Source organism: Marmota monax, unplaced genomic scaffold (genome assembly GCF_021218885.2).
Source record: "Marmota monax isolate L192 unplaced genomic scaffold, Marmota_monax_Labrador192_F-V1.1 WCK01_AAM20220418_F8-fsc00026, whole genome shotgun sequence".
Classification (NCBI taxonomy): Eukaryota; Metazoa; Chordata; class Mammalia; order Rodentia; family Sciuridae; genus Marmota; species Marmota monax.
This window is the reverse complement of record NW_026693108.1, coordinates 14699058-14964067: the sequence shown is the minus strand read 5'-3', so window position 1 is coordinate 14964067 and position 265010 is coordinate 14699058. Positions and strand designations below refer to the sequence as shown.

The following is a 265010-nucleotide window of genomic DNA, read 5'->3' as shown; positions in this document are numbered from 1 at the left end:
CATAAACCCTGGGCTGTCCAATATGGTAGCACTAACCACATAAGGATTTAGAGGACTTGAAAAGCAGCTGATCCCAGGTGAGATATGCAGTAAGAATGAAATATAAAATGATTTTAAAGACAATACCAAAAAAATTCAATGTCTCACTAATAATTGTTCACACTGACTACATGTTAAAATGATAATATGTTGGATACATTGGCTCAAAAATACTAAAATTTGGGCTAGGGTTGTGGCTCAGTGTGGTACAGCGTTTGCCTCGCATGCCTGGGGCACTCGGTGGTTCAATCCTCAGCACCACATAAATAAATAAAATAAGCAAGGTATTGTGTTCATCTGTTCATCTACAACTGAAATTTTAAAAAAATATATACTAAACTTTAAAATTACATATATGATTCATTTTGATTTCGATAGACAGTACTGGATGTGTCCTAATACCATTAATTTTTCTCACACTCAAGAAAGCAAGCGAGGGCTGAGGCTGTAGCTCAGCGGCAGATGGCCTGCTTAGCATGCGTGAGGCACTGAGTTTGATCTTCAGCACCACTTAAAAAAAATAAACAAATAAAATAAAGGCATTCTGTCCATCTACAACTACAAAAAAAAAATTTAAAAAAAAAGAAAGGAAGTGAATAAAAGTCATACTATAACAGTGGTCCATTTTATGCTTTCAATATAACCCTTACTATTCTACCATTGCAAGTGATTTTTCCTCTTGAACCCAGGGCCTTGTGCATATGAGACAAGTACTCTACCAACTGAGCTATCTCCCCAGCCTTCATTGCAACTGAAGCCTTCCTCTCTTCCTCCTCCCTAATTTCCCCCTCCCTAATCTCAGGGGAAACGGGTTTCACTTTCTTCCCCATCCCAGGCAGAGTTATCTGTCCCTGAGTACACACCTACCGTAGGAATGAAGTAATACAGACTTTGGAGATGGCACAGAAGATCTCAGAAATGGCTATCTCCCAAATTAACAAGTGAATTACAACTTCAACAGAGAACACGTGGAATGTAGCTTTTGAATCCCTGTTTGAAAGCCCCCTGTTCCTGCTGATGGACAGAATCACAGACTATGGGATAGGAGCCCCTTGTATTTCTCCTTTGCTAGCAAAGCAATAAACTTTTTTTTTTCCTTTTTTTCAAAACCTCATCCTCATTATTGGATTGGCATTGGGGATGAGGACTGAGCTTTCGGCAATGATGTTATTATACAAATATCCTCAGATTTCAGAACCGTGTTATTAGTAACAAATTGCTTGGGTCACGCTTCCCATTTGACTAGAGTCGTATCTGTGTTATGACACTACTGTACAGAGCCACCGGTGTAACAAATTAAGCAAAACTGCTCACAATATCTAGTTTAGTTCAATAAATTTTATTCGGTTATCTTTAAAATATGACAATAATATTGGAATACTTTGCTTTCGTTCTTCTGAGAGATTGAGCCCATCATGGGAATGAGTTGTCTAGAAACTGCTTAAAGTTCATGAAAATATCCTTAGAAAAGGATATACCTAAAAAAAAAAATGAAGTCTCTCCTTTCAGTAGGCTTACAACATATAAAAGAACAACAAAAAGGAAATTACAGCATAATAATACAAATAATAAAATAAATTCAAATATACAAGTATAATTGAACAAATCAACAAATAAATAACTTTTTTTAGAAAAAGAATATCCAATGCTAATGAAGGCAAAGTATGGTAGTGAAGCCAGATTTAAAATTAGGTAGTCAGTGTAGTTAGGTAAACCGGGTCTAATATCGAGTGAAATCTAAAATGGAGGTCATGCTGAGAATGAATTCCGGGAAACGCAGGCAACTCTTGGAAAGTTAATGAAGCCCAGGAAACAGCCCCAACAGACTTGAAGACAGCCCATCCCAAAGAAATGTTAATGAAGCCCAGGAAACAGCCCCCAACAGATTTGGAGATAGCCCATCCCAAAGAAATGTTAATCAACAGCAAACTCGACTCGGAAATGCCCAGATTACTTCTTTGGCCCACCTGTGCCCCAACCCTTCCCACCTGCATTCCATCACCAAAAACTATAAAAAGGGGAACACATTCGCCCTTCAACGGATTCCACCTCTTGGGTCCCCTTCTTCCTCCGGGAGAAGTCTTTTCTGCTGTCCTTTAATAAACTTCTAATTTCTACTCTGACCTTGCCTCTGCGTGCTTCTTTGGTGTTATTCTTCAACATTGGGGAAGCAAGGACTCGTCACCGGTCAACAGTGGTAACATAGTAGGCTCTGTAATATACTAACCATAAAGTGTAAATTAAAGTCGACGTTTCTGAAAACAGTTTGGCAATATTTATTAAGAGCCCCCTTTGGTTAACTGGGGGAGAAAATGAGCGTGGATATGATACTTTAGGGAGGACAGTGTAGATTAAAAGAAGAGAGGAGTCCTGAGATGGAGCCCTGAGCCCCTCCAACATCTCCAGGTGGAGAGTCCATCAAAAGAGACTGAAGTAGGAAGACACAGTAACAGAAGTACAGAGAGTGTTTAAAGAAGAGAAACTGGAGCCTCGGCTTCTGAGGGGTTCAGGGAGAGGGAGAGAACAGCAGCCACTGGATTCAAATGGTGAAGACCTTTGTTGAGTTAACCAAAGCTGTGTTTTAAAGAGAAGGAGACAGAACCCCTATTAAAATGTGTTGAGGGGCTGGGGTTGTGGCTCAGTGGTAGAGCACTTGCCTAGCATGTGTGAGGCACTGAGTTCAATTCTCAGCACAGCATATGAGTAAATGAATGAAGTAAAGGTCCATCAACATCTAAAACAATGTTTTTTTATAAAATGTGTTAAGGAGAGAATGGTACATGAAGATGTGGAGACAACTGGGAGATGGGGTGCAAACACCTGTAATCCTGGAGACTCGGAGGCTGAGGCAGGAGGATAGCAAGTTCAAAGCCAGCCTCAGCAACTAGTGAAGCCCTAAGCAACTCAGCGAGACCCTGTCTCAAAAAAGGAAAAGGACTGGGCATGTGGCTCAGGGTTAAGCGCCCCTTGGTTCAATTCCCAGTGTGAAAAAGAAGAAGGTGGGGAGGAGAGGGAGGAGGGAGAGAGGGAGGGGGAGAGGAGGAGTAGGAGAGGGAGGGGGGGAGGAGGAGGAGGAAAAGAAGAACTACTGAAGGCACATACCTGTAATCTAAGTGACCTAGGAGGCTGAGGCAAGAGGATCTCAAGTTCAAGGCCAGCCTGGGCAATTTAGTGAGATACTGTCTCAAAATAAAAAAAAGGACTAGGGATGTAGCTTAGTGATAAAGTGCCCCTACATTCAACCCCCAGCACAAAAATAAGTAAAGAAATAATAAAGCACTGAATTATATTACATATATTAACAGAGGTTTGTGAATTTCAGAAATCTACAAAGAAAAAAGTTGTTACTAAAAAAAAGTCACTGAATGTTAACTTTCTTAGCAACATAGCAAATGCAGTTCCAATATTCACACGTAAAATCCAGCTTTCCAAGGAATTAGAATCAGTCTAGAATTATGCTTCAGATAAAATGTTATGTCACATAAGGTGATCATTGGACAAAACATTATTTTTTTCTCATTCAAGAACAATAGCTGGGGCTGGGGATGTGGCTCAAACAGTAGCGTGATTGCCTGGCATGCGTGCGGCCCGGGTTCGATCCTCAGCACCACATACAAACAAAGATGTTGTGTCCTCTGAGAACTAAAAAATAAATATTAAAAAATTCTCTCTCTCTCTCTCTCTCTCTCTCTCTCCCCCCCCCCACTCTCTCTCAAAAAAAAAAAAAAGGAAAAAAAAAAGAACAATAGCTATCCTGCATTGAATGGGCAACTATACCTTTTTACCACTTCACTAAGATCTCGTAATACTACTCTGAGTGGTATTATTAATAATGATATATTGTGCTACTTCACTTTGAGCTGGCAATCTCTTCCTCTCCCAATATTATGCTAGCTTCACCACCAGAAAGTCAAGGAATACAGTCAGTGAGTCAGCCATTCTGATGTGCTTGATGTAATCGAGCACCACAAGGCTAGACACAAATAAAGATAGATTGCAGCAGCCAATGGTTGCCTCAGTGCAGGCAGAAAAGGGGTCATCAGAGCCAAGTTGGTCAAACGACTGGCAGGAGTCCTGTGGTCCTTCACCACCTACAACATAGACATTGAAATCAGAAGGACAGGGCTGGGGTTGTGGCTTAGCAGTAGAGTGTTCACCTAGCACGTGTGTGGCCCTGGGTTCGATCCTCAGCACCACATAAAAATAAATAAATAAAATAAAAGTATCGTGTCCAACTTCAACTTAAAATATTAAAAAAAGAAATCAGAAGGACAGAAAAATCAACCTGCCCAGGAATCAGACACATTAATTTTTTCAATTGCCCAGGCTGGGGCATAGTTCATTGGCAGAGTGTGTGCCTAGCATGTGCAAGGCCCAGGGTGCCCCAGTAACAAATACCACACAAGAAGCTTCCAGTCTACATTAAGTGCAATTTCAAAGTACAACTGACCTTTTTTTTTTTTTTAGGTATTTATTTTTTAGTTGTAGTTGGATGCAATACCTTTATTTTATTTATTTATTTTTATGTGGTGCTGAGGATTGAACACAGGGTCACACGAACACAGGGTCGCACACGTGCTAGGAGAGTGCTCTACCGCTGAGCCACAACCCCAGTCCTACAAATCACCTTTAAAGGACCAAAAATGACACAGATCACCTATATACCTATTGCAGAATAAATTTTGGTCAGAATTAGATTCTTTGTTCACACTTCACATGAGAAGGTGCTTATTTTCCTAAAACTCAATTTGCATAGGAAATGTAAGTGAATCTTCAGGAGATGAGGGGAAAAGAATCTTGCTCCTATTGGTTGCATTTATTGTCTTAAAAGAGAAAGAGAGAATATCAGTCCAGCAGGAATATAAATAACTGCAGACCTTTTTCCCATACATGAAACCCATCTGGGTATATGTCGAGATTTGAAGAAAAGAAATGCACAAGGGGCCTGGGGTTGCGGCTTTGTGGTGAGCGCTTGCCTAGCATGTGTGAGACAATGGGTTCAATCCTCAGCATCACAAAAAAATATAAATAAATAAATAAAGGTATTGTGTCCATCTGAGACTAAAATTATTTTTAAAAAGAAAGAAGGAGGGCTGGGATGTGGCTCAAGCGGTAGCGCGCTCGCCTGGCATGCGTGCGGCCTGGGTTCGATCCTCAGCACCACATACAAAACAAAGATATGTTGTGTCCGCTGATAACTACAAAAATAAATATTAAAATTCTCTCACTCTCTCTTTAAAAAAAGAAAGAAAGAAAGAAGGAGCTGGGCACAGTGGCACACACCTGTAATCCCAGTGACTTGGGAGGCTGAGGCCAGAGGATTGCAAGTTTAAAGTCAGCCTCAGCAATTTAGCAAGGTCCTAAGCAACTCAGAAAGACCCTGTCTCTAAGTAAAAATGTAAAAAAGGGCTGGGGATGTGGCTCAGTGGTTAAACACACACCCCCCACCCCCACCCCCACCCCCGGCCCCCAGGTTCAATCTTCAGTACTAAAAGAGAGAGAGAGAGAGAGAGAGAGAGAGAGAGAGAGAAAAGGATACAAAAAAATGTGGTATCCACCTACAGTGGAATATTTGTCAACCATAAAAAGGAGGGAAATTCTGACCCATGCTACACGGTTGAAACTTGAGGACATCATACGAAGTGAAATAAGTCTGAACCAAATGGGCAAACACTGTACAATTCCACTACTCCATAGAGTAGTCAAATTGGTATAGACAGAAAGTGGAAGAGTGGGGGCTGGGGCCAGGGAAGGGGATTGAGGAATTAGTGTTTAATTGGGACAGAGTTCCAGTTTGAGCAGATGAAAAAGTTCTGGAGGAGGATGGCAGTGATGGTCACCGACAATATGAATGTCCTTAATACTATAGAACTGTATGCCTAACACCTGTTAGGTGTTAGGTTTTGGTTTTGGTTTTGGTACCAGGTGTTCCATCCAAGGACACTTAACTACCGAGCCATATCCTCACCCCATTTGTTTTTTGGTTTTGTTGTTTGTTTGTTTGTTTATTTTGAGACATGGTCTTGCTAAGTTGATTAGGGTCTCACTAAATTGTTTAGGGCCACGCTAAATTGCTGAGACTGGCTTTGAGCTTGTGATCCTCCTGCTTCAGCTGCCGTGGGCCACCACACCTGGCTAATACTAGGTATATTGTACTGCGGTTGTTAAAAATGTTACTCCTGAATTCAAGAAGAAATGCAGAATACCTCCATCTGTTTCTCAGAGCCTCAGGTGCCCAGGCTCTTCAGTGTGAATGGAGTGGTGGGGGTATAATGTGCGCAAGTCATCCCCAGATGCTGCAAGGGGAGAATGCAAGCTCACCCCTGCCTCCACCCCCTCCCTCTGTACCAAAGACTCTCCAGTAAAGCATCTGTGTGAGGTCCCCAGGAGGAGGGGCCATTCCTGGCAGCTGGGATGGCCCAGGCAGCTTGGCCAAGTGGCTCTTTGTCTGCTGAGGGAAAGCTGGTACTAGCAAGATTATCTATATGGTAGAAAATACTGGAGAATTTGACTCTATGGATCCAGTACCACAGAGTATCCTGGAACAGATTTTGCCCTGAGAGTGATGAACGTATGCTGCAGTCTGGCTGGGCACAAAATAACCGAGCTGCCATGAGGCACTTGTAGGTTCAAACAGGAACTACTTTATTGCTCAAACTCCACTGGCACTCCACCGCACTTCCCGGGAACTCACTCTGCTCTCAACGGGGCTCTGCGAGAACTTAACGGGAACTCCTCGAGAACTCAAAAGTAGTGGGCGCCCTATTGCCGGACAGCAGGGGTCTATATACAACTGAATACACAGCCTGTTTCAATCCAGCATCATCCAGTCACAGCAATTATACACAGCTTAACTTAATTATCATCATCTTAATTAGAGGTGTGCTCTGCTAGGGTCACCTCTCAACCACTTAGCTGTGGCTCTCAGCAAAGGAAGCCCAAACGCTTTGCCTCCGTAGCTACACTCTGATGCATGGAGCCATATTACAGAGTTTGAATTCAGACTTTCCTCCAAGTCAAGTTGGCTTCACAACAAATAGGCCCAAACACACAGCTCAGCAGACAAGCCACAGGCATCCACTATTTTACCTCACAAACCCAACCACTTTCCATAATACTGGCCTGCTCTGAAGCTCTGGGTCTGGAATGTTCTAGAATCTGTTGTCTCTCAGGCCCAACCCAACTTCCCCCTTTTCTCCTCCACAGAGACAAGAAACCGCTCAAAAGAGCAACAGTCCTGTTAAAAGTTACTCCCTGAGGGCTGGGGATGTGGCTCAAGCAGTAGCGCGCTCGCCTGGCATGTGTGCGGCCCGGGTTCGATCCTCAGCACCACATACAAACAAAGATGTTGTGTCCGCCGAAAACTAGAAAATAAATATTAAAAAATTTAAAAAAAAAAAAAAGTTACTCCCTGGAACATGGGTCCTGTCATCCCAAATAACTACTTCTGTGGCTCCAACTAAATTGAGGACAAAGCTTCCTTGAAGGTAAATCCCTTTACAAGTGGGGCTACCTGCCATGTCCTGATATAATGAACCCTGGTCCATGGCTGCTTGCTGAACAAAGGAGAATTTGCAATGTAAAGAATCTTTCTCCTAAAATGATGGGGCTTGCCAATTCACCCAGGTGATGCACTCACGCTGAGGGTCCAAGGCCCTGTGGCAGGGTCAGTCACAGCAGAGGGAAACTTGGGAGAAATCCTGATCCCTATTAAGTCAAGTATGGCTTGAAGAATTTCAAAGTTTAAAAAATAAAAATGTTTAAAAACTAGACTTAATAGAGACTAAAAATAAGCTGGGGTTGGGGACGTAGTTTGGTGGTAGAGCATGTGCCCAGCATGCTTATAGACCTGGGTTCAATCCCCAGCATTACTAAAAACAAACAAAAAAAAAAAACAGTGGTTAACAACTTACAGAAAAAATGCAAAAACCGATTTTAAAGTTAAAATTATTGAAATAGTTTGGCACCCTAGAGCAGTGAAACACAATGGACTCTAATTTTAGACAACAATTCAAGGAATTAATTTCATGTATGATAAAAAATAATTTGAATTTCTCATTCAAATTATTGAAGAGTGGATACATTATTCAATAAATGGTGTTAAGGTAACAGGCTAGCCACTTGGAAAAGATAGAACAGGTGATACCTTATACCAAGAAAATGTGGATCAAAGATTCAAGTGTTTTGAAAAATGAATCTATAAAAGTCCTGGAAGAAAACACCTCTGATTTTTATCTAGTAACATTGGATTAGAGAAGACATTTTGTGTGTGTGTGTGTGTGAGTGCTGGGGTCAGACCCAGGGCCTAGCTCATCCTAGGTAAGCTCTCAACCACCCAACCCCACCTCAGCCCAGAGAGGACTCACCAAAGTACAGTCCCAGACACTGTGGAGAACAAAGATGATAAGAAAGGATTCTCAGTAAGAAAGTTTTGCTTCAGGGCAAGACTGGCATCAAGAAAAATCAAAATCAATCTGGGGATATAGCTCAGTGGTAGAGCACCCCTGGGTTCAACCCCTAGTACTGAAGAGAGAGAGAGAGAGAGAGAGAGAGAGAGGGAGGGAGGGAAAGAAAAATCAAAATATAAATGATAAGTAAGGACAACATTATTTCAATCGACATAACCTCTCATAACTCTTCATGTGGGGGAAGGGGCAGGGTAACTGGGGTGGAACCCCGGCCTACCACACGCTAGGCAAGTGCTCTACCGCTGAGCTATATCCCTAGCACCACTGTATGAATTTTAAATCAGTTTTCAAAAACATTTATGTTTCTTTATTGTATATGTTGTAATTACCATGAAAATACAGATAAATAACTATTTTCCAGTGTTAAATTTTATGTTCATTAAAATTACTAGCACTCCAACAACAATTTAGGTCAATATCAATATAAAATATCAAAAAAAATTGATATCAATATAAAACTTCTCCATAGTTTTATAATTTTCTCTTTGAAGATCTTACATGTCTTTGGTTTAATTTATTCTTAGAAATAATAGTTTTCATTACTATGGAAAATACTTCTGTGACTTAATTTTTAATAGTTTTTTAGCATTGTATGTGAAGTTTTTATATATTGCTCTTCTATCCAGCAACTTTATTAAACTGTTGTTAGTACTAACATTTGGAAGATTTCTTTGGATTTTCTATTTAGATACTTAAAATTAAGTAGACTTTTCTCTTCCTTTGAAGGTTCTTAAAACTTTGTAATTTTCTTATTTTTTGTCTTACTAGTCTAAGACTGTTCAGTGTTTGGGAAACAACTAGCTGCCATTATTGTTTCATTCCCAATTTTACAAGGAATTTTTCAGATGCTTAGCAAATAAGATGCTTACCAAGACTTTCTGATATATAATCAGATTAAAGAAATTGTCTTCGATGTCTGACACGTTAATCATTTTTAAAACATCTAGCCAGGCACCGTGGTGCACACCTCAAATCTCACTGGCTTAGGAGGCTAAGTCAGGAAAACTGTGAGTTCAAAACCAACCTCAGCAAAAAATGAGGCCACTAAGCAACTCAGTGAGACCCTGTCTCTAAATAAAATAAATACAAAATAGGGATGGGGATGTGGCTCAGTGGCTGAGTGCCCCTGAGTTCAATCCCTGGTGCCCCCCGCCCCCCCAAAAAATCTAGAATGAGTAGTGCATTTTTTAAAACATATAAATATTTTTTAGTTGTAGATGGACACAAAATCTTTATTTTTATTTATTTATTTTTATGTGGTGCTGAGGATCAAACCCAAGGCCTCACATGCAAGGCAAGTACTTTACCACTGAGCTACAACCCCAGCCTGAATGAGTATTGCATTTTATCAAGTGATTTCTGGTGTCTATTGAGATGATCACAGGGTATTCCTTTTTTTGATCACATACCATATGGACTTTGATTAGTAGATAGGATAAAATTTAAATATCTTTTCTGACATGTCTGCAAAATCACACCTGATTTTTAAAAAATCTTTATATTAAACAATCGGAATTTAATCTGGCAACATTTTGGAGATGATTTTAACTCTATGTTTATGAGTGAAACCGGCCTCTTATTTTCCTTTTATATATTGTTTTTGTTTGGTTTTTATATCAAAGTCATACTCTCCATTTAATGAATTGGGAAATGACATTTTTTTTTCCCTATAGAAAATGTTAGATAACAGGTGACTCATTAATCTTTTTTTTTTAAATATTCATATATATTTTTTTAGTCATAGTTGGACACAATACTTTTATTTTATTTTTATGTGTTGCTGAGGATCCAACCCAGTGCCTCACATGTGCTAGGTAAGTGCTCTACCACTGAGCCATAACCCCAGGCCCTCATTGATCTTTTTTTATTTTTTTTTTATTTTTTAGTTTTCGGCAGACACAACATCTTTGTTTGTATGTGGTGCTGAGGATGGAACCCGGGCCACACGCATGCCAGGCGAGCCCGCGATACCACTTGAGCCACGTCCCCAGCCCCCCTCATTGATCTTTTAATGTAGTGTAGAATTTGCCTGTTTTGGTCTGATTTTTTTTTTTTTTTTTTTAGTGGATACATTTTAAACTATGGATTTTGTTTTGTTTTGTTTTTGATACCTTTATTTTTGTTTACTTCTTTTTTATGTGGTGCTGGGGATCAAACTGAGTGCCTAGCACAGGCTTGCTAGTCAAGCACTCTCCCGCTGAGCCTCAACCCCAGCCCAACCCTCTATATTTTTGTATGTGTGTAATTGTACTCTGTGCACACATATTCAAGCTTTCTAGTCATTATTTTTTCTAGAAATGTCTGTGTTTCACCTAAGATTTAAAATTTATTTGCATAAAATAGTCCTTGTAGTCTTTTTATGTGAATAGCTTTCTCTGTAATTATGTCCACTTTAATTCCTGGTCTTAATCTGGCTTTCTCTCTGTTTCTCAATAAGCCTCTCCATAATTTTTTTTTAAATCACATCTATTGTATTATCTTCATTTTCAATGTTCTATGTTCAGACTCAATATCTTAGATTCTTGCTTTTAATTCCAGGGCAGAGTACACTGGGAATTGAACCCAGGAGCACTTTACCACTGAGCCACATTCCCAGCCCTTTTTATTTTTTGAGATAGAATCTCACTAAATTGCTTAGGGTCTCACTACATTGCTGAGGCTGACCTTAAATTTGTGATCCTCCTGCCTCAACCTCCAGAGCCACTGGGATCACAGGCATGTGCCACCACACCTGGCGGATTACATTGTTTCAACAAGCTCTTTCTTACCTAATTTTTGGTGTGCTTGTCACACCAAATAGTTCTCTCCACTGAGAGTGGGATGCTGCAAACACCCTAGCCATGTGGACTGCCATTTAATGAAAAAAAAATGAAACAAAATTATAAATATAATATGAGCCTATCTATTTCATACATTTATATAAAAATAAACAATATTGTGGGCTGGGGTTGTGGCTGAGTGGTAGAGCATTCGCCTAGCATGTGCAAGGTGCTGGGTTCGATCCTGATCCTCAGCACCACATAAAAATAAATCAATTAATTAAAGATCTTGTGTCCAACTACAAATAAAATAAATAAATAAATAAATAAACAATACTGTGAAAAAGAGACCAGAAAGAAACACATCCAAGTATTAATGATACAGCAGTATTTTTAAGTGGAATTATGAGTGATTTCTTCTTCTCTCCATTTTTTTCTATGCTATATGTTTTCCAAGATGAGCAGGTACTGTTATAATAAAAAAGGGGGAAGCAGAAGATTAATATACACTTTATTCAGGTAATAAAACTGGCGAGGATGATGACCAACCAATGTCTTTTCCTCTGTCCACCCTTCCTTTCCTGCTGTCTCAGGAGCTGCTGGGACTTCCTCCAGGGGAGGTGTGACTCTCAGCAATCCCGAGACTGAACTTTCCTTTAGGTCCAACAAATGGCAGTGTCCTTACCTGGCCCTGGTGACTCGGGCGTGGGAGGGAAGGAGAGGGTTAAGTGCTTGGTGGCCTGCCCGACCTGAACACTCAGGGCTTATCCTGCCTTTGAGCCTCCTAGGATATCAACAGGATGCGGCCCTGTGTTTTTCCTCCCCTGGTTTCCCACAACAGAAAATGCAGTCCTTTGTCTAGGCAGTACTTTGATGGATTGTGGCTAGGACCATTTTAAAACTTTGTCTAGATGAAAATGTTCCCCAGCTACCTAAAATTGAATTTGTGGAGGTAATGTTTGCTGACTTCTGGTTCCTAGCAAACAATTTGGCCTCCAATTCTTTTTGAAATGCTTAGCCTGGATTTAATTTTGAAGAATGTTTTATTTTTCATGAATTCTTGGCACCATGTGTAACACTTTCTGATGCTGGTCTGGGTCTTTGGTTAATGGGAAATGTGTCCTATATTTAGCACAATACTTTGCCAATTTTTAATATCTGGGCTACTGTCTTAGTTCATTTTCTGTTGCTAAAACTGACTACCTGAGAGTAAGAAATTTAAAAAGAAAAGAAATTTTTTTCTTACAGTTCTGGAGGTTGGGAAGTCTGTGGTCAAGGGGGCCATCTGATGAGGACCTTGCTAGGAGAGACGCTTTGAAGAGTCTTGGCATCACATGGCATTGGGTCTCATGAGAGACAACCAAACTGGCTTTTACAACACACCCAATCTCCTGACAATACCTTCCATCCCTCCATAACCCATTAATCCATTAGTGCATGGATGGATTAACCCATTCATGAATACAAAGACTTCCTTCACTCAGTCACCTGCTCAATGTCCCACCTCCAAATGCTACTAACCTATGACTTTGAGGATTAAGTTTTCTACCCATTAATTCTGGAGGACAAACATTCAAACTACAGCAGCTACCTTACCAGAAACAGAAAAAAAAAAAACAAAAAAAAAACCCTCACCTTTTCAGGTAAATAGAACACAGGACTTAAAAACAAGCCAGAGCAAAGGGAAGTAATACAGCCTTCCTGTTTTAGAATGGTACATGCCACCAGCCAGGGCTGTTTTCAGTCTTCACAGGTTTTAGACAGGTCCAGCTACATAATTTCTAGGGTCTAATACAAAATGAAAATGTGGGACTCATAGCTAAAAACTCATTGAGACCTCTGAGCTGTCAGCAGCAGAGCATTAAGCCAGCTTCAAGGCCCTTTTAAACATTGGGCCTGCACCAAGTGCACAGGTCACGTGTCCACAAAGTTGGCCTCAGCTCTAGACACTTTTGGTGGGTCCAACCCCCCATTATATCACATGTCAAAAGGCATTTACAGACCACATAAAATACATTTTTGTTGGGATCATTTTTTAAAAGATTTTGATTTTGAAATTACATGGCCACAAATGACTCATTTATTCTGTGAAGTGGCTCTGGGAGCTCTATAAATAGTCTACTGTGTATGTTTGGGAATTCTTGGGCAGTGAGAAAATCAGAACTTCCAAATCACTTTCAAAGGTAACAAAACTTTTTTTTTTTTTGGTGTTGGGGATCCAACTCAGGGCCTTGTACTTGCTGGTAAGCACTTTAAACCTGTACATCCCCTGCCTCAAATATTTTCATAGACCCTTGAAACACTCACAGACTCCATGTACTATGACTGTAGCACTTAATGGGTTGAGGATAGTGCTAGGTGTTCCCATTCTGGTATGTCCCCTCCCAAGAGCAGGCCAATCCCATCTACACCCACCCCCCTACACATCCACACAGAATGAATGTCATCTACAAAACACACCAGACAGCCAAGCTCTGTTTGGTACATAAAGGATTTGGGCCTTGTTTCTGTGGCTTTTGGTTACCAAAATCAGGACTGAGTATCTTAGTATCTACGAAAAGTTGTAGGTATAGAAAATTTTGCTTTATGTTGTGGTAGGAAGTTAGGAAGGACTGAAATCATTTTATAATTTATTTTTTCAGTATTAGGGATTGAGTCTGGGGGCATTTTATCTCTGAGCTAATTTTTATTTAGAGATAGGGTCTGGATAAGTTGTTGAGGATCTCACTAAAATGCTAAGGCTGACTTGGATGAAATCCTCCTGCCTTACCTTCCTGAGTTGATGGGATTACAGGCAGGCACCACTATGCTCAGCTCATTTTACAATTTAACAGATTTAAATAAGATGTGCTAAAGTACTTCATAGGCACACAGGGATAGCTTAGCTTTGTTCATGTGGTGTTCTGCTTCTCATAAGTTGGTTCTGCTAGAATCTCAACCCGAACTGGTCTGAGAAATAAGGACTTGTCATATAATGCCACTTTTTTATGGTTTGGATCTTAAAAGTCCATGAAAGGTCCATATGTTGAGGGACAGACAAGGCAAGGCACTGAAGATAGCAGGAAACAGTTTTATTTGGCTGCAGCCAGGTTCAGAGGGCACAGCTTTTGCTATAATCAATCAATTCCCTGAATCCCGAGTACAGGTAATTTCAGAATTTTATACCCAGCCTACAGAAGTTCACATAAAGGCAGCTTTTTCTTTTACTGTTCTCAGCAAGTTAACCCTTCAAGGACAGCACCTGAGGAGGGGAGAGCTTCTTCTCCCCTATCTTTCCTCCCCCTGCCAACTGTTACCATGGAGCCCAGTTGATAACTTCTCTTATCTTAGAAATGTAGACTTCTCTGTGAAGCCCCAGCTCAAGGCCAGAGGCCTTGTTTACACATTTCTACAAACTACTCTACTGGATACATGGACACATGTTTGTGAAAAACTAGAAAGGGGGTGTCCAGCAGCTGGAGTGCTGATGTCTTCCCGGCCAGTGGCCAAGTAAAACAGGGCAACACGAAAATTGGAAGTTTATCTACGTTAGACTCTTTTGTAGAGACTCTTTTGCTGACAGTCCTAAAATCAGCCATGGTGAAGATTTCTGGAGAAGCCCAGGTAAGACTTTTCTGTGGAGAAAGGGGGTGCCACCACACATATACTAAAGTCTTGGTAGCTAGCTGTGGCACTATTCTGGGGGTGGTGAAACCTCTAAGAGATGAGGCCTAGCAGACCTCTTAGGTCATTGGGTGCATGACCTCATGTGGGCTACGAGGACCCTGGCCTCTTCCTTTTACTCTCTCTGTTTCCTGGTTGCTACGAGGAAAAAAGGTTTCCTCCATCATGATGGGGTACCTTGCCTCAGACCCTAAGACAACAGGAACAAATGACCATTGGATTGAAACCATGAGCCAAAATAAATCTTTCTTCATTGCAATTTTCTATCTCAGGTATTTTGTCACAGCAAAGGAAAGCTGACTAACACACCACCCCTTCTTTGGCTCCTAAACAGATAGAGGCAGCAGAGATGGAGACAATATGGCAGAAGGAAGAGCCTGGCCTTGGAGCCCAGAGGATGTTTTTAAATTTAAATTGCCCACCACATTTAATAGCCATGATCAGGTCACTGTCTCAGAATGTTCCTTACCTATAAAATGGAAATATTAATGTGTACCTTGTAACTGCTATAAGAATTAAGTATATATACACACATGTGTATATTTACACATGCACACAAACACAAACACATAAAGTTTGGGTGGGGCGCGGTAGAATGCTTGCCTTACATGCACAAGGCCCTGGGTTCAATCCCCAGCACCACACAATAACAACAATAACAACAAACAAACAAAAAACACATAAATGTTGGCCCATGAGCACTAAAATGGAAGTTTCTACTATTGTCAAAATTTTTATTATTATTAATCACCCAAACATGAATTTTATGGCAGCCTCCCATAAAAGGAAGAAACAAAGCTCTGTGGAGAGTTTGAATTACTTATATTATCTCTGTAAAATTAGATTAATCAGTCAGTACAATCTACACTTGGTCATACATCAATTTTTCTTATCTAAATTCAGCAGTGAAGGTGAACCCCACGCTATGATGGGTCAAAGGAGCTTTGGATCTACCTTTAAAGAGCTTGTTTTCTGGTTGAGAACCAAGATAAACATTTGAAAAGCATTCGAAAATAATGTGAACCAGTGTGTCACTGAATGCTGGAGGATGGTGCAGGTGCTGCCTACCACTGGGTTTTCTTGGTTTGTTTTTGGTCTGGGGATTGAACCTAGGGCCTTGCACTATCAGATTTTAATAAAGCAGAGGCTTAGGCTCATCTTGTGAGGTGATGGAGTCACCTCTCCTACAATAAGGGCTGCATGGAGCATAGACACCTGAACAAAATTAAGGCTGGGCCACCAGGGAGGAAGGTAACTTCCAGCAGTGTCTTCTCATTGACTTTAGAGGACTGCTGTGAAACCCAGTGAGATTATTCACTTAAAAAGCATGAATCTCATAATGATGAATACACAGAAAATGCTTCACAAAGGTAACTGAATGTGGGCTGGATAGTGATTTGTTTTGACAAAGGCAATAGGCAAAAGTGATAGGATGCAGCCAGGCACGGTGGCACAACACCTGTAATCCCAGCAGCTTGGGAGGCTGAGGCAGGAGGATCACAAGTTCAAAGCCAGCCACAGCAACAGTGAGGTGCTAAGCAATTCAGTAAGACCCTGTCTCTAAATTAAATACAAAATAGGGCTGGGGGTGTGGCTCAGTAGTAGAGTACTTACCTGGCATGTGTGAGGCACTGGGTTCAATCCTCAGCACCACATATAAATAAATAAATAAATAAATAAACAAATAAACAAACAAACAAATAAGAGATCCATTGACAATTAAAAATTTTTTTAAATGGTACTATGTCACTTCCATGATTAGGTTGCAGAACAACATGATTTCTATAATGACTTTTTAATTGTCTTCTCATGTCTTACATTTAGATGAAGCAGGTCCCAGTGTTGGAGAGGTAGACGTGGAAGGACTGTGGGTGGCTTTCAGCCAATGGTATGTGAGGAACCAAATCCTTCCAACAGACACTTGGATTAGCTTGGAAGTGTCTCCTTCCCCAACTGAGCTTTGAGACAAGACTGCAGCTCTAGCTAACACGTGACTGTGTCCCGCAAGAGACCCCAAAACACAAGGTCCAGCTAAGCCATGCCTGTCCTGGCCCACAAAAACTATGAAAGAAGAAAAGAAAAAAAAATTGTTTTGGGCTGGGGGTGTAGCTTAGAGGTAGAGCATATGCCTAGCACGCCCTGAATCTCAATCTCCAGCACCAAACAAACAAAGGAAACCCATGAGATAATAAATGCTATTCCAAACAATTGCATTTGGGGGTAATTTGCCATGATGGTTAATTTTGTATGTTAAATTAACCAGACTAAATGATGTCCAGACAGCTGGTAAAATATTATTTCTGCGCGTGTTGAAGAGGGTGTTTTCTGAAGAGATTAGCATTTGAATCACAGATCAAGTAAAGATCTGCCTTCATCTATGTAGGTACATAACATCCAATCCTTTGTTGTCTGAAATAGATCAAAAAGACAGAGTTGGGTGAATCCCTTTCTCTGTTCTGGGATTTTATATTCTCTGGTCTCCAGACCTTGGCTCTTGTTCTCAGGCCTTTGGACTCAGGTGGGGATTTATACTATTAGGGGCTGGGGATATATAGCTCAGTCGGTAGAGTGCTTGCATCACATGCACAAGGCCATGGGTTCAATCCCCAGCACCACAAAAAAAAAAACAAAACCCACTTACTGGCTTTTTAAAAAAAAGTCTATAATAAGCAAACCAAACATTTCTGGATACTAAGAAAACACTCCAAAGATCAGCACATAAAATTTCTGTGTTGGTTCATCTTTATTGCCAGTAATACATCTTGCTATGAACCAAAAAAGAGATAAAAGCAATGGAGGCACCAACCAAAAGAAAGTTCTGGTCCTGAGGAAGATGACGTGTAATGACTTGGTGACAATGGTGAAGACCTAAGACCTAGATGGCAAGCACAGGCTGAAAGTCCCTGAAGGCCACTCTCATGGCAACCATAAGAAGGCCCAGATAAAGACCCTCTTAAAACTGATGCAAACACATTGTTAGAAAAAACTAACTTGAGTCACCTCACGTCGGTAGTTATCACCTGAGCATTATCTGGCAATTAATTGCCATAATTGTGATTATAGGTCGTGTGATGGGGAGAATTGGGTGGCAGGGAGACTTTAAAGGCAGAAGGCAGAAAGACTTGAAGGGGGCTGTAATGTGTCCAGGCAAGGCAGGCACCCAAGTCACAATGGGAGCACCTTGCAACAGCTGGGGACTCTCACATCTGTCAAGGGAACAACATACAATCTGAGAATCCAGGGATTCAAACTATAAAATGAGAAACTAGAGAACTGTGGTTCTCAAAAGTTTTGATGGGGGGGGGGGGCTTTATTCTCTTAAATATCATTACGAATTCCCCAAGAGATTTTGTTTATATGGTTAAGTCTAAGGATACTTACCATAATAGAGATTAACACTGACGAATATTGAAGATATTAAGTCACTTGCAAATAATAAGGAACCCATTCAGGTTGACATAAATGTTTTTATTTAAAAGTCACTATGCTTTCTAAGAAAAATGTCAGTGAGGACGGTGATTTCATTTTACATATTTACAAACCTCTTTACTCACTAGATTTATAGATAACAGCTGGATTCTCACATCTGCTTTTCCATTCTGCCCATTATTACACGCTGTCTTGGTTGAAGGATTTGAGGAAAATCTGGGCCTAAACTGATATGCAGTTGGAAAGGGAAAAATTTACAGACCCTATGAAGAGTTTCATGAACCTGAGGAGTCCTGAGAGTTGCTGCTTCATAGTTTTCTTAACCTATTTATATATAACAAACTATAATATGTGTGGTCAGACTCTGATATTAACTTCCTGTTCTCTAACAAGGGCATCCTTGGCAGATAGAGCCAAGAGGCTGGTAAAACATCTCTGTTTGGTGTTGCATTTGGGTCAGTGGATTCTACTCTGTGGATCATGTGCTATTCCTTTGAGCATTTGTTTTCTTCTATCAGAGTCATTCTTAGTGAAAGCAGAAAGATTTCTTGGTTTCTACGTGCAACTCCTCAAGGCTCCCACAAAGAACAGAATTTCAATCAATGGAATTTAGGTAGGGTTTGATTCCTTCCAATACTCTGCTCAAATTCTGCTCTTATACATGACTGGGATGAGTTGTGAAGACTGGGGAGCACATTCTCTTGGCCCTGAGCCATTGTGCTCACCAGCCTTCTGCCTTTCTGCACCACTGTGATAATGGAATTGGGTTCAGAATCCAATCAATTCATAAGAAAAATGTTTCCTGAATTAGGTCTAGACTAAAAATAGATTTTCCACCTTGTTTTGGTTTGGATATGAGATGCCCCTCTCAAGACTCATGTGTTGAAGGCTTGGTCCCCAGTGCAACAGTGAACAGAAGCAGGAATTTAGGGAAGTAATTGGATCATAGGGGCCCTGAACTCATCAACAGATAAATCTATTGGGAGATTCAAAGCTGAATGTATTTTTGGGAGATGGTAAAAACTAGAGCAGGTAGAACCTAGTTGAAGGGAATAGGTCCCCAGCTCGCTCGCTCGCTCTCTCTCTCTCTCTCTCCCCCTCCCTCCCTCCTTCCCTCTCCTCCCTCTCTCTTCCTCCCTCTCTCCTTCTTGGCTGCCACAAGTTTGAGCATTTCTGCCCCACTATGTCCTCTATGCCATGATAGTTTGCTCACCATAGGCCCATAGCAATGGAGCCATAGGCTAAAACCTCTGAAACTGAGACAAAACTAGTCTTTCCTCCTTTAAGTTGATTTTTCTCAGGTATTTTGTCACAGTGATGAAAATCTGACTAACACACACCTAATGTTTAGACAGGGCTGTCACAGTGCTTTCTATATCACCTACTGAATATAACTTCTACTAGAAGCATTCAGGGGTGTACTATTTGGCCATGTCTTGCCCTCTGCTATTGGGTGTGCATCTAAGACAGCTTATAAAATAAGACAGCTGTATAAAATAACAGTGAGGCATCTGCAGACCATCTATAACTCAGTGTCTATGGACTATCTATGACCTAGTGGCTTAGACTCAGTCTCACTTGGTCAATTTATGGTACCACTTATGTGCTGAAACACAGCCCTCCTATGAACAATGACATTTAAAGTAAGAGGTGCAACCTATGACTAAGCCACGTTTGGATTGCGGCGGGTGGGGGGGGGGGCGGGATCATTTTTGTGGTGTAGAGGGATTGAATCCAGGGCCTTTTGCTAAGTGAGCACTTTACCACTGAGCTACCTCCCAGCCCAGAAGGTACTTGTTTTGTAGGAATGTACCATGTACCTGGCTCTCAGATAGAGTAAGCCTAACTTCTTCACAATATCACAATTCTTTTCTACCAAACCCAAGCTCAAAGCCTAGTTGACAACCTTTATCCACCCTTATCCTTGAGTCACTGTTAGAGTTACAGCTTTTCCAGACCCTTGCAATCCTGATATTAACCTCAAGTACACAAAAAGCAACACTTTAATTTTTCTTCAAATTGAAAATGTGAGAATCAACAGTGATTAGCCTTTGCCAATTTCCTAATACACAGGAAAGCTATTGATTTTTTTTTTTTTGGAAAGCTATTGCCTTTTGTATGTTGATTTTATAACTGATGAATTTGTTTATTAGCTACTGATACATAAATGATTCTAACTAAAAGTAAATGTTTACCTGGAAAAACAAGGAGAATAATTTTGCAATAATTACAATAGCAGTCTGTATCTTATATAAAACAATTATTGTCTTAATATATCAAATGTATTGTTTCAAAGACCTTAATCTGCTACCACAAATAAATGTGTCTTTATTATTTATTATAATATTAAAGTTGCATAGATCAGTGGCTCACAGTCTCATACTCACTTGAATCCCCTGGATATCTTACACACTGCTGATTGTGATTCAGTAGGGCCGGGCTGGGCCCTGAGAATTTGCATTCCTTACACTCTCCCAGGAATTCTGGTGTGGCACAGAGGGGCTGCTAAGCTGTATGTTCATGAGACCTTTTCAATTCATCACCAGGAGCCCAGACCTGGTTTTCCATGCTCCTAACTGTCTATCTTTTTTCCCATATGCCTAACATCCAATCCTGTTCCTCAAGTGAAGAACACTTGGATTACCTTTCATTTCAGAAGAAACATTAAGGACATTAAGGACATTTTACCTACCTTTAATCATTATTTCAATCAAATTCTTTAAAGCCCTCTAAAAAATTAAAATAGTGGCTATTAATGGTGTCTTTTTTTTTTTTTGGTACCAGGGATTGAACTCAGGGGTACTCAACCACTGAGCCACATCTCCAGCCCAATTTTTGTATTTTATTAGAGACAGGGTTGCACTGAGTTACTTAGCATCTTGCCATTGCTGAGGCTGGCTTTGAACTCAAGATTCTCCTGTCTTAGCCTCCCAAGCTGCTGGGATTATAGGCGCCTGCCACCATGCCCTGCCTAATGTTGTCCTTTTGCTACTGGGAGGTCTTATTTTGTTACTATGGTGTACTATGTATTTTATTATGTAGTCATCAGTTTTCTAAATAATAGCACTTATTAGCATAGTAATATGGTGGTTTTATGCTCCATGATAAAGAAAGAGAGACTGTTTGCTTGATGTCCAAAAATCAGGGTGGTGTCCAGCATCTCTACAGCTGATTCAGGTCTCCATGGCAATTAGATAGCTCTGGCACTCAATGCTAGGTAGCCTAGGAAAACTCAAGAATAAATAAACTTAGCAGCTGACTCTGTTTCTGTTCAGCTCCTCCACTTCCAGCCTGGCAGGACACAGCTGATGTGCACCTTGTGTCGACATGCTCACAGAGCACCCAGGTGACCACCTCGTGGCCTTTGTGGGTTAAATTCCGTTTGGCCTGTTGTGTGGGTGTGGGAGTCTCCTGGATCCTTTTTCCCCATCATCAGTTTCTGATGGGATCTTCTGCCTCCTTGAGCAGCTTCTGAAGTTCTCAGGCCTGCCCTCTGGTCCTGTGTGTCACATGCTCCCTGCATACCCTGTCTGCTTACACAACAGTGACCCTGCTCTGGTGTCGGGACCTTTCCTTCCCTACAGAATAGTGTGATGTCATCTTCCCATCCCTATAATTCCTTGGCTTCCCTGTGGCCCTTTCTCCTTTACCACTTGGCATGGAAGACACAAGAGGCCACACAGTGTGCCAAAAGGAACAAAAGAATGGAGTTGCTGGGGTTTTCCTTTGAAAGGCAGTGATGTGTAAAAGCAGAGTTTGCAAGAATATGCAGTCAACCAAGCTTTCCTCCACAGTAGAGAGATTAAGACCTTCCCAAACTGGAAAAGAGCTCAGGTTTGGGAAGGAAAGAGAGCTGAACGCAACTGGGAAGCCCTTGCCTGAACTGTCACCACCTTCAACTCCCTTCAAGTATGGCTACGCCTTCCTTCCTGATGGAGGCCAGGTGTGTTGAAAGCTTTGTAGAGAGACTCCCACATAGAGTGGAAAAGCCCAGATTTCCCGTGTGGCTTCTAGAAAATTCAGAGGGAAGCAGCAGGCAGATAGGAATCTCAGCCCAAATAGGAATGCCATAGAAGGTATGGCATGTGCTGTCCAGTTGGGGCCAGTTATGTTCTTCTGTTAAATCCCATAATAGAGTTGATTTTTTAAATGAAATAAATTTTAAAACGCACCTGCCCACGAAAACTGATTTTGCTAAAGTTAAAGATATAACAATAGGAATATAAATGAGTGCTCATCTCAAATCTGGATAATGTGATTTATAATCAGGTCAGATTTAGAGCCAGTATTCTTTAGCCTGTGGCCCACAACAGCACAAAGAGATGCGATGCTGTATGTTCATGAGGCCATCTCAGTGCATCACCAGGAGCCCAGGCCTGGTTCTCCGTGACCCTTGATGTCTAGTCTTTCCCCATGTGCCTAAAGTCCAATCCTGTTCTTCAAGTGAAGGACCCTGGGATTACTTTTCATTTCAGGAGAAACATCAAGCCCCTTACAAAAGGGAGTCACTTTATGAGAGGCTCAAAAAAAAAAAAAAGTCCATTATAACAAGACGTTTCCAGTCTGGGACTCACAGGCCTAAATGGAATAACTTGGTCTCCTTCTGTCTATCAGTGTTATCTCCAAGAGTAACAAAGGAAACAGTCATTAGTGGTAAGGGTGTCCCTTTAATATGCTAGTAGTGCATAAAATAAATAGCTAGTAATGTGACAGAACAGGAAAGAAATCGAGTCCCTTTGTGCCCAGTGATGGGGTGTGATATCTCGTAGAAACCCAGGCCAGGTAGAATAACTGGGCTAGTGAAGGGCATTATCTGTTCCTTAAATATGGGTGGAGTAGACCTTGTTCTCGGAAAAGTGATGACTACCCCTGGGAACATGTACCTTGCCTGCTGAAAGAAGCCAGATGAGATTTGTAGACCTACTTGTTCTATCAAATACCCATGAACCCTCAGCATGGGATTCTTAGAGGAAATCCATCATCCAAAAATCCAACAGTACCAGAGCATTTCCTCTTTCAGATTTCTCCCTTACATGATTACCTTAGTCCATTTTCTGTTTCTATAACAGAATATCTGAGATATAATAATTTATAAAGAAAAGAGGTTTATTTTGGCTCACAGTTCCAGAGGCTGGGAAGCCCAATACCAGGTAGCTGCAGCTATTGAAGGCCTTGTGCTGTAGAAGTTGGAAACAGAGAAAGATGAGAGCAGAAGAAGCAAAACCCAGGGAAGGCTCACTCTAACAACCATTACCTCCTCCTGTCCCTCGAGAAGACATGGATCCTTTTAAGGACCCGATGATCTCTTACAGGCCCCACCTCTCATCACCACCACAATGGCAAAGTTCAACGTGAGTTTCAGAGGGGACAGACCACACTCGACCCATGAGGCTTCCCCGGTAGGTCAAATTGCCAAAGGGTATGGACAGGGATTCTCGGGAAGGGTGGAAGGGGGTCCCTGAGTAAGGAGGTGAGGGCCAGGAGAGAATGTTGGCACCTGAGAGTTCCCACAAAAGGTTTTTTTTGGAAAAAGGCTCATTTTTTAAGTGATTCCCCTTTCAGAATTTGGGAACAGAAAGGTCATCAAAACTGTAGCCATCCCCCTCCTGCAGTGATGTGCCCTGTGAGCTGATTAAATCCCTGCTGATACGCAGTCTGGTGGTGCCACTTTAGTGGGGCTGATAGAATGGAAAGGCCCTCACCAACTCGCTGGTCTTATGCAAAGATGACTTTATCCTTCCTAGTGAACTATGACTCAGGAATTCAGGGCATGGCCAACAGCCCATGAGAGGCGAAAGGAAAATTCCACATAACATCAAGGAGCTCTCGGAAGAGCACAGTCCAAGCCGCCCAGCGAGAATGAGTCAGTTGTCTGTCACTATATAACAAGCCCCCTGAAGACACCGGGGGCCTAAAACACCAATGATTTATTTGCTTATTTAGTACAATTGTGAAGGGTCTGGGTGTCCTGGACAGTCTCACTCTCACGATCAGGCATGGGGTAGGGTAGATGGAAGACCTCTCTCCACATTTTATCTCAGGCTACGTCTCAAAGTGCTGTCAGGAAAGGCTTCCTGATGTAGTAACTTTTGAGCTGAGGTCTTGGAAGGATTGGAAGGTGTAGTGAATAGGTCAAAAGGGAGGAGTCTGGTAAAAGAGGGGAGTGATATTCCAGAGGGAGTAACATGTGGCAAGACCCTGTGACGTAGGAAGCTGGATGGTTTCTGAGGGCAGGGGGAGAATAAAATCAGTTTGGCTACTACACAGGATACAAGAAGAAAGGGATCCTCCATATTCAAGGAGCTATGGACTTTAAAAAAAAAATCTTCGTAAGAATAATGAGAAACCGCTGGGTATGGTAGCACAAGCTTGTAATCCCCGAGACACAGGAGGCTGAGGCAGGAGGATCACGAGTTCAAAGTCAGCCTCAGCAACTTAGCAAGACCCTGTCTCAAAAACAAAAAGGGCTGGGGCTGCGGCTTAGTAATTATGCACCCCTGGGCTCAATCCCTGGTGCCAATAATAATAAGAAGAAGAATAAGAAGAATAAGAAGAAATAGTTGAAAAGCTTTAAGCAAGAGTGACATGATCCTATTTGTTATTTCAAGATCAATCATCAGTATGTATATATGGTTTTGCAAACCAGGCGCAGGGCTTCTCAACTTTGGCACTACTGACATTTGGGATCAGATGAGTCTTTCGTGTGGGGCTGTCCTGTGCATTGCAGGGTGTCCAGCAGCTTCCCCAGCCTCTACTCACTAGATGGCAGCAGTACCCGCTTTGGTTGTGATAACGAAAAATGTGTCCAGACATTGCTAAATGGTACCTCGCCCCTGGTTGAGAACCACAGGGCTAGAGAGGGTGCTGGATTCTCTGGTCACTATTAAGGAGAGAAATAACGATCACTTGGACTTGAGTGATTGTGGTGGAGGTGGGTGTAAGCAGGTGGCATTTGCATGAAAATGAGAAATGGAACAGTATCCATGTGGACAGAGTAATCACAGAGCATCCTTCTACCTGCTCTGGAAAAAAAGAATCTGGTCTTATTTGTGTTAGGAAATACTCACGTCAGAAGGCCAAACAAAAAATAAATAAAGGTAGCACGAGGAATTCAGAGTTCATTTACACTCTGCAGCTCACAGATGCAGCATTCGTGGTGGGTCAGTCTGACCAAGGAATGGGTTGAAGATCAGCCAGGCAGTGGGTGCCCAAGCCTTTGAATGAGGGAAGTCCAGAGATTTGGAGAACAGACCTTGAGAAATGATAGCCTTGGAGAGGGAACGCACTGGAATGAAGTTATTTAATCACTGACAACAAACCTGTGCCTGAGACGGCTGCACTCTTCAGACGTTCTAGCCAGCTGCCCTTCCATCTGCAAAAGCTGGCTTATTCTCTCTCATTTTGATAATGCCCCTTCTCTCTGGGTTTCACCCAAAGAATAATAATTTCCTGTCCCAGCAAGTATTGTGAGGGACCGTGAGTTCCCAACCCTAAAACACTTGGAATGCATCCTGTGAAAGATCCTGCCTTTATTTCTCTACCTACAGCATGCAGTTTTCTATAAGAAAGGAAAGGTTATGTTGTCTGCTCCTTGGAAGAAAAATAAAAACCACAGCCCCTTTCAAATCAAAGTTTTGTTCTTGAGTCAAAAGCACCTCCTGAGTCCCCTGCCAAGTCCAGTGAAAAGGCTTTGACTGATTATCCATGGGGACCAGAGTTCATAAAGGTTATCATGTCATCCAGGCCCAGCTGGAGAAGCGTGTCCTTTCTCTGCCTCTAAGATGCCGCAGGAATTGAATGCTGAATTGTCGTTTCGTTTCTACCCTGCCCTCGATCTTTTTCTTCTGACTTCATAGCTACGGTCGCCCAGAAGGTGGTCGGCCAAGTTAGGGTCTATCTTGCTGTAAAAGGATTGTCTTTAAGTTCATGGTAATGTAAGCACAACAGATTTTGAGAACAATGTGAAAAACTGAAGGTCAATTCTTTTCTTCAAAGTCAGAAGGCCTTTCCACAGGGCCTTGAAACATCACAAACAACCTGGGTGGCCTTGCCCCTTATCACTCCATAGTAAACAGGCAACTTCTTCACAGAAAATTCCAATTAATGATTAAAGGATAACAAATCTTAAAAACACTAAGGGCAAACATCACAGTAACAGTAGCCGCAGGAAGGAATAAATGCTAAAATTAGGCAAAACCAAGATGACAAACCCAATAGAATCATAGACTCAAAGTGAATCCCAGAAGACCCTTGCTAAGTTCAAAGGGTAAATATTAAGTTTCCAGTGAAGAAACTCATGGAGTTAATATTCCCCACATTAAAGCACATCTATATTGTGTATCTCCTCATAAGGACACAACATCATTTCAGTGCATTCTTGCCCAAAATGCATAACCTGAAATTGAATCATGGGAAAATGCTAGACGGTCACTAATGACTTGCATGTCACCCAGTTCAATAGTTGACCCTCCATCTGGGTTCCATGCAATCTGCCAGCATTATGCAGCGTTGTTAAGCATCTATTCTTAGCTCACTTGTTCTCTCTGGTTCTCCCAGGCACCTTCTCCTTCAACCTTAGGAGATGTTTCTTCTCAGGCAACTGTTCTAATTTCTTTCCAAGAAAACTCTAATTTCTTTCCAAAGAGAACTTTTCTCTTCATTGTCTGTACCAACCCCCTAAAGGAACTTATCTGCTCGTGTGGCTTTTTGGCTGCAGGAATGCCAATGATCTACAATCTCCTTCCAGTTAGTAGGAATTGAAAAGGGGAAGCACCACACACACACACACACACACACACACACACACACACTGTTCAGTTTGAGCACACCTGTCTTCTACTCACAATCCACATGGGTACTCTTAGCCAAAAGGGAGGGTGACCACGTGCCAAGCTGCAAACAAAGTCTCTATTATTATGGAAAAAGAGAAGCTCAGACGTTGGAAAATACTCCACCAACTGTCCTATAAGCGGTGATTCTTTTTACATCCTAGTGTAGTGAGTACAGAAGTCAGATGGGCTGAGACTACAAACAGAGGATTACTGTAAGCTTAATCAGATGATCACTCTAATTAAGGCTGCTGTGACATATGACTCTTTCCTACCGGAGACCAGCACAGCCTCTGGCACCTCACTCATGGCTACGGAGCGGGCAACTTCTTTCCTCTCACCTGATAAACAGAGAACATGGAAGACAGTAGGCTCCTATCTGACCAGAACACAGCCTCCCTTCGTAATCATGATATCGGGAGACAAATTTCCCGGTTCTGGGCCATGATTTCGTCTCAGAGGCCTTTTGTCGTCTCACTACCGTCCAAGCATCAGTCTGGTCTACTACATTGAGACCCTCACCCTGCGGCACCTGCAGAAGAGACAGAAACAGGTGGTACATGAAGCTTCTCTCAGGGAGAAGTGAGTGGCTTCAGTATTCACAGCCACATTTAGGAAAGAGCTGAATGAAGTGATGGGAAATCTACTTTGGGGGCAAACATTGAGTGATGCAGCAGGTCACTTACCCGCTTTGCCCGGAAAGCAAGGCCGCGGTCAGGGTCTAGCCCCTTCCTTCCCTCTCAGCCTTCTCTCCTGGTTTACCTTTCCCTTCCGTACAGCCAGCCTATCTGCTGACCGCCCTCTCCCCACCCTCACTCTTTTCCTTCTTTCCCTCTCTCTTTTTCTTTCATTTCACCTGTCTGTCATGGTTAAAAGCTGAGCCAGATGGTAGAAATTAATGGTTGAAAGATTCATAACAAATTATAGAGAAGAGATGGATGATGACAAGTGACACAGTGAGATTCTGCTTTTGTCCCCTGTGAACGCTCATGGAAGTCCCTCACTGCTGAGGATGTTTTAAATGAGGAATCCCTGCTGCAGCATAACGCTGCTCAGCCACTTCCAGGCACACATAGTGAGTTCATGAGCAAAGGGACAAAGGTGCGGGAGAGGGGAGCCAGACATGGGTCCATAGCACAGACTCCCTCCATAGCACAGACTCCCTCGCAGCAGCTGACCTGGCTTCTGTCTCTACTGAGTGTCCATCTTGCCTAGCGACAACCAGCCCTGACACCTGGTTGTGGTACCATATCTCCGGGCACCAGCTGGCGACCTAGTGGTAGGTGTTCACATTCAGTGGAATAAACACCTTCGGCATTGGGATTTGACTTCCCTGGGCACCTTTATTTCTGCCAGCTCCACCATTTATGGTGCTTGCTAATGCCTATTCCAGATCACAGGTTCTATTCCAAAATCTATTCTGATGAAGAAATTCATTGATAGCAAACAAAATAATGCACTGTCATAACCAAGTAGCTCAGAGTGGGTGGCTTAGAACAACAGAAATGCATTCCCTCACAATTCTGGAGGCTAGAAATCCAAAATCGAGGCTTTAGGCAAGAATAATTCCTTGCTTCTCCCTAACTTCTGCCAGTAATCATTGGAATTCCTTCCCTGTCTATCTCCTCCTTCATCTTACCTGTGAGTCTATGTCTCTTCATCTCTCCTTATAAGGAAATCAGTCATTTGGATTTAGGGCCGCCCTAATCAACTCAATCATACCGGCAAAGACAATATTTCAAAATAAACATCATAATCATAGGTATGGGGTTGGGGATAGGGAATTAGAAGTTCAACTTCTCTTTAAGAATGCAATTCAACCCACAACAGATTGGGACTAGGAGGGATGAGAGTATGGAAACTAAGACCCAAATGATAAGCCCTGCCACACAGTACTACTATAGCTCAGAAACCAAGTTTAAATAGTGCTCCTAAGCAGACAAACCTAGTGTGAACTAATGTGTTTTCACAGTTACAGATGGATGTCTTCTGGTCGGCACATGGGATGCTAGAAATGGACCTCTTTGGGGAGTCATTAGTATTCAAGATATGCACAGACTGAAATATTTTAGATACAATCACATGGACCACACCTTACATGAACAGGGTTTAAGTAAGACTTTGGAAGAATTTCCTCCTCTTTTTGGAATGGACCCCAAGGCACGGTTCTGAAATGGTCCTGTGTGCCCATTCATGGTTTTAGGGAATTTTGACTAAATCTTGCCTTTAAATTGCTGCTTTTGCCTCAAGTTGACCTCACAATTGAGAGGCGGTCAAAGCCCCGATAAGTACAGACAGCTGGGGTTCTTGGAGTTTATAGACCAGGTTATGAGAACTGTTTTTATACCTCTCACTCACAGTGCTCTCTCCTAATAAGAGCCTCTGTGTGTGGTAGCACTCCAACTGAAATCAGCTCTCCCCATAACCCAGTAATAAGACTGTCGGGGAGTACTTAATTCCCTCAACTTTTGACAGCTACAGAATCTCCCAGGAGGAATCTAATATACACAAACAAATTGACTTGTTCAGTTTTTAACATCATGGAAACATTGAAAGCCAGGGCCTGGAGAGTCACCACTGAGGCTGCATTCTGGTGGCTCAGAGGACCTCCACAGGCTCTATTTACTTTAGTGTCCCTCAGATGTGGCCTCCTGGCTCCTCCTTGGCTTTAGGTGCTGCTGCTGCTAAAGTCCTCCTGTCCATTTGGGAGCTCAGCAGGGGTCTCAAGAACACTTCCCAAGATGAGTGCCCTCTTCTTACTAGATCATTTGGACATTAAAAAAAAAAAAAGAGTGGTAGGGAACCTTCAAGTCAGTACTTATCTTGGAATATCTAACAACTCAGCTATATTCCATACTTAGAGTTTGTTTATTATTATCTTGCATTTCACATTGAATTGAGAACACCAAAAGACCCTGACTTTAAACTGTATTACTAAAAGCACCACCAGGAGGGGCACAGGTTTAAAGACATGGTGAGTGACCTGGGGCTACATATTGGGATCCAAAAGGTCCTGCTATAGCCTGGACCATGCCCTCACTCTTGACTACTAACTTATGACTCTATAACTTATTTGCTCTGAGCTCACCCCACTTGGAATTTGAAACCAAATAGAGTCAAAAGTTCAAAAGGGGGTTACTCCAGCAAAATTGGCACTGTGTTTTCCTTTCAAAAGTCTGAGATAAGGGTGACTTAGCAAAAACATTCTGGTGAAAGAAAACTTTTTTTTTTTGGTTTCATAACAGTCACCAGGAGTTATTGATTTATAGTTCATTTACTGATTCAGATCAGAAAGCTAACATCACTCAAAGAAGACAATTTCAAACAGAGATGAAGCCTGATTTCAAAAATATAGATAGTAATATAATGTAAAAACCTCTTTGCTAAGATGTGGGCAGAACTAGTCTGGGATAGAGCTCAGTGGTAGAGCACTTGCCTAACATGCATGAGACCCTGGATTTGATCCCTAGCACAGGAAAAAAAGTGAAGGGAAACTGTCTTGAAGTTTCCATGAACTGTGAAGTCTTCAAACCTTAAATACAACTGGGTTGACACTTAAAAAAAAAAAATCAAAATCCATGCTTCTTAATTGGCTAATGAGAGTTCCTTAAGGCTATCATTAACCTTGGGCTGAGGACTGAACACCCTCCTGAGAGCCAGTGAGCAGAACCTGATTCCTCCTGTAGTTAGGAAGGGGCCTGTCACGAGCAGCTTCTCAGCCTTGTCTGGTTACCAGGAGTTCCCTTCCGGATATCTGCACTGGACCCCGGACCGCGACGTACGCGAACACCAAGCACGAACTCGATTGCCTTTTGAAATGCTGGTTTATTCGCACACCACACAAAGCAATACACGAGGTGGCTGGCTCACACTGCACGATCTTACTCTCAGGCGATGAGAGTTGATTGTGAGCAAATACATGGAGTTTCCCTCGCGCTTATATACTCTATATGTTTACAACAAACTTGTTTGTGTCTAACTTATCTAACATAAGCACACTACCTAGTTACATCATCAACTTATCTAACATGGGCATACTATCTAGTCATCCTATAACCAAAAACATGTTTACAACTAAAAAGTCACTTAGTCACTGCAAAGTCCAAAACAAGTCCAAAACAAGTCCTTTTGCTGATTCATGTTGTTTGTTCATCCTTGATGTTTACTCCTGTCAGGGCCCTAAGTGTCAGGGCCCTCCTTAAGGAGGTTCACAGACCTGCCCACCTAGTCTCGTCAAGTGTTTGGCCTTTGTGCCACACAACTCCTTTTTTTTGTTCTGGTGAAATCAAGAGCAGGCCTAAAAGTGCCAAGAAGTTACCTAAGGCGTTTTAGGGAGGATGCAAAGAGGAGGGAGGTGGCCCATGTCTCACCTGGGCAATACTGGAAGGCTTGTGTAGTTAACGGTTGTAATAAGGGTCCCAGAGAAAGTTGAGCACATCCTAGGACATTCAGATGTGTGTGTGGTTGGCGGGGTGGCGGGGGAATGGGGTTGCTGGGGCTCAGGACATGTCACTACAAAATATTTCTCTCAGGCAGATTGATTCTTAGCTGGTTATTTTAAGAAACTGCGGGCAAAGGAGTTGTTCTGAAAAGCTGACATTTTTTCAAAAAAAAAATTCACATCTATAAAGGACATTTTCATTAGTACTGGTACCTATGCCAGGAGAAAGCTGCTTTGGACCATTGTCTCCCGACAGCCTTTGATCGGCTTAACAAGCACCATGAACTCACCACACATTTCTTCTCTCCCTTCTCCCACAACCGAGAAGCCTGGGCTCCTCCTTCCCAGAGTTCAGAATGCTGTGTAGGCTTCAGTCATCTGGCTCTTCTTTAGTCTCATATTTTTATGGGATTTCCATGTGTGAGCATGTAATTAAATGGGGTTTCTCATGCTCACATGCCAACTTGATTTGTAGCTGAGTCCAGGAACTCAGGAGGATGGAAGGAAGCCATTTTCTCCTCCCCTCTGAGGCGATGGGAAGGAAGCTGGGCAGGCGCTGAAGGGCCTCAAAGGAGGGCAGACAGCTGATGGGAGACACCATTGTTGACCCCAGACCTAAAGCATCAAGAGACAAAGACCATCTTTGTTTCCCAGGCAAGGTACATTTACTTTGTCCTGTCTAAACAGACTTTTCGCTATTACCTCCCTAACAATCCAGAAGCATCAAGTACTTCTTATGTATTTATCTGGGGACAGGCGACTGAACCCAGGGCCTCATGTGTCCTAGGCATGGGCTGTACCCTGAGCTCCACCCCAGCTGTTTTGTCCTTATGACTGTAGTCCTGTCCCAAAGCAGCCCCCTCTATGACTCCCACCCCTCTGACCTATAGACAGTTAGGTGACAGTGCCAAAGTTTATTAAAACACTCTTAGCTCTGCTCCAGTGGACATTTTTTCAGCTGCCACCTGGCCCTGCTGCTGGTGGTGGGAACTTGTTCCAGGACCAGGTCTTTCCTCTGGCTAGCATCGATACTGGCTCAGATTCAAATTTCAAAATGAAAACAAAACAAAGCCCAAACTATCAGTTTCTCTATACTCACTCAGCACGGACACCAAGTGGGGGTTTACTCCCACACCAACCCACTCTCCACACCATCTGGGTGTCCTGCAACTCGATTCTGATGCACTCTACCTGGAGTCAGACCCCACAAGCTAAAGACCCAGTCCCACAAGGCCAACCCGACTCCAGATGCCAATCACAAATGCAGGCCTCTGGTACTTTTCACTTGTCTGCAAATTTGGGGTTCCATGATCCCTTCCCCATGTTTGACAAGTTTCTTGAATGACTCACAAAACTCAGGGAGATACTTACACTTACCAATTTATTATAAAAGGATATGACTCAGGAACAATCAGACGGAAGCAATGCACAGGGCAAAGAATGGGGAATGGACCCCATCTTCTGATAAAGTTCCTTTTACTTTTGTAGTTTATTTTTTAAAGACTTTTTTTTTTAGTTGTCAATGGACCTTTATTTTGCTTATTTATATATGGTGCTGAGGATCGAACCTGGTACCTCACACATGCTAGGCAAGTGCTCTACCATGGAGCTACAAGCCCAGCCCCTACTTTTAGAGTTTCTAAATTTTGATTGATCAGTATCACTAACTTGCCACAGAATTCCCAAGCCCCTATTTCTTTCAGTAATTTAAAATGCCATTTAAGCCTCAACCATCTGGCCTTTCTCAGAGGTTATATTCTGTATATGACTCCCGTGCTTGATTTTCTTCCTTCGCAGGTAGATACCTTTGCCTTTGTCTGTGCTTAACTTCAGTTCATTTCTGTGAACTTTCACTTTATTTATTTATTTATTTTGAGAGAGAGAGAGAGAGAGAGAGAGAGAGAGAGAGAGAGAGAGAGAGAGAATTTTTTTAATGGGAAACTCATGGGGTAAATGAAGACACTTTTTTTTCTTATCTACTCAGGCACCACAGTCCTTTAAGTTTAAAAGTCTAGATAGGAAAATAATTCATGATTCTTGTCTTCAGAGACTGAAATCCCCCGGGGGGCAGGGCAGGATAAGTTCACAGAAAGATAAACAAACACAGAGGTCAAATGTACATAAGTGCCAAAGACTGGAGGAGAGCAGGGTCATTTGCCTGAAGGAATCATCAGTGTGACCCTTAGTGTAGTAGAGAGAGCCTTTAAGGCCAGCCATGTGAGCTTCCTTAGGTCTAAGTGCATACACGGACATACCACCTTCATTTTTCCAATAAAATACTTGAGAACCCGTCTACTCCCTCTCCTTGGAACTTCTTCACATAGACTCTCCCTACCCTGTGCTGCAGTATACAAGAAACCCATGGTCTTACTCTTCAAACTTTTGAGCCTCCTGCCTCAGCCTCTAGAGTAGCTGGGATTACTGGTGTGAACCACTGTGTCTAGAAGAATAATTTCAAAATAGAGAGTCAGGATTTCCTGGACTGGCTACTAACCAATGCAATTCAGTACCAGAATGGTTCCAAAGAAACCAAAAAGCAAAAAATGGAAATCTGAAATTGATCATCAAACTGATTGGGCTGCAATACAGTGATGACCTCTTAGCGAATGAAAAATAGGACTCAGGCAGATTGTGGCAGGCAGTGGTAAAACTTGTATTTAAATTATGCCCTTGGTTGTCCGGGATGAAATGTTTATTGAAGGGAAAGCTCTGGAACTCTGAGTAGCTGCTTCATTCAATATTTGGGGGGGGGATAATGGTACAACGACCCTGAGGTTGGATGGCTCCCTCTGACTGCTCCAAAGAGCCTTACAGTAAGAAAACGATAAACCCAGGGCAACCAGAGAACCTGAAAATTCTCCAGGTTCTCTGAAAAAAATCTCTGATTTCTTGTAGCCACGGGACTGAGAGAAACCCACATTCTGGTGGTTTGAGTTGCAGAATTACAAGATAAACTGATTTAGAAGCTTATCCATTTTCCAGTGTGGGCAGGACTTGAGAAGAACTGAAATCCTGAGTGTTGAGAAAGGGACATTTATTTGTATAGAGTCAGACAAATCTCAAAAACAATCTCAAAACACCAAAGGCCCCTAAATGCCCATTGTGAGTAGAACCACTCTCTCTCCCATATCTGAGCAGACTAGACACTTTTGCCTGGTTGAAAACACTTTGTTAGATTGGAATGATGTTCATAGGATGTGGTATTTGCTTTGTCTCACCAACCAAAATAATATTCTCCACCGTCAGAAACACTAGTTCAGAGACCAAGTGTTGAAAATGAGAATAATTCCTCTCACTACAATACTGTTTTCCTGAAATTTGCTTCCTGATCCTGTATTTTTTTTTAAATATTTATTTATTTATTTATTTTTTAGTTTTCGGCAGACACAACATCTTTGTTTGTATGTGGTGCTAAGGATCGAACCCGGGCCGCACGCATGATAGGCGAGCGCGCTACCGCTTGAGCCACATCCCCAGCCCCGATCCTGTATCTTTAATGTCTACAAATTTAGAGGTCTATCTTTATTTCCAAGAGAGAAATGCTCCCATTGGGGGACCTATCAATGCTTCCAAGTGAACTGACTGACTGGGGCTTCTCATGCCTTGGAACTGATATGCAAGAAGGAGGCCTGTTTCTGACTGGAGTAGTCAATTCCCACTATAAGAAGATAATAGTGTTGTCACTACGCCCTTGGACACAGAAGATCAAATTAAAAAAAAAAAAAAGGACTTGGAGTTTCAGGAATGCCACTTCAGACCTCTAAATCCAGTACTAGTAGTTAAAAGAATGGCTGGGTTAACCCAATTAAGGGTGGAGACTGAGGATTCTGATTTTTTTTTTTTATGTATACCTTGGCATCCTCTTTAATATCTAGAGACTAGATTATAAAATTAGGACTCCTTTGCCAAATATATATACAATATATACAGTACAGCAAAGTTAAATGAAATACACGTTACAGGGCAACGAGTAAGCTGAAAATTTCCAGAATACTGGAACTAAACACCTTTTGCAACTCCTTCCCTCCTGCCTCCCTCAACCCAGTGAACAAGTATGGACAGTGTTCTGTTAAGAGGAGGTTCAGCAATTCCAAATACAGTATTTCCCATCCGTTTTTAAAAGCTGTTTACAAAAAGTTTCAATTCTACTACTTGTACTTTTAAATATATCAAGCACTTCTAAATATATAAAAAGACTAGATATTCCACATAAGAACCTGTCCACTATGCACACAGCCCTGGTAAATAAAATTACACACATAGCAATGGTTATAATCTGAGGTATCTTCAAATATGACCATTTTGTTCTTGAACTTTTCCCTCCTCACCTCCTTCTCTCTACTTTTAAGTCAAGAGGACAAGTACAGATGTATGAAACACTTAGAGATGGTTGAACAAAAGTCATTTACAGAGGACAAACTTTCCTATGAATTTCAATAAAAAAATGTAAAAAAAAAGTTTTAATTTTGCTAACTACTTGGTCATACACTGGCAACCTCTTTAACAGCTAGAGACTAGATGTTGCAAAATTGGGACTCATTTATCCATTATATACACTATACCTATCCTTCTTGAATGAAAATTTAGGTCACACCACCAGTAGATAATCCCACTCATCTAAGTTTCCTGGCTGTGATTCAAGAAGAGATGGAATGGATAGTAGAAAAAAATTTAAAATATCAACTACAGCTTGCTCATCAGTTACAGAAATGAGGACTATTAGCAGTTAGGAATATTTTCTACTTTGCTTGTTATTTTGCTTGTTATACACTGGTGTTAATTTTCTGTCACTGTAACAACAACAACAACAAAAACCTGAGATAATCAACTTAAAAGGAGAAAGGGCTACTTTGAATGAGTATGAGAGCATGGTTTGTTGGCCCCATTGACTTTGGGCCTGTGGCAAGGCAACCCATCCTGGTTGGATCACATGGTAGTGGCAGCTACTCACCTCATGGCAGCCAGGATCAAAGAGTGACAGAGTGGAAGGGCCTGCTTGTTGAAAGGCAATGATGTAGTGATTGACAGCCTAGGACCTGGCACCAGGACTCCATCTAGATCTGAATTCAGATTTTACCACTTATAAATCATAAAGGTTCTTTTTTTTTTTAAGAATTTAACCTATATATTTTTTATTTATTTGTTTTTTATGTGGTGCTGAGAATAAAACCCAGCACCTTACCCATTCTAGGCAAGCACTCTATCCCTGAGCTACAACCTCAGCCCTAAGTCATGAAAGTTTGAGGGGATTTTCTTAAAACAACTAGAAAGTCACCTTTGACAATCCCCAACACTGAACAGACTCTCAAAGAGAAAGGCCACCACAATTTTTAATCTCTGAATTATGAGATTAATAGAAGTTTAGTCATAGCTAAAAAGTGAATTTGTGAATTAGAAAAGACATCTGAAACTAGTCAGCTTCTATCACAGAGAAATGGAGAGATGGAAAATAAGAAAGACTGATTAAAAGAAATGGAGGACAGAATGTATGAACCTGGAGGAGACATAAAGGGGAATAGGTAGAATGGTCAGTTGTAAAGAGAAATTGAGTCTTTTATAGAACTGATGCCCACATCTCAAATAGGATTTCAAAATGACAAATAATTTACAATAAACAGAAATATTATGTAGATATAGGGCTTAATGTTTTTTTAAAATATGATACATTTGAAACACTACGTATGGTATTTTCTACACATATATTTATATATGTATTATCATTGATCTTTTTAAATTTCTTTTTTAGTTGTAAATGAACACAATACATTTACTTTATTTATTTATTTATTTATGTGGTGCTGAGGATTGACCCAGTGCCTCACATGTGGTAGGCAAGCACTCTGCCACTGAGCGACAGCCCCAGCCCTTATCATTGTTCTTAAGAGAAATTTTCAATTTCAAATTGAATATGAAAATAGCACCTAAATATGTAAGAAACTCACATAAAATATAACAAATTAAAAATGGTTTAAAGTGAAGGAAACTGATATTCCAAGAAAATATTTTTGAAAATAAAGTTGGGCTAACGGTATTAAACACTATAGACTGAGGGCTGGTAGGGCACTTGCCTAGCATGCATGAGGCCCTGGGTTCAATCCCAAGCACGGTAACCCCTCCAACAAAATGAACGCCTACAACCATTATAGGCTGAATGTTGGCGTACTTCCCTCCCCAAAATTCTTAAGCTGAAGCCCTAACCTCCAGTGTGATTGTATTTGAGAGGATGTCCTTATAGAAGGAATTAAAATGAGGTCATCAGAGTTGGGCCCTGATTTGAGAGGATTTGTGTCCTTGTAAGAAGAAGAGAAATCAGAGCTCTTTTTCTTTCCAAGTACACAGGAGAGGGCATGTGAGGACACTGTGAGAAAACAGCTGTGCCAGGAAGAAATGCCTCACCAGGAGCCAACCACACTGGCATGCTGATCCCGGACAGCCACCTCCAAATTGTGAGAAAATAGATTTCTGTTGTTTCAGCCACCAGGTCTAGGGTACTTTGTCATGGCAGGCTGAACTGACACACACACCAGATGGAAGGAAGGGAAGGAGGGAGTAGAGAAGAGAGAAATAGTAAGCATTTGGGATAAAGAGGATCAACCCTGAAGGATTATTTAAGTCACAGAAAGTTAAAACAATATTGAATTTGCATGTATCTAATGATTTAGCATAGTACAAAAGTATCAAAAATCTTTGATAAATCTATAATTATAACAAGAGATTTTAACATATTTTCCCCTTAGGAACTCTAGATCAAATACAAAATATAGACATAAAACTAAGCAAGCTTGATCTAATAGTTACAGAGAATTGTGTGTCTGGTAAATGGAGAATTATGAAGTGCAGATGAGACATTTTGATGAATTTCTTAGGGCACAAAATAATGAAAAGAATTGATGTCTTATGGAGAACTTATACTGGCCATAATGCAAAGTTTAAAAATAAAACATCAACTGCACCAAGTGTTGTGGTGGATACACTAATCAATTTGATTGTGGTAATGATCAAAATGTATACATATACCAAATCATCAAGTATATCATGGGTATATCCAATTTTTATTTGTCCATCTTACAAATAAATAAATAAATAAGTTGCAAAAGAATAAACCCAAAGACATATATTGGGAAATGAAACTTTATTCTCTCTGGTAAGATTAATTAAAATTAAAAAAAAGAAAGAAAGAAAACAGAGAGAAAGGGCAAAATTTTTAATTTTTTTTTAGAGAGAGGAGAGAGAGAGAGAGAATTATTTTTAATATTTATTTTTCAGTTTTCAATGGACAAAACATCTTTATTTTATTTTTATGTGGTGCTGAGGATCGAACCCAGCGCCCTGCGCATGCCAGGTGAGCGAGTTACCGCTTGAGCCACATCCCCAGCCCCAATTTTTAAATTTAAGATTAAAAAGGGATTTTTAAAAATCATAATAGAATACTATAAAATAATTTAATGCAAATGAAATCTAGCAATATATTTTAATAATATATGAGTTTACTTCAACAATTCAAAGATGACTTAACACCACTGTTATATAAAAATGACAAGATCCTGTGACTGAGGGTATAGCTCAGTGGCAGAGAATTACCTTAGCATGTGCCAGTTATAAGCCTCAGCACCAAAAATAAGTAAATCACAGGAGGCCCTTGTGTTGAACTCAGCTCCTGCACTGGGTACCAACAGACCAGGTTTATTTGTAATCCCTGCCACACACACACACACACACACACACAAAAGAGAAAGAAAAAAGAAAAAGAAAAGAAAAAAAATAAAAATGATTAAAATGTAGTCACTCTCCTTATTCTGACCTTCTGAGAAATCAGGATTAGAGAGATAACAGGCTAATTTCCCAGTCAGGCCAGTTTCCATTGGCTAGGTAATGAAAATTCCCTCTGCCTCAATCCTTACACACACTGAAGTTAGCAACTAGTGATTTTCCATTGTTCTGCCTCCCTAGCTCACCTTAAGGCAGAGCACCTGAATGGCCAGTCCCCTTCCCATGTCTTGTTTTTCTTTTCTTTAGCCTTCTCTGTCTCTAACACGGCCTCTTCTCGGCTCACTGAATACTGACTCTATTTTATGAAATCAAGTGTCATCTGGTTCTAGAATCAAAATAAGACCAATTAAGATCCAAACTAAAGTAAATAGTTGTGATCTTGTCCTTCAACTGCAGAAAATAATGTCATTTATCATATAACAGATATAAAGAGAAAAATCTACATGGTTCCATTAATAGATTGTAAAGTCATTTGACTACATTCAGTACAAATCCATATTTAGGTCTCCTCATCCATCCAAAAGTGGAAACTATAATTAGAAGAGAAATCCCTTTACCTTTTAAAGGGAACCTGTGATAAAATCATGTCAAACATTACATTTTCTTTTTTTTTTTAACACAGAGAGAGAGAGAGAATTTTTAATATTTATTTTTTAGTTTTCGGCGGACACAACATATTTGTTTGTATGTGGTGCTGAGGATGGAACCCAGGCCGCACGCATGCCAGACGAGCGCACTACCGCTTGAGCCACATCCCCAGACCCTCAAACATTACCTTTTCTGATTAGAAATCAAAATCAAGAACCAGATGAGGATGCCCATAATTCCCACTCTTATTGAATATTTCTCTCTTTTTTGGGAACAGTACAAGGTTTTGAAATTCTTATTTAGAGAAGGCTTATCATTTCCCGGATATACTTACAAATATACTTTTCTCTTTTTTTTTTGCAGTGCTGGAATCAAAGAAAAAAACATATCTAAATAAGTAAATAAATAAAGGATCTAAAAGGAAAACAGGATTCTAGAAGCAACAATGATAAATTTGAAAATTACCAATTTTAGAAATTTGGGTGGGGATATAGTCACGATGCAATTTTAAAGCTTAGGAAAATTATTTTGGTTATTCTTTTTTATTCAACAAATACTTGTTCATGTCCAATGATGGGAAGGACCTTTTAATTACTTATTATGGAAATTTTCAAACATAACCGAAAGTAGAGATAATAATATAGTAATCTTCCACGGTACAAGCTTCCACAATTATTAACATTTGTTTTATTAGACATTCTGCTTTTGCTGGTGTGACTCCAGTACTTTAACACAAATTTATATATATAAATTTCACTTGTAGATACTCCAATGTGCATATCTAAGAAATAAAATTTGAGAACAAAACACATATTAGTTAGGTTTTTGTCACTATGACCAAAATACCCTAGAGGAATAACTTACAGGAGGAAAAGTTGTTTTAGGGCTCATAGAGTCAGAAGTTTTGACTGTGGTGGGCCAACTCCATTGCTCTGGGTCCAAAATGAGGCAGAACATCATGGCACACAAAAGCTGGTCCATTCATGAAGGTCAGGAAGCAGAGAGACAAAGGGGAAGGTGGTCACCAGAAGATGAACTCTTCCAGGGTATGCCCAGTGACCCCTCTCTCCAATCATGCCCCACCTACCTATGGTTACCACTCAGTCAGTTCATTCACACTCTGATGAATTGATTAGCTTACAGCTCTCCCAATCCAATCATTTCAACTCTGAACTGAACGTTCCCACATTAAAACAGAAGCTCTGGAGGGCACCTCATTTTCAAGCCATAACATTGCGTTTAAGTCACCTTAACGTCATCCAGTCATCCTGAAGCTATCAGAAGAGATCAGTACTATGTCTGTTTCTATTCCGTACTAACTTTTATCAGCTACCTGCTAAAATCTTAATATAGAATTTCACAACTATGGCCCATCAACCTTTTTAAGCAGTACAATTAATTTGGAATTACATTTATTTTTTCGTTGAACCTAAGATCATGTATCAATGATCTCTGCTTCCTTTTATAAATCTTCCCACACCATTAGTTCAATAATGCACTTTGGATTTTTCTTTTCTTTTCTTTTCTTTTTTTTTCAGTGCTGGGGATTGAATTCAGGGGTGTTCTACTACTAAGCTACAACCTCGGTTCCTTTTGATTAGTTTTTTTGAGACAGGGTCTCCTTAAGTTACCCAGGCTGGCCTTGAACTTGCTTTTCTCCTGCCTCAGCCTCCCTAGTTCCTGGGATCACCCACATACGCCACTGTGCTGGCTGTGCTTTGGAATTTTACATGACTTTCTGGAAAAATTCTTTTCTGCTCTTTTAAACACTGGATAAACAAACCTCAGTCTTATCTTGATTTTATTCCTTTTCCTTTGTCATTATTAGGCAATAGTTTAACCTAATATCTTCCACCTCACGTTTGAAATAAAGCAATAAGACATATGTTGGGGCTGGGGTTGGGGCTCAGTGGAAGAGCGCTTGCCTAGCACACGTGAGGCACTGGGTTCGATCCTCAGCACCACATAAAAAATAAGTAAGTAAGTAAGTAAGTAAATAAATAAATAAATAAATAAAAGAGATTTTTTTTTTAAATGGACTTGTGATTAAAGGGAGTCTGAAGAACTGACCACCTACAGTGGTACGATGGGCTCCAACGTGGAGGTAGGCCACCTAAGACAACCTTTCCTACCTGTCATAGGGTGGGGGCAGTGCAGGTGGAAAGACCATGGTGTTTGTCTCTGTTCTGTGCCCTGGACCTCAACTTAAAAGCAGAAAGAAGTAGAAAGTCCCTCCCCCTGGCCCTCATCATTTCTGTCCTCTCCCCTCCTTCACTTGCTCTCACGGGTAAGCTGCTCACATATGACAGGACATGCCTTTGAACAACCTGTAAGTTCTCTGACCCTGAGGTAGAACTCTGGAGAATGCATGTGAAGGGGAAGTCTCATGGCAGACGGGAGAGAGGGCTAAGATGAGGGTGGGCAGGGCTGGGGCGGTGGTTCAGATGGTGCTGGGAGGCCCAAGAACTCTTATTCAGACGCCTCATCATCTTCTCCACCTTTCAGGCATGAACCCACACAAATGTCAGGGGACTGGTTGTGGTGGCACAGGAGCCTTTTCCTGGCTGAGTTTTCTGAGAGACAGCTGTTATCTGTAAAAGAAGGGTCCTCACACATGCCTGCATAGAGGCAGATCCCTGAAGGTGGGCATGGTCCTGGGCGAGCTGTAGGGAGAGCCTCTTTCTTCCATTCTGGCTCCGGGGGACATTGTACTTCACCTACCAACAATGTCTTTCACAGGTTCCCTTGTGACCCCCACGTCAAATTATTAATCCCTTTGCTCCCCCTCCCTGGAGAGCTCTGCTGTGAGAATTTTTTTTTGTCTAATCTGATTTCTCCGAGAACCGTTCCCTATACCCTGCCAAACTCTCCTGGAGCCAACTTGGCAAAGGCCAAAGGGGATCGTCAATTAATTCCATCCTCTTCATGTTTTGCACTAATCATTGAAATAAAGGCCTTTTTTTTTTTTCCATATGGAAACTGGGTGCTCTGTTATTATGAATGAAAACAGAAAAGGCTTGTTAACAACACCAGTTCTTAATTACCCGCTTTTTATTTTATTTCTTGGCAAGCTTCCCTGAAGGAAAAAAAGAAAAACTGATGTCATTGCAGAGAAAAAAAAAATCTAGTGCTCTTAATAGTTCCTTTGATATAGTTTTGATTTTTAACGCTAGTCTTCTTCTTGGACCTGGAATCCAATCTCCTAACTTTGAACTGCTAAACTGAAGATAAGGACCTAGCACATGTGAGGTACTGGGTTCGATCCTCAGCACCAGGAGACGATGTGATTTAGATGGACAGAAGGGACGACCTACATCTGAACATTTTCTTCCTGACCTTTATTATTTTCTCTGCCATCTATAAATCAGCTGACCCAGCTTCCTAGAGAGCTTCTGTAGATTTTATTTTATTTTTTCTTTTCCTAAACTTTCCATTTTAGCCATTGTCAAATGCAAGTTTTGGTGGAATGCAGGGCATTGACAGTTTTGGGCCACCAGCTCCATCCATCTCCAGAACTCATCAATCTTTCCAAACCCTGTGCCCATTAACTTCCCCTCTGCCTCCCCCAAGTCCCTGGTCGCCACTTTCTGTGGCTGTGAATTTGCTTCCTGTAGGCACCTCCTCTAGGTAGGATCAGGCAGCATGTGTTCTCTCTTGAGCCTTGCTTATTTCACTTGGAACAATGTCTTTAAGGTCTATCCATGTTGTAGAGTGGGCCTCACAGATTTTTTAGATTGTAATGAAAAGACAGAATATAAATTTACCCTTTTCACAATTCTAAGTGTAGAATATAGTAGGTTAACTTTATGCACATTGTTGTACAACAGAGCTCTAGAACATCTTCATCTTGAGTGACGTGAAACTATATCCACAGAACAACTTCCCCATATCCTCCTCTTTCTGGGCCTGGAACCACTGTCCTACTTCCTGTTTCTGAGTGACTCCTGTCTATCTCATGTAGGTGGAATCCTGTAGCATTTATCTTCTCTCCCCACCGTTTTTTTTTTTTTTTTTTTCAGTACTGGGACTTAAACTCAGAGCTGCTCTACCACTGAGCCACATCCCCGGCCCTTTTTATTTTTTATTTAGAGACAGGTCCTAGCTAAATTGCCCAGGCTGGCCTGGCAATTGCAATCCTCCTGCCTTAACCTCCCAAGTGGCTGGGATTACAGCCCTGCACTGCCACTCCCAGCTCCACATTTATCTTTTTGTGATTGGCTTATTTTATTTAAAGTCCTTAAGGCATGTCAACCTTGTCATATGGAAGGATTTCCTTCCTTTGAAAAGGCTAAATTAAATTAGATACCACGATATAAATATACCATTTTTTTTTTGTCCTATAATCTGTCAATGGATATTTGAGTTGCCTTTGCCCCCCGGGGTATTGTGGACACAGTTGCTGTGGTTTGGATGAGTGTTCTCCAAAGGCCCACGTTCTGAGGGGTTGGTCACCATGGGAGGTGGTGGAATCTTTAAGAGAAGGAACCTAGTGGGAGGAAGTGAGGGCATTGCGGCTGTGCTCTTGAAGGGGATATTGGGGCCCAGCCCTTTCTCTCCCTTTTCTTCTGAGCCACCACAGCTAAGCCATTGGCTCCGCCACTCATTCCCCACCATAATCTTCTGCCTCTCCACAGCCCCAGGCAACAGGACCAGGTAACCGTGGACTGAAACCATGTGCCAAGATAAACCTCCTCTCCTGGTTTTGAAATGGGGTTTTGCACCATTGCCCAGGCTGGTCTCAAACTCCTGGGCTCAAGCTATCCTCCACCTCAGCCTCCTGAGTAGCAACCTAGAATCGCAGCTGATATCCCTGCACCTGACTACTTCTGATCACCTAATGTGTTTGTTAGAGTTTCGGAAACTGACTAACACAATGGGTATGTAAGTGTCTTTTGAGATCCTGTTTTCAGTGGTCTTTGGTATATATCCCTGAGTGGTCGGCTGGATCATGTGGTAGTTCGTATTTTTGAGTTCTCCATAGCAGCCGCATTTTTTCATAGTCCCACCAACAGTGAGCTCAGGTTCCAGTTTTTCCACATCCTGCCAACACTCTTCTGTCCTTTTGGAAGTGGCTGTTGTAATGGATATGAGATGATATCTTTTCGTGGTTTTGATTTGCATTTCCCTGGTGATTAGTGAGGTTGAGCATCTCTTCATGTGCCTGTTGGCCATTTCTCAATCCTCCAAGGGTTTTTATATCATCCCTCTGAGTTTTTCACTTCTCACTTTCCTCCACTTTCATACGTCCATGCAAAGAACAGGTGAATCTGTTAATGAAAAGTAATGTATTTGTTTTTATCTATTAGGGGTGGGGGAGGAAGAACTGAAGATAAAAAGACATATTTGAGAAAGGAGCTGGAAAAAGAAGGCAGGTAGGAAAGATTTGAAAGTTTCAAGTGAGATGGAGATCCCTCTTCATCAGCAAAGCAGTAGAATTGGGGGTGACAGAAAGGAACACTGCCACATGTCCCCCAGAAAATCCTGAGCAGAAGTCTTCCTCATCACCGATCTGTGAGTATCCTAAAGAGCAGAATCCTCAAAGCAACAGGGCCAAGCGACCTTGGACTAAAACCTCTGAAACTGAACCAAAATTAACTGTTTTCTTTCTTTTTCTTTTTTTCTTGGGGGGGGTATGTGGTTACCAGGGATTGAACTCAGAGACACTGGACCACTGAGCCACATCCCCAGTCTTATTTTGTATTTTATTTAGAGACAGGGTCTCTCTAAGTTGCTTAGTGCCTCGCTGTTGTTGAGGCTGAGTTTGAACTCTCAATCCTTCTGCCTCAGCCTCCCTAGTGGGGTGGTGGGGGGGGATCACAGGTGTGCGCCTGAGTCTCATTTTGTGGTCCAGTCTGGTCCCCTCAATGTTTTCACAATTCTCAAAAAGTCTTTTGAACAACTGACTGATTTAAAAAATAAGTCAGGACTCCCATCCTGGGTCTCTCAAGTCATGAAGGTGTCATCCCCAAACTGCTCAGGACATCCTCTGACAGGATCCCCTTCCCCACCCTCATCCACCCCAGGCCCATCCACGGAGTTCCCCGGAAGCCCGGGCTGACTCTGGTGAACTGGAAGGCTCCCACCTTCCTCCCACACAGACTCCGCCTCCTTGCCATGAGCGATGGCCCCATGAGGGTTCCAAGAGGTTCTGTCTCCACTCACCTCACCTTCCAGGCCTTTCCCCTCCTCTTCTTGCAAAATGACAGCAGCTGCCTGATGCTTGGCCCTCAGACCACACCACGCTCTTCCTGTCACCTTCTGTAGCAAGCAATGTCCTCGCTGTCCCCAGTCCCTCAAGAGTGCTCTCCTGACCCCACCCCAGTTCATCGGCTCTTACGTTCCGACCTGTCCTTTCCTTAACCATCTCTTCAGTCATCTCCCCCCCCCCCGCCCCCGTCCATCTCAGCCATCCAATCCATGGACAAACCCTGCATCTTCTTGTCATCAGGTGCCACCTCTAAAACCTCAAATTCAGATGCTGTTCCTTCACTGTCATCCCTCATCCTTCAACCTCATCCCTCTGAGCAGCTCTCAGGTCTCACTGAGACCCTGTCCATCACCCCCAGCCTGTCCTGCCGGCAGTGTCCAGCTGGATGGCACAGCCCAGGATCATCATCACTCCTGGAAAACACTCTTCTCTTCCTCTCTGTCGTCTGGAAGGAGCTCAGTCCTCCGTCACAGCCACACCAGTTGTCTTCTGCTTTGCAGAAGAATCCAGCCACCCCAGGCAGGCTCACCTCATTCAGAGACATGACCACAGCTTTATGTGGGAACGGTACCATTCGTGCGTGGTTCAGTTCACTCTCCCACTCTCTAAGCTAACTCTCCAAGCCTGTTCTTTCTCCTCAAGCCTCCACACATGCCTCCACCCCGTCCGCCCTTATTGTGACATCTGCTATCACTTTTAAAACTTCCATATCATTCATGGGTTCTGATGCATTTCCTAGCAGTTTAAGCTTCATTCCAAGCTTGGTTAGTCACAGGCACGGTCAAGGGCCCAGCCCTGTGGTGTGCCTGAAGAGCCCTGTGGGTGTGGCAGAGAGAGGGACAGGTACACACCCACAGGGTCTGCTGGGAGCTGGGGCAGCCTTGGGTCCCCAAAGCCCTGGGGGAGTCATCATGACAAACTCACTGATGTGAGCACTTACCTTCACATAGATCCACCTGTGACCGGGAGAAATTTCATTCCTAGGTGTTCCTGAGGCTCTCTCCCTCCCTCTCTCCTTGTGTCCCTCTGTATGGCCTTCCTACTGATCTCTTAGGAGAGCTGGGCGCTGTGTTGCACACCTGTGATCCCAGCAGCTTGGGGGGCTGAGGCAGGAGGATAGTGAATTCAAAGCCAGCCTCAGCCAAAGCAAGGCGCAAAGCAACTCAGTCTCTAAAGGAAATCCAAAAATTGGGCTGGGGAAGTGGCTCAGTGGCCGAGTGCCCCTGAATTAAATCCCCAGTACCCCTGTCCCCCACTGGAAGGAAGAGATCCATCTCTCTGCAGATGAGTCAAAGCTGCACTCATTTCTTCTGGCTGCCATAGTACCAAAAACTTGGATGGCTTCAAACAACAGAAAGTCATTTTCTAATGGTTCTGGTGGCTGGAAGTCTGAAATCAAGGTGTCATCAGGGCCACACTCCCTCTGAGGGGAGCAGCCTTGCCTCTTCCAGTTTCTAATAAATGCCTATAGCTGAGGCTTGGCCTCACGCTAATGTTTTAGTGAGGCTGTGCTGGGCCACAGGCTGACCCTGACCTCGTGTGATACTCTGACCCTGTGTTGTCTCCATCAAACCAGCTCAGGTCTGTTTGCTGCAACCTTGCCCAGGATCCCAGAGAAAGGCCTCTTCCCTGTGCAAATGCTCCCCAATGAACCCCATCTCTTGAGTCTTTTCAAAGCTTGACTTTTTCCTTTTCCCCCAATCTCTCTTCTTCATCATCAAATTCTTCCTTTTTCTGAATGGTTCCCATTAGCACAGAGACAGAAGATTTTCTCATATTAAAAACGGACAGAAATTTGATTAAGTTCACAATCCCTGGGGTTACTGCCTCTTGTCTGTTTCTTTTCCCAGAAAGACTTTTCAAAGGAATTATGTCCACTTGCTCTTTTTTTTTTTTTTTTGTAGGGGTGGTGGGGTACTGGGGATTGAACCTAGAGGTGCTTAACCACTGAGCCACATCCCCAGCCCGTTTTTTTTTTTTTTTTTTTTTAAGACAGGGTCTAGCTAAGTTGCTCAGGGGCTTGATAAATTGCTAAGGATGGCTTTGAACTTGCAATACTTCTGCCTCAGCCTCACAGTCCTGTGCTGTACGGTTTGCAGGCGTAGAGCAGCAGGCGGTACCCTAGAGCTCAGGTGTGTGGCAGGCTCCACCTTGGTCTGTGTAAGTGCATCCTGTGATGTTTGCATGGTGACGTTGCCTAACACCGCCTCTCCCAGATGCACCCCTGGGGCTGAGCGAAGCCTTTCACCCACAGTCTTCCTGGAATAGCTCTCTTCTCCAGCGTCCTTGACAAGCCCCTCCTAGTTTTCTCTTGTGTCTCTGGTCACTCTCTTTAGAAGTCTTGGCATCATTCCTGAGCTCTGGCACTTACATGCAGCAGATCATCTGACACGTCCTCTAGGGGGGATTACTGGCACCTCAGTCTCTCAGGTCCAAATAGGATCCTGGGTCTCCTCCTGCCCTTGCCCTGACATCAGGAGGTTCCAAAAGCTGACACATCCTTCTCTCTTGCCCGTTTTCAAGTCCAGAAATTTCTACCCACACACTCTTCCTGACTCTGTGTCTCCCTCTCCTGCCACCACAGAACCCAGGCTGTCACCTTCTTGTGCCCACAGAACCACCACAGCCTCAGGGAAAAGACCTGTTTAACCATTTGTGAAAGCGGATTTTGAAAACCCCTAGAGATTTGTTTTTGCCAGAATGTGAAGAGCTTATAAAAGTATCACTATTTGGGGTATATGATCTGAAGGAAGAAAGGAAAGGTTAAATAAAGTTGTGCTTTGTTCAGTAATTCCTAATTAAGCTTTAGCGCCTTTAAAAATGTATTTTGAACACACATACATGTACTCTACCACAGGAATTGCTTTCCTTGGAACCAAGTCTTTCTGAGGGAGTTTTGGGTGGCTGGAGTTTGAACACAGGAGGAAGCAGTTCTTTGGGGGCCCTGCCCATCCTAGCAGGGACCCTGGGAAGCCCCCAGGCCCTGGGCAGAACAGCACGGAGTTCTCCTCATCCACCTGTTCCCCAGCAGCTGAGTAATCTCCAGCAAAGCCCAGGGATCCCTCAGTGATGCTGAGGTATGTGTGGGGCGAGGGATTTTCTTTTCTTTCCTTCCCAAGTGATTATAATTTAATGCCACTTTTCTGTCGCCTCCCCCAGACAGACAAGAGAGTGTGAAGCAGTCCCTGCAGTGTCTACAGTTGAGTAAAGAAGCATCTGGAAATACAAAAGTGGTAACCTATTTATTTTGGAGTGTTAAAGTCTTTCCTAAACCTCAGCTTTTACTCAGAATGAATGGCATCTGAGCATGTCAGTCGATTATCGTGAAGTTTAGTTTTCCTGATGGGTCTCTGTTTCTCACTTGTTTTAAACAGCTTTGTTTTCACTACTGTGACCAAAAGACCCAACAAGAACAATTTTAGAGGAGAAAGAAACTTATTAGGTGTTCAAGGTTTTCAGTCCATTCAGAGGGCTCAGTCCAAGCTTTAGGCCAGGGGTGAGGCAGAACGTGATGGCAGGAGGGTATGGGGAAGAAAGCGGCTCAGGACACGGCCATCAGGAAGCAGAGAAGGACAAAATACATAACCCCAAAGGCACAGGCACAGTGACCCACCTCCTCCAGCCACAACCTACCTGCCCAGTTACCACCCAGTTAGTCCCTACCAGGGTTAATACAGTAGGTTAAGACTCTCCTAACCCTGTGCTTCACCTCTAAGCTTTCTTGCGTGGTCTCACAAGCGAGCTTTTGGGGGACACCGCACATCTAAAACATAACATGCCGATAGCCTACCACTATTGTTAACAGGAACCTGAAGTATTTTAAGATGTAAAAAGTGATCTCTAAATGACCCTGCTGTGACGCCAACTGCTTCACATCTGAAAGAAAGCAAAGGCGCAGAGTCAGACTGGGCGGGGCTCCGGAACTTTCCTCCTTTCCCTCCCTCTTCTTCCCAATCATCCAGTTATTAGGCTGATAACCAGCCCCAGAAATAAGACAAATCAGGCATCTGCCCTCCAGCCACTCCCTGTTCCCTTTAATAAAACTCTCATCAGTGACACGCTGGTTGGAAGAGGGGAGCAGAAGCCCAGTCTGCAGGGGCCATGGGCTGTGGTGGAACTGACCTTGTCCTGGCAGCAGGTCAGCTGCTGACAGAGAGAAGGGGAGAGGGAGAGGAGAGAGGAGGAAGAGAAGGAGGAGAGGAAAAGAGGAGAGAGGGGGACGAGAGGGTGGGGGAGAAAAGAACAAGGAAAAAAAAAGAGGAGGAGGAGGAGGAAAGAGCAAAAGACAAATTTCAGGGATTTTTATGAACTGGCTGTGCACAAGTCAGTTAAATGGATTGATAGAGCTTCACGTCCCTTTTCTACAAAACGAGAAATACAGAGAACTGAACTAAGAGATCATCTGTGTGCACAAAGTCTTGCTCGTGTTTCCCTTTCCACCATCTTGAGTTGCTTTGATTGCAGGCCTCTAAAGCACTGCCTGCTTAGAGTGTGCGGGTGCTATGCTTACTGCTCTCCAGGATCCTTCCAGTTATTTCTCACCATACGACCACCCCGAGCCAGGAGGTCACTCTTTTTCAGGAAGAAAGTAAAGACTACAGTGCCTAAGGCCAGGGGACTAGGGAGTCAGAGCTGGTATTGGAAGGCAAGCTACTTGATCCCAAAGTCAGCTCCAACCTCCACACACCTCAATGCTCTCAGCCTTCATTCACCTCCTCTGGTGTATCCTTCTGTTCATCTTCCTTCTCAGGGTGACCGCCCCTCCTTCCGACCCCTCTGCAGCAGGCCCAGCCCAGAAGGGCAGCCTGCTGTGCCGCAGCCAGTGTCTTGCTGGTGCGTGTCTGCCACCTCTTGGCAAAATAGGGTAACTGCAGAAGTGGACATGCCATCTGCTGCACAGGGTGGTTTGTGGGAGAAAGAATAATATTAATTCACAATTGCTAAAAGAAATTCTTGTTCTTATTTTTAACAGACTCATGTGAGAGGAACAGGAAGTTCTCATGCCAACTGAAATAGAAAAACGGGGAATTGCGGGAGCAAGGATGGGTTGCAAGAGGCCAAGGACTGATATCTTGCTTTCTGGCATTAGTCAGATACAGCAGTACAATCATGCAGGAGGCACTGTGAAAAGTAGCTCTTTTCAGAAATGCATAGCATTGTGGAAACAGACCTCCCTATGCACCCATTCCCCATTGCAGTAAATGTCCAATGTAGTCAGTAATATCCAAACCCAGGTATGTATTTGCAAACCTTGCTTTGTGAAAATATAGTTGACTTCCCCATCTGGATGATTTCTTGACAGTATCAAGGTACTTTTTTCTTCCTGTAAGTAAGCAAGTTATGAAATATAAGCAAAACTAAGAGGATATATTTCATAGAGTTACTAATATATCATCTGTCTGCCATATTAAGATACATAGAATAAAGTAACCAACAACAATGTTCCTCATGGAGAGAAAGATGGAAAGATCAAGTTTCCATGTTCCCCCTGAGCTACAACTACATCATGCCATGCGTATGTCAGTCTTATATTGGTGACAGCCAATGTATCCTGTTCTGGCCCATGTGTACCCAGCCCAAGGAAAAGGAGATAAACCCAGAGCTGCTCTGTGGGTCTAAGCACAGCTCCAGTTGTGGCTAGGTGTGCATGCCTGTGTCTCTGAGGCAGCAGCTGGTGTACTGGCTCCAGGCACTGCCATCTCCTGGCCCGCTGGCCTGAACTTCAACATTGGTCCTTGCATTACAGTTGCCAAGAGGCATCAGAGAGGGCAGGACATGGGAGTTTTGTGCCACTCGGACTCAGGCAATGTGGTCCTCTGTCCCTCTGCCCCCCTCCTAGGCTTGAAAGCCTTCAGGACTGTGAGTCTCTCTGTCTCAGTGGTGTTTGCAGAGCTACACTTGCATCTGGGTAATTTCCTTTGGAGCATGGGTTAAGCTAGCAGGGCACCTGTGCTGTAGGGGCTTGGGAACAATGATTTGGTTGGAAAAAGGGGCCATTTTGAAGTGCATTTGCTTTGTGTATTCGTCAGCTTGGGCTACCTTAACAGAATACCACAAATCAAGGGCTTATACTAAAGGAATTTATTTTCTCAGTTCTGGAGACTGGAAGTCCAAGATCAAGGTGCCAGCAGGGTTGCTCTCTGGGGAGGGCCCCTTCCTTAGATTACAGCCAGCCAGCCACCATCTCCTGTGCCTCATGGCGTGTGTGTGTGTGTGTGTGTGTGTGTGTGGTGGAGAGGAAGAGGGAGGGAGTTCTCAGTCTCCTAAATGGCAGTGATCCCTTTCCGAGGGCTCCACCTGTGTTTCATCTAAATTAGTCACCTCTAAGGGCCCACCTCCAAACACCCTAGCATGGGGATTAGGGCTCCCACGTGATTTTTAGGGGGATACAATTTAGTTCACTCCACTCAGCAAACACGTTTTTCATTTAGAGAGAAGGAGGTAAGAGGGAGAGACTTTAAACATCCTTCACTGAGCTAAAAACATTCACCCCTGGGAGGCAGGACACACAGATGATAGCAGATCCCCGACTAAGAGCAGCTTGTTGGGGGACAAAGGGGACCAGAATGAGGAGATTGCTGATGATGGAGGAACCTCTGGAGAGGAAGGGAAGCCTAAGGAAACCATGGCCACAGTCGGTTTGAGAATGGGCAAAGAATCTCCTACCCAAGTCACCACCTGGGCTCATGTGGGTCCTGCTAAGTAGCAGGCAAATTTTATAGAAGAATAAATTTCTTGGTTTCCCAGCCTGCAGTTTAAAAATCAGCATTTTTCATGTATAATTGATTGGTGGGGGGCAGGAAAGAACTAGGCTAAATTTTCAAATTGAAAAAAAAATGCATGTAATGTACCTGAGATAGACTCAATAATATATTCTTTAAAAAAATTTTTTTTTGTTCTACTTAGTTGTACATGACAGCAGAATGAATTTCAATTCATCATACACAAATGGAGTGCACCATTTCAATTCTCTGGTTGTACACGGTGTAGAGACGCACCATTCATGCAATCATACATGTACCTAGGGTAATGACGTCCATCTCATTGCACCATCTTTCCTATCCTCATGACCCCTCCCGACTCTCCCCTTTGCCCAATCCAAAGTTCCCCCATTCTTCCCATGCCCCCCACCCCCATTATAGATCAGCATCCACTAATCTGAGAAAACATTCGACCTTTAGTTTTTTGGGATTGACTTACTTCACTTAGCATAATATCCTCCAATTCTGTCCATTTACCTGAAAATGCCATGATTTTATTCTTTTAATGCTGAATAATATTCCATTATGAATATATACCACAAATTCTTTATCCATTCATCTATTGATGGGTATCTAGGTTGGTTTCACAGTTTAGCTATTCTGAATTCAGCTGCTATAAACATTGGTGTGTCTATGTCACTATAGTGTGCTGATTAAAATCAGCATACTATAGCCCTTTGGATATAGACCAAGGAGCAGGATAGCTGGGTCAAATGGTGGTTCCATTCCAAGTTTTCTGAGGACTTCCCACACTTTCCACTTTTCCACTTTGCTTTCCAAAGTGGTTGGACCAATTTGCAGTCCCATGTATGAGTGTATCTTTTTCCCCACATCCTCTCCAACACTTATTATTGCTTGTGTGTGTATGTATGTATATATACATAATATATATATATATATATATATAATATATTTTCTATATATAAATATAAATATATATATATATATATTCTTTAATTTGTTTGTTTATTTTTATGTGGTGCTGATGATCGAACCCAGTGCCTCACACATTTGAGGCAAGCGCTCTGCCACTGAGCCCCAGCCCCAGCCCTATTGAAGCCCTAGCTTGTATTCTTGATAACTGCCATTCTGACTGGGGTGAGATGAACTCTTTGAGTAGTTTTGATTTGCATTTCTCTAATTACTAAAGATGTTGAACACTTCTTCATACATTTGTTGATCACTTGTGTATCTTCTTGTGAGAGTGTCTGTTCATTTCCTTAGCCCATTTATTGATTGGGTTGTTTATTTTTTTGGTGTTAAGTTTTTTGAGTTATTATATATATATCCTGGAGATCAGTGCTCTATCTGATGTGTGTGTGGTAAAAATTTGCTCCCATACTGTAGGTTCTCTCTTCACCTCAATTATTGTCTCTTTTGCTGAGAAGAAGCTTTTTAGTTCGAATCCATCCCATTTATTAATTCTTGATTTTATTTCTTGTGCTTTAGGACTCTTGTTAAGGTCAGGGCCTAATCTGATAAATAAAGACTTGAGCCTACTTTTTCCTCTATTAGGCGCAGGGTCTCTGGTCTAATTCCTAGGTCCTTGATTCACTTTGAATTGAGTTTTGTACATGATGAGAGATAGAGGTTTAATTTGATTTTGCTACATTTGGATTTCCAGTTTTCCCAGCACCATTTGTCAAAGAGGCTGTCTTTTCTCCAATGTATGTTTTTGGCACCTTTGTCTAGTATGAGATAACTGTATTTATGTGGGTAGGTCTCTGTGTCTTTTATTCTGTACCATTGGTCTACATGTCTTATTTTGGTGCCATATCATGCTGTTTTTGTTACTATTGCTCTGTAGTATAGTTTAAGGCCTGGTGTTGTGATGCCTCCTGCTTCACTTTTCTTGCTAAGGATTGCTTTAGCTATTCTGGGTCTCTTATTTTTCCAGATGAATTTCAAGATTGTTTTTTTGAGTTCTGTGAAGACTGACATCAGGATTTTAATAGGAATTGCATTAAGTCTGTATAACAGATTTGGTAGTATGGCCATTTTTGACAATATTAACTCTGCCTGTCCAAGAGCATGGGAAATCTTTCCATCTTCTAAGATCTTCTGCAATTTCTTTCTTTGGTGTCCTCTAGTTTTCATAGTAAAGGTCTTTTACCCCTTTTGTTAGATTGATTCCCAAGTATTTTATATTTTTTGAGGATATTTTGAATGGGGTAGTATTCCATGAAAAATCATCTTTGCAGTGGATTCATCACTTATGTATAGAAATGCATTTATCAGTATTGATTTTATATACTGCTACATTGCTAAATTCATTTATTAGTTCTAGGACTTGTTTGGTGGAATTTTTTGGATATTTAAATATAGAATCATGTCATAGGCAAATAATGATAGTTTGAGTTTTTCTTTTCCTATGCGTATCCCTTTAACTTCTTTTGTCTGGTTGCGCTGGCTAGAACTTCAAGGACACTGTTGAATAGAAGTGGTGAAGAAGAGCATCCCTGTCTTATTCCAGTTTTTAGAGGGAATGCTTCCAATTTTTCTCTATTTAGAATGATGTTGGCCTTGAGCTTTACATAGACAGCTTTTACAATGTTGAGGTATGATCTTTCTATTCCTAGTTTTTCTAGTGTTTTGAACATGAAGAAGTGTATATTTTATTGAATGCTTTTTTCAGCATCTATTGAGATAATCATGATTCTTTTCTTTAAGTCTATTGATGTGACGTATTACATTGATTGATTTCTGTATGTTGAACTAAACTTGCATCCCTGGGATGAACACCACTTGATTGTGTCGAACTATCTTTTTAATGTTTTTGTATGCAACTGGCCAGGATTTTATTGAGAATTTTTGTGTCTATGTTTATCAGGGATATTAGTCTGAAGTTTTCTTTCCTTGATGTGTGTTTGTTTGGTTTGGGTATTAGGGTGATAGAATGAGTTTGGAAGGTTTCCCTCCTTTTCTATTTCATGGAATAGTTTCAGGAGTATTGGTATTAGTTCTCCTTGGAAGGTCTTGTAGAATTCTGCTGAGAATCTGTCTGGTCCTGGGCTCTTCTTGATTGGTAGGCTTTTGATGGCGTCTTCTATTTCCTTGCTTGAAATTGCTCTGTTTAAATTTGTATGTCCTCCTGATTCAGTTGGGGTAGATCATATGTTTCTAGAAATTTGTTGATGTCATTGAGATTTTCTCTTTTTTTTATTGGAGTATAATTTTTCAAAAATAATTTCTAACTATCTTCTGTATTTAATAGTGTCTGTTGTTCATCAATAGTTCAATAGTGCCTTTCTCATCATGAATTTTAGTAACTTGAGTATTCTCTCTCCTTCCCTTTGTTAGCATGGCTAAGGGTTTATCAATTTTATTTACTTTTTGAAAGAACCAACTTTTGTTTTGTCAATTTTTTAAATTATTTCTTTTGTTTCAATTTCATTGATTTCAGCTCTGAATTTAATTATGTCCTGTCTTGTATTGCTTTTGGTATTGATTTGTTCTTCTGCTTCTAGGGCTTTGAGGTGTAACGTTAGGTAATTTATTTGTTGACTTTTTATCTTTTGATGAATGAGCTCAATGCAATGAACTCCAAGGCTAGCAAGAAATGTTTCTCATCCCTAAGAGACATGGACATCACTTCTGGTGTCCCTGCTGCATATCACACTCCCCAAGTTCATCAATGGTCATGTCCAAAGCACTCATCCTGGACTACAAAACCAGCCAGGACAGACTGTGCTACACCCACAGAAGCCAACCGGATTTCTCTGCAAATTTCACGCAGATCCACACCAGTTTTAAATCCAGTGCTCCCGGAGCTCAGCCTTCAGCTGGGAGAAATCCAAGGCAACAGAAAGCTGTTCTACTATATTTAAAGGAGCGAGAACGCTCAAAGGAAGCAGTACTGACCCCTTCCAAGCCCAGGAGAAGTGCTGGCACACACCAGGGCACTTGGTGATGCCTGCTCATGGGGGCAGAGCTGGGAGGTGATACTTGGACATTTCTCTGTGGGAGGCTGATTGCTCGGCACTCATCTGTTTCCTGGTAGCATCTCTGTCTAATCTATGCTGTTGAAAACTGGAATAGTATTGATTCCCTTGTGAGGTAGAAACCAGAAGAGCGTGTGTGTGCTTATGGTGTGCCCGTCATGTTCTGGTTACAGGGTGTGTTCAGTTTGTGGACACTCAGCCAACCGCAGGCTTGTTTCTGCTTCCTAATGGTGTATTAGGCTTTCATGAAAAACGATAAAAATACTTTCAAAAAATTAAACCTGGAATTTCTGTTGCCCAGCAATTCCACATCTGGGTTTATCTCAAAGAATGAAGAGCTATTTTGTACATTCATGTTCAGAGGAGCATTACTCACGGTAGCCAAGAGGTGGAAGTGGCCCCAATGTCCCTTGGCAGATGAACACAGTGTGGTGTCTACACAATGGATTATTCTTCAGCCTTACAAAGGAAGGGTATTCTGACCTGCGACAACATGGGTGAAGTGTGAGGGCTGTGTGCGAGGAAATGAGGAGTCCATAAGGGACAAACACAGGATTCTACTTACATAAGGGGCCAAGAGCGATCAAATGTATAAAGACAGTGAAATGATGGCGGCCAGGAGGAGAGACAGGATGTTCTTGTTTAATAGGTAAAGAGTATCTGTTTGGGAAGATAAAAAAGTTCTGGAAGTTGGGTGGTAGAGCTGGTTGCACAGTAATGTGAATGTATTTAATACCACAGAATAGTGCACTTGGTTAAGTGGGCTTGGTGACACATACCTATAATCCCAGCCACTCAGGAATCTGGGGCAGGAGGGTTGCAAGTTCTAGACCCTGCCTCAAAGTAAGAAGGGCTGGTAGTTGGGCATGGTGGCACATGCCTGTAATCTCAGTGGCTCAAGAGGCTGAGGCAGGAGGATCGAGAGTTCAAAGCCAGCCTCAGCAAAAGTGAGGCCCTAAGCAAATCAGTGAGACCCTGTTTCTAAATAAAATACAAAATAGGGCTAGGGATGTGGCTCAGTGGTTGAGTGTCCCTGAGTTCAATCCCCAGTACCAAAAAAAAAAAAGAAAAGAAAAGAAAAAGAAAAAGAAATAAAAGAAAGACAAGAAAGAAGGACTGGGGATGTAGCTCAGTGGCAGAGCTTTCCTGGATTTGATTCCCAGTATGGGGGAAGGAGGGGGTTGACAGGGCAGATTTTATTATGCATATTTCACTATAATTTTTTAAAATGCTAAATGTAAGTAAACATGCTGTGGATCAGACATGCAGGTTAGTCCCTACCTGTCCCCAAAGTCCCTGTCCCTTCCTCATCACTACCACACCCCGCTCCTTCAAGTTGGCTTCCATTTTAGGCCCCATTAATAGAAGCAGAGGGTGACAGGCTACATCTGTCACCTCCTCTTCACTGAGACACTGAGGGCTCCTGAATCTCTCACTCCTGTATGGTTGTTGGTGGCTTGACCATGGGACCAGGGTCAAAGGGCAACTCATCTCCATATAAAGTAGAACTGTGTTTTAAAATGCTGGGCTGAGCTTGGAACCACTGTGAACTGATCAAGAAAAGGTGACCACCACACCAAATAATAATAGATATGAAATCATCACCTGAAATCCTGTCTAGACCTAACTGAAATCCATTCTAAATCAGAAAGAAGTGGAGAGAGGCTGAGGTTTTGATAAGCAATCTTGGAGCTGGGGAATCATTTTGGGAGGAGCTGTCAAGTGGTACAGATAATTGAACTAGCATTTACATTTGTTTTGAATGATATTTATTCTTTCTAAAGAGGATAGAAACATTTCTCAAGGGAAGTTAGGGTAGATGTTAAGTGTAGTTTTCACACGGAGAGAAATAATAATAGTAATAAGAAGAGGTGATGGTCGTGATGGTAGGATGGTCTCATGAGAATATACTTCTCAAATTTAATTGTATAACTAAAATGTATACAGTTTTTTCCATGTAAATCATAATCCAATAAAATGGTTTGAAAAGATCACTAGGGAACAGACATGAAATTGAGAGAGAAACGCACACAAATCCAAATGGAAAGGCCAGTAATGAAGTTAAAGTAGCCCCTGAATGCGGACAGCTGGGCATCTTGGTAAGCTCCTTATCCACGCCCAACAGTGGTGTGCTCTGTTTCTGTTCCCCTCCGGGGTGTGTGTGTGTGTGTGTGTGTGTCTGTGTGTGTCTGTGTGTGTGTGTCTTTCACAACAAGAAGAAGCCCTGTGTTCTGTGAGCCCAGACTGGGTGGGGAGTGTTTCTGGCTTCTTCCTGCCCCATCCCTACCCTTTGATCTCCACCTTGGTGCAGCTTCTAATAAGCCCAGCAGGAGGCTGGCTGCTCTCCTGGTGTGGGCCTCCCCTGAAGTTGCAGGGTGGTGATGCTAATGCTGTGGTTTGGGGATGGAAACCTGACGTGTCTGCAAAGCTCCAGGCTCCCACCCACGCTGCCAGGATGCTCAGGAGGAATCAGCGAAGGGGTCTCTGGACTATGCACTCTGGGGTGGCTTTGAGCAACATCACACATCAGAACAGTGGAGCTCACACTTGTCTGGACCTAACGAAAGCTCTTGCCCGACTTCCTGGCAGACAGGAGCGCTTAGAACAACTGTTCCTCCCTTTGTTTGTTTATTTATAAGTAGCAAGGCATGAGTCTTTCCATCCTGAGTAAAAGCCAAATCAAGCAGTTTGATTCACTACTCCTGGTGCCAACTGACCGAAAGCAGAAAGGAAGAATTGGGTAAAGACAAGGGCTTTCTGGACAATTCAGTTAGAATCTGTAAATCTGAACTTTCTGGTTCTTCCTCTGGGCCTGGTACCATGCATCAGATTATTTGTTAAAAAGAGTGGGGCTGACTCTGCAGCACTTTGTGACTTGGCTCAATCTTGGACTGGTTTGCTTTGTTAATTCACCCAAGCACTGATTGATTTAGCAGAACTTGATTCAATTTACCACCCATCAGGAGTTCATTACATTGGCTTTGAAAGCCACTTTAAGAGCAGTGCCAAAGCAAGGACACATTTGGCAAGAGAACACCTTTTACAGTCTCCTGCAGAAAACCATAATTGTGGCTTGTGACTACATTAGTATAATATCAAAGATATTGATACCTCCAGATGTTAGCTCCCTCTCAGTGATGCTCAGGGGGAGATGCAGTCACAGTTAATGATGTACTTCTCTAAGGGAGGGGAGGGAACAGGGATAATACTGCTTTACCTCCTCGTATCTGCCTGCTGTCGGCAAGCTCACTATTTCTCAATGAGATGTTTTAGCTGGGGATCAAACCCAGGGCCTTGCATATGCCATATCTGAGCTACAGCCTCAGCCCTCAGTTGCTGTAATATATCTTCTACCCAGGGCTTAAGAGATTTTTTTTTTTTAAGTCCAAGCAGAAAAAGAATAACTTTTTTCCTAGTAAATCAAGATTTAAAGATGAAAGCATTGGTCTAAGGATTTTACTTCTTTCCATTTTATTGAGTAGTAAGAGCATTATTTGGAAGTGGAAGCCAAAGCCATATCATGAAGCAGGAAGCTGGCAGTCTCCTGGTAATTTGAAGGGCTATGGGCCAGAGATAGATTGTAGGATATAGACAGATTGGTAAAGGGAGGGGTAGTGAGGAGGAGCTTGATGCTACAAGTTTGGACCGAATAGATGAAGGTACCTATGAAATTCTACAGACCTTGAGAACTTCTAACTTAATGCTTTCTTTCTTCCTTCACTTCTCTCTCTCTCTCTCTCTCTCTCTCTCTCTCTCTCTCTCTCTCTCTCTCTCTCTCTCTCTCTCTCTCCCCCCCTTTCTTTTTTTCTGTGGTGCTCAGGATTGAGCCCAGGACCTTCTGCACATTAAGTTCACTCTCTACCACTGAGCTTCACCCAAGTGAAGCTTAGGCTTCTAACTCTTCAATGATAAAGAAGAATCCAGAATAGAATCTACCTCTCATTCTCAAATAGTAGAATTAACCTTCAAAAAGGAGAGTAGGGGCAGCTGGCCACCAGGGTGGGCTGTGGGGGTGCTGAGCTTGAATTTCTTCACCATGGAGACCCAGGAGATACAGCGCTGGTGAGGACCCTGGGCAACCTAGGCCTGATTCTGCCCAACTCCAGAGACACTGCTCAAGTGTAGGAGCAACAGGCCTGACGATGTTGGAGAAAGAGAGCAAGACTTCAGCCTCTGAGGGAATACATTTGCATGGGACCCTGCTTACCTCAAGGAAGCAGAGGGGCAACCAGTTGTGGTCACAGGATGTAGAGTCTTGTGACCTCTAAAGAAGACTGCTTTGCCTCTGAGCCATTGGAAGCAGGCTTGCCCTTTCTATGACTTCCTGTTTCTTTTCCCCAGCATTTTATTTTGAAATTTTCTAAATGAGAGTTGTTGAAAATGTCAAGCATACCCAGACACCCTCAGTCAGATTCGTCAGTTTTCAACCTCTTGCCACCTTTGCTTCATACTTATTTTTTTGAACCATTTGAAAGGAAGTTGTTGATGTCTTGACTCTCGATTCCTTCAATTCGACATTGCCACAGTAATGTTATCTAGACAGCCAATACTTAAATTTCCTCAGGTGTCCCCATAGTGTCCTTAATTTACGTAATGCAAGATCTAATCAAGAATAACAGTTTGCATTCAGTTTTCATGTCTCTTTCATCTCCTCTAATTTAGAATAATTCGTTTATGACTCCCAGAAATGTGCATGGCATTTCGTTTGCTATAACTTAATTTTGTCTTTTGAAACTGAAATCAATGTGATCCACCTGAAGATTGAAAAATTTAGATTTTTTAGCATCCATATCTTGTGTAAGGATTTTTCATAATATGCTAGTTGCCACCCTTTAATGAAACCAATATGCTCCAGGATGCTATGTTGAAAATAAGTTTTTAAAAGAAAACTATTAGTTTCCCGTCTGTGATGGTTTCTGGCTCTAAAAACATTTACATTAGGGCTAGCGTGTAAGAGGCTCTGGATTCGATTCCTCACCGCTAAATGTCAAAACAAGACAAAAACAAATTTTCAATCAGCTGGATTCAGTGGTATAAACCAGTAATCCCAGTTACTAGGCAGGCTTAGGAGGAGGGTCACAAGTTCAAAGCTGGCCTCAGTAACTTAGTGAGATCCTGTCTCAAAAAACTAAACAGGCTAGGGATGTGGCTCAGTGGTTGAGCACACCTGGGTTCAATTCCCGATACCAAAAAAGAAGAAAAAAAAAAAAGGGACTGGAGTTATAGCTTGGTGGCAGGGTGCCCTGGATTCAATCCCCAGTACTGCAATAAATAAATAAATAAATAAATAAAATGTTCTAGGAAGGGCGAGTGATACAGCTCAGTGGTAGAGCACCCCTGAGTTTAATTGTCAGTTGGCAATTGTTGGCAATCTTTATCGCCAACAATAAAGATTATCTACTGGAGCAAAGAGAATATTTACCTAGCAGACATTAGGGCATATCAAGAAGCCAACGTGATTTTTTAAAGTATGATATTTGGCAGAAGAATACACAAATGGATCTGTGGAAGAGACTAGAAAGATGAATCCATGAGGGCTTACTATAGGATGAGAGTCTCTCACAATGGATCAATGAGAGAAGGGGGATCGATTTTAGGTGATGTAGAGAAAATTGATTCATTTTATATATAGAAACATAAAACTGTGTACCCTACCTCATGTTACACAGGAAATACTCTAGATGGATTTAAGACCTAAATGTGAAAGGTGTATTTCCACAATCACATATCTGAAATGTGTGGAATGAAATGTCTTTTGGAATTCAAAAATTCCAGATTTGGGGATGGTAAAATGGGTCTAGGGCAGCTTACTGGGATCAAAGACCTCAGTATTTCTGCAGTAAAACTAAAACACACCTTAGTTCCAGTTGCTCTCGCCAACAAGTAGGTTTGGGGGCTGTGCTGGGTGTCTTGGGTTTGCCCCTCTAGGTCCACTATTCTTTCTTCTGCATCTTGCTCTCTGCCCTCCCAGGGCGGGGGTGGGGTGTGGGGGGCGTGGGCGCGGGGTGCAATTCTCCGCACCTTTTGCCCTCTGGTGGAAGATGGGGAGGGAGGAGCAGCTCCTCCCTGTGGGGCTTCTCAGGATGACCCTGACCCCCTGAAAGACCCAGGCAGCCTTTTCTATTACTGTCACCTGGTTCCAAGAACCACTCCCTCCCCTCGTCTCTCCCATTTGGGGGTAACAGACTGCAGCAGAAACTAGCCCAGAGCCTCAGCTGGGCTCCCGACAGCTGTTCTTAACTGGGAGCCGTTTGGCAATATCTGGAGCCACCTGGTGGTTGCCATGACTGGCGTGGGGTGGGGGTGGATAGCAGGGTGCACTGGCATCTAGTGAGCTGACTTCAGGGTGCTGATGAATACCCTACAGTACACGAGACAGCTCCCTACATTAGGGAATTATCTGAACCGAAAGGTCAATAGTGTCAAGGTCGAGAAAACCTGCTCTGCACCCTTAATAAAGTCCCTTTATTAAAGTCTCCAGTTGCCCAGTTACAGAATGCCATCTGTTCCAGTCAATGGACATGGTGCCAGGAAGATCACAAGATTTAAGAATTCTGAATGAGGGATTGTGTCCAAAACGCGCGCGCACACACACACACACACACACACACAGAGATATCTTGGTATGCTAGAGAAAGGAAAGACTTCTTAACTAGAACTTGAAAAACACAGACAATGAGGATTTTGATCACATCAAAATTAAATACATCTGTCTCATGAAAAGGCACCATAACCAAATGCTGATTTAGGAAGAGGATATTTGAAAAATCTAAAACCCACAAGGTACAGGTTATCTAGGATCCACAAGTAATACTTGAAAAGAATCCAAATTTAAAAAAAAATGGACAAATTTGGAAGAGAAAAACTAAAAGACTGAAAGGCTGTAAACAGATGTCCAATTCAAGTTTTTGGCAATGCAGATTAAAACAATATCACTTCACACCTATTAGATGGGTAAAAATGTGGAAGCTAAGTACTGGTAGGGATCTAGGGATATGTAGAAACCCCCATGCCCCATGGCAAGAGTGTGGATGGGAGACTCGATGGCAAGTTAACTAGAGGGAATGCAGGCCCTATGACCCAGTCATTCTTTCCCTGGAGGTCACTCAAGGGAATCCTCACAAGTCCATGAAAGAACAGGCACCTGTGTTCACTGCAGTGATCGATGTTGGAGGAGTGAGGGGAGTTGGAAGCAGTCCTAAGGATTGCACCACAGAACACTAAAACAGAACACTAAAACGAGGAGAGCAACATAAAAGGGTCTTGTAAGTACAGAGCCAAGAGAAAGCAAGAACCAGAATCAGATCTATTATACAATAGCACTTCTATAAGTTAGTAAGACCTGCACACCAAGCACACATGCACATTTCCCGAAGAATTCACAACAAAGGAAAGCACGATGATCACACTGGCACAGTTGTTTTTTAAGAAAGAAAGGAAAATGGGCATAGGGGATGGGGATAAAGAACGAGTTAGAAACAACCTCCTATAGCACAAAGGGGATGGAGCACCATGAGCCGAGGTGTGAGTGCAACGTCTACTCCCAAAATCAGAAATGAAGAAAAAAGAAAGATGGAAAGAGGAGAGACAGGGAGGGAGGGCCACATCTTAATTTGGAAGAGCAATGCACTGAAACTCGGTGGGTGACAGAAAACCCACATGGATCAGGGAAGGGAGTTTCTGCATACAGAGGCTGAGCCCGGTGATTTGGAGCGCCCTCTTCTGGTGCCTGTTGAGCACTGCAGAGAACATGAAGGCCAAATCACACCTTGCCCTGCCCTCTGCCTAGCTAAGGTGCTAACCGGCTTCCCAGATCCAGGAGGAACTTCTGATTGCAGGCAGGTGGCCTTGTGAGGGGAAGACGGGTGGAAACAGAAAGCTGTGACAGGAGGACTTATGTATGCTTGTGAAAAATAGCGAATATGTCAGTTTCCTCCAACAAGAACTGAAAAACTAGGAGCACGTGTTTGCGGGGGGCTGAGGGGATTGCTAGAACACAGGTGCTCACCGCTAAAACTTGGGCAGTCCGGATACCCTAAAATGGTCCCCCTATTGCCAGTATCCTCACTTTACTGATATAATAATAGATGTTTATTTAGCACCTTCTCTGCTCCTGGTACATTGTTATTGTCATTCCCACACTGGCTAAGAAGGGAGGTTTTCAGACATAACAAATGTTTTAATTGACATTATGTAATTGTACATATTTATGAGGTACAGCGTGACATTTGAACACATGCACACAATGTGTAATGATCCGGTGAGGGTAATTGCTGTATCTGTCATCTCAGATATTTATCATTTCTTTGTTGTGATAAGGGCTGGGGCTGGGGCTCAGCAGTAGAGAGCTTGCCTAGCACCTACCAGGGCCTGGGTTCGATCCTCAGCACCACATAAAAATAAATAAAATAAAGGTATTGTGTCCAACTACAACTAAAAAATAAATATTAAAAAAATCTATTAACCCAGAAGAGTTCACAGATTTCCTTTCATTTCAAGGAAAGTTTTGTAATTCAATTACAGCCTCTTCACAACACCCACTGCCATCCCTAGAGTTCGTGTCCTGTGACTTCAATGGGCTTTTCTGATGTTTCTTTCTGCTTTCATTTTTTTCTATGGCGAATCATAATTGACTAACCCCACTGCCCCACAGTGAGCTTTTGAATTCCAGGAAACTTGATAAAACTTCAAAGCACATTTAAGATTTGATATCTCTCAATAATTTTGACAGTGGATGGTGGGCAAAGTTTGGCTGAATGCTTCCAGAGAAACTTGCACCTTGCCCATCCCAGGGGGAAGGTGAACAGGGAAAGCAGCCATGTAGCCCGAACTTTTGCAGATTTACCCATGTGGTATTCACGTTCTCTCAGATTCAGATGCTCTGAGTCTTCATCTAAGAAAGGAGGTTTTCAATATGTATTTATCAAAGTATACAAATACTTGTCTGGTTGGCCAAGTAAAAAACTAATGACTACTTGTAGACAGTACTCGTTAATTTTTATTGCTAGTTTTTAGGTATATAAACGATTTTTTTTTTCGTGGTGCTGGGTATTAACCCGGGGCCTTGTGCATGCGAGGCAAGCACTCTACCAACTAAGCTATATCCCCAGCCCAAGATTTTTGTTATTTAAACATTCTGACTGAGTCCTGGAATCAAAGTGTTGGCAAATGAGGTAGATGTTAATGTTTCTGAGTTTTAGGAAATTTAGTTAAAACTCATGTTTGAATTATATAAGAAATGGGTATTTTTTTTTCCATTTTAAATTGATGGGTTTTCAATTTATCTGTAGACTCAGGAATATCTTTTCTGGGAATTCATTTTTTTTTTTCCTTTTAAAGCAAGAACCCTTTCCTCTAAAAACATTCCTCTACCTTCTAAATGAAATATATATCTGAATAGAGATTGGGTAGTGTAGCAAAATTTGTAGAAATCTAAATTTCAGGATTCTCCTTGAGATAAATTCAATTATTTTAACTTCCTGATTAGTCATTTGATTTTTAGAGAGATTAATAAAAAAAAAAAACTAGTTTATTCCTCTTCAACATTGATCCACTTCCTTTTTTGGCACAGGGATCTTGGACCGTGCACGACCCTCCTGGAATAAAACACGTAAAGTTGTTAGATATTTGAAAAAAATATTTTCAGAGGCTGAAAATCACCAGAGCTGGTAAGAGAAGGCACAAATGTGGAAAGGTACAACAGCTCCCTGGGGAGTCCTGATCACCCAGAACTGGGGACTGGGGATCCCTGGCTACCAGGACACTGCCAGGCAAGGCTGCAGGCTGGATCAGAGGACGCTGTGGGAAGGGGTTCTCTCCCTCAATCATGATTGCAGTGAGAAAAGTTAAAGGGCCTCTTCATCCCCCGATTTATAGCAAGGAAATGTTTTGATCTCGACCTGAGAAGAGAGGAGAAAGGAAGTCATTTGAGAATCTTAGACATGGCTGACCCTCTGGCTTAGGACCAGAACTCACACTAGTAGAAAAAGCTGAGGATTTAAAGTAGTCCTGGTTGGTAAAGCAAATGTGAATTCTGTCCAGAGCGGACAAATCTCTAATTCGAGCCTCAAAACATTTCCACAAATAAAGTTGGAGAGAGCATGAGCTTACACTCCCAAATCACAAGCCACCAGGAATGAGAGAGTAAGAAGGGAAGAAGTAATGAATCCAACCTGAGGAAACTCTGGGTGTGAGAATTATGCCAAAACAGAAAATGAATATTTAAACTTAAAAAATGGGACATTTGGATTGTGACTAATGAATGAGATTAGAAAAAAAGAAATAGGTAGAAAGGAAAAATAATAAAATGGAACCTCTACATTTTTTTTTTGAAAGGACAGTAATAGACATTAAAAACTCTGGAAGGGTTACCAGCAGATTATACCAAGCTGAAGATAAGATAAATTAGAACGTGTCTCTGAAAAGCTTTCCAGAATGCTGTGTGCTGCACAGAGAGATGGAAAATAATACAGAGAGGCTGAGATATAGGACAGACTGGAAAATCTTATCAGAATTACAGAACGAGATAAAGGATAGGGGCTAATAATTTTTTTTTCAGAATTGATGGAAGATATGAATCATCAAATTGCAAAAAGTGCATTGACTTCCAAAAAAAGATAAAAAGGAATCTACACTTAGAAAATTGAAGTGAGCTAGTAGGAAAGTAAATTCAGATGGCCCTTATAGCAACACTGTGGAGGTTCCATACGTAAAAAAAAAAAAAAAATTAAACTAGAACTACTATATGATCCATCAATCCCACTTCTGTGTATATGTTAAAAGGAATTGGAATCAGTATATCAAAGATACATCAGTGCTTCTGTGTTTGTTACAGCACTATTCATAATAGCCAAAATACGGAATCAAATGAAGTGCCCATCAACAGACAAATAGATACTGTGGTACATATATAAAATGGAATACTATTCAGCCAAAAAAAAGGATCAAATTCTGTTATTCACAACAACATGGTCAAACCTGAAGGATGTTATATTAAGTGAGATAAGCCAGGTGGAGAAAGAAAAATACAGCATGATCCCACTCATGTGGAATCTTTAAAAGTTGGTCTCATCGAGGTTGAGACAGAACAGTGCTTGCCAGAGGGTGAGGGTGTAGGGAGGAAGGGGTTTCGGGTGGAGACTGGCCAATGTTATAGTTGGATAGGAGAAATAAGTTTGGGTGTTCTGTTACACAGCAGATGGCTGTTTAACAGTAACATGCATTTCAAAATAGCTAGATGAGAGGATTTTACAAATGTGTAAGGTGATAGATTTTCTAATTACTCTGGTTTGATCATTACCTATTGTATACATGTATCAAAATATCACATTGTACCCCATAAATATTTGGCATAATCAAAAACAAAATAAAATTTTATTTTATCTTTTTAAATTAATGAATGAATTTATTGATTGATGCTGGGGACTGAACCCAGAGCCTCATATATGCTAGACAAGTATTCCACCACTGAGATCTACCTGCAGCCCAAAACAATTCTGAAAAAGAAAGAAATTTGCTAATTGTTCATCTTTGCTAGCAATAACTAGCTTTGAGGAGACTAGGCCAGGAAGTGCAGCAGTCTCCAATAAAAATGATGAGAATTTAAAAAGCAAAACTTCCAAAACAAAAGACAAAGAGAATATTATCACCAGCCAAAGAGAAAACACAGATTAATCTACAGAGAAAATGGCAAATCTTACAATTGACTTCTTAACAACAGAAATGTAAGCCAGAAGAAAATGAACTTAGAGCTTCAACATACTGATTCAAAACAATTGCATCCTGTTAACGAAAATAAATACCCGGTGGCACTGAATGATTTGGCGGACTTTATTCAAGTGATGGTGTGTATGTTTGGGGGGACTGTTGCAATAGGTATGAGCCACGGTGATGGGATTTTGCAACAGGGAAGAGATGGGGCTATCTGAATATAGCATGGGGACTTAGAGCCAAGGAGCAGGGCGGAAGTCAGGAAATGGAAAATTACTAAAAAGAGACATCAGGGTTAGGGAGATTCTGGCTGACTCATCCTGGATTCTCTTACTGAAGGCCGTCCAGGGGATCAGACATTCCCCGGGATATGGAGGATGAGGAGCTCAAACAGATATTGTAGATGATCTGATGTTCAGGATGGTCGGGGGATTCTGATTAGATACTTGCTTAAATTGGACAACAGAGGGACAAACATGGGAGCCCAGAGGTTGAGGTGTACTTGAGGCAACGGGGGAGCTGAGTAAAGTTTGGTCCAAGGCAGAACCTTTGCCAATGCTCAGCAAAATTGTTTACCAAAATAAACACAGAATAAAGATATTATCTGAAAAAAAAAATAAGAGAGATAACTACCAATGGTTCCTTCCTAAAGACACTTGTCAGGATGGACTTGAGGAAGAATAAGGGCTCTGTCTCTCTCCATTCAAAATGGAATAGCAAGAACCAGTATACAATATACAATATACAATGACAGTATACAATAGTGGGGTGGGGGACATAGCTCAGTTGGTAGAGTGCTTGCTTCACATGCACAAGGCCCTGGGTTAATCCCCAGTACCACTCCAATAATAATAATAATAATAATAATAATAATAATAATAATAATACAATGATAACATTGTGGGAGTATCATTTATAGAACTAAAAATGTATTTTGGGGGGCCTAAAATCAGGTAAGATAGAACTAAAGTATTAACATAGGCCAGATGAGGTGTTATTAATATTAAAACATCTTAAGGTCCTTGTGTCACTCGGGAGAATGGTGATATTGATAAATTTTATATATTAAGCTAAATATGCTTTAAAAATTTTAGAAGAATCATTAAACAATGCAAATACATATGTAACTTCCAATTTAAATGAGTGAAAAAATTGGAATGTGGAAAAAGAAAATCTCAATCTAAAAAATACAAGAAGCTGGGCTAGTGACACATGCCCGTGATCCCTGCTACTCAGTAGGACGAGGCAGGAGAATCGAAAGTTTGAAGCCAGCTGGGAAATTTAGCAAGATTTGGTCTCAAAAAAAAAAAAAAAAATTAAAAAGGAGAAAAAAAGAAAGAATAAAAACTACATATATACACACAAGAAAATGGGGGAACAGATTAGAAGTACAAAATCATTGTTAGAATGAGTCTTTGAATAAATCTAACCAAAAAAGTAACAAGACTTTTGGGATTAAAATATACAATTTTGGGCTGGGGATGTGGCTCAAGCAGTAGCGCGCTCTCCTGGCATGTGTGCGGCCCGGGTTCGATCCTCAGCACCACATACAAACAAAGATGTTGTGTCCGCCTAAAACTATAAATAAATAAATAAATAAAAATTCTCTCTCTTTCTCTCTCTCTTTAAAAAAAATTAAAATAAAATATACAATTTTACTGGAAAACATTAAAGATGGGTTAAATAAATGAAGAGACATGATCAGGAACACTCATTTTCATAAAATTGTCCATTTTCTTCAAACTAATCAATAGAGTGAATATGGAAAATGAAGCATGAACAAACATCCTGGTGTGTATGCATAGGTGTCTCTCTTGATAAATTGCTTCTAAAATATATAAGATTTAGAGATGAGGGAGAAAATCCCAGGCACTGGGAAAAGAAGAGCAAGGTGAGACACTCACCAACAAGATCTCAACACATATTTATAACATAAGAGTAATTTAGAAAGAGTTGTAATTGCCTGGGAACAAGCAAGTAGATAGAATGGAATAGAGAATTCACAAAGAGACCGGGCAAATATGGATAGCTGCTCTGACAGAGATACCATTGCATGTCATAGGGAGATGAGGGACTCCTCGAGGAGAATTTTAAAATTCTGTTTTCCTATTGAAAAATGAAATAGATCTTAAAGCACAAGGGAGAAAAATCAATTCTAGATTAAAAGGTGAAAGCTAAAACTTTGGAACTGTACTGGATGGAAGACTCCATCTACCTTCTGGGGGGTTAATTGAATATATAAAATAAACTGACTGTAGGCAAGTTAAGAGGAGAAAAAGAGTCGGGCACAATGGGGCACAGCTACAATCCCAACCACTAGGGAGGCTGAGGCAGGAGGATCGCAGGTTCAAAGCCAGCCTTAGCAATTTAGCAAGGTTCTAAGCAATTTAGTGAGATCCTGTCTCAGATAAAAATAAGTAAATAAAAAAGGTTGGGGATGTGACTCAGTGATTAAGCCACTGAGACCCACTCCCTGCCAAGAGAAGGAGAAAATTGTAATTTATTCATTATGTGAACATCACATGAAAGAAGAGTGAATATCCCCAAACCCAACATGACCTGGAAAGGTTTATCCCTTCTTCATAGAGGGGAGGGGAAGGAAACTTGGGGGAGAATGAATGAATTTGGAGAAAGACGAAAGATCTCGCAGAAGAATAGGGGATAGCCTGTGACAGAGTCCAGAAGAATAGGGGATAGCCTGTGACAAGGTTGGTCTGGCGTGGTGTCATGGTGTCAGACATCTCCTGTGACAGAGGGTGAGCTTTCCCTGGTGGCTGAGATCCCTGGAGAGGGATCCATGACAGTCGCATTGCTTTTGGAGGACCCCTCTTCAGGAAGACAAGGGAAGTTCAGAGGACCCCATCCCTGCATTTACTGCTCCCCAAGTGCCCTCAATCTGAAGTGACCAGCATGCCAGAGTAGCGTATTTGGTCATGGCACTTTTTCAACTCTCTTGTCATTTTTAGAAGTAAAAGAGGAAATAAGTCCTTGTCTTTAAGGAAGAATTTCTTTCCTTCCTTTCTTTTTTTTCCTTTTATGGTGTTGGGGATAACCCAGGGCCTTGCTTATTTATGCTAGGCTTACACCCTAACCCCCAAGCCTTCTTTTTTTTGGTACCAGGAATTGAGTTTATAAGGGTGCTCTCTCACTGAGCCGCATCCCCAGCCCTTGTTATTTTTTAATTTGAGACAGGGTCTCACTAAGTTGCTTAGAGCCTCAAACAACTTCTTCTTCTTCTTCTTCTTCTTCTTCTTCTTCTTCTTCTTCTTCTTCTTCTTCTTCTTTTTTTTTTTTTCAAACTTCTTATTCTCCTTCTGCAGCCTCCGAAGTTGCTGGGATGACCAGTGTGACCACCATGCACGACATCCAGGGAGGGTTTCTTAATCAAGAAAAATAAAATTATGGCATTTGCAGGTAAATGAATGGAACTAGAGAATATCATACTAAGTGAAATAAGCCAGTCCCCCCAAACCAAAAGTCGAATGTTTTCTCTGATAAGGGAATGCTGATCCATAGTGGGGGTTGGGGGATAGGGAAGAATAAAGGAACTTTGGTTTGTGTAGGGAGAAGTGAGGAGAAGGGTGGGGCTGTGGGGGTGGGAAGGATGGTAGAACCAGACAGACATCATTACCCTACATCATGTATGATTCAGCTACTGGAGTAACTCTGCACCATGTACAGCCAGAGGAATGAGAAGTTGTGCTCCATTTCTGTACATGTGTCAAAATGCATTCTACTGTCATGTATAACTAATTAGAACAAGTAAAAAAAATCTCAAAAGCACAAAAAATTTAATAAAATCTTGACAAATTTGACTATTTTTAAATGAAGACTTTATCAAATGGCTGCATAAAGATAAACCACCAATCAGGGAAAGGTATCTCCAACATAATCTACAGAAGATTACTACACCAAATATATGTTGAACTCTAAATAATAAAAAGTCAAGCACTCAACAGATAAAGGAGTAAAACTTGCAAGTGTCATTGCATACAGAAACAATCAGCCAATAAATACACAAAAAGATGCTTAACCTCATTAGTAATCATAAATACAAATGAGTCACCTTTATACCCATCAGACTGGCCAAAAGAAAAATAAATTCTGTCAGCCTCACAATACCAAGTGCTATTATGGAGGGGTCTGAGAAGATCCCAGAGTGGGGGGCCTCACCTAAGGACAACAGTGTCCTCAGAAAACATCTAAGAAAAAAGAACTATAGATGTGCTAGATTTTAAGGCAGAGATTTAATTAGAAAAGCAGGGAATCTCAAGGGAGAGTGCTGGCCATCTCTAGAGTGAGAGATGCCCAGGGGCTCAGGGCACTTTTTTTTAAAGGAGACTAGGTGAGGGTTGGGTATGAGAGGGCATGTGGGGATGGCAGCAGTCCTGTGGTTTCAAGATGGTTCACGGTGGTCTGGCAATTTTCAGGATCCTTTGGTTGACATCTCCAATATCTGATCAATAGGTAATGTTGGAAAAGAACCCTTATTATAGGTTTCATATGTCCTCTTGCTCAATCTTTTCTAAAAATGCATGTACAAGAGGGCTAACTAACAGCATACAGGGAAATTTTCATAAGTAGGTGAATTTCTGGAAACTTTGAGGTTGTGAGTGAAGAACTGTGGATTCCTCAGAAATCTGGGAGAGACAGGCCTGGGAGAGAGAGCAGGCGTGGGGAGTGAGGTATGAGGAACTTCAGCACAAGGCTTTCAGATGAAAGGACTATTCCCCATGTCTTTTTAAAAATTAATTAATTAATTTGTTATATATATATATATATATATATATATATATATATATATATATATGACAGCAGGATGCATTTCAATTCACTGTACACAATGGAGCACAACTTTTCATTTCTCTGGTTTTACACGATGTAGAGTCGCACCAGGTGTGCAGTCGTTCATGTACCTGGAGTAAAGATGTCCATCTCATTCCGCCATCTTTCCTGCCCCCATCGGTCTCCTTTCTACCTAGCTCTTCTTTTCTCTCCTACCTTATGAAGTGGACAATGAGGATGCGCCCACTGCTCGCGGGGCTGTGAAGTGCTGTAACCACGTAGGGAAGCCGTTTAGCATTGTACAGTTAAAGATGAGGGTTTCCTACACTCTGGCAATTCTGCTTTTAGGATACATGCCAGAGAAACTCTTGCTTATGTGCACAAGGAAAAATGAGCAATAATGTTTATAACTCCTCCAATTATTGTTGTGGGAGAAAAGAGAACACCACAAATGTCCATCTCCAGAAAAATGGATAAATAGTCATCTATGCATTCAGTGAAATACTATATTCAGGGGCTGGGGATGTGGCTCAAGCGGTAGCGTGCTGGCCTGGCATGCGTGCGGCCAGGGTTCGATCCTCAGCACCACATACAAACAAAGATGTTGTGTCCACTGATAACTAAAAAAATAAGTCTTAAAATTCTCTCTCTCTCTCTTAAAAAAAAAAAGAGCCAATCTGCTCGTCAAAACGGCAATATTTAAAAAAAAAAAAAAGAAAAAGAAATACTATATTCAGCTCAGTAGTTAATGATAGCTACATTCATGGACATATAAATCTCACAAACATACTATTCTATATAAAAATGGGTTCCAGAATACCTAAAATATAGTTTCATTTATGTAAAGTTCAGAAAACATGCAAAATTAAAGCAATTGGTCAAATAAGCTTCAAGTGTTACTGTATAATCTGTACTTTGTAATATCTGGTAGTTGCATGGTTCGTTAATCTTCAGGCTAACAGAAAATTAAGCATTAACCTTGGAACTAGGTAAAAAAAAATCTGCAAAAACCAAACCCTTTAAAATTTACCTACTAATTTTGGGTAAATACCTGTGTAGGAAATCAGATGATTTTAGGCTGTCTCTAAAATGATATTGGTAAGTTACCGAGTATTGTCCTAAATGCCAGTACTTCCCCAGGCCATCTGAGCATGAGATACTGTCACCTACCCGCATCAGCTGGCTGCAACATTTGTCTAAGTGTTATGTGTCGGCTGCATGCCTAGACCACCAAAGAGCTGGGTCTGGACAGTGACACTGCAGAAGGCTGAGCGACATGTCCAGGGCACAGATCTCGGCTCTGGTGTTTGGCGTCGGAGGGTTTGGAGCTCTGGTTGCTGCCACTGCGTCCAACGAGTGGAAAGTCACCACCCGCGCATCTTCGGTGATAACAGCCACTTGGGTTTACCAGGGTCTGTGGATGAACTGCGCAGGTAACGCGTTGGGTTCTTTCCATTGCCGACCGCACTTTACTATCTTCAAAGTAGAAGGTAAATATAACAGCACATGACAGCTTGCTTGATGAAAGTGAAATGTTACTTTTCCCCCCAACTGTGCCTGTGTATAGTGTCCTGTTAACTCTGTGTGAGCTTAAAGGGCCAAAATTTGTCCTGGATGAATGGGGTGTATGATGTTCGCTGAAATGATGAAATCATCTATTTTACACGACAAAGGACAGTTCAGAATAACCCATGGATCTTTTAGAAATACCCAATGTGAATAATAAACGCCAAAGAAAGAGGTGGACACAGCTGGGTTGTGTTGTCACCTAGTTTCAATTTCCTTCAGTCAGAGAGGAATCCTGATGGGTCATTTGTTCTGTTGGAAGAACTGTCATTGACTTACTCTCTCTCCTTCCTTCTGCCTTTTCAGTAAACCATACTTATCCTAAGTTCCTGTGCTTCCTCAGGCCATCTGATGTATCTAGACATAAGTGTACACATAGATGTACACAACATGTACATGGAAGTGTGTATGTGTATACCGTACATCTGTGTGGTGGGGAGACAGTGGTGGACAAGGGTCTATCTTCTCCCCCAGAGTCATGGGAACATGTGAGATGATGGATAGAATTCACTGAGGGAAGGAACTCTGTTTTCAGAGGGGTTTCCATTTTTTCTTTTTTTAAATCATGTTTAGTGATTAAGAAAAAAATGTAGTTAAGTGAAAGAAAAATGCCAAATGCCAATTTTTAAATAGTTAAGTGAAAGAAAAATGCCAAATGCCAAGAACTTTCTCTTTTAGGTGTTTTGTTGCTTTTAATGCAGCCAAGCTTTGATCTTTAAGTATATTTGAAACTTTATCATAAGTATATGTGTCTTAAAGAAGAATTTTTTAAAAAACAGTACTTTCATACTTCAGGATGTCTCCAGGGAAATTATTTGTTATTTGATTTTTCCTCCTCTCTTTTTCCTTCTTTTTTTTTCAATATTGGAATACTGAGGATTGAACCCATGGGTGCTCTACTATTGAGCCATATCCCCAGCCCCTTCTTAAAAAAAATTCTATATGTTGATGGACCTTTATTTTATTCATTTATTCATTTTTTCATATGTGTTGCTGAGATTCGAACCTCACACAGACTAGGCAAGTGCTCTACCACTGAGCCACAACCCCAACACTCCCCAGCCCTTTTTTATTTTATTTTATTTTATTTTATTTTGGGGGGTGAGTAGGGCACTTGACCACTGAGCCATATCTCCAGCCCTATTTTGTATTTTTTTAGATACAGGGTCTCTCTGAGTTGCTTAGTGCCTCGGTTTTGCTGAGGCTGGTTTTGAACTCATGATCCTCCTGTCTCAGCCTCCTGAGCTGCTGGGGTTACAGGTGACACTATGCCCAGCTTACTCTTTATTTTGACAGGATCTTGCTAAGTTGCTGAGCTTGGCCTTGAACTTGTTATCCTCCTGCATCAGCCTCCAGAGTTGCTGGGATTACAGGCGTGTGTCACCAAACCCAGATGTTATTTACTTTTATGTCATTCTAAGAATCATTCTCTGTCTCAGCTTTCTGAAAATTTGATGTTTACAAATCTTCCACAAGCCATGGGCTTATTGTGTTCAGGCTTGCTCCTGGGTTTTGGTAAAATTCAGACTTTTCACAATCAAATGGTAAAACTGTACCTTGGCCCCAGAAAAGAAAATGAAATAAAATTTTAACTAGGGAGTTACTAAAGCATAATATTTTGTGGGGTTTTGTGTCAACTATGCATGTCATTAGTCTACAGTTAGTGCCAAGGGATAAGGAGAGAATACTTAGGTAAATCCAGGAGATTTCTAATGACAAGCATCAGAAATGTTCAAGCGTGGCCACCCTAGGCAGCCCTGGAGTGACAGGTGCTATCCTAAGTAACCACTGGAGGAATCTGTGCTATGTCTCTCTCCAGCTTAACTTCTAAACTTGTTCTGGGATATTAAAACAAACAAACAAACAAACAAACAAACAAAAAAACACTCCTTCCACCATAGTAAATTTCCCTAGAATCAGGGCAAAATTTAAAAGAAAAGAGTAATGTGTTTGTGGAGACACTCTTGTCATTCTGCACACCTCTTGGGTCATTCTTTCTCCATGGCCACCTCTTAGCCCGTTCCAACCTTGGACAGTAAGCGGAAGACATTGCATGTGGGTAAGTCTGTTTTTTTTGTTCTTAACTGGGTTCATCTTTTTAAAAAAATGCTGTATTATGTTTCATCATATTTTCCTTAATAAAACCCAGTTATTGAGAAGAGTATGTGTTCAACCTTAGCTCCAATGTTGGTTGAAGAACAATGGTAGATTTCAGTGACTTCAATGGCTACTTCCTCAAATGCATCTTAGAGAACACACAGTTATAACTTGTATTGCTAAGAAGTGTTGATGATGGTTCAAATAATCTTCTACCCTTAAAACTTGATTGCAGGGGAGTAATGTTAAAGGTTGTAGTCATTATTAATCCAAATGATTTCCTTAAAAAAAAAAAGTGGCTATGCTGGGTGTCTAAGATAAAAGGACAACTAATAATGAAGGTATGTAACCAGCAAGAATAAAATAAAACCTGCTAGCTCAAAAAAAAAAAAAAAAAAAAAGGCCTTCTGGTTTCCCTGGCCCTTGCTCAGTGATCAAGTGCTTGCCTAACATGTGTGAGGCCCTGATTCCAATCCCCAGCACCCCCTCAAAAACAATCCTTTATTTTAAAAGTTGATTTTGTTTTGCAATAGTAAAAATAATGTGTTCTGTATCTGCTGTATCTCCTGTACCTAAGAAGTAATTTTTAAGATCTGCTGAACTGACAATGCTCCCATTAGAACACACAAAATTAATTTGACATAACCTTTTTTTCTTCATCCTGAATCAATTTTATGAGAGATATAGTTTAATGTAGAAGCCTGGAACAACATCAGGAACATCAACATCAGGGACACACGGATTCATATTGCCAAAGGAGAAGGGGCCCCACAAATTGGGATTTCCTGATTCCTGTGGAGTCTTTGCTAAAATTGCCAGTTGATTTTCATTACTCCTATTTGACAATGTGATTCTGAAGGAGCAGGAGTGCTATTTGTCCAATAAGCTCTCAAACATCACAATAATTACAAATTGAGAAAAGAACTCAGAAGCTAATGGATGAAAATGATTATGTCATTAAACAAACAAACAAGGAGTTTAAGCCTGCATTGTTAATTTGAGACAAATCTTTTCAGATTTAGGCCAGATTAAGCCTCCTGAAGGGACAAGGGAAACCAGAGGACTTTTTTGTTGTTGTTGTTTTATTCTTGCTGGTTACATAACCTCATTGTTAGTTGTCCTTTCTTTTATCTTGGACACCCAGTATAGCCACTTTTTTTTTAAGGGAACCATTTGGATTAATCATGACTACAACCTTTAAAGATTTGATGTAAAGATTTATAGCTTAAAGAATTTGGTAGCTATTTGGCTAAGGAACATTCAGTTATTATAAAAATACAGGCCTCTGTCAAAACACAGCTCTGTGATAAAAATTTCATGAAAACACTGCAGAGACACCAACAATTTCCACAGTGGCCTGGACATCAAATCTTCTTGATTCCAATTCAGTGTCTTTAAGACCCAAATTCCACCATAGGTTATGTCTCCTGTCCTCTTGTGTTTTGTTTTTCTCTCAATGTGTATAGGGATGTTTTAACTATAAAAGCAAAGCATCTATCAGAGGTGAAGCAGTTACTTGAGCACCCACAGATTTTAGTGTCCTGGCGGGGAGGGGGCTCCTGGAACCAATCTCACTTAGATATCAAGGGACAACTGTATTTTTTCAAGAGGAAGGGTGGATCCAGGAAGCATTGCTCCAAGGAAGAATTGAAGCTGGACTGTGGCCACCTTGGACAGGGATTCGATGTGTGCGTTCATCCTGGGCTCCTGGTGCATAGTGGGCTCTGGATACATGTTTGCAAAATGACCAAATGACCATGACCATCAGAGCATGTGAGACTACAGATAGCCTGTGATGGGACAGTGTTGTGTTCTGGAAGGAGGCTACAGTGTGCTGAGCTGAGAAGGGAGTTTCAAAAGGAAGATCTCTGGATTCCAGCTCAGCAGACTGAGCTCCAGATTCTGCCTCTTCTATTAACTAGCTGTGAAACTAGTCTTATGGACTTGATAATAAGACTCTGAGCCTCATCCACAAATTTTCTCCTCCATAAACCAAGAGAACAGGACTCCAGTAGTCCCTTAAAGTATCTCTGAACCTAAAATTCAATCCAAGAGCTTCACAATGCTTCTCCACTGGGCAGTGGAAGTTCAACAAAGAATCATAGCTATTAAAGGCTCCTCTATTATAATTGTTCTTGAAATTAGGGCCCCCACCCTCCTTATCTATTATTTTGACCAGTTTTTCATGTTGCTCCTTAGAATCTTATCAGCTACTGGGTTGAGATAGGTTTCAATGACCTCAAATGACCACATAATCCAAGCATAGGTGCCAGGATTTCAGTGGAATGAAATCAAAGCCCAGCCTGGAAGCTGCAGACAGATGATACTGGCTGCCTGTGGGAGGGTGAACCTTCTCAAGGGTCATGCCATAAAATAGGGCCAATGGAATGGCATTTGCTTGAGACAGGGAATTTTCTGTGAGCTTTCTTTCACTTGCAGAGAGAAGCTGGAGCTATCTGTTATTGAAATTTTAGATTTCTTGCTTGTTGAAGCATGTGCCTACTAAGCTCTTTATATTGCTATGACACTACGCCATAAACTAGGTAGCTTATAAACAACAGACACTCTTTCTCAGGCTGGGAAGTCCAAGATAGAGGCACCAACAGATTAAATGGCTGGTTCCTAGATGGCACCTTCTCTCTGTGTCCTCACGTGGTGGGAGGGGCACAGCAGCTCTCAGGGCCTCTTTTACATTAGCCCTAATCCCTCTCAAAAGGCCCCATCTGCTAAAATGATCATCTAGGGGGTTGGAATTTTGACATATGAATTGAGGGCACAGAAACATTCACACCACAGCATAGTGCCTTAGTTCATGATTAAATCATAGAAGCAAATAAATCAACGAAACAAAAAGCTGATTGCAGCATCAGCGAGGGAAAATTTAACCAGTTAGATGTTCTGAAAAATATTTACGCTTTTAATAGATACCTGTGTCCTTGCATGACAATTATCATTAATCCATGAGAGGTTTCCATTTTCTAAGATCCTAATTTTGCTGAGACTTAGTTTAATTACACAAATTTAGTATTAAAATGAACTGCGAATTAAATTTCATGGTGCCTATAAAGTTATTTAAAAGTGTACAGAAGAAGTTAAGTTTCATCTTTGGGAGTTTTTGCTCCCAAAGAGTGAGCCCAAGAAACATCTTGTGTGTTCTTGTCCCAGTGGACAGTGGTGATACTGCCAGTGACCTGGTGACCAGTCCTGCTTCCCCACAGGTTGAAGTATAACATTAGAGAAGCACACCAAGGCAAGCATATAAACCAGGGTTTATATAAAAAGGGGTCACATAGACTTCCCCCCGGGAGGGAGAAGGGGGCCACAGCTGGTATCCTGGTATGCCAAGAAGCGTTCTACCTTTTTATATGCCCTAGGTTTCCGTTGTTCTCCTGCCCTTTTCCCCTTATCTCTCTCCTTCCTGCCATTGTGACTAGACCCAGGAGATGCTCGGTAAGATGGCCAAAAGGTGGGAAGCGACAGACGGGAGCAGCCCAGGACACATTAATTAATAACTTTATAACTCCCTGTAGGGAGGGGCAATTCCTGGGACAGGTTACCTTACCAACAGGTTGGAGCAGGGGCTGAATCTTGTTAAGGGTGGAGGAAGGGATCTGAAGGAATTCACATTTCAATCCTCCGCTCTCTGGATCTGACCCTTGCCTATCTGCCTGTCTAATTCTGGCTTCAATGGCATCATTTCATAAGTGTACTGACACGATCATAAGCCCAGGGAGGCAAAGTGTGATTTCATAGAACCTGGACAGGATGAGCCACCATGAAATTTTCTTTCTGTCAATCATGTTGCAAGGCACAAAGGCCAGTGCCCTGGCCTTGCAGTGAAGATGGAATTAAAGCCACCAAAGGGACATCACCTGCCAAAGCAGTCTGCATCGGGACTTGGAGTCCTGAGTCAGTATGCTGATGTTCTTTCACTGAAGCATCAGCGCTATTTCAAGAAATCTTACCTCCACAGATAGGTGTTCTCTTAGAGGCCAGAACCCTCTTCCTCCCTCCCTCTCTCTTTCTTTTCTTCCTTTCCTCTGTTCCTTTCTTTACCTTTCTTCCTTCCTTTCTCCTCCCTCTCACTCTCCCTTTCCATTTTGTATTGGGGATTGAACTCAAGGGTGCTTAACCACTGAGACACATCCCCAGCCCTTTTTATTTTTTATCTGAAGACAGGGCCTCACTAAGTTGCTTAGGGCTTTGTTAAATTGCTAAGGCTTGCCTCAAACTTGATTATCCTCCTGCCTCAGCCTCCTGAGTCTTAACAGGCATGCAGCTGATTGTCTTAATATCCTTCATAGCTACCATTGTGTCTGGCTCTTACCAAGCACTCAGTAAAGGTATGTGGATTAAGTAAATGAACAAAGAAACTCTGCACTGTGTTAAATTCTGATATTAAAAGATTCAAAGAGATTGTCCACACATATCTCCAGGCTCTAGCAAAGGAAGAAAGCCCTAGGGAAGTGCTTAGGGAGGTAGAAGAGCCACGAGTGTTTTTATGAGGCGTTTAAGAAGCACAGGAATTCAGAGCCTTAATTCTTGAAGTGTGATCTGCACACCAACAGCATCTGTATCCCCCAGAAGCTTATTAGAAATGCAGAATCTCAGCCTCACTATAGACCTGTTGAATCAGAATATGCATTTAAAAATATTTTTAAAATGTTTTTCCAGTCTAATGCATTATAATTATACATAATGGTGGGATTTTTTGTTACGTATTCCTACATACACACAATGTAACAATGAAGTTTGGCCAATATAATTCCCCAGTATTTCCCTTTTCCCTGGACGCCTCCCACCCACTTCTGCCACCTGTTCCTTTGCCCTACTCTACTATCTCCCTTGGATTTTCACGAGATCCCTCCCAACCTTTCTTTTCTTTTTTCCTTTCTAGCTTACACATATGAGAAAAACCAAACAACCCTTGACATTCTGAGTTTGGCTTATGTCACTTAACATAATGTTCTCAAGTTCCATCTGTTTCTTGCAAATGATGTAATTTCATTCTTAATGGTCGAATAAAATCCAGTTGTGTATGTGCACCAAAATTTCTTTACCCCTTCTTCCATTGACAGGCACTTAGGTTGGTTCCACAGTTTGACTATTGTGAATCAAGGTGCTATAAACATGGGTCTCTCTCTATATATGTGTGTATTGCTACAATGTTCTGACTTTAATTCTTTAGGATAAAAGCCAGGAAGGGGTATACCTGGGTCATATAGTGGTACCATGCCCAGTCTTTTGAGGAACCTCCATACTGATTTCCTTAGCGGTTGTAGTACTTTGCAATCTCACCAACAGCATGAAAGGGTTTCTTTTTCTCCGCATCCTCTCCAGCATTTACTATTGTTTTTTTTCTTGATGGCTTCCTTTCTAACTGGAGTTAGAATGTGCATAGCAAGATCTCCAGGAATCTTCCTATGCACATTGAAAGTTTGAGACATTTTCATTTAGAGGTTGGATTTAGGAGTCTGATGGGCTCCATGTTTACTAAGAGTCTCAATCTCTCTTAACTTCAGTGTTTTTGCTAAATGATGATTATATGAGATAACATAGGTGATGTGAAAGAAAGCTCTCCACAAATGGTAGCAATTATCACTATAAATACCTCTTTCAATGCCTTCAAAATTCTCATCTCTAACAAGTCAGTCATTACTTCCACTTTATCCATTTGTTTCACACTAGCTGCTTCCTGAAATCCAAAACCTGATGGATACATGTCTTACGTCATGTCTGTAATAACGCAAAGAATACTGTTGGGCTGAGGCTGCGGCTCAGCAGTAGCACACTTGCCTCACATGTGTGAGGCACTGGGTTCAATTCTCAGCACTGCATTTAAAAATAAATAAATAAGTAAGTTCTATCAATAACTAAAAAAAAATTAAAAAATTAAAAAAAAGAATAATGTGCTCATCAGACTGTAGTTTGTGCCTAGAACTTGCTGTTCCTTTTCTTTTTTTTTTTTTTCTTGGTACCACGGATTGAACCCAGGGTCACTTAACCACTAAGCCACAGCCACAGCCCTTTTTGTGTTTTATTTTTGAGACAGGGTCTCACTAAGTTGCTTGGGGCTTCTCTAAGTTGCTGAGGCTGGTTTTGAACTTGAGATCCTCCTGACTCAGCCTCCCGAGTCACTGGGATTCCAGGTGTGCACCACCACACCTGGCACTTGCTGTTTTTTATAAGGCAAGATTACTCTGCACTTAGCTGTCAGGTTCTCGCTAAAGATGTGGGTCTATTATGTCAGCTATATTTTGGGAAGCAGGGGCCTCCCTTAGGGCTCCACAGGGGGAGGAAGGGCTCCAGCGAGTCTAGGGTGTGTTTGCCACTGGAGCAGGTAGAAAGAACAAACATTTACTCAAATATTCCTAGCACCGAGGGGCGTGAGAAACTGTGATGAATTGTTTAATGTCTTGGTTTAGGTTATAGCTCCAGAAAGCTCAAGTTAACTATGCAAATTGAGTCAATTACTTAACCTCTCAAAGACTCCATCTTCTCAACTGTAAATGGGGATAATTCTTACCTCATAGTGTTGTTCTAAGAAATGGTGATGTAAAACCCTTTCCGGCACATCAAGAGCAGTTATCATGATAAGTTGTCATGTTGTCAATGACGATTTTGAGACTGTTAACATGGGGCCACTTTTAAATGTGTGCCAATCACACTTCACATTTTACAAAGCACTTTCACATGTGCTCTCAGTTATTCAGAAGACTGACATTCTCCAGTTCCCATTTCACATGCAGAGCAACTGAGGGTCACAGGGGACCATATTTATACCTGTGTGGTCTTCCATAAATCTTTTGGGGAAATGGTCAGCATTTAGTACCAGTCCCCAAATCTGTGCTTAAATCCTAGCTTTGTCACTAAATTTTTGTGTGGCTCTGGATAAACTCCTTAAATTCACTTTATTTCCCTTCTCTGGAGAAGGAGGGGGAAGAGGAAACCTAGTTACATACTCTTTTAGTCAGCTTTTGTGACGCTATGACCAAAATACTCAACAAGAACAACCTAGGAGGAAAAATTCATCCGGGGCTCATAGTTTCAGAGGTCTCAGTCCATAGACAGCTGCCTCCACGGCTCTGGGTCCAAAGGGAGGCAGCACATCACAGGGGAAGGGCCCAGCGGAGGGAAGCGACTCAGCTCATGACAGGGTCAGGAAGCAGAGAGACAGGAAGAACAACCCTTCCAGGGCACAGCCCCAGTGACCCATCTCCTCCTGCCGCATCCCACCTGCCACAGTTACCACCTAGTGAGTCCATTTAAACTGGGATGGACTGTTGGTGTGGCTCTCACGATCCCATCACTTCACCTCTGACTATTCCTGCATTAACAGGGGTTTTCAGGGGACGCCTCACATCAAAACCATAGCAGGTACTTCAAAAATTTATGGAGGAAATCAAGCGAAAGAAGCCAATCCCACATACATACACTAGTGTATGGTTTGAAATGTACCTGGGCTTGTATTAACCAGGTATACAACAGACAGGGAAATGTGCGCCATGAAAGACGTTTTAATTAGGTGCCAAGAAAGAACCCCTAAAAGCAGGAGGCCAGCATGGGACACATGGGGGAGCACAGGTTGGTCAGGAGGCAGAGGGGTGGAGGAAGAGCGTGCACCAGTGTCTTTATTACATTTTTTTTTTTAATTTTGTTTGTTTGTTAGAAAGGAAAGACGTGCAAGGCACGGTAATTGGACTAAGCAAGAGTCGGATTGGCTAGGGGGAATCATCAGTAGGCTCTGAGTCCTGTTCCTGGGTGACTAGGGTAGGGGATTATGTGAGGCACCAGAGCTTGATACGGAGCAGCAGGAGTATGCTCTGGATCACTTGGTTTGAGTATGAAAGTCTTGTTATTTCTAAGAATTGGCTAGCCCTGGGAGGTCCCAGACACTAGAGCATGGAGAACACAGAAAATAAGGAAGTACAGTTAACCCTATGGACAGTGGATCCCTTGTTAGCTTTGGTATCAGCAAGGTGAGGGTTTTGCTGTCCCGTTTCTCCTTGAGGACATCACATGCAGATCTAATTATCAGTGTTTTCTCCTGCTGAATATTCTGTGAAGAAATAATTCAGGTTTATCATTCATAAGATTCATTCTCTCTGCTCATTGTCCATCTGACCACGTGTGCAGCTAGACAAGGCTACTGCGTGTCCACTGGACAGATTCTGTCACTTAGCATAGACTATATCTCATCCTAAAGGAAAGGCACTAGAAGGACATCTTCTAAGCAAACATTATGCTGGACTCAGTCGTTTTAAAACTTCCTGTCACCATGCATTTTAAGGTCATGTATGTTAGAGAAAACTACATGGTTCTTAGTCGAACTTAGGATAACTGGACTGGTTTTCAGGAGCCAACTTGTCCACAGTGAGGTTTTTGCTAGAGTTCTGTGTGTATCAGGAAAAAAATATCAAAGGTTGACAGTTGGCAAGTTGTTCTGATGCCATATCACAGCTGTAAAGGGAGCCCTGTAAATATCCAGTTCCTGTATTCATGGTGCAGAACATAGCCTCTGGGGTCTTGGGAAGGAAGAAGACCCAGGCCTCTCCTGAGGATGTACTGTGCTGAGGAAGAGAGTCACCTGGCAAACAGTCCGGAGCAACAAGCACATCTGACCGTGAAGCTCAGGGACAGTTAGACTTCCAGAAGAGCTAGCGCTCGAACTGTCTTGAAAGCTGGGCAGAGGTTGCCAAGGGGAAAAGGAGGGAGAGAGGGTTTTTTAGGTTAAGGGACTCCCTGCTCTATAACTGATTAACTGTGTGACTCCAGGCAGAAAGCTGAACATTCAACTTCCCTTATCTGCAAAATGGGAGTATTCTCTACTTCAGGGGGTGGTGGTCAGGTTAAGTGAGTTAATTTGTGTGTACACAAATTACAGCAATGCCTGGCACCTACAGTCAAAGGTCTCGAAGCAGGAGGGAGCCACGTGCATCCGGGAAGAGTGAGTCCTTGGAATTGACTGTCCCTACCTGATTGTCCCTACCTGATTCCAGTCCCTTAATAGGAGGCATCTTCAGGGGAAGGCAGAAGGTCCCGCAGCAGAGGTAGATTCAGGGGAACTTGCCAGGGACCTTCAAGCTCTACAAAGGGATCCAGACTTTACCTCGAAGGAGCTGGGAAGTTATAGAAACAGGGTAGCTGAGAGTTCCTGATGGGATTTGCACTGTACAAAGATCCTGTGGTGTTTCATGTTGAAACCTGATCATTGGCACAGTGGGGACCTAGAGGAAGATATTAGGAGGTAGAAATGATAAGTGTGGTGACTCTAAGGATTCCTGGCTGGTCAAGGGGCAAGAGAAAGCTGGGAGCAATACCTGTCCCTATCTGATTCCAGTCCCTTAACCTAGTGCAGTAATCCCCAGTACCTACCAACATTTCAAGTAAACAGATTCTGAACTTCATGTTTGGCTTTGAGACATCAATTGTACAGAGCAAGAAAGGATAGTTTGACTGACTGAATTTATTTATTTTTAAACTGTGCTCTTTAGATGTTTGATGCAAACTGACAGGAAGATCTGGCAGCTATAAAGATTCGTTGACAGTGTAAGGATAACAAGATTAGGAGGATGATGCCCCCATCAAACTCTGTGCTCAATTGCATAGTTCTAGTCTTGCATATTCTACTTCAAGGGACAGGGGCAGAAGCCACGTTCATTGGTTCCAAGGAGGGTGACCAGGAGGATGAATGAGGCCTTGAAATAACTTCATAGTAATTTGTTTCACTTAAGGGGGAAAAAAAAAACAAGGAAAATATATGGGGGTTGGGAATAGGAAGAAAATCAATAGGATCTTCCCTAGATGTTACTAGGAAGGTTCTGGAGAAGACATTTGTACCAGAATTGCCCACAGTGGAACAGGCTGCCTCACAATAAACAGGCTAGAAGTACCCAGAGAATGTAGGGGTCCTCTGCTAACCAGGTTGGAGAACCAGTTCCTGCAGATGGGAGAATGGACCTGTTAATTTCTCAAGTTACTTCCAGTGTAAGACATCCAAGATTCTGTGGTCATGCAACAGGAAGAAATTTTAAAACATCTATTTCCTTTGTTTTTTTTTTTTGTTTATTTGTTTGTTTTTGTAAATGACTGTGTCTTAAAATAAAACAATAAAAAGAACTGGGGATGTAGCACGATGGTAAAGTACCCCTGGATTCCATCCCGAGTACCAAAATAATTAATTGAATAAAAGGCACCATGAGACAAAGTAATAAGTGTCATAATATGTTAATGTTATCTTATTTTAACCCTAGTGGTAAATATGTTTGAATTAATAGAAGAAATAATAGTCCTTTATGTTTAACTGCCATTTTGAGGGGTTTTAAGCTCACCCACAGTGTGTCACCTCATCTTTGCTGGGAGAAGGAGCTAAGTGACGGGGGGACACAGGAGGACTAGTCCTGCTTTTAACTGAATCACTTTGTGTTGACACCTGTGGTCTATATGTACCTGATGTCGTCTGTACATAAAAACCAGGCCAGACATCCTCTAAGGAGATTGACTTTCTCCATAGACAACATGGGGACTTTGAGGACTGGGGATGTAGCTCAGTTGGTAGAGCACTTGCCTCGCATGCACAAAGTCCTGGGTTCATTCCCCAGCACCGGAGGGGGGGGGAATGAGGACTTTAGGTGAGGTGGGCGGAGGAAAACGAAGGACCATCTTTTCCTCCATTCCAGATGTTCTCGTTTACTTGACCCGAGCTGTAGACCCATGTACACTTCCCCACCACACTGACTCCTCCCTTGTGGCTGAGACGCTTCCTCCACACTGCATCTGGGCTCTATGTTCTCCTGCCCTCCCTCAGCTTCCAGTCCCTAGAGGTCAGCTGATGCCCAGGCTCCTGTTTATACCTGGACCTCAGACCTCTCACTGTGTAGCTGGCTGAGGTCTGGGTTCTGGGTGGAGATCCGTCTCACGCCATCCAGCCCTCCTGCTTGCTCTGTCCTGACCCAATGCCCTCTCTGGACTCTACAACCTGTTTCCTCTGTCTCCCTGGTTCTCTCTGATACTAGAACTTACTCTCCTTCATGAGTGCCTTGGGAAGAACTATCAGAGCGTATCTCCAAGCTGGGGGAACACTGGGGAAAATGAGAAGGGGACGAGAGGGTGGGAACGTGTATATGTGCTCCATTTATTTCATCTGGAAAAATACCCATGTTCCCCTGGTGACTTCCTCTACCCCAGCTTCAACCCAGGATTTCTGATCCAGGATCTGCCTGAGAAAGCGCCCTCCCCAGTCATCTTCCTATTGCAACTTCAGCTCCAAAGCCACCTGCAGGAGGCCCCCGTGTGTTCTTGGTGGGGCCATGTGGGGTCAGGCTGGAGCAGGGTGGTCATCCTGAATAGTCTCCAGGCTTGCTCTTCTGCTCTTCCTGTCTTCAGTGACCATTACTGGGAGAGTTGGGGAGTGGTCTGCCTTCACCCAGGTGGTCAGGTATTCAGCTTTTGCTCCAAATCCTTTTAGAATTACAAAATAAATTCATAGGTTGGGGATGTAGCTCAGTGGTAGAGTGCTTGCCTAGTATGTGTAAGAGTTTGATCCTCAGCACAACAAAACAAAAACCCCACATGCACTGGTGTGTCCACACCACACAGGCACACATGACACATATGTACAGAGTCTACAGCTAATGCACAGAAACCCTCACCACGCAGACACTCTGCATGTCCCATGCACACAGATACATACACTCATACAGTCATCACACAGGAACCACACATATGCATTCTTCACTTTTCAGGACACACACACTTGTCATGTGGACAGCGCACGTGACAGTCATCACACATGACAGTCATCAGAAAGAGAGACTTAGAGACCAGTATTTACAGTTAGAAATATGACCCTCCAAACAGAATCAGCTGAAAATCGCCGCTCACAAGCACCAGGGTCAGAAACTCACATTGGAGCTGGGGTCAGCACTTCAGCACAGCAATTCAGCTTTCTGCCTCATTGTCACATGAGTTTCTCAGGCCTACAGCGTGCCTAGGAGTGACCTCTGTCACACCATCACATACTTTAAGTCATCTTACCTCCCTGCTGGTCTTTCTAAACATTTCCTTGGGTGAAAATTGGGGTCCCCCATATTATAAGTGCTCCATAACATCAGTTTCCTTCCTTCCTTCCGGAAACCTGACGTCCTGTTCAAACCCCAGGACTGCCTTTGCTAGCCGTTTGGCCTTAGTTGTTTCACCTCCCTGTGGTTCAGTTTCCTTATCTGTAAAGTGGTGATAACTGTGTCTCCCTAGTGTGTGTGTGAGGCCCTAAGTTATACGGTCGGCAATTATCATTGCTGTTGGATCCAACTCACAATTCCAGACTTTCAAGACTGCTTTGAATCTTGCTTGTCATCTGATTAGATAATTCCCATCTGCAGAGTCCCTGTGTCTCTGTGGGATTCCTCCTATAGGGTTTAAGCCATCTCCCCTCATCCCCGCTGCCCCTAGACTTCCAAATCCACAGCATGACAGCAAGTTGCCCTCCCCACTTCCCTCCCCGGCCTGCAGATCCCGGGCTTCCCCACACCTCCCTTCTTTTGCTCTCGCACCTGGACACCCAGGCTGGAACCTGGAGTCCCATATGCCTGCCTGACACTCCTTCAGGCCGGACGCTCAGGCCAAGGGCTGTGGCACCAGCTGCTCATCCTTCCCCCTCTCCCCAAAGGGAGCTGCCTCCTGGCTCTGGCCCAGGTGACTGCCCACCTGGGCTCAGCCTCTAGGCTCTCCCTGATGCACTAGATTGGGATGAAATATCAGTCAGGTTTTTGTCACGGTGACCAAATACCTGACCAGAACCGTTTAGAGGAGGAAAAGTTTGTTTTGGTTTATGGTTTGGGAGGTTCAGTCCACGGTCAAGGGGTTCTATTTCTCTGGTCCCCAAATGAGTCAGAACACCATGGCAGCGGATAGCTGCTCAACTTGTCACATCCAGGAAACAGAGACAGACAGACAGACTGGGAGAAAAAGAGGAAGGAAGCCTTCCAGGGCACAACTCCAGGGACCCACCTCCTCCAACCACACCCTACCTGCCTACAGTTACCCAGTCAATCCATTCAAAGTTGCGTGGACTGATTAGGCCACAGATCTCACAACCAATCAGATTCCTGCATTGACACACGAGCTTTGGGGGGACACCTCGTATCCAAATCAAGACAAGCAGAAATATTTCCTGGGCTTTCTTCAGCTGCATTTAGAGAGGATTTACTCTGAACACCAATGTACGCATAACCTCATCTGGTCCCCAGAGTGGCCCTTTGTGTTGGGTGCCATACTCATGTCCACTTGACAGGTGAGATAACTATGAGCTTAGCGAAGAGACGTAACTCACTCAGTGTCATGGCTAAGGTAGTGTCCGTGGAGGGATCCAGATGTCAGACTGTGTACTGCTGAGCCCAAACACTCCATCGCCTGCCCAGCAAGGATTCCTCAGTGAGGGGAAAGCATCAAAGAGTCCTGAAGGTCCTTCTGGCCTCTCTGCTTCAATCAAGCTGGACATCATGCTTGGCCCTTCCTGCCTTGTGGCTCTGCTCCTGCCCTTCTCCGTCCCCCATCTCTCTCCTCCGCCAAACCCCACCTCCAGTGCCCTCTCCCGTGCACAGCCTCCCCTCCCTGCTTCCCAGGGGTGCTCTACCTCTGAGCTATCCCCAGCCGTTTCTGTTTTATTTTGAGACAGGTTCCCACAAAGTTGCCCAGCTGGACTTGAAATTGCAATCCTCCTGCCTCAGCCTCCTGAGTAGCTGGGATTACAGGTGGGTGGCACCGCACCTGGCCCCTTTTTTAACCAAAAGGAACTTTGCCTTTATGGATTCCCCATGGCCCTTGTTACTTCTCTTAATGTGATTTTGCTACTTTGGCTTTATTGTGGATATTGTCCTCTCACCACTGGATTATAAACCCCCTGAGCACAGGGATTTAACAGTTTTTCTCTAGTCCTTGCCTAGAAGAGCAGCCTGTGCAAAATCCATGCTCTATAAGCTTATGTTGAACCATTTGTTGAGTTGAATGAATGAGAGCAAGAGCTCGGATCATGGTGAATGGAGAGTTTTTCCACCTTTGCTTTCTATCTTATTCTGTTTTGTATTGCTGAAGTAGAACTTGTGATACCTGGTATTAAAAAAAAAAAACAAACCTCAGATGTCATTCAGAATATTGCTCTGGGGCAGTAGGAAACAGCCCTGTATTGAAAGGTGGCAATGAAAATGTGATTCAGCACAAGAAGAAGACAGAGGAGGAGCTCCCCAGATTATTTGAACAGATTCACTCTCTGGGGATGTTCTATTCTCTGAGTGATTCTGGGCTCTCTCGGTAATTAGTGACCTTGAGATATGGATGTGCTGGTTGGTCTTGTCCATAAATCATCCAGCCATGCATGACCACAGTCAGCAGAAAAAAAAACCTCTCCAGCTCCTCATCTGCTGAATTCAGGACAGTGACCGGGCTGCATGGACATTTCTATGAAGCCACAAGTTTTAAGCTACTTGTAAAAGTGCAGGATAAACATAAAGTGCCCTTTGCCACAAGCAGACTAAATTACAAGCCATAACCTTCTCAAGATAGCCCAGTCCCATTTGGGTTATCTCTATTACAAAATGTGTCTGAGGGTGATTGGTTTGGAAATAGTTGTTCTTTTACGTGTCTTTACTTTTGAGCTCAAATGGTAGAGATAAGAAGTGGAAATCATTTTCTAACAATAAGTTATTTCCTCTCTGCACTTTCTTCCTGTCAGGATTTTCTTAGTTGCTCTCGTCCCTGACCACACCCCCCACCACTCCAGTATGCTCCATTAGCTTCTTAAAAATACTTGTAGTTTCCTGTTTAAAATCAATTTAAACTTAAAAACCTTCTCTTCCTGTTTATTAACCTCAATGCTTCTCTTTAACTGTGTGCAAAGTTTTTAATACCTTTTAACCTCTCTTTTACTTTTATCTTACTTTCCTATGTATAAAAGTCATGCCCTGCGCCACACCAGCACTATCATCTGTATGTTTATGTCCAAATTCAAATGGGATCTAGAGAAACTCCAGACTCTCCCAGGGGCCCTCACTAAACATTGCCAAGTTCCCTAGCGAAGCCCCTGATGGTCTCCTCATCTTCTACCTGCTGCTAATTGTCCTGAGGGAGCATTCGGACTCTTCTCTGTAGCACTGCAGCTCGGTTCTTGTCCCACCAACAGTAACACCACTCCACCCTCCAACTCCATCAGCCTCTCCTCTAAATAAACACACAGGGAAAGGGAAAACTGTGTGTTCTGTGTAAGCATAGCATCTAAGAAAGACCTGGAGGCAGAGCCCTCCCAGCAACATGGCTGCATGTAACCTCTTTCCACTTGGGACCCAAGGGCTACTTTGCCCCCCTCAAAGCCTTATTCTACCACACTGGCCTCTGAAAGCCCTAAATCATTTCTTTCCCTCCCTTCCATCTCTCCACCCCTCCCTCCTTCTCTCCTTGTGTTAACTACTGACTGACTTTTCTCAAGGGTCCTAGGAGTGGTGACAAGTTCAGTTCATCTGTGTGTGTGTGGTGGTGGTGGAGTTCCCACCAGACACACCCACACTCAGGATGGCCAGTTCAGTGTGGTGCCACTTTGGGCTAGGAAACTGAACTCCCTCCAGCAATTAAAGAAGGCTCCAGGGGGACCTCAGAGCACCCATAAGACTCCCATCCACTCTCTCTCCAGCTGTTTAGCTGGTTGATTATGGGGGGCGGGGAGGAACCTTGCCCTTTGTGCACTCTGGCTTCAGCTTGGAAACTCAGGGGAGATGGTGGTAGTCGGGGCAGCCTGTGGGCAAGGAAGGATAAAAGGAGGGAGCAGGAGCGATGCCAGGGCTCAGGCTCTTTCAGAAAACTCCTTGATTCAGAATATTCATGAATCTGAAGAGACACTGAAGACAAAGATGCTATCCAACCCTATAGGTACCTTATAATTTTTAAACAAAAAGTGGGGAAGATACAATGCCTACTTCCCACTCCCTTCCCGGCTGTCTTTCATAACCCTACGCAACTCTCCTGTGGCTCTTGTGACTTTCCACCCTATTTGTTGGTTTTGAACAGTGGTGTTGGGATATGCCTAATAACCAGTTTCAAAATGTGTGTGTGTGCACAGATAGAGATATAACGATAAAGATGCAGACATGGACAGTCGTATGCTGTATCACATTTTGGTCAGTGATGGACCACATATCAATGGTATGCACCCTATAGGCTAGGTATGTAGTGGGCCATTACATCTTGCGTAGGTTTGTGTAAGTGCACTCCATGATGTTCACAGAGATGAAATCACCCAACAGCACATCCTTTAGGACACATCCCCATTGTTAAAAACATATCAGTATATGCTTATGTGTATGCATGTGAAAACATGTACATATATTTGTTATAAATTTTGCTGATATAAAGAATGTATTGCACATAACTTACAAATAATAATAAAACCCACAATGCTCTTTTTCATTAATTTCAAGTAAGCCAAAGATTCTCATAGAATGCTTTTATTGATTTTTACTGAATTTTTGTATCCATGACTAGTAGTTGTGACTGATGATAAGTAATTCTGACATGATTGCTGGCTGATAAATAAGTCACATGAAAGAAAAACAATGAAGGAGTGTGTTAGAAAGTCACTTGGTGTGAATTTCAAGGTCATTGGAGCTTTGACACATTCATGGACACAAAGACTGGTGTTGAGAAGGACATAGGTATCAATTTCTTTGCATTTCAAGTTGAGCTCTGTGTTGGTATTTGTGACCATATTTAATCTGAAGGTTCTGTATATTGTTGTATATAGTTCTGTACATTGTATATTGTTCAAATTGTATATTGTACAGCTTTGGCTGAGTATGAAATTGGGTGTGGTCTAATGAGGTCATACTAAAGTCTTTTAATTACTTCCCCTTCCTCGGCTTTGCCTCACACAATAATGGGTGTTTTGGGCTTCTTAATGCCCCTGGGAATATTACTTTTTCTACCTGTAACTGGCTCCGTGGTCTGGTTATTCCTCTCCAGAGAACTCTTTTGTATCTTACCTAAATATCTGCACATAATAAGTCTATTTCTGCTTATTTGGAGGAAGGTTTGATGCATAATACTGAGCAACTTCTGCGTGGAAAAAAAAAAGAAAGTCACTTGGTAATCAATGACATGAGTGACTTCTTTGCTAAATCAGATAATACTTTTGAATACTGTAAAATGAATTTATTAAATTTTTTGTTATTTACAATGAAATAGATATGACACCTTTTTAAATTTAACTTTTATTTTAACATTTTCCTTCATTTCTTAAATCTAGAAAACAGACAAAGCTAAGTCTTGATATGTAACTTTTGCCAATTTCCATGGTGTAAATACTCCTGTTAGGACAATTCTTTTTTTTTCTTGTTTTTCATCATTATAAACTCAACAAGTAGCAGAGTATCAGGCAAATAAGAGATGTTCAGTGAGAGAAGTTGAGTGGATGGATGGACAAATGGGTGGGTGGGTAGATGGATGGTGAATGGTGGATGATGGAGGGAAAGCATCAGACGAAGTCGGAAAGTATGAGTCACTGATGGAGCATGTTAGTCAGCTTTCCATCACTGTGACAAAACACCCGGGATAAACGACTTAAAAGGAAAAAATATATATGAATATTTATTTAATTGATCTCATCACTACAATCCATGGTCACTTGGCCTCATTGCTTTGGGCCTGTAGTAAAGAAGCACATCATGGTTGTGAGCACGTGGTAGAGCAGAGCTGCTTACCACATGGTGCCTGGAAAGCAAGAGAGAAAGGAAGGGGCCAGGGACAAAAATAAACCCTTTGAAGGCAGACGTCCAGTGACCTACTGCCTCTAACTAGGTCCTACATCTAAAGTTCCCACAGGCTCCTCAATGCCACCAGCTGGGGACCAAGCCTTCAACATATGAACCTTGAGAGATGTTACAGATCTGAACTATACTGTAGAGCATAGCAGTTGCCTCTCTTTGGTCTCCAACACTGGAGCCACCATTTTTTGTGCCCAGTTCATGATAGATATTCACTCATTCATCCTTCTATTCACCAGATATTTACTGAGTCCCTTCTGTGTGTTATTTATTGTTCTAGGCAGAGGAGATAAAGCAGAAAACAAGCCCTCTCATGGAGCTTGGGTTCTAGTGGGGCAGGAGGAAGTGAGGCGGGGGTGGTGGGGACAGTCCTTAGGTAACGCCATAGAGGAAACTCTCATCCTGTCTGCAGGAAGGTTCGGCCTCACCCCCCAACCCTTTCAGTAGTGCCCCATCATGGCATCTCTGTTGCTTCCCGTGCTTTGTTAGTTTCATTGGATCTTGAAGAACTATAGTTTGACAATCAAGGAGCCAAGGTTGGGGAATGGATGGATTAAGTGGAAATTTTCTCAACGTGTTTTAGGAATCTGTGAATATCTGGTCCTACATTTCAGGTAGTTTTTGCTACAAAGAATTCCCTCCAAATCTATAAAATTTCATAAAATGCTCAGAGAAAAAAGTTCACCTGATATACTGCACTGAGAATTATATCCTATAGCTCCTTAAGGGACAATTATATTTTAAAACTTCCTTTCCTGCTGCCTACTGGCCAGGATTCTGTCTGGCCAACACATTCATACCCTACCCAGGGGTGCAATGTTCAGTATCTTCTTAAAGGTGTGAGGAAATTGTTCATGACTTATTTCCTTTTGAAGTTTTTTATTGGATTAGGACACTAATGTAAATTGAACTTAAATTGTTCAATAGAATATTTTTTTATAAAAAATAAACCAAATTCCAAAAGAATAGAAACAGTGGCTTATATTTCTCTCTTTATTGCACAATACTTACTTAGCTCAGTGCATAGTAAAAGTAAGGGCTCTGTAAGTTCATTTGTTGGATGAATGGATTTATTTATTCATGAATAAATTCTTTATTCATGAATGAACTTATTTATTCACTCATTACAATTCTTCCTTTCCTTGCATTTTATCTGCCATTTTCTTTATTCTTCGGATTCAGTAACACTTTTCATATCATTTTCAATAAGAGAATTGAATAAATGCATATTGACCTGAATTGAAAAGAGAAATGGAAACAGACAGAAAATCTTTCACAAATTGGAACAAAAATCTCCCAGCCAGTTGCAAATTAATCCAGTGAAATGCTCTGGATGTTTTGGATGAGGGAATTCTATCCCAGACAGGTCACACTCTCTTACTAACCTTGGGCCTGGTTGAAAAAGATTCCTCTAATCCAAAACATCCTGCAATTTTAATTTAATTAAGAAACAACATGTTGTGCAAGCTAAGTCAGGTTTCAAGATGACTTAGCAGAAAGTCTCTAGTTAGATCATAAAAACAGATGCCACCACCACAGTAAAAATGGCTGCACTGGCTCAAACACAGTCAGGTGCAAAGAAGTTGAACGAGGCTTTTATTTAGCATGATGTCAGGAGCAGTAAAATTGTGTGTCATTCAGGGTTAAATTTTAAGTTCACAGCCTTTAAATATAAAACTGCTTACACTGGGTGCCATGGTGCAGTCCTGTAATCCCAGCAATTTAGGAGGCTGAGGCAGGAGGATTGAAAGTTCAAGGTCAACCTTAGCAATTTAGGTCCTAAGCAACTTAGCAAGATGCTGTCTCAAAATCAAAAAATAAAAAGGGCTGGGGATGTGTCTCAGTGGTTAAGTACCCCTGGGTTTAATCCCCAGTATTGGAAATAAATAAATAAATAAAACAAATAGATTCTCCTTGCTGTCTGCACACCAAGTAGATCACCTCCCCACCTCTGCTCGCCTTCCTTACTTTTCAATACAACTGATCTCTAAGACTGACAATGCTTCTTTCTTACCTTTTACATCTGTCTGTTCTTGTCCCCAAATATCTCCCAACTCTTCCTCCTCTTGTCCTCTTCTAGCCTGCTCCACTTTCTCCTAAGGAACTCTAAGAACCTCTCTTCAAGGGCATTTGAATATGCATCCATCCTTTCATGTAGCAAACACCCATGAAGCATTTTGCTTGGTTTGTGGGTGCAGACAAGTTATTGCTTCTGTTCTCCAAGGGAGATTCTGTCTCAAAGGAAAGACTGAAGCATGGGGGAACGGGAGAAAGATAGAATTGATAACACGTAAGACAAGCAGAGGCCTGACCGGGCTGCACACAGAATAGTTCCCCAATCAAACTCATCATATTCCCCCACAAAACCACCTTCTCCTTTGGCTTTCCTTATTTTGTCAGGTCCCATGACTGTTTCTCTGTCTTCCAGTAGCATATAACTATACCCATCTTGTGCCCTGCTCTGTCGTCAGTTCTGTATCTGCTGTTTCTTAAACCTGAAATATGGCAGCAGCTCTGATTTCTAGCCCATCCATATCTTGCAGATCACTCCAGCACAAATAGGTGCTCAAAAAATATTCACTGTGTTCAATTAAGTGCTTTTAGTTTCACAAGTTTGTTAAATCTGCTTCAGATGAAACAGCTATCTTAGAGACTGCGGGGTTTGTTTTGTATGCAAACAGATGCCCCTTCTTTGAAAAACCAAGTGTCTGGAAACTTGGGGGCTCTGTGCTGTGTACATTCTTGGTAACTGACAGAAGAGACTTGTTTAGATTTCTGACCTTGTATTTTGTGAATCACCTTCTGATATAGGGGGATTTCCTGTTGTAACCACTGTTGGTTCTGTTCTCTAGTTTCCTACTCTAGTTTCAAACACTCTACAAATAGAAATTACCTTGGTTCCTTCCAGTTATGATTCCAAGATATGCTTTCCTGGCTGTCAGTTTCCTTGGGGATACTACTAGCTTGTTATACATATGGTTTCCAAATAAGTATTCCTGCCAAACAGAAGAAGCAACCTGGATATCATCATGATCTCTGATCCTTTTCTGGGGTGCACTTTTCTCGATGACCCTAAGGGAAACCAATACCCCAAATGGAACCAACTGTAGAAGTAGGTGTATCCATAGAGATCTCTCTCATCTTATAAAGATGTGATAAAATGAGTTGGCATGAGTTAGCCATTGCAGGAAATTGCTGTGTAGCAAACAACCACAGATTCTCATGGACAAAGAACATTCATTTCTTGCATCTGTAAAGTTTAGTCAATCCAGACTGGCCTATGAGCTCAGCTAGTCTCAATCCATGCATCTCCTTCTAATGGGGATTGGCTGATCTTAGACAGGATTGGCTGGGGTGACATGGCTCTGCTCTACCTGTCCTCCTCCTAGGACCAGTAGGCAAAGCCGGGCATATCCTCTTCATGGCAAAAGCACAAAAGAATGAGTTCAACTGCACAGTGGTTTTGTTGGCCTCCAGTTGTATCATATCAGTGTCATCTCATTGGTCAAAGCAAGTCATATGGCTGAACTAAGAGTCAAGGGATGGGGAAATAATTTTTCTTTTTGATGGGAAGATCTTTGAGGACAGGTGGCAGAGGGTTTGGTTGAAAGGAAAGATGGAGCGTTGGAGCTGTGAACACCATTTAATGCAGTTGGAAGAACATCTATGCAGTGACATTATTCATCTCTTTTCTCTTGTCTTGATTTCTCATTCTTTGCTCTTCCTGAACCTGACCTTGAGTAAAATTCAGATGAAGCATTTCAGTTCTCCTATCCCAGCCCCTTTGATGTCAACCTCTGGTCATGGAGTCCCTCAGGAGAGGGAAGGACAGATATTTCTCAAGAACTTTACTTTTGTTAAAAACCAGTTTACTTTTTCCTTTGCCTTCAATCTCTATTTTCTTCTGTCCCCAAATTGTTTGGCTTTTCTTTCTTTATGGTGTGATCCCCAGAATCCCACCTTGGTGTTCTTTCCTCTGTCCATAGGGGCCTCATCATTCATGATTACTTTTCTGACCTAGTGATGGTTGACGAAGCCCATAGTTCCCTCTGAGATCTGAATTACCCTGCTAGGTGGTGGGCTAGGGATGGGGAACTTTTTTTTTTTTTTTTTTTTAGAATTTTAATATTTATTTTTTAGTTTTCAGCGGACACAACATCTTTGTATGTGGTGCTGAGGATCGAACCCGGGTCGCACACATGACAGGCGAGCACGCTACTGCTTGAGCCACATCCTCAGCCCCGGGATGGGGAACTTTGATATACGATGTTAGCTTCCTTAACCAAATTTACAAAGACAGCTCTACTTTTTTTGTTTGTTTGTTTGTTTTCTATGGTGCCAGATTTATCTCAGGGTGTTACACATGCTAGGAATTAGCTCTACCACGGAGCTGTATCCCCAGGCCTGCTCTACTTTTAAATCCAAGCTTATCGTTTCCACCACAGAGAAAATAGGTTGATTCTGTGCACATCTGTGTGACACAGAACAGTGGGACCTGCTGTAATTAAACCCTCCACATGCAGTATTTAAATTCTGTCATTAGACTGGACCCTCATTTCCCCTGTATCCTTGACAAGCTTTCCAACATTTCACATTGTCCCTAAAGTACCTGGAAAGCATTTACCCAGGCCTAGGTTTTTTGAGCTGGGGGAAGAAGCAAGGGATTGAAATGGAGGTGAGCTGGAGAGATGTGGATGAAATGATCACCTCTGTAGGGAAGTTGTGGGAAAGATGTTGAAAGGGCAGAAGAAATCTTTCCAGTGGAATCCCTGTTTCTAATCCTCCGTGGGATCATTTTACCCTTGAGGGTGAATACCTTGACTTTCCCTGAGCCATTTCACAAGTCTGTTAAGGTAGAAAGCTGATAGTCACTTCAGTGTCTCCTGCTCCTATCAGTGCAAGTGACCTTTGTTCACAGTGACCTAAAAGAATCTTGTCAGAGATTGTAACAACCATTTATAATATTATTCTGGTTCCCTCATGAATTGATGATAATTAATGATAAATAACTCATAAATTAATGATAGCCATTTCATATCCCTATGAGATTCATAATTTTATCTTTCTAGGAATTGCTTTTTTTTAAAAAAAAATTTTTTTAGTTGTAGATGGACACAATACCTTTACTTATTTATTTATGTGGTGCTGAGGATCAAACCCAGTGCCTTACACCTGCGAGGCACGCGCACTACTACTAAGGCACAACCCCAGCCCTAGAAATTGCTTTTTAATATCACATTGTGGAATCACTTTCAGACCTTACTCTGTATAGCCACTTTCACTTATTTTGTTCATTTAGATTGTACAGAAATGTGTTTACATTTTTAAAAACCCTAACCGATTTTATTTGGTCATTTTCTAAGTAAAGTTCAGAAGTATTATAACTTTTATGGAGGCAAAAAGTGCTAGTATCCAAGGGAAACCTAGGGGCCCCAGTGAGCATGTTGGTCACATAACTCCACGGGCTCCTTTGCAAGGGGTTGGGAACCTTCAAAAGACCGAAGCAAGGAAGAAATAACAGGGCCCGGAGACTGCTCAGCACAGTGTTAGGTGCTCAGAAAAGAAAAACAAATTGTTGGTGAAGACCCGCCTTGTTCTAAAGAGCCGCCGAGTTTTTGCTAGGAAAGAGGAAGCTTTTGTAAAGAGCTGGAAGCGACCAGAATCGAGGAAAAGATCAGCAACTCTGAAAACTCTGTGATGGTACAGCTCAATTTGTCCCAGTCCAGCCCCCTCCAGGTGTTCATCTGACTGGAAGGGAAAAGACATCCATGGGCTCAGGGATGCAAAGGAGAAACAGCTCAGGTAGGCTTGTTCCACCAATTGGAGGCTAAAAGCTGCTTGCCAAAGGCAAGCATGTGAGAATAGTTGGTGCTTCTCAAACATTAGATACAATTGCTTTTATGCAAGCTCGGGGCTTTCACTCTCTGGAAACCCTTAAAATTTCCCCGAATTGTTTTGCCCATGACAGTATTGGAGTTTGCACCTCAACTAGTAAGTATACCTTTCAGCAGTTTTTGAAAACATTTACACAGATCTAATGGTGCACCATTATTTACAGCACTCAGCCAGCACTGAATGGAGTTCTCTGCCCCGGTATAAAAAATATCACCCTTTGCCAGTGTCCCAAAACACAGTCTGCGGACTTGACCTGTAAGACTTCTTTTTTGGTCACATGCAGCACTAACAGTGCTACCTTTTGTGTGTGCTGTTGATGTGTTTATATTAGATATACAATTGTTGAAGTTGTCTGAACTAAATTTCATTCTATGATCAAAATTTCTTTTTTTAAGGTTATCTGAGCAAAAAAATCTATTCCTTAAACAAGAATATTAGTGTCTTTCAGCTTGGTGCTATGAAATTCTCTAGTCTTAACATTTATTTATCACAGTGGCAAACTCATTTACAGTCTTGAATGTTGATCAAGATGATAAGTAACTCTATATCTGGGCACTGTGCCAAATAGCTCATAGATACCATCTTTTTAAAATCTCATTTTATGGTGTTAGAATTATTATTATTATGTTAGAGATAAAACAATAAACAAAATGCTGGACTTAAGGTTGATTAATTTGCCTGCAGAGCTGTAAGAGTAAGTCTAAGTCTAGAGCACTTGTCCTAAATCTCCAAGCCACTCAAAGGCTCTTTACTGATGATGCTATAAAACCCCTCACTAGCCACCCAACAGGAAGAGTTATGCCAGGAGCAGAGAAGGAATGCATACACTTCCTGTCTTTTAGGAGTCCACACTCTGCACTTAGGTCTGAGATAAGTCATTCATGCTGCTGTTTATGATATAAAAAAGACTTTAAAAAGACTTTTCCGAGTAGATCCAAGAAGACATTTTTCCTGTAGTAACCACTGAGATTCACCTTCAATCCCCAAGGTATTTTCTTTACATTTACCTATCATTTACCTGTCATCCCCATTATGTGTAGAGCCCTCTAGAACAGATGTTTTTAACCTGGGACTCTATGAATTTGGATTTTATCAAATGCACTTTCTATATCTGCAGAGATGATCACATGATATTTGTTTCCATTTTATCAATATCATGTATTATATTTATTGGTTTTCTGATATTAAACCAACCTTGCATTCCTGAGATAAATCCCATTTAATTATAATTATTTTTATTTATTTATGTAGCTAATTTGTTTTTTTTAAAGAGAGAGAGAGTTTTTAAAATATTTATTTTTCAGTTTTCAGTGGACACAACATCTTTATTTTATTTTTTATGTGGTGCTGAGGTTCGAACCCAGCCCCGCGCATGCGAGGCAAGCACGTTACCGTTTGAGCCACATCCCCAGCCCCACTAATTTGTTCTTAAACTTGTGGTAAAATATCCATAACATAAGCCGGGCATGGTGGTACATGCCTGTAATCCCCGCAGCTCAGGAGGCTGAGGCAGGAGGATTGTGAGTTCAAAGCCAGCCTCAGCAAAAGTGAGGTGCTAAGCAACTCAGTGAGACTCTTTCTCTAAATAAAATACAAAATAGGGCTGGGGATGTGGCTCAGTGGTTGAGTGCCCCTGAGTTCAATCTCTGGTACAAAAAAAAAAAAACTATAACATAAAATTTTCCATTTTTGACCATTTTAAAATGAACCATTATTTTTACTAGTTACTGGATTTTGTTTGCTGATATTTTGATGATTTTTATTCCCATCGAATATAGATATTGGTCTGTGGTTTTCTGTTTTTTTACACCATCTGGTTTTGGTTTCAAGGTAATCATGACCTCATAAAATGGGCTTTGAAATTTTTCTTGTCATCTGTGTTTTGCAAGAGTGTCTGACACGTAGGGTGGAGTTTGAATATAGTGGGCTTTGATTGCCAAAGTGGGGCTCCTTGTACTTTATACCAATGAATAACCATTGGAGCTTGGACCAGAGAATATGCATTTCAATAATTTTTAAAATCACTACAGGTAAATGAATATGACTTAAAGCAAATGGGGAGCCTCTTAGTAAGATAGAGGAGAGTAGCTAAAATTATATAGTTTAGGATACAAAGAAAATATATACAAAAGTATAGAAAATAGCCCCATGTTCTTATCTTATATTCAATAATTATTAACACATAACTAGTTTGTTTCTTATATACCTATAAATAGGATGGATGGATGGATGAATGGATAGATAGATAGATAGATAGATAGATAGAGATTGATTTTAAGAAATTGACCCATGCCCTTATGGAGGCTAATAAGATCTGAGATCTGTATCCAGCAAGTTGGAGACCCAGAGACTCAATGGCATAATTCTATTCTGAACCTGAATGCCTGGGAACCAGAACTCGAAATGGTAGTGACAGTCCAGTAGAATGCAAACCTTAGAAGAGCCATCATTTTCATTTTGCCATGAAGGCAGGAAAAATGTATCAGTTCAAAGGCCACCCAAGAGGAATTTTTCTTGTAAAGAGATCAATTATTTTTGTTCTAGTCAGTCCTTCAACCAATTGGGTAACGTCCACCCACATTAGGGAGTGTGATCTGCTTTACTTAGTGCACAAATTTAAATGTTAATCTTATCCAAAATACTCTCACAGAAATACTAAATGTTTGACCAAATATATGGGCAACCCATAGCCTAGTCAAGTTGACATAAAAGTAACAATTGCAGTGTATGTTTCCTCTCTGCTAGTATATAGACCCAGAGGCCTTCTTGATCAGATTCAGGTTTGGTTTTTATATTTTTCATCTCCTTTTTTTTTTTTGGTGGGGGGTACCAGGGATTGAATCTAGGGATGTTTAACCATTGAGCCACATCCCCAACCCCTTATTATATTTTATTTAGACACAGGGTCTCACTGAATTACTTAAGGCCTCACTAAGTTTCTGAGTTTGTCTTTGAACTCATGATCCTTCTGCCTCAGCCTCCCAAGCTACTGAGATTACAGGCTCGTGCCATGGTGCCTGGTGGTAGTATGTACTTCTTAGCACATCACAGCAAGAGATTTCTAAAACTTGGTTGTCTCTGTTGCCATGTTAGGAGTTCTTGGTGAATTGAGGTCTCCCAGGCTAATTCATTCATTATAAAACTATAATCACCCAATCTTTTACCAGCCACTGGAAACCATTTGCTTTCTTCCATTATTTCTTTAGAAGTTGTAAAATAATGATAGTCTTTTATCACTTTTGCATTTATTAGCCATTATAAATTTCTTCTTTTAGAAACCATTTGGTTACCCTTCAATAACAACTGCAGTACAGTTCTACAGAGTCTAGGAAAAATAATTACTCAATTCTCACTCTTTATTATCCAGTTTTTAGAATAACAAGATGGAGTCCTGGCTTCCTTTGAAAGTGTGTGTATATGTGTGTGTGTGTGTGTGTGTGTGTGTTTTAATTGTTGGAAAAAATCTACAAACTCAGATTTCTAATGTTTGAATCTTTGCAATTATAGTTCTTTTTGATATTAAAGTTATCACATCTCTTGCCAATAGGCTCTTCAACTTGGTTTCTAAGTCTTTCTTGTCATGATCTCCTTGTCTATGATAGCTTCCTTTGATGGCTTGCTCATCTAATGAGATGAATCTAGCCTCATCCCTAATCTTGAAGCAGCCATTTCTCTAAGGAGCTCTGTTCCTTTTGGTGGGAAATGGTGTTCAGAAAGCATGGTGGGTGCTAAGGGCCCTCTCTGCCACAGGTTAACCAGGGTTTTCAGGCCTTTTCAATAGAGCTAGAAAGAAAGAATATTCTTGTAACCTAAAATACATCATGTGTTCTTCCTAACATTTCAAACTTAGGATATAGAGTTTTTACTAAACTTCTTTGATTTGATATTTTTATCTTTCTTGCACTGAGAACCTTGGTTCCTAATTTATAAATTTCTTATTCTATTAAAAGTATTATTATTTCATAATAACTATGCCTTACTTTATCAGAAAAATATCATAATGTCAGAGGGGAAATCATGCTTTAAAGATATTTCCTGGGTTGGGGTTATGGCTCAGTGTAGAGCACTCGCCTAGCACATGCAAGTCCTGGGTTGGATCCTCAGCACTACATATAAATAAATAAAATAAAGGTATTGTATTCAACTACAACTAAAAAATAAATATTTAAAAAAATATATTTACTGATGGACGGATCTGTAGACTCTCATGCTAAGTGAAATAAGCCAAAAAGTCCCCAAAAAGCAAAGGTCGAATGTTGTCTCTGTCTGATATGTGGATGCTAACAAGAAGAGCAGAGAGGGGAAGATAGAAATTCACTGGATTAGACAAAGGGGAATGAAGGGAAGGGAGCAGGGATGGGAATAGGAAAGACCGTGGAATGAATCTGACATAACTTTCCTGTGTGCGTCTATGAATACACCACAGTGAATCTCCCCATCATGTGCAACCACCAGGCTGGGATCCTAATTAGAATAAGATGTACTCCATGTGTGTATACGTATGTCAAAATATACACATATACTCTATCAGATAGTCATGTATAACTAAAAAGAACAAATAAATTTTTAAAAATAGGGAAGAATGTTGATTGTATATTGCCAAGTGAGGCCAGTCAGCAAAAGGTACATGCTGTATGATTCCAACCATGTAACATTCTGGAAAAGGCAAACCTATGGCAATGGTAAAAGGATCACTGGTCGCCAGGGGTTACAGGAGGGGCAGGAATGAATAGCAGAACACAGATATCATATTCCATATGATATTATAATAATGGATACATGTCATTACACATTTGTCCAAAACCATAAATTGTACTACACCCCAGGTAGCCTTAATGTAAACTGTGGACTCCGGGTGATATAGTGAGCCAGTGTAGGTTTTGTTGATTGTGATAAATGTACTGCTCTGGTGCAGGATGTTGATAGTACTTAAGGCCAGGACAGAGTGAGGGGTATGGTTTATGGGAACTCTCAGTACTTTCTGCTTAGTTCTTCTGTGAACTGGAAACTGCTCTAGAAATAAAGTGCATATAAAATAAAGTAAGATATTTACTGAAAACCACTTCAGATTTCTTTACAGTTTTATAAAGAGAAACAATCATGTTTCTTTTTCTTCCTCACCCCCCACTTTGGCATATACCCCACTAGGACTGTACAGTCCCATTATGGGTTTAAAAATAGAAGCATATAAAAAGCCCAGAATCAGTTGACACCAGGATATTTTAGCCAGAGATCATGACCCAAATGCTGTAGCCAACTATTTATTAACTCAAGTTTCTGCTAATTCAGGGAAGGATTCGTTCATAGCTATGTTATAATATTTACCTTAACTTAACCATCTATATTTACAGCAGTTACACCTTTGCTAATGATCAATTATTCAACTGACTGGGAGTTAATTTCACTCATGAATCTTCAGTGTTTGTTTAGGAAGAAAGTGCAAAGTCCTAGAGAGTCACAGTGGAACTGGACCTCGGAGGTCACTTGGTTTAATCACCTCGCTGAGGTCCAGCAGAGTCTAGTAACTTGCTGAAAATCACACAGCCACTTGTTAGCAGAAGGAACTAGAAGCCAATCTACTGTTTTCTTCCCGTGGAACTACTCTGTTCCTCTGCTCTCCTCATGTCAAATCTGAGGGTCTTCCTTTTAATGGGCAAAGGAATCCCATTCTTTTACCTTCTAGGGATGCTGGGTTCCTTGTCTCCATTCAGCAAATTGAGGACGAAGACACAGAGATAGCAAGCAAGCAGCAGGTTTATTGCAAAAGCAACGGAGACAGACTTCTCCGGAGAGGAGGGGCCCCGGAGCAGGGAATCCAGTGGGGGAGTCTGGGCCTGCTCTTTTTATGGTCTCCGGAATTCGCTCTTTTCCTTGTCTCCTCCCCTGTCCATGCTTTCCTCACTATTACTGATTGATGTCCCCTCTGTCCACGCATCTGTTTTAGTTTTTCTCTTTGATCCCCTGCTTAGGAGCATGAGTACAGAAGTGCTTATCTGGGTCCCCTGCTTGTGTCCACAGGCACTTTGGTCAAGCAGGAAGTTGACCTCATCAGAAGGACCTCACCATGCTCCTTTGCTCGGGCCCTGTCCCCAAACTCCTCACTCACCGTCTTGCCCTGGCTGCCCAAACCCTTCTACATCTCCCCCAGTTCTAAAAGTTTAACCTCAACACTCAGCATACTCAAAAAATGTGTACAAGACATCTGGTCAGTCACCTGGAAATCTGGGCATCTACTTTCTTTTTCACTTGTCTGGGTAACACATTGACAAGAACAGCTAATTGGTACAATGTAAAAGCTGGAAACTATTTCAACCATTTAAGGACATTTTCCTACCATCTTTCATTTAAAGACCACACAATGTTTAAAATAATTTCTACTCTCCTAGTTGTAAATGTCACCTCTATCTATTGATCTCATTCACTAAACCACTCACTCACACAAGGCTCTAGGTTACAGGGAATTTTCTAACAATTAAACCTCCTTCAAATATGGAAGTGGCTGCCCCTTTAGTTAGCAGAGAGCTGAGGGTTAGTGAATTTTGCTCAGAAATATGCCAGGGGAATTTCTGCAGAGGCTGAAAGATGGAACTTGAAACCATCAATGACCTTCTTACCCTGAGATTGGATGAGAAATAGATATTCTATAATTTGTGTGATACCTCAATTAAAGCAGCTCATTTAGGGTAAAGAGAAGCAGCTGACTACTCAAAGAAATACCACACGCACTTCCCTACCCTTTTTTCTCCACATCCAAGTTCAGCTTCTGCTTACAGCTCACCCACTCAACATATCAGAGAATAAACCAGAACGAGTCCTTTGGGACAGTCCATGGCACTCTTATCTTAGGGTCCCTTCTTTCCAGGGAAAAGACAGGCTCTTACCAGGTGCAATGGCGCATGCCTGTAATCCCAGCAGCTCGGGAGGCTGAGGCAGGAGTATGGAGAGTTCAAAGCCAGCCTCAGCAACTTAGCAAGGCCCCAAGCAACTCAGTGATACCCTGTCTCTACATAAAATATATTTTTTATAAAGGAGGGGAGTTGGGGATATGGATCAGTTAAGTGCCCCTGGGTTCAATTCCTGATACAAAAAAAAAAAAGAGGCTGGGAATCACACCAATCCCTGTTGGCCGCGTGTGTCTGGGCCGCCATGTTCGATTCTTCCTCCTCTTTCCAATTCAGCTGTCTTCTGTCCAAATAATACGCTCGTCTCTTCTACTGATATACCCTTCGAGGTTTAGTTATCAGTTAAGTTCTTGGTCCAAGTGTGAAAGAGAAGCAAGAGGACAAATTTGGGACTTGGAAACTTAGTCACCTCAGTTCTGTGTGGTTCATCCAAAGTCATCCAGCAAACACCTGAGCCCCTGTGGGCCAGGCTCTGGGACAAGTGCAGGGGGAGGAAGGAGCCACTGTTTCTGCCCTTCCAGGATAGAGGGGGAAGGAGGTGAGAAAGGGCAGTGAGCTTGCAGACAGGGGAGGGCCAAGTCCTGACCTCACGGAGGGGAGGAGCCTCGCCCCCAATGATATTTCACTGGGGACCTGAAGGCTGAGTAGTAGTAGTCAAGAAAATAGGGGAGGGGAGTTTTTAGGCAGGGGAAAGACCAGTCCAAAGGTCTAAACCTAAAGAGAGTTTGGTGAATTCGAGGAACTGAAAGAGATGAAGACATGTTGGAGCACAGGCTGGAGGGAAAAGAATGTCTTTGAGTCTGAGTTGGTGTTTTAGTCCATTCTGACGTCTATTAAAAACAAAACAAAACAAAACAAAAACCCAAACCTTTCACTGGATAACTAACAGACAGTAGAAATGCATTTCTCAGAGTTCAGGAGACCAAGGTCCAGCAGATTCAGTGCATGGTGATGGCCCATTTCCTGATTCTTAGAGGGCACTTCCTGCATCCTGGCAGGGCAGAAAGAATGGGGCGACTCTGCAGCCTTCTTTATGGGAGCACTAATCTTATTCATGGGGCTTCACCTTCAAGATCTAAGGCCCTATCTCCCAAGGCCATCACCTTTGGGAGGGACTCAAACATCCAGACCTCAGAAGCTGAAGCTGGAGATTTGAAGATTCAAGAGTAGATATGTATGAAGATCCCTAGGCAACAGGGGGACAGCGGAAGCTGCTACTCTGCTAACAAAAGGGACACTTGAATATGTGTTATTGCCTTTGGCTTCACAACGGAACTACAGGATAGATCAAAGAGGAGAAGGAACTGAGACTCGGAGATGAGCCCCTCTCACAATTGGTCGGTGGCATATCAAGGTCTCAAACTCTAAACACATCCATCCATTGATACTTATTCAGCAATTACTGAGCTCTTTTCTTTGTGGGATCATAGCATTGGCACCTAGCAGGGACCATAGAGGACTGGGATGAGGATGAAGGGTCAGGAACCAGCCACTCTCTCTGTTCTGCCAGGAAAGCCATCTTAACAGGTTTCGTTAGTATTCAGCAGTGGTGAGGCCAACAGATCAGGAGACCACTTTCACTGAAAAGACAGTTATTACCCACAGGTCCCAAGAGAAGGGGCAGTCATGCCACAGAGGCCAGGGAGGGCCCTCAGGAGGCAGAGCAGAGGGAAACCCTGAGAAGAAAGGGGAGAAGCAGGGTGAGCAGGTTTAGAATTGGCTGGTTGAAATCATTTCAGCAGGCCCAGTTGTGTGGTACCTGAGGTGTTAGGGACAGGGGAACAGTGGCCCAGAGAGTAAGAAAAAAAAATAGAATGGGTTGGGGTAGGACTCTGGGTTGATGGGTTGCATTTGGAAAGCACACCTCCAGACAGGCTTGGTTGTAATGTGAGCTACTCAGAGGCAGGAGAATTACAAGTCATAAGCCAGCCTGAACAATTTAACAAGTCTCCATCTCAAAATTTAAAAAGGCTGGGGATGCACTTGTCTAGCATTGCAAGGCACTGGGTTCAATCACCAGTACTGCAGAAAAAGAACTCAAAACAGCTGGAGAACATCAGTAAAGACGGGTGCAGAAATGTGCTTACTGGTATGGTCTGTGGCCAGCAGCACAGCAGCATCCATAACTTAGTAGAAATGCAGAGGCTGATCACTCCTGACCTAGTGAATCCAAATCTGCATAGTAACCACAGACCGAGCACTGAAAGGTGGAGAAGAATATGCGATTAGTGAGGGAGTTTTCTTGGAGGAAACTTCTAGCAATGAAACACAGTCTCCATTTGGGAAGAAATGAAATCTTTTCCATAACACAGTGGTTCTCAAATTTGCCTACAAATTGGAGTCTCTTCTGGTGTTTTAAAAAGTTGATTCTTGCAGGACTCATGGGTGACTGGAACATGTAGCCAAGTTAAAGAACCATTTTGTTCCATATGGAAGATAAACTGTACTGTGTCAGAATCAGCAAACAGTGAAAGAAGGATAAGTGACTCAAGAGCAAGAGTATGCGTGTATGTGCACAGAGGTAGGGTGGACAGGGAGGGTTCACTTGGGGTCTTGGTCCCTCTCATCTCTTTTTGGCTTCCTGGGTAACATTTTGCAGTTTTTGTGTTGTTTTTGCAGATTGCTTGGATTCTGCTTCCCCCTAGTGGTGACTTTCAGTATGGCACAGCTATCACAGGAGGTTTCACTGAGGCGCAAAGTTCAACCTGTGAGAGAGGATCCCAGCATGTGTTTTGACAGCTGGAATTATCTTTAACAGTGTGCCCATGCACAGGTGACTGTGTGACTTCAGGAGCTGGTCCTTCATAGGAAAATCCTAGGGCCTTATAAGTCACTGGCCAAGCACCCCCTGGCACAGGGCTGCAACAGCATTCTCAGAGCTTCCTGTGCTGGGGGTTTGAGGAAATTCATTTCATCAGCCAGAGCTAAGTGCTGGTGAGATCAAGCACCAGGAAGCTTCATAATAAACAGCTGCCAGCACTTACTTAGGTCTTTGTGGTAAGGATGGATTTTTTACTTAATTATCGTAAGGTCTAGAAGGTGTCAGGATCCCATCTTACAGATAAGAAACCAACCTAAAGGACTTGAATAACTTTCCCAAGGTCACACAGCTGGTGACAGATGAAGGATTGGAACCCAGGGTGATGGATGCCACAGTTTGTTCCAGCTCCTCCCAAGTCCCCTGGAAGACTCCAGGGGGTCTCACCTGACCAAGGATTTGCAGTGACTGCAGCCTAAATTCCTGATTGAGAGTGACTGCTCCAGGCTCCTGTCGATGCTTTTGCTCTCTATTTCATGTTGACTTGACACTTCTGTTTGCAGGGAAGCCCACGAAAATCCCACGTTCGGTGGCAGGATGCTCTTGCCCTGTTTTGTCAGAAAATGTCTCTGCAGCCAGCTCCCGGGCCTGGGGCTCAGGCCAGATGCAAGAGCTAATGAGGCGATTAGGAAGCAGGTGCTGGTCCTTCCCAGCATCTTCCCCGGACCTAACTCCCTCCCTCCCTGAAGCTTCCTGACCAGGGGGGCCAGCTCCTGTCCACTCTACCCCGGTTACAAGTATTTCTGAAACTCTGCCATGGATCAAAATCATGAGGGAAGCTCTAGACTGCAAGCCACAGATTCAATCCAGGGAGGTGACAGGAGTGACTGGGAATTTGCCTTTGAAACGATTCCTGTGAATTGAGCTGCAGGTGGTCCTCAGAATCGGGTTTGAGGAGGATTCAATAGATCTGTCATTAAAGGTTTAAGTATTTAGAAGCTACAAAGCAAGCTGACCAACTTTCAAAAGTACTTGTGGAACTACCCAGCAGGCAGGACCTCTGGATTCTGCTCAAGCCAGAAGGTGACAGGAAGGGAAGAGCTGCCCCGTGGCTTCACCTGCTTCTCTTCCCACTTTAGTCCTATCTCTCTTTCAGCCATGGGGATCCTGCTGCTCCAGCAAGAGACACACAATCTGCAAGTTCAAGCACAGGCCGCCCTCTGGCCTGTGAACAGCTGTAGATGACCAGGCAGGAGGCCTGTATTGACTTTGGTGACCCAGCACTTCTCTCCTTTCTCACTTGTAGTTCTCAGATTAACTGTAGAATACTCTGGTAAAGCAACACCCTGAGATAAGGAGGAATTTCCAGAACATCCGGGGCCTGTTCCTGTCTTTCCTACAACAGGGTATTGTGTGACACCTTAGCCCAGCCATCCCAAGTTGCTCCTGGAGTAGAAAATTCAGCAGAGTGGGGCTGGGGATGTGGCTCAAGCGGTAGCGCGCTCGCCTGGCATGCGTGCGGTCCGGGTTCGATCCTCAGCACCACATACCAACAAAGATGTTGTGTCCGCCAAAAACTGAAAAATAAATATTAAAAAATTCTCTCTCTCTCTCTTAAAAAAAAAATTAAAAAAAAAAAGAAAATTCAGCAGAGTGCTTTCAGGGTCCCTCAGCTGCTGTGCTGGGTGGGACATGTGCAGACAAGTTTCTGTCCACCCTGGGCAGCTTTCCTCAACCTTGAAGGACCAGCTCATCATGAATCCTAGGCTTGTGTTATTCCTTGCTCTCTGTGAGTAATAAAGTTGCTTCACGGATAGGAGTATTCTGTCTCACTCAAGCAAATGGTAGAAATTGCAGCCCACGACGCGGGGGTCAGGTATTTGGACTTCTGTTGCTGGTGGGTGATGATCTGTGCTATTCTGCATGCAGTGTCAGTCTCCCTCCCCCAGGACTAGAAACCAGTGCTGGGTGTACCTGCTTCACGGGCACCCAAGCATGATGAAAGATGCCTTGCTTTTTGTTCCTGTAGCTTTTATTTTTCATCCTGGCCCATATAATCCACTAGCCACGTTGATTTTAGCATGTTAATTGTGCATGTGTGTCCACCCTGCTATGTAATGAGCAGTTTAGCTAGAGGCAACTACCCTCCACCTACTTCCTATCCCCAGTGCTCAACACAGTACCTTATAGTTGAGTGCCACATGGAAAACTTAAATGAAGTTTGTGGTAGAGAAATAGGGTTGAAAATATTGACCAGGGTGGAGATTTTGCTGTTGTCACAGCTGCTGTTGTCCTTGTGCTGGGTTTCACTGGAGTTTGAACTTTCCTTATCCAGTCTGTTGCTCTTTTGTATGGTTCTAACCTGTGCCCAATTGATGCCCACCTGAGTGATCAGGGGCTGTTCTCATAGACAATTTGTTCTGGCAACCTCTGATGTTGCTTCTAGAACATTCTTGCCAAGCCTCTGCCATCCTAGCTCCTCTTACTCATAACACTGAGCTTCCTAAGATGACTGTCTGCCATTTGCAGAATTTACTTTTCTGTTTTTCTCTTAGAAGGCCACAGTGAAGAGCACTTTACACAGATATCACAAAAACCATTTTTGAAAATTCAGCACGAATCATGCTGAAGACAAATTCTGGCTTCCCTTCAGATCGCGTAGGTCTTTCACCTTTTACAAATAATACTTTAGACCGGTTAAGGTGGTGTCACTGTTACTCCAAGTTTGGCCTTTGGGTTCATCTGCAGATGTGTAGGAGTGCTTAAAATTTCCTCTGCATTTCTCTTAGTTTAGCTTTTTTCATCATTTGGAAATGATTCATGTTTGTGTTTTATTTCTTCTCCTACATTGAAGTTTCTCTAGAAAAAAAAAAGAGAGAAAGTTTTCATTACAGAGAACTTTTAGCATAAAAAATACAGAGAGGACTATAAACTCTGAGATGCTCATGACCAGTCTTGCCACATCTGAATTTCCATTCCCCATGATTCCAGGGTTTTTGTTTGTTTGTTTGTTTGTTTTGTTTTGTGGAAAATACACATAACATTTATCATTTGAGCCATTTGAATTGTACAGCTCAGCAATGTTGGATACATTCACAAGGTTGTGCAGCCATCACCGCCACCGACGTCCAGAACTCTTTTCATCTTGCAGAATTGAAACTCCAAACCCATTAAGCACTAACTCCCTTTCTTCTCCTCCATCCTCTGGCAACTACCATTCTGCTTTCTGTCTCCATGAATTTGACTACTCTAGGCACTTCACAGAAGTGGAGACACAGTATTGGAACTTTTGTGTCTGGCTTATGTCATTTAATATAAATGTCTCCAAGTTTTCTTCAGAATTGCTAATATTATTTTAAAAGCAAGTTCCACATTTTCATTTTAGTTCATCCAGAAATATCTCAGTACGTAGCCTGAAAACGTATGGATGTTTTAACACAACCACAATACCAAAATTACAACTAAAAATAAAAAATGATTTCTTACTACTACAAAACGTCCTATCAATGTTCAAATGTGTAATTGTCTCACCAAAGACAGATTCGCACTGTTTTTACATATAGAATCCCTCTCTAACCTGTCCTTGAAGCCCTCCACCTGCCAGGTTCTGCACACCATAGGTCGTCAATACTGCATTTCACCAATAGATGGCACCGATGATCAGATATTTGCAAAGTCCACTTGGCATGGCCGCAAGACAAAACATTTGCATGCTGTTGGCGATTGTAGGTGAATGTATAAATCCAGAAATTGGAAATAGCATTTGCTCTGGGTGACATGCATAAAACCTCAGTACTTTCCAATTCAAAGAGATAATTATTGATGTCAAACTTTCAATTCGTTTTAAATAAAGAGACCATCAGAAGCTCACTTCTTTGTAAGGTGGAGGGAGGGATCCTGCCTGCATAATAACCATATTGTCAGTATTAAATGATTGAGGCCATTTATGTTTGAATATTCTTCTGCTTAAAGAGCAAATTCAAATTTCTTTCTTTCTTTCTTTCTGCTTGTACAACTGATGTATGTGTTAATGCCCACTACAAATGTATTGTTTGAATTGTATTAATGTGCCCCCTCTGAATGACACAATTCCGCCTCCCACCCCTAAACTTCCTCTGGCATGTTACCAAGAACAAAGAATCTTAGGAAAATAGATTTGAACAGATCTTTAAGACCATCTAGGTCAACCCCATCATCTGAAATAAAAACAGACTTGAAATCTCATCCTAATCATATGCAGCAATTCAGTGGCTTTCTCCATGAATAGCTGTCTATCCTAAAATAAGCATAAACTATACAAAATATCTAACTGGCTTGATAATAACTGATATTTCATTGAAGAAATGTTAAATCCCCCAATTATGCAACAAATCCTCCCTGTTCTGTCCTTTCAGTATATTCAGCAAATGTTTGTTGGATCCTACTGTGGTCAAGCAAGATCTTTCTGTGCTCTTGCTCAACCACATCTTTAAATTAAGAAAATAATTATGACAATTTTAGAAAATCAGCCTCTATTGGATTCCTCCCTTCCTTCCTTCCTTCCTTCCTTCCTTCCTTCCTTCCTTTTTCCATTTGGTACACACTGAGCATGAGCTCTACCACTGAGCAACACCCTAGCCTCTGTACTGAATTTCAAAGAGGCACCGTATATGACACTTTCCAGCACAGATGACACAATAACCCTGGGAGTCATTTGTTACCCATCCTCCTGTATTCAAACTAACACTTCATACTATAATGTCTTTTCTGATCATAGAACCAACTCCTTCATCCAGAGCAGACCCTATACTCTGCTCTTTAACTGTTCGTTCTTGCCAGTTGTCCTAGGAACAATGTCCTTCAATCTTTCTCTCTTACCTTCTCCAATGTTCTGGAATATCTGGGCTCTTTTTCTCTCTGCAATGGCCCTGTCCATCTCATGTCTGGGTTACAGCCCTCTGCCCACTCATTGTTCTCAGGCTCTGCTTGCCTTGCATTTCTGCTTTTGATCTCTGCTTAACCTCCACCTCCACCACCTCTGACTTCCTGGGCTGTTACATCCCACTGGAAGACAGGCATGCAAGCATGACGTGTATCCAGTGTACCTTCCCTGTGTGTTCTTTGAGATATTCCCAAGTGGAAGATGTTACACAGTCCAAAAGGTTTGGCAAGCAATTGGTTAAACACATTTAAATGGCTTTCTTTACTGCAGGACTTTCCAGAGCCTTTGGAGCACTACCCTCTTCCTCAATTCCCTTGGCTGCTATAACAAAATACCATGGGGGGGGGGGCGGTCTGAGCTGATTCCTCACAGTTCCAAGATTAAGTATGTTCCTGGTGAGGGCCACTTCCTGGCTTGCAGCTCACATGTGCTCTTGCCATGGAGAGTGAGTGAGCTCGGACCTTATCTAAAATTTTACCTTACAAAGGGCCTACCTCCAAATACATCACATTCAGGGTCACAGCTCGACGTGTGGATTTGGGAGTGGGGCACAGACATTTGGTCCAAAACACCCTTTCTGTCTGGACATGCGCATCACATTGTCTGGGACTGTGTCCCATGTGATGCACCTTGTGACAGACAGTCATCCCTTGATATGCATCACACATCCTCTTACAGATCCTACACACATCCTCTTACATATTTTAAATCATCTCTAAGTTGCTTATCTCTAATACAGAGTAAAAGCTATATAAGCAGTTGTTAGACTGTATTGTTGAGGTACTCATGAGTCCCAAAAGCCTGTTTTTATTCACTACAGACAAAATTTTTTTTCCTGAATATTTTCAATCCCTGGCTGGTTGGGTCTGTGGATGCCAAACTGTTCTCCAGTGCAGGGCTGGGAGTCCCACTGCCAGAGTCAGGGAAAAACAAAACAAAAAAACACTACCTAAATTCAATCTCAACTCCACCATTTTCTAGCTTTGGGGTTTGGGGGAGTTTCTGTCTCTCTGTGCCTCAATTTCCCCATGTGGAAAACAGGATCATAATAGTGCCCACCTCATAGAGTTGGGAGGATTGCTTGCAGTACAGAGTGATCATGCAAAAACATTGTTAGCGACCATGTGAAAAAATTTAACTGTATAGTTACAAACCTGATTGTGTCAGTTACTGATAAACATATTAATAGTGAATAAGATGCAGTACATGGCCATATTTAATTTCTGCTTAGGTTGCATATTGAATTTTACAGTTATATCAAGGTCAAGACTAATTTTAGGTTGCAGACTCCTAGAGGGTAATGTAGCACTGAGGAAAACCTCAATAGAGAGGGAGCAAATATGTGCCAGGAATCCGAAGTGGTGTGGCCGCGTTTAAGGACAAGGCGCTGCTGCACTCGGGGCCAGGACTACAGTCCAACCTCCCAGCCCTGGCAGGAAGCAGAGCTGTCCTTCTGGAAGGGACCAATGGGCATGCAGGAGGGTGGCGGCTACCCAACACCCCTGCCTGGTGCACCCCGTTTCCAGCCCTGGCAGCATCCTGTTCGAAGGTGCCTGACAAGGACACATCCACAGCGACCTTACCAAGTGGTCCCCGACAGTGAGCCTCAGCACAAATGTCCCCCTGCAGTCTCAGGATCTACGAGGTCCCTTTATGTAATGGGCAAGGGATTAGGGCCAGCAGGGAAAACCAAGGGCTTAAAACCTGTTCAACACTTTTGCAGCCAAAGAGGCCATTGCCAAACGTTTTGTTCTCAAAAGAAAGCAGGCCGCTGAATGCTAGAAGGAGGAACTGTGGAAAAAATCAAAAAGGAAAGGCAGTCGTAGGGAAAGTGAAATGATGTTGAACCTAACAGTTAAGAAAATGGCAACGATATGACAGCTAAATGAATGCATTTTAAAGACGGCAATGAAGAGAGTGGTTTTTAAGTGCCCACTGCAGGAAACTTTTACAGCTTATTAGCTTCAATGCATAAAACTTATTTGTTACAGGTCCTCAGAGCACGTGAAGACCCGAACGGCTGGGTCTGTCTGAGAAATCATCTAAAAGGTCAAAGTCATGACCACACTTCTTTGGGACTCAAACCAGCTCTCAGACCCTAGCATCATTAGGGACCCTTCTGTCATCCTCTCACTGGACTCTCATGTCGTCCCAGTGACAAACTCCAGAGTCTCATGATTTCAAGTATTCCAGATGCTTATTACTTCAAGTACTCCTGAAGCAGCATTGCAGTAAAAAAAAATAAAAATAAAAATGTTCCAAAGAGAACTTGAACTTCTGGTGCAAGTACAGACACAGTACATATTTCAGTCATATATTCTTTTCTTTATCTATAAAAAAATTATAACAAAAGTACATATAACATAAAATTGCTCATCTTAACCATTTTTACATTCAGTGGTGTCAATTAAGAACATGCCTACTGTGTGCACCCGTCTCTTGAACTTTCATCTTGCAAAATTGAAACCAGACCCAGTTAAAGACTCCCCATTTCCACCTCACCCCAGCCCCTGGCTTTGCCTATTCTACTTTGTCTCCATGAATGTGATGACCCTAGATATTTCATAAACGTTGAATCTTACAGCATCTGTGTATTTTTGACTGGCTTATTTCACTTGGCATAATATCTTCAAGGGTTGCCCATGTGACAGCATGTCTGAGAACTTTGTTCCTTTTTAAGGCTGGATAATATTCCATCTGCATCGACCTCCTTTTGCTTGTCCATTCATCTGTGGGTGCTAGGAGATACATTTAAGAAGTCTGAAAATCTGGTGCATGCATAGGAGGATGTCACAAGTCATGATCAGGAATTATTAAGCACCCCTTGCATTTGGCTGCCATTGAAAATAGACAAGATCTAACAGGCGCTGGTGCAGACTGAGTGAGACAGACCGGATGGCCCTGCTGCTGGTGGGACGGGAGGTTATTACGAGGCTTGAGTGCAAGGGAGGGAATCTGCAGGAGCATTGCTGTGCACATTACACAAGGACCATGCAAGTCTAGGCCTGCAGGAGGGAATGTAGCATTCGTAAAAGGTTCCTCTACCTACCACTCACCTACACTGCCAATACTCACTGCCTGCTGTGTGCCAGGCACTGTTCTAGGACCTGAGGCTACATCTGCAAATAAAACACACAAAATCTCCATTTCCAGTTACACTGTAATGGGGTGGGGAGACATGTGCAAAGCAAATCCATGATCAGGGCAGTTGAGTCAATGATGAGAGGCGTGGGGTCAATTAGACAGTGTGGTGCAGAGCCGCGATGGGGAGGGAAGCATTAGAAGGGGCGTCAGGGAAGGCTCCCCTGGAGAGCAGCCACTTGACTTGAGGCCCAATGCTCATAAGACCCGGGTTCGTGTATCTGAGACCAGTGTGGCTGGAGTTCAGTGAGTGAGCGGGGATGCGAGGGACCGGGTCAGGCACAGCTTAGAGCCAAGTACAGAGCACCAAGGGCGCAGGAAGGAAAAGGGAGCAGTCTGCAGAGAGAAGCACTGCTGGGTCAGGGACAGGAGCGGTTGCTGGGAACAGGGTCCAGCATGAGCCACTGTCCATGAGTGACAAAGCTGGATAGGTGGTTTGGAGATAGCAATGACCAGGACTACTATGGACTTTTTTAAAATAAAGTTTTAGTTGTAGATGGACACTATACCTTTATTTTGTTTATTTAGTTTTTGTATGTGGTGCTGGGGATCGAACCCAGTGCCTCACACATGCTAGGCAAGCGCCCTACTATGGATTTTTAATTAGAGCAAAGGTTCATTTTGTTTTAAAACTGAACTTGCTGCTGGGTGGATTGGATGGGGAAGATATCCATCTGCTGACGAACTAGGAGTGGGGGCAGTAGAACAGCAGCCGAGTGGAGATGGCGTGGAGAGATACAATCAAGGGCAGATGTACCGGTCTTCTTGACGAACTGACCTTTTTATCATTATGAAGTGACCCTAATCATTCCAGTAATTCTTGTGTTGGCATCTTCTTGGTCTGAAATCAGCACAGTTACCTGGCTTTCCTACGATTAGTATGTGCATGGATATTTTCATCCACGTTTCTGCTTTCCATTACTGTGTCTTATCTAAAGTGCATCTCTTATACACAGCATGTGAGTGGGTCTTGCTTTTCTTTTTTAAAATCCAGTCTAGTCACCTCTGCCTTTAACTGCAATGGCAGTGCATTCACAAGTCATGGGATCACTGGCTGGGTGAGTCTGCTTTGTGTGTCAGGGGGTGATTCTGATCCATCTGTTTTTTGTTCCTTCTTTTCTGCCCACTTGATATTTTGAATAGTCCATTCTATCTCTTGTGTTGATTTTTAAGCTATATTTCTTGGTATTTTTAATAGTTTACCTAGGGATTACAATATACATCCTTAATTAATCAATTTACTTTGAATTCAAATGACCTAATGTAAGAACTCTGCAACAGTAGTGTTCTGTTTACTGCAACCCCTATCCTCTGTGTCTTTTACTTCTGCTCGTGTCAAAAAGAATAGTGTGAAATATGATATATCCAGAACTATGTAATGTTTTGAACAGCCAACAATAAAAAATTTAAAAAAAAAAAGAATAGATTTACTTCGTGACTTGTTTGAATCAGAGGTAAAGAAAACCAGAGTTTCATTCAAACCTCACATTCCTGTGTGAATGTGAGTGTGTATGTGTGTCCATGTACTTGGGTGTGTGAATGTGTAGGTGTGGGTGAGCATGTGTGCATGTGTGTGTGGGTGTGTGTATATGTGAGTGAGTGTGTGTGTGTAAGTGTGCAGAGTGAGTGTGCATGTATCTGTGTGAGCATGCGTGTGCATGTGAGTGTATGTTTGAGTGTGTGTGTGTGCTCATGTGTGTGTAGTTGTGCATGTGTAAATAAGCGTGTGCATTAGTGTATATATGTGGGAATATATAAAAAACCTCCCCAATCTGCTTATATAAATGAGATCAAAGTTATAGTAATGCTCCAAATCTCAGTGTTCTATCCTTCCACCTGCTTAATTGTGAAAACTTGGTCTTTCCTTGGGATTTTCCTCCTCTCAAATGTCGGAGAAGCCCTCGGGAGTGGTTATATGGGTCTGTGAATTGGTCCAGTCACTCCTTCTCTAGAAACTTGGCCCCACCTCTGTGGCTACCTGCTGCTTACAGTGTGGAGCAGCCTGGGCCTGTTCAAAGTGAAGGGCACTGTGTTCAGTAGGAAAGGGCCCTCACAAAGATGCCTGTTTCCAGGTCCCCACCCCTTCTGATGGACACTGTCACATTGAGATGGGGGGGATGAAAACTCAGAGTCTCAGTGGCTTCTGATCATTGGTTTCATCCTGTGGTAGGGTGGCTTTGTTGAAATGGCTCCTGTCAGGAGAAACGGATCCACAGGTGGAGTTTGTCTTGGGCCCATGTCTTGGATACTTACCCACTGGAGTGATCCAGTGTGTAGTTCAAGATTTCAATCTTAGGATGGAAGTCAGAGTTGAATAAGTAGATTTCCCTAGAGGATATGATAGAGGCCACAGGAACAAAGTTCTCACCAAAGGAGAAAATGTAAGGGGGAAAAATGAGAGTGTCAAATATTGAACCACTGAGAGTCATCTATAGGGCTGGGGATGTGGCTCAAGAGGTAGCGCGCTCGCCTGGCATGCCTGCGGCCCGGGTTCGATCCTCAGCACCACATACAAAGACGTGTCCGCCGAAAACTAAAAAATAAATATTAAAAAAATTCTCTCTCTCTCTCTTTTAAAAAAAAAGAGAGTCATCTATACTGAGGGGCAAGAGACATTAATAAAAATGCAGATGTAAGAGTCAAAAGAATGCATTTCCATGTAAGACCAAAGAAAAGGATATTTTGAAAAGAAGTGATCACAGTTTCTTGCAAAAATTAAAAATAGAATTATCATATGATCTGGAAATTTCACTCCAGGGTATATACTCAAAAGAATGGAAAGCAGGATCTAAAGGGGTATTTTATGGTTTTGGAGGAACATGTATTTTACCGCAGTTTTTTTTTTTTAAGGGAAATAAAGGAGTAGCCATGAATGGCTACATTGAATTTCTGAAACATGAACACATGAAAATATTTCCTACATTTGGAAACAGTCTTATGTTTGGGAAGATTGTCAAGAAATCCAGTAAACAAACAAAGATAAACATGGAAGCAGTATAGTAACAAAAGGAGAAGGAGGAATAGAGTGAATATTTTGTTAAGTTATAGAAGACTGCGTTAGGTTGGTTTTCTGTTATTATAACAAGATACCCAAGAAAATTAACTTAAAAAGCAAAATGGGTTATTTTGGCTCACAGTTTTGGAGGTTCAAGATCCAGATCAGTTGGCCGTGTGGCCTTGGGCATGTGGTAAGGCAGCACACCCTAGCAGAAATGTATGGTGGAGCGGTGACATCATGGCCAGGAAGCAAAAAAGAGGAAGAGGAAGGGACCATAGTCCCACAGTCCTCTTCAAGGGGTACCTAACAGCATGAGGATTTCTCACCAGGCCCCATCTCTCAAGGGTCGCACCATCTCCCAATAGCACCATCCTGGGGACACAGCCTTTATCACATGAGCCTTTGGGGACATTCAGACCCAAACTACAGCATTATGGACAGGACAAAAGGAACATATGCTTCTCTCTGCCTACATTTTTAATTTGCCCTCAAGTCCTCTGCAGGAAGGACTTACACTCACCAAAATAACCTTTACACAATCTTTAAAGTCATCCATCCAACAGGTGCAGTGGTGCACACCTGTCATCCCAGTAAGGGCTAAGGCAGAAGGATCACAAGTTCAAGGCCAGCCTCGGCGATTTAGGGAGAACTGGCTTCAAAATAAAAAAATAGAAAAAAAAAGGGCTGGGTATGGAGCTCTGTGGTACTGTCCCGGGACTCAACCCTAGTACCACCAAAAAAATAAAATAAAAATAAATAAAAGCATCCACTTGTTCATCTATGTAAATCACTGTTTTTATTGCACTGGAAATTCTTACCGATTTCAACATCTTTAAAGTGTAAAATCGGATCTCTGGTTCTGTTTCTGTGAGAACGGTTTTAAAAGTCAGGCATCGTTGCAGCCAGAGTTCGTTCATTGCTCGAAAGCAGGAAGCCATACCTGAGCGCTGTCTTGCAGTGGGCCCAGGGAGGACTCCGCGTTGTTGGCTTACTTTCTTCAGTATGCGGTTAGGTGCTCCCGTTAGTATAAATACTGTGACGTTTGGAGGTTGATTCTGATTCCAACCCAGACCAGCAGCTTCTTTGTGGTTTATCTAAAGGGTATTTTTGGCTTCGTGAGAGAGGCCAAGATGGCTGTTGGCAGCAACTGAAGCACGTACCACGTGGAAGCTCTGGTCTATTTGGGGATTGTTGCCATAGCTTATGAAATTCGCTAACGAGCCAGGGGGCAAAGCAGATGTTTGCAAAGTGTGCTAATGCCTAAGCAGCGTATAATAGTAGTTTGGCTTGTGGCAAGACCCCTTTCTTTCTGTTTTGAAAGGACCCATTAATCACTCCTGGGCTAGGAACAGGAATTCAACCTCACTGCCAAACGCCTCTCCTTAGCGGTCTTCACGGTTCCCTTTGCTCATTTGTGAGTGGCATCTGTCTGTCTCACAAGGAGTGGCCTAGGAAGAAGCAACCTCATCAGTGGAGTCTCAATTACAGCCCTGTAAAATGATTGAAGAGTAATCTCTGTCCTTTCCGCCCCATCAACCTTCCCTTCCCCAATACACAGTGAACTATAATGGGTTTTCTTCAAAAGGATCAGGCAGATCTCAAAAGGACTGTCCAGTCAGAATAGAAAGGTACATTAGCCTTTGAAAACACCTACATTTCTCCATAGGGAAAATTTATATTTCACTGGTCCGGTTATGAATTTTAGCTACTATTCTGATTTCCTGTCACCTTCCTTGGATAAGTGTTTTTGAGTTGGGGGGAAAGTAGGGCTAAGGGTCTAGTTAGATTCTACCACCTTTATCTGACACCCCTTTCTACTTGTGGTGCAACGGGAAGTTTGTGGTGTCCTGAGGTGAGGAACCAGGATTTGAAACCTAGGTGAATCCCTGAGAAGGCATGGATTTGTGTATGTTATTATTTGAATGTTACACGATTTTGTATGCTATTATCTGTGAGTTTCAGTTTCCTTATTAGTCATTGTTTTTACTGTTATTTTTTAAGAGACAAGCCTATTTCATGGAGTGGTCACAAAGACGACATGGAATTGTCTATGTAGAACATTTGCCACATCCTGAGCTAGCAAGTGTTCATTGGCTGCTTCTCCCACCTCCTACCTCTCTATGTGGTTCATATTATTCCTCTGAACTCCCTGACCTAAGGTCACCCTTAAGGTTCTTGGGGCCAAGGTCAGCTGCTCTTCCTTCACTCTGGATTCCTTCTCAGCAGTCACTATTGTTGATAGGGTAATCTGCCATGAAGTGTTTCATCTTCCGTCTGTTACACGTTTGAGACAGACAGTAAAGCCAAGGATGTATTACTCCCTGGATCATGTTACTTCCTGTACCATATGTAACCTCTGTATTCTCTCGGTAACTGCCCTAGTGTAAGGAAAATCAAGTCTGTGACAAAGAATTGTCCAAATATACATCAAGCATCAATTAAGTGCTAGGCAAAGGGGACAGAGGTCAAAGAGGGCCTGGTTCCTGCTGTGTAGTAAGGGCAGCAGGTGGATACCCCACTGTGTGACAGGGAGCAGACAGAGTGGGGAGGGAGGGGGAGGGTCACCTGATCCCTCTCCGTGTCATGGAAGATTTCACAAGGCCAGATGGGCGGATGGAAGAGTTTGAACTTTATCATGAAAATTCTAGACAACTTTTGTGGACCCGGGAAGGGACATGATTGGATCTGTTTTATAAATGGTACTCCAACATGGATGGAGATTGACAAGGCCAAAGGCAGAGACCCCGGATAATTTGGAAGTTTTTGTAGGAATCTAGAGGAAAAGTGATGGGAACTGACCCCAAGGCAGTCGATGCTAAAGATATCAAATCGCCTGATGAGACGTGGGTGATGAGGAAGGCAGAGAGACCAGGGATAATTCCCCTGTTTCTATTCGGGGTTAATGCTTAGATGATACCCAAAAATCCAGAATGTAAGCCAAAAGGCAAGTTTTGTGGAAAGAAACTCATGAACGTAGTACTAGATGTGTTAGATCTTTTCACAATGGCAAGTATATGAAGGTCAGCTGCTCTGTGCAGCCAGATAGAAGTAGATCTATATATCTTAAGAGGGAACTAGGCTGGGGGCAGAGCTGACATCCTTCCATGAAAATTAAGTGTAATGAGGTTCCCCACTCAGATACCTTAATTCCCAGATGTACAATAGGCACTTTTACCAGCAGGACCAAAATTCCCTAAGAATTGTTTTGGGTCAGCTCTACTGAGGCAAGTGATTGGGCAAATAGGAATGCTCTAATAATTTGAGCTTCATAAAAACGTTAGAGGTGGGATGTATTAGAACCATGTAGCTCAGCACTCAAGCTCTTAGTAACTCTGCTGTCACTTAAAGGTACAAAGTAAGTGATCCAGGCCTTCCTAGGACTCACCTCTTTCCCCTTACTTCCTGGGTGACTCACTGCTGCTTTGCGATGGTCATTGGTGGTTTCAATGTCTTTGTTGCTCTGATGCCCAACTTGTCCTTGTCCCCCATTCTAGACAATCTCCTTTCTTTTCCTCACATATAACTACCATAATAGTTTCCTCCTGGTAAAATACCCGTGTTTCAGGTGGTGAATGTTCAGTGACTGGTGGTGGGGTGGTCACAGGGAGCTGGCTCCTGGTGTCTGCTGATGACTGACTGTGGTGTAAATATTCCCACCTTGGCTGGTTCCAAACTACCAACATGGTGTCAGTGTCTTCTCAGATTCGAGAACGGGCAAGCTCTCTTTAGCTTTTGCATGCAGGTTCTGGCACACCACTGCTTCTGAAATGGAGATGAGCCACACTTCATGTGAGAGTTTCCCTTTCCCTTTCCCTGGGGTGGGGTGGGGGAAAACTGGAATGAAGTGGAGGATATTTGAGAAGGGAGGAAATCTAGACATTTGTACCTGTGAGCTTTGCTAGGCCAATCCACACCTCCCCTGTCAATCCACATGGTCACCCGCCTCCCATGTAACAGGCACTCACCTCTTTTGAGAAGGCTGTGGTTGTCCTGACCCCTCTGAGCACACTTCAGTGTTTATGAATTCCTGCCTTCGCCATTTTGCATACCTCTCTATTGTGTGCAAGGACTCTAGTCTTTGAGCTACCACCAGTTAGAGAGAGTCCTGTTTCCCCAGTTTGGTGATAAACCTCTTAAGGGTAAGGATCTTATCTCTACATACAATGATTCTTGAAAATTTGACTGCCTGCTTAAATTCATTAAGCCCTTGCCTGATTTGTCTTTTCTGGGCCTTGACTATTTGGATTATTTTTGCAGATTATATATGTTTCATATACCATGAAAACTATATGTGTGATCATGTAAAACTGTCTTTGCACAGAAAAGAAATCTTTCAATACCAGTAACTCATAAATTATGTGGCCAAGAAATTAAAGATAAGCTGGTTCTTTGGAGACTTAACTCTGCTTCTGGCTGCCTTGCTACCTGGAACCAATTATTCAGGTCTCAGCCTTCCAAGTAAGAAACAAGGGTGACAGAGCTCTCATGGTGTTGGAAGGGCCCATTCAACCAAACAATGTAAAGTACTTGGATGCTAAAATACAAGTATTCTATGAATACGATATATTTGTCAGGCACAAGAATCTTCTAGAAAATAAAGCATTTTGTGCTTCAGGGATTGTGTTTTAAAACCCAAAGGCGCTTGGAACATCTACAAAACTTAGGATTTGACAACCAGTTTTGCAAGAACTTTGTCCAATCTTTTTACATATCCAAAAGTCAGTCGGCTGTAAGAACCAGAAACAGCTTTAAGTAAAGTGAGATACTATAAATACAGATTAGTATCATTTATCCAAGCCACTGTGGGACTTCCTTTAGATGAAAAAGCAAAGTCTATGATAAAAAAAAGGAAGGAGAGGAGAGAGATGCCTGGCACAAGGAGACCTTTCAAACCGACCTGTTGATTCACAGAAACAAGTGTTGAGAAACCTGAGTGACGTGAGGGGAACTGGTTTCACACAGAAGCGTTTCTTTGTGTGAGGGTTTTCTGCAGTGCCCAGAGGTGAGAGGGACAGAGCTCCTCTCCTTGGCACCTCAGACCCAGGAAATGACATCACTAAGAAAAGTCTTGTGGAAAGGTTCGTTGTCCGTTTTTGTTTTTGTTTTGTGGTGCTGGGGATCAAACCCAGGGCCTCACACATGTTGTGCTCGCCCCCTCAGACACACCAGAGCCCCTTGTTTTCTATTGGTTTTGACACAAATGGGAGCCATGTGTTTGGCCAATGGATGACAGGCTTTGAAAAGAGAGACGGGAGGGTGGAAGGACGTGATTTCACCCGGGGACAAGAGCTTAGTTTCTGCCACACAGGACGCTGCCCTGGGAATTCCCCAGGGGCCTAGGACGGCTGCAGCCCCAAGCCATTGTCTCCCAGAGACCTGATGGTCTCTCCTCCCTGCCACCCTCAATCCTGGCTGTGTTTTCAGGTGAGCTGGGACACTATGCTGGGCGCAGTGTCCCTCTGGGCTTCCTTAGAAGAATGAACTTGGAAACAGGAGCTTCTCACCCATGGAAGGTGCTTGAAGTTTTTCTCTTATTCGTTTGATTTTGTGTGTGTGTGTGTGTGTGTGTTTGTTTTTTAAATCAATATCTGGCACACAATAGTTGCTTATTAACTTGAACTGGAAACTTTCCTACTGTTATAGAATGGCCCTTATAATACAAAGTCAAGAACTTTCTATGTTATTTTTTTACTCACTAAATATTTTTGTACCCACAGCCTGGCAGGCGCTGTGCAGACACAGCGATGAAGGAGAAATTTCACATGACAAAGGGCCACATGGGGTCCATGCTGAAGACAGGCTTCAAACTATATATTATTCTACTTCATATCGTAGGCTGCACCACTCATGTGCATACAGTTCCAGCACTTTTTTCTTCTTCTATTCCCCCCTTGTGCCACACTGACCCCCACCATCTCTCTTTCTCTCTCTCTCTTTCTCTCTCTCTCTCTCTCTCTCTCTCTCTCTCGGCTTTCTGAGCTTTAAAAGCAATAAAATATTTTTCCCCCTCTAAAATAAGAAATTATTACTTTTCTTAACTTGGAAAAGCTAATAAAATGAAAGGCTGTGAAAAAGAGGCTTCGTAGACATATAGGGATACACAAAGGAAGAATTGGAGACCCATAAGGTATTTCCAATGTTTCATAAGGTCCAAAGGAAATAATAAATTTTTCTGGCACAAAATTGTGATAGGCTATCTAAAACGTCCGATCTATTTGCCTTAGAATGGAATTCTGAACCAGGTGTGTGGAGTGAGCTCTTGACATTAGTTTGTAAATATTTACTGGATACATACTACGTTGACAGGAACTGGGCTAGGATTGAGATGCATGTTCCCTCATGGAGTTTACCTTATGTTCTCTGTCTATAAGCTTCACAGCAAACACAAAAGAAAGTATGGGAACAGTCTGACAGTGTTTCATGGGAGCCATGAAGGAAAGAAGCTGTCCTGAGGGAGAACCACGTGGGGTTACCTTGGCGTCATTTTGCACCCGTTCTCATGAGCTGATGGGTACACTTCAGGAATCCTGCCCACTGATTCACACCAGGAACCTGGCCCATGCTGTATTATATTTTCACCACAGAAATAGCTAATGCTAACCATCGGGGATTCTTCTCCCTCTCCTACCCTCTAACCCCAGTAGCCAGTTGCTAACCGTTTACCAGCACACCCACCACTGATCATGGAGAGGAGAAACTGGGCTATTTTTTATGTAGAGTGTTGGCAGATGCTCTGACTAAAGAGAGAAATTTTAACAGAATCCTGAATTTTGAGAGCAGTTGAGTAAAAGTGCTTCAGACCACAGGACACAAAGTTCTGCCTGGACTGGCCCACAGGAGAGTGTGGTTCGGAGCAGCAAGCCAAGGGCACAGAAGCCAGATAAGATGGAACTTTGTAGGTAAAGATAACGCATTCAGGTGTTCTTCTAAGAGAAATGGAAAGACCTTGAAGGGGTTGCAGAGACAGGGGTGCATGTGGCATGATTTGATTTATATGCTAGAGTCTGACTTTAGCCACTGCGTAATAACTCTTGGGTGGGGGAAATGGATGTTAAGGTGACAGAGGCCAGCATGGAAGGCACTGCAGTATCTCAGACGTGAGATGACATCATATGGACACCCATGAGGGTGGCCCTAAAGATGGAAAAGAGAAGACAGAGGACATACACTGTGGAGGAAAGCTGGCAAGAGCCTTGGCTACAGCTTACAATCTTTGCTGCCATTTTTAAATAAAGAAACATGTTACGCTTCAGAACAGAACAGCTCCCTTTTTGAGGCACGAGACTTTCCTAAAGATTGTTCCCCACCGTGGGATGTGAGCCTATGAGTCAGAATCCCTTGTCAAGAGAGACTGTCTAATTGAAAAGCCTTGGATCACCTCAGAGATCATTTTTCCTTTTGTCCCATGGTATAGCTGTCCCTCCTGAGTAGATGCACTGGGGAAGCATAGTTCCAGCTAGGGTCCCCCAATGGCAGTCAGGTGAGCACCACCCACTGGAGCCCTAGACCACCACTGGCTTGAGAACAGAGAGTTCTTTTCTAGTTTTCTGCTGGACATCTGCCTACATGGCTCAAAAATTACTTAAAAATCTACTTTCCTTCATATACTACTCTTCTAAGAAACTCAGTTCTACCCCCGCCCCCTTAAAGCACTAAAACTAGGTGCTATGAAATTTCCACATGAGGAAACATACATGAAACTTACCTACACAAGATCCTTGGCCCAATAACCCAAGTTACTTGGCAATTTAACTCTCGTGGTCCTTAGTGACCACACTAGACAATGGGTTCAATATTACTCTTTTTAAAAAAATTTTTTTAGTTGTACTTGGGCACAATACCTTTATTTTATTTGTTTATTTTTATGTGGTGCTGAAGATCGATCAAACCCAGGGCCTTGCACATGCTAGGTAAGCGCTCTACCACTGAGCCACAACCCCAGCTCCTCAATATTACCCTTTGACATATTTAAGAAATATTTACCTTACCAAAAGAAAAGTATATAGAAGATATCCTGGAGTTGGTCTTTGTTGTTTGTTTTGATGAAGAAGGATTTGATTACTTAGGGTAAGATTTGAAGTATTTTTATAACTTCCATTTAGGGATAATAATACTTTTTTGATTCAAATAAATGCATTGTTAATAACTCACTCGTGGATGGGAATATGGCAGGTATCCCAGGTTGGCTAATTTTGTCAAGTCTTTAAAAATGAAGATCCGTTTTATAAATAATATGTATTAAAATACCTAAAAAATAATTGCCACAAATGCAGGTCAACTAAATAGTAGGAAAGAATCAGAACGTCACAGTAATAAAATACTGTATTTCTCATCTTTATCTGTTGGCCAATAGCCATGATATCTAGTCAGTATCATTTTGTTACACCCTATACCTTCAGACAGACTAAATGGTATTACAAAATATAAGAAAAAAGTACAGCCTTTAAAAAGCTTGGACAATCATGACTCAAGGCAAAATGGATTCACGGGGCAGAGCGGGAGATGAAGGTCTGTGTTGACTGGTGGGTTTGGATTCAGAGAAGAGACAACTTCAAACAAGTGGCTGTGTTGAGAACACATGGCTCAGAGCATGCTTTGGAGATCTCTCTATTTTAACTTCCTCTGAAATCCAAGAGGAGAATGTTTTTACCAAAAACATTTACAAGGAAATGGAAAAGTTAAGTGATCCCCAAAGAAAACCAGTTTCCAAAAAGCCCTCAAAGCCTATGGTTAGGCAAACAAAAACCTCACAGGGTTCCAGTCCCTTGCTATTCTCAAAGGCTTCTTGGGGGCAGTGAAAGGAAGGACTGTGGATCTCTGTGGGCTCCCAGAGAGGGGAACCACATCTTCTCGAGGTCATGCTGAATTCTTTGCTATATAGAGCAGGAAATCAACCACAGTGGTACGTGCACTGGGGGCCTGGGGCCTCTCACTGCAGGCACAGGAGATGACCTTCTGACATAGGTACCACACATGTACCACACAGACTCTTCTGCTGAAGCCGTTCTCTGAGTAATAGATCCTTTCTTCCCCCCTCCCTTTCTTCGTTCCTCCTTCCTACCTTCTCTCGTTTCTATTTCTTTCTCTTTCCTCTCTTCCTCCCTCCCTCTTTGACTTTCTTAAATTTTTCCTTCCCTCTCTCCTTCGTGCCTGCATCTGGGCCTCTTTCCCTTCTCCCTTCTTTCTTTCCACACCTCCATCCTTCCCTCCCTTCCTTCTTTCCTCTCCTCCTTCCTCTTGCTCTCAAATGTCTTCTCTCCTGACCCCCTTCCCTCTCCCCTGCCTTCTTCTTCCCTTTTCATTTTTTCTGTGGACACTTACTGAGCACCTCCTCCTATACCTTAGGTGCTGCCGGTGTGGTCACCCCAGCAAGGCAGCCCCTGTCCCCAGGGAGCTCTTTCCACAGACACATACTGGGAGCCCGTGGGGTGAGCCCCTGATCTGGAGCCGGGGAGAGTGACATCAGGGAGGAAGACTGATACTTGAATATTAAAAACTAAACTGAAAACTGTCAGTGGGGCAGGAATAAATGTTCTAGGCAGAGCAGAGACCAAAATATGTTCTTTTTTCACGACTATTTTTTTATTATTGTGTTCATTTCTTCTGGAAAGTTACTGCCTTTTGGGGTCTTTAGCTTGGGCATTTAGGTGACATCACCATATCCTAAAATAGCATTTTTGGGTGCTGAGGACGTGGCTCAGTGGTAGAGCATTTGCCTGGCCTGTGTGAGGCCTGGGTTCAAACCCTCACACCCCAAAATAAATAAATAAAAATAACACTTTTAGAACTTTCTACAGTGGCTCTTATGAAAAGAGTTTTAAAACAGCATACGTATAATATTTACACCATAAATATTATATACATAAAATATGCACATGTAAATAAATACACATAAATAAGACACAAATAGATGAGGCAAGAAATGTAAAAAGAAAACATTGTTAGGAAAATGAAATAAAGCTTACTGACTGCATTTCATGGGTCTTGAACGTTCATGGAAGTGGCTGGCAGATGTGGCTCCTTCATACCACGTGGGAAACACAATCAGCTACAACAGTCGCAAAATTAGAGATAACAATAGTCATGAGACAAAATCAAGCCCGACTTTCTCCAACAGATATTCCTGAATGGACTGCAGTGGAGTCCCTGCTTTTGCTGCCCAACATCCGTCTGTCCCTTACTCTGGTAACTAAATAAAATTTTCTTCTGGGGATTATCATCTACTCACCCACAATCTATGTGCATCTCGTGGAGTTAGCTCCACCTCACCCCAAGTTGAGTATGTGACTAGGACAGGATTCAAGACATGGTGTCCCCCTGACCGCAGGGCTTGGCTCAGAGTTGAGCACATGAGCCAAGCAGAGCCAATCAGACTCCCTGGGCTTCCGGGAAGGAAATTCTGAATCTGCAGGGAGAGGATGGGGGAACTGGAGCTGCTGCTGCCGTTTAGAGATCTCAAGAGCAGAGCGTACCCAGGAAGAAGGAAGAACAAGAGAGATGGAAGGAGAAAAACTCCATCCTAAGGCCATCATTTGAGCAGGAACCAAGCAGTCCTGGAAGCACACCCAGACTTTTCAATTCTGTGAGCCAGTAAATTCCCATTTCACAGGTTAATGTTGGATTCTTTCGGCCTTAGCTAAAGGGAACTTAAAGCAACATCATCCTCAATGATGAAGGTGGCTTGGGCCAAGAATATGGACATGCTTCATATTCTTCAGAAAATTCTCAACAAATGCTGTGTCTTGATTTTAAGCTATATAACACAGTGAGTGAGAGTTTTCCAACAAAATTCTTATGTGTGGAATGTTCTTTGTCCCCCGTCAAGAGATTGAGCCTGTGCCTTCACAATCAATGAGAAGCTTCTACTGAAAGGTGAATTGGAGCCAGCCTTCCAGGGTTCAAATTCCTTTTCTGTTAATTAACAGTGATTTAAGTCTGGGACAAGTAACGTCACATTTCTTGACCTTGGTTTCCTCATCCAAGAAATGGTGATTATTATATGAATGCCACAGAGTTGTGAGGGCAGAATGAGTGAGTATATTTAAAGTGATTAGAAGGGTGCTGGGCCCATAATTAGCACTCAGTAAATGTTCAGTGACCATTATTTTTGTTTTATTATCACATACAGGGAAACCTCATGATTAAGGTCAAAATTTTTTATTACTATTAGTTCTGGGTCCACTCCTCCATCATCCAGAAGAACTGATGATTCAGGTCCAAAGTACTGTCATAGATCATATCCATAATTGTTATATGAGAACATCTGCAAAACCTAGATTTACTAATTGACTATATGGATGCATGAGCAAGGCAGTTGTTGCCCTCTGGGGGCTTTTCCCACAGAGAAATTGTGAAAGCATGATGGATTTTAGTATATTATCTATTTTAGTATATTACTATGTTGTACAACCACCTCCACTACCTAATTCCAGATTATTTTCATCATCCCCAAAAGAAACTCCATTCCAATTTCCTCCTCCTACTATGCCCTAGAAATCACTAATCTACTTCCTATTTCTATGGATTTGTCTATTCTTGACATTTCTATAAATGAAACCATATATGTGGTCTCCATAGCTAGTTTCTTTCACTTAGTATGTTTTCAAGGTTCATCCAACTTGTAGCTTGTAAAAGTACTTTGTTCCTTTGGTGGTCAAATATTCCACTGTATGGAAACCTATTTTTGTTTACCCATTTATAAGTTTATAGAAGTCTGGGTTATTTGCACCATTGGAAATAATGCTGTTGAGAACACCAATAGACAATGCTTCATGTGAATATATATTTTTAATTTTCCCAGGTATATACCTAAGAAAGGAATCTCTTACACAATAATTGTAGGTTTAACTTTGTAAGGAATTGCCAAATTGTCTTCCACAGTGGCTACCTCAGTTTACATCCCCACTAGCAATGTGTGAGTGTTGTGATTTCTCCACATCCTCACCAACATTTGTTATTCCATGTTTACTCTTTTGATAATGATACCCTCTCTACTTCACTTGTGACAAGTGTCCCCTAGTTCAAAAACCAAAATTTTAACCACCCCGAGAATGAACTTCCAGTCTCAGAGCAGGCATTTGCTTTGAGTAGGAAATAGGCAAGTCAAACCTGTTCTGAATACAATTTCAACAAATCCTCTCGTTTTAGCCCCATTTTTATATCCTTCTTTTGAAATTGCCTGGAGTCTGCAAATTGTTACAGTTCTGCAGTATAATTTGGGTTGTTTCTTGATTTTCTTCACTGCCCACTTAGAATTCAACCCTCTAGCTTCTGTTAGGTAGCTTACTGTTCGTGAACCTTATTTCCAGCTTCTAAAATTTTATGTTGTTGTTTCCTCTAACACCTCTTTATTCTTGATGATTTTAAATAATAATCTTTTAGAACTATGTTTACTTTCTTTTTAGTGGAGTTTCGGGAGCAAACCAGTGCAAATTGATCCAGAAGTCCTCACCCCTCTTCAAAGTTCACGACTAAGGAAAAGCAGTTCATGGTCAATGCATGGCATTATATGGCCAAATGTAGCTGTGTGTGTGAATCCAAAGGCAAAATACATGTTCATCCAGTGTCGGCTACAGACATTCATTCCAAGAAAAATGTGGCATTTGTAAGGAAATGCCTTTGACTTCCAAGTTCATTGGCAACCCGGGGATTTTCTGATTCTAAGAGTAACTCCTGTGATCTAACAGAGGAGTTTCTGGCTACATTAGCATCTATTTTTCACATTTTGTTCAATCCTTTTATTTTTATTTTTCATTTGTGACTATATCTCTACAAAGTCACCACATGCAAGTGAACCATACATTTTGGTGTCAAATATGTCTTGGTTTTCACATTGAGTTCAGCAAACAAGGATATGAGGTCGAGAAAGCAAAGAACTGGGTGAATGTTCTAATGACTTGCCAAAAATAACATTCAAACAAGGTATCCAGAGTAAGTAAAACCAAACAGAAATAAATATGATTTCCTTTTCCCAAAAGATTTGCAGTCACAGTCTTTTTGGACTTCTCTTGAGCAAAGCTTAACAAGGGAAGGGATAATGTCCCCACCAGTCAAGTGTGGAGCTTGCGGCAGCAGAAACAAGTATGGGCACTGTAGTGAAGCCACCAGGGAGATCTGACTGCATTCATGGGCCATTTTATTAAATGGGTGATTGGCAAGGAAAAAAAAAAAACAACATTCATTCCATAAGTTGGCAATGCTAAGTTAAAAGGAGGATCAGCTAGGTCACTATGACACTGCACTAACTGATCCTCTGTGCTTGAACAGCACGCATCACAGAATAGAAAAGGCCCCGCACGCAGGGCTGAGTGATAGCCCGTCCAGGGTGTTTTGCCTCTTTTTTGAAACAAAGCTGGTAACACAGTTGTTTGTTTTAAAGGTGGAACTGGTTGGATCAGTAAAATATTGCTTCTCACATCTAGTTTTTCTTCCTGATATTTTTGGGTAAATAAGATCATGTAGATGCATGCCATCAGCTGTCAATTTCTAAATTGAAAAGGGTCGTCCTCAAGAAACTCAGGAGAAGAAAATGCCACAGATGTTCTAAGCGTTCCTCCTGCTTTGCTGACCAGTTTGTTTCTTCAACACATAAATTAGTAGTGCTTTTTTTTCTCCTCGATTGGCCATATTTTCATCAGATATCATGGGATATTGATTTGATGGAAGTGAGATTTCCAACTAATCGGAGCAAATAAATGTTTTTTTGTTTTTTTGTTTTTTTAAAAGAATACACCACATTACACAGAAAACAGGCTTGAATGGAATTGTTAAGAACCATCAGCCTTATAAGTATGTGATTTTTTTGGTGCCGTCAAGGGCATTGGGAACTGCAGTCCTTTGTGGTAGAATTCTAGCTTCTGGGGAGCCTGCCTCCAGGCTGGAATAGCTTAGTCACCTGACTTTCCTGTAACTTATTATTTTTGGCTTCATGAAGCAGTATTCATGCACAAGTGGTCCTTTCCCATTTTCTAAAAGTGTTTTTGTAGCTCCCTGATAATCTCTCTTCTTTCCCAGGTGCTCTGCATGAAGTATGCACAAGTGACAGGTCCTATCTGGGGGTTAGGGACAAAGAAGTAGTTGACAATTAGAAGTCCAGTTTTGCTTTTATTTGTCTATAATGATTTGGAGTTTAACATTGTTGTTCCTTGGTTTAGTAGATGCTGGCCCTCTCTTGAAACTAACTTATTAGATGTGACCAGTTGGTATTTTTTTTTCAAAATTATGGTAATGAAAACATTGTAAATTATCCTAGAATCAAACTCGATATAATGTCTATGGAAGGTCACTTTCATTATTTAAAACATTAAGCTGGTTATATTTGACTCAAAAAAGATACTAGGAGATCATAAATTCCATGTTACTAAAGCATCTGGCTACAGTATGTTATGATTTTTAGTGCCCCCAACATCAACCAGAAATTGTATGATCAGGTTCACATTATCAGGCACCACACTTGTTGATTCTTGGTTCTAGGGGGAGGAGGGGAGGAGCATCAGGAAGTTTCCACAGTGTACTGTGAGTTATTTAAATCCTTTTCACAGAATCCATTTCCTGTGCGCTGAAAGCCCTGTGACATTTCCAGAGCTGCTGTTTATTTGGGGACATGAGGGGCATTAAAATTCTTTGTGTTTCAAACACAACTTTTATGAGTGGCATGAGACAAAGACTCCTGGCTCATTTTAAGCGGTCAGGCAATCCCTACCGGAAGGAAACAGGTGATCGAATTACTGGTGTGTCCAAAGCAGCACATCTACTTGGGTCAGCCAGCTCTCTAGCTTAATTAATGCAAAGAGAGCACATCCCCCATTACAGAAAGTCTTTGTTCATACAAAGCTGAGAACTTTACACAGAAGGGAATACCTGCTCCTTAGACATCCAAGAAAAACACCCTGGGTCCATCAACTATCTCCTATGTATATTTCTTATTGTTTTATCCTCAGATCACCAAAGCATTTCCCTGAAAGTCACTGGCTTATATGATACCCTTTACAATAGGAACAGTTTAAAAATTGTGGGTTGTTTTTTTCTTTACAAATGAAAAATAAATGAAGGAAGCCATGTATCTAAGTTCATCTACTAAGTTCCTAGAAATTTCTTCCATTCAACACATTACACTTCAGTAAGAGGAAACTGATCATCTTTCTTAAATAACAAAATATCATGAACTTTAACTTAGAGTATAATGCAGTAACATAGTTAACTTAGTTCTTTCTTTTACGTTTTTAAGGCTTTCTTCACTTTCAAATAAGGATTACAATATTTGATCATCAATAATGGAATTTAAATCCTTGAAAGAGAGAATCTGCTTTATACTTTAAAGACACAGGGTCCCATTTTTCCTAGAAGGTCATCAGAAGTCATTCTGTCCCCTTCGTGAAATTCTTACCCAGGTTACAGCATGTGAAAATTAAAGAGATGATATTTAAGAAAGAAACTTCTTGATGTCAATTATTGAATATTTACGCTTTTAAAGACATATAAAGAGATCTGAACTTATACAAGCATTTGATTTTCAACAAAGACAAATCCAACAGGAATTTAAACAAATGGTGCTAAAGTACCTAGAGAGCCACATGGAAAAATGAACCTCAACTAGTAACTCACACCAAACACACAGGCATTTATTAGAGATGGATTGTAGGCCTAAATATAAGAGCTAAAACCATAAGTGTATCTTCATGTCTTGAAGATAAAACAAAGTTTCATAATACAGGTCATAAAAAGCAATAGCATAAGAAAAAAAAATATATATATATAAATATGCATATGTACATGTGTTAGAGTTCATCAAAACTTAAAATTTCTTCTCATCAGAAGATACCTTTAAGAAACTAGGCAAGCCACACTTGGAAAGAACATATTCACTAAAAATATTTCTGACAAAGAACTGATATCTAGAATTTATAAAGAATTCCCACAGTAATAGAGAAACAATCTCTAAAAAGTGAGCAAACAGGCTCAGGATGTGTCTCAGTGGTACAGCCCTTGCCTAGCAGGTGCATGGCACTGGGTTCAGTCCTCAGCACGGGGGAAGGAGCAAGATTCAGACAGGTACTTCACAAAGAAAGTATTTAAATGGGCAATAAGCACATGAAGTACTCAACATCATGAGTCATCAGGGAAATAAAAACTAAAACCACAATGAGAAATCACTGAGCAAGAATAGCTAACATAAAAGACCCAATAACATCAAATGTTGGTAAGGACCTGGAATTTCATACATTGTTTGGAGAAGTATAAAATAGTACAACACTTTGGGGGAAAAGTAAGGCTTTTTTTTTTTCCCAAACAGTAACACAAAATACTATTACAACAACCTACTCTACAACCCAATAATTGTGATCCTAGATATTATCCAGCATAATAGGTGTTCAAAAAGAGATTTGTATCAGAATGTTCATAGCACCTTTATTTGCAACAGTCTAAAACTGAACTAGTGCTACGTTCATCAGTAGAAAAATGGATAGACAAACTGTGATAACTACAAGACTAGACAATATTTAGCAAAATAAGAGACAAACCACTCATACATGCAATAACAGGGATGAAGCTTCAGAATAAGATTTTAGTAGTGAAAACAGCCTTGTACAAAAGAATTCATACCATTTGATGCTACTGAGATAAATTCTAGAACAAACAAAACTAATCTATGGAAAAAGAAGAAAAACTAGGAAAGGGTATGAGACCTAATGTTCTGTATCTTGACAGCAGATTGTTTCATTTACACAGATATATGCATTGTCTAAAGTCTGTGTGCACTTAGTACTTACACATTTTATTATGTGTAAATTTTACATCACAAGAAAAAATTAAATATTAATATCTAGCTAGTAATATACACATTGAAGCATTTAGAAGAAATTGTACTAATGCCTACAATTTATTTTTAAATGTTAAAAAAAGTAAAATGGATTAAAGGATGAATAGAGGAAAGGAAGGAGAGAAAACAGGCAAATAAACCCAGTCAAATGTTTAATGCTAGAATCTGAGTGTTGGGCATAGAATATGGATGTTCACTGGAAAACTCCTTCAACCTTGCTATATATTTATACAAATGTAAGGAGGAAAGGATGTAGATTTTTAAGAGAAAGGACTGATTTTCTTTGGATGTACCACTGTCCCAATACATTTCACAGAATTGCCTTCTAATGAGGCCATTTAACAATAAATGACAAATTTGTTCAATCTGTTAAAAGAGAAATCAACACACCTACCTGTTTTAGTGTCCTCTGATAATTATACAGGGATAAGAAGATGCAGAGGAAAAGTTTTCAGGTCAAATAAATTAAGAAATATTCACTGAGCATTTATTTCCTGTGTGGGATACAAAGATGCCCAAGACTTGGCTCTTACCTGAAGGGTACATGCTTTCCACTGGACAGCCAGAAACAGTGGAGCAAAGGCCACCCACGCACAATAAGGCCTAAAGATAAGATCCCATGAGCTCAACAGCAGCACTGGGAGCAGCTAGCCCCAGCCTACGCCTCCCTGCACAATGATCCTGTCTTCTCTCTCACCTACTTCCACCACAGTCCCTACCCAGATCATTGATTCTCTTGTAAGGCTCTCCCCTGAGCACTGTGTGAGTATCCCCCTCATTCCACAAGCCTCAGCTCCAGGCCTTTCCTCAGGAACTTCTCCCCGACCCAGAGCTAACGTAAGGTTCTTTGTTCTACAGCTTCTGCGTACAGTTGTGCTCTCCTTGAGAGCATTTGAGTCCATTCCTAATTACACGGTCACCAGAGGGATCATTTGAGCAACATGTATCTTCTTTGACATGCAATCAGTAAACTTTAATTATCCTAATACTATTTTGTTTTTGCATTTCTTGCTTCATTAACTCATATCAATATTAAAATAGCATTTTAAGGCTTTATAGACTTTCTCTTTCCAAAAGAGTTTTAAAGCAGTTTTATACACACACACACACACACACACACACACACCATAAAAGACTTCACGAACAAGGGCCAGAGAAGGCAAAGGAAGAAAGTATTTCACAAGGGAGGAACTGGGCAACTGTGTCAAAAGGTGCATTGAGAACAACCGAGATAAGGAATGGGAAATGGCCACTAAATCAGACAATGCAAAGCCACTTGTGACCCACTTGTTCCAGTGGATGGAGGAAGGCAGAGAACTAGATGGCAGTGGGTTTAGAGGAGGGTGGGCAGGTAGAAAGAGAGATTCTAATGAGAGACAACTCTGTCACGATGCTTGGTTGAAAAAGAAAAATGAACATTTTCAATACGTCCCCAAAGAGATCTTTAATAAGTTTGTGTATTTTCCTAAATCTGTAAGAAACCAGTCCTTGAGATCTGCTGCATCCAAGCAGAAAGATCACCCAAGGGAAAATTTGTCCTTACTGGTATGAAACTTAGAGCCTCATGAGGAAGATGAGGGTTTTCATTTGCTTTTCCCACTTTCTGGATAAGATTGGCCTTAAGAAACAGTACTTCATAGTTTAACATTGGGTAAAATTTCCCAACACAGTTTGATTGAAAGAAAACTACGGATTCCTAACTCTGTGCCCTTCATATTGTCGTCTTCTTTCTCAGGTGCAAAGTCTCCGCCCTGCAGCCCTGTTCACGCTACCTTTGCAATGTCTCTCACATCTGTTCTTTCTTCTCCTTTCCCACGGTCTTTACAACAAAACTGTTTATTTTTAAGCCATCGATTGCATTTTTTTTTAAGTTCGCATTTAAATATCTTAACAGTTTTATCCAATAGGGGGCGCAAATTTCTCATGTGATATTGTACAGTCTTTCATAAAATTTGTTTGCTCTTTGTAGTGTTTTAATTTCACAGCTGCCGTAATTTAGTGCAGAAACATGTGGCACATGCATGTGTATGAACTCAGCCCTGCCCTGTCCAAGGCTAGGTAAGGGCTCTTTGCTTCATCAGAGCAGTTTCAGAGACGAGCTAAGACTATTACCGAAGGAAAGACACAAAAAGTTAAGGTTTTTCTATTTTGGGTAACCAAATCAAATTAGATAGAATATTTTAAAATTAAACATTAAGTGGAAAAACTAAACCCAGTTTGTTTACATGCTTCTAATTTTAGGATGTATTTCCATTCTACCCCAGATGAAAGGATCCCTAGCGAAGTCATACAGTTCAGACTCTGCAGGGTGGCTCACGGCTCATGGGTTTGGGGAGTTTGTGTGTATGTGTGTTGCCACAAGGGAAATCATTCATATTTCAGCAGCTACCCAGGATGTACCCTTCCTCCAACATGCAGAAAACACTATGACTGGTGACTAGAGGGAACAATGTGAACTCCAATCTCAGTTTTAGCTTTGGTGTCATCATAATTTATATGCATTTTATTAGGGGAATGATATGACAGAGATATACTAAAGTCCTATTGAGTTTCCCAAATGCAAGTTGTAGAAATGGAAGGACTTACAAAGAGGAAGCCATTTTAGGTATTAATATACCTATTTAGGTAGCAATATACCTATATACCCCTCACTGGAAAGAAGTTCACTTAGCCAAATTCTGTAACGAAATGCATAGATAAAAGCACAAATTCATTCCACAGAAGGGCAGTTCCAAATCTGAAGGTCCTATGCATTAATTCGCATATTCTTGCTTCTTTCTGTAGCTGGCTTGGATTCCAAGGTCAGTCTCTCCATCTAGTGTACCTTCCTGCCCAGTACTTTGCTGGTACGTGGTAACAATGAACACTTGTCCAGGGAAGACACACTATTTTGATTGGCTTCTGGCCCTACAAAGGAAGCCAACTGAGAGCAGAGGATCACTGAAACCTGAGCAGCTAATTGATTAGCAATGGCAGTTATTAACTAGCACCTGAACAACCACATCCTCTTGGGCAATGTCCAATAAACAAGAAGACAGCCTAGATTTATAGTCCTTTTTTATGCATCTGTCTAAAGTCACTTTGAAGAAGATGTGTATACATTTTTGATGGGAACCAACTTGACAGGAAGAACCAAGCATTATTTCCAGCTTTCATTTGGTTACCAATCGGTAATGCATTACCAAATTATTTCTATGAATTACCAATATGTACTCACTTTCCTTATACGGTTGTGGAGTGCTGTCCTTTGATTCATCCCATTGATTTCACTAGTGACTGGCCAGAACTTCCTTCATCATGCACAAGGTCGGTGTGTGTGTTCAGCTGCAAATTCTCATTTCACAGCTTCTTCCTTTTCTCACCATATAAAGGAATCTCATCTTTTCTAGGGCAGAGTCTGGACCACATTTTTTTTCTGGATTATTGGGACGCATAACTTCTCTTCCCTGTGCCCCCTTATCGCAACTCTAACCCCTTCCCGTCTGTTCCTAGAGGCAATTTTTTAAAATATTCAAATTGTGTCATAATATCAAATTTTGTTATATTTCTAAAACTTTCTTTTGCCCTCCAACAAAAGAAGGTAGATCAATCAACTGCTGAAAGTGGGTGAGGATAGGGCTGGGGATATGGCTCAGTTGGTAGAGTGCTTGCCTACCATGCACAAGGCCCTGGGTTCAATCCTCAGTACCATCACAAAAAAAAAAAAAAAAAAGACAAGTGGGTGAGGACAGCTGTGTGAAGGTAAAGGGTACAGAGGTGTCAAAGCTTCAGGGATGTCTCAAGACAACACAGAAGAAAAAGGCCCAAGCGACACAGTGGTTTGAACCTGTTTTCCTATTCAGGGTCTCTACTGAGGCATGTAGGAATACAGCATTGTTTCAATGCCTCTCCGAAAGATTTACCTCTAAGAACTATCTATCACTGAAATCTAAGAGGATATATATTAATTACAAGAGATTATTTTTAGTTGTTACATGAAAAATATGTATCCTTTAAAAATATCAGCAACAAGTTAAAAAAAAAACAATAAGCAAAAATCATAGCACACACCTGTAATCCCAGCAGCTCAGGAGGAGGAGGCAGGAGGATTGAGAGTTCAAAGCCAGCCTCGGCAAGGCGCTAAGCAACTCACTGAGACCCTGATTCTAGTAAAATACAAAATAGGGGTAGGGAATGTGGCTCCGTGGTCGAGTGCCCCTGAGTTCAATCTCTGGTATCACCCCCCAAAAAAATGTCTATATATGTGTGTGTGTACACACACACACACACACACACACACACACACACACAGGCTAGTGGCTCTGACTGGGAAATGAGAAATGATGTTAATTCTTAAATTCAGTGGCCCTTATTGCCTGTAAAAATATGATCAAGCCTGAGTCCATAGTTTGCATAACTGAGATAGCGAGGGAGGTTCTGTTCGGGGGTGGGGGGGGGAATATTGTTTTTTTCACTCACACCAACAATACTAACTTACTAGTATGTGAACTTTTTTTTTAATAGAACTAAAAGTAATATGAAGTATTTTTCAAGTTTTGAGGTTTTTATGTTCAGCTTTTTCTGACATGTTAGGTCTAATAAAGTTTGCCCACACAATGGGCATAGAAAGTTCCTGGCAGTTGACAAGTGTGTGATTTGAAACACCGGGTGGAATGGCCACGTGGCCTCGTGGCCCAGGACCCACACTGAGAAGTTAGCAGCTGTGCATGCTAAATCTGGCTCTGTCATTAACCTGCCATGGGACCTTCTAAAAATTGCTTAATTCCAACCATGAAAATAAACACAGGCACCAATGCCCTCGAATAGATTTAAAGGAAATCAGGCCATATGCATAAAATGAACCAAACTCATTCTTCCTTCTGCTTTTCCTTCCCGACACTTGGAGCAGAGAGAATTTGCAGTGTCCAGGCTATAGGTTACTGGGTTTTCTTCTAAGGGACCAAGGTAAGCAAGTGACACAAGTGAGAGAGACTGGGGCAGCTGGGACACAGGGGCAGAACTCAGGCAGACTTGGAGAACCAAAGGGCGAATCTCTGTTTGGGGTGGGAGAAAGAGCCCTCTCTGTGACTCTAACTCTCCTGTCATCTGTGTGTCCACTTTGGCTCTGCATCTGGGCCTCCATTGCTCCGGGTTTTCTTTTCCTTTCTCTCCCCACATCATCTTGTTTTTCCGGTGTTGGTACCAAAGGGGAGGAAGAACCAATTTTCTCCCACTGCATTTTAAACTTTCTCCTCTGTTGTTAAACGAGGCAGAGTTTTTGAGATTTCTTTCACAGCCCACTCATTTTTCTCCAACACTCACTTTTAAGACAGGTAAAAATTTGCCCAAGAAAATGTAGATTAGTAAAAAGGCAATGAAAGGGCAAGATGTCAGGGCCTCTAAATGCCAGCCCAGTGCAACCAAATTTAATGATTGGAAAAAGCCACACTCCCAAGACTGAATTGCCTGTGTGACATTATATATCACCTATGTAAAAATGGTATTTTGTCTCTGTTACCTTACAACCTGCTGGAGGATATAACAGCCTTTAAATTCTGTTATCTCAGGTATACAAGGATTATTTGATTTAGAATACAAATGCATGTACTTCCAAAGTCAAAGTGATTTTGAAGTATAGTCACAAGGGTGGTTTGTTTTTGGCCAGGTTTGGCCAGGAAAACAAACAAACAAACATATTGCACTGGAAATATGTGTACTGCACTCACTAAATAATGCAGAAAAGTTAGAGGCAAATATCCAAGTCACAGTCATGGCCACAGGGAAAAAAAGGAAAAAAGGTCATGATCAATAAACAGCCACATTCACATTTGCCCAGGATTAGGTAAAGCAAACACCTGTATGTGTGGGGATGTGAAATCCACCCTTCTAAAAAATCTTCTGCCTGGAAACTGAGAGTCATCTGGAAATTCCCAGGTACTGAGGAAGAAAGGGTAGCTCCATGTTGACAGGTGTCACTGAGGAGGAGTATGCTACTGAGAGTTCAGCTTGTTTTTTTTCCTAAATCAATGAAATACAAGTGACTCCAAAGGCAAAATTCATCAGCTATTGGGGAAAAGAGGACAAGAAACAACAGCTTTAATCTGTGAGTGAAGTTACCAAGTAGATTATAGGTAACAAAACAAATAGAAAAACATGCTGCATCATTCTAAATTCATATTGTATGATTCCAAACCATCTGTAGAAAATTCTTCAGTGATAAATACAATATTTATACCTGTGTATACAACGGGACTTAAATGACAAAAAAAGAGTGATGATTTGAGAACTAATTTGATTATCTGAAGTATAAACCAATACAGTCTCATATTCATAACAAGGTTATAATTTAAAAGGATTTATTCTTGTAATAAGATAGATTATTTTTTGAAAAGAACAAAGATTAACAATTACATATATTTTTGAGAATTTATACTTAATGTTCTATTTGATATTTTAAGTACATTTATCCTTTTTGACTAATAAAATTGAATTCAACAATTGTTTATCCAACACCTATATTACTAGTTCTGTAAATAGCCTTGTTCTAATTCACTTGATCCTCTCAGTTACATCTGGAAATTATTAGTTTGTTTTTGCTACTAGGAATTGAACCCAGTGGCTCTACACAACTGAACTATATCCCCAGCCTCTTTTTTACTTTTTGAGACAGGGTCTCCCTAAGTTGCTGAGGTTGGCCTCAAACTTGTGATCCTCCTGCCTCAACCTCCCAAGTCACTGGGATTACAAGTGTGCACCACCATGCCCAGCTTACATTTGGAAATTAACATGAAATAACAGCATATTATTCTTTACATTTCTCCTGAACAGTTATAAACCAGAAACTTGAGGACAAACAGAACATACTGGTTTGCTTAATTTCATTGGCTGCTTTGATTAACTGTGTCAAAAAATTACAATATAATCTTTCAAAAGAAGCTCTGATTGGAAAAAGCAACACTGCTTAACACAATAGGGTTATATAGGTGGACAGACTGTATGGTGAGGAAGTATTTGACACAGGGTCTATTCCTTTGTCAGAGAGATTAATACGAGAGACATCCTAGAGGTGTGGCACTTGAAATAATCCCAGGCAAAACACGATGCTAACCTTGTTCTCTAGCTCTTTTTATTATTTCTTCGCAAACCCTACATTAAGCATAGAAACAGCTATTGCTTTGAACCAAAAAGAGAGGTGTGTCTAGGCTTTGCCATATCATCGGCATATCAGCTCTATTATGACTTCCTTTCTTTTCATGTTCCGTCATTTTCATGATCTGTCATTTACAGAGATGATTCCACATGAACTTGAACCACAACACCTAGTGAGTTACTTGTATTTTATCAGCATCAATATATCTTTGAGGAGAAATATGATAGCTTTCAACTTTTAGATATTATTCAAATTCATGTTTTTCTTCAGCACTAAACTCAGATTTTTTTTTTTTTTTTTGTACTGGGGATTGAGCTCAGGGGCACTTGACCACTGAGCCACATCCCCAGCCCTATTTTGTATTTTATTTAGAGACAGGATCTCACTGAGTTGCTGAGTGCCTTGCTGTTGCTGAGGCTGGCTTTGAACTCGCAATCCTCCTGCCTCTGCCTCTGCCTCCCGCGGCACTGGGATTACAGGCGCGAGCCACTGTGCCCAGCTCAGATGATTTTTTAATCCACACATTTTTGAAGAATGAGGTATACAAAGTGTTAAGTTAACACAATACCCCAATACATGCTTTATGACTTCATATGCATTAAGAAGTCGCTTTGGATTCCAGTTTCCTCATTTGAAAATGTTGAATTAAATAGTGCTTTCTAACTCTGGTAATTCTAGAACAATAAGATGTTTGTCATATTGATTTTTAAATAATGTCAAACTAAGGGATTTATCTTAGCACAAACTCAAGTACACATAAATGTAGAGGAAAAGCGGCATCTGAACTCTTTTCTTAGGGGAGCTAACCTACGTGGGTGTACTCCGTGGGAGAAGCCAGGCATGGAATGGGCCATGGCCATGTGTGGTCCTTGGCGTGGACACCATACTCCAGTCTCCAAGCTCCAGAAGGCCCTAACCTGTGATTTCTCTCATCTTAATAAAATGCTTTTCACAGCCCCACTTTGCCTTCCAGGTTCCAAACCCCTCTCTCCTCCCTTTGAAGGGAGCCTGTTTTTCCATCTCCACCTCTCCCTCTCTTGTCAATGAACCTGCTCCCACCCTCTCTACCTGAAGAGCTCTCCCCAAGGCCACCAAGGGCTAGATGGTCTCTTCTTCCTGCAGCTGGCCGTCTCACCAGGGCTGGGCTCCACACCTTCCTCCATAATCCAGTTTCTTCACGTGGCTTCCAGGGTTCTGGCCCTGGGATCTCCCCTGTGGGCGCTATGCCTTCTCCCCCTCTTCTGTTCACGCCTCCTCACCTCCTTGGCTGCGAAATGGAGGAAGAAGTCAGGGCACGGCCCCTGGGCCATCTTGTTTCTGTCTCCACTCAGCCCTGGATCTCACTAGTCTCCCGATGTCACACTCCACCCGACCACAGGTGGCCCTCAGAGGTCCCTCTGTGGCACAAGCCTACAATCCAAGCAAAATGGGAGGCTGAGGCAGAGGATCCCAAGTTCCAAGCCAGCCTCAGCAATTTAGCGAGATCCTACCTCTCAAAAAAGGAGCTGGGGATGTAGCTCAGTGGTTAAACACCCCTGGTTCAATCCCCTAGTCCAAAAAAAAAAAAAAAAAAAGACCAAACCCATGATATAATGGGTCAGCAATTCCTAGGACACTGTTAAACAGAGTATTAGTGAACCGTAATTCCCCTACTGCAAAACCTAAACTCACATGGAAATAAGGAAATTAGGTACCCTGTTCAAATACTTCTGATGATACAAGCGATCTGATGAAAACTAAGGGTAAATCAAGTTATTTAAAATTGTTTTAATTCATTTTTGGTGTGTTCTTACACCCAGTAGATGTGGATGGAACACATCTGCTTAGGATGGCCACTTACCTGAAAGATGCCAATATCAATGTTTATTAGATGAAAGTAAGGGAAGATCTACATTTTGAAGGAAAAGTCAATGATTTGTTTATGGTATGTTTTTATAAGACTATGTATTTTTGATCCTGAAAGAATTAATTTTTAATTTCCTATGAAGTGAGCCACGTGGTACACCTGGGACTCCTGAGTAGTTTGGAACAAGCATTGCTCCAGTTCCACTGAGGGGCAGGGACAGGTGAAAGTCTCTCCATTTGGTGAGAGGCAATACCTGTGTGGCTTACTACCCCTTCCTAAAAATGCGGAAGAGTGAAGGCTGTAAGAGGTCTCTCCTCTTTTCCTACTGTCTTTCACCCACCTCTGACTTCCCACCTCTTTATCCATTATTTCTTAGCCGTTTTTCTCTCCTTACATTTCTGTTAGCACTTGTCTGGTACTTGTATGTCTATCCACTGCTCTTGGGACAAGAGCACCACCACCTCACCTTCTTTCATAAATAGACTGAACTTCCTTGCTTTAGCATGTTTTTAATTTTTCTAAAAAGTAAAAATAAGCCAGTTAGTTACAGTAGGGCACGCCTATAATCTCAGTGGCTTGGGAGGCTGAGGCAGGAGGATTGCTCGACCTTTTGAACTCAGCTTCTTTCCTCACTCCGCCTCTCGTCCTTAGGCACCCCTGCCCCGTCCCACCTGCCTCCCTGCTCCTGCCTCCACTCCCTCTGCTCTCACCCTTGGCAGCAACCTCTCCTTTGTTAGCACTCTACTGAACACTTTCTGCCTTTTTATTTGAATATCTGCAGCACAGTTCATCCATATTTACTTACTGCAAGTGGGTCTAACTCCGATCAATACCACTTTTATGGAAAATGGAATTTTAAAGCTTTAAAAAGACCCAGGGAAATGAAAAGCATGAGTCAACTGAATGACATCCGTTGTTTACTGAGCATCCACCACATTCCAAACCTTTACATGCCTTGCCTCTAATCCTCACAACAGCTTTAAAGGAGCTATTTTCATTCCTGCTTTATAGTTGAAGAAGTGATGTTGACCAAGTTAGGTGGACTGCACCAATCGATACAGAGCTAGGATTTTCTCTTATGCCCATTGTCTGTCCCCTCTCCACCACCTCACTTTCTTTCATAAATAGTCTGAACTTCTTTGCTTTAGCATGTTTCTAATTTTACTAAAAAGTGAAAATAAGCCAGTTAGTTACAGTAGGGCATGCCTATAATCTCAATGGCTTGGGAGGCTGAGGCAAGAGGATTGCAAGGTTGAGGCCAGCCTTAGCAATTTAGTGAAGCCCTAAGCAAGTTAGTGAGACCCTGTCACAAAATAAAATATTAAAAAGGGTGGGGTGGTGACACATGCCTGGACGCTAAGGCAGGAGGATCTTGAGTTCAAAGCCAGCCTCAGTAACCTAGTGAGGCCCTAACTCAGCAAGACCCTCTCTCTAAATAAAATATAAAAAAGGTTGGGGATGTGGCTCAGTGGTTAAGTGACCCTGGGTTCAATCACCAGTATCAAGGGAAAAAAAAGTGAAAATAAGACTACATGTACAAACCTTTCAAACATTTTCTCCACGTACCCCTATCGATACACCCTCTTCTAACATAGCCAAGGAGGGAGACAGTGGATAGAAAATAAGGCAGTGAGGACCTAGAGGGAAATGCTTGCTCCTCTCCCTGGTGCTTGTCTGCTAGATTAAGTTTATTAGGAATCGAAAGACAGTTAGGAGGAACTGTCTAGGGGCTCAGGAGGAACCCTCCAGGGGTCAGGAGGAACCTAGATGATCTTAAGTTAGCTCAGAACTGAGAGTGAGTGTGTTTCAAATGAATGTAGGAAAGCAGATCCACACGGTAAGTGGCATCAACTTGTAATGGGCCCGTGGAAACATTCCAACACAGGAGAGTCTCAGAGGTTGACAAATGACGAAATAAGGCAACTGCTTATTTATAATTTGCAAAAAAAAAAAAAGTGTATAAACATATACATTTATATATAAACAATGATAAGAGTGTTTATTTCCTAACTACTAATATCAGTCTGAAGTTTTCATACTAAGAAGATTATAAATATCATAGAACCCATGTACACAATACAGAAACTAAGAGTGTTATGGGAAAATGGAAAGAAGAAGAACACAGATATGCTCTTTTGATATCTTAGTGTTGGTCTTAATGTCTTCTTCACCTTGGTGGAACAATCTTTGGCTCCTGGGCAGTTGTTGTTTTTAGTTAATACAGTAATTACCAGGACTTCAGTTCCTTCCCACCTGATTAGCAGCACCCCACCTCGCTGGAATCTAGGAAGGAGCTAATGTATACTGAAACCAAATTTTATGCTTAGAAAATCCTTGAGCTGTTGAAACGCACACCTGTGCTGTTTGGCAGGCGAACCGAATCTCAAGTAAAGAATTTCTGCAAATCTCCTGTTCAGTTGGCTAAACTGGTTTTCATTCCTATTGAACAACTCTGGAGGGTGGGGGGAATCCTCTACTTTTCCTTAACAATCACAATCATGCCAGAGAAATAACCTCCAATTCTGAGGTCTCAAAAGTGGAAAGCATAATATGTTTCATGGCATTATGTTATCATCAGGTAAAAATTTCTAATTTATAGATCAATTAGTTTTTCACAGTGAAAAAAAAATCTGCAGCTATTTGTAAAGATCATGTTATAGTTAAGATACTCCTTTGATTAATTTAGAGAAAGCAGCTTTCTCAATCTGTTCACTTTTATATAGAAATTAAGAATAATCTGTTATGGATAGTTATATAAAATTTTCAGTGAGCTCAATCCTAAAGAAAACAAGGAAGTATTTATCAGTTGAAAGGTACTTTCTGTAAATCGGTTTGCAGATTAACTGCAAAGGTTATTTGGGACCGTATAATCTTAAGGTGAAACAAGCCATTTATGCATTAGTTCTTTTAAAAAAACTTTTCTATTTGGTCTATTTTGTTTTTGGAACATGCTTATGTTGGATTATGTGGTTTGAAAATGGCAAGATATAAGACATTTTAAAATAAATGTTTGATTCATTACATGATATTCTTTAAGTATTAAAGAAAGTTAACATTTTTCATTCTTTGGTCAGGCACATATGGGCTCTAAAATGTAACTTTTACTGTAAATACACAGTACATTTTAGAGAAGAAAAAGAAAAAAGAGTTTACATTGTTTAACCTCATAAAAAGGACAATAGATTAAGGAAAAATTAATCATGCCCACAGGCATGAAAACCCCAGTCTGTTTTAGCTGGCAAAGGAACTAATAGTATTGCCATCCAGGTCTTAATTTATGGGTTGCTTGTGTATTTATAACCTCTTTCAAACTGAAATTGTGTGTTACAATCTCTGCAGTAATAGAATATTTTTTAAAGTTTTCATCAAAGATTAATATTTATTCTTTCCATAATGCACATCATTCTTTATGCTAAGTTAACTGTTTTTATGCATGTATATATATAAACCTCAACCAGTCAGAGCTGTAGCTCTTAGCCTGGCTCTGCATTGGCAGCTCTAAGAACACCTTACCAGGCTTCCCCAGAGATTCTGGCATTCTTGGTGTGGTGATTCCACAGGGTGGTGAGGTGTTAGGATTCTTTCTTGGAGTTCCAGGTTATAATTCAAAATTTGTTTCCTCTGGAAGCTATGTTGCAGTGATGGCCTGAGCTTATGGATTTTTAAAAATGCAATGGGTAGAACTACATTAGATAGTAGCTTTTTGGAGTCTGGTCTAAAACACCAAACCAATCGTCACAGTTCTTTCTTTTAAACAATGTGGCTTTGAACTTATCGAGGCCCTCAGCAATTTAGTGAGATCCTGGTCTCAAAATAAAAAATAAAAAACAGGGTGGATGTGCTTCAGTGGTTGAACACCATGGGTTCAATCCCTGGTACCAAATAAAAACAAGAACAAAAAAACCAATGTGGCTTTGGATCCAAACAGTGGAATTTATAAGCAACCAGTTATAAACTGCCTGAGTCCTAAAGGTCACAATACTCAACTTTTTTTTTTCCCAGTCAAAAGTAAGCCAGGTTCTTGTCTAGTAAAAACAAGAAATCATTAACAAATTTAGTGAGTACCTACCAAGAGCAAGATACAGCAAACAAAGAGACCGTTAAACAAAGCCAAAAAATGTGGTACAAACTTTGTGCGATGTTTAATTTTAGGCAACTCCACATGGAATGTGCCAGCTAATGATTTATGTTTTCTAAATAGCAAATTGGATCGGAAATAGATGGTTCAGAAAGAAATATGGCACTGAAGTAACAGTAGAAATGTGCCAGGGGGCAGGAAACTAAAGCACTTTATGGCAAATCACACAAAAGAAGAGAAGACATTTGCTCCTTAAAGGTGACTGGTTTGAATGTCTGGGAAGATGATAAGGAAATGGTTAGGAAGGTGCTTCCCAAACTTCGTTTCTAAATTAACCCACTAGTGAACCCAAAGCAACTCATTGGGACAAACTGAGACCAAGAGCAGAACCATAGAGAAACTGCCTCCCACCAAGCAAACCATCTCCACCCTGGTCACATTCACACAGCCAGGAGACTGATCAAGCACACACCACCTACCTGTTGCCACAGCTGCATGAGTAGACCTCACTTGCGTTGCCTCAGAGCTCAGATTGTGGCATTTGGGTCAAAGTTAAGGAGAGAAAGATTTGGGCTCAATATAAAGGAAAGTTTTCTAAAAGTGCTGTCAAAACAAAACAGAATGAAAGCCTTGCATGTGCTAAACACTTGGTGGAGCAAGGGCTGGAAATTATTCTAAAAAATGGGATAATTGTATTGAGTGGAGCATGTCCCAGTGGTCACTCACGGTCCTTCCAAACCAAAGTCTTGGTGATTGTATCCCAGTCACCTAGTCACCTTAATTTCATTCTGCATCCATTTGGTTTAAAAGGGGAGGGGGCACAGACAAAAAAAGGGGGGGGGAGTTAAATTCTTCACAATGAACCAAAGTATCCCTGCATAAAGATTGCGAAAACAGAGCGTTAGGAACGAGTTTCTTGAAGCAGACTGATTTATAGGTTTTGGACCTTTGGTTACTTTTGGCAAGAAGTGAATCTTAAAAGGTCATACCAAGAACTGCGAGAACTTTAAGTGGACAAATAATAACGCATAATAAAGCAAGTGTCTTTGTTCTTTGATTTATGCCCAGATTCGTGACCTCATGGGCTGGAAGTACACCCTGATCTTTATGTTTGCCTTAAGACAGCAGTGAAGGAATGAAGGAATGAAGGAGTGTAGTTTTCGATTAGGCGCCAAAGTTGGTGGTTGGAAAAAGCCAAACAAGATACAGAGCAAAGGGACTGCACTGTGACAGTCACCTTTTCAGAGAACTGACCACGCTGGGAGCAGGAAGGGGGATCAGGGCATGACTTCGGTGCACGTCTAGGAAGAGTGCTTGCGTTAGCAGGGGTGGTCAGCACTGTGGCTGCTGGCTGCAATATTTCATATCAAGATTGAAGCCAAGCTCCCCGGAGTCCGTGCTATCCATCTGCTGCCACCCTGAATTTAGGCTTGAGCCCCGCAAGCACTTCTTTAAATGACTTTCCGCATACCACCGGACCCAAAAAGAAGAGCAGAAATTTCAAGGCAGGGCCAGAGCCGGCACCGTGATCCCTCCTTGATGAGCCAAACCGGGTGACCCAAACAAGCGTGGCCCGCAGACCTTTAGAGTTCAGCAAACCGAGGCTGCATTACCTTACCGTGTCCTTTCAGAGCACTCAGAAGGCTTTTTGCCCTGCTTTTACACAGTGCTCAGGAAGCCAGGCTATTTCCCCGCAAAAAGTGGCAGGGTGGATGGAGGTGACGGGGCGGGGTGGGGCGGGGCGGCCAGCAGGTTGTCCACATCTGGCTGCCAGTCTTTTCTCTGCACAGCTCTAATGACAGGGCCGTTTTCCGCAGCACCCCGGGCCGGAGATTCAGGGACGCGAGCGCACAAACCAGCCTTCCTCCCGACCGCGGGCGGCGGGCCAGTTAGCTGAAGAAAACCCAGGGGAAGCGCCCAGGGATCCCTCTGCTCCCCAGCCGACGCGCCCTCGCGATCGACCTACCGGGGCAGCCGGGCGGGGCCGCGCGCGCCCCCTAGCGCCGGGTCGGTGCGGAAGCGGCGGGTGGGGGCGGAGGCAGCGGCTGGAGGCGGAGTCGCAAGGCCCGGCCCGCGGGGGTCGCGGCTCGGAGTGGGAGTGCGAGAGCCGGCGCGAGCGCGGCTGCATCCTGCGGCATGGCGAGCACCGCCTCGGAGATCATCGCCTTCATGGTCTCCATCTCCGGCTGGGTCCTGGTGTCCTCCACGCTGCCCACCGACTACTGGAAGGTGTCCACCATCGACGGCACGGTTATCACCACCGCCACCTATTGGGCCAACCTGTGGAAGACGTGCGTGACCGACTCCACGGGCGTCTCCAACTGCAAGGACTTCCCCTCCATGCTGGCGCTGGACGGTCTGCATCCCTCGCCCCTGGCCGCGCTCCTCGCTGGCCAACCTCCGGGAGCGCTCTTGGCCCCACCGCCCTGAGTGGAGACCCGGCCCGCTCTGCCCCGAGGGTCTGAGGGAGCGGGGAGGATCAGCTGCCCCCGGGTGTCCGTCCCGTTGGGGCGCCTTCTGAGCCCGGGACCGCAGACAGGCTCTGATGGGGTGACTCAGGCGTCAGGGTGGCGGAACGTTTTTGGTCCGAAGAGTTGAGGACACGGAAAGTCCCTGCGTCTCCCCCGGAAAGTTAGGGCAAGGAATTCACAGGGTTTGTTCCTCTTCCCCACAAAAAGCTGGCTTCTGATTAAAATGGTATCACTAAAAGGCGAGAATGCCTGACCAGAGCCCCCTTTGGCTGTTTCGTTGGTTCTCTTAAAAGTAAGCACGGTGGGGAAAAAGGAACATATTGCAGGTTCTTCTTGTTTCCCTTAAAGTCGCTTCTACAAACTTCTCTGCATAGGCCTTAACACTTCCAAGTTCTGGGAAGATAAATAGCCAGTGCCTATGCCCCGATGAAGCGCCAGGAGAGGGTGGGCAGTGCTGGGAACCAAGTGCCGCATCCCAGCCTCCGTGTGTGCGTCGCGATCTTCCTTGCGTTCTCTCTGAGCGAACGTTCGCCCACGTTGGTTTGGGTAACCAGGCTGTGTACTGTATTGCATTGTACCCACACAGGTAGATCGACACAGAAAACCTTTTCTGTTTAGCCTCCAGAGAGCAGTTGATGTCTCGCTGATACAATGCTCAAGTTCGGACTCCTTTCTTCCAGGGTTTTGCAGCAAGTGACTTCATGACTCCTGGCAGAAACTGTCATTTGTGTTATTTCCAGATTTGAGGCTTTTTCCTTTATTACCATGCTTGCAGTTTTTATTTGCATAGCTGGGTAAATAAAAGAAGATTCGATTCCCCTGAGACAGTGCTTGCAATGAAAAGCAAATTGTTGCTCAACCCAGTATTTGATGGAACCTGGTATAAGAGAATACGTGTCTGGTTTTAGAAGGGTGGCACCGGGTCTGTCCTGTTGTGTAAAATAAGTAGCCAGAACACTGTTTATGCCCTAGCATTGCTGTTGAATTTCCTGTGCTTTGCAGAGCACACATCCAGGTAGATGAACAGGCGGGCTCTTGTTTCTGTGGTTTATGCAGGCAACCATAGGATTGACAGTTACTGTCCTAGGAGCATTCTTCTATTTGTAATTCTATTGTGGTCCAAGATAGCAGACCAAAGAGGTATGCTTCCTTGTATGGGACAGTTGGGGAACAATGGAGAGACAGAGAGAAGCAAAATGCATTGAAGATTATTAACTGCAGAATGGTAGAGTTTTCCCTTATATGTCTATGTGAGGAGCAGTGGTTCCCTGATTTGGGGCAGGTGGGGTGGTGAGGAGGAGGGAGGGCATAGTGCCTTATCATCAGGTCCTAGAGGTGGTTGGGAGTGGAGCAGATGAGTGATACTCATATGCCACCTGACCTGCAAATGACTTTCCTGTGTGCTCATGTGAGTACAAAATGACTTTAAAAGAGTAAATGATATGTTCTGCAGTGTTTTAAAATTTATAATATATCTTCCCAAGATGGAAATGACACTTTTTAACTGCTGCATAGTATTCATTAGTCTGGGTAAACTGATTTATTTAACCATTTGTCCATTGTGGACCTTGGACCCTTTCCAACTTTACTGAAATTCTTTATCTTCACCTCTTTGTGTGCATATGCATTTCTGTAGATTATCCCACTGAGCAGGGGTGTTGCCAAGCAGTAGGCCATGCATTTTGATATTCAGTTTATTCTGCCAAATCTCCTTCCACTAATGAGAGAGAAGAGCTGCTTCTCCACATTCTCACCATTGACTTTTTCCTCCAGTGTTATGAGTGACAGCTCTGATCGCCCTATCATTTTAATTAGTATTTCCCCAATTCCCAGTGATTTTGACCATCTTATCATGTATTGTTTTTCTCTTTCTCTCTGAATTACCTGCTCAGATCTTACACCTTGGTTTTGTTGTTTCTTCTTGATTGAGGTGATTTGTCACTCCTTGATTCCATATGCATGTTGCAACCTCAGACGATTGCTTGTCTTTTTTTTTTTCTTTTCTTTTCTTTTTTGCAGTTCTGGGGATTGAACCCAGGGTCTTGTGCATTCTAGGCAAGGGCTCTACCGCTGAGCCACATCCCCACTCCCATTGCTTATCTTTTTACTGTTTGATGTCCTAACTAACAGAACTTAGAAATTTTTAACAAGATCACATTTATCTCTTCCTTGACCCTGCCTTCTGTGGCTTAAGTGGGCATTTCCTACTGCAAAATGATAATTGTGCTTTTCTGTATCTCCCAGGAGGATTAAGTCACATTTTCACATGCAGGGGGTTGATTTCCCCCACCTGGAAGTAGGACTTTCCAGAGCAGGGGCCCTCTGCTTGTGAACTTGCTGCCTTGTACTCCCAGGACAGGCACATCTGTTGGATGCTGGTCCTGACATTGCCTTTGAAGTGGCAGGAGAAAGACACCAAATTTGGGCTACAGTGGCCACAGGACTGAGAAGCCCAGTCTGCTCCTTAAACCAGGCATGAACTTTTGGTGGAAAAGAGAACCTAAGAAGGAAGAGAGAAAGCTTGTGTCTCTCCCTCTTCCTGTGCCTCTTGGGCAGATGATGGGATCATTATCTGAATTTCCTATCTGAGGTCAAAGCTCTGATTTCCCACCCTCAGGAGGTATCATTACTGCTCCAGTTTTGCGTATAAGGAAAATGAGGCTTAGTGAAGCTAAATGTCTAGATTGAATGTTATGCCATGTTAAGCATCCAGTTCTCATTTCTACTTAGAATCGATCTTGGTATTATGGAAGGGATGACTGATGAATTTCTCGCTACTCATCAGACACTTTGCTCCTATTATTCATCCTTTGTAGTGAACACTGCTATCCCTATTTACAGATGAGAAAACAGAGAGATTAGTAGTATAATCAAAGACATTCCACAGGTAAATAGAAGCACCGGACCTGAAGTTCAAAGTTACTGTCTTCCGCCATTCATTCGTCTTTCAAAAGATTTGCAAAGCTACTAGTATAATAAGTATGTTTTTCCACTGGGCATCGTGGCACACACTTATAATCCCAGTGGTTCGGAGGCTGAGGCAGGAGGATTGTGAGTTCAAAGCCAGCCTCAGCAACTTAGCAAGGCACTTAGCAACTCAGTAAGACCCTGTCTCTAAATAAAATATAAAAAAGGGCTGAGGATGTGATTGAAAGGTTTAGTACCCCTGGGTTCAAGTCTTAGTACAAAAAAAACAAAAAGTTTTTTTTCCCCCTTGAATACTAACAAAGATGCTACTAGTGAATTGCCTCCACCAAGTGGATGTTTTCATTTCTGCTGGTTTGCAGTTGAAAATAAGGAAGATGTCATTTGGACAACATTTTACTTTTAAGGGACAGCTTAAAGATTTCCTCCAGCAGCAGAATTCACTAGTGTAAAGTTGCAATTTGAAAATTTCAAGGTTGAATGAGTTAGTGATTTCTGCTCATTGCTAATCCATTTTTCTTTCAAAGCACCACTTGAACCTCAGCTGAGAATAATTTCAGCCAGGTTGTTTGCCATTTATTTTGCTGGTGGGAATGTTTGCTCATTCTCCCAGAAGAACTAACTATAAATTATACTTCAGAAAACTCCTAAGTAAATATGTTCATGCTTCAGCACTTTAATGTGTTAATTAGCTATTAACGGTGTCAGTAAATTAGACCTGTCAAAAATAATGGCCTCCTTGTCCAGGTTTTTACTACCACTTCACTTGATGGTGTTACTTATAAGTTTTGCCTTCAGGAACTATTAAAAAGCTAGGTTGTAGAGGTCTGTGTGCCTTGCAAAAGATAAACTCTGAAAATTTGTTGGAAGATCCAAGTCATGGGCGTTTTAAGAATCTCAGGCTCACCAACAACCTGATTTCTTTTGCAGCTGATAGGTGCAGTTTATCCCCTGCTCTTGATTCCCCATTTCAGAAAATCTGGCTAACAGTTGTCCTTGTGAGGGGCCTTCTGTTGTCTATGCAGAACACAAGCAAGTTATTGCCACTGTGGTCATGCACAGAGAGGTGCCTTGGCTTGACAGCAGGGTTCCAGCTGGTGCAAAAGACGGGTTGGCCGTCCAGAATCTGCTTGGTCCATCTCTCCTCTCATGCTTGTGCCAAGAGACCAGAGCAGGTCTGAAATGGGAGAGCTCAGAATGACAGACTGCATAAAGTGAAAAGCCTACTTTTATTTTCCCTGTCATGTTAAGGGTTGACTGAGTTGGCCTGGGACTCTTAACCGCTGTTTACCATCTGGGAAAATGCATTCCTTGTTCTGAATGACCAGATTGTAAAACTTAACCCTTTGGTAAATTCCAGACCATCTGCCTTTTTAATAAAGCCTGTAACTAAAGTAAATGCAAATTATGGTATATGATAAAGTTTTCCAGGAATGTATACATATGTGTGTGTATATCTCTCTTTACACACACACACACACACACACACACACAGTGGTCTCCCCACCAATCCATGGTTTTGCTTTCCTCAGTTTCAGTTACCCAAGGCCAACCATGGTCCAAAAATATTAAATGGAAAATTCCAGAAATAATGAGTTTTAAAGAACTATTATAGTAAATTATTATAATTTTCTATTTTTAGTTATTATTAATCTCTTGTGTCTAATTTATAAACTAAACTCTGTCGTATATAGGAAAAAGCAGTATAGACAGGGTTCAGTAGTACCTCAGTCATCCACTGGGGGTTTTGGAACATACCCCACAGCAATAAGTGGAGGACTACTTTGTGTGTGTGTGTGTGTGTGTGTGTGTGTGTATACATGCATGTGTGCATAATCCCTCTATTTTTCCATTTGATGATTACATTTAGAGTTATCCCGAACAACTCAAAACCATAGATTAAGTGAATTTCTCAAAAATTATAAACTACACTATGCCAGTAGTTTTGTGTAAATGATGAGCCACTTTGGGTTATCCTGGCAGACTCTCTTTACTCCTGCTCAGGACTGGCAGGCCTCTTTTCTCTGCCTTCCTTCAGCCTGCTCACCAGGTCAAAGTTTAAAATAGAGCTAGCTGAATATTTGGCAGCAGAGACCCAGAGAGCCCTGAGCATGATTATTGCTATCAAAAGAATCCTCCATTATCCCGTTTTGCTAAAAATAAGTTTCTTTTGCTTTTTTTGATAGGCTCAGCATCAGTGAATATTTCTCCTGTATAGAAGTAGTTCACACTATAAAATAGAAGTCATTGTCATTGTAGCCTGCAATTGTGTTCCTGTTAAGTAGGTAGAGAAGCTCCTATTTGCTCTTCAAAGTGGATCCTAGGAATAGGATTCTAACTTTAATTTTTATTCTTTTCCAAAGAAACATGGGACTGTAGCCATCAGCACTTCCCTGAATTTATGATTATAATGATCTCAGTATTATTGTCAACTTTACCTGAATGCAAAGTTGTAAATGACTTGTTTTATCTTAAGAGCTTTTTCCAATTAGAAAGTTTAATTTCCAACATAAACCTGATACGTGTGCTCATTTGCTTAGCAAATATTTACTTACATTTAATACAAGCTAGTCTCGTTATTTCAGATTGAAATATGGCACCATTTAAGACTGAAATGAAAATGACTTGAGTGGTGAAAGTTTAAGTCATATTAATTTAAAATGTGTTAGAACCTGGACAAAAGCCATGCTGAAATTTGCCATCACCCTGGCTGTGCAAATAAAAATATGTGAAATAAGAAAACGAATGTGCAGGAGAGCTGATCCAGCAAACTAACAGAATACATTTTCAGGGTACTTTAAAGGCATCCATTTACATGTAAACAGTTCATTTAATAATTGTAAATTACTCTTCTCTCAAACAATGCTTTTTAAAGCCCAACTTTATGTGCCTTGATAAAAAATATGTCACTAGAATACTTCTTGATTTAGACTCCTCATGGTTTTTGAAGGTATTCTGGTTAGTCTCATTTATAAGCTTTCACTGATATTGGAAGGTTTGGCCCTTTGGAATGTCTTGCTACCTAATTATAAATTCTATAATTTTATCTGTCAAAACCATAAAAGTATCTATTTAAAAGGTTGACATGCAAAGGGGTTAGAGAGTTTTGATAGAGGTAGGCGACATCTCTTTCCTTGCTTGTCTTGCCTTGAGTTTTTTTTTTTTTCTTCCTTTGGACAACAGAACAATCATCCAGAATGACAATGTAAAATGAGGATTTTCCCCCGACAGCCACATGTTCAATATTAACGTGAATGACCTACTCTAATTGCAGGTTATATCCAGGCATGTAGAGGACTTATGATTGCTGCTGTCAGCCTGGGCTTTTTTGGTTCCATATTTGCACTCTTTGGAATGAAGTGTACCAAAGTCGGAGGCTCAGATAAAGCCAAAGCTAAAATTGCTTGTTTGGCTGGGATTGTATTCATCCTGTCAGGTAAAGAGTAACTTTCTTCCAAACAAGGTACTTCATGATGTTAATGAGATGACACTAACCACAGGGCTTCCCTCTGATGCGTTTTAGGGCTGTGCTCAATGACTGGCTGTTCCCTGTATGCAAACAAAATCACAACGGAATTCTTTGATCCTCACTATGTGGAGCAAAAGTAAGTGTTCTTGGTCTGTATATTTCTAGTTGCAGGAAGTTATATAAATTTAATGTCCTAAGTTAAGAGACCTGAATTTCCTATACGGCACTCGAAAATGCAACGTACTGGTAAATGGTATTTGATGACATGGTTCAATTTATGTGCCCCGTTGACAAAAGATGTATTTGACTACTTCATTACATAGTGGCTGTCTCTAAAGAGCTCAAGGTATAGAGTTGAGAATGATGGACTTTATCTACTGTACATCATCAGATTCAAGTCAGATGCAAGAGAGATGAGAGATGGGGAGGAAAGAGTGATGAGGTGTGAGAATGGGAAATCAAAAGCTTGCCTGGATTTTTGTTTATCCAAAATAGTATTTGCCAGGTGCTAGTCTCCAGGCCTGGTCAGTGTGCTCTGCCTGGACAAGCTCCACCACATCTACCTTTATGAGGAAACTGCATGATGCACAGTTTTTAAAAAAACTTGCTCCAGCAGCGTGGTACGGATGAGAGTGGCTGATCTCAGTTGCAGATGAGTGCTTTGGCATTAAGAGCTCGGTTTGTTTGTTGTTGTCCTTAAGCTTTGGGCTGTTGCTTTTTATGGTTTCTTTAGGTGTATTTCTTTGGATTGGGAAAACCCCAGACATACCAAATCAGAAATAATCTTAGATCAAATCTTTTGTCATACATGAGAGTATGCTCAGATCACCTGCCAAAAGCTGCATGCGTCTGTGTGTGTATTGCGATTAACCAGACTGGTAATTATCGTACAGCTTTCAGATCAAACGTTATAACATTTTTAAAAAGTAAATTATGGAAATAACTGACCAAGTGGACATTACTTTTTTCTAGTGGATTTAGAAATCTTCTAACTTTACTAATTTTGTTTTTAGTGTGATTAAGTTACAAATAGGAAATGCACAAATTGTGAAATACAATGAAAAAAATAGCTATCACATCAAGCCCCTACTATGTGCAAGCAGGGCATTGCAAATACTACTATGTTATTTTTATCACATCCTTATAACATAGGTCTTCTTGGGACTCCCTTTTTTGAACTTGAGGGAAGAGGTCAAGTAAGGTGATTAAGGGAACTTGAACTAAACTAGTAAACTGATTGAACCATGATTCAAACCAGACAGTCAAACTCTAAAATACTTGCTATAAAATGTGTGATTTACAACAATCTTCCACTTCATAATTTTTGGTGATAGTATGCCACACATAGTTTTAATCAGTGAGTCTCTTTTGCACATTAAGTTAGTTTTCATTTAGAAATTTTACTAAATGGGAACAAAAACACATGACACACTGAGATGATATCTGAAACTATACTAATGAAGATCAGAAATATTTTAATGATATTTAAATGAAGTATCCTTTAAATGATACATTTTCCTTCAGGGTTTGATACAAATGCACTACAAAATCATATTTCTCATGGTTTATTTTATCAAACACATTACCTAAGTTTTCTGGATTATCTTTTTGAGGTCACTGTTTTTGTTTTCTGATAATTATTAAGGATGTCTCTTTCTGCATCTTAAAAATCATATGAGCCAGGCATATGTAATCCCAGAGGCTGTAATCCCAGAGGCTCCAGAGGCAGAGGTAGGAGGATCGCGAGTTCAAAGCCAGCCTTAGCAAAAGCAAGGTGCTAAGCAACTCAGTGAGATCCTGTCTCTACATAAAATACAAAATATAGCTGGGTATGTGGCTCAGTGGCCAACTGTCTCTGAGTTCAAGTGCCCTAGTACCCCACCCCAAAAGTTCATATGACCCTCCTTAAAAGGTCTAGGCTAATCCGTGTATGCACAAAAACTGAAACCTGTCTTCGTGTATGTTTCCTGTGCTTTTGGTATGCTCAGTTGCTTACTGCAGTTTGGTGTCCTTGGAATTGCTTAGTCTCCTGTTTGATTTTGATTAAATACAGTTCAGTAATTATGTACCATGAGAGATTTTGCTGGTTTCCAAGTTCTTAGTGCTACATTGAACTATCCCATTGCCACAGTTAGCCCCTCAGCAAGCATTTGTCTTTCTCGGCTTATTCTCTCTGCATTTGTTCTCATCTGTAAAATAGAGATGATAGCATCATCCCTTTCATAGAGTTGCTGCAAGGGTCAAGTGTGTATGTGTACAGGTTTGTCACAGACCACATACCCTTTTTTAGCTCTAGTTGTATTAGCTATCCGTTAAGATTCTTAGTTTAATGAATTAAGGATTTTAGATTCTGTGCCATATACAGTTTGCCAACTTACTCCATATAATTAAAAGTACAAGAGCTAGACCTCAGGAGAATGGCACTGTAGTCCGGCACAATGGTGTGAGTCTGCGGTCCCAGCTACTCGGGAGGCTGAGGTGGGAGAAGTGCTTGAGCTTAGGACTTCTAGGCCAGCCCAGGCATCTCAAAAAACCAAACCAAAACAAAAACTGGCACTGCTTTCAAACTGTTGATATTTACAAAGAACCCTTCACATCAGTATCTTATGGAGAATACAGACTTTGTAAAGAGCCTGTGTACTGAGAATAGGTTGGGTCCTGGAAACTGTGACCTAAAGGCCTTCCATAATCTAAATTCTAGTTGGATCAAGGGATTATCAGGGTCTGAGATTTGTAAACATGATCAAATTCTAATTATCATGATAGTAGAAAAGCATACAAATGATAAATGACACCCACAGGAATTAAAAAATATTTATTTATTAAGCAGTTCTGGGGTTTGAACTCAGGGGGTGCTCTACCACTGAGCTCTACCCCCAGTTCTGTTTTTTTTTAATTCTGAGCCTGGGCCTTACTGAGTTGCTAAGGCTGGCCTTGAATTTGGGATCCTCTTGCCTTGGCCTCCCAAGCTGCTGGGATTATAGATATGACACTGTGTCCAGCTCAAAGACCTCATTTAAATAAACAGGCTTTTATAAAGAAAACTAACAAATTAATTGACATGTTGTCATCTGGCTTTCTTTTATTGTCACCTTTTCATAGAGGAAAGGATAATAGAAATTTAGAAGATCAACAAACTACAATTGGCTATTTGTTTCATAGGACTTGAAATATCTTTTTTAAAGCAAGATTTTGATTCAGTGCATTATAGGGGACAGCACTTCCTTAGGTGGCACTTGGTAGAATTTAAGAACCAGTGTGTCTGGTTGCATTTGTTCATGAACTTAAGAGAGGAATACATGGAGGCATTGAAACTCATGGCTGGGCCAACCCGGTGAGCTGGGGTTTGGAAGATGCAGCTGTAGGAATGTTCTTACTATTTTTTTGATGTCTTACTTGACCAGAATATGAATTAAGTAAGTTCCTTGGGGTCAGAAAACATTTCTTTCAATTCCATCTTCTCCCCCTGGCCCAGTGCCTAGAAGTGAGTTACTGGAGCCAGTCCTTTCTGTTATCTTAGCAGTCTGAGGAAGGCAAGCTCTGAGAGGAGGGAGCAGAGAGGCAGGTGCACTCTCCTCTTCCATTATCATCACACATTCATCTTAACAAAACCCAGCTGCCAACCAGTGCCATCTCCCCCTCCAGCCCAGGAAGGTGTGCCCAGCATGAGCCTGAGCGTCTGGGTCCTTGGGTGGCTCACTGAAAGATGCCATTCGCCACAGGTTCTAATCTGAATTACTTTCTGACACCCAAATCCTCTAATGTGCTGGAAGACAGTTCAGATCTCCCAGTGTGGTTGTCGTCTTGCTGCTGCCGTCGATTTTTTATATTCCTAAGACTTCTACAGTGTGTTGATTGGATCTTCTCTGCAGATTTCCAGGACACTCCTGTATGAAGCACACCTCGGTGGCCTAAGTTACAAAAAACACAATGAGCTAATCAACAAGTTTCTCACCGTGTGCAAGGAACTCAGTAGGAGCTTTGTTGATAAGAAAAACACGAGTGGCTTTTGGTGCAGAGTTGGAGTACAGATTTTGGCAGTGGCGCTATGTGCTGTGTGTTCAATGGCTGTTTATTCTAAAACCTCCCTTTCCCACTGTGGATCTGTGAAGATTTTTTTTTCCACGTAACATTTGACAGAATCGCAGTCTTGAAAGAGTCTCATGGGCCTGTGCTCTGCTGTGTGCCCATTCCTCCTGTTTTGTGTTGCTTCCTTTCTTTACATTATGGTCATGTTTTCTTGGATGGTTCCAGCATGGGCATCTGTAGAGTCTTGAAAACTATTTCTCTATTTCCCCTTTAGGCTGTTTCAAGCCAACTTCTTCCTTTTTATTAAAACAAAACCCACCAAATCTAAAAACAAAACAAAACCCTGCCCTCCTGCAGGCTGTGATGCGAGGTGCCCCCGCAGGGCTTGCATTCCAGGGTGATCACATTATTCCCATTTGCCACTCAGCTGTCCAGACCACTAACTCCTGCATATCTAGCTTTGTTTTCTTCAATAAACTGTTCCAAGCAAGAATTGATTGACGTAAAGAGACCGCTTTTCTAATCAAGCCAAGTTAGAGCACCTAACCAGTCGCGTACTTGAAGAAGCAACCTCATGATCTTAGATTTATTCTCTCTGTACATGAGATTCATCCCTAATATTTTGACCCAGGTGGTCTTGTGTTTAGTTCTTAACCTCTCTTCTCTGTGTTCTGTCTTTTCAAAACCACGGAACACGCTACATTCCTGGCATATTTGATTTCTATAGGATTTAAGCTTCACTTAGATAAAAATCTTTCACCATTGTGGTTGTTTAATAGATAATAGAAATGTATGACTTCCAGGTGGGGAGTGTGGCTCAGTGGTAGAGCACATGCTTAGCATGCACCAGGCCTGTGCTCAATTCCTAGCACCAAAAAAAGAAAAAAATAGATGCTGCCTACTTACACAGATATTCCTGGGTGAAGTTGAGAAGAATACCAATCACACCAGCCAACCTTGCCAAGATTATTTAACTTCTTCCTTCTATCTTCTTATTATTTATTACCTTATGAATGTTTGCTTAAGATTACAGTACTCATGAGGCTATTTGGAGAATGAGCTAATGTTGGTAAAGAGCTCTTGGGTTCTTAGATAGGAGATTCCGTATGAATGCCAAGTATTAAGGACAAGGCAGATGTAACTGTTAAATATTAAGAAGGTGTTATTTTGTCACTTTGTTCAGAAGTAGCATTGGCCATCTCCGATCACAAGAATTCCTCTGATGCATTTGGGATGCTAACAGGCCTTAAAGATTCTGCTTGGATACCAGGTGTCTGGTGACTATTTTGTTCTTACTGACCAGTGTGTGGAGCAACTATTCCTATCGGTTTGTTCTGCTCTCTGGCAGTTTAGCTCTTACCCGCTTCCCATGCCAGCTACCCTCCAGGAATCCTTCAGGACTGGCCTTCTGGGTGAGGTGCCGCTTCTGGGTGCTTCCTGACTCCTTGTGCTTTCATCATAATCCATCTGGGTATTACCACCTGCTTATTTATTGGCCTGACTCTCAAGCCAGACCAGGAGCATCTGGAAGTGCAGACCCTGTGCTGCTAACTTTGAATCTCTCCCAGCTAGTCCAGGCCACACGACATGTACAGCAAGGTGGCAAGTTGGTGGTGATGTGGGACCCTGTGTAGCATCTCTCCTGAACTGGGAGCAACATGCTTGTGGAGATATAGTTAAGGGAATAGGGAGGAGGTGCAGCATAGCACATTGTTTAAGAGTAATGACCCAGATCCAAGGTGCCTGGAGGTAAACCCATGCTCTGCCACTTATTAGCTGTGCAACACTGAACAAGTTACCTGTGCTTTCTGTGCTCTGTGCCCCACATCTGTAGAATAAGAGGTTGTGAGAATTAGATGAAATAGTAAATTTCAACTGATAGAATCATACCTAGTACATAGTAAACACTCCCAAAAAATTTAGCTCTTTTATGCAGAGTATATTGATACAGCAATACCTTATCATACACAGTTTACAAAGATTAACTATAGAGAACTGGATGTAATGTTGGAGACTTGGTCATCTGATGATAATTTCATGACACTTGGCTCTCAAGTAGAATGAAAGTTTGAAAGGGACCTGGCATAAAACCATTTTTTTAAAGTCCTTTGTAATTTTGTTTCTTAATTTCTGGTCACCAGTGTCATAGTATTGAGCTTGAGAGAATTAACAATTAGAAACCATCAACTAGGTATTCTTGAGACTCCTTATGTGACCCCTCTTGTCCTCTATGAGTCGTCCTCCAAATTTGGTTCTGTTCTAAAATGTTTTCTAGTAGGCTACTGAGTATTCTGAATACAATGTGAGATGCACTTTTGAATGACCTAATCCATATTTGCACAAGTCCATCTTCATATGTTTACTTAGGTACAAAGATGCACATGCCCACATCCTCATAGATTCTTGGCTAAGCTTAGCCATATGGCTCTATCCTGAAGAATCTCAGGACAGTATTTGCTGTTTTAGGATTTCTTATCCTAAAGTACACTCTCTCTGCCGACTTTAGAGTTTGCTTATAAACATGTTATCGTGCCTTCTGTGAGTATTATGACTCAGCAAATCATTTCTCACTTAAGATCAAGGCCAGGTTAACCCCCAGTTATCCTCAGTAATGGAGAAGATCAATGGCATTGATATCGCTAAGTAATATATTTGTTTTTGAACTGCACTATGTAAATTTGGGGACATAAAACGCTCCTTTTAAATTATAATTTACTTTAGCTAACATTATATTTAGTCATACTCTGGATGGTTTTTAAATTTCCACAAATAATTGGCAAGACTTAGAACTCCTGTGAAGATAACTCACTGATCATTTGAGGCACCTTGACAGAGGCAGGTGGCTCTGAAGAGGTCAAGAGTGAGGTTCTGGAGCCAAGTGTGATGTTGCACTCCTATTATCACAGCCATCTGGAGGCTGAGGCAGGAGGGTCACAAGTTCAAAGCCAGACCCTGTCTCAAAATAAAAAGGGCTGGGGATGTAGCTCAGTGGTCCAGCACCCCTGAGTTCAATCCCTACTACCACAAAAAAGGAGGAGAAAAAAAGAGTGAGGTTCTGGAGCCTGATCCTGGCCCTGGCTATTTTCTGATTGTGGGAAGGTGCAGTTGGTTCCTCTGAATAACAGAGATAGCCCCCTGCTTCTGAGCACCAACAGGATTCAAGAAAATGGCATATTGCAGAAATGTTAGTCAAAGGATACAAAATTTCAGTTAGATAGGAAGAATAAAAAAAAAGATTGGTTTTGCATCTATTTATAAATTCATTTCATCATTCTTTATTACCTAAATATGTTCTTCTGGGGCTGGGGTTGTGGCTCAGTGGTAGAGTGTTTGCCTTGCATGTGTGAGGCACTGGGTTCAATCCTTAGCACATTAAAAATAAATAAATAAACAAATAAAAATAAAGGCATGCTATCCATTTACAGCTTCTCTCTCTCTCTCTCTCTCTCTCTATATATATATATATATATATATATTTATTTATACATACATACACACACACACATATGTTCTTTTGAATTTACCCTTGAACAATTTTCAAATAAAATCTTTGTGACATGCTTATCTTACGAAAACCAAAACCAAAAAAACAGAGCCAGGCACACTGGCAGATACCTGTAATACCAGCAGTTCAAGATGATTGAGGAAGATTACAAGTTTAAGGCCAGCTTGGATAGTTTAGCAAAACTGTCTCAAAATGTGGGGAAAAAAAAAAGAACAAAGCATTCATCACATGGTAAGTGATCAATAATATATATTAATATATAGTTTATAGAATTCTAAACTACCCTAATAATAAATCATAACACACAGATAGTGCATTATTTAATCTATTAATGTAGCCACAGAAGAGCAATTTAGAATTAGCTCCCAACATTTAAAAAACTGTATATTTTAGTTTCTTAAATTTGGTATTCTCCACAAAACTTCTACATGGAAATACACACTTAAAATTTAAATTTTCCCATTCTACTTTTGTCACTATTTGGGAGGCCCCTGCCACTATTTTGTAAATCTTGTGGGATGCCTTAGGTAGGAAGTCCTATGACACCTGCCAGGGAGTGTGAGGAGAAGCTTAGCAGAGGAGAAGAGAGGTTGTGGTTTACACAGAGTCTGTCTTGGGCAACCTCGGAGAGACTCAGGATGGGCAGGTTCCAAACAGCCCTTTTCTAGAGGAACTTGGACCCCAAAAGATGTGGAGTATTTTGGGGAAATGTGTGTTTGTAGACAATTACTAGAGAATTCTTATTTGTATAAAATCCATTCTTGCAGTTACATAGGCCATGGATTCTATAAGCCTTTGCACTGGAGGGGAAGTTTCCATCGGGCAGGGGTCTCTACAAGGCTGGCTTATCAATGGAGGTCAACGTCAAAATGTTTACACTGACACCTCATGAGTGTTCCTTCTAGATTTTAGACATTTATTTGTTCTCAGGTAACTAGAAATTTATTTTGGCTGTTATCACTCTTGATTAAAGTGAGGAGGACAATGTGCTTGAAAAGGACCTGGCTCCTAGCTGTGTGACCTTCATTAAAGTCACCATCACTTCTCTGGGGATCCTAAAAGGATGGGGCACTTTCACTTGGTACAACAGTTTTTGCTTTCATTTTGGAGGGTCTGCTCTGCCCTTTTTCAGCTCCAGCTGCCCTGATTTTAATTACTACCCTCACTTCTTTGTGCTGGGTGGAAAGACAACCTGAGGGCATTCAGAAAAAATTCCACACCCTGAGCTCTGCAGCCAGTGAGAACTTAATGAGCCAGGGAGAGAGAAAACTCTCCCCACTCTAAAAGGAAAACTAAAAATAGGTTGCATTGATTTTTTTTTTAATTAATCAAATCTTTTACTTATCAAGGAAGTAAAGTAACTTAAAAGGAAGGCAGCAGCACTGAAGAGCATGGGATTTGATATCACAAGCTAGAAGTTTAAATCCTGGTCTTACCATTTACTTGGCTGAAACAAGTGATTTAACTTCCCTGAGCTTCAATTTCCACATTTGTAAAATGTGGGAAATAGAAATCCCTGTTTCTCAGGATTTTTATGAAAATTACATATTAAATATGAGAATATATTAAATATGGCAAATATATTACATACAACAAAAATATATTAAATATGGCAAAATGGTGATTAAATATGGTAATATATGCAAAACAGCATACACACAAAAATCCCAGCACAGAGAGCTGATGATAATATAGATGTGGCTACCATGGATGTACTTACATGACATCTGTGCACATTTGGGAGAACCATGGTGATGATCTTTGCACAGCCATTTCTGTCCTACCATTCAGCTTATCACACTTTAATTATTTGCTTAATGTCTGGCCCACCAGATTGTGAGATTTGTGAGAACAAGGCTGTATCCCTTGTCCACCCTGAACACATGATTAGCACAGTACCTGGCCTGTCATTTCTGTGGGGCTGACTAGGGAAGCCACACCAGCTCCCTGTGAATGGCAAATCCCTCAAAACGGGTTTGGGTGGAAGGAAGGCAAAAATAGGAGATGAAAATCAGAAGTGGTTATCAACTGATTTTGGTTCTTGCTCCCTTTCCTTAGGCGCGCTGGGAGGTTCACAAGGCTAGGCCATGAGCTGCAGGATGAAAGGTGTCAAATCTAGCCCACTGAGCATGCTCCAGCCCAAGCCCTCTTAACAGGAGTGTCACAAGCAGCAGCCCAGACTCTCACTCAGCGGGTGGAGGAGAGTGACATCAACCAATAGTAAAGAGCACATTTTAATGCCTTAGATCTTTGTGGTTTACTTTTTTGGGGGAATTCTGAGTGGTTAATTTGAGTTTTAATTTCTGATAGTAAATTTGTTCCCCATTACTGGTTTACTAAAGACACATTCACTGGCACAAATATATTAAAGTCAAGTTCTATGGATGGAGAGGCTCCAGAATCAATGTTTTCATCTAAAAACTAAGTTCTCTCCTTACCCTGATGATCATGGTTCTGTCTAGTGTCTAGTAGATTTGTCACCTTGCAGAATAAGGAAGAAACTGTGGTGATTATAACAAAGAGGCCCCACTGGGAGTGGGAAAGCTGGCCTGGGGCCAAGAGGAACTGTCAACCAAAGACCTGCAACAGATAATCCACAATTTGGATGATCTTCCCCAGGTGTTGAAATCAGCTTCTTATCGTTACCCAAAGTGAAGAAAGACTTCCTGGCAGAGGCGGAGGAGGGAAGGAGACGTGCCTTGGGAGCACAAGGGAGTGGATGTTCCATTGTTCTCTCCCCTAGTCCTGCCTTTAGGGAATGCAAGTCAGTGTTTGCCACATGACACACCTGAGAGGTGTGAATTGACCTGTCTTTGAACAGGATGAAGAAAGCATCCCTGAAAGAACCAGTCACAAAAGCTTTCACATCTGAATTGTTAAAAACCATAGGGACTCCAAAATCAGCTCTGAATAGGTCTACTTAGTGTTTGACTGAAGAGGAAATCAAATGGAAATAATATTTTCCTTGAAACAGAGCCTGTATGAAAAACAAAATATATAAAAAAGGAATAAGGAAACAGTTATGCATCAAACTTGTGATTCCCAAATTCCTTCAGAAAGCTTCAAGATGGCTTGAATTAAAAAACACAGTCCTGTGATTCCTAACAACACTGTGTTCATATCTGCAGTGCACCTTTCAATGAATTCATAGTGCTGAGCTGTGGCTTATGATTTCTGTCCCCTCAGTCCTCATCTGACCACCTTGAATAACTAGACTCATTCCTAGTCACCCTTGGTACCTATTTTAATAAAGCTCAGTATTTTAGGAAAACTTCAAGACTTTTCTCAGGGTATATTACACTAACAGTGATGCTAAGTCATAGTTTGAGAAGATAGCCTAGGCTCCCTGGAGTAAAATAGACAGCAAGATAATACTGTGAAGTAGCCGCCCTACAGTGATGTCCACCACGTAGGACTTTTCTACCATCCTTGTTCTTATAGCTGTGCAGTCAGATGACGAGGCTGGGCAGATCTGAAGTCGGCTCGCTTCAGATCTTGTTAAATGCATCTCAGGTTGTGGCCTGACTCTGCGTCTTACATGAGTCATCTCATTAAAACACCACAAAAGCAGGGCTGAGTGTGTAAACCAGGGCATCCTTTTTAAATGTATAACATGATAGTTAATGAGAGTGTTTTTTCTAAAACTCCCAATTTTACACTTCTGATCTGGCCTACTCTTTTCTTCTCTAGCTGCATATTCCAGTCCTTAGTCTTCTTTTGGGTGTGTGTGTGTGCCTGCTTGCACAGACCGTTCACTTACACTAATCTGCTATCTCTGCTGTTGCCACCAGTGGGGAATCCTTGAAGTTTCTGAGCTCCAAGGGAATAATCAGAGCTCCTGAGCCAGATGAGGCTGTAACAACTAGATGTGCTGTCCCAGCTGTCACCTGGCTTCCCAAGAAAGGCAACGTAAGCGTGACAAAGAAGGGACCACAGGACCACATTTGTGGTGCATATACCCCTTCCTGAGTGAAAACCCACTTGTGCACCACAAAGCCCTGACCCTTTCCTGTTCTCCTGGCCAGTGGTCAGGTATACACCAACTCTGCTGTCCCCAGACCACACCAAAAACCCTGTCCATCTTGGACAGGAGATGGGTGACATACAAGTACGAAGGGGCAGCAGGCTCAGGACAGCCACAGGTAGCACAGTGTGGCCTCAATTCTGAAGCCCTGCCCTGGCCTGCATCTGACCCGGGAGGGGCAGACCTTGGGCCCCAAGGAACCCCTCACCTCATCTCCACTGAGGATTCTGTGTGATCAAAACAGATTCCCACTCCTGCTTTCTTTTATACTGAAAAGCCTGATTAGGTTTGGTTTTGCCTTGCATTGGAGGTCTGTGGCCCCCAAATAAGAGATGCTCTTAGTAAGAAAACAAACAAACCAAAACCAAACAACACAAAAAGATCAGCGACCTATTCTATAGGAAAAGGACAGGCGAACAGGAGAAAACACTCGGCCCCTGAGGCTTTGGTGTGCTCTTCTCAGTCTTTGTTTCTTTGGGTGACTGTGCCTTCCCTGAAAGCATTTCCTCTAGCCCTCTAGCCTACTCTACAAGCCGCTTTTAAATTTTGTTTTCAGTAAGCATTATTTGCATCTTTGCACAGTGACTTCCTCAAGGGAGGGTCTCTCAAGCTATCTTAACATCAGTTCAGGTCATTTGCAGAGTACTGTGACTCACCATCTAGGAGATGCTTGGTTGTACCTTATCACTCACAGCTGTTGGGTGCCCGTGTCCTTACCAGACTCCGGTGATAACTAAAACCATGCTATTTTTATCCTGACCCTTTATGGACACCTTGCACCATGATTTTTTTGTAAATAGCAAACGCTTGATAAAAATTTACTAAATTGACCTGAAATGACAGCAAACATGGCCTTCCCTTTTCTAACCACAATATGCCTACATAATTTGCCCTGTGGAGCAGAATAAACGGATGGAGAGTTTGGTGAGATGAAGACAAGAACTCAGAAGAAAGGTGCTGGATGAGTCAGGAGACCCAGGCTTTGACCTCCCCACCCTGGACACCCTCACTTCCTTTCAGGATGTTGGGGAGGTACAAAAAAGTCATTGCTATAAAAACATTTGAGTTTAAAGCACTCTACAGACACAAAAGTGTTACTGTTTCCTCTACAGGTTCCAACAGCAGGAAAGTACAAGGAACATTTAGTGAATGTTGGCTAGCAGTGTTAAGTACTGTTTACCCCCAAATAAGTATGCTGTAATCCTTGTGTAATGCTTTCTCACAGGTATGAATTAGGAGCTGCTCTATTTATTGGATGGGCAGGAGCCTCACTCTGCATAATTGGTGGTATCATATTTTGCTTTTCAATATCTGACAACAGCAAAACACCCAGGTATGAAAAAGAGACAACCTGTTAAAAAATACTATACTATTCTAACTCATTACATGTGAGACAAATTGCATATAGTTCATGTGATTCTCAGAAACTTCGAAGACCCAGAGTTAGAAAAGGTAAAAATATAGTTAGTTTCTGTTTTAAAAAAGAGCTCATCAGGGGCTGGGGTTGTGGCTCAGCGGTAGAGCTCTCGCCCAGCACATGCAAGGCCCTGGATTTGATCCTCAGCACCGTATAAAAATAAATGAATAAAAACAAAGGTATTGTGTCCATCTACAACTAAAAAAAAAAAAAAAAAAAAAAACAAAACTCATCAGGGCTGGGGTTGTGGCTTAGTGGCAGAGCGCTTGCCTCACACATGTGAGGCACTGGGTTCAATTCTCAGCACTACATAAATATAAATAAAATATAAAGATATTGTGTCCATATATAACTAAAAATAAAATCAAAACAAAGAGCTCATCATTGTTATATTCCAATGCTATCTCGGGAATAAGATCCTAAATACAAGGGCATGATCTTCATATCAGTCTCCTCAAAAGTTTTTATATAGGCAGGAATTGTTGAAGAAGGTCACTATGAAGTCTCCCAGGTTCCAGACAAGTTTTTAAAAAAAAATAACCGGTATTTATCCTGAAGAATTAAAGTGCTCATATTACAGTGATACATGCATAACCCTGTGTACAGCAGCACAATTCATAATAGCCAAACTATGACACCAGCCTAGGTGTCCATCAGTGAGTGAATGAATAAATAAAATATGGCTTATATACACAATGGAGTTTTATTCAGCCATAAAGAAAAATGAAATTATATCATTTGCAGGAAAATGGATGAAACTTGAGACCATCATGTTAAGTGAAATAAGTCAAACTCAGAAGGGATCGGGGAGTGGGAGTGGGGGGGTGGGGAGTGCTGTGGAGAGATATTGACCAAATTATATTCTTACACCGTGTACATGTACAAATATGTAACAACAGAGCTCATGATTATGTACAACTATAGTGCACCAATAAAAATTACGGGAAAAATTAAACTACTAAGATGGATTTAAAATATATAAATAAAATAAATGTAAATAAAACATATAAATAAAATAAAAACTTGATTTTCCTAAAAATATTTAATCTAATAGGGAATGGGAAATAGACTAAAAACTAATTAAAAAAAAAAACAACAATATCCAAACAGATGAATAAGTCATGAGCTTCTTTTGCAGAGATTCTTTGTCTTGCACGCTACTTAGAAACCACAGTGAACTAAAAAAAAAAAAAAAGTAACTACAGTAAACTATTCCAAGGCCAGAGGAGGGAAGAAGGCTAACAAGAAAGAGGAAGCCTTAAACTTAATGGAAACAGTTTCATCCGATTTTTGTTTGCCCTACGTGTAAGAACACACTCTACCGACCTGTGTTTTGCCTTTCAGAATGGGATATACATACAACGGGGCCACATCTGTCATGTCTTCTCGGACAAAGTATCACGGAGGAGAAGGAGATTTTAAAACCACAAACCCTTCAAAACAGTTTGATAAAAATGCTTACGTCTGAAAGAGCCCTGCTGGCAAGCTGTACCTTGAGTTTGTTATAAAGTGGACTGTTCACAAAATGATCCTGAATTTGAAGAATTTGTTGATTGTGTGGATGTAAATGTTCTTGCATAGTTATATACTAATCATTTCTGTTGTGGCTTTCTAAAAAAAATAAAAAGGTTATTTACAGGATTTGTACATTTTATACCTTTAGAAAACATGAAAAGCATTTAATACCAAAGATGCAAGTAGTATTTGTCATATAGCTTTTTCAGGCATTCAATAAGGTCTGACCCCATTCCTTATTTCACTCATATAACTAAACAGAAGGCATTCAAAGAATGGTTTCTTGTAAACAGTATGGGGACAATCTAAGGCAGCTCCTTAAAAGGAATCCAAGTTATATAGGCATGTTATGGGTTGCTGCATAGAGTCAACTTCTACTTTCTGACACCCATCTGTCACTACTGTCATTCATTATGATGGCTTAAGGAAGGGTTAATGAGGCCAGGGTGCCACTGCCCTTTATGTGGCACATCCATAGTAAGCAACTACTTAGGCTTCTCTGACCCAGAAAGCAGGGCATCAGCATGAGCTGAGCTAGTGACACTGTTTGTGGTTGACTCTGGAGCCAGTAAGGAAGTCCCAGGTCCCCAGTGGTACCTGTCTCACTTAGAACTGGTGGGCTGAGCTCCCCTGTGTCTCCAGGTGCTGTTTATGGAACAAGCAGGGTAATTGAGAGTCTCACCATTTTTTGTGACATGTAAGGTGATCCAGTGATTTCTGAACAGACTTATTCCTAGGTCCAGCCCTATCCAGAACATGCCCATGATGCCCTGGTTATCACAATCAACTCACAACTCACACATCCTAAATCAGTCACCCTTACAGCCACCCCTGAGACATGTATTTCCATTATCCTGCATTTACAGGAAAGGGAATTAAAGCAGAGTTTAACTTGCCATGATAGTGACAGAACCAGGGCTTTGAACTAGGATATTCTAGGGTAAAATATACAGTTTCAAGCTGTGGATAAGAACTGATACCTTATTATATTTCTGAGAAACTGTACAATATGAATCCCAACAGTAGTTGAATGAACATATTTTCCTGACATATGAAAGTCTTGAAAATCAAGTGTTTGGAAGTGCTCAATGGAAAGAAAAGCAAGTGACAGTTTGTTAATAAAAATAAAAAATTCCATACCATGTGAGTACTTAATTATTTTTTTCCAGAGATACTGATTAACTGAAAGACATAAAGGCAATAAATTAGATGTTTCAGGCCAGTGTTCGGACAGGGCTGTGTGGGTGTGCACTTAAAACACATGTTTTTTAATGGAAATTTGAGCTGGTAAAGATAATGTTTAGATAGTACTGAAGAATTTAGGGAGGGCAGGGGACAGAGAAGTCCTCTTAGTAACCAGAAGTGCATTAGCTGGGCACCAGCGAATGACACTACAAGGTAACAGTTCAAGGAAAAAGGAACAGGCGAAATTTGGTAAAAGAAAATGATACAACTAAACAGATGAGTTAAAGGATTGGCTTTTATGACACAAACACATGGTAAATGTTTGGTTTACTTGGGAAAAGTCTGTTTCACTGCTCTGGCAGACAATTTGGAGCAGAGGATTGGTTTAAAGGGGCTCTTGTCATATGGTCTTTGACAGGTACCTGCTTCTCACATCTTTAGGATGAGGACAATGACAATGGTCTCATCTCTAGAGTTCTTTTAAAGAACATTCTGATGCATGTTAAAACCAAAACCCAGTATCTCAATAAATACCTGCTGAAGCAATGACTGGGTGACCAGGGGACCCAGGGACTAGCTCAGGCACAATATTTTTGCAAGCTGCTTATTTCTGTTCTACCTCATGAAAATATGATTCCTATTTCATGACAGCTTTTAGAAACATCCATGAAAAGTGAGTATATTTGCATAAAATGCTCCCTATAGGAAGTTGCAGGAATTTGTTACAGGTTTGAAATGGGTACAAGTTTTTTACTTTCCCTGGGGAAGGAAGAAACATTTTTCAAAGGTTAGGATGTTATGTGGCATAGCTATCAGGGCAAGCTTCTCCCTTAGTAAGTCCCTCTCAGAAGATAAATTTAAATCTGGAATCATTTTTAAGAATCAATCGCAGTCACCACAGTCACAATGGTGTGCAAAGGGCTTTACTGGAAAGATTGACAAAAAGATCCAAAACCCAACAAACGATTCAGTTAAAATGTTACTTTTGGAGGGTAAACAAAGTACAGACAGTACCATGAGCATAAAAAAATGCAAAAAAGTCTGAACTTTGACAATGTCATTGTTCAAGAATATAACAATCAGTTTTGAGGTATTTTATAATATGGGTTGGCTATTAAAAAAAAAGACTAAAAAGGCAAACAAAAAAACTACATACAACTATGATTCAGCTATGGCAAAATCTTTCCATATTCTGATAAATTAACTGGTGTTTAAAATAGCTACATTTCATTTGTAAAATATCCAAGATAAAGATTATCTGCAGAAAATAACTGGTAGCAACATGCTTACAGTGGCTCAAGGCCTAATATGATCCAAGTAATTTAGGAAAATGTATTTAACATGGGCCTGGCTATATTTTTCTAAACTTCTATATGAAAAATAACCCATCTAACTCAATATTTTGTAGATTCTACTAATTAAATTTTAAAGATACTAAGAGAAGTTTATAATATAAACACTTTCAATGTGACAATAAACCTAAAATATATTAAAACGCAGTAATAATTCAAACCAAAACCCGTGAGAAGCTGAAAAATTTTCTCTTAAAAATTAGTTGAAAAAAATACACTTAACACTAGAGTACCATTCTAAAGAAAACACTTTATGACTTCAGTGACATATTATTCTTAAGAAGTCAAACACCTTTATATGCTTCCAAATACTGTGGACAATTTGTTTCTCAATACTGTACCAAGTGCCATTAAAGAGAACCTCATCCTCTGAACTGGCTTCCTAGTTATCGTGGGAAACGCTGAAAGGCAGGAGCTTGAGAATCATGTAGCCATTGCTGAACTCCTGTTGGCTTCTGTAGTTAAGTATCTGCAGGGTCACTCCAGTCAGTCACAGTTACTCAGCTGCTTTTTAATGTGCTCCAGTCAGCCATAGTTATGAAGCTGCTTTTCAGTGTGCTCAATTCGTTTTCCTGACGAACTGTGGGAAGAGAAAAGGAGGTGCCCGCAGTTAAACAGGCACACTGGTAAGCCTGAGAAAGTCCGTAATTTCACACTGTCATTTATCACCCAGTGTCTGAATCTGATCAGGAACCCCTGCCCCTGGCTTCCATGAGCTATGCAGAGGCTCCTACAAAATCCAGCCACACAAAGGAACTGAACAGACACTTCACAGAAAAAGAAATATGACTGGTCAACAAATACAGGAAAAAAATGTTCAACATCTCTAGCAATTAAAGAAATGCAAATTAAAACTAAACTGAGATTTTTATCTCACTCCAGTCAGATGGCAATTATCAATAACACAAATAATGGTAAATGTTGGTGAGATGTGGGGAAAAGGTACACTCATGCATTGCTGGTGGGACTGCAAAACAGTGCGACCAATCTGGAAAGCAGTATGGAGATTCCTCAGAAAACCTGGAATGGAATCACCATTTCACCCAGTTTTCCCAAAGGATTTAAAATCAGCATATTGTAGTGATTTGTCCCATCAATACTTTAAGCAGTTAAATCTATAATAGCTAAGCTTTAAGTACAAAAGTGGAATCTATGGTACCAATTAAAAATTATATGCCAGGGTACAAAAATAGTGAGGGGGACACGAGAGGTATAATGGACGGCAAAAATGAGCCAGATCCTCTACTGTCTAAAAAAATATAAATCACCATTTTCTAATTAAAAAAAAACTTAATCTACTGAGAGTTAAGTTACTGAACTTATCCAGGCTCTAGCCCAGGTGGCCAGGAAACATTTCTAACTATTTCATTTGTAATTCATCCCACTGACTATAACACTACAGGAAAAACCTTCTTGAAAGAAAATTTAAAAAATATTTAATAGGAAACAGGAGTATAGGAAGACTGCCAGAAAAATGGTCTCATTCAAGAGTATGATCAGAAAATTTAATTCTATCTTCATGAAGAGAATATTTGTATAGACGTTTACAATCTAAAAATTTTTTAAAGTAAAATACGAAATAAAAATGATTACTAAGTATATACAAATCAATAAGTTATACATAGTCCTTATTCAAATGACATAAAGCATCAAGGTCTTGGTTATGCTAACAGTGTTTTTGTCTGATGACATATCAGCATAACTGAAATAGATACTTATAAAGATGAAGCTGTCAGAAAAAGGACTGAGGAAGAAAGCAGCAAACCTTCTGTTTTGGATCCCCTAGGTTTAGAAGCAACCCAGGCACTTGGCACTTGAGTAGAACTCGATTCATTCTTCAATGGTGGAGGTTCCTTCCATTCTTTCACAGTTTTCTTCCCCAAGGAATTTTCTTCTTCTAAGGATGATATGTCCCAGTCATCGTCGTCCACATCTGCGCACTAAAATATGTGGAGATAATTCATGTTTCTTCAAGAAACAGCTGGTGCCCCTCAATCATTTAGCAACTTAGATTGAGCAGCTGACACTGAATAAGAGAGGTCAGGAATGACAGGTTCCAAATCTGGGATTTCTGCAGGGCAGTGAACTGAATTTGGAAGTGTGCGTTTTGAATGCTAAGGGAATCATCTTTCTTGTTTCATGCCACGGAAATATATTTTTCTTCTCTACAAATCAAGAATTTGGAAAATTTCAGAAACTACAGTGGGGGCAAGAAATTCTAAAGGCCAGGGTGGCACATATCACACAGAGCCTGCAGGGACGGCTACTCCCTGAAAGGAGCATGTTTGCAGTTTGCCCTTTCCAAAAGAGGGCAGGCACGTTAGCTCTCTTGATGACATATGGCTTTTTGTCACTTTCAGCTTGTGAAACACAAACTAATAAAATAGTCTGACAGAATGCTCTGGATTCCATGGAAGAACAAGAAGAAGGAATTAAATCTAATTTTAGTGAAAAATTTAAAAAAGAATGACTACTATTGGAAGACCCAGGCAACATAGACAGGCTTTCCAGAAATATAACAGGAGAGCTGCAGTCAGACTCTCTGGCATCCAGGCTGTTAGAACTGGAAACATTCTTCTCTGATGCAGCAGAGGAGCTTGGGCCTATCCTTGACTCAAGATTCACATACATCTTTGAAGCATCTCTCTACTGACTCCAGCTCCATAAAGGGCTAATCCCTGAAAAGTCCCTATTTTATGACCTCCCTATTTTATCCCTGTATGAGAAAAGTCCCTGGACTTGGATATGGAGGCCCCAAAGTCTAGCCATTCACATTTCTTTGTCCAAGTCATGTAATATCTGCAAGCATCAAACATGACAGAATTTTGATATTTTGATGAACATATGATGCATTATTACAGGTTGGATATCCCCTAGCCAAACTGTTTACACCAGAGTGTTTCAGATTCTATAGGTTTTCAGATTTTGAAATATTTGCATAGACTTTACCAGGTGTGAACATCCTTAACAATCTAAATCCAAAACAGAAATCCAAAACAATCTAAAATCTGAAACCTTTTTGGCGGGGGATACTGGAGATTGAACATTGAGCAGGCTAAGCACAGGCTTCACTGCTGAGCTACATCCCCAGCCCAAGTCGGAAACTTTTTGAGTGTCAAGTGGGTGTTCAAAAAGTTTAATACTTTGAGCCAGATGTGGTGGCTCCTTATAATCCCAGCAATTTGGGATACTAAAGCAAGAAGATCTCAAGTTTGAGGCCACCCTCAGCAACTTGGCGAGGCCCTAAGCAACTTAGCAAGACCCTGTCTCCAAAGAAATAAAAAGGGTTGGGGATGTGGCTCAGTGGTAAAGGGTCCCTGGGTTCAATCCCTAGAATAATAATAATAATTCAAAACATTTCAGATTTTGGATTTCAGATTATCACTCCAATATCTTTGGTTCTTTTTTTTTTTAAAGAGAATTTTTTAGTATTTATTTTTTAATTTTCGGTGGACACAACATCTTTCTTTGTTTGTGGTGCTGAGGATCAAACTCGGGCCACATGCATGCCAGGTGAGCGCGCTACCGCTTGAGCCACATCCCCAGCCCCAATATCTTTGATTCTTAAATGCAAAACTGACGTGAAAAATCTTAACCTCTACTATATTAATAATTATATTTTATCGAGATGAATTAATGTATGTTTAGTAAGTAAAAGTGACTTTACCTTTAGTTCTTCTTGTAATCCTTCTTTTGCGATAAATGCCTCAGCCACATTAATCCCACCAACTGGCTTATTCACATTTTTTTGCTGTGAAACCATCTTTTCAACTTTTTCGGTCAGTGTTTTAATGGCAGTTACTATGGGAACAACAGAAATTAGTCAGACAGGTCGTTAAAAATTGTATCTATCTCCAGTTCCAAAATAACCTTACAAGCACCTTAGAAAGAGTCTAAGCTCCTGTACATAATTACATATTATTAAAATAAAATTAGCTGAAATATTTTGGGATTAAAAAGTAAAGAAAAACACTTTAAAAAAGTCATGCTCCTCCAGGCAAGAAGCTACAAAAGTTTTCATTTTAATCAAGGACCAACTCATGTAATAATTATATGGTCAGAAACATTAATTCAGTGAGGTAATCTGGAGTATTTAAATGGTACCTTCCAAAACAATATGAGTTATTTTCAAATGCATTGGTTATAGTTTACATAACTATAAGGACATACAAATAATAATAGTAATATATTTAAAATATATAGTTCCTAAGTTACATTAAACAGAATTATTTCTCTTTAGCATGTTATCAGCAGACACAGACTAGGACCTTGTCTTTCTTTAAAATCATCCCATCTCCAAAAGGCAGTGCAGTGTATTAGAACAGTATTAACAGGTTGAATTCTGTCCCCTCAAACTCACATGTTGAAGTCCTCACCCCTAGTACCTTAGAATGTGTGACTTTATTTAGAGGCAAGGTAATTAAATGATGGAGGTTGCTAAGAGTAGGCCCTAGTCTTTGTGACCACTGTCCTTATAAAAGTGGGAAATTGGGACAGAGAGGCATGCATGAGGGACGATGATGTGAGGACACAGGGAGAAAGTGGTCTTCTACAAGCCAAGGACAGAGGCCTGGAACAGATCCTTACCTCATAAGGAGCTGAACTTGCCAATACCTTGATTATGGTTTGCAGCCTGCAGAATTGGTGACACAGGACATTTCTGTAGTCTAAGTTGCCTAGTTGTGGTACTTTGTTATAGGAGCACTGGGAAACCAATATAGCCAGGTACCCCCAATTTCTGCCTCTCTTTCAACTAGAAGATAGCTTGGCCAATAAGTGTATCTACCTTCCTTAGGCAGCACCTCTGGACAAGACCCAGCCTTGCCTGGTGAACTCTCCCAGTTCATACTCCCTGCATTCGGTGCCCCCAGCTGGGAACCACTGTCCTAAATAATTTCCAGAAGGTTCTCTGGTGATAAAAGCTCACCTGTGGGCTTGGGAGAAATGTCAGAGTCCTCGATTTCGCTTCCCTCAGTCCAGTCAGTGTCACTTTTGATGCTGCTCTTTCCATAGCTAGTCTTGTTGCTTTTAGAGGACTGCACGGGAAGTAAGTCTGGGGACATGTATGCCTGGATGAGGTCATCCTCATCCAGCTCTTCCTCTGAACTGAAGGGAGGTGTCCTATACAAAGCGAAACCAAAGGACTTACAAACCATGAGCCTCTTAAAGTGGTGGGAACCTTCTCAGAAAACTCCCAGAGACAATAAACTAACCCCGCATGGCCACAGACAAGACTGTGGTGAGGCCCAGGAGCCTGTGGGGTCACTCCAGATCCAGACCTGCCAATCGTGTGCCACAGTTGTCAATATGGACTGAAGTTACAGCCTTTTCCCTCTAAACCAAGTGTGCATTCTTAACAGTCTTAGTTTTTACATGCCTAAGAAAAACATTTCTCAGCAAAGGAAAATCATTTCCCATAAGAAAACTCTAAAAAATTATTGTTTTTTACACATACAATCTCATTTATATTATCACCTGAAATATCCCAGTTTAAAGTGAAATAGAAGTTCTGAGCAGTGTTTGTTCATTTAAAGAAAGAATATATATAGAGTACCTAAATTCCAGATAACACATTGGTCTTGTAAAGGTTGTTTCAGTCATGAAAAAACCTCATCCCATGGAATTACATTCATGAAAAACACTTTGGAAAGATGAATCATTATTTTCTCTATTGTATAATTCCTCAGTACATTTATGACAACGGTAGGTATCTCCAGAATAAGGAAATAGTGATGAAATTCAATTACAATAAAATTAGTCTAATTCACAGTAATATAACCTACAATTTATTGAGTACCCTCCAGGGCCAAGTGCTGAGCCAAGCTCTTTTTATTTATTTTCATTATTTATTTCTGTGGTACTGGGGCCTGAACCCAGGGCTTTGTGGATGTTAGGCTAGTGCTCTACATTGAGTGGCACCTGTAGCCCTTTTTATTTTTATTTGAGACACAGTCTCACTAAGTTGCTCAGGCTGGCCTCAAACTTAATACCCTCCTTCCTGGGCCTCCTGAGTAGCTGGGATTGCAGGTGTGCACCACTGTACCCAGCCCCAATTTTATTTTGTAAAATTATCCTGTGAAAAAGACAGCATTATGCCATGTTACATAACTTTTTTTTTTTTTTTTTTTTTTAAGAAAACTGAGGCTTAAAACAGTAGTCAACTGAATCCATAGCACACAATTGTTAGGTGATAAAGCAAGGATTCCTAGTATCCTTACAGAACTAAATAAGATCTAGGGTCATGGTCAAGACCCCAAGGAGCTAGAACAGGAAAATAATGTGTGAAACTTATACTGCCATGGATCTGGCCATTAAAACCCAACACTATCCATTAGACTTAAATATACTTGTCAAGAAATTACTCCACACTAGCTGGGGGAAGGGGGAATACATGAGAATGACAAGTGTGGAGACCATGATGTGATAAGTTCTGTTGACACAGATAATAAAAAGATATGCCACAAACATATATACAAAGGAATCACAAATGAACAATGATGCTTAACCAACTCTGAGATAGTAATTTACGATGAAAGGAATGTCCAGTAAAGAGAGTTGTTAAAATGCCCCCCACCGGCCCCCGTACTCACGTAACAGACAATGACTTTCTGGGAACAGGATCTTCTATGACATTTTTCTTAATTCTAAAAAAAAAAAACCAGCAGAAAAATATTTATAAAGTGTGTGAGTGAATACTACATTATAAACAAATTTCTATGGAATTGGTGATTTGTTGTGTTTTACTTATGTCAACAAAGGAGAGCAACTATTGCAGATGTGATTCACTGTTAGAGACTCAACATTTGTACCCACCAAATTCACGTGTGAACACCTGATCCTCAGTGTGGTGGTATCTGGAGGTAGGGACTTTGGGGTAATTAGGCTTAAATGAGGTGGTAGAGGGGAGCCCCATGATGGACTTACTGCCCTGATTAAGAGGGATATCAGAAGTTGCTTTCCACCACATACGAACACGGAGAGAAGGCAGCACTCTGCAGGGCTTGCACACAGCCCTCGATCAAACATGACCATGCTGGCACCCCTCAGCCAGAAGTCTGAGAAAGTAAGTTTCTGTTGTTTAAGCCACCCAATCTATGGCATACTGTTATGGCAGCCCCAGATGCCTAAGGCAAATAATTAAAAAAAAAAAAAAAAAAAAAAAAAAAAAAAAATATATATATATATATATATATATATATATATATATATATATATATATGGGTTGAAAATACTCACTTTGGATCAGGAGCAGTTCTATCAGTATAAACAGGTCTTTGTCTAACCAATATTCTGTTTCTGGGAGGAAGCTGGACTGCTTTGGGTACTTCTCCAGTTGAAAGGGTTTCCATTTGAGAAATACTGGGCTTATCTGGAAGAGAAGTATCATTCATGAGTCTCTGTGGCCTTTATAATCAGTAAGTGAAAAGCGAAATGTCACGGTGCAACACTGTGGTACCGTGGGAAGAAACAAGCCTGTCTCTGGGGCCTGCGTCCAGACTCCAGGGCTTATTTTTTAAATGTGAAAGACAGGGCACTCAACAGTACAAATAGTAAGAGAGTTGCCTGTAAAGTACCAGCATTTGTAAACCATTTAGAATTGTGGAAGGTGGTTAAAGTAAGCTCCCATACATGGCCTTGAAAAGGCATTTGGTAACAGGCTCACCTGTAAAGAGTAATCCTCTCTCCTCAATTTTACAGCTGACCTGATGTTCAAGGAATTCTCGAATTTCCTGAATGTTGGGCATTTGTCTTTCTCTCTCATGTCTTGCTGAATGCACGGTTTTCAGCACTCTATTCAAGTGCTCACTAGGAATACCGCGGATATCCTGAAGGAGTAAGATTCAACTGTTATCCTGTGATAACATTCCACTGGGTATGTCAGCATTTACTTTGCCATTGTTTCAGTCCATTCTTCCTGGGCTCCAGCTGCACATACAGTGTGTGTGTGCATGTGTGTGTGTGTGTGTGTGCGTGCACACACGCATGGGCACATGTGTGCACATACGCATGGGCACATGTGTGCACATGTCCATGCATCCTTCAAAATGTAACACTGTCCCAAAGCAGCTCCCATTGCACTTGGGCATGTCAGGTTTTTGTAGACTGTTTCTGACTGGTTGGCCAATGACATAAGGCCATGTGAGAAGGACAAAAGAGTCCACCAAGGCAGGAGAATCCCAGGGAAGCCATAAGAGGAACCAGCAACCAGAGAAGGCTGAAGAGGAGGCTGAGCTGTGCCGTGAGGGAGGGGTGGAGTCAAATAAGCAGAACCTAGGAGGAATTTCCAGATGGGTAAACATGGGGATAGGATACCTTGTGGGGCAGACTGGTGCAGGAGCAAAAACAATCAAAGCATGCTACACAGGCTAACGCTATAAAGGCCTGGGTGAGGAGGCCAGAAAGGAGGCTGAATGCCAATGTGAAAGGCTGTCCCACAGCGAAGAGAAAGTCATCAAAGGTAGCTTCAGTTAGGAACTAGAATAATTAAAGAGGTGAGCTAAGAAAATTAATCTGGATTTGATGGTAATCTAAACAGAAAAAAACTAGTTAAAGGGTTCTTTATTTAATAACAGTGTCTTACACACACTCATCTTCCATCTTCATCTCCATCTCCCCTCTTCTCCTCCAAAGCCCTACATCCTTCCCCATCCTGGGAAGTGGCCCCACCACTTACCCTTGCCCAAGACAGAAAAAATCTGTCATTAGATTAAGTGCCACCTCCAAGAAGAGATCTTCTCTGATCTTAGTTATTCCATCAACCCTACCAATTCTTCCTCCCTTCTCTCCGTACTGTCTGTGGTCAGAGCTCTACCATGTTATCTCTCTGTCTTCCTACACCTATGGCTGGATGGAAGGACCTAACGCTATACAAGTGTCAATACTTCCTAATTATTATGCAATTTCAATCAGAATCCCAACAGGGGTTGGTCTGGAAAACAAGATATATCACTGGAGAATGAAAAATGAAACAACTGCCATGAAATTTTTGAAATAAGACTAATGAAGCAGCCATCGCCTACAGAAGACATTACAACACATGCCAGAGATGCTCCATGAAATCAGAATGGTCTTGGCAAAAGAATAAAAGGGGGAGGGGCAGGAACAACTAAAAGTCCAAAATCAAATCCAAATATATAAAGAAATTTCCTATTTGGTAAAAATGTCATTTCAAATAAGTGGAGAAAGGAGGGATTACTCAACAGATGATATTGGGACAAATGATCCAACTGGAAATAAAATTAGATTTCCAAATCACTGTTTCCAAACCTAATTCTTAAAGACCAGATAAAGGAAAAGCAAAACAAAACAAATTAAAAGCCCTCTCTAAGCATTAGGGAAGAAACAGGATTATTTTAAAATTATCTTTTGATGAAAGGAAATGTATCAACTAAAATTAAAACACCAAAGCCATATGCAGACAACTAACATGAAAAATTGTCTCAAGAAACAATTCACATAGGAGCTATAGAAATTCCATGAGTGTTCTTGATTCCACCACCTAAGTATGGTCAAAACTCACCTAAAAGACTCTATATGGAAATGAAACGGAGTGACAGTTCTAGGAGTGGGTGAAAGATGTGGAGCAAACAAGCTCTTGCGCATGGTTAGGGATAATATGGATTAGAAAACTATTTGACAGTACTTATTATACCATATATATGCTCACCCTTTGACCCAGCAGCTTTATTCCTAGACATATATCCAAGAAATAGAAATATTTTGATGGCTTATGTTCACCATAAGACATGTACAAAAATTAATAGCCAAGAATAGTCCAAACTGGAAACCTAAAAGTCTATTAGCAAAGGAAGAGATAAATGACAGTTATTCATACAAGAGAACACTACAACACAATAAAGAACAAACTACTGCTACTGAAACAAGAGATATGAATCAGACAAATCATAAGTAAAAGATAAAAAATACTACACGGTACAGGATTCTGCCTATATGAGATTCAAGAACAAGCAAAATCAAGCCAGAATATCTGTCACCTTGGTTCGCAGAGTAAGAGGTGATACTGATGAGGAAAAGGTAAGGGGGTCTTCTTCAGTGTTAAAAATGTTCAATCTCCTCATCTGAGTGCTGGTTACAGACCACACACATGTATATATACATGTATACACACATATCCACATGCATACAAATCCATATATAAACACATAAATAGAAAAGCATGAAACATAAATAGATTCACGTTTCTTCATATATATCTACATGCACACATACATGTATACAAAAATGCATATACACATATGTATGCATTCATATCTATAAGACACCCATGCACACACACATACATCTGCATACAAATATCTACCTAGACATATTACATGCACGGTGTGTACACAATCCATGTATAAAATAAGTACACATGCACAATGCACATGCGAATACGTATGTGCCTATGTACATGCCAACGTAGCCTTGATACTTCTGCATATACACACATTGTATATCCATGTGTATGTAGGAACATATATATATAGGTATATAGGTCCCCTGTTATTCAGTTAAGATATGTGCATTTTATGTATGTCAATACAAATGTGAAAAGCAAAAGGAGTTTGTAGGTATATATGATGTACTGAAAATATTCAATCTGGCAACACCATGAAATACAATTCATCCATCCATCCAGCAAGTATTTACTAAGTGCTGATTTTGTAATAGGCAATGATTTGGGGGGTTAATATCAGAATGTAGGCCATAATTGACTGTCCTTATATAAACCCTTGTGCCTTCCTTTCTAGTTGTACCATGTTAATAGTTACTTAATGACATTTCTGTAAAATGCAGATAATAATATCACTTGTTTCAGAGATTTGTTTCTCTGTTTCAATGATTAGGATCTGTTAAGGTATTAGGCACAGCTATGCTACCCAGGTGTCCAAGGAAGGGGTCATATTAGCCTCTGGTCTCCAAATGTGGACAGAACTGATATGCCTTCTTTTCTTTGATTCTTCCTAACTAAGAAACCAAAATATAACAAACCAGTAAGTACTCCCAAATTGGACGAACATACGGCATTAATTCCCAGGGTTTCCAGTTTCTCCATCAAGCTCTGCTCCAAAACTGTTCTTATCTCCTTCGTGAGGGAGGGGTTGGTCTTCAAAGCTTTCTTTAAATGTGTCTTGTTATTTAATTTCTGTTCATTTTCCCTTCCTGAAATAAAGGTGTGATTTTTTTCTTAAATGAGTTAAAAGAGAATTAAACAAATGCATTCAATCTCCAAGCAGAAATGGAAAAAAAAAAAAAACCCACTTAAAACAGCAAGTAAGCATTTATGATGTCTCAGGTTTTTGGACATTTTATTCTTGCAGTACAACATATCAATAATGCTTAATGCTATACCTCCTAAAACTAATTTAAGTCTGCTTCAAAACATCAGTGTCTTTAAAGACTCTTGATTGCTTAACCAAATTAAAGCTAAATAATATAAGAAATATAGAAGCACAGTAGAAAATTTTTATTTACAGGTTTAATGTTTTATCACTGGAACTATTTCACTATTTCTTGAAAAGTTAATCTCTAAAGTTTAGTTAGAATTGATGCATCATCTTATAAAGAAAAAAGCCCAATTTACTTTAGATCAGCAAAAATTTTAAAGTAATAAATTTAGTAGAAGTTCATACAAAATTTCAAAATGTGATAATTATTATATCTCTCAAAATATTTTCCCAAATGAAAAAGATACTAACAAAAGTCTTAGGAAAAGTATTTTTTGTTGTTGTTGTTTCAAACAACCCATAATTAAAAACCAAGAAGCCACAACAAGCCACATTCTCTTCACTTGTCCTTCCCTATTCTATCTTTCTTTCCTTTTTCTTTTTTCATGGTGCTCGGGCTGAACCCAGGGCCCTGCACATGCTAAGCAGATGCTCTACCAGTCCATCCTATTCCACCTTTACTCCTAGACAGTTCAAAAAAGCTTAGAGAAGGGGACAAATGGTGTGACCTTTGCAGGCCAGAGGCTTGACTAAGGAGACCTTGGCTGAAGACTTAACTAAGGAGACATGACATTTGGCAGTTCAGACCCCATGTGAACGTCCAAAGCCAGATATGGGAGAAATGTGTCAACTATACTATCATTCTGAAGTCAAATCTCCAAGCAGGGGCATTTTATCCAACAAGGCCCCCCCCCCAAAAAAAAAGCTACAGTCCAGCCCTGAGAAACACTCTTCCACTGGTAACCACAGCACTCAGTTTTGCAGAAGATCTTGAACAAAATGCCTTTTGTTTAAGATATTTTCTAGACACCCATTCAATTCCAGTACTAAAGAATTTCTGGTAGCCCCTGCCAGGTGACCACCGACAGAAAAGGCCCAGTGGCCCGCGGTGGGACAGAGCTTCCAATCACTCCTGCAAGGTAGGCGGGCCTGCGACCCACCGGCAGAAGAGGAGCAGCGACCTGCTGAGTGGCAGAGTCGCCCCCTCCCCCTGCGCCGGCAAAGTAGAGGGAACTGTGACCACGCACAGAGCAGGCCCAGTGGCCTGCTGAGGGGCAGAGCCGCCCCCCACCCCTCGCGCCTGCCAGGTAGGGGAACTGTGACCATGGACAGAGCAGGCCCAGCGGCCTGCTGAGGGGCAGAGCCACCCCCCACCCCCCGCGCCTGCCAGGTGACCACCGACAGAAAAGGCCCAGTGGCCCACGGTGGGACAGAGCTTCCAATCACTCCTGCAAGGTAGGCGGGCCTGCGACCCACCGGCAGAAGAGGAGCAGCGACCTGCTGAGAGGCAGAGCCGCCCCCTCCCCCTGCACCTGCAAGGTAGAAGGAACTGTGACCACGCACAGAGCAGGCCCAGCGGCCTGCTGAGGGGCAGAGCCACCCACCACCCCCCGCCCCTGCCAGGTGACCACCGACAGAAAAGGCCCAGTGGCCCGCGGCGGGACAGAGCTTCCAATCACTCCTGCAAGGTAGGCGGGCCTGCGACCCACTGGCAGAAGAGGAGCAGCGGCCTGCTGAGAGGCAGAGCCGCCCCCTCCCCCTGCACCGGCAAGGTAGAGGGAACTGTGACCACGCACAGAGCAGGCCCAGCGGCCTGCTGAGGGGCAGAGCCACCCCCCACCCCACGCGCCTGCCAGGTAGGTGGAACTGTGACCACCGACAGAAAAGGCCGAGTGGCCCGCGGCAGGACAGAGCTTCCAATCACTCCTGCAAGGTAGGCGGGCCTGCGACCCACTGGCAGAAGAGGAGCAGCGGCCTGCTGGGAGGCAGAGCCGCCCCCTCCCCCTGCACCGGCAAGGTAGAGGGAACTGTGACCACGCACAGAGCAGGCCCAGGGGCCTGCTGGGGGGCAGAGCCGCCCCCCACCCCCCGCGCCTGCCAGGTAGGTGGAACTGTGACCACCATCAGAACAGGCCAGACCTGCAACCGAGAGACAGAACAGGCCCAGTGGCCTGAGGAAGGGTAGAGCCGCCCCCCCCCCCGCACCTGCAAGGTAGGCGGACCTGCGACCCACTGGCAGTACAGCCCCAGAGGCCTGCAGAGGGGCAGTGCCGCTGCCTGCACCTGCAAAGTAGACAGAACTGTGACCACCCACAGAACAAGCCTAGCGGCCCACAGAGGGACAGAGCCGCCGCCCGCGCCTGCGAGGGAGACTTTGCAACTATACAAGACCAATATAAATATATAGGGGGAAAATTCAATAACACAACAGTTTCACTAAGTAGAAAGGAACGCAAACAGTATGAAGAGACAAGGAAAGAAAGGACCACAAGCAATGCAGGTCAACTCAACATTAGAAGAGGTAATAGCTGCAGCAGATGGAATGTCAGATAAAGAATTCAGGATATACATGCTTCAGATGATCTGGAGTCTCAAGGAAGACATCAGACAGCAAAATCAGACAATGAAAGATCACTTCAACAATGAATTACATAAACAAATCCAAGAAGCAAAAGATCAACTACACAGGGAAATAGAGGTTATAAAAAACAAACAAACAGAAATCCTAGAAATGCAGGAAGCAATAAGCCAACTTAAAAACTCAATTGAGAATACTACCAGCAGAGTAGAACACTTAGAAGACAGAACATCAGACAATGAAGATAAAGTATTTCAACTTGAAAAGAACATAGACAGCTCAGCAAGACTGTTAAGAAACCATGAGCAGAACATCCAAGAAATATGGGATAACATCAAGAGACCAAATTTAAGAGTCATTGGGATACAGGAAGGGACAGAGTTTCAAACCAAAGGATTGAGCAATCTATTCAATGAAATAATACGAGAAAACTTCCCAGACTTGAAGAATGAGACAGAACCCCAAATCCTAGAAGCCTACAGGACGCCGAATGTGCAAAATCATAAGAGACCCACACCTAGACACATTATAATGAAGATGCCCAACATACAGAATAAGGAGAGAATTTTAAAAGCTACAAGAGAAAGGAAGCAGATCACATTTAGGGGTAAGCCAATCAGGATAACAGCTGATCTTTCAACACAGACTCTGAACGCTAGAAGATCCTGGAATAACATATTTCAAACACTGAAAGAAAATGGGTTCCAACCAAGAATTGTGTTTCCAGCGAAATTAAGCTTCAGGATGGAAGATGAAATTAAAACCTTCCACGATAAACAAAAGTTAAAAGAATTTGCAGCTAGAAAACCATCTCTTCAAAACATCCTTGGCAAAACATTACAGGAAGAGGAAATGGAAAATAACAATGAAAACCAACAGTGGGAGGTAGGACACTAAAGGGGGGAAAATAATCAAAGAGGAAAACAAACCATGTTTAGTAACATAAATAAACAAATATGGCTGGAAGAACAACCCATATCTCAATAATAACCCTAAATGTTAATGGCTTAAACTCACCAATCAAGAGACACAGGCTAGTAGAATGGGTCACAAAACAAGACCCAACAATATGCTGCCTACAGGAGACGCATTTGATAGGAAAAGACATACATAGGCTGAAGGTGAAAGGTTGGGAAAAATCATATCACTCATATGGACTTCGGAAACAAGCAGGAGTATCCATACTCATATCAAATAAAATAGATTTCAAGCCAAAGTTAATCAAAAGGGATAAAGAGGGATACTACATACTGCTCAAGGGAACCATACACCAACAAGACATAACAATCATAAATATATATGCCCCAAACAATGGTGCAGCTATGTTCATCAAACAAACTCTTCTCAAGTTCAAGAGTCTAATAGACCACCATACAATAATCATGGGAGACTTCAACACACCTCTATCACCACTGGACAGATCTTCCAAACAAAAGTTGAATAAGGAAACTATAGAACTCAATAACACAATTAATAACCTAGACTTAATTGACATATATAGAGTATACCACCCAACATCAAGCAGTTACACTTTTTTCTCAGCAGCACATGGATCCTTCTCAAAAATAGATCATATATTATGTCACAGGGAAACTCTTAGACAATATAAAGGAGTAGAGATAATACCATGCATCCTATCTGATCATAATGGAATGGAACTGAAAATCAACGATAAAAGAAGGAAGGGAAAAGAATACATCACTTGGAGAATGAACAATAGGTTACTGAATGATCAATGGGTTATAGAAGACATCAAGGAAGAAATTAAAAAATTCTTAGAGATTAATGAAAACACAGACACAACATATCGGAATCTATGGGACACATTGAAAGCAGTTCTAAGAGGAAAATTCATTGCTTGGAGTTCATTCCTTAAAAAAAGAAAAAACCAACAAATAAATGATCTCATACTTCATCTCAAAATCCTAGAAAAAGAAGAGCAAAACAACAGCAAAAGAAGTAGAAGGCAAGAAATAATTAAAATCAGAGCTGAAATTAATGAAATCGAAACAAAAGAAACAATTGAAAAAATTGACAAAACTAAAAGTTGGTTCTTTGAAAAAATAAACAAAATCGACAGACCCTTAGCCATGCTAGCGAAGAGAAGAAGAGAGAGAACTCAAATTACTAACATACGGGATGATAGAGGCAATATCACAACAGACACTTCAGAAATACAGAAGATAATCAAAAATTATTTTGAATCCTTATACTCCAATAAATTAGAAGATAGTGAAGGCATAGATAAATTTCTTAAGTCATATGATCTGCCCAGATTGAGTCAGGAGGATATAGACAACCTAAACAGACCAATATCAATTGAGGAAATAGAAGAAACCATCAAAAGACTACCAACTAAGAAAAGCCCAGGACCAGATGGGTATACAGCAGAGTTTTACAAAACCTTTAAAGAGGAACTAATACCAATACTTTTCAAGCTACTTCGGGAAATAGAAAAAGAGGGAGAACTTCCAAATTCATTCTACGAGGCCAACATCACCCTGATACCTAAACCAGACAAAGACACTTCAAAGAAAGAAAACTACAGACCAATATCTCTAATGAACCTAGATGCAAAAATCCTCAATAAAATTCTGGCCACTCGGATACAAAAACTTATCAAAAAAATTGTGCACCATGATCAAGTAGGATTCATCCCTGGGATGCAAGGCTGGTTCAATATACGGAAATCAATAAATGTTATTCATCACATCAATAGACTTAAAAATAAGAATCATATGATCATCTCGATAGATGCGGAAAAAGCATTTGACAAAGTACAGCATCCCTTTATGTTCAAAACTCTAGAAAAACTAGGGATAACAGGAACATACCTCAATATTGTAAAAGCAATCTATGCTAAGCCTCAGGCTAGCATCATTCTGAATGGAGAAAAATTGAAGGCATTCCCTCTAAAATCTGGAACAAGACAGGGATGCCCTCTCTCTCCACTTCTGTTCAACATAGTTCTCGAAACACTGGCCAGAGCAATTAGACAGACGAAAGAAATTAAAGGCATCAAAATAGGAAAAGAAGAACTTAAATTATCACTATTTGCAGATGACATGATTCTATACCTAGCAGACCCAAAAGGGTCTACAAAGAAACTATTAGAGCTAATAAATGAATTCAGCAAAGTGGCAGGATATAAAATCAACACGCATAAATCAAAGGCATTCCTGTATATCAGCGACAAATCCTCTGAAATGGAAATGAGGACAACCACTCCATTCACAATATCTTCAAAAAAAATAAAATACTTGGGAATCAACCTAACAAAAGAGGTGAAAGACTTATACAATGAAAACTACAGAACCCTAAAGAGAGAAATAGAAGAAGATCTTAGAAGATGGAAAAATATACCCTGTTCATGGATAGGCAGAACTAACATCATCAAAATGGCGATATTACCAAAAGTTCTCTACAGGTTTAATGCAATGCCAATCAAAATCCCAACGGCATTTCTTGTAGAAATAGAGAAAGCAATCATGAAATTCATATGGAAAAACAAAAGACCCAGAATAGCAAAAACAATGCTAAGCAGGAAGGGTGAATCAGGCGGTATAGCGATACCAGACTTCAAACTATACTACAGAGCAATAGTAACAAAAACAGCATGGTACTGGTACCAAAACAGGCGGGTGGACCAATGGTACAGAATAGAGGACACAGAAACCAATCCACAAAACTACAACTACCTTATATTTGATAAAGGGGCTAAAAGCATGCAATGGAGGAAGGATAGCATCTTCAACAAATGGTGCTGGGAAAACTGGAAATCCATATGCAACAAAATGAAACTGAATCCCTTTCTCTCGCCATGCACAAAAGTAAATTCAAAATGGATCAAGGAGCTTGATATCAAATCAGAGACACGCCGTCTGATAGAAGAAAAAGTTGGCTACGATCTACATACTGTGGGGTCGGGCTCCAAATTCCTCAATAGGACACCCATAGCACAAAAGTTAATAACTAGAATCAACAAATGGGACTTACTCAAACTAAAAAGTTTTTTCTCAGCAAAAGAAACAATAAGAGAGGTAAATAGAGAGCCTACATCCTGGGAACAAATCTTTACTCCTCACACTTCAGATAGAGCCCTAATATCCAGAGTATACAAAGAACTCAAAAAATTAGACAATAAGAGAACAAACAACCCAATCAACAAATGGGCCAAGGACCTGAACAGACACTTCTCAGAGGAGGACATACAATCAATCAACAAGTACATGAAAAAATGCTCACCATCTCTAGCTGTCAGAGAAATGCAAATCAAAACCACCCTAAGATACCATCTCACTCCAGTTAGATTGGCAGCCATTATGAAGTCAAACAACAACAAGTGCTGGCGAGGATGTGGGGAAAAGGGTACACTTGTACATTGCTGGTGGGACTGTAAATTGGTGCAGCCAATTTGGAAAGCAGTATGGAGATTTCTTGGAAAGCTGGGAATGGAGCCACCATTTGACCCAGCTATTCCCCTTCTCGGTCTATTCCCTAAAGACCTAAAAAGAGCATGCTACAGGGACACTGCTACATCTATGTTCACAGCAGCACAATTCACAATAGCAAGACTGTGGAACCAACCTAGATGCCCTTCAATGGATGAATGGATAAAAAAAATGTGGCATTTATACACAATGGAGTATTACTCTGCATTAAAAAATGACAAAATCATAGAATTTACAGGGAAATGGATGGCATTAGAGCAGATTATGCTAAGTGAAGCTAGCCAATCCCTAAAAAACAAATGCCAAATGTCTTCTTTGATATAAGGAGAGTAACTAAGAACAGAGTAGGGTCGAAGAGCAGGAGAAGAAGATTAACATTAAACAGGGATGAGAGGTGGGAGGGAAAGGGAGAGAGAAGGGAAAATGCATGGAAATGGAAGGAGACCCTCAGAGTTATACAAAAGTACATACAAGAGGAAGTGAGGGGAAGGGGAAAAATAATATAAGGGGGACAAACGAATGTCAGTAGAGGGAGCAGAGAGAGAAGAGGGGAGGGGAGGGGAGGGGAGGGGAGGGGAGGGGAGGGGAGGGGGGATAGTAGAGGATAGGAAAGGCAGCAGAATACAACAGACACTAGTATGGCAATATGTAAATCAATGGATGTGTAACTGATGTGATTCTGCAATCTGTATATGGGGTAAAAATGGGAGCTCATAACCCACTTGAATCAAATTGTGAAATATGATATATCAAGAACTATGTAATGTTTTGAACAGCCAACAATAAAAAATTAAAAAAAAAAAAAAAAGAATTTCTGGTAAATTGGTAAAGTTTTATTAAAAGCAAAACTGGCCAAATCACTATTTGTACATTCAATAGGAGGGAAAAAAAAGAAAAACCCTGCACAAAGACACTTTTATATACTTTGCTATTCCAGCCTGCTAAACTGCAATTAAAAATTACATATGATTAAAAGTCAGAAGTCATCTTTAATTTTTATATCCTCAGCATTCATGCTGCTTGACTAACCACCAATGTTTCAAAAAAAAAAAAAAAAAAGTAAGCACTTCTGTACTAGGAACTGACGGGCAATCATCAAAATCTAAATAGCTTAGCTGCAGCCAATGTTATTGACTATGTCTTCTAGTTGGTCATCGCAGTCTGCAACCATCAAGGGCTAAAAATAAAAAGGCACCTAGAAAGAGACTGGGGTCACTGAAATAGATACAAACCTGACCCAAATTGCAAGAATAATTTATTGGCCAGTGTCTCAGATATAAAAGGAAGAAACATGGCCTAAACAGAGGCTCTGGGCCATGTTTACTCTGGGATGTGGGGCTCGTGTAAAAATCAAGCAATGTCTACAACTGCTTAGCCACATTTTAAAAGAGTCCCAACAGCCTTTGTTATCAGTTGTTGCATTCATTTGCTAACGTCTGGAGTTACCCTCAAACCTGATGACAAGTTCATTTCAATGATGTAAGGTAAATGAACTTTTCCCTTTGTCCTCAAACTCACTTTATATATTGGTGACTGCTTTGGGAAGCCCTTGGTAGGGATTCTTTCAAGGCTGAGACTGGCTGATGGGAGCAAGAGAAAGAATGTAGAGTGGACAAGGGAAATAAAATTTAAAAGTTAGAGAGAGGTAGAATTAATTGCTTAAAAAAACAACAGAGGTGAAGATGTTAATTAAAGCACATATTGCTCACCAAGACCAAGACAAAACTTTCCAGAGATCAGCATTTCCTCCCATATAAAATTTAAACACATGTGAGCAGATGGCCAGGCAAAAGCACAACAGCCCATATATGTGATCAGTTACACCATACATACAACAGACCATTCATGATAAGAAAGTAATTATAGTGCAAAGTAGAATTCCTGAGTTGCAAAGGGCTTTATCTACTATATAGCAACAAACTTCCTTATTTTTCACAAGGAGACCAGACTTCCCCAAAGACCACCCAGCTAGTCTTGCAGAGCCATACCAACTTCCCTTTATTTGTTCTTTGCTTTAAACTACAGAAAGCTGAATATCTGGATTTAGTTCGAGCCCATTCACTATATTCAGAAACCTGGGGCAGCTTTCTGACCCTCCAGTGTTTCAAGTTTTTGAAAAATAAAATAGCCTTTAAAGATCCCTCCTAGTTTTCACACTCCAATATCCTAAAAAACAGCAAAGCTAAATGTGCCTCTACACAACTGTCAAACTCAACAGAAATGTTCCTGTGTTATCTCTTACTAACAGCCATACTGTCTTTTGCAAACTACTGTCAAAATCTAGCTCCACTAGCGTTTATCTGCAAAATGGCACAAGCTAAGGAATTTATTGTTGGCGATTAATCTGTTACCAGCATGCAGACACCATGGAGGTGCTAAAAGGAGGCAATCACTGGTTTTCTACAGCACTTGGGACTTGTGTGTTTTCTGAGGTCCTGAGCACTTTCCTGTTTCCCATCAGATCTGTGTCTAAACACATGGGGGGTGGCAAAGATTGTATTCTTTCCCAGTCCAGTTCCCCAGCAACCAGTGATGGCAACACTGATGCCCACATGGTAATGATCAATGATGTCTGCTAGCAATGATCTCAAACTTATATTGGGTAGAAGAACTCTAAGAGCATAGACAGGATGATGCCATGGGTAGAACCTGGAACTGCAAGTCAAGAGAGCCATCTGGGTGATGGTGGAGAGGTTACAACTCCTCTTGAAGACCTCACTCACTTGTTTTTTTTTAAATGCACAAACTATATGACCAAGTTCTGGTTTTGAAATTGGGTGACCCTTTCTGTGAATCCCCAAACACATTTCCCAAATTCTTCAAAGAAGAAGGGATTTTATGTCTTGGACATATAACAATACACAAGTAGGACAGAAGAAATATGTTACTTGCAAGTAAAATGATACATCATTATTCAGAACTCAAATAGGGTAAAATTTGTTCATCCTGTTTCTAGGAAGCCAGCAGGGATAGTCGAAAATCACTTAAAGACAATGTTTTAAAGCACCGTTTTCTTTCACCTATAGAGACAGTGGCTGCTACTCAGTCCGGTTAAATGCTGTCAAGTGGACCATGCACCCCAAGGTTTCCATTTTTTCAAGAGATGTCAGAAATTAAGATATTCATGCAAAATAATGACAACTGATAGTAAAATCATTTCCAATAGTGTAGCTCAAACAAATATCAGCCTGTCCTTGCAGGCCTCAAGTTCAACATCTGGGCTATGGCCATCCTGAAGGCTGCTCAAAATAATTGCTATCGGGCTGGGGATGTGGCTCAAGCGGTAGCGCGCTCGCCTGGCATGCGTGCGGCCCGGGTTCGATCCTCAGCACCACATATAAACAAAGATGTTGTGTCCGCCAAAAACTAAAAAATAAATATTAAAAAAAAAATTCTCTCTCTCTAAAAAAATAAAATAAAATAAATAATTGCTATCGACAACTCCTCCTTCTTTCTCTGACAATGCAATAAGCAAACATCCCCTAAAAGGGGGGCAATATCTTTCAAAGACATGCTCATTAGAGTACCCACAAATTCCTCTCAACAACTTTTTATGGCTTTATTACAATTTAATGTATCTATACTCTTGTTTCTAAAATAAACAGATTTCTAAAACACTTTAACAGCAATGACAAAGAAATTTAAAAGAAATGAAACAACTAAAATAAAACTTTTCAAAATAAGTGCTAACTATGAGTCAATACTTAGGAAGATATGATATCCTAAGCCACTCTAGCATAGAGAAAGTCAAGACAAATTGCAAAGGCACACAGAAGCAATATAAACAAATTCCATTAAAATACTTTTAAGGGCTGGAGTTGTGGCTCAGCAGTAGAATGTTCTCCTAACACACGTGAGGCCCTAGGTTTCAATTCTCAGCACCACAAAAAAAAATAAATTAAATAAAGGTACAACTGCAAAGTAAATATTTTAAAAAATATATTTTTAAAAAGGACTGATGATTAACATGGCAAGCCCAAGACGTGAAAATATACATTATGTAAATTTTATGAAACTCCTGATTTAGTCAATTCTGTTTGTAGCCTTGTTAAAAGGTATTTTTGTAAAACTTCTAGAGAATATAGGCACTAATAAGCAATATTGAGTTTTTTTTTTTTTACTTCTCTTCCTGTACAAAAATGACAAAACTAGAACCTGTGTATGTGTTACCAATTTGCTTTCTCCTAAGGAAGTGATATTTGGTAAAGTATTGTTAATAAGGAAAAAATTATGATAAACTGATTCAAACATAAGAGTTTTCAGGATCTACTGCCCTAACATTAAGAAAATATGCAGTATAATTACACATTTTTTCATAAACTTCAAAAATTAAATCATGGAAAATAATTTTTACAACTGCCAAATAACTGAGTAAGCAGTAGTAACTTTAAATCTCCCCAAACCTGTGACAGCTCTTATTCTACCAAGAAGATATTATTTTACACATAAATATTCTATATCCAGAGTTTAGATAATATGCTTGTATTCATATTTAAAAAAAATTTGGAAATAGCCACTTTATCCATTCATCCCAGATTCATAGTATGAGAAATCACCACTCTGGAACAAATATTTCCCCATCATCTGGTATACAGCATGTGTGTCAGCTTGTCATCTGATCAGAAAATATCTGTATTGAAATAAAGACCTAAATTTTTTTATTTCCAAGTTCCTAACACAGGAAACTTATTCATCTGTTTGCATAAGATTTTACTCTTGCAAAGCATTAGAGGAATAAGGTAACAGCACAGGAAGAATAAGGTAATAGCATATTATATGTAAGTTGAAAATGTAATTCAAATCTACATGTCTTCCTGATTTTAATACAGAATTAGAAATTAGGATATTCATGCAAATGTAAACCACTGGCACGTATTCTCAGGGCTTGAGTTTTAGCATATACATACAATTTATGCAGAAAAACCCTAATCAAGTCCTTGATTACCTTTTTCTTCTTCTGAAAGTTCTTCTATGGGTTCCAGTACATGTGACGAGAATGCCTGTTCTATTAACGAGGAAAAACAAGAACAGTACAAACAGGACAACAGTAAAGTCACATTAGTTTCCTTTCAAACCATTTCAAAAGATATAATTCTACCATGTTTTAGTCATGCCTAAATGCCAATAATTTACTGGGAAAAAATATCAAGGCAGTCAGTTAAAACTGGTTACTTTTTCACGAAATCTTCTATATTTTTATGTATTTTCCATTAACTCCACCCTAAGGAAATTATATTTTTAAATAATTAAGTTATGTGCATTGCTGGTGGGACTGCAAATTGGTGCGGCCAATTTGGAAAGCAGTATGGAGATTCCTGGGAAAGCTGGGAATGGAACCACCATTTGACCCAGCTATTGCCCTTCTCGGACTATTCCCTGAAGACCTTAAAAAGAGCATACTATAGGGATACTGCTACATCGATGTTCATAGCAGCACAATTCACAATAGCTAGACTGTGGAACCAACTTAGATGCCCTTCAATAGATGAATGGATTAAAAAAATGTGGCATTTATACACAATAGAGTATTACTCAGCACTAAAAAATGACAAAATCATGGAATTTGCAGGGAAATGGATGGCATTAGAGCAGATTATGCTAAGTGAAGCTAGCCAATCCCTAAAAAACAAATGCCAAATGTCTTCTTTGATATAAGGAGAGCAACTAAAAACAGAGCAGGGAGGAAGAGCATGAGAAAAGGATTAACATTCAACAGGGATGAGAGGTGGGAAGGAAAGGGAGAGAGAAGGGAAATTGCATGGAAATGGAAGGAGACCCTCATTGTTATACAAAATTACATATAAGAGGATGTGAGGGGAAAGGGAAAAAAAAGGGGAGAGAAATGAATTACAGTAGATGGGGTAGAGAGAGAAGATGGGAGGGGAGGGGAGGGGGGATAGTAGAGGATAGGAAAGATAGCAGAATACAACAGTCACTAGTATGGCAATATGTAAAAACGTGGATGTGTAACCGATGTGATTCTGCACTCTGTATACGGGGTAAAAATGGGAGTTCATAACCCACTTGAATCAAATGTATGAAATATGATATGTCAAGAGCTTTGTAATGTTTTGAACAACCAATAAAAAAAGTTTTTGGTAAATAAATAAAAAAATAATAATAATTAAGTTAAAGTTTCTCACTCATCAAGCTGGTGTCTGAAAGGAGTCTGTGTGAATACAAAAGGGTACAAATGCAAAAGATTTTCATTATTTATAGAATGTTTTGATTGGATGTCTGAATAGAAAATTTAGAAATAGAAGATGAATGAAAATATTTCATTTGATGGGCAAGTGAAGAAGCGCTGCTCCCGATCTCACTGCAATTTCCGTTGCATTTGTGGGAGATGAGCTCTCTGGGTGACTTTTCCTAGGGAAACATTACCTGCCAGTGGCAGGACTAAAACAAAGCCCTGCCCTAGAAATGGAGCGACATTTCCTTCAAGGCAAGGTCAGATTTGGGCCAAAGTGTAACCATGGTGGTCAGATAGGAGGGTGGTCAGATAGGAGTCGTGAGATAAGGTCAACCAGCAAGTCTGGATTACATGGAGCATGGCTCACTCACCCTCAGCTTGACACAGAGCACTTCCCCATGTAGCATTCCACCTTCATCCCAAGGGAAGGTCATTTCATTCTTATCCCAGGCACCAGAGTGGGCCAGGGGGAACAATGACCAATAGTTACTGAGTCCTCCTTAGGTGGCTAGGCATGGATCTAAGGTATCACGATCTAACCCTCCTACTTGGAGAATCTGATTGTTAATTTATTCAAATGTATTTTTGGTACTCTTATTTCAGATGGGTGGCTGGATAGATGATAGGATGGAGAGATAGATGAGTAGACAGATTTAGTTATATATAAATGGGCTTCTGTAGCTTGGCCAGGAATCCAGTCAACATATCTAACATTGTCTGTATGGAAGAAATGCATTTTAAACCACTTTCAAATGAACCTTCTACTAAACAGGAGATCACTTTAATTTTGAAATACAGACATGGCTCCTTGAAGGAGCATGAATTTAATTTCATCCAGGAACACCAAAAATGTGTCTTTCAAATTTGTTATTCAGCATCTAGATATTAAAATTGTGCAAACAGGCTATTTTACAAGTTTGAACTACTGAGAATAGAGATTTACAGAGGACAGCTAATTTCAGTTTTTAAAAAGTCACATTTTGTATTTTACTGTACTTCATGAAAATTACAAAAATTATTTATGAGGAAAATCTGGGTAAAATCTTCACAAAATCAGTGAACATGTATTTACTGTCATCATATTAGTAGGACACTCTATGACTTGTTTCTCTAGGGACAGGATAAACTGTCAGAGTTCTGACCTGTTCCCTTCTGTGGTGTAATGGGTAGCTCTGGAGGAAAGTTAGGTAGCTACAATAGGGTTGGGGACATAAGGGTGACCAAACCCCAGTTCCCATGTCAAATGGGCTGAGGCTGCTGCCAGGAAGGAAGCACTCTAATGCTATGCAAGCCACTGTATGTCTCTCATTGCCCCAGTAATTGTCCTGAGCTGAGATCTCTAGGTTGAGAGCTGAAATACTTGGAGGCTTCCAGAAAAATCCTTGTATCAGTCTCCTACCCCCAGAAGAAAGTCTCCCAGACCTCTCCTACCCCTGCCCTCTGTCCCACTGGCTAACTTATGGCTGGACTTCTTATCCCAAACTTAGAAACTACCATTTATCCAGTGTTGACTCAGTAGCTCATGCCTCATTCGATCCTCTAAGAGAGCCATTACTATTGTCTCCATTGGGCAGGCAAGGAAATCTAAGCCCATACTTTAATAAATGGGCTGTGAATCTAGACTCTTTGTACAAAGTTCACGATCTTAGCCATGTAGCTACAATGTGCCCCTGCTGTGCTCTCTTGACATGTCTCCCTGACTTCTCCAAATGGCACCACTGTCCAGCCATTTTCGAAGGTACCACACTCTGAACCCTCCCGTGGCCTGGCCCCCAATCACTGGCTTCACCTTTCTGCCACTTCCACTAAATAGCTGCTATGTTGACTCCCTCTTCTCCAGTCTCATCAGTACGGCCCTGATTCCTAGAGGAGGAAAGTTATATTCAAGATCACCAACATCCCAAGCTGGTCTCCTCAGCTTTGATTCTTTCATCTGCTCTGGTCAGGCCCAGTTTCCTGTAGCCCAGCTCTGCAGTTCTACATGCCCAACCTCAGGCACACTCAGCAGCCACGTCCTCCCCCAAAAATAACTTGGACAGCTGCAGGCTGCCATGAGGGTCTCCACCAACCTGATTTCCCTCAAGTCTCTTCTGTGTTCTCTGTGCTTGGCCAAGTAACTAATCTGCACCTCTGTCTAGAGCCTTCCTGTTATCTTTCCCTCCTACTGTTTTCCCTACCTAGGATGCCATCCCAACATGTTTACATTCAAACCCACAATTCAAATGGCCAAATGTAGCTGATCCACCCATCCAGAGTTGCCCGAATGAAGAAAGTTTCTCCCTTGCCAGATACCCATTTAGTTTATCAATGGTTCTCACTCTGTACTATAATATAAGCATTTGGTCTCCTAATATACTTTAAGTTCCCTGGGGGCAGCCTTTGTTTCCGATGCATGCATATCTGTCTCTGTTGTGCCTAGTCTTAGGCTTGCACAGAGGGACAACCCGTAACTATCTGTCACTGCCCAGTGGTCTGTGTTAGGAAGGAAAGCAGGAATGGCATGGGACACTGCTAGAGAAAAGGCATCATTATAAAGTGACATGTTAAACTCTTCTATAAGGAAAAAAAAAAAAGCTTGTTAAAGATCTTTTCACACAGGAGATCAGCCACATGCAAACACTTCCCCTTGTAATTAATTACATAGAACCATGATCACCTCAACTGGCAGGGATCAGACCCGACCTCATTCAGAAGATCCTAGTCTGCTAAATAAAGAATTCCCTTCAATAGTGCCCATCCCACTTCCCTGACACTGTTTGGGCCAATGGCACTCACAGAAAGCCATCTTTCTTCCCAGTAAGAGCCACAAGACACCAGAGCTCTAGAATATTCTACTTGTCACATATTGAACAATAAACTACTGCTTGAACAAAGTGTTGTGTTAGGTTTCAGTATCTCGAGATATAAACAATTTATTCTGAGAGAAAACTATGATAGTAATTATAGAGTCTAATAAAAACACTTCATGCCTTTTGAAAACCAATTAGGATACACTTAAAGACTTAGGGCAGCTTCTCCATCTTTAACTTCTGTTTTTGTAGCCCTTGTCTTAGCTACACCACAAAAGTCAGGCATATATAAACCCCTCGTAATCTATACACCAAATTAAAGGAGACTTTTATGTGTAGATAAAACCTAGCAGGTGCCAGTAGGCTTTGGAAAAAATGATTATTTTGCATCCTCACTGCTAAAAGAAGATGGACATTTTGCCTGGTCACTCTAAAAAGGATCCATATTATCAAGCCAATCTAAGCAATTGGTATGAGGGTCGATTTAACAACAAAGTATACTTTTATTTTCTGGGCACTATTATTATTTTTAGTTGTAGATGAAGGCAATACCTTTGTTTTATTTATTTATTTTTATGTGGTACTGAGGATAAAACCCAGTGCCTCATACGTGCTAGGCAAGTGCTCTACCACCGAGTCACAACCCCAGCCCCCCATTATAATACCACAATTTAATTACAACTTCATAAGCAATATGTCTCCAGTGTGAAAATACTAATAAAATTTTGAGACTTTTTTCCCAGTGAAAACACAGTAGTGAATGGCAATTGTGCATGATCATGTTTCACCCTATCGACTGACTTAGAATCAGAACTTACTGTCCATGTTGTCCAGCTTGTGCAGCAAAGTTGAAAGCAGGGGAATTAGCAAAGTTCCCATTTTTTCTAGACCCCCGCCTTCAGGACACCTAATCCTGGCACTGTTGGCTCATGGCAACTGCAATGGGTCCCTTACATGAATCGCCCTCAGCTGGAGAAAGCAGCTTGCCTTCTCCTCAAAGCAGCCCATGTTTGGTGACAGACCAGTGTAGGGGTACAAGTCGCTTGCCATCCCTTGCCTCAGCGTAGGACCATTCTGGAGTGCCCATCTCAGCTCTACAAAGGGATCCTGAGGCCACTACTACTGCTACACGTGGGCTCAACATCCCCCTGCCCAATCCTGTTTCCTCCCACCTGTAAATCTCCACCTGGGAGCTCGTTCCCAGGGATCCATTCTAAGATGGTTAGTAATCATGACATTTTTCATAATGAAGAAACTCCTCAAGGTTCAAAATGGAACAAAAGATGGAGGGCAAATGGGCTAATTTAATGTTATGCAATCATGGTTAACCTCCCCCTGCCCATTGCTGGGAAAGCTGTTGGGTGGCCCAGTGGAAGACATTGCTGGGCCCTGGCCAAGTCACCTCCTATTTCCCACCCATTGACATGCTCACAAATCCACTTTGATCCCAAGCCAAGGGCTGTGGCCCCTTGCCAGGACTGGTAGCATTTAAAACCAGCAATTCAACTCCAGCAGATGCCAGAAGAAGCAATGACGGATTCACACAGCCCTGGGTCGATCATAGGAGGGTCCACACAGAATATGTATGTGCTTTAGAACTGAGAGGTTCCGCAGGACCCTTCAATAAACCCAACAGTTTAACATACTTATTCCATGTGCCCTATCCTGAGCAACAAAGAATATAAAGTCCTTGTATAAGGCCATCAGAAGGCCAACAATAACAGAAAAAAAGCATATGGGTCTAAAGCACACTAAGTTTCAAAGAGAAATGGCAGCCCTATCTTACCAAAATCCACCCCGAAAACGGTGGCAACAGAGAAACTGTAGGCCTAACATAAAATAATGTCAAAGAATGATTGCCAAAGATAAATTTCTTGTACATTCAATATTAAAGCAAATTTGTTTATGTCCAACATGCACTTCATCTGCTACCAGTCCAAGGGAAAAGGCCTGTATGTTCTAAACACTTGTACATATGTGATCTGATATCTAGAGAATTTATACATTACCTACTGAGATCAAGATAACTGGTCCACCTGAAATTATCTAAGAGAAAACATCAGGTGAAATCAATAAATACTTCATATGTGAGCTATGGGTAAAAAGGATCATTACTAAGGACCATCATATATGGGTTGGAATAATTGTGAAAAAAATTCCAATTAGATCACAGATTTAAATCTAATCTTTTAAAAGGCCAAAACCCAAAGTATAGTGAAGTAAGTAATTATTAGATTCCAAAGCAATATGTAGGTAAGGCAGGAAAAAGACAGTCCTCCTCCTCTTTTGATTCATTAGTGATATAGAGTTGGCCACAGGAAAAAAATATATTAGAGAACATATTCTGAAAACTGTAAGCCCTTTAATGGTATAAAATGTGAAATTTATCTACAGATATTCTCCCCATCTACAGAATCTTGTTAATAACAATTAGCACCCTTTGGGGCCTGATCCAAGAAATGAATTCTGGCAGCAATTTCATCCAATGAAATTTCATCTCACCTATTTCCTTTGATTTCTCTCACATGTCTTTTCTAGATTTTCCTAACCAATCGCTGAAACTGTTGGTTTAAAAAAGGTGAGTTGCTGCCACACTGAAAGTTATAAAAACAACCACATATGCCCTGTGGCATGTGCTGCTTGGCTGGTCTGGGACCAAGTCACCCTCACTCTTACTCAATACCTGTTACTTTCTGCAAAAATTATAAATAGTCAAAGCACCAGCCAGTTAAAATTGCTTTTGCAAGTCCCACAACATACACAATACTTTATGGTTGGTAGGTATGCTCAGTTTGCAACAACATGACATATTTATACATGTATACATTACCTACTGACATATGAAGGCAGAACTGTTCTGTAATCCCCAGAATGTTCTGCCTAATTCCCTTCTCCCTAGCACTTTGGGTTAATAAGTTACCTAATTCAGGGTGGAAACTGCACATAAAATGCTGAGACTTACCATGTGCCGTTGTTAGACTTGATTTAGCTTCTAAAGTCTGAGAGACGGAGGCATTCACTGAAACAGGATAAGAAGGAAAAAGCTCACTGGCTCTATAGTTTCAGTGTAACCACCCGAACATGACGATGACCAAATTCTCCTCAAAACAGTCAAGACACATACAAGACTGCAAGGGACAAGTGTTTCAAGTGACAGATACTGCACAACTAACCTAACCCAATTTATAAAAGAGATTTATTGAGATTTAACCCCCTTTTTTACAATACATAATTCAGTATATTCACAGGGCTGGTTTTCAGTATATTCACAGGGCTGGGCAACCATAATCACCAACTCATTTCAGAACATTTTCATCACCTTATCCTCTAATACCTGTCCCATTAACCACCATGCCTCATTTCTATCCTCATCCCCAGCCTCTGGCAAAAACTCAATCTACTTTGTGTTTCTACGATTGCCCTTTTTGGATAATTCCTGTGCATGGAACTATACAGTCTTTTGTGCCTAGCTTCTTTCACTTAGCATCATGTTTTCAGGTTCACCCATGTAGACATGTGTCAATTTCAGCATAAACTTTTATGGCTGAATGACATTCCATTATATAGATAGAACAAATTTTTATTTATTCATTAGTTGATGAACATTTAGGTTGTTTTCAGTTTGGGGCTATCAGAACAATCTGCAATGGATATTCAGGTACAATAAACCAATTTAAAAATCCCCCAATTCCTCAAAAAACTTAGAATGGAGCCAACATTTGACCCAGTTATCCACTCTTCGGTATATACCTAAAGGACTTAAAATCAGCATACTAGAGTGACACAGTCCACATCAACATTCATAGTAAGCTATGGAACCAACCCAGGTGCCCTTCATTAGATAAATGGATAAAGAAAATGTGGTACATATACACAATGGAATATTAGCCATAAAGAAGAATGAAATTGGGTTGGGGTTGTGGCTCAGTGGCAGAGTGCTTGCCTAGCATGTGTAAGGCACTGTGTTTGATTCTCAGCACCACATAAAAATAAACAAAGGTCCATCTACAACTAAAAATGTATTTTAAAAAATGAAATTATGGCATTTACCAGTAAAGGGATGGAACTGGGGAGTATCATGCTAAGTGAAATAAACCAATCCCAGAAAACTAAAGGCTGAATGTTCTTCCTGATATATGGATGCTGACTCACAAAAGATGGGGTGGTGGAGGAGTGAAGGTTCACCAGATTGGACGGAGGGGCGAGGGGAAGGGAGGGAGGATGGGAATAGGAAAGACAGTAGAATGAAACAGACATAACTTTCCTATGTTCATATATGAATACACAACCAGTGTAACTCCATATCATGTACAACCACAAAAATGGGACGTTATACTCCATGTATGTATGATATGTCAAAATACATTCAACTATCATATAAAAAGAACAAATTAAAAGAAAGAAAGAAAAATCCTCCAAGCACTGGCTAGAAGACACCATGTGAGGCATTAACACAGCCACAGCCTTTAGACAGGGGTATACCCCCTTCAAGGAAGACCAAATGCTATCTATCTTAAATGTCTCCAGAAAATTAGATGCCTCAGTCTCCCTTCCAATATTTGACAATTCTTACCTAAAGGTCCTCTCTGGATTATTTAATTATTCAGTCTGCTTTCATCTAAACAGTTTTCCTATTAGTTTACTAGCTCTTTTTCTATTAAGATAGATCTTTAATCCTAATCTTATCCTAAAAAATATTGGCAACAACTTCAGTTACCTCCAAAGGATTATATATATTTTTTGTCTTTATAATGGCTACTGGGGAAAGTGTTCCACTCCTAACTGTAAATTGGTAACAACTCTGGAAACATGGCCTTCAAAATCATTTTCAATTTGCATCATCTAGATCAAGGTTTGGCAAACTACAGCAAACTACAGCCTGTGGTGCATATACAGCCTACTGCTTGCTTTTGTAAATAAAGTTTTATTAAAACATTCATTTAAGTATTGCATGTGGCTGGTTTGGTACTATAACATCAGAGTTGAGTAGATGCAAAGAGAGTATCTAGCTCATAAAGCCTAAAATGGTCAATATCTAGCTCTTTACAGGAAAAGAAAAAAACAGAACATTGACTCTTTCTGATTTAATATTATTTCAGCTTACAGAATCCAAAGAGCTGATCTTGTTACAATTAATCACATCTGGGTTTTCTTCCTAGCATTTGAATTCAGTCCCTTATGATGGGAGGAGAGTAAATCAGGTCTGAAATGCCTGACTAGGGTCTAAATCACTGTGAGTGCACACTAGTGAGGCCCACCTTACATTAGACATCAGAAATCCTTCATTTTGCTGAGTATGGGTCTGATTTACTTGCTGTACACCTCCTAAACTCTTCACTTTATGATCTGGATTTTCTGGTCTCAAACTTTAGAGTGAGTATGTTCTCTTAGTAAAGAGAACTTCCCCACCATTCTCAGAACCTCAGCTTTCAGGTCTTCTTCCATGCTGGGAGCAAGACTGGGGACTAGCAGCCCCTCTTGCCTCTTGTCATGAAGCACAAAGGATACATTCAGGAAGGGATTCTTACATATGGGCTGTAGGTAAATTTTTTTTTTCTGGAATTCTCTAGAGCCAGTAGCATCCACGCTCTTGACCAAATGCCTCATCAGTAAAATTATCTCTCTGATATACATATTTATTTAAATATTGCTGAGAGCCACGGCCGAGTCTGTATGGCCCCTGGCATTTTGCCAACAGTATTGATTGACAGGCGAGGCATTACTATCCGCCTCTGCCGCAACTTTTGAGTTCTCGCACTATTTTGGAGTTCTCGTGGGGATTTCCGGGGATTCCCCGAGAGTTCCCATTGGTTGGGGAAGTGCAGGAGGAGGGATTTCCGGGAGAGATATTTCCGGCTGGGGGTTCCTGGACGAGCCGCGTGGCGTTCGGGAGGATTCCCCGGGAGCTGTGTGAAGTGTTTTCCTGCAGTTCAAAAATAAAGTTTGTTCCTGCTTCAGTGGCTGGTGATTTGTGCCCAGCCAGACTGCGGCATTTGGCGGCCCGTGCGGGGAACGTCTGAAGCTTCGGGTAAGTGAAATTGCTTGCCCCTAAGGGAAGGCGAGAGAATGGGTGACCATTTTAAAAAACAATGTGTTCTTGTTTTGATTTGTTTTGTGTTTGTTTCAAGCTGCCTATCCCTAGAATTTTCTCAGGCAGATTGGGAAAAATGGTTGGCTCAAGGTTTGAAGTTGTTCGCCCCTGAGGAAGAGATAGAAATAGACCACAAATGCACATGTCAAGAAAATAGGAAAATTGATACAACGATTTTTTGTTCCGTTTTTGTTTCATTCTGTTTCGGTTTTGTTTTGTGTTATCTTATTGGGTTGCGTTATCTTTATAACAGATTAGAAATTAGTAAAAAACAAACTGAAAGAGTGTTAAGTAAATTGTTAGAGGTTCAGACCATGGAGAAAGACATTTTAGATGAAGCAAAAGAGAAGGTCTCTCAAGCTAGTCAGACAGAGGAAGAAAATTTAAAGGAAGAAAGCTTACAGGAGAAACAGCTATTAGGGAAAAAGCTACAACAGGAGGCTGCTACTAACACGGTTCTATCACCAGAGGGCGTAATTCAACCAACAGCTCCCCCTATGGAGATAGCTGAGTGGCCCTCAAACCCCGTAGTTGATAGATGGGATCCTGAGACAGGACCTCAAAGATTAGCATGCCCTGTATTTGAGCAGGCAGGAGGGCAGCGAATTCACCGTGCTTTAGATTTCAAAACAGTGAAGCAGTTAAAGGAGGCTGTAACAACCTATGGTCCTCAAGCACCGTTCACTGTAAGCATGGTCGAATCCATTACCAACTTGGACATGACGCCAGCAGATTGGGCTAGTATGTGTAAATCTGTGCTAAATGGAGGACAATATTTGTTATGGAAGGTTGCCAATGAGGAATTTTGCAGGGAGACAGCTAGACGAAATGCAGCAGCCGGTTACCCTCAAAGAAATCTAGATATGTTGTTAGGAAAAGGACCTTATGAGGGTCAACGGCAACAAATTGAATATGATCCTGGTGTATACGCACAAATTGCTGTAGATGCGGTTAGGGCATGGAAAACTTTACAGGGGCATGGAGGTTTACAAGGTCAATTATCTAAGGTAATACAAGGAACTAATGAACCTTACGCTGAATTTGTAGATAGGCTTATTCAAGCAGCTTCCAGAATTTTGGGGGATACAGAACAGGCAATGCCATTTATAAAACAACTGGCTTATGACCAAGCAAATCGTTGTTGCAGAGAGGTCATTAGACCATGGAGACATGAAGATTTAAACACATATATTAAATTATGTAAAGACATTAATGAACAAGGGCAAGTCTTAGCAGCAGTACAACAGGCTTTAGATGCCAGGCCAAAAACATGCTATAATTGTGATCAAACAGGACATTTTAAAAGGAGTTTCCCCATAGGAGGAGGGTTTAACAAAGCTAGATATCAAACGAATAGAATACCGGGTATTTGCCCACGATGCCGTAGAGGGAAACATTGGGCTAATGAATGCCGTTCTCAAACCACCATAGAGGGTATTCCGTTATCAAAAAACAGACAAAGACCAAGTGTTTACCCACGATATCGTGGAGAAAGGCATCGGGCTCCATTGCCAAAAAACGGACAGAGGGGCCCAATGCTCCGGGGCCCACGACCACAAATGTACGGGGCACTGGAGGAACCCAGAAACACCATGGAGGAACCCAGCAACACCATCAGGGTAGTGCCCAGGACACATTATCCATCAGATCTCTCATCAGACAAACCAGAGGGAGCGCAGGGTTGGACATCTGCGCCTCTGCCAGAGCAGTACTAACTCCAGAGATGGGAGTTCAAATCATTCCCACAGGAGTAAAAGGACCTCTTCCCCAAGGAAGAGTAGGCTTATTGTTAGGACGCAGTTCTTCTACGCTAAAAGGACGTATGATAAGTCCCAGGGTAATTGATCCCGATTATGAAGGTGAAATAAAAATTATAGCTAGTTCTCCAAAGGGTATATCAGTAATTTCACCAGGAGATAGAATAGCACAGTTATTAATAATACCCAGCCTACATGATAAATTTTCCAGTAGTACTATAGAAAGAGGTTCCAGGGGATTAGGCTCCACAGGTGTAGATTGGGCTATGCTGTCTTTAAATTTAGATTCTCGCCCCATGCTAAAACTAAATATTCAAGGACATGAATTTAATGGGCTACTGGATACGGGTGCAGACCTTAGCATCATATCTCGTCAAGAATGGCCAAAACATTGGCCGTTACAACAAGCCACTCAAACGCTTCGAGGCCTAGGAGTGGCAACTAATCCCCATAGAAGTGCAATGGTATTAGATTGGAAGGATCCTGAAGGATGTGAAGGAACTATATACAGCCATATGTATTGGATCATCTTCCTATAAATTTATGGGGACGAGATGTCCTAGATCAATTAGGTTTGACATTAACAAATAACATCAATCCAAATGCGCCCACTATTAGGGCTAGACAAGGTTTCAGGAAAGAAAAAAGATTAGGAGAACAAGGCATAGCAGCACCAATTCAAATAGATCAGGGAATAAATAGACATGGACTGGGTTTTCAGAAGGGGTCACTGAGGCAATAAAAATTACTTGGAAATCAGATAGACCAGTATGGGTTCCTCAGTGGCCCCTGACTAAAGAAAAGATACAAGCAGCCCATGACCTGGTCAAACAACAATTAGCGGAGGGACATATACAACCTTCCGTATCTCCTTACAATACTCCCATTTTTGTCATTAAAAAGAAATCTGGTAAATGGAGATTATTGCAAGATTTAAGAGCCATTAATAATAAGATGGTTATTATGGGACCTGCTCAATCGGGGATTCCTCAATTGTCTGCTTTGCCAAAAACCTGGTACGTTTTAGCTATAGATATTAAAGATTGTTTTTTTTCAATTCCAATTCATCCTGAGGATAGTCCACATTTTGCATTTACTATCCCTGCACTGAATCATGAAGGTCCTGATCAGAGATATGAATGGAAAGTACTCCCTCAAGGGATGGCTAACAGCCCAACTATGTGTCAAATTTATGTTAACAAAGCAATCCAGCCACTTAGAAATCAAAATCCTAAACTACAAATATTTCACTATATGGATGATGTATTGTTAGCACACAAAGATAAAAACACATTGCTAGAATGTTATGCCACACTTACAAACTTATTAAAAAATTATAATCTAGAGATAGAAATAGATAAAGTACAATTAAATTTTCCAATTAATTATTTAGGAGTTCTATTATCCTCAACCATGGTCCGTCCACCAAAAATTCAAATACGAGTAGATCAACTCAAATCACTTAACGACTTTCAAAAGTTATTAGGAGACATAAATTGGATAAGGCCTTATCTAGGCATACCAACAGGAGAGTTAGGACCTTTATTTGATATCCTAAAAGGTCCATCAGATCCAAATTCACCCCGAATGTTAACGCCTGAAGCAAGAAAGGCATTAAAAATTATTGAAACATATATGGAAAATATGCATTTGGATAGAATTGATATAACTTTGCCTTTATTATTTATTGTAATACCAACAAAAAATATTCCTACAGGAGTATTTTGGCAAGAAGGTCCATTATTGTGGATACATTTATCTTATTCTCCTAACACTATTCTTACTAGGTATCCTGAGGCTGTAGGACAATTAATACTCAAAGGAATAAAAGCAGCAAAGGGAGTGTTTGGAATTTCTCCCAATAAAATTATTACTCCATATACTATGGATCAAATTGATGAGTTAGCTAATGAGTTAAATACTTGGGCAATAATCATGTGTAAATCTAATGTTTCATTTGATAATCACTTACCATCTAATCCTTTGTTGTCTTTTTGGTCTTCGCATCCTGTAGTTTTTCCAAAAATGACAAGAAAAACCCCTATCATGAATGCTCCAAATGTATTCACTGATGGGTCAAATAATGGTACAGCAGCAGTAGTTGCCCCTGATCAAACTTTTACATTTTTAGTACCCAAACAATCAGCTCAAAAGGTAGAGCTTAATGCAGTTTTACAAGCTTTTGTGATGTTTAAAGATTCTGTATTTAATTTATTTTCTGATAGTCAGTATGTAGTTAATGCTATAGTATCCCTTGAAGATGCTGGCAGGATTTCCCCTTCCTCTACTGTTTTCTCTTTGTTTTCTGCTATACAAAGTCTAATCTGGGACAGAAAAGATCCATTCTTTATAGGACATATCAGAGCACATACAGGATTGCCTGGAGCCCTTAGTTTGGGCAACGATTTAGCAGATAAAACTACACATGACATACATATTTTCTCTACACTAGAAGAAGCTACACATTTTCATAAAAGGTTCCATGTCAATGCTAATACTTTACAAAAGCGTTTTAAAATAACTAAGGAACAAGCTAGATAAATAATAAAACAATGTCAAAATTGTGTGACCTTTTTACCACAAGTTAATCTTGGAGTCAATCCTAGAGGACTGATACCTAACCATATTTGGCAGATGGACGTCACACACTTGCCACAATTTGGAAAATTAAAATATTTGCATGTTACAGTTGATACTTCTTCTGGATTTTTGATGGGCTCCCTTCATTCCGGAGAAAAAACTAAAGATGTTATAGCTCACTGCTTACAAAATTTTGCCACTGTGGGCGTTCCAAAACAGTTAAAAACAGATAATGGTCCTGGTTATACTTCTACCTCTTTTAAACAATTTTGCTCATCATTTGGCATTACTCATATAACAGGAATTCCATACAATCCACAGGGACAAGGCATAGTTGAAAGAGCTCATCAAACTATTAAAATGTACTTACTAAAGCAAAAAGAGGGAATTGGAAAGGGGTATATGTCACCCAAAGATAAACTTAAAATAACCCTTTTTACTCTAAACTTTTTAAATTTGGATTCCTCAGGGCTTACTGCTGCGGAAAGGCATATGTGTCCAAAAAATGTACATAAGCCTAAGGTACTTTGGAAGGATATTCTAACAGGACAATGGAAAGGTCTTGACCCAGTGATTGTCTGGAGTAGGGGTTCTGTTTGTGTTTTTCCACAGGGAGAACAGCAGCTGATTTGGATTCCAGAGAGATTAACTAAAACAATTTCTACAGGCCAAAAGGAAGATGATTTGACTCAAATCCATACAGCTGATATCCAGAACTCCAGTTTGGCTATTCTTACATCTGCGACAGTGATTAACCAGGATGCTTTTTTCAATATTTATTTTATTATTTGCCTTTTCCCACATCATAAAGTTCTATTTTATTTTTGAGCTCATATAAACCTAGGTTAATGTTTTTCTGATCAGTTTTATTTTTTGACTGTGGAGTTTTTAAGCATTGCAATGGAGATTTCACCTAGGTAAAGCTACAAGGCCTTTACTATTGTCTTATGTGTTGTATGTTATGTGTGCACACTTCTGTTTTGTGTTGTATGTCTGTATGTGCGTATGTCCGTATATTATATATGAGGAGCGCTCATGAATAAATGGATCCGAATTTTTTTATTCACGTGATTTTAATGGTTTAATTTAGATTGGGTAAACAGCTGTTGAAAATTGTTTTAATATGTGAACAAATAAGGAGGTTAACAGATCTGTTTGTTTACTTTCACCTTTCCTTCTCATTATATTTAATAATTCTGTTCAGGATAATGTAAATTGTTCAAAAAATTGTTTTCTTAGTGCCTGTTGGAATGTTACATAATTTTTTTCTTAGCATCATTGCCAGACTTCCTATCTTCATCCCAGTGCCGGTGAAGACAAAGATAAAACCAAAGTACAGCTTCTTCGATAGTTATCACAACAAACTGTAAAAACTGATGCATCAATGAATAATAACTCAACAAGTAATGCTCAATTAAGGAGTCGATTTACTTTGGGAGGAAATGGACATATTGACAGATTCCTCTGCTTTGAATTGCTTGCAGACCTTGCCTGAACTATGTATCACTTGTATGCATTGTGAACTATCTGTTGGTACAGCGAATTGTGGTAGTGCTGGAGTATTTTTGCTGATGGTGTCACCGGTGGTACAATTTTTCAAAGGAGCCCTCAATTGGCTTAGTGTCATGGCATTTTGCATCCTCCTCCCTTCTACTAGTGATGGTCTAAAATTTGGGGGCCAACAGAGGTGAGGCAAAGAACCTCACCCCCCCACTGGTGCAAAGGCCTATCCACAAGTATGGCTGTATGCTGGACCGGTAGTCAGTGACGGGTATGATCCAATTGCAGTGGTACCAACCTAAGACAGGAGGCTGATGCCTAGAGGTCAGTTTATCCGATGACGGGTAAGGACCATATGTTGAATTGGACTGCCTAACAGGCACGGTCCCTAAGCCACATTGCTTGTTGTTTAATTAAACAAAAAGGGGGAGATGCTGAGAGCCATGGCCGAGTCTGTATGGCCCCTGGCATTTTGCCAACAGTATTGATTGACAGGCGAGGCATTACTATCCACCTCTGCCGCAACTTTTGAGTTCTCGCACTATTTTGGAGTTCTCGTGGGGATTTCCGGGGATTCCCCGAGAGTTCCCATTGGTTGGGGAAGTGCAGGAGGAGGGATTTCTGGGAGAGATATTTCCGGCGGGGGGTTCCTGGACGAGCCGCGTGGCATTCGGGAGGATTCCCCGGGAGCTGTGTGAAGTGTTTTCCTGCAGTTCAAAAATAAAGTTTGTTCCTGCTTCAGTGGCTCGTGATTTGTGCCCAGCCAGACTGCGGCAAAATATATATACTTTTTTTTTTTTTTTGGTACCAGGCATTGAACTCAGAGGTACTCTACCACATCCCCATCCCTATTTTGAATTTTTTAATTTAGAGACAGGGTCTCACTGAGTTGTTTAGCACCTTGTAGTTGCTGAGGCTGACTTTGAACTTGCGATCCTCCCGCTTCAGCTCCCAAGCCACTGGGATTACTCTTTTATGTATACTATAAGTATTATATACATTTTAAAACAAGTATTTGAAAAAAATTAAAAGGATGAGTTTAGTTAATATATAAAAAGAAGTTCTAATAATTTCTTTCCTATATCCTAGTAGATCATGTTGTATAACTCACATCATCTTAACACACCATTTAGAGAAAAATCACCCTAACTAAATAAAACATTAGGTTTTTGTTTTTTTTTTTTTTTTTTTCTGTTTGTGTGTTTAAGTTTAGTTGGTTAGTGAAAAAAAAATTCTTTTTTAAACTCCTAGGGAGCCTTATTTATTTATTTATTTATTTGAGAGGGAGAGAGAGAGAGAGAATTTTTTTTTAATATTTATTTTTTAGTTTTCGGCGGACACAACATCTTTGTTTGTATGTGGTGCTGAGGATCGAACCTGGGCCGCAAGCATGCCAGGCAAGCGCGCTACTGCTTGAGCCACATCCCCAGCCCCTGAAAATTTTTTTATTTGTTTCATAACTGTCTTTTAACCTTTCCTGAAATGTGTGTGTGTGTGTGTTCTTTTGTTTCGAAGAGACAATCTTTTCCTCCCCGAGCCCTTCTCCTGGCACTAGGCCTTCTTCCCTCCCCACTACCTCCTAACCTCTTCAGCTTCGAGATGTGCCTGAGAACACTGAGTGGTTGAAATCATTTGTATTTTCCAGTCAACAGTACCAAATTTCAAACATACTCATAATATTCTCTGGTCATGACACATCCCTCTAGAGATTCCTGGGCCCATGAGGGCTCAGTGCCCAGCCTTGTTACCAGGTCCTCCAATGCACCAAACTTCTGTGCACGCACACGTCTGTCTTCCTGCCCCATCACCTGCTCCCTTACTTCCCCCACCAGTAGCTCTTTTCCTCACCCTTATTTTCCTGAATGGAAATAAAAATATTTCAGGTATTTATTATTTTTAAAGTTTGTTTCTAAAATCTCAAGAGTTCCAGGAGACAAACCAGATGGTCAAGCTGATCACAAGTAAGGACCAGTGGATACCTATTCAAAGGCTGCAGCAGTGAGAGTCTTGGCCATGCCCAAAGATGGCAGCTACCACTCATGGTCACATAGTCATAGAACAGATCACCCTGGGAAATCCAAAACTATACCCTAGAGTGATGCCAAAGAATTTTTAATCATCCCTTTATAAGACAAATTGCAAAATAATGGTATAACTAACCAAAATCCCCACCAAGATCATGTGACATTTACAACCTGGGTTTCAGAACAAGGTCAAAGCCAAGAATCAAAAGAAATCATTAGGCAATCTCCAAATGCAGTGATTTCCAAAGACAATTCTCTAAAAATAACAAGTAAAAGTTGTGTTTTGGCTTAGCATTTTAAAGATACTTTAGAGCTCTGGGCCACTGGAAAAACTTACTGGGTATAGCTGGGGCAACTGGCTTGGATTCAAAAGTTTGCCAAGATAAAGAATTCCCTGAAATGGGGGAAAAAAAAAAAGTTAGTAACAAAAATCACAAGAAATGGAATAAATTTTGGCAGCCCTTACCCTAGTTTTTCTCCCCCAGGAAAACAATAAGTGAAATTTAATCAAACACCTCACCCAACAGAATAAATATATTTAATATGAATCTTTTTTTTAAATTAAATTTTCTCTAGAAATACTTTCAAATAGTAATGATACCTAAGCAATTATATGGGTACCCCTCACTATCTGAGCTTGCTCTCTTTCAAGAGAAGTTACAGGAAACCATACCTTTTCACCTCCAACCCTTTATCTCAAAACAAGAGGGAAGGAAGCCCCACTAATATACCATAGTACCAAACCCCAGCTGGTGTCTTTCAGGGAGGCAAAGATTCTTTAACAATCCTAGATGTTCAAGAAGCAGGACTGGAATCTTGGTGAAGGAAGCCAGGTAGAAGTCAAGCTTTTAGGCTTCATGATCAGGGTACCAGTCTCCCTTCTGGTCTAGCTCTAGGGTGATATGAGATGTATGAGCTATCACTGCTACAACTGGTAGTTTTCATAAACCCCAACCAGGTTTAGAACCAACCTTTAACCCCAAACTGCCACAATTGAGAATAATGCAGCAAGTCTTTAGAGTAATTGAGAATAATTAGGTGTTTAATATCAATCATAATGGCTAACACTGAGGAGTGCTAAACAGGTGTACTTCACACATATTCACATATGTTATCCCATTTAATCCTATAACAAACCTGGTCATTATGGTCATTATTAATATTAGAGCTGAGAAAACTGAGCAGAGAATCATACAGCTATAAAGTGTCAGAGATGGAGTTGAATCCAAGCCACCTCCAGACCCTGTGCTTTAATCACAACTCTGTCCTCTGGTATACAATGGTCACTGAGCAGGTTATTATATACATAATTGTATTCTGATATAAAAAAGTGAAACCATTCAATGTGACAATTTAGATTTTTTAAATTCTTCAACTTTCTGGGTTGTGCTAACAGATCTCCCAAATATGAACATAAGAAGACAGATATCCCAAACAGTAAGAGGAATGCCACCTCAGCACCATGAGCCAGCAGAGCCCATATGCATCTGTGCCCAGAGCACAAGGAAGACACCTCACCTCTAGCAAGGGGATCCTGTCCACTCACCTTTGGGTTCACTGACACTGCTTAATGGTTTATTGGTAAACTCTTTAATCTGCAAAGAAAAACAGTCTTCTAGTGATGCATATTCAAAACTCAATAGAGACAGATGAGATAATGTGTAGATGTGGTTGTTAGGACATTAACTTTTTGCTAAATTATTCAGAGGGTACATGGACCTTAAAAGCACTGAGGCAGCCAGGCATGATGGCACATGCCTATAATCATAGTAATGTGGACTGAGGCAGGAGGATCACAAGTTCAAAGCCAGCCTCAGCAAAAGTGAGGCATTAAGAAACTCAGTGAGACCCTGACTCTAAATAAAATACAAAATAGGGCTTAAATGAATAAATCTGCTCCATATGGTGATTTTTAAATATCTTTAATTTTTTTATATTGTGTTACAAGCAATCACAAGGAGAAAACATTCCACCTTAATTACCATATACAATTTTTAAAAATGCTCTAAACTAAAAACTCATGCTCTTAGGATAAATCATGTTGCTTGAAGAAGCCTGATACCAGGCTATTGCCAGCTTACCTGCTGCCTCTGAGTGATAATCAGTTCGTTTTGCTCCTGGAGTCTCTGGCCTAGTTCTTCTATTCTTTTCTTGTAGAAAACATTGCTTGTATTTAGATCATCTATCATGGAGGTTCGAAGTTTCTCTATATGTGACAGAAGCTGAAAAAGAAATTAAGAAGGGCATCTGTCTGCAAGCTGCTTATTATAAATTCTTCCCATGAATGTGATGTACACCCCTTGACTTGTAGCTGGCCTTACTATCTGTGCACATCAAGTCACTGAATACATTTCTAGCACTGTGTACCAAGGCCCTGGCTGTCCTAGGTGCTTTATCTCTTCCCAAGGAGCTCATGACCTAAGACAGAACTGATAATGGGAGCAGCTGCTCCAACTTGAGCACAGGACATGAAACAGCAGATGGAGACACAGTGACAAGGTGAAGGCTTCTCTCCCAGAGCACTGCCCACCCTCCTCACTGAGCTCCTCATGTTCCCATGTGTCACCTCAGCTTAAAAATGAGCGTTTCCTATGCCAGAGAGTACATCTGAATTATTTTTATATTCCCTATTAGCACCCAGCAACAATCCATGCTCTCAATAAATATTTCCTGAGAAATGGAGGGAGCATTGGGAGTTGAGTAAAAGAAGGAGGAAGGAGGAAGGTATGGATGGGGGAGGGGGAAGAAAGGGAGATGAAAGAAACACCAGTAGGTTTATCTTTAGAGACTCAATGCTAGGGAAGATCATATACTGAGCACAAAGAATCCAAGAATTTGTTTTTGATAATTTAGGGGGAGGGTCTTAAAGCAATTTCAATAGTTGTTTAAACAGAGGGGTGAATTCAAAAGTTTGGTGACTGGGGCTAAGGATATTCTAAGTCTGAGGCCTGGACGTGGAGCCAGGTGTGCCAATCAATAGGACTGACAGTATCCGGATCTGATCTGTGGATGTAAGAGCCTCCTTTTTGCCTTTTTAAAAATCAACACTCACTATGTGCTAGACACTGTGTGAAGCATTCTGTCTTGCTTCACTCACACCACAAATGTTACAGATATGGGTTCCAGCCTCCTTGCACAAATGGGGAAATTCGAGTCTAGAGAAGTAAAAGAAATGGCCCAGATTCAGACAGCTGGAGCGGGTGGAGCCCAGACTTTAAACTTCCACATCCAGCTTCAGTGTCAATGCTCTCCTTCCCTGCAGGGCATGGTCTCACTTCTCTGAGCCTGGACAAAAACACAGTGGAAGCATGCTGGGAAGATTTTCTGAGTGAAGCTTGAAAAGAACTTTTCATAGCCTGATGGATCCTAAGAATCCCCCTATGGAGGACACTGTCAAGGACTTTCACCTTCACTGTACTTTTATAGACCCCTGGAAGTTCGTCCCCAAAAGCAGTTTGGAAAAGGCTGAGCCAGAAATCAAAAAGAAAGATTAGTAAAAATGGTCAGAGCTCTGGGTGGAGTTTAAGATCTTGGACCCAGATCAACAATTTGAGGAGTCACTCTAAGCCCCCAAAAGCAAGGGAATGCAGGAAAAACCAAGGGATGACATCATTTTGATTCTGGAATTAAGACTAGAAAGGCACTGGGAGAGGAATGTGGAGAGTCTGAGTCAGAAGCTATTTCAAAAAGCATGTGGCCCCCTGGAGCCCATTTTCTCGTGCGCTACCATCTGAGCTCTGCGCTTTTCTCTCTACCCATGCACATCGCCCCATCCGCCTTCCCTTTCATGGCAGGACCATTCTGCACCCTCCCAAGCTTTCAGGTGTATTCTCTGGGTCAAAAGGGTATGCCATCGCTTATCTGTGACTGCCTCTGAACTCTCACCAGTGTTATTTAAAAAAAAGACTGCCAAGAATCTAAGTAAAGCAATAAAAAGCTGGCAAAGGCAATTTCCCCTAAACAGAGAAACACAATATGTGCATTGTGAGAACAGGACGCACCAATCATGTGGAATAATTAATAGTTAAATCTTGGGCAGAGATTGCTGAACCTGATTGAATTCACCTCTCTGTCAGGATTTAAGAGAAGGAAGAAAAACAGCTTCTCAACAGCTAGACCAGAAGACAGGGGACAGCGCAGCCTGGCGGCCCTGAGGCCACACACCTCTCTGGGAGCCAGGAAGGCCTGGCCTCCTTCCTCCACGTGCCAACAGCCTATCACAGCTTGCACTGAGAAAGTGTTTGAAATGGCAGCTCATATACAGCTCAGGCTGAAGGCTCGAAACTTCCTGGGACACAGCAGGCTCAGAAGGGGCAAGGATTTTAAAATGCCCCCCATTCAGAAGTAGACCTAAATGGACAGTTGCCTAAACCCAGTGGTACCTTGAAGAATAGGAATTTTAATCATCCAAAACCGAATTGCCTGGGTTGTTGGGGTTTTGTTTTTTTCTAAAATACGCACTCCCAGATTTACCTACTGAATCAGAATCTAATGAGTGGAGCCAGGCATAGGTATTTTAGAAGATTCTTAGGTCACTCTGTAGGGCATCCTTGGTTAGGAACTATGACCTCAGACATATCCGTTGTCCTTACAGAAAACAGTCACTCCCCACACTCCCTGCCTGTCCTGTCTCCACTGGCTCAGTCCCTGAAGCATGACAGGTGAGCCAGAAAGTGTGGAGTACCAGCCCAGGCCCTGGAGTACACAGGTCTCAGTAGATAGAGCTCTTTGCTCAGAGCAAGGAGAGCACTGCAGGGCAAGGCAGTTTCCTCATCTGCAAAATGGATAACAGAAGGATTAAATATGCGGTTACCACAAATACCAATGTTTCCCAGTACTGTGCTGGTCAACCATCACTCAAAACAACAAAAACAATCCTGATCAAGAAGATGTGCACACTTTTGAGCAAGCAAGCATAGGCCAGCTCCAACACACCACCACAGGAACTGAAACAACGGGCCACTTGTACTTCCGTGTGACACAGAGGTACAACAGAAGACACTACTTACACAATGGATCCATGTACGGTGAGGAGCAACTGTCATCCACTGCTGAAGAGGTCCACAGATAAAACCTGCAGGTCAACCCCATCATCCTGACCACATGGGCACTGCCATGAGCAATGCCTCCCTTAGCCCAGTATTGAAAGCCAGCCTAGTGTCCTTCCCACAGCAGGGACAGTACTTACAGACAACATAGTTGACCCTGCTCTTCTGAAACCTACAATTAGTGTCTCTCTGTCTACAGAAACAGGGCTGCATGATCCCCTTGCAGGCAACCAGCTACCTCCATCCTTCCTTCAGCAAGTACTGAATGAGCCCCATCCACATTTTAAACACATTAGTGGATGCTGGGAAGATAAGGGGGAGCTCAGTAGATAGAGCTCTTTGCTCAGAGCAAGGAGAGACAGACAATAAACAAGTAAATTAAAAAAAAAAAAAGATTTAAAATAGTGATCAGAGCTATGTTTGTGAAGTCATGACAATGAGGCCAAGGAGGGTGTGGCAAGCAGGATTCTAACATGGCCCTCAAGAGTATACATGCCCAGAGTGGTCCCTGTCCCATGGGTTGGGTGGAACTGACCTTGTGCTTCTAACAAGACAGCAGAGATGAAGGTTATTTGCAGATATAGCTAAAAATCTCAATCTGCTGACTTCAAGCTAATGAAAAGAAAGATTTTCCTGTGTGCGCCTGTCTTGCTTAGGGAGCCTTTTAAAAGAAGTTCCAGTGTTTTCCTGAAGAGGAGAATGAAAGCAGGAAACTCTCCAGCCAGCCTTCAAGAGGTCGATAGCCATGTTGAGAGCTGCTGTGGACAGTGATAGCCTCTAGGAGCTCAGAGTTTTGACCAAGCATTTACCATGGTGGGCTGTAGAGGAGAATACAGCCCAGCTGCCATTCATTGTCCCTGAGCAGTGGAACCAGCCAAGCCACGCCTGGTCTCTTCTACTATGAAAACTGTGAGATGATAAATGGGTGATTTCAGACCACTAAATTTGTAGTAATCTGCCACAAAGAACAGAAAACTAATCTGAAGGGGAAGAAACCAGCCAGGTGAAGAGCAAGGGGAAGGGCTTTCCATGTGTTAAAAAAAAAACAACAGAATATTCTAGAAATTATCAGAAGGCCATCATACCTAGAAAGGGCAGGTTTAGAGAGGGAAATAAGCAGTGGTAGCCAGCAGCCAGATTATTTTACCTGCTCTTTAGGGAGCATGTAAAGAAAGGGGAAAACTAGAACTGCAAAGACCAGTTTGGGGGTTCTAGGAATGATGGAGGCTGGGTTAAAGGTAGAGGCTATGGATATGTGGAGAACAGGGAGGCAAGATCCATGGCAGGTCTGCTGATGGCCTGTGACTGGGGACTGAGGGAGAGAGAGGGAACAGATGTTAGTCTGGGGTCACTAGGGTGCCATGTACCACATGGGAACAAGCCCAAGAACTGCATTTTTGACCTGTTACAGCTGAGAAGCCTGTGGACATGTCAGTGCAAGCTGGCTGCCTTACCTGGAGCTCAGAAGGGAGAAATACCCAGGGTACTGTCCACAGACAGCACCATTCCCAAGTTACCCACTGTTCAATCCCTAGGGCAGGGCACTCCATAACCATTTTCCCAGGACTCACCTCAGTCCTCCCCTTAGCTCTTTGTACCCTCACTTCCTACTGTACTACAGTCAAGTACTAATCCCTGAGGGCAGAGATGGTTTCCTCCCTCTTTCAACCCTATAGAGTGCAATCTGTAGAAGATGCTCAGGAAATATCTCCTGAACATTTCCTGAACTGAATCATGGCATTGCTCTTACAATTTCCAGTCTAAAAAGACCACCATATGAGTGCATGTGCCTGTCACGTGTGTGTATGAATACTATAGGTTATTTATATGACTAACTGGTATTACAAATAGCAAAAGAAAAAAAATTATGATTCCTATTTCCTTTTCTAGCAATGATACAATTTTGAAATTAGATCAACTAACTTTCCCAGTAAAGTTCCTCTAGAATGTTCTACAAGTGTTTTGTGGAATGTCTTTATAGGGTCTATAAGAGCAGTAGAAAGAAATTATATCAAGATTAGTAGCTGTGGTTATCTTTGGTATTAGAATTAAAAGTAATTTTAGTTTTGTTACCCATTTCTCCACAAGTGCTAGGTAGACAAATATTACCTTCCTATAAAGAAGTAGATATTCTTTCCAAAAATGATCCACTTGGGGCTGGGGTGTGGTGCCATGGCAGAGTGCCTGCTTGGCCTGTGCAAGGCCCTGGGCTCCAACTCCAGCACCACACCAGATAAACATACAAAAAAGACCCAGTTAGAGGCCCCTGGCTGCTGCTTCTTCTTCGTTTTTTTTTTTTAAGAGAGAGAGAGATGAGAGAGAGAATTTTTTTTTTTAATATTTATTTTTCAGTTTTCGGTGGACACAACATCTTTATTTTTATGTGGTGCTGAGGATCGAACCCAGCGCCCCGAGCATGCCAGGCGAGTGCGTTACCGCTTGAGCCACATCCCCAGCACCCCCTGGCTTCTTGATCTTACCCGGCTCTTCTCTTTCTTGTGTTCCTGATGGAGAGCTTGGACTCGAGCTGTCCACTTGCTTTCCTACAAGAGTAAAACCAGTAATGTGTTTGCATTGGTAACACTGAAACCTGCTCAAAATGGGAGTCTACTTTTCAGTGAGTACCTACGAAACCCAACAGTCTGATAAAGTTTTACTTAAAAGTTTTATAATACACATAGTTGAAAATGTTTAAACCCACTTGCCCCTGATTTTAATCATATACTGTAAGGCAGAGTCAGCAAAGATTTCTATTACAGAGCTAACAGTAAATATTTTGGATTGGAAGGTTTTAAGGAGTTTGTCACCACTATGGGTAGTCAGAGAACAGCCACCGTAAGATGTGAATCGATAGATATAGCTGTGATCGAATATAATTTTATTTGCAAAAATGTTAGTTTGCAATGTAAGGGGCCAAAAGGAAACACCAACATTTCTAGGTCTATGGGTTCTGAACTGACAACACAACTCATGCAAAGGAAACAGAAAAAATTCAGGTAGGACTTCAGTATTTCATAACCACTCCCTTCAATTCATGGGAGATACCACTGTGGTCTCTGGCCTGCTGGAAGCAGTGTCAACAGTCCAGTTCAGGCCCCAACTTTTGGTCTCTGACCTCACACTAGTCCCTCACTAGGCAGCTGCAGGATGAGAGGATTAGGAGAAGGTTCTGCTCTGTACAGGGGAAAAAGCAGACATAAGGATAGAAATTTCTATAGAACGTGTAGTTGATCAGGTCCTGCTTAGTTAGTGGGGGACCAGAGAAAACACTATCAGCTGTTACTGGAGAATGAGTAAGAGGTACTGAAAATAGAGAGGTGACTGACAGGCAGAGAAAGCAGCAGGAGCAAGGCAGGGACAGGATGCTGCGTTCCAGAACGGGAGCTGCTGGGCCCAGCCACTGGAGCATCAGGTAAAGTGAGGCCTGGTGAGAGATGGCACAAGGTGCATGTCCAGAGGACCCACTATGACAGTTATGGATTCTAGACTTCATTTTGTGAAAACTAAAATCATTGATGCATTTTAGACAGGTCAGTGACAGGGTCAACCTGGCTGCAATGTAGACTTGGGGGAAGCTGGCAAGACATGAGCACTAAACAAGAAGCATCACAGTCCATATTTCAAAATTATACTTACCTTTTAAAAAATAACAGTCTATTTTTTTTCAAATATTTTTTGTAGTTGTAAATGGACAGAATGCCTTTATTTGTTTATTTTTATGTGCTGCTGAGGATCGAACCTAGTGCCTCACATGTGCTAGGCAAGCACTCTGCCACTGAGCTCCAGCCCCAGCCCAACAGTCTATTTTAAAACATAATCCCAAATTCCTAAACTCTAATCTTTGTTTCCTGACTTAAAGAAAATTGCTCCCCTAAACTGCTATGACCAAAATAGCCACAAGAAAGATTAGGCTGATGACGGAGGTTCATTTTCAAATGATTTTAATTATGTCCAAAAAAATGTAGAATATCATCATTTCACCCACGTGATGGTATATTTAAGCTCCCAAAATAAATTCAGGGGCTGGGATTGTGGCTCAGAAGTAGAGTGTTCGCCTACCACATGCAAAGCTCTGGGTTCAGTCCTCAGCACTACATATAAATAAATAAATAAATAAAGGTGTACTGTGTCCAACTACAAGTAAAAAATAAATATTAAAAAAATTAAAATAAAAATAAATAAATTCAGTGCTTCCATATGCCTTTTGACATGAAAATGTAGTTCAAATTGCCATTACGTGAGGGAAGGACTGAAATAAGTTTGCCTACTGTTCTGTATCTACATCCATTAGTCAAAAAACAAGCACTACTGCACACCTATTGTGATTCAGGCATGTGTTAGGAGGCAAGAAAACAGGTCATCTTCATGGTCACTAAAAGAAACAAACACACTTTCCACAGGTGACAGCTATTGAAAATGACTTCACTGAGAAAAACCAAGGCAGTGAAAAACGCCTACCTGGTTATCGAGAAGCTGCATCACATTTTGGAAATCTTGGGGATGTGGAGAACGGTCTTCTTTAAACTCATGTGCATCTTTTAATGTGCCTATGTTGGACTTAATCTGCATATTAGACTTCTGGATTTCTGACAATTGCTATAAAATAAAATTCAAACCACCAGCACAAATTTCATATAATTAAAAAAAATTTATGTGTATTTTTTAGTTATAGGTTAACACACAGTATCTTTATTTATTTTTATGTGGTGCTGAGGATTAAACTCAGTGCCTCGCACATGAGAGGCAAGCGCTTTACCACTGAGCTAAGCCTCAGCCCCACAAATGTCATATATTTTTATAAGACTGAAATAGCAACTAAAATCACGGAACGTGAAGTCATGTTTTAAATCTGTCTGTTCTCCTGGAGGCTCCTTGTGCTTCTCCCATGTCCCCTTCCCTGCAGCTTTAATGTCTTGTTTCTATTGTTTTATGGTCTTTCCAGAACATGAAAAACCTTTCTAATCTTAGACAATGGGCTTTAAAAAATGTAACAGGCACAAAATAGTTGCCAGAAACAGAGGAAGTGGATGCAGATGGTTCTTAAGATAATTCAGTGAAACACTGATACTGTCCAGGAGCCATATCAGTAAATCCAGTAGGGATGCAGTATCTTCTTGCACCCTTTGCTTATACTGTTCCCAAAGTTACCCAGGACAAAAGCCCTCAGAAAACCACAGGAGTCAATATGTTAACTTCAAAAATGAAGGATGAGGAAGCAGACCTCCTATTCCTTAAATGTGGACTGCTCACAGTGTCTTCAGTTCAAAGAAGGGGGAAAGAGTGACTTTTCAGTAGAGAAACCTGCTCTGACAAAAACCTCTTCAGCCAGGTAACTGAGGCCAACACCAATAGTCCTAATTCGTGGAGACAGTATGTACCTTTGATGTGATGTGAACTGGCACTTTTTTTAAACCAAGGTCCTCTCTCCAAAACAAAGCTACAAACCCAGTCTAACCATGAGAAAAACATTTGACAAATTCCAACAGCAGGGCATCCTACATAACTGACCAGTATTCCTTAAAATTGTTAGGGTCATCAAAGACAGGATTGACAAGCTGTCACAAATGAGGAGCCTAAGGAGATAAGACAACTAAATGTAACATGGTATCCTGGACAGGATCTTAGAGCAGAAAAAGGACATTAGATAAAAACGAAAGAGTTCAGAGAGGGACCTTAGTTAGCACTGTTCCAAAAACAACTTCCATCCTTGTTTCTAAAACCTGCTGGCCCCTAGAGGGAGCTCAAGGATCATCCTTCAGCACCCTCCTTCCTTACCCCCATTGATGACTAAGATGCAGAGGGCCCAGAAGACTCTAGCAGGAGGACCCTACTTGGCACAGAGGATGAAGGTCCCAGCCTAGCTAGCCCTGTCTATTGTCCATGCTTATGACCTGGGCAGTGTGGACCAGGGCTGTTTCACAGGGTAAGGGATCATTTCGCAGGATCCTGCTTGCTTTAGAGACCCTTTGCTAGACAGGCCTGTGGTGAGGAGGGGGCTATGCAAGGGTTCCTGCTCAGTCTTTCTGGATCAGTTTCCTTCTTTCACACCAGTGATCCATGTCTACCTTTCCTGCCATGACAGGCCTCGAGCTCCTTGGGACTGGAGTAGGGAGGGGAGTTCTGCAGCAAGGCAAGGAAAAGTGACTTCCAGATCCTCTGACCATAATGCCATTCTAATGCTACCTTTCAAGACAACCAATACTGTGAGAAGTTATAGGTTCAGTACTTACATATTCTAATGCTGAATTCTTAGAAGTGAGTTCTTTAAACTCCTTCATAAACATCTCCTTGACTTTTTCCATTTCATCAACTAGTTTCTCTTTTTCTTCTGCTTTCCATCTATCAAATAACTTCAGAAAGTCTTCCTCTTTTGTTTTTTGCATTTCATATTCCTGAAAGTATTAATATAAGGCTTTAAAAGTTCCGATATAAACACGCTAAATTTTAAACAAATGGTCAGAGCATCACCTCAAATTTGTTAGCTAGTTTCAGTTATACTTATAATATGCTTCCCATAATGGCAGGTCTGTGTGCAATGATTCTTCCAGACTGCAGCAGCACACAGCATCCCTGTGTCATCACATCCCTTCAAATACCTACAGAGGCCAGAAGCCTCCTGCTTTGCATTCTGCTACAGAATGCAAGAATGTGTAAAATGTCAATGTATTTTAAAAGAATAATTCTGTTGAACAGTAGAATAAAACTGATACATTGACACTGTATAAAACTGGGTAGAGTAGCCCCATCTCCCTCCAAAAAAATACACACACACACGTACATATACACACACATATTATAAAAAAACATTATATGTGTGTATAGTATGTATATGCATTCATATATATATATATATACATATATATGTATATATATATATTTTTTTCAGATTTATAGGAGCTATATTCAAGGTCTAGTAGTCCATCAGCACTGGATTTCTCAAAAATCTTCATTGATACTTGGCCAACACTATAAGGGACCTAATAGACATACAGAATTCTGCACTCAACAACAGCAGAGTATAGATTCTCAAATACACATGCAACATTCATCAGGAGAGACTGAACATTAGGTCATAAAATGTTTCTCAAATTTAAAAAGGATGAATTCCTGCGAAGAATCTTCTCCAATCACAACAGAATAAAACCAAAAATCAATAACAGAAGGAAAATTAGTAAATATGTGAAATTAAAGAACATATTCCTAAAATAACCAATAAGGCAAAGAAAACTTCACTAGAGAAATTAGAAAATATTTTGAGGTAACTGAAAATTTAAAATACCAAAACATATAGGATGCAGCCAAATCCATGCTCAGAGAATAAAATATAGTTATAAAAGTCTATACTTCAAAAGATCTCAAGTCAACAACCTAATTTTATGCCTTAAGAAATTAGAAAAAGATGAGCAAACTAAATCCAAAACCAACTGAAAGTAAATACTTAATATCAGAACAAAAGATAAACAAAATAAGAACAGAAAAGCAATAGAGAGAATGGATGAAACCAAAAGTTGGTTCTTCAAAAAGATCAACACAATTGGCAAATTTATAGTTAGTATAAGAAATAATTTAGAGAAATTAAAAGGACTATAAGAGAATATGACAAACATACTTGCACACCAACAAACAAACTAGATAAAATGGACACATTCCTAGAAAAATACAAATTAGGGCTGGGAATGTAGCTCAGGGATAGAATATTTGATTAGCATGAATGAGGCCCGGATTCAATTCCCAGTAAGTGGGGAAAGGGAGGAATCACAAACTATCACAAGTGACACAAGAAGAAAAGGAAAATTTCAATAGACTTTGCACAAGTAAAAAGAATGAAACCGTATTCAAAGACCTCCCAAAGGACCCCAGGCTCAGTAGTGCAGGGCTGTGATTCCAGCTGCTCAGGAGGCTGAGGCAGGAGAATTTTAAGTTCAAGGTCAGCCTCAACAATTTATCGAGGCCCTCTAAGCAACTCAGTGAGACCCTATTTCTAAATACAATATTTTTAAAAAGGGCTGGAAATGTGGCTCAGAGGTTAAGAACCCCTGGGTTTAATCCCCAGTACCAACAACAAAAAACAATCTCCCAGGGGAAAGTCCAAAACCAGAAGTCCTCAGTGGTAAATTCTACCAAATATTTAAAAGAAAAAACAAAAAACTAAACCAATGCTACTCAAAGTTTTCAAAAAAAGTAGAAGGGATTATTTCCTAAAACATTCTATCAGGACTATATTTTCCAGAGGCAGACAGAGATACACAAGTCAAGAAAATCACATGGCAATAATTTATGAAAATAGATGCAAAAATTCTCAAAAAATACTAGCAATACAAATCCAAGAGCACATTGAAAAGATCATACACCATGACCAAGGGGGCTGTATGCTAGAGAGCAACATTGCTTTGACAGAAGAAAGTCAATCGATGTAACACTACACTAAGGGAAAGAAGGAAATAGCAACACACACAATCATCTAAACAGACACAAAAAGCATTTGATAAAATTCAACACCCTTATATGAAAAGCATTCAGTAAAATAGAAACAGAAAGCAAGCTCTAAAATAATTTAGAGAAATTAAAATGACTATAAGAAAATATGACAAATACAAGAAAAGGCACTTATGAAAAACCCACAGCTAACATTATAATCAATGGTAGAAAACTGAAACCTTTCCTCCCGTGACCAGCAACAAATCAAGGTACTGCTGCATTGCTTTCATTGCTTTTACCACTATTCAACACTGTACTGGAGATCCTAGTCAGAGCAACTAGGCATGAAAAATAAATAAACTGTGTCCAAATTGGAAAGGAAGAAACAACCCCAAATCTGTTTGCAGATAACAAGATTCTCTATATAGAAAATCACATAGAATATATTTAAAAAGCTATCAGAGTAACAAATTCAGCAAAATTGCAGAGCATAAAGTCAAGAAACAAAATCTTTTTTTTCTATATACCAGCAATGGAAATTAAGGAAACAATTCTATTTACAATTGCATCCATCTTGATCTTTATCTTTCACCCTGTACAAAAGCCAAACTCAAAGACAGGAATTTGTCCAGAAACTCTGCAACTGCTAGAAGAAAACAGGGTCAACACTCCAACAGGTGCAGGCATCAACTTCCTCTAAGATTTCTAAAGCTCAGGAAACAAGACCAAGAATTAATAATGAAATGGCATCAAATTAAAAAGCTGCACAGCAAAGGAAACATAAGAATATGAAGAGAGAACCTACCGAATGGGAGAAAACCTTTGCCAGCTACTCTTTCGACAGAGTATTAATATCTAGAATATATGAATAAATGACATAAACAGACACTTCTTACAAGAAAAAATACCAATGGCCAACAAATACATGCAAAAATATTTAATGTCTTTGGCCATTCAAGAAATGCAAATCAAAACTACACTGAGAATTCATCTCATTCCAGTTAGAATAGCAATCAAGAACACAAAAAATAATAAATGTTCTTAAAGATGGGGTGGGGGGACCCTTTTGCACTGTTGGTGGGATTATAAATTAGTATAACCACTATGGAGATCAGTATGGAAGTTCCTTAAGACTTGGAACAGAACCACCATTATGACCCAGCTATTACTCTAGTATTTATCCCAAAAAATTAAAGTTAGCATACTATAGTGATATATGCATACCCATGTTTATAGTAGCACAATTCACAATAGCCAAGTTATGAAATCAACATAGGTATCTCTCAACAGATGAATAAATATGGTATATATACACAATGGTGTTTTCCCCAGCCATAAAGAAGGAAATGATGTTATGATGGATAGAACTAGAGAACATCATGTTAAGTGAGATAAGCCAGACTCAGAAAGTCAAGGGTCATGCACTTTCTCTCAAATGCAGAATCTTGAGAGAAAAAAGGAAAGAAAAGGGACCTCTGAAAATGGAAGAGAGACCAGTAGAATAGAGAAAAGAGAATTAGGAGGAGAGGGAAAGGGGAAGTTCAAGAGAATGAAATAGACCAATTTATATCTGTGCCTGTACAAATATATCACAATAAATCCTAATGTAATCTATGATTATAATGGACCAATTAAAATTTTAAAAAAATTATTAGGTCGGTAAATTTCATGTTGTGTAAATTCATCATTTTTTTTTTTAAATAAGAGAAAGAGAGAACATGTAGAAAACAGTGTTTATCCGTGAAATGACTAGTTGTTTCCCCTAGAAAAGTCATACTTCCTATCATCATGCAGAAAGCAAAAACAGTGTATGCTATACTACTTCAACAGTGAAAATAAAAGAAATGCTCTTCTGTGATCTCTCTCTTTCCACTAAGTATACTGAGGCCAATCCTCTGTGGATCAGAGATGACATAGCTGATACCCATAGTGTACCTACTCCAACCCACAGTGGTCAGAACTAATACATCACAGTCCTCTTTCCCCCACAGGAAACCCTGAGTAACTCTGAACAGGACCTTCCATGCACCCACCAGGGCTGACACATGGATGAGAAGAAAGAATGAGAGTTCTGATGCACAAGAGGTACTTGACCCAATGCTGGTGGCTCTGAATATGCAGTCAGAGGGCCATAAGCCAAGTACAGATGCCTCACAGGGAAATTAGGTGTTTCCCTCAGTGCATAGCCAGCAAGAAAGTAGGTATCTCCATTCCAGAACTGCAAGAAACCCAAATTCTGCCAACAACCCAAATAAGCAAAAAATAGTGTCTTCCCCTGGCCTCCAATAAGAAAGGTGGTCCTGCTGACCCCTTGATTTTTGGCAGTGAGACTTATCAGACTTCCAACTCAAAATCTTCCAACATAAGATAATAAACGTAAGGTTTTTAAGACCAAAAAATTAACTGTATGCTGTGTGAATTTCACCTGATTAAAAAAAAAAAAATTTAAATAGAGAACTATATTTCTAGCAATGTGCTTTGGAGTAAGATACTAAAGAGTAGCTTAACAACACAAAATGCAATCACATTTTATTGTGCCCTACAAACTCTCAAATGTCTTGTATTTTTAGTAGAGTCCATGGCACAACTGAATTACATAGAGTTAATTATAATTAGTAGACCATTATTTCAGAATTTTGCAGCCTACCTTAGAGAATCTGATTGCATGAGCGTGCTGAGCAGTCTCTAACTGAGACTTGGTAAGCTGCAGCTGCTCCTTCAACATGTCCACCTCCTTCTGGAGCTTGTCCGTCTGGGCCTTTGTTTTATACTCTGTTGCAATGGAAAATCTTGTTAAAACACCATCTCTTATGAAACTCATCTGAAAACTTACAAGGCACAGTTCTACAGATTCAGCAAAGGACACTGCTCTTACTTGGGATATTATTACTTGTTGCATGCTGTGAGCTCAGTTTTGCTCCTTAGTGTTTATTTGGAGCCCTTCATATGTTTGGACAAAGAGTTACTTTTAGCAGATTCTTTCAGCCACCATACTGAGGCTGGATTATCCTACAGAGACTGTATGAGAGCCCTGTTCATGGAGCAATAAAGCTGACAAGGAATAATCCCAGTCGCTTTGATCCAATGGCACTCTGGGCTCTTCTTTAAGATGCCTGTCTCAATCAGAGAAGGAAAACAAGGGCTTTCCCTGCAAGTGCCACCATCCTTCTGGCTCCCACCAAACTCTCCTGAAGACCCATCAGTGCTAATACAAGCAGAGGGCTGGCATTCAGAATGCAAACTCAGGCGGCACCCTGTCACTAGGGCAGAAGCGAGAAACTGAAAAGTTGTAAAAAGAAGCAACAAGTGAAGGGAAGAATACTTATGTACATGTACTTACATGAAGATGTACACATGACTGAATGGATATACATGTGTCTGTGAGTGTAGACATGAAAGGTATGGAAACCAAAGTAGAAAGTCAGAATCTCAAAGATGACCTGAAGAGATAATACTCATTTCAGAGGCTGAAATACTCTCTGAAACGAGTATGAGATAGAGTAAGATACTGAAACAGAAAAGAAAGAAGGTCAGTTTCACACTGAAGAATGGTAGGTTAATTAAAATATTTCATCTTTCCCATTTTCTCAATATATTGCTATATTCTAGCAGTGGTCTGTGACTTATAAATGGAATTTTATTTTGTTTCTGCAAAGCTTAGCAATTCCTTAAACAAATCTATTTACCTGTGATGGGCAGGAACAGAAACAGACTGGCCCAAAATGAAGCAGTAACATATCTAGATACTAAAAACACTTAAGATTGTAGTAAGAATTCCTGTGGGTTACTGCAGCAGAATGCTTTAGTCTGCTCATGGAGAAAGAGACCCTACATTTTTTGCTTTTGAGAACACTGAAATAGAAGAAAACTTGGTCCCTTGGTAAGCCACAGAATCCCCTCCTCTCTCTTGCATCTTCATCTCCCAGCACCCAAACACAGTACCTCTCACACCAAATGAAACAAAATCGTCACGTTGCTCCCATATTTTGGTCCAGATTATGCCTCATGTCTCCCTCCCAGCAAATGTTATTGACATCAACGCCTGTGTTCAATAGGACCACTTCGTGATTCTCAGCTCAGCTCACCTCACCGAAATTGGGCTTTTGTTTCCACCAATTCAAGGTACCAACAACTATCTTGACAACAATGGTCAATTTTCCATCTGTATCTTACTCTGTGCCTCAAAAACTATTGATACACCTGACCATTGCCTCCTTTATGAAATACTTTTTCCTTCGGTTTCCATAATGCCCAAAGATGTTATTTCTCACATTCCACCTGCCCTTCCTTCTGGTGGGCTGGCTTGGGTCTTTTGATCTCTATCTAGGTGACATGAGCCAGCCAAGCTTCCCTTCAGTGAATCCCAGAGTCCTACCTCCAGTCTGGGTCTTTCTCTTCCTGGACACACAGATCTTCAGAACACCATCTGCATGTCTACTGCCTGTGTGATGGAAACATACCCAAGGCCAACACAAACTTTCTAGTCTCTTCCTCTGCACTCAAACCACTTCCTACCTCCAGCACTCCATCACAGTAAACATCACCGCCGCTTACTCAAACATGAGGACAAAAAACCAGGATCATCTTTGCGTCTTCTCTTGCTCTCATGCTGAGTCACATTTCTATAGGTTCTGTGTCCAAACATATCCTTTATATTTTTATCTCTTCCTCTGCCCTGTGACATCTGGTTCAGGTTATCATCTTCTCTCACCTGGGCAGCTGTGCACTCCTCTTTTCTGCCCCACTGTTGCTCCTACAAACTATCTTCTATCCATAGATAGAAGAGTGCTTTAAGGTACAAATGAGATCACGATCCTTCCCTACTTAAAATCTTCCAGTGGCTTCCCACTACACTTCTAAAGACATCCATATTCCAGACAAGCCCTTGCCAGCCTCCCGAGGTCTGGCCTCTGCCCCTCTGGGTTCGCCACATGCTGCTACCTTACTCACTCCTCCAGCCTCCTTTCTGTCCCTCAAACATGCTGTCTTGCCTGCCCTCCTGCCCCTTACGATCAGTGTTTCCTACACCTGGGATACTCTTCTCTGATTCTCACCAGGCTGGAACCTCTTCATCATTCTGATCCCTGATGGATATGGCCTCCTCAGCAAGGCCTTTGCTGACCACCTGGCCACCCTCTCTCCCATGTGCCTGTTTTATTACCCTCTTCTCACTTGTCATCACTTGAAAATAATTTCCTCTTTTATTTGTTTGATTCTTCAGTCCCTCCTTTAGAACATAGACTCAAGAGGGCAGGACTCCTCTGTTGGGCTTCTGGTCATATTCTTAGCACCTAGAGTACTGCACGCACATGGCAGGGGCTCAATATTTGCTTACTGAATCAACGAAGATAATGAATCTTTCTTTTAAAAGGATCAAGAACCACATTGGACCATGTCTCACTGAGGGAAAAAAAGGGGGGAAGAGCAGAAAGAAAACAGCTGTGAGACAGCACTCACTCCTTACCAAGGTGAGAATCATCAGGGTGGCGGCGTTGAATGTGGCTTTGTAGATAAGCTTGGTTCATAAAGGCCTTCTCACAGAAATGGCACTGAAAAGGAGAAAGCACAAATCCATGTATCAGAATCCAGTCTTTTCACCTAATTGCAAATTCAGACCCAAAGCACTACCTTTTGGGGGTTTTTCTCCCCAAAACACACCATCCTGGCAAGTACACTAAAAGCATGATTAAAAAAACAAATGTAAAACTACTGCATCCTTCCTAAACTCAACTAGTGACGACTATCTCTTGACAGTTAAAATAGTTCTTCTGAGGTTTCTGGAACTCCTGACACAGTTCCCATTAGCATGGTGGTTTCTACCCTGTCACTCCTAAATTGTTCATTACACGCCCAGCCATGTGGCTTCTTTCTGTTCCTCTAGCATGCCAACCTCAGAGCCTTGGAACCTTCTTGACACTCAAGACATCATTCATTGAGCATCCTCTACCCTGGGGGCAATCATACCCTGAACAAGGCCTTCCCTGAAGATCCTCCTGCCAATCTCTGTCACGTTACACTGTCTTGTTTTCACAACTGTACATCTCACCAGTTAATATTTTCACATTTATTTCATTATTGCTTGTTTCCTTTTCAGTCCCTCTAGGTTCTAAAAAGTAGCTTCCCAGACTAAGTCTTTCCTATTCATGGCTTTATCCTCTGAGTACAGCATTAACATATCATTGAACAACATCTGGAAATGTTTGATCTAAAAAATGAATTTTTCTAAGGGGGAAAAAGTCAATTCTACCAAAAATTTCTATTCTTCTACTTTTACACTGATTTGAATTTTAGGCAAAATTTCAGCTTGTTTCATTTATATTCCCATTCCTGGATCACTCTGAAGTGAATTATGAAATTCACAAATTTCATTTGCGAATATTTCAGAATATGTCTTTAAAAGATGTGGGCTTTCTTTTAATCATAATACCATAATTCTAATATCTTAATAGAAATCATAATATCATTACTCCACCTTTCAACATGTGAAAATGAAGGACTTAATAAATATCCAACATTATTTTATCTTTCCCCTAAATTTCACATTTTGTCCAAGAAAAAAAATTTGGTTTGTTTTGAAATAGGATACAAATAAGGTCCATCTCCTGCAATTGTTGTTATGGTTCTTGAATGTCTTCTATTCTATAGGCTCCCCTCTCTCTCTCCTTTTTTCATTGCTATCCTTTTGCTAAAGCAATCAAACACTGGTCCTACAGATTCTCTCCCTCTGGACTGAGCTGTTTTCCTCCCTGTTGGGTCATGTAACATGTTCTTCTATTTGCTAGGCCACCTTACTCTTAATTAGTCTAGTTGTATCAGACTTCAGATTTTGGCTTAAAACACTAGCATTCTGGCATATATCTCAGCATTGTTGAGAACCTTTAAAGCATCTTTTCAGACTTCTCTGTTCATGTTAAGTGCTCTGGTTCACCCACAGGACTTGAGGGACTGCCCACATTGACTCTGATGTAAATACTGGCTCTAGGCCTGTACACTGCACTAGAGAAAGGGAAAGAGGAGGAAGCCATGCCTCCCCCACTCTCCTAGCCCAATCCAGCATGCAAGCCAAAAGGTGTCCTAACAGTACAGCAGTCTTTCCAACCCCCCAGTTCCCTTAGGCAACAGAAAACCAGGACATGGAATATTCCATCTTCAAGCTGTAATGCTGCCCCATCTGCAAACACAGAAGATTTCAGGATTGCCAAACATAGATAAGATGAAAAAAATGGGGTAATAATATTGGGGAGGAGGCTAACACACCACCCAATCAAAAGGAGTAGGGGTGAAGGAGAAGAAAGGAGGTATGGGGAGGGAAGGGGGATAGGAAAGAGAACCAAGAAAAAACATGGAATGCAAAGGTAAAGATTACTGGTGGGGGAGGGCTATAAATCCCAGGAGCAACAAAGATATTCTTCACAATTTCTTCATTCCCTTCACAGAACACAAAACACAAGGGAAGCATGCATACTATAAAAATAAGATATTTGATAAAATAGAATAAGTTGAAAAAAGAAAGATAAAAACAGACAAAAAGCAAAATCAGAACTAAGACATCATCATAGAACAAATTTTTTTTAAAAAGCAATAGGACATTGTTGAAATGGAGTCACTAACTGAAGGAAATGCTGAGTTCAATAAATCAGTAATCATGGCGAATGCAGATCAAAGGACAGAGACTAAACCAATCAGTCAGAAGCTAACTTCTGACAAAAGAACTGACAAAGTCAATACAACACTGATAATTGATCTTCCAGAAATAGAGGACCCACAAATGAAACAAAATTCAAAGACTGAATACAAGAGAATTTCCCTGAAATAAAATAAAGGCTGTAATTTGCAGACAGATGCTCAGTACTAAGACATACCTTACTACACTACTAGGCTTTGACAGAAAGAAGAAATTTCTTAGGTAGAAAAAGCAAATCAGCCCCAAGAAGGAAAAGCAGAGGCCCATTCATTTTTTCACAGCTACATCTACTGCCAGGAGACAAAAGAACCATATCTACAAAGTTCAGAGGGAAAATGTGACCTAAGAATATTCACCCAATCAATATATATCTTTCAAATTTGGAAGAATTGAGAGAATTCAGCATTCATAGGCTCTATTGGTAAGAAAAATCATTTGGACAATCCAATCCACAAAGAAAGGGATCAAACTAAAGAACTCAAGAATGGAGGTGTTGAGGAATGGGTAAGAGCATAAATACAGAACCCATTAAAAGAAAAAAAAAAAAAAAACAGTAAGAAAGTACAGTTGAGTGAGAAAATGGTAATGTTACAACTTGGAAAGTGTGACTCAAAACCAGGAAAGAGGCACCAACCTCCAGTGTAACTATTTGGAGATGTACCCTTTAAGGAAATGATTAAGGTTAAATAAGGACATACGGTGGGTAGAACCTTGGTGTGATAGGATTGGTGGGGTCTCCATCTCCACACACGGAGAAAAGGCTGTGTGAGCCCACAATGAGAAGGGGACCACATACAAACCAGGAAGAGAGGTATTACCAGAAATGAACCCTACTAACACCTTGATTTGATCTTGGGCATCCAGCCTCCCAAAATTCATGAAAATACATTTTTGTGGTTTAAGTCACCAAATCTCAGGTAATTTTTAAAAATATTATTTGTTAGTTATAGATGGATATAATACCTTTTTTTTTTAAATTAAGTTATTTCTATGTGGTGCTGAGAATCAAATCCAGTGCCTCACATGTGCTAGGCAAGTGCTCTACAACTTAGTGACACCCCCAGCCCTATGTAGTATTTTGTTATGGAAGAGCTAGCAGAATAATTCAGGTATGATATAATTTATATATGATATCATTTACATAAAGTTTTCAAGTTTAAAAGCATTCTCTTGTGAATATATGTATGTTCACAAAAATATTTTGAATTAAAAAACATAAAGGAGGAAAGATTCAGACAAGCAGAGATTTCCTCTGGGAATGCATGTAGGGAAAATTATTTATTTCTAAAATCTTAAACAAAACCTTACCCTTTCCCAAAGAGTGGATGGAAATATAGCAAAATACCAGCATGAGTTAAATATAAAAGGTAGATATGGTGCCTGTTATATGAGTCTATGGCAGTTTTTTGTCTTTTTATAATCCCATTATTAATTTTTTTTAAATTTTTTTTTTAGTTGTAGTTGGACACAATACCTTTATTTATTTTTATGTGGCGCTGAGGATAGAACGCAGCACCTTGCACATGCGAGGCGAGCTCTCTACCTCTGAGCCCTAGCCCCAGCCCCATTATTAGTTTTTATTTGAAAAAGAATGTTTTATTTTGTTTTTTAAACTCTCTACATTTGGGTATTCACTGTAGAATTGTTTCAGTTTTTCTGAATGTTTAAAGTTTTTTTTAAATAAAATGTTGAGGAAAAAAGACCCTACACATTGCTACTATTAACACCCTTACACCTTTAAGCCACATACAACATACACACCCAGAAAAATAAAACCTTCAAAAAGTAGGCATCCTTTATTTTTTCCAATCTTTACTACCCGATTCTTGAAGCAAAGGGAAATGGAGACAAAGATGAGCCATATGAGAACGAGATCACAACTTCTGTGAAATTGATAACATAGTTTGCCTCATGCTTTTGTCAGGACAGAGTTCAGGCTTTGGATTTTCTGCCTAAGGGGAGGGAAAAAAAGAAAACTGGCAGTCGTGATTTCTCACATATTATAAAAACTCAATTCTGGCCATGTGTTTTGCACGACAACATTTTTTTTCAACAACCCCAGGTTTTAACTAAAACCTGTATGCCAGGCCCTGTGTCACCCAATCCCCATGAACAACTGTTTTGAGGTTCGACAGCTGTTTCCATTCCCCAGACTAGAAACTGAGGCACAAAGAAGTTAAGCAACTTGTCAAGGTCTAGTACTTGCAAGTAGGGATGCATCTGAACCCACTTAGACCCCAGAGAGCGTGCTAACCACAGTCTGTGAAGGCAGGAGCCGGCAGGAGCACAGCCCCCAGCAGGAACACAGGAGCCAATTCTGGGATTCCGGGTAGCCTGACCCGGAAGAGCAACAGCACACTTCCGGGTTCACGTTAGAGCGGTTCACGTGCCAGGATACGTGAAACAGGCCACACAATGGAATCCGTCCACCAGTAAAACACAATTCACACGCTCTCTTTCATCTTTCTAATGGCTGATGGCCGCCTAACTTATGGAATATTTTACAGTCTAAAAGTAAGTACTTGGGCCTTCAACAAATCTGTCTGGGGTTTGGGATGTACAGTGATACAGTGTTTGCCTAGCACATCCATGGTCCATGTGCCTAGCACATCCCCAGGACCTAAAAAAAAAAGCTATATCTGCACCTACGGTTCTTCTTAGTTCCAGGGGATGCAGAGTCCGTGCATGGACAGACCCATTCACTCAGGTTTTCCCGAAGAATATTCTCTGTGCGACAGTCCCCTGACACCAGGCATCAGAAAGGTATGGTCTGTTTCCTAACAAGGGAAGATGCCTCACTCCATAACCTCTGGAATCGGAATCTTTAAGGTAGCACTGGCAGCTAAGTCCGAGATCATGGGGAGAGAGTAGGGTGAATTGGAAACTACAAGGCTACCAAACCACAGCTTCCCAAAAAGCTAAATACTACACAGACCAAACCCAAAAGGTCTGCAGGCCAAATATGACCTATGAGATGACAGTCTGCAACAGCAGCTTTAAAAGGTTATCATTTCTATGCTCAAAAATGATTTAAATATATTTATATATATTTAAAATGTTTGCTCTCACCGAATTTCCAAGGCTGTCCCTAGCATGGGAGTTAGTTCCTATCACTAACTCCAAGTTAGTGATAGCTGATGCCCACATTCCAGATAACAGCAGTATAAATGGTTCCTGATTATGGTGCCCAATACATGCCAACTTCTTCATACCATTACCATAATACCCTGCTGAGAGTGGTTGGGGAGTGAACCAGGATCTATCAGCCCCCAAAGCTAAGGCTATTTAATCTACTAGGACTGAAATTAAAATTAGAAATTTAATAATAGATTGTTTCTTAAAATGAAGAAGCAGGAGGTCAAGGAGTCCTATTTATTACACTTAGAAGTAATTAGGGTCCCCTTCAGGGACAAAGGCAAAAAGGAATGCTACATATCCTGGAATCAAATTTCCCCATTAACAAAACAATTATAATTTCTTTTGTAAATGATTTAAATTTTTATCCTCTAAAATGTTTTGAATTTTCCTAAAAAGACAGTTATGTGTGTATGTGATATGTGTATGTGTGTATTTATATACATATATGCATATATGAATTTGATACAGATAAATTATATAAGCTTCTATTTGGAAGGAGTCTCCCTCAAAAAAAAAAAAAAGTAACAATGAATTAAAATTGAGGAGCTATGTACTATTCATAGATAGAAATCTGATACTCATTCCTTAACAACACCAAGATTAGAATATGTTCAATACCATTAGTTTAAGAATGTAGTTTAGGGCTCGCCTGGCATGCATGAGGCACTGGGTTCAATCCTCAGCACCACATAAAAGTAAAATAAAGATATTTTTAAAAATGTAGTTTATTATGTAAAAAACACATAAATGTCTTTTAAAAAAAATCCCACCCAATAGGTGGGTATGGTGGGCCACACCTGTAATCCCAGCTACTCAGGTGGCTGCACAAGAGTATCACAAATACAAGGCCAGCTTAGGCAACTTAGAATTTAGCCTAAAAATAAAGAGAAGTATGTCTCCAAAAAAAAAAAAAAATCTAAAAAAAAATGGCTGAAGATATAGCTCAGTGGCAGAATGCCACTGGGTTCAATCCCCAGTACTGTTAAAAAAAAAAAAAATTCTCTTCAAAATGATTAAAAAATGAAAAACATGTTATGTAAAGAAATTAACATGAGAATTCATTTTACCAATTTTTTTTTTAAGGTTTCTCTAAGATAATAGCTGGGAATAGTAGATAAAAGAACCAATATTTCCACCTGTGCCTACCCAGAAATAGACCCTATTACATCCTTCTCTTACTTAATTTCCAAGGCAACCACTTTATCCATGAAGAAATCAAAGCTCAGATACATTAAGTTGCAATACTATCAATTTCCATTTTAATTCACATACCTTTTATTATAAATTGTATGCTTTTTTTTACTCCCCAACACTCATCTCAACTCCATGGGGTTGTATAATTGGAATCAGGGACACAAGCTCACTGACAGATTCCAAAATCTCCTTCTGTTGCTGTGACATGGAGAGCAATCAGCAAAAAGTCTTTGAATCTTAGTTCTGTTGCAGTCCACTGGCAAGCACCATACTTGCATTTTTAAATCTGAAGAACTAACTTGATAAGTCAGTGTACACACTGGTCTTTACACATGGCTGTCTGACTTCTCCAGTTGTTGGGAGGTCTCTATTAAATACAATTCATGCATGGGGATACAGCTCAGTGGTAGAGTGCTTTGCCTACCTCACAGGAGACCCTAGCTTCAACCCTCAGCACCACAAAATTTAAAATAAAACTATATAAATACAAATTCATAATTGCATAGTAGTCAAATTACTAAGCAATATAGGTGACTTTCCCTAATTTTATTACCAAATATTCCTACCTTAAGAACCTGGAGTCACAATGATTATATCACGGAGACCACAGCCAGCTTATGTGACCGTCATTCTGAGTCCTCTAACACCCCATCCTGCATCACCATTTCCTGTAGTACCTGCTCTGTAGCTTCTGCCTTCTTTGCCCCCACTATTCATTAAGCTCTTAAAAGAGGTCTGAGGATTCAAAGAAACCACACACACAGTTTAGTAAGAGGAAGCCAAAAAGAGAGTGCCATCCACACATCAGATGTCCCTCATGCTCTACATGCTTCATTTCATGCAATTCAAAGTCCCCAGTTTCCAGATCAGGAGAATGAGGTTTAGAAGGTAAATGACTTGATACATACCTGTGCAATACTAACCACACCATCTTCTCTGCCCTACACCCAACATTCACACCTGTTTCAGCTCCACTGTTCCTAAACCCACTGAAGACTTCTAAAGCATATTTAGCCAAAATCACCAGACAGAAGGTATGAAATCAATCTTATCAATGTGTACTTTGATATGTTCATCTAACACCACACTTCCTTCAATTAACACAGATTAAGCATCCCTAATCCAAAAATCTGAAATGCTCCAAATCTGAAAGTTTTGTATGTGGACATGACCCTACAAGTAGAAAATTCCACACCAGACTTCATGTGACAGGTTGCAATCAAAATGAAGGCACACTAAAAATACTGTAATGATTTTCAGACTACACATATAAAGTATCTAGGAAAGAATTAAATTTGTTTTTAGACTTGAGTCCCATTCTCAAGATATCTCAGAATGTATATGTAAATATTCTAGAATCAAAAAACAAAACAAAACTGGAGTCTTTTAAGCATTTCAGAGAAGTGATATTCAACCTGTACAATGATTTCTGGTAACTCAAAATGGCAATATTTACCACCCTGGGCTCAATATCTAACCATTAATTGTTGGAGATTAAGACTAAAAGAATGTAAATGTTTGATTATTTAAATACTGTGAATTATGTCAGTGAATTTTCTTGTTCTGAAAAATTTAGGAGTCTACAACTCACCATGAAAACAGCTCAAAAGTAATAATATAGAGGGAGATAGGAGGAAATATAGCAAATGTGGCATATGTTAATAATTGGTGACTCTGAGTGAAGGGTATATCAAAGTTCTTTGTATTATTCTGTCAGTTTGAGAATAGTTCAAAAAATTTTTAATAAGAAAAAAATTTATAAATGGCCCATATTCCAGACCATTTGGGGACTGACCTCAACAGCAATTTGTACATGGTTGATTTTTCTTGACATGATAGGAGGAAATAGGTTCAACAACCAGCATTTAGACGACTTCAATAAAGCACTGCAGATGCTGGTTATTTAATTATTAATTCCCTGTCCAGCTGCAGAAGGTAATGAACCATGTTCTCTATTGGTTTAAATGCCTGATTTTTGCTTAAGTGTGCTGTCTTCTGAGTTATGGTACAAATTTTAAAAAGGAAGAATGATTCCATAGGAAAAAGCTCTTAAATGGGGACTGGGTTGTTTAAGGTTATGACTGTGACCACGGTACAGCTTCCCACCTGGTAATAGCTGGCTTTGGCCTCGATCATCAGCTGCTGAGTAGAGATCATCTTCTTCCTGCGTTTACACTCCTCCTTGAGAAGCTTGATCTCCCCTGCCTGCTTGGTGAGCAGCTGCTTGCTGTGCTCACAGTCACCCAGGCTCTGGTGCAGCCTTTCCTCCAGGCTGTGCAACTGCGAGGTGAGGAACTCCTGCGAGTGCATCAGGTACTCGATGGTGAGCTGCGCCAGGCGGATGAGCTTCAGCAGCACTGGGTCCACCCCCGACTGGCAGTGTGGGCATTTCTCGTCCTCCAGTTTGCAGAAGGTTATGTTCATGATGTTCTCCTGCAGCGTTAGCACGTCCACGGCCCCTGCCACCTTGTCCACGTCAATGGCGCTCAGCCGGCGCCAATCCACGCTCTCCAGTCGCGGCCGGAACTGGAAGAAGGGCAGGGGGCCTGATGCCGCACTGGGGGGCACACAGGCCATGGAGGCCGCGCCTGCTGCTGCAGAGGCAGAGGCGTCGGGCCCCTCGAGGCCGCTGGCCAGAGGGTAGTAGACGTGCTTCTGGAAGGGCTGCGGAGGAAGAGACAGTGCATCAGAGGCAGAAGTGGGGGGCAGGAGGACTGGGGAGGTCCCCGCCCCAACCCGGCATCCCAGGACACTCAGGCTTCCCGCCTCTTACCATGCTTGCGAGCCAGTCCGCTGCCTAGGCTTTAATCATAGGAGCGATTCAGCTTCGTCTACCAGCCCCAAGCCGCTTCCGGGCCGCCGCCGCCACACCCCTGGGAAGCCTGAGAAGACCAGGTCCCTGGTGGCGGCGGCGGCGGCGGCGGCGGCGGCGGCGGCGGCGGCGGCGGCGGCAGCGGAGGCCAAGGTCTGGGCGTCCAGGACGTTGCTATGGCAGCGCCCCGCCGGACCCAGAGCAAAGGGCGCGCCGGCCAGCGCGCGGTCAGCGTGCGCCTAAGGCCCTGCGGGACCAAAAAAAAAACCTCGTGGATGAGTCTGGGTGGACAACACTGGTCCATCAGAGAGGGCCTTCCTAGCAGCCCGCTCCCCAGGGCACCACCATCCCTGGTCTTGGGGGGCTGGACACTCAATGTCCTTAAAACAGGAGTGGGGAGCCACATCCCAGGAACTTTTAGTCCTAGCTGCCATCCTCTGGTTATCCATCCACTACTGTCCTAGCTTATGCTTTGAAATTAGAAGTATCTATTCATCCTCATCTTTTACGCACAACCTCCAAGACAGGTAGCAACAAAACAGTGTAAAATTAAATAGAGGAAAAAGGGCAAGAGGAAAATCTAGGGTAGTAGAAATATTCTACATTTTGATTGTGGCTGATTACAAGAGAATATACATTCATCAAAATTTATGGAATGGAATGCTTAAAATTAAGGTTGTATTTTATGTATTATACTACAATAAAATTGTTTAAATTAAAATTTCTTATATCCAAGATACATTTTAAAGGAATTTTTCTTCTCTTATGGGTTGGCAGCCTAAACATAACATTTTGAGAAAGGTACAAACCAAAGAACTCCCCAGGTTTGTCTTCTGAAAAAGATGCACTGCCAAAATGCTGAAGGGAAAAAACAGATGGTGGGGTACTTCAGCCATCAAGTTTCCCTCCAATTTTTACAAGGCCATCGTATTTACCTTATAAACTTGTGTGGGGGTTGCATTATTTTCTGGAGAGACTAAAATATTTCTAGTAGCAACTTATAGACTTCAGGCCTCTCATTTTAGGAGTCTTCTGGGGGCTTCCAGTGGTTACCACAGAGATCAAGGAGCTGAGGAAAAGCCAGACATTCCTCAATCCACCGGGGAGTCCCTGCTTGGACCAACCACCAGGAAAATTTTTTTCTTTCCTAACAGCCAAATACGTGAACAGAAGAAAGGAAAATACAATTCAGAGTAACTGAAAGCAAAGTTATAATATCAAATATTTTTAGCACAAAATATTGTGAACTAGAAATAAACCCACAGGAAAGCAACCAGGAAACAAAGCATGCGTTTCGTATAAACCACACAGCCAGATAGTTTCTAATAGGTTTTTGGGAAAAAATAACTATCAACAACTCACTGCAGCCTAGCATAAGAGTCTTAAAGATATAGATAGGTTTCACAATTTTGATTCTTCCTTTTACTTGCTGTCTAATTTAGAATAAATCTGTCAGCCTTAGACCTCAGTTTCCCCATCTGTTGAAGGGCATCAGGATACCTACCTGGCAGGTCTGTGGACTGAGGGCTCCATCCACTGGGCTGCAGGATCAGCGGGAACAAGGGCTGGGGTCTCTCTTGCTCACTGATGTATCCCCAACACCTAGCGCATGATCGGCACGGAGAGGGCGTTCAGAATTTGGATTCGTGAATAAAGAATTATGAATCAGGCGCTCAGTTAAGGAGATGTCAGCTCCTGGACTCATGTCCCTATTTTTTCTGCCTTGTGTTAGAGGGATCAACCCTTGTTCTGGATCCAGGGCCTCGGGGCAGAACGTGGAAGAGGTCCACGCGCCGCCGCTGCGGTCCTGGAGAGAAGGGGAGCAGGCCCGAGGCACCCATCTCTGTTCGCTGCCACCACTCCAATCTAGGGCATTTGCGGTTCGCCACCCTTGCCCCTTTGGTCAAAGCTCTGTCACAAGATGGCCGGAACAGGAAAGAAGGGGGATTGCTTTCCTGTTCCCTCCGTCTCCCGACCCTCCGGCAGGGCCCCAGCAGAGCCCCTAGACCTGCACCGCGTCTTGCTTCCCGGCGCATCGCACCGCGGGCCTGCTGAACCCGCAAAGACAAAGAGGGATGCCGGGTCCAGTGGGGCCTTGGCACCTTCTTAGAAAGCAAGTGGGATGGGGGATGCGGCAGCCACGTAACCGCGATCCGCAGTGGCGCGGAACGTTGCCGGAGAGGCGGGAGGAGGGTCGGGTCTCAAACGCTCCAAGATGCCCTTGTCCAAGGCGGGCCCCCTCGGGCGCCTAGGAGCATCCCTGGCCTCGGCTTACCCCAGCTGCGCGCTCCTGGGCGGGTACCGGGAGCTGCAGGCTGACGGAGAGTCTCAGGGGACCCGGATCCCAGGGGCTCTGCTGGCTCAGGCGGAGCTCGTGGAGGCCGAGGAGCAGGCGGGCGGACTCCTTCTTCCAGGGTGCAAGATGAAGCGTGTCTCGTCTGGGCAAGTTGTGGCGAGGCCGGTCGCCTGGCGCCGCTCAGGGCCTTCCAGACTCCAGGCCACTGGCGCCTCAGAATTCCCCACCCCCCTCCCGCCCCCAACCCCTCAGAGATCTCCTTCGGGCCTCTTCCTCGGCTGCCCGGCCTCTCTGGCTGTTGGGCGGGACTGTGCGCATCTAGACCGCAGCGCTAAAAAGCGCTCCTCCAATCCGGGAGCTGGAGCAGACACGTGGTGCTGGGGCGCGCTCTGTTGCTGACATGAGGTTTTATCCCCGGGAAGGCTTTTCAAAAAGAAACCAGATTCACTCCTACCCTATGTTAGACGAGCCCAGCTAGTTAATTTCCCAAGGGCTTATGTGAATCTTTATCGGAAAAGAGATGCATTTTAACCACATAAGTCTGCCGATGATAAGGACCTTGAAGAGGCTGTACGCAGCCCTGCATTTGAATGATGTAGAAAATGAGACTGGGGTGCTAGAGCACTCCAGGATTTAAATGCAGATTGGTTTCCGCATGTCTTGCAGCTCTGCCCACTTTAGGAGAGATTCCTGCATTTCTCTTGGTAGAAAGTTTTGAGAAATTTGAATTGGTCTTTTGCAAAATCAGTGTCTAGAATAGGAAACAAAAAAAGTTCTTTTAGAAAGGAGTAGCTGCAAATTTTTTTACTGGACATTATGTAAAGATGACTTCCCTTGTGCTGCTTTCTTTCTGACTGAATCAATCATACCATGCACAAGTCTTAAAATATAGGTAATGATAAGTATGCATGTTGAGTTCCTTGATTTAATTGAAATCATCACAAGGCCTGGGACAGCTGTGATGGAATTTTATATTTGTCTAATTTTAAAATGCTTTGAATTTGAAAGAAGATTTAAGATTCCAATCAAAATAATCTAAGTACTATGGGTAAAGTTTTTTAGGTAGAAATTTCAGGCAATTTGAGGCAGGTAGTACCACTGCTTTGCAAAATTTATAACCTATAGTAGTGTGTGTGGGTGTGTGTGTGTGAGAGAGAGAGAGATGGTTGCTTTACTAATATTATTTGATAAAGTAACCCTTGTGTTACATGGATCCCCCATTTCCCACTGTCCATATATTATCCCACAGATGTAGAGTCACGATAAATAAGATGAAGCAATTAACTTTGGTGCCATACATTCTTGATTTTTTTTTTGCTAATTATTAAGCTTTTAAAAGATGGATATCTTTTTCTCTCAGACTATGAGAACCTCAAGTGTTCTAGAATATTGAAGATAATAAGTAAATCCTCAAAGATGTATTTGGTTTTTATGACAGATACTTCCAAAATTTTGTTGTGATTGTTCCCCACACCTGTTTCCTTTGCATTTTTTCTTTAAAAAGAAAATCATGTTCCTATAGTTTTAGAGCTGTTTCCACAGGGAGAAAAATTAGGTGGCTATATTCAATATACATCATAACTTGGCACCTGAATGTGAGAGCCACATACTAAGACTGGTAGGGCAGGACAGTGTTGTAAAGGTGCCATATCAGTCTTTGACCTGCCTGTGTCTACACATCTTTGCCAGGTAAACTTATTTTTTTTCAAGCCACTTATTTGAGAGTTCTATTTTATACACAAAATCAAATTTTAGCTAGAGCAGTGGCCCACACATGTAATCCCAGTGGCTCAGGAGGCTGAGGAAGAAGGATTGCAAGTTCAAAGCCAGCCTTAGCAATCTAGCGAGGCTCTAAGCAACTTAGCAAGTTCCTGTCTTAAAATAAATAAAATAAAATAAAAAGGGCTAAGGATGTGGTTCAGGGGTTAGCCACCCCTGGGTTCAATCCCCATTACCAAAAAATAAAAGTGAAAAAATAAAAAATCTGTTTAACTGTTAACTAGTCCTCCCACATCCCATGATTATTCTGATGATCACAGGGTCTTCTTGGGGTAATTCAACTCCAGTTGCTTTCATTGCCACTCAAGAATTAAATTTCTGGGAGAGAGATTCTAATTGTATTAGTAATGTGCCTAACTGAGTAGTTGGTTAAAATCAGCATATAAATGACATATTCCAGGGCTGGGGTTGTGGCTCAGTGGTAGAACACTTGCCTAGCATGTGTGAGGCACTAGGTTCAATTCTCAGCACTGCATATAAATAAAATAAAGGTTCACCAACAACTAAAAAAATTTTTTTTTAAAAAAAGACATGTTCTACCAGAATTATATGAAGAATAGGACAGTGGTCCTGAAATGAAGGGATCTGCCCTGCTTAGAGAAAAAGTAAAAATAAATAAATAATAATATTAAAATTAAAAAGAGAAATGTAATGTCCATTACATTTCAATCTTTGGCACATGTTAACATGAACACTCTTCTCTCTATATTTATGTTTTACTCCATTTTGTGCTGCTACAGCAAAACACTTGAGGCTGAATAATTTATTTATTTAAAAAATATTTATTATTTAGTTGTAGTTGGACACAATGTCTTTATTTTGTTTATTTATTTTTATGTGGTGCTGAGAATCAAACCCAGGGCCTCGCCAGCACTCTACCAATGAGCCACAAGACTAAGAAATTTATAAAGAACAGAAGTTTTATTTTCTCACAGTTCTGGAGGCTGGGAAGTATAAGATCAAGGCTCTAACAGGTTTGATTGTCTCGTACAAAGCCCATCTCTGCTTCCAAGATAATGCCTTGATGCTGCATCCTCCAAAGGGGAAGAATGTTCTGTCCTCATGTGGTGAAGGGATAGGGCAGGAGAATCAGATGCTTTGTGTAGCCTTAATCCGATGCACAAGAGCAGGAGACTTCATGTCCCAATCACCTCTTAAAGATCCCTCCTCTTAATATTATCATGCTAGCAAAACCTGAATTTTGGAGGGGACATATCCAAACAATAGCATTATACTATTTTTAAAAATCTCTTGTTAATAGAAATACCTTATGCACAGTTATCGTGCTCCCCACTGTGAGGCTAATGAACAGTACCTCCCACTGTCAAGGCCAAGAGGATCCATGAGTTGGCAATTTCTGGATTATGTCAATTTTTACCTGAACTCCTTTTAAATTCTGTCTTGTTTCTTCAATCTGTGGTGTCAGAGATAGACTTAACCTCCATGGATAACTTTTACAAAGAATAGAAAAGGAAGAAAGAAAAGATGAGGAAATTATTTTTATGTTTCATGATCCATTAAGAAATCAAAGTAGTAGCAATTCAGATGGCTGAGAATGTTCAGATAGTGTATTGCATAGAAGCTCCACATCTAAGGGGGCATTATTCATTGTTGACATGTGTTGAATTATAAAACTAACAGAAAGAATTATAGAGCAGAAAGATGAAAAGAACTTAGGTCTTTAAAAACACTATTGAGCAGAAGATCACATTGTCTGTCCTACATCTGGATTTTCAGCTAAGTGAGATGGCAAACTCTTTTCTTTATTAATCCAATTTGAAAATAAGAAACAGTTACAACCATAGAAAATATTAGCACAATTATATCAATAATCAATTATAAATGAATTGTCTAAATAAGTTTAAAAGCAGAGATTTTCAGAGTGGATAAAAAACTTAAACCCAACAATATATCAATAAGAAACCCACTTTAGCTGGGTGCCATGGCTCATGCCTGTAATCCCAGCAACTCAGGAGACTGAGACAGAATTGAAAGTTTGAGACCACCCTGGACAACTTAGTGAGATTGTAGGTCATCAAACATACTTTAAGAAATGAAAAAGAATACAAAGTATAAACCAGGCTCATACCTGTCATCCCAGCTACTTGTGATATTAAGGCAGAGAATTACAAATTCAAGACCAACCTAGTGAGTCCCTGTCTCAAAATAAAATTTAAAAAAGGGCAGGGGATATAGCTCAGGGGTAGATCTCTTACCTAGTATGTGCCAGGCCCAGGGTTCATCCCCACTACATATATATATATATATACACATAAACATATATATACACACACATGCGCGCACACACACATGCGCGCACACACACATACACACACACATATATATATAATTTAATAGAATGTTAGAACAGATTTTGAGGTTATTAGATCAAGAAGCATGGTCATGGGCTGGGGTTATGGCTCAGCTGGTAGAGCTCTTGTCTTAGCACGTGCAAGGCCCTGGGTTCCATCCTCAGCACCACATAAAAATAAATAAATAAATAAATGATAAAGGTATTGTGTCCAACTACAACTAAAAAATAAATATTAAAAAAAAGAAGCATGGTCACATATAAATTAGAAAATTCCTAACCTTTTTCTATATTCTTAACTTTTCTGTACCGATATTCACACCAACCCACCCCATCTGACCAGGAGTATTTGTATTCTGGTTGCCCTAGTAAGATTGTGGCTTGCCTCCTGAGAAAGGAATTATTTGTCCTCACATGTGAAAGTGGCAAAATTTCCTCAATAGATAGAGTCAGAATAAAGAGAAAATGTAGGAGAGTCTGAGGACTTCAGATCCTTGAAATCAGTTATTATTGAGCATTCCTTAATACTTGGGAGAATTGTAAAATACAGAGTGCCCACACCTAAAATTTCTGATTTAGTAGGTCTGGGGTGGGACCAGAACATTTTCATCTTCTACAAGTTCCCAGGTGATGCCAGTGTCATTAGTCTAGGGATCATGTTAATAAGCACTGTGCTAAATCTTCAGAAATCTCTTAGATGTTGCCATTTCCACTCATTGGGATCCATTGTCTTCTGATTGGCTGTCCAACCTTCATAGGAAAGAAAGTGTGAACCCAATTCACTAAAGTTTCTGTGTTTGGTTTTCTATGTTCTCATTCTAAGAATTTTAGATAGGAATTGATTTTTTCCCCCACCAAAGCCACTGAAAGAACCAGAATATCATTAAAGTAATTTTTTAAAATATTTATTTTTTAGTTGTGTAAGTGGACACAACATCTTTATTTTATTTTATGTGGTGCTGAGGATTAAACTCAGTGCCTCACACCTGCTAGGCGAGCACTCTACCACTGAGCCACAACCCCAGCCTCAACTGAAGTAAATTTTTTAAATTTATACATGGCAGCAGAAGGCATTACAATTCATATTACACATATAGAGCACATTTTTCATATCTCTGGTTGTATACAAAGTATATTCACACCAATTTGTGTCTCCATATCTGTATTTTGGATAATGATCATCACATTCCACCATCATTAGTAACCCCATGCCCCCTTCCTTCCCCTCCAACCCCTCTGCCCTATGTAGAGTTCATCTATTCCTCCCATGCTCCCTCTCCCTATCCTAATCAGCCTTCTTATATTAAAGAAAACATTCAGCATTTGGTTTGGGGGGATTAGCTAATTTCACTTAGCATTATCTTCTCCAACTCCATCCATTTACCTGCAAATACCATGATTTTATTCTCTTTTATTGCTGAGTAATATTCCATTGTATATGTATGCCACATTTTTTTTTCCATTCATCTATTGAAGGGCAACTAGGTTGGTTCCACAGTTTAGCTATTGTGTTTAGCTACACTGATGTGGCTGCATCCCTATAGTATGCTGTTTTTAAGTCCTACTATCTGAAGAGAGGATAGCTGGGTCAAATGGGGGTTCCATTCCCAGTTTTCCAAGAAATCGCCATACTGCTTTCCATATTAGCTGCATCAATTTTCAGTGTACGAGTGTACCTTTTTCCCCACATCTTCACCAACACTTAATTGTTGTTTATCTTCATAATACCTGCCATTCTGACTAGAGTGAGATGAAATCTTAGAGTGGTTTTGATTTGCATTTCTCTAATTGCTAGTGATGATGAACGTTTTTTTCATATATTTGTTGATTGATTGTATATCATCTTCTGAGAAGTGTCTGTTCAGGACCTTGGCTCATTTATTGATTGTGTTATTTGTTTTTTTGGTGCTTAGCTTTTTAAGTTCTTTATATACCCTAGAGATTAGTGCTCTATCTGATGTGGGAGGTGTAAAGATTTGCTCCAAGATGTAGGCTGTCTCACAGATTGTTTCTTTGGCTGAGAAGAAACTTTTTAGTTTGAGTCCGTCCCATTTATTAATTTTTGATTTTAATTCTTGCACCACAGGAGTCTTATTAAGGAAGTTGGGGTCTAATCCCACATGATGGAGATAAGGGCCTACTTTTTCTTCTATTAGACGCAGGGTCTCTGGTTGTATTCCTAAGCCCTTCATCCATTTTGAGTTTAGTTTTGTGCATGGTGAGAGATAGGGGTTTAATTTCATTTTGTTGCATATGGATTTCCAGTTTTCCCAGCACCATTTGTTGAGGAGGCTATCTTTTCTCCAGTGTATGTTTTTGGTGCCTTTATCTGATATAAGATAATTATAATTTTGTGGGTTAGTCTCTGTGTCCTCTATTCTGTATCATTGGTCTATATGTTTATTTTGGTGCCAATACCATGCTGTTTTTGTTACTATTGCTCTGCAGTATAGTTTAAGGTCTGGTATTGTGATACCACCTGTTTCACTCTTTTTACTAAGGATTGCTTTAGCTATTCTGGATCTCTTATTTTTCCAGATGAATTTCATGACTGCTTTTTCTATTTCTATGAGGAATGTCATTGGAATTTTGATTGGAATTGCATTAAATCTGTATAGTGCTTTTGGAAGTATGGTCATTTTGATAATATTAATTCTGCGTATCCAAGAGCAAGTTAGACCTTTCCATCTTCTAAGGTCTTCTTTGATTTCTTTCTTTAGGGTTGTGTAGTTTTCATTGTTTAGATCTTTCACCTCTTTCTTTAACTTGATTCCCAAGTATTTTTTTTTTGAGGCTATTGAAAATGGGGTATTTTTCCTTGTTTCCCTTTCTGATGATTTGTCACTGATATACAGATATACCTTTGATTTATGGGTGTTGATTTCATATACTGCTACATTGCTGAATTCATTTACTAGTTCTATAAGTTTTTTTGGTGGAACTTTTAGGGTCTTCTAGGTAAAGAATCATATCATCAGCAAATAGTGCCAATTTGGGTTCTTCTTTCCCTATGTGTATCCCTTTAATTTAGTTCATCTAATTGCTCTAGTTAGAGTTTCAAGAACTGTATTAAATAGAAGAGGTTAAAGAGGGCATCCTGTCTTGTTACAGATTTTAGAGGGAATGCCTTCAATTTTTCTCCATTTAGAATGATGTTGGCTTGAGGCTTAGCATAGATAGCCTTTATGATGTTGAGATATGTTCCTGTTATCCCAAGTGGTGCTGTATTTTGTCAAATGCTTTATCTGCATCTATTGAGATGATTATATGATTCCTATCTTTAAGTCTATTGATGTGATGAATTACATTTATTGATTTCTGTATGTTGAACCAACCTTGCATCCCTGGTATGAATCCCACTTGATTGTGTGCACAATCTTTTGATATGTTTTTGTATTTGATTTGCCAGAACTTTATTGAGATTTTTGCATCTATATTCATTAGAGATATTGGACTGAAGTTTTCTGTTTTTGATGTGTCTTTTCCTGATTTTGGAATCAGATGAAATTGGCCTCATAGAATGAGTTTGGAAGTGCTGCCTCTATTTCTATTTCCTGAAATAGATTGGAGAGTATTGGTATTAGTACTTTAAAGGTCTTGTAGAACTCATCTGTGTATCCATCTGGTCCTGGGCTTTTCTTGGTTGGTAGACTTTTGATGGCGTCTGCTATTTGGTCACTTGAAGTTGATCTGTTTAAATTCTGTATATCATCCTGATTCAATTTGGGCAAATTATATGACTGTAGAAAATTTGTCAATGCCTTCGATATTTTATTGAAGTACAGATTTTCAAAATAATTTCTAATTATCTTCTGTATTTCTATAGTGTCTGTTGTGATATTTCCTTTTTCATCACATATGTTAGTGATTTGAGTTTTCTCTCTCCTCCTTGTTAGCAAGGCTAAGGGTCTGTTAATTTTATTTATTTTTTCAAAGAACCAACTTTTTGTTCTGTCAATTTTTTCAATTGTTTCTTTTGTTTCAACTTCATCAATTTCAGCTCTGATTTTAATTATTTCATGTCTTCTGTTGCTTTTGGTGTTGATTTGTTCTTCTTTTTCTAGGGCTTTGAGATGTAGTCATTAAGTCATTTATTTGTTGGCTTTTTCTTCTTTTAAGGTATGAACTCCATGCAATAAACTTTCCTCTTAGAACTGCCTTAATAGTGTCCCAGAGATTTCAACATGTTGTATCTGTTACCTCTAAAAACTTTTTAATCTCCTCTAAAAACTTTTTTAATCTCCTCCTCGATGTCCTCTGTAACCCATTGTTCATTCAGTAGCATATTATTTAGTTTCCAGGTGTTGGAGTGGATTTTATTTCTTATTTTATCATTGATTTCTAATTTCATTCCATTATGACCTGATAGAATACAGGGAAGTATCTCTACTTTTTTATTATTTGATAAGAGTTGCTTTGTGGCATAGTATATGGTCTGTTTTAGAGAAGGATCCATGTGCTGCTGAGAAGAAAGTGTATTCTCTCATTGAAGGATGAAATATTCTAATATGTCAGTTAAGTCTAAGTTATTGATTGTATTATTGAGTTCTATAGTTTCTATGTTCAGCTTTTGTTTGGAAGATCTATCTAGTGATGAAAGAAGTGTGTTAAAGTCACCCAAAATTATTTTTATTGTGGTCTATTTGACTCTTGAACTTGAGAAGAGTTTGTTTGATGAACATAGATGCTCCCTTATTTGGGGCATATATATTTATAATTGTTAAGTCTTATTGGTGTATGGTTCCCTTGAGCAGTATGTAGTGTCCTTCTTTATCCTTTTTGATTGACTTTAGTTTGAAGTCTGTATTATTTGATATGAGCATGGAAACCCCTGCTTGCTTCCACAGTCCATGTGAGTGCTATGATTTTTCCCAATCCTTCACTTTCAGTCTGGATGTGTTTTTTCTATGAGATGAGTCTCTTGGAGGCAGCATATTGTTGGGTCATTTTTTTTCTTCTTTTTTTTATTCAATCTGCTAGTCTATGTCTTTTGATTGGTGACTTTATGTCATTAACATTCAGCGTTATTATTGAGACATGATTTGTATTCCCAGCCATTTTTTTAAATTTTTGGTATTTAACATGACTTAGTTTCTCCTCTGATTAGATTTTTCTTTAGTGTAATCTCTCCCTCTGCTGATTTTCATCATTGTTTTTCATTTACTCTTCTTGGAATATTTTATTGAGGATGATCTGTAGTGCAAGCTTTCTAGTTGTAAATTCTTTTAACTTTTGTTTACCATGGAAGGTTTTTATTTCATCATCAAATCTAAAACATAGTTTTGCTGGATAAGATTCTTGGTTGGCATCCATTTTCTTTCAGAGCTTGGTATATGTTGTTCCAGGATCTCCTGGCTTTGAGGGTCTGGGTTGAAAAATCTGCTGAGATATGAATTGGTCTCCCCTGATATGTGATCTAATTCCTTTCTCTTGCAGCTTTTAAGATTTTATCCTTATTCTGTATGCTAGGTGCCGCAGTCTGGCTGGGCACAATCAGGAGCCACTTGTCAAAAGAAACTAACTTTATTTTTAGAACCACACACGCCAAACAAAACAGCCTCTCAGGAAAAACCCTCAGAGCCTCAACTGCCACCACCAGCTTTCCACAAGCCTCTCTCTCCCTCACAAGCTTCTCTCCACCTCCCACAATCCTCCTGCTCTTGAGGCCGATTGGCTGGGTCATGTGGGCGGAGCCAAAAAAGTCCCCCAACGAGCAGCTCCGTGGTCTGAAAGGGCAGGGAAATAGCCCAATGAGCATCACCACAGAGGAGCCAATCAGCTAGATGTTGCTGGGGCCGCTGTGAGCCAATCATCAGCTGGCAGCTGGAAGTTTGCTGGCAGCTGGAAGTTTGCTGGGCCCCTTCGGCTGTGGCTCTCAACACTAGGCATTTTCATCATAATGTGCCTTGGTATAGATATGTTGTAATTTTGTACATTTCGTGTCCTATGAGCCTCTTATATTTGGTTTTCCAACTCATTCTTCATGCTTGGGAAATTTTCTGATATTATTTCATTGAAGAGATTGTGCATTCCTTTGGTTTGAAACTCTATGCCTTCTTCTATCCCAATAACTCTTAGATTTGGCCCTGATGCTGACCCATAATTCTTTTCTATTCATGGTTTCCAACTATCTTCACTGTGTGATCAACTTTATTTTCCAGGTTGTGTACTTTATCTTCATTATCTGACATTCTTTCTTCCAAGTGATCTAGTCTGTTGGTTATGCTTTCTGTTGAGTTTTTTATTTGATTTATTGTATCCTTCATTTCAAGGATTTCTGGTTGTTGTTTTTGTTTTTCAGAGTCTCTCTCTCTCTAAGTAATCTTTTGCTACCTGTATTTGCACTCTTATCTCATTGTTGAACAATTTTTGCTTATATTTTTCATTTAGGTCATTCTTTAATTCACAGATCATTTTAATTTGAACCTTCTGAACTCCTTCTCTGACATTTCATCAACTTCACTGTGCATGGGTTCTGTTATTATAGTGTTCTGGTTTGTTTGGGGCACTTTCCCCCCTAGTTTTTTCATGTTGTCTTCATGTTCTTTCTTGCAGTGTGGATCTGAGATATTACAGTTTCTTCCCTATATTCTTGTACTACCCATGCAGATTGTACCTCACCTTGATGTTGGGCTTCCAGACCCTGCTGGTGTCCCTCAGTGAATGCTACTGCATCCTGGATCTGGGTCCGGCACAAGTTGGTGTGGGTGGATCTGAGCCACTGGCTTGACCTCCCGAGGTAGTCTGCTGGTCTGAAGGTGTGGTCTTGCATCAGGGATGCTCGGCTATGGTGGGTGTCTGCCCCACCTGGGGCGGGATAGGCCAGGATTTTTGTGTGCCTGAGACCCACATAGGCCAGTGTGGGTGGATCTGGGCTCAATTGAAGTAAATTTTTGAGATTTGATTTTATGCTCCTATTTGAAGTTTTAGATATTAGCCCAATAACTAATTCCTCAGATCCCACATATCCCTGATGGTGCCTATTATGAGACACCAATTTCGGTACCAGCTAAGTTTTCATTATTATTTTTTGCTTATCAGTAACAGAAACTAACTACTAATTAAGGAGGGTAAGGTTGCTGACAGGATACTGGAAAACTTACATTATTAAAGGAAAAACTGAAAACCAGACAGTCCTCAGAAAAGATAGTTACCAGGTAAACTTTAGAATTCTCTGTAACTCTGGGACAATCTCACTGCTACAAAGATAATTCAGCTCCATCCAGCCTTAGGATTTTTGAACTTTGACACAGTATTTGAATTGCTGTGAGAGATGATATGATGGATGCCCATGGTGTTGGTATTGGCAAAAGTGGGTAGGGAAGGCCCAAGATGGCTACATTTAAGCTCCCCTGCCAGGGCTTCCAGCAGGTTATGTTTTCAGTATGTAGCCAAGGTCATAAAACACCCTGATTCAGCATATGTACTCAAGGTCTTAAACATTTGCTTGTGAGCATATACTAACTTGTGTAACCTGTTGGCACAGTCTCTTCTTTGACCTGCATATCAAAAAGACCTATGGAAAGAGTTGGAGGGGTGGGCCCCAGTGGTTGCTGCCACCTCCTAATTAAGTTATGTCTACTATCCCAACTGCACCATGCATTTTCTTTAATTGGCCAGGGTCCTGAATCTGTTTCCTAGGGTCTGAGCCTCAGGCTGACAGGTAGTCTGTGATGAAGGGACTTATCCATAGTGTTGTACCTAAAAAAATGTATGGAGTGGGAAGTGACAGTTCCCAAAAGTTTGTTTTGAATTATTATTATTTTTATGTTTCAAGTCCATGGCCATATTTACCTTGGCCCTTGTCTTATACTCTAGCTAGATCCTTTTTTGCTTGCTTGCTTATTTTTCCATTTAGCTTACACATCATTGCTATGAATATGTAAATAGGAAATTTGTAATAGAGATCCAGCAAGTGAACCTTTCATGCCCTCTCACCAATTGGTCATTTCAGAGCCTATAAAATACTTTACGTTGTATTTTTATGTTGCAATTAAGCAGTAATTAAGCAAACTGAAGATAATCAGATCAAATGAACATTATTCATTCCACTAGGAAAAGCAACATAATCCCTGAAGAAATCCAATTTTTCAATAGCCTTATTTCTTTTTCCATAATAGAATGCGAACTTTAAATTTTTTATTATTTTCTAGCTTTAGGTCTATTTTCTGTCTCACTTGCTGTGTTAAAACACAAGGACACAGAATCACAGATTAGAGAAAACTTACATGTCAAGGTTACAGTACATGGTAGTGGTAGCAAAAGGTATCATGTTTGCTGATTTCCAGCTTAGGTTCTAGCTGTTTGGGAATTGACAACAAAAGGGGTTTTTCCCTCCTAAAATGTGTTTTTCTCATATTTCCTAATTATACATTTAATTGTGAGATCATTTGGAAAGAAGGGAATGAAATATATAACATAGCTTCACTAATTTTTTTTAATATAATCATCACATTTCTAATTTAAGGACTAAATTTTTTTTTTCTAATCAAAAGGCAGAATTGGATTTTAGTGACCTCTGGTGGCAATAGGAATGCATTTTGCACTTTCTAATTATTTTTTTTGTTTTTTTCTCTTGTGCTGTACAGCTGGAGAAATAGCCTGAACAATAGGCCGGGAATCATTCCTTCAGCTGGGATTAAATGGATAATTATACTTTATCCAATTATAGATATAATCTGGATTATAATATCTTTCCTCTATTTCTCAAGAGTTGGCTCTTTAAGTGATCGTCAACCTAACTCACTGAGGATTGCTATTAGATCCTGACCATTGAGATACATACTATAAAATCTTCTATCATAAAGAATTAATGTTTTTCCTTGAACCTCACCCTCCTCAAGTAAAGTCTCACAGCTTTGTTGCCTTTCAAGTAATACTCCATTAAAACAGCAATAAAAACAAAAAGAATTATTATGGAAATTTTCAAATACACAATTATTATCATTTTGCCCAAAGTTACAAACACTTCTTGAAATAGTTTTATTTGTCAGATTCACTTTGTCACTTCCCATTTGGTCTCCAATCTACTCTTATTTGACTTTTGTTCTCAATTCTCCGCCCAAACTCCTTTGTCCGAGTCACTACCCAGAGGTCATCAGTTGAATCTCATCTTACTTAGCCTTTCAGTAGCATTCATTTACTTCTCCTAGAAATGCTTTCCTTCTTATATTCTGTGGAGCTACACTTTCCTGTTTCCCTCTACATCTCTTGTCAACTTTTTAGTCTCCTCCCAACTTTAGCAACTTTTAAATGTATGGTGTCCCAGTGCTCTGTTCTGGCCACTATTTATACATTGTCTTTAGATGATCTCATCCAATCCTACAGGTCCCAACTTTATATGCCCCTTCTCTTCTCTAGACTCCACACCCAGAAACCCAATTTCTTATTTGACATATGTACTTTGATATTCAAGAGGTTTTTCAAACACAACATGGCTAAAAAAGAACTCTTGATTTTCATCTTCCTCTCTTCCCTTCCTCGAAGCTGTTCATGGCAGGAAGTTAATATCACCTGGTTACGTGAATCAACTCTAGGAATCATTCCTCATTGTCCTTTGGTATCATCCCCAACCATCTCATTTATTACAAACTTAATTCACGTGGAACCTGCTGGTGTCTCTCCATCTCTGCTGTTACCACCCTAGTTCAAACCACGATCACCTTTCACCTGGACTACTGCAAGAACCTTCTAACAGGGCACACTGCTTGTCCTTCCATAATTCATTTTACAAGAGTCAAATAATGTCAGCCTTTCATTTAAAAGCCAGGTGAATTAAAGCCAGGTGTGGTGGCACACACTTATGGTCCTAGCTACTTAGGAGGCTGAGGCAGGATTCTGGGCCAGCCTGGGCAATTTTGTGAGACCCTGTCTCAACATAAAAATGGCTGGGGATGTAGCTCATTGATAAAGCACCCTGGGTTAAATCCCTAATATATGCAAAAAATAATAATTAAAATGAAAGCCTTTGGTGGCTTAAGCCAATTCAACTTATGTTTTTTCAGCTTGATAGTGTGAAAGTAATACACATTCAGTATTAGTATCAAATTTTGAATTTTGATTTTTTTTTTCCTGGGCTAACTTTAGGTGGTGTGATATTCTTTTGCCATATGTTGGGCAGGATCAGTGAGCTGCAATTCCCAGTTGGCCACATGATCACGATACTCTGTAGTCCACTGTGCTGCTAATCTATGGTGTTCAGTAGGTTCCATGTAGTAAGTGCATTTTCCATTTTCAAAATATGATGGGTTATCAGGATGTCATCCCATCATTAATCAAGGAGCATCTTTCTTAACTCCTGATACCATGTGATACCACTGTCTCAGGTCTAGTACACTGCAACATATTATTCCTAAAACACACTAAGCTTGTTTCCATTTCAAATCCTTTGCACTTGCTATTTTCTCTGTCAGGCTTCTAAAGTGACTGAATCCTTTTAATAAGTCAAATCTCATTCACCATGACCATTTATTAGCAATCCTATTAAATCTGCCTTCAGAATAGATCCCGAATCCTACAAAATTCTGTCTTCACTAGTGTTGCCGTGAATTTTAGGGCTCATTGACTGTATCCCCCAACACACTTACTAGTCTCTTTGAAGTTATGTGTAGCCATGTCACTAGTTATAGCCAATATAAATGTAAACGGCACACATCACTTCTGAATCCAGATTCTTTTCTTTCCAGATCTGGATAACTGTAAGACTTGGTATGGAGATGACACAGCCATGACAGTTTATATATGTTGTTTACCATTTTGTAGGGAGCTATTCTGGAATGTCTTAGGAATTGCCCTGGACTTTGATTCTATATTTTTTGTGCTCTTCATATTTTTATTTTTGTTCTGTTCAAAATATTTTCTAGGGCTGGGATTGTGGCTCAGTGGTAGAGCTCTCGCTTAGCATGTGCGAGGTCCTGGGTTCGATCCTGAGCACCACATAAAAATAAATAAAGATATTTAAAAAATATTTTCTAATTTTCCTGCAATTTCTTGACCAATGTGTTATTTGAAGTGTGTTGTTAACAAGTGTTTGAACATTTCCAATTACTGTATTGATTTCTAGGTTAACTGCATTATAATCAGAGCATATTGTTTTATGATTTCAATTCTTTAACTTTGTTGAGATTTGTTTGCTTTATGATCTAGAATAAGATCTGTCTTGGTGAGTGTTCATGTGCACTTAAAATGAAAATACATTCTGTTCTTGTTGGGTGGAGTGTTCTATAAGTGTCAAATAGATTCAGAAGGTTAATGATCTGTTCTGATTTTTCTTGCTGATTTTTTGTCTATTCATTTTATTATTCAGAGTGTAATGTTGAAGTCTTCAACTATAATTGTACATCCCATTAGGATTGTTATGTCTTCTCAGCAAATTAATCTTTTTTTTAATCACTTTGTAATGTCCTTCTTTGGTAATTTTCTTTGCTCAGAATCCTACTCTAGTATTAATATAATCAGCCACTTAAGCTTTACTTAAAAATATTTATTTTTATGCCTTTTCCCATGGCTGTGCTGATTCTTTTTTGATCTGTGGGGATAAATACATAACATTTACTTTTTAAAGCCATTTTAAAGTGTATGGTTGTGTAACATTAAGTAGATTCAAATTATTGTGCAATAGACGTTGTGGTTTAGATACAAGGTATTTCCCAAAAGCTCATATGTGAGACAATGCAAACATATTCAGAGGTAAAATGATTAGGTCATTATATTTCTGATATAATCCACTGATAGGGATTAACTGGGTGGTAACTGTAGGCAGGTAGGGTGTGGCTGGAGGAGGTGTCACTGGGGGCATGCAGTTGGTCCCTGGTGAGTGCAGCTCTCTGTTTCCTTCTTGCCATGCCTTTCTGCCATGATGTTCTCCCTCAACTTGGACCCAGAGGTATGGAGTTGGCCATG

The 265010-nt window shown here is 41.0% G+C and overlaps 2 protein-coding genes, 1 long non-coding RNA gene and 1 other non-coding gene across 10 annotated transcripts; 2 read left to right on the top strand and 2 right to left on the bottom strand.

The window, feature by feature from the left end:
- Positions 1–74493: 74493 nt before the first annotated feature.
- On the top strand, positions 74494–175840 carry Cldn10 (claudin 10). 3 transcript variants are annotated; one of them, XM_046454760.1, is made up of 5 exons: positions 74494–74822; positions 160014–160175; positions 160263–160344; positions 172992–173099; positions 174528–175840. In XM_046454760.1, the coding sequence occupies exons 1-5, from the start codon at positions 74666–74668 to the stop codon at positions 174649–174651; spliced, it is 633 nt and encodes a 210-aa protein (XP_046310716.1). In that variant the 5' UTR covers positions 74494–74665; the 3' UTR covers positions 174652–175840. The 3 variants fall into 3 exon arrangements, with proteins under 3 accessions (XP_046310716.1, XP_046310715.1, XP_046310714.1); XM_046454759.1 differs by having other exon boundaries at positions 74494–74879; XM_046454758.2 differs by lacking the exon at positions 74494–74822 and adding an exon at positions 153417–153699.
- On the top strand, positions 141911–141983 carry Trnag-acc (transfer RNA glycine (anticodon ACC)). The gene has a single exon. It is a non-coding gene; the product is annotated as a tRNA-Gly (tRNA).
- A 950-nt stretch (positions 175841–176790) lies between the features above and the next one.
- Positions 176791–246824, bottom strand: Dzip1 (DAZ interacting zinc finger protein 1). Of its 5 annotated transcripts, none has more exons than XM_046454754.2 (20): positions 246685–246823; positions 246018–246575; positions 237360–237444; positions 234543–234667; positions 229708–229869; positions 227936–228073; positions 225958–226020; positions 220511–220651; positions 219976–220024; positions 218767–218823; positions 207440–207496; positions 200441–200500; positions 188241–188401; positions 184899–185061; positions 184472–184604; positions 183826–183879; positions 182163–182356; positions 180903–181036; positions 179001–179175; positions 176791–177815 (listed from the first exon to the last, which is right to left on the bottom strand). In XM_046454754.2, exons 1-20 carry the CDS (start codon positions 246685–246687, stop codon positions 177736–177738), a joined length of 2592 nt encoding a protein of 863 aa, XP_046310710.1. In that variant the 5' UTR covers positions 246688–246823; the 3' UTR covers positions 176791–177735. The 5 variants fall into 5 exon arrangements, with proteins under 5 accessions (XP_046310710.1, XP_046310712.1, XP_046310713.1 ...); XM_046454756.2 differs by having other exon boundaries at positions 188262–188401; XM_046454757.2 differs by lacking the exon at positions 200441–200500 and having other exon boundaries at positions 246685–246824.
- A 155-nt stretch (positions 246825–246979) lies between these two features.
- LOC131424569 (uncharacterized) lies at positions 246980–249238 on the bottom strand. Its single transcript, XR_009227849.1, has 3 exons — positions 248999–249238; positions 248228–248325; positions 246980–247870 (listed from the first exon to the last, which is right to left on the bottom strand). It is a non-coding gene; the product is annotated as an uncharacterized LOC131424569 (long non-coding RNA).
- Between the last annotated feature and the right edge of the window lie 15772 nt (positions 249239–265010).

Excerpts from the sequence above, each read along its gene's own strand:
- Dzip1 (XM_046454754.2), bottom strand. Across the intron at positions 220,652-225,957 it reads ACAAGAAAGAGAAGAGCCGG|CTTCTGTCACATATAGAGAA; the intron begins GTAAGATCAAGA and ends TTTCTTTTTCAG. Across the intron at positions 182,357-183,825 it reads AGAAAGTCATTGTCTGTTAC|GACACCTCCCTTCAGTTCAG; the intron begins GTGAGTACGGGG and ends CGCTTTGTATAG.
- Cldn10 (XM_046454758.2), top strand. The coding sequence starts at position 153,480 with ATGGCGAGCACCGCCTCGGAGATCATCGCCTTCATGGTCTCCATCTCC. Across the intron at positions 153,700-160,013 it reads CTCCATGCTGGCGCTGGACG|GTTATATCCAGGCATGTAGA; the intron begins GTCTGCATCCCT and ends CTCTAATTGCAG. Across the intron at positions 160,176-160,262 it reads GATTGTATTCATCCTGTCAG|GGCTGTGCTCAATGACTGGC; the intron begins GTAAAGAGTAAC and ends GATGCGTTTTAG.